This window comes from Salmo salar, chromosome ssa02 (genome assembly GCF_905237065.1).
Source record: "Salmo salar chromosome ssa02, Ssal_v3.1, whole genome shotgun sequence".
In the NCBI taxonomy this organism is placed as follows: Eukaryota; Metazoa; Chordata; class Actinopteri; order Salmoniformes; family Salmonidae; genus Salmo; species Salmo salar.
Genome location: NC_059443.1, coordinates 57336936 through 57621524, shown reverse-complemented (window position 1 = coordinate 57621524; position 284589 = coordinate 57336936). Strand labels below are relative to the sequence as shown.

General features: G+C 43.2%; 6 protein-coding genes and 2 long non-coding RNA genes across 19 annotated transcripts; 3 read left to right on the top strand and 5 right to left on the bottom strand.

Annotated features, from left to right (window-relative positions):
* Positions 1-16633: 16633 nt before the first annotated feature.
* LOC106587333 (uncharacterized) lies at positions 16634-19176 on the bottom strand. The gene is made up of 2 exons (XR_001324424.2): positions 19043-19176; positions 16634-17140 (listed from the first exon to the last, which is right to left on the bottom strand). It is a non-coding gene; the product is annotated as an uncharacterized lncRNA (long non-coding RNA).
* Positions 19177-44137: 24961 nt separating this feature from the next.
* Positions 44138-133180, bottom strand: LOC106587336 (rab11 family-interacting protein 4A). 3 transcript variants are annotated; one of them, XM_014175647.2, is made up of 16 exons: positions 131723-133180; positions 124516-124603; positions 122407-122492; positions 61982-62223; positions 61508-61693; positions 59853-59987; positions 57192-57227; positions 54205-54304; positions 53777-53880; positions 53495-53635; positions 52763-52844; positions 51249-51386; positions 50784-50942; positions 49453-49539; positions 48741-48884; positions 44138-48393 (listed from the first exon to the last, which is right to left on the bottom strand). In XM_014175647.2, exons 1-16 carry the CDS (start codon positions 131930-131932, stop codon positions 48274-48276), a joined length of 2058 nt encoding a protein of 685 aa, XP_014031122.1. In that variant the 5' UTR covers positions 131933-133180; the 3' UTR covers positions 44138-48273. The 3 variants fall into 3 exon arrangements, with proteins under 3 accessions (XP_014031122.1, XP_014031132.1, XP_014031140.1); XM_014175657.2 differs by lacking the exon at positions 49453-49539; XM_014175665.2 differs by lacking the exons at positions 122407-122492; positions 124516-124603; positions 131723-133180 and adding an exon at positions 85230-85653.
* Positions 133181-133374: 194 nt separating this feature from the next.
* LOC106587348 (CCN family member 1) lies at positions 133375-139496 on the bottom strand. The gene is made up of 5 exons (XM_014175676.2): positions 139134-139496; positions 137884-138097; positions 136486-136857; positions 136028-136206; positions 133375-135033 (listed from the first exon to the last, which is right to left on the bottom strand). Exons 1-5 carry the CDS (start codon positions 139182-139184, stop codon positions 134728-134730), a joined length of 1122 nt encoding a protein of 373 aa, XP_014031151.1. The 5' UTR covers positions 139185-139496; the 3' UTR covers positions 133375-134727.
* A 4217-nt stretch (positions 139497-143713) lies between these two features.
* On the bottom strand, positions 143714-150295 carry LOC106587357 (ATP-dependent RNA helicase DDX39A). Its single transcript, XM_014175705.2, has 9 exons — positions 150147-150295; positions 148854-149062; positions 147862-147989; positions 147380-147656; positions 146972-147090; positions 145938-146069; positions 145512-145621; positions 144420-144712; positions 143714-143982 (listed from the first exon to the last, which is right to left on the bottom strand). Exons 2-9 carry the CDS (start codon positions 149059-149061, stop codon positions 143966-143968), a joined length of 1284 nt encoding a protein of 427 aa, XP_014031180.1. The 5' UTR covers position 149062; positions 150147-150295; the 3' UTR covers positions 143714-143965.
* A 558-nt stretch (positions 150296-150853) lies between these two features.
* On the top strand, positions 150854-159025 carry LOC106587354 (uncharacterized). 3 transcript variants are annotated; one of them, XM_045706651.1, is made up of 17 exons: positions 150854-151377; positions 151464-151534; positions 151720-151839; positions 152113-152232; positions 152491-152610; positions 152884-153003; positions 153262-153381; positions 153655-153774; positions 154053-154245; positions 154343-154396; positions 154504-154672; positions 154777-154813; positions 154927-156358; positions 156733-156825; positions 156987-158053; positions 158144-158255; positions 158520-159025. In XM_045706651.1, exons 2-17 carry the CDS (start codon positions 151493-151495, stop codon positions 158627-158629), a joined length of 4029 nt encoding a protein of 1342 aa, XP_045562607.1. In that variant the 5' UTR covers positions 150854-151377; positions 151464-151492; the 3' UTR covers positions 158630-159025. The 3 variants fall into 3 exon arrangements, with proteins under 3 accessions (XP_045562607.1, XP_045562611.1, XP_045562615.1); XM_045706659.1 differs by having other exon boundaries at positions 150855-151377; positions 158147-158255; XM_045706655.1 differs by having other exon boundaries at positions 150854-151534.
* Positions 159026-159196: 171 nt separating this feature from the next.
* On the top strand, positions 159197-200925 carry LOC106587368 (EVI5-like protein). 4 transcript variants are annotated; one of them, XM_045706662.1, is made up of 20 exons: positions 159197-159586; positions 172795-173161; positions 175428-175617; positions 176559-176783; positions 177236-177310; positions 177511-177636; positions 178371-178514; positions 178720-178809; positions 179852-179949; positions 180182-180242; positions 180416-180469; positions 181039-181071; positions 181572-181712; positions 186130-186246; positions 186334-186474; positions 186824-186991; positions 193189-193335; positions 193788-193883; positions 194405-194500; positions 196221-200925. In XM_045706662.1, the coding sequence occupies exons 2-20, from the start codon at positions 172926-172928 to the stop codon at positions 196533-196535; spliced, it is 2553 nt and encodes an 850-aa protein (XP_045562618.1). In that variant the 5' UTR covers positions 159197-159586; positions 172795-172925; the 3' UTR covers positions 196536-200925. The 4 variants fall into 4 exon arrangements, with proteins under 4 accessions (XP_045562618.1, XP_045562621.1, XP_014031189.2 ...); XM_045706665.1 differs by lacking the exon at positions 181039-181071; XM_014175714.2 differs by lacking the exons at positions 194405-194500; positions 196221-200925 and adding an exon at positions 194243-194350.
* A 413-nt stretch (positions 200926-201338) lies between these two features.
* LOC106587379 (zinc finger protein Gfi-1b) lies at positions 201339-221403 on the top strand. Of its 4 annotated transcripts, none has more exons than XM_045706649.1 (12): positions 201347-201937; positions 202137-202204; positions 203255-203600; positions 203816-203976; positions 204387-204530; positions 205755-205920; positions 206322-207278; positions 207973-208091; positions 216098-216262; positions 216635-217263; positions 218601-218648; positions 220871-221403. In XM_045706649.1, exons 3-7 carry the CDS (start codon positions 203327-203329, stop codon positions 206483-206485), a joined length of 909 nt encoding a protein of 302 aa, XP_045562605.1. In that variant the 5' UTR covers positions 201347-201937; positions 202137-202204; positions 203255-203326; the 3' UTR covers positions 206486-207278; positions 207973-208091; positions 216098-216262; positions 216635-217263; positions 218601-218648; positions 220871-221403. The 4 variants fall into 4 exon arrangements, with proteins under 4 accessions (XP_014031217.1, XP_014031210.1, XP_045562605.1 ...); XM_045706647.1 differs by having other exon boundaries at positions 207973-208132; XM_014175742.2 differs by lacking the exons at positions 206322-207278; positions 207973-208091; positions 216098-216262 and having other exon boundaries at positions 201339-201937; positions 218604-218648.
* An 11550-nt stretch (positions 221404-232953) lies between these two features.
* On the bottom strand, positions 232954-242550 carry LOC123724000 (uncharacterized). 2 transcript variants are annotated; one of them, XR_006761726.1, is made up of 4 exons: positions 242437-242550; positions 236737-236941; positions 233632-233845; positions 232954-233340 (listed from the first exon to the last, which is right to left on the bottom strand). It is a non-coding gene; the product is annotated as an uncharacterized lncRNA (long non-coding RNA). The 2 variants fall into 2 exon arrangements; XR_006761727.1 differs by having other exon boundaries at positions 236737-236841; positions 242437-242454.
* Positions 242551-284589: the final 42039 nt, after the last annotated feature.

Below are 284589 nucleotides of genomic sequence, written 5' to 3'. Positions count from 1 at the left end.
ATGCGATGGTGATGAGCAGCACATGACATGAATGGGGCGTGGAGCCCAACCTCTTATCAGACAAAGGAGATACACAAAAAGGAGGGGAGGGAAGGGAAGGGAGGAGGAGGGGGGGGACGTGCCGCCCCAGACTGCAGTCATGAGGTCTCCATCCCGTTCGGCACGCCGAGTCCCGTGGGTAAAAGGCCATAAAGAAAACTTTGCGCCAGAGCTAAAATCCCCCTCACACAGTCAAGAGTCACAACACACACACACAGGAACGGGACTGCGTAAATCAATGCCATTCACCACTGGAGGACAGTGAGTTGAGGAAGTCCAGACAAGCTATTTCACACACACGCTGTTCATGCGACCCCATAAATTCACTTTTTTTATTTTTTTTTCTGTATGTCTTGACCGAAAAGTTGCGTTTGTCAATAAAATGGTTGATTTGCAAGTATATAGTGTGTGGGAGTCATTATTTTGTTCACTTAGTGGGGAATTCTATGCAATCCTCTCTATGCATATTCTGACCTTGAATTTAAGCATGAGGAAACGCATGACAGCCAGCTATTCATGTGGGCTGGAGATCATAGTTGGAGGTGTGGCAGAGATGTCTACAAATACACCGTATTCTGCCCCTCACTCCCTCATAACTCCACCACCTTTACCTGTGAGGAAACCATGAATAAGGTCGAGCACCAGTCGGTTCCAGGTTGGAAAACCTACTACTTCCGATAGAAATAACACCATTCCCCATGCACTATAATGTATACATTGATAAGAGCTAGGTAAATGCGTAATCCGTTTGGAGAAGGGGATTGTAATTACCAAAAGCAATTGCTTTAGATCATTTTTCTTTATGATCGCTGGAGATTAATGTGAAACCAGTCAAATGGAAGCAAACTGAAAATCATATTAACATGATCTGCATTTTGGCCCCTTTTCCACAGTGAAGAAGGCTATAAATAGCTGTGCCATTATACAGAATTTTAATTGTATGTCCTCATAATTTGCCGGGATGAAATTTGGAGACCCAAGCTATACAGTTCTGTAGCGCCGAACCTACCGTGTTGATTTATGCGCTCTAGAATGTTTTAATTATATTACTGGGCTTTCCTCCATTTTAAAACAATTTGTATCATGTTAAATATTAGCCACTATTGGTTGCCACCGTCAGTTATTTCCACAAACATTTAAAACGGTCACTTTAGTGTGTTTCCTTTAATATGTACATTTGGAATCATTCCTTTATATTCCCTTCCGTTTACCTTTCTTTCCTGTCACGTCTGTGCAGTTGTTCCTGAGGGTTGCTAGCAATAGTAGATCATATTAAGCTAATGCTGTAAAATAATTTGAGATATGTAGCCTAAAGTGCATTCAGAAAGTATTCAGACCCCTTGACTTTTCCAAAATGTTGTTAAGATTCAGGCTTATGCTAAAATTGATTATATAATTTTTTACCCCTCATCAATCTACACACAGTACCCTATAATGACAAAGCAAAAGCAGTTTAGACATTTTTGCAAATTTATTAAAAATAAAAAACAGAAATACCTTTACATAAGTATTCAAAATCTTTGCTATGAGACTCGAAATTGAGCTCAGGTGCATCCTGTTTCCCTTAATCATCCTTGAGATGTTTCTACAACTTGCTTGGAGTCCACCAGTGGTAAATTCAATTGATTGGACATGTTTTGGAGTGGCACACACCTGTCTATATAAGGTCCCATAGTTGACAGTGCATGTCAGAGCAAAAACCAAGCCATGAGGTCGAAGGAATTGTCCGTAAAGCTCCGAGACCCAAGCCATGAGGTCGAAGGAATTGTGGTCCCTCTGACAGCGCTCCAGAGTTCCTCTGTGTGGAGATGGGAGGACCTTCCAGAAGGACAACCATCTCTGCAGCACACCAATCAGGCCTTTATGGTAGAGTGGCCATACAAAAGCCACCCTTCAGTAAAAGGCACATGACTGCCCGCTTGGAGACACCTAAAGACTCTATGAGAAACAAGACTCTGGTCTGATGAAACCAAGATTGAACTCTTTGGCCTGAATGCCAAGCGTCATGTCTGGAGGAAACCTGGCACCATACCTACGGTGAAGCATGGTGGTGGCAGCTTTTTAAACCTGGAACCTGGCACACGGATCACAACAACTTGACCGTTGTCATTACAGTTCCATGATTAGTGAGGAATAGGTTATTTATAGGACTTTTGTTCAACCCCTATTGTACACTTTTCAATATTTCATGGTTTGAACAATTTGAATATGCCAACTTTCAAGATGAATCAAACCAATGTATTTTTTTATTCATCAATATATTTAGTTCGTAAAGGCTGTTTGCTCCAAACCTGTTTTCTTTATGATTCATAAATACTTTCCTAATTCTAAATGATATTCAAGATCAGAGTATTTTTAAATCTACCAATTGGTGCAGAAATATTTAGATGGCTTTCTGTCATCAATCCCTAACATTCTGAACCTTTCTCTCAATTATAATGAGTCTGTCGAGAAATGTATAATTTAAGTACACCGTATTAGAAGAGTTGGCTTTAGATAAATGTACTGAAAGTCCCAAAGAATGAAAACTCCATGAGGAAACTTGTTGGCCAGCAAGTGGGAGGGTTTTCAATGGTTTAATTAAATGTATTCCTCTCCCAAATAACTCCTTGCACACCTGCATAAGTTAAGTCTGAATACCAAATACTGCGAAGTGCTTAAATGAAAATGCATAGGAAAGCCATATAAAGTCTGAATCAGGCCCTTACTTTTTCTAGCAGAGCTAAACTCTCAATCTCTTACCCTCTGTGTCAATCTTTTTCTATGTGTCTCAGTGAATGTGTTTACATGCACAGTAATTCGATATTAAAAAAGGTAGAGATGCAAGACTTCGCTCTCACACGGTATCTGCGCATGATCACGGGTTCGCTTCACTCTCTTACCGAAGTTGAGCCTCCGGCTTCAACGCTCTTGGTTGTGGAAATTGACCCACAATGCTGTTTACTTTCTGCATCTACTTTGTATCGCGTAGTCTACCTTTAAGCTAATTATGGCAATACTCAGTTTGGCATAGGTTACTCTGATTATCTTAAGCCTAATGCAGATGTTTTTCTCCATATCAAATCATTTCTGAGTAACAATGAAGTACCTTACGGTGATTGTTTTCAATTAAAATAGTCCAAAATAAATAAAAATATCTTAGCAAAGAGCAATTTTTGGGAGTTGTCTAAGTGGGGAGGGGACTGAACTTGCTTTTATTGGCAGAGCGGTTTGGAACTCTCTTTTTTATTGGTCTATTAACTCGTTTACCACCTAGAGATGTCACCAGGCAGGCCAAAACTCCATCCCACCAAAACAGGCTGAAATTTCAGGCGGTCTTTTCAAACAGCTCTTACACTAAACTGCATTGTAATTTTCACAGTATTGTGGTGAGGGAGGACGTCACTAAATCATGAACTAATTGCTCGCACTTGTGCTTGCTTGCAAGACTCTGCCCGGGACGCTGAGAAACTTTTAAGGCAGAGCCGAGAGCGCAGGCTGGTCTTGGCAGGGGAGCTGTGCTTTGATGAACGTTGGGGGATTGCAGACTGTGTAGCTCAGTGGGGGGGAGGGGGGGGAGTTCTATGTCTCTTATCACCTGTGGGTCTCTGGACAGTGTGTAGGCTATTATGCCCCTGCAGTGAATTGCATGTTTGTACAATTAAGGGTTTCATTGGGCTAAGCCTGGTTTGCAGTGAAGTAGTAGTAGACACACCTACTCATTCCAGGGTTTTTCTTTATTTTTACTATTAAATGGTGATGGTCGGATTTGCGTTTATCGTTGAAGGAATGAGCGTTACACCGAGGCCTGTACTCTGGAGCAGGATCGATTTGGAGGTGGAGGGTCCATCATGGTCTGGGGCGGTGTGTCACAGCATCATCGGACTGAGCTTGTTGTCATTGCAGGCAATCTCAATGCTGTGCGTTACAGGGAAGACATCCTCCTCCCTCATGTGGTACCCTTCCTGCAGGCTCATCCTGACATGACCCTCCAGCATGACAATGCCACCAGCCATACTGCTCGTTCTGTGCGTGATTTCCTGCAACACAAGAATGTCAGTGTTCTGCCATGGCCAGTGAAGAGCCCGGATCTCAATCCCATTGAACACGTCTGGGACCTGTTGGATCGGAGGGTGAGGGCTAGGGTCATTCCCCCCAGAAATGTCCGGGAATTTGCAGGTGCCTTGGTGGAAGAGTGGGGTAACATCTCACAGCAAGATCTGCCAAATCTGGTGCAGTCCATGAGGAGGAGATGCACTGCAGTACTTAATGCAGCTGGTGGCCACACCAGATACTGAGTGTTACTTTTGATGTTGACCCCCCCTTTGTTCAAGGAAACATTATTCCATTTCTGTTAGTCACATGTCTGTGGAACTTGTTCAGTTTATGTCTCAGTTGTTGAATCTTATGTTTATACAAATATTTGCACATTAATTTTGCTGAAAATAAACACAGTTGACAGTGAGGCCGTTAATTGTTTTGCTGACTAGTAACTAAAAAAGTGTTGATTAAATCAAAATATATTTAATATAAGATTCTTCAAATAGCCACCCGTTGCCTTGACAGCTTTGCACACTATTGGCATTCTCTCAATCAGCTTCATGAGGTAGTCACCTGGAATGCATTTCAATTAACAGGTGTACCTTGTTAAAAGTACATTTGTGGAATTTCTTTCCTTCTTAATGTGTTTGAGCCAATCAGTTGTGTTGTGATAAGGTAGGAGTGGTATACAGAAGATAGCCCTATTTGGTAAAAGACCAAGTCCATATTATGGCAAGAACAGCTCAAATAAGCAAAGAGAAACAATAGTCCATCATTACTTTAAGACAAGTAGGTCAGTCAATACAGAACATTTTAAAGAACTTTGAACTTTTCTTCAAGTGCAGTCGCAAAAACCAAGCGCTAAAATACAACTGGCTCTCATTAGGACCGCCACAGGAAAGGAAGACCCACAGTTACCTCTGCTGCAGAGGATAAGTTCATTAGAGTTACCAGCCTCAGAATTTACAGCCCAAATAAATGCTTCAAAGTTCAAGTAACAGACACATCTCAACATCAACTGTTCAGAGGAGACTGTGAATCAGGCCTTCATGGTCGAATTGCTGCAAAGAAACCACTACTAAAGGACACCAATAAGAAGAAGAGACTTGCTTGGGCCAAGAAACACGAGCAATGGACATTAGACCAGTGAAAATCTGTTCTTTGGTCTGTTGAGTCCAAATTTGACATTTTTGGTTCACCATTATATAATGTAGAAAATAATACAAATAAAGACAAACCCTCGAATTAGTAGGTGTGTCAACTTTTGACTGGTACTGTATATCTCACTAGTGTGTGTGTGTGTGTGTGTGTGTGTAACTTTTTAGCACGTTATCACAATTAATAGCCCGTGTGCCTTACACCTTCAGGTCATTTCAGCTCTCCTGATTGGGTTACAGAGACTGCAGGAATTTAGTAGGTCGCCTAGCAGTTCATGCACGTCGTCTTATGAAATGGTGTATTTAATAAAAATTCATTGTTAGCTATATCTGTGACTAGTTTTGATGTGTCCTAACCTCCGCCGCCGGACCATACCGGTCAGACACGCTACTCTGCTCAATCCAGTACTTGCTCCCCCTCTCAGGTGGTCTAGCAAACTTCATTACAGTATTATTCCAACCGCATAATGTGGAAATATATATAACACAGGAAAATCACGTTTTTGGCTGCACTGGGCCTTTTATCGGGTCGTAAGGATAAACTGACTAAAACACCTCGATTTTTGACCAATGTTTGTAATTATTAGAACATTGTAGCTGTGCGTGACCAGCCTGAGCCTCCCTCTTTGGCACTAGTGAAGTGAGTTCGGGAAATCGTTAAGAATGAACTATTTTGAAGATACACAAACTTTATATATCTGAACTCAGAATATATATATGATCGCTGTGGTGGAACGTTGATTTTGAATGGCGATTTTCAGCATTTTTCAAAGTTCCATCAGCTAGCCTGATGGAGTATCAGCTGTCCATGTCACCCAAATTGTAAGGGAAATCAGTGTTCTTGCAAAACATGTCAACATTTGAATCAAACTACTATATTAAATCAGAGTATTCACAATGATCGTATTATTGAATGCATGTAAAATGTACCCATCTCAAAAGTCAACTACACATGTGACTGTCTTTATGAGTGTGTCTGGTATAGCAGCAGGAATTGAAAAGAGGGTCAAATCAAATTGAGGGGAAGGGAAGTATACAGTGTTGGCTGGTTGATCACAAGGCAGAGTCATTGAGAGGAAAAGCTCCAGGCAGGCAACCCAAGCTGGCACCAGGCCAGCCACCCAGAGCCCTTTTATATTTAAAGAAACTGTGTGCAGTACAGGGGACTGGGTTCACCAACAGACTGATATGAAAAGGCCTGATTGTCTGTGTTGTAACTGTACTAAATGGTATTTAACATGGTGGAATCACTTGTCTATGGTAGCTTCTAGCCAGGTGAAATGTGACAGAAGCAGCTGTGGGATGTGTTAATGTGTTGTTTTGACGCTACGTGTCATGATGAAGTTAGCGAATAAAGATGTGTTGGAGTCCAGTGTGTACAAAGGTAAAAGGCCTCGAGTGTCACAACTTGAGTTTTATGTTATGGGACAGACGCTTTGCTCTCACGGTAATGCATCTAGCCACTCTGCATGAGGTTCCTTTGGCGGCGCAAATTAAATAGGGGTAGAATTAGCTTATCGAGTTACCCCTTGCAGCTCAACACGCACACACAGTAAGAATAAAATGACAGTGATGGGGGATCTGTGAGGTTTAACAGGGGAAGTGTGAAGAATCGCGTCTAGGTGAGGATTCAGACACCTGCTTCTATGACACAATGCAAAAGCATTACGAGAGAGAGACCTCTAGGCTCTGAGGGGAAAAGCAATGTGCTAATCTTCAAACCTTGTTTACTTTCCCATCTCTTTGACTGGGTGACTTCTTCCCACTTATACAGACAAGAGGACTGACACACACCACACACACACACACACACACACACACACACACACACACTTTTCAGGTGAATGCATTCAGTTGTACAATTGATTAGGTATCCCCCTTTCCCTTTCACACACACTCTGCTGATGAGTCACCGGCATACCAAGCATGACAAGCACGCTGCATTCTCCGACTACCAAAAGGCCTAACACTTCAGAGTGGAGTTGAAGTGGTGCATTAAGTCATGTTTAAATGCATTTCAGGCGATGCGCTTCAGCTGTTACCTTACAGAGTCATCTTCCTGGTTCACACGGAGGCGAAACCATCCATTGAGTTCAATTCACTGTGCTGACTTAGCCTAACTTACAGTGCAGTGATACAATGTGGTCTGTTGGTATTAACCATATGGCCATGCTGAGTGTCCTATAGACTCACAGATTTTGTGATAAAACCTACAATACTAATAACTCATAAATGAGTGGGAGGCTGACGAGGAGAGCCCCACCCTGGAGAACCATTCAGACAGTCCACGAGCCCCACCCTGGAGAACCATTCAGACAGTCCACGAGCCCCACCCTGGAGAACCATTCAGACAGTCCACGAGCCCCACCCTGGAGAACCATTCAGACAGTCCACGAGCCCCACCCTGGAGAACCATTCAGACAGTCCACGAGCCCCACCCTGGAGAACCATTCAGACAGTCCACGAGCCCCACCCTGGAGAACCATTCAGACAGTCCACGAGCCCCACCCTGGAGAACCATTCAGACCGTCCACGAGCCCCACCCTGGAGGACCATTCAGACAGTCCACGAGCCCCATCCTGGAAGACCATTCAAAGAGTCCACGAGCCCCATCCTGGAAGACCATTCAGACAGTCCACGAGCCCCATCCTGGAGAACCATTCAGTCAGTCCACGAGCCCCATCCTGGAGAACCATTCAGTCAGTCCACAAGCCCCACCCTGAACCTGCATCAGAAGGCCCACTCACACAGCCCAGTGGGACCAGCCCAGGATTGTCAACCATGCAGACACTCCTCATCTGTACTTCCCCTAGCACTACTGTCAGACACAGAGCAGGCCAGCCCCCAGAGAGCTGTAAGATAAAGCGGATAAATCGGGAGGCTAAAACCGACATGTATTCTAAAAACACTTTGAGATACAACACACTGCTCCATTGACATTAACATGTAGGTGGACAACAGGCTTGAGTCACTCCCGTCTGTCTTCTCCTCCTCTTCCCATGCGAATGCGTCCAGGATTTGTGAGCTGTGTTTATTCTTGATAAGTACACACAGCTGTCAGCGTCCAGTGAACAATGTTGGCAGCTCCACATGTGCAACAACAGGCAGGGGACACATTACAGATCCTATTCTCAGAGGTACTACACTAGCTATCTATTCTACTGCATGTACTGACCAATGTGTGTGTGTGTGACGTCCAAGCCACATTACAGTGTGTGTGTGTGTGTTCGGAGGGTTGAAGTGATTCACAGCAATCATTCAATGGTCATATGATGTGTATCCAGCTCAACTCAATGCTACGTTTTGGTTAGATATGCACTGTAGCATGTAGATTGGCCTACAGATGTTTTGGTTAGATATGCACTGTAGCATGTAGATTGGCCTACAGATGTTTTGGTTAGATATGCACTGTAGCATGTAGATTGGCCTACAGATGTTTTGGTTAGATATGCACTGTAGCATGTAGATTGGCCTACAGATGTTTTGGTTAGATATGCACTGTAGCATGTAGATTGGCCTACAGATGTTTTGGTTAGATATGCACTGTAGCATGTAGATTGGCCTACAGATGTTTTGGTTAGATATGCACTGTAGAATGTAGATTGGCCTACAGATGTAGGATCTTGATTTAGAATAGAATAAAACTTTGTCCATCCAGGATGGACATTGTTCTTTGGCATCACCTTCCATTAAAATGATCACATACATTTTAATTTCATACACATTTAAACCAGTCAGTCCATCACATTGAATACACAAAAAATATAGAGGACATTTGATACATTCACTCACAACTGACCGCTGTCCCAAACTGCACTGGATAGATAAGGACATATACCGACACAATTGACTTTGCATTTAGTAGTCCAACGGCACAAGGAACAAATGAATGTTCGAACACGTTCTTCTTGGCTATGGGCATTCTGAAGCGCCGGCCAGAGGGAAGACTCTCAAACTGAGGGTGTAGAGGGTGGGAGGGATTGGCGGTTTGCTACAGCAGAAAAATAACCCTGTAACAACAGGAAATGTGAATTATTATGTGGATTATAATTAAATGGACATGTTTGTAGGGGTTGATACATTTTTCAAAAGGGAAAATAAACACTTCAAATTGGAAATTAAACTTCAAAAGCCTTTTTAAACCTCAAATACACAAGTTTTAAATGTTCTGCACTGTGATCAAATTAAGATGTTAGTTATATAGTATATGAAAATATATATATTTTTTTAAATTGTCATCTAAACCAATTAAGGATAAGAAAACAAACCAGTCATTATTACATTATTCCCACAAAACCTCCGCCGACTATTAATCTAGCCCTCCTCAAAGTAAACATTGTAATATTTTCAAATCCCACATAAATATTACATGAGATTCTGTTATGTTCTGTTAATAGCTGACATGTTCCACTGCTGAACCAGTTGATCAGGAACATTAGAGAGAGGAGGCCTCAGGGTACATCCCATTCCCTATAAAGTGCACTACTTTTGACCAGGACCCATAGGGCTCTGGCTAATAGTAGTGCACTATATAGGGAATGGGGTGCCATTTGGGATGCATTCTCAGTGTGTACTCCACTTCAGGGGATTTCTGTCTACCTGGTAGGAAAGCAGACTGTAAATCAGACGGGAAAAGGGTAATGCATATGGTTAGATCTGTGAGGTTCGTGCCGACTGCTCGGCGCTAAATAAGCTGAGAAGTGAAGTTATGGTGGTGATGATCTAGGACTTGTCATGGTGATATTTAAAGTGATACACCCACATCTAAAGGTCGACTGATTAATGACCGATACCGATTATTGGAGGACCAAAAAAAAACCAAAGCCGATTAATCGTCCGATTTATATATAATAATGACAATTACAACAATACTGAATGAACAATTAACACTTCTATTTTAACTTATAATAATACAAAAATAAAATCCATTTAGTCTCAAATAAATAATGAAACAACCTCAATTTGGTTTAAATAATGCAAAAACACAGTGTTGGAGAAGAAAGTAAAAGTGCAATATGTGCCATGTAAAAAAGCTAACGTTTAAATTCCTTGCTCAGAACAAATGAAAGCTGGTGGGTCAATATTCCCAGTTCTTCAATATTCCCAGTTAAGAAGTTTTAGGTTGTAGTTATTATAGGAATTATGACGCAGACTCTCTCTCTATATACCATTTGTATTTCATATACCTTTGACTATTGAATGTTCTAATAGGCACTTTAGTATTGCCAGCCTAATCTCAGGAGTTGATAGGCTTGAAGTCATAAACAGCGCTGTGCTTCAACATTGCTAAGAGCTGCTGGCAAACCCAGTAAGTCAAATCATAGACTTAATTATAATATAATAACACACAGAAATATGAGCCTTAGGTCATTAATATGGTCAAATCCGGAAACTATAATTTGGAAAACAAAACGTTTATTCTTTCAGTGAAATACGGAACCGTTCCGTATTTTATTGAATGGGTGGCAACCCTTAGTCTAAATATTGCTGTTACATTGCACAACCTTCAATGTTAAGTCATAATTATGTAAAATTCTGGCAAATTAGTTCGCAACGAGCCAGGCAGCCCAAACTGTTGCATATACCCTGACTCTGCTTGCACTGAACGCAAGAGAAGTGACACAATTTCCCTTGTTAATATCGCTTGCTAACATGAATTTCTTTTAACTAAATATGCAGGTTTAAAAATATATACTTCTGTGTATGATTTTAAGAAAGGCGTTGTTTATGGTTAGGTACATTTGTGCAAAGCTTTTTTCGGCAATGCGCTTTTGTTCAATCATCACCCGTTTGGCGAAGTGGAATGATTCAATGATAAATTAACAGCCACTGCATTGATTATATACAACACAGAACAAGCTCGTTAACCTAGTAATATCATCAACCATGTGTAGTTAACTAGTGATTATGTGAAGATTGATTGTTTTTTATGAGATAAGTTTAATGCTAGCTAGCAACTTACCTTGGCTCCTTGCTGCACTCGCGTAACAGGTAGTCAGCCTGCCACGCAGTCTCCGCGTGGAATGCAATGTAATCGGCCATAATCGGCGTCCATAAATGCTGATTACCGATTGTCATGAAAACTTGAAATCGGCCCTAATTAATCATGCCGATTAATCGGTCAACCTCTACCCTCAACTACATCTTATGTAGGCTATACGTTTAAAAGATGGCAGTAGTTATGATCATGACGAAAAGGAAAGGACCTGTTTCACTGCCGGCTACGATTGCGGGATTCGGGCATTGTGTCATATTTAATGTCAATGATGATGAAAGTGACAAGGCATAAGCTATATTGCTCCATTACCCAGACAACTGTGAAAGGGACATCATTCTGGACATCACTGTTTTGCTACAGTAGGAGATCTCCAGTTCCAACACCAGTCCCCATTACCTAATGAAACACAGAACTTCAACCCAAGACTTAACTGGGTCGCAATCTCCAATCACCCATCTTCTCTCCAATCACATGCACACAACCACCTCTTTGCGCGCGCACACACACACACACACACACACACACACACACACACACCCTACTCAACAGTCCTGTTTTTTCCGACGGCCACTGCATTGCACGTGGAGAGCAGACAGACGGTTTTGCCATCCCTGCTCTTAAAATAGCCCAGTTAGCACACCGGGGTCAGATGGTTTTGAAATGCTGCCGGAGCTGGAAGGACATGTGGAGGGCTTCGAGTGGTCCCGAGGACTGAGGCCTCAAGGAGGAGGTATCGCACTCCGATGACAATGAGAGAGAGACCAGAGAGAGAGAGAGGGAGGTACGGGGGGGGGGCTAAATAAGCTGACGGAGAGAGGGGAGACTCAAGGAGAGGCTAAGAAAACACCTGTGGCTTTCTCCCTCAGGAGACACGAGGAGAGCACTCAAAGGTCCTCGACGGGACTAAATATACGACCCACCAGCGGAAACAACATGGCCACTGGTAGTCTGATAAAATGGATGTGGTGAGGGAGGGGATGGGGTGGGGGGGGCAGGTGGAGAGGGCATTCGCTTCATTAATTATTCATTAGGTTGTCCGATGACAGTGGAATAACTTTCATTTCTGCTTACGGATAAGATCAGGCAGACAACATCCGCAGGTGTTCTGAATAAGTATCATTCTGGACCTACATTATGTTATGGTGTTTGAAAATACTCTGAGAATTGCAGAGTGTCAAATGATTAGCTACAGTATGTGCATATCGACTACAACTCACGGTGAGATAAGTCAATCGACAGTATCCAGGCAGTACTGACAGATCTGATGGGGAAAGCTGTTTGGTGAAATCTACTCTCACTTCATCATCATCCTAGGGACTGAGTTGGGCTATTGATTGGTCAGAAAGTAGGCCACTGCCTACCATAGCAGGAGAACATGCAGTCTCCTAATGATTTGACCACATCAGTACCCTCCCCCTCCCTCTCCCCTCAGGGCAGCAGTTAGAGAGTGAGTCATGGTAGAAACGGAACAAAAAGAACCATTCAAACACCCAGTAACACCAGATCAACTCTAGCCAAGAACTCTTAAACCACCCCTCCTCCTTCCTCTATCTCCAGGCAAAACCAGCTCACCAGACTGCTATGGCTGCGGTGAGACCCAGCCAATACAGTCGTCTCTGGGTAACTGTCTCCCCTCCGCCCTCACCATTTTGACTGTTCTTTCTAAAAACCACCACGGAGACAACCCTCCCCTGGAGTCCTGAACCACATCAGAGAAACTTCTGTTATGGCGTCCTGGCTTTAGAGAGAGGAGAACCATACCAAATACCTTACCCAAATGCTGCTGAATCTTCTAATCTCGGATCAGTTTCCCCTCTCAGATCATATTGAGTAAGATTGTATGGGCAGGGAGGACCTGATCCTAGATCAGCACTAGATCAAAGAGGAGAAACATACCAGATCCATTACCCAATCAAACTGCAGTCTTGACAGTTTAATTTCTCCCAGTTGGAAGGTACTTCCAAATCCTTCCTTCCTAACCAACTAACTAGACCCTCGTCCCACGCATGCTGCCCTCAACGGGTTCCTATTGGTTCCCAGGCAGGCCCACGCTCCAGCTCCATCCACATTTGACAATTTCCCATGGTGACGGACGGCTGAGCGGTTCTGGACCGTAGCCGGACAAATCAGTCAGCTGGAATTTATAGGGATGCGTCACAAAAGGGCTCTGGCCTAAAGTAGTGTACATAGGGAATAGTGTGCCATTTGGGACGTATTGTTTGTTTATAGCAATAAACTGGACAAGGATTGACGTCATCTGGTAACACTGACACGTACGAGGATGTTCTTCAGAACAAGTACACGTCTACAGGCGCCACTTATTGCAATACATGTGTGTCTATGGTTGATAGGTATTACCTATAAAGACAGTTGCAGAGCCTGTTGTCTTGCAGGAACGCTCACAGCTCTAATCACATGTTTCCTCCCACCGGAAACCTGGGTTCAATCCCCATGTCCTCCCTTCTCACTGTCTCTCCCACTCGACTGTCTCCCCCTTGATCCATCTAAATAAAGTGCAAAACATACCTAAGGAGAGTGGAATTCCACAGGATAACCAGTTTATTAGTCAACTTGACCCACAACCTCTAGGGCTCCTTCTTGTGATGATTAGAAGTAGGCCTAGAGGGGCCTTCCGAGCGGCGCAGCGGTCTAAGGCACTGCATCGCAGATCCGGGTTCGATCCCGGATCTCCCGGTCGCGACCCATGAGTGGCGCACAATTGGCCCAGCGTTGTCCGGGTTAGGGGAGGGTTTGGCCGGCCGGGATGGCCTTGTCTCATCGCTGACGCGGTTGCCAGGTGCACAGTGTTTCCTCCGACACATTGGTGCGGCCGGCTTCCGGGTTAAGCGAGCAATGTGTCAAGAAGCAGTGCGGCTTGGCATGGTCGTGTTTCAGAGGACGCACGGCTCTCGACCTTCGCCTCTCCTGAGTCCGTACGGAAGTTGCAGCGACGGTACAAGACTGTAACTACCAATTGGATACCATGAAATTGGGGAGAAAAAAAAAGGTAAAAAGTAAAATCAATATAAAACAATAAAAAAGTAGGCCTAGGTAGGCAGTGAAAGGACAGTTACTAGGGTCGTGAAAGAAATGAGACAAGGAAAGGAGATAAGGAAAGGAAGCGATGCAGGACTAATAGAACCCAGTTGCCTGTGGGAGCTCAGTGAGTTGGATCCTCTCAGCGTGTGAATCCAATTCCCAGTCAAATCAGACTTCATTATTCAACACATTTGGCTTTGAAAACCTCAGCGAGGCTCAAGTGGGAATGAAACCCCAGGGAATCTGAGGTTTCTGTGTGTTTGTATCTGAGAGCAATTATTCATGCTTGCAGTTATCACCCAACCCGTTCTACCTGCCAACAGGTAAAAAGCCTGCACGTCTTATTGTAACAGCTGCTAACCAATGAGATGTAGCCGACTATGCAAATAATATTAAACGTACTGTACATAAAGGCCTATGGGCCAACATCCTGACTTTGACACAAATCATGCATTCATGCCAATGTTAGCTTTGCATGGAAGTTTGGAATGAAAGGTTTGTTGTATTACCAATTTCAGCAGACTCAGGTGTGTCTTCTTGCTACTCAGCTGGAGATATCAGCTCCGTCTCTCTCTGTATACATGTGATGGGGGAAGAATGACTGACGTAACACTGTGCCTGTGTTTGGTAAGCGTTGTTTGAAGGTGTCTGGGGCACGGTGGGTGTGTGTGGGGGACGTGAGAGGGATGCTCAGGGGATGACTCACCCTCAACCCTCACGACCCAGACTACACACACCCGACGCAAGGGCGGAGTGGAAACCTGTCACATAGGCCTCCAGGAGAAGAGAGAGGGGGTGTGTACTGTACCCAGCCCGAACCCACCATACAGGACTAGTATCAGAGAGCAAAGCCATATGAACATACTATTCCTCACCTCCATAACAGAGACATGCCTCTCTCACCAGCATCTCTTGACTATTCTACTAACATCATAATCCTTACGTTCCTCAATGTGCAGTTGGCTACAGTTGAAGTTGAAAGTGTACATACACCTTAGCCAAATACATATCAACTCAGTTTTTCACAATTCCTGACATTTAATCCTAGTAAAAACTCCCTGTCTTAGGTCAGTTAGGATCACCACATTATTTTAAGAATGTGAAATGTCAGAATAATAGTAGAGAGAATGATTTATTTCAGTTTGTATTTCTTTCATCACATTCCCAGTGGGTCAGAAGTTTACATACACTCAATTAGTATTAGGTAGCATTGCCTTTAAATTGTTTAACTTGGATCAAACGTTTCAGGTAGCGTTCCACAAGCTTCCCACAATAAGTTGGATGAATTTTGGCCCATTCCTCCTGACAGAGCTGGTGTAACTGAGTCAGGTTTCTAGGCCTCCTTGCTCGCACATGCCTTTTCAGTTCTGCCCACAAATTTTCTATGGGATTGAGGTCAGGGCTTTGTGAAGGCCACTCCAAAACCTTGACTTTGTTGTCCTTAAGTTATTTTGCCACAAGTTTGGAAGTATGCTTAGGGTCATTGTCCATTTGGAAGACCCATTTGCGACCAAGCTTTAACTTCCTGAATGATGTCTTGAGATGTTGCTTCAATATATCCACATAATTTTCCTACCTCATGATGCCATCCATTTTGTGAAGTGCACCAGTCCCTCCTGCAGCAAAGCACCCCCACAACATGATGCTGCCATCCCCGTGCTTCACGGTTGGGATGGTGTTCTTCGGCTTGCAAGCCTCCCCCCTTTTCCTCCAAACATAACAATGGTCATTATGGCCAAACTGTTCTATTTTTGTTTCATCAGACCAGAGGACATTTCTCCAAAAAGTACAATTTTTGTCCCCATGTGCAGTTGCAAACCGTAGTCTGGCTTTTTAATGGCGGTTTTGGAGCAGTGGCTTCTTCCTTGCTGAGCGGGGATGAACCAGACTTGGAGGTCTACATTTGTTTCTGAGGTCTTGGCTGATTTCTTTTGATTTTCCAATGATGTCAAGCAAAGAGTCACTGAGTTTGAAGGTAGGCCTTGAAATACATCCACAGGTACACCTCCAATTGACTCAAATGATGTCAATTAGCCTATCAGAAGCTTCTAAAGCCATGACGTCATTTTCTGGAATTTTCCAAGCTGTTTAAAGGCACAGTCAACTTAGTGTATATAAACTTCTGACCCACTGGAATTGTGATACAGTGAATTATAAGTGAAATAATCTTTCTGTAAACAACTGTTGGAAAAATTACTTGTGTCATGCACAAAGTAGATGTCCTAACCAACTTGCCAAAACTATAGTTTGTTAACAAGAAAGTTGTGGAGTGGTTAAAAAACAAGTTTTAATGACTCCAACCTACGTGTATGTGAACTTCCGACTTCAACTGTACATCCAATGACAGTTTGTGAGTAAGTAGACATTTAAACTAGGCCTGTCTAAATAGAATGACAATACAGATGTCTAGTTTAATGACTAAATAGATAGACATAAGTCCTGAAAGATCGACATATAGGAGCCCATACATATGGACTTATTAGTCAATATAAACATATCTGTAACAAAGACATGAGTTGGAGTCTCTGTCCCTCTGACTGTTTCACTGTCCCAATGTGAACGAGGTTTGGGAGTGAGACCGAAAAGTGATATGGGGGAGAAAACAATATGGCCGCCGTCTGGGAGTATTTGATGTTGGTCATCGGTGACTGTGTCATCTATGGTATGAACTATGAAGGGGATCAAAACTAGGTGGGATGCAAAGTGTGAGAGGAGGTATTGGGGGTGTGTGTGTGTGTGAGGGAACGGGCTGAGACGGCTGCAGAACTGCCGTTTGATGAGAGGCTCAGTCGCAGACTTCAAACGAGCTGCTGCTCTCTCCCTCTCTCACACAGGGAGTTCCAGCAGCGGTGTGGCCGTCATATTAAACACCTCCATTCCTGCAGTGCTGCACGTACGTACACAAAGAGAGACAGACAAAACATCACACACACACACACACACACACACACACACACACACACACACACACACACACACACACACACACACACACACACACACACACACACACACACACTTAAATGTGTTGTCTTACAAGGTCAGCCATAGTCGTACAGCAGATCTGGAGCAAATTAGGGTTTAAGTGACTTGCTTAAGGGCATAGACAGATTTTTTAACTTTGTCGGCTCAGGTATTCGAACCAGCAACCTTTCAGTTACTGACCCAACTCTCTAACCGCTAGGCTACCTGCTGCAGACACCTGCCCAAACATTAGCACTCTGGCAGACATACACACACAAAAACATACTAGACTAGGACTGTCTTGGCTTGATGTTGTTCTTTCCTCAGTATAGTTGTCAAGATTTATCACTGTTATGCAGGCCATACATACAGTGCATTCAGAAAGTGTTCAGACCAGGGATGCAAACTAGTGAGGACCCCCCAAAAAAAAGTTTTTTTTGTTGCACTGAAACATGCAATAAATCCCTGCTCGGGGGAAATGCAGGTTAACTAATTAAACAACAAAGAATATGATCTACCTAGTCAGTCTCTGTGTGTAAAATAAAAAGTGGTTAACGTGAACCTAACTTACAGCAACAAAAAAATGAAGATAGCAATCCAATGTTGTTGCCTAGACTTCACTGCAAATGACACTCAAGTCTGGAGAAAAAGCAATACACTAATATTGCAGTTAGCCATGACAGCCTTTATTATAGAACACCCGTGACCCCCCCTGCCCACACACATCTAAATATTGCACAAAACATTTTGAAGTCGAAAAAGAATGAAACAAAAACAGGCCTTCTATTTTTGCTCTATTATAATAGAAGACGTTGATCAGGTGCATAAGGCTACGTGTGCAAAAATAACGCTCACCGAGTAAACTTGTTACTAATCCCCCTTACTCACACACGTGTTACCGTCAAGTTCAACACAACAAAAACAATATTTTGTCTACACTGCACGGTATTACATTGTACACTTTCTGCCTGTAGACATCTGTTCTACAACGTGCCAGCAGAACATGAGACCTTTTGTTGGCATAGCTGATCTCTTTCAGGCAGAGTACACCCTTTTTATCCACTGTATTGAACAAGTGAGAAAGTGTGTGGTGTTCCTATAGTGGCATCCAGCTTAAGCCAAAACCAGGCCCAGCTCCAGCTCCACTTGATCCCTAAATCCACTTGTTTAACAAGCAACGACTCATGTCACCTAATGCTCTCATTCTGAAAATTAACCACATATAGTACTGTAGAGGGAAAACATTAGTTCACAGATAGTAGTTAGTTAGCATTTCACAGATTGCCAGGGTCAGTAAGCAACAAACTCGTTATAACGGCAAGGAGTCGTATACAAGTTAATACAATTTTTATTTTTTACTTAACCTTTATTTAACTAGGCAAGTCAGTTAAGAACAAATTCTTTTTTTAAATGACGGCCTAGGAACAGTGGGTTAACTGCCTTGTTCAGGGGCAGAACGAAAGATTTTTACCTTGTCAGCTCGGGGATTCAATCTAGCAACATTTCGGTTACTGGCCCAACGCTCTAACCACTGGGCTACCTGCCACCCCTATAGCGAATTGGTTAGGTTACTAACGTTAGTTCATCTGATGTAGCTGTCTGACTTTATTAGCCAGCTAATTTTCACACCATAAACTCAATTATTTCATCAGTTAAGTTGGCTAATGTTGCTCAACATTTCTCTGGCTAGCTAACGGAGAACTCGATCCAGCTAGCAAGATACTTAACGCTAACAATACTCGTTCCACCACACTTTCTTCCTCAACTCAAACTTTCCAAATGCCAGTTGTTTTTCAGTTAAAGCTCATGAAGTACGCTTCATCACCTTCTCACCCCCGTTTCCGTGGTCAGGCTTCTCACCTACCACCTCGTTATTGTCCAGGGGACGCGCAGATGTAGCTGGTAAACTGCCATTCCACTCTCCGCTCTTTCTAGAGGGCGTGCTGATACTGTAACTAGCAAATTGGTTGTCTCGTCTCTCTTCAGTCGCGTGCTGCATTCTGTTATGTGAACGATTGGCCCAAAATTATTTTCTCATCGGATCTACACGAATCACGTAGGTCACCTATTTTGGATTCAAAACGGCGAATTTCGACAAAAGGTGACAGGTTTGTATCCCTGATTCAGACCCTTTGACTTCTTCCACATTTTGTAAGCCTTATTTTAAAATGGATTCAATTAAAAATGTTCCTCAATCTACACACAATACCCCACAATGACAAAGCGTAAACAGGTTTTTAGAAATATTTGCAAATGTATTAAAAATAGAAAACAGAAATACCTTACTTACATAAGTATTCAGACCCTTTGCTATGAGACTCGAAATTGAGCTCAGGTGCATCCTGTTTTCATTGATTGGAGTCCACCTGTGGTAAATTCAATTGATTGGACATGATTTGGAAAGGCACACACCTGTCTATATAAAGGTCCCACAGTTGACAGTGCATGTCAGAGCAAAAACAAAGCCACGAGGTCGAAGGAATTGTCCGTAGAGCACAGGATTGTGTCGAGGCACAGATCTGGGGAAGGGTACCAAAACATTTCTGCAGCATTGAAGCATTGTTTTTCAGTGCCAGGGACTGGGAGACTAGTCAGGATCAAGGCAAAGATGAACGGAGCAAAGTACAAAGAGATCCTTGATGAAAACCTACTCTAGAGCGCTCAGGACCTCAGACTGGGGCGAAGGTTCACCTTCCAACAGGATAACGACCCGTAGCACAAGACAACACATGAGTGGCTTCGGGACAAGTCTCAATGTCCTTGAGTGGCCCAGACAGAGTATATTTCCTTTTTTTTTATACATTTGAAAATATTTCTAAAAACCTGTTTTTGCTTTGTCATTATGGGGTATTGTGTGTAGATTGAGGGGAAAAAAACAATTTAAATCATTTTTAGAATAAGGCTGTAACATACTTTCTGAATGCACTGTAGATATGGCCACTGTGTGTGTTGACACTATTGTTTATAACCATGGGAGGGATATGTGACATGAGGGATGATACCTCGGAACAGAAAACAAAGAGAATGCAATTCCACAAGAACATTGTTGGCCAGCATATTAGGCTTGACGGATCTCAACAAAGCCATCTTAAGGGAGTTAGCCAACTTCTACTACAGCCAATACATTAAACCCCACAGCCAAGAAACTTGACTGTTATCTTCCCATTTAGACCATCTGTGTGGAAGCAGTCGGTTGAGTTATGAGATTTATACCTACATTTGATGGTTCTGTCTAAATTTCTAATGAAAAACAAAAAGGCTTGAGTGTATTCTAAGAAAGAATGGTGCTGGCTTCTTAAAGCAACTCAGAAGAATCCTGAGTAGAGAGCGAGGAAGGGGTGGGTGGGAGACAGAGAAAAATAGGTTTAGAAGGAGAGAAAGTGATCCAGAGAGAGATTCAGAGAGAGCGAGCGAGACATTCAGAGAGAGCGAGCGAGAGATACAGAGAGAGCGAGCGAGAGATACAGACAGAGCGAGCGAGAGCTACAGAGAGAGCGAGCGAGAGCTGCAGAGAGAGAGCGAGAGCTGCAGAGAGAGAGCGAGAGCTGCAGAGAGAGAGCGAGAGCTGCAGAGAGAGAGCGAGAGCTGCAGAGAGAGAGCGAGAGCTGCAGAGAGCGAGAGCTACAGAGAGCGAGGGCTACAGAGCGAGAGCGAGGGCTACAGAGCGAGAGCGAGGGCTACAGAGCGAGAGCTACAGAGAGAGAGCGAGAGCTACAGAGAGAGAGCGAGAGCTACAGAGAGAGAGCGAGAGCTACAGAGAGAGCGAGAGCTACAGAGAGAGAGCGAGAGCTACAGAGAGAGAGCGAGAGCTACGGAGAGAGTGAGAGATAAGGAGAGAGCGAGAGATAAGGAGAGATACAGAGAAAGCAAGAGAGAGAGAGCGAGAGCTACAGAGAGAGCGAGAGCTACAGCGAGAGAGAGCGAGAGAGCGAGAGATACAGAGAGAGCGAAAGCTACAGAGAGAGCGAAAGCTACAGAGAGAGCGAGAGATACAGAGAGAGCGAGAGATACAGAGAGATACAGAGCGAGAGAGCGAGAGATACAGAGCGAGAGATACAGAGCGAAAGCTACAGAGAGAGCGAGAGCTACAGAGAGAGAGAGAGAGAGAGAGAGCGAGAGATACAGAGATACAGAGAGAGCGAGAGCTACAGAGAGAGAGAGAGAGAGCGAGAGCTACAGAGAGAGAGAGAGAGAGAGAGAGCGAGAGCTACAGAGAGAGAGAGAGAGAGAGAGAGAGAGCGAGAGCTACAGAGAGAGAGAGAGAGTGAGAGCTACAGAGAGAGAGAGAGCTACAGAGAGAGAGAGAGAGAGCGAGAGCTACAGAGAGAGAGAGAGCGAGAGCTACAGAGAGAGAGAGAGCGAGAGCTACAGAGAGAGAGCGAGCGAGAGCTACAGAGAGAGAGCGACGAGAGCTACAGAGAGAGAGCGACGAGAGCTACAGAGAGAGAGAGAGAGCGAGAGCTACAGAGAGAGCGAGATACAAATGAATGGGGTGACAGTGTTGTCCATGGAGGCCAGCAGGAGTTGGAGAGGCTATCAAGCCAGAGATGCCAGGGCTAGCACTTTGACGTACTAGTGTAGATCCTTGGTCGTGTTCTGTAGGCTGAAAACGTTTTGAAATGGAGCTGAACTGACAATTTCATTTCTTTCATTTACAAATCGTTTTGCTACGCCGTGCTCAACTGAACACATTGGCATAGTAGTCCAGTGTAGCCCGGTTTGACCATGTAGACAAAAAAAATTGTCCATACAAGACAACCAATCCATTTCTGTATCCTTAATGGAAATGCAACCGCATTGGATTTAAAGTCACCCAACTGGCTCACATCCAAAGTACACAAAACATGGACAGACTCACTTGCCGTACCAAAGCTGCAAAGTAAACCCATTAGGGGGCTTTGAGGCTTCAGTACACCCAGTTACACATTTATGCTATTACTTATCATATCTGGTTATCTGAGAAAGCTTTAGGCCCTATAATCCCAGAAGATTCTACCAAGGAATTCTCCTGTCAAATTCAGTGTGTTTTCATCCTGCACAGTGCTTTGGCAGGCCGGCCTGCCGGGAGCCAAGCACATTTCTCTGAGTCATCAGAGAGAAGGGGAGGAGAGGAGGGGAGGACTGGAGTTCCCCTCTCTCTCTCTCTCTCTCTCCCTTTCTTTCCCTCTCACACACATGCAAACTCAACAAGTGCTACAACACACACACACACACACACACACACACACACACACACACACATACACACAGACACACACACACACACACACACAGTTAAGCTAACTAAATAAGAGCTGCAACCGACAACAAAGCTAAGCAAGCCAAACCCTATTGTTCCGGACCTCCCGAAGAAGTAAGACTTCCTGAAATACCACAAACAGTCGTTTGTAGTGAGTAACTAGTGAGTACTCCCAACAGGAGGTTAGTAGGCTACCTCAAAAAGGTCAATGTTGGACCTGTTCATTGTTGGGGGGAATGGGGATACATACTGAAGGGCCTGGTCACATGACAATAAAACAATCAATAACAAAATACATTTGTGAAATGTCAGATACGGAAGTGATGGTATGGGGAAAATTGCATCGTTGTGTCCCAGTTAAAGCATAAGCCAGTAATTATGCAGACATTGAATGCTCTTTATCCTCCTTTTCTGGTGGTTCAAAGTAGTCACAGTTTCCTGGGGTAACACCATCCAGGTTCTTAGTCAGACCATGCTGACAGAACAGTGGTCATATGTTGAAACAGAAATATGGTCAAAGTGTAGGATGTTCTTCTGAAGATTGACGGTTAGTTCCAGGAAGTGCCTGCACAACTTCTTCCTTCTCCAAGAATCCAAAATGAACCCAGCAAATAAGAAAAAGCTGATCAAAAAGGGGGAGCTTTCAAATCCAAATCCTGAGAGCTCCAGCAAAAAGGTTACACTGGTCCCAGATCTGCTGTACCGTCTTGTCAACTCCTATGATCAATGTAACGCAAGAGCAAACAGATCTGGTACCAGGCTAGACTTTTCCTGATTCTCTCCATTGAAACCAATCTGGATGATGGGATCTCCTTCTTGGCATTCGCGTTCTTCTAGTTCAACGTTGAGTGAAGATTTATAGTGGCCGAGCTCTTAATGGTGTATAGCAGGGCATGATGTAAGAGAGAACTTAAGTCACAATGACAGACTTATCTTCTCACTGCATCGGATTGGTTCGGGTATTCCGTCAAAGCAGGGGGAAAAAAAGATAACGAGCCAGGTTAAGTGAATCGTGAGACATACTGTAGTAGGAACCACTCTTTGAAGTAAGTGACACTGTTTGTGGAACATTATTATTTTGACTATTCTTTAATTTTTTTAAATGGGGGGGGGGACATTTTTGGACAAGGGACACTTGTCTATTTTCTCCACCTGGCTGGAAGCCGGAGGGAAGGTGGTGGGAGGTGGGGGGGAACTCAAGACTGCGTTTCCTGCTTCCTGGAAACAGTAAAGCAAAGAGGTCCCCCTCCGGCCTGGTCTGTCCATCCATATACAGTGCCTTCGGAAAGTATTCAGACCCCTTAACTTTTTCCACATTTTGTACGTTTACAGCCTTATTCTAAAATGTATTAAATTGTTTTCCCCCCTCAATCTACACACAATACCCCATAATGTTAAAGCAAAAACAGGTTGAGAAACTTTTGCAATAAAAATGAAATATCACATTTATGTAAGTATTCAGACCCTTTACTCTGTACTTTGTTGAAGCACCTTTGGCAGTGATTACAGCCTTGAGTCTTCCATTTAAGAATGATGGAGGCCACTGTGTTCTTGGGGATCTTCAATACTGCAGATACTTTTTGGTACCCTTCCCCAGATCTGTGCCATGACACAATTCTGTCTCTGAGCTTTACGGACAATTCCTTCGACATCATGGCTTGGTTTTTGCTCTGACATGCACTGTCAACTGTGGGACCTTATATAGACAGGTGTGTGCCTTTCCAAATCAAATGAATTTACCACAGGTGGACTCCAATCAAGTTGTAGAAACATCTCAAGGATGATCAATGGAAACAGGATGCACCTGAGCTCAATTTCAAGTCTCAAAGCAAAGGGTCTGAATACTTATGTAAATAAAGTTTCTGTTTTTAATACATTTGCATAATAAAAAGCACACCCAGAAAAATGTGTTTGTGTGAAGGTGCTGACGAACGACAGATGTATTTTGATCGTTTTTAATACATTTGCAAACATTTCTAAAAACCTGTTTTCACTTTGTCATTATGGGGTATTGTGTGTAGATTGCTGAGGAAATTGTTTTATTTAATAGATTTTAGAATAAGGCTGTAATGTAAGAAAATTTGGAAAAAGTCAAGGGGTCTGAATACTTTCCGAAGGCACTGTATCTATATCGAGAGAGACATTCAGAAGAGAGCGAGAGTGTGTTAGTGTCAGAAAAGGAGAGCCAGAGCACGAGTCGGTGAGATAGCCATAGCCCATGCCCACGGAGATCAGTTACCAGTGGCCCCGCTGACCTCTCGGATGATGAGGAGGTGTGAAGGCCAAACCTCTCAGGTGAACCTACGTTAAACAGTCACACTGACCACATTCCTCACAGCAACACATGAGACCTGGATTCAAATACTATTCAAAATCTTTGACATACTTCGAGCATTTGTTCTAGCCTGGACTATTCTGGGAAGAATCCAATTGGTCCACTAAGCCAGGCAAGCTCAAACGAGCACAAATAAAGTATTTGAAATGATTTTGAATAGTATTTGAACCCAGGTATGTAATTGATATGTGGGGTCTCAAAGGGCATCGGGAGAGAAAAGCATCCGGTGTGTTTCCCGAATACCCAAGTATCCCATGCTTAATCTCGCTAGTGACTTGATATCTCAGAATTAAGATGGAAGCAGTTATGTAAGGGCGGAGAGAAAGGGCTAGAATGTTCCTCAGATATCCTTACAAGCAGATGGTGTGAAGTAGTGTCAGACTGAACACTAACTCATGTACACTGCCACCAGCACATACACACGCAATGTGTGTAGATAAAACTCCCGGTAACGGAGGCCAGAAGGAGAGGAGTGTGGGAGTTTCACTGGTGGTGCCAGGACCTGATGATACAGGAGAGAGCGAGAGAGAGAGGGGTGGGGGTCAGTTGGTCAAGCAGACAGGGAGAGAGGAGACAGGAAAACATACACAGAGAAAGAGCTACATATAACTTCATCCCTTCCCAGTCAGTGAACATCCTTCCCTCCAACCAGCCTCCCATCTGGCCTTCATTGATGACGCTTCTCTCACACACACACACACACACACACACACACACACACACACACACACACACACACACACACACACACACACACACACAGTGCCTGCCTGGAAAAAGGCAAATACAGTACATTTCAGTGGAAGAAGAAGCCCTGCGATCCCGACTCAGATTTACACGCTGCTACGCACAAGGACTCCAACCAATTTAGGTCTGTCACGACTCCGTTTTATGTCTCAATGCAGTCATTGTGTGGCAGCCAGTTATGTACAAAGGTACTCTAGAGGGCTGAATGGCTGCTTCAAGATGAAATGGAAGTCAGAAATAAACACAGGGTGTTGCTTTCATGCTGGGCAGTGGGGCGATTGTCCATTCTTTTCAGAGGTGGTACAGTACTGGAGAGAAATCTGCCAATCTCTTGAAGTGTCTGACTGGGGTGAGGTAGTGTGTGTGTGTGTAGGCCAACAAAGTGTGTGTGCGTGTGTGAGAGAGAGCTAGTGTGTGTAAGTGTACCAGAGGGAGAGAGAAACTGGGACAGACACCAGTGATTTGAGCTCTTCCCTGCGTCTCCTGCCTTTCCTTTGTTGCAGATCAAGCGAACGAGGTCACCCACTCCTACGAGCACTCAATCAACCACCAGCGACCTTGCTCGTCCCGGATATACAAACACACACTTTACATTTTAGTCACTTAGCAGACGCTTGTATCCAGAGTGACTTACAGGAACAATTAGGGTTAAGTGCCTTGCTCAAAAGCACGCCGGCAGATTTTTCACCTATTCGGCTCAGGGATTCAAACCAGCGACCTTTCGGTTACGCTCTTAGACGCTAGGCTACCTGCCACACACACACGGCTCTATTGTAGCAAACCTATCGCAATGGTAAATTGAAGTGCAGGTGGTAGCGCCATAGGTTCAAGCTATTTTCACTATTACAATCATAGGCACTTACTGGCGTTGGCGCGAAAGGGGAGGGTCTTGATGAATAAACAAGTTGTGGGTGTGTCCAGGCTTGGCCCCTCACTGGCCAATCTGAATGTGTTCCATGGCCAAATATGTGGTTGCTTAAAGTTGTGTATTTATGGTCTGATGTATCGACTTGAAATCAACACCAATTCCAATGTTAGGCTGTTATAGTTGTTAAATGGTTTACAGAAACCAAATAACAAAATGTAGACCCATCTTTGCTAAATACATTCACTTGAACCCATTTGCAGTCCACATTGTTCCAAGTAATTGCGTGGCTTCAACAGCATTCACACTGATATAGGGGCTAGGCCTACTGTAAATTACATTATGGCTGAGCATGGACATGCCAAACATTGTCAATAATCAAGATTCAATTATTGATAAAGCTTAAGAGAACAAATAATTCTAAACAAAACAAAGCAAAAACTTGTTTTAAATAAGCTGTGTCACACTTACAGGCCCTAATTTCTCCCTGTGGGCATATAATATTAAAACACAGGCTATGGAGGGTTTTACGCACATCCAAACTTTTCACAGTAGCTGGACAAAGATCCAATATGAAGAGCAAGGGAGAATGTCCCCTCACCTTTATATTGCTCCCAAATAGACATATGTTTTATGAAGAAAAATCCGAACCATCTTACAGATCAAATCGCATTCACACATCTCCAGAGGTTGCATTGCAAGCGTGCCCCAGACACTGCCACTATAAAACCAGGAAGGTGAATCACTCTAATAGGTTTGGTTGTATTAACATTAGCTGAATATAACTGATAAAAGTCACCTTGTCCGAGAGAGATTTACAAAATGTCCCACCAGGGTAAGCCTACACGAAAAACAGCCGTTATTTTAAGTGTTTCTAAAATCCCTTATGGGAAAAATGGTGGAAAAACGATTGGAACCATTTCCCTGTTTGACCACTAGGTTTTATGGGTATTATGACACATCGACTCTGGGACTCAATAACCAGCTGGGTTACCACTAAAACTAGCTTTTGGTTGGTCTTAAATATCCCTATCAGCGCTGCCTGAAATGACCACTTTGGATCATGTTTTTAAGGACACCTCCAATATTTCCACCCTGTCCATCTGAGCACAAGCGATCTGATATAAGACAGGTAAATTGCCGAACCTGGCGTTAGGGCTGGAAAATGCTAATGCGCCAGTTTTTACATAACTAATTTGCAAACGAACGTGCCTTAATGACAGCCAAATATAGAGCCTACAGCGTCAGACACACACTTGTGTGCATGCCAGGCTCGTGCAGTCAGTGTGTGTGTGCCAAATCACAACGCTACCGGCAAAGAGGTACCATTCTGCCTGCCTTGTGCCAACTTCGCTTCCAAAATCTGCCACTTCCAAAACCTGCCAAAGGCCAGGATGGAAGATACAGTGACACATGAAACGTCCATGTTTATGTTCGCTAGAGCACTGGTGTTCAATAGACTAGGTGACTTTACTACCAGTTCGCCCATTATTGTACTATACGTAGGGCAAGTCATTTTTCCTGGTCACAGTGTGTCAGAGTAGGGGTGCTGATCAAAAGTAACATTGAAAAATAGTCATCAATATTTAGAAAACACAGAATCCCAAACACCAAACATAACGGTCATAAATCTGAGTGTTGTGTGGTGTGATTTCGTCGTGACCTCCCTGTATGTGTACATTTCCTTCATCGTTTCAGGTCTCATTATTAATGAGAGGGGGCAAAACTGATCCTAGATCAGCAATCAATACGGGCACAGGTCACATAACCAGGCTAGGTAAAATTCCTAGCCCTGATTACAGTGGAATATATCAAAGTGAAAGCTAGGAGATTTTCCAGACCACATGACCTAAGCAGGAAAAACTCTGGGCCCCGACTGACAACAGTCCATCTGTAAACTTCCGGCGCTGACAGAGATGGCTGCTTCGCATTCTTAGGAAACTACGCAGTATTTTTTTTAGGCATTATTTCTTACACTGTTACCTCAGGAAATCTTAAGTCTCATTACATACAGCCGGGAAGAACTATTGGATATAAAAGCAACGTCAACTTACCAACTTCACGACAGGGAATACGACTTTCCCGAAGCGGATACTCTGTTTGGTCCACCACCCAGAACAATGGATCAGATCCCAGCTGGCGACCCAAAACAACGGCGCTGCAGAAGGGGCAGATGTAGCGGTCTTCTGGTCAGGCTGCGTAGACGGGCACATCGCCCACCGCTCCCAAGTATACTACTAGTCAACGTCCAGTCTCTTGACAACAAGGTAGACGAAATCCAAGCAAGGGTTGCCTTCCAGAGAGACAGAGATTGTAACATTCTCTGTTTCACGGAAACATGGCTCACTCGGGATACGTTAGTCGGTACAGCCACCTGGTTTCTTCACGCATCGCACCGACAGACACAAACATCTCTCTTGTAAGAAGAAGGGCGGGGGTGTATGCCTTATGATTTACGAGACGTGGTGTGATCATAACAACATACAGGAACTCAAGTCCTTTTGTTCACCTGACCTAGAATTCCTTACGATCAAATGCCGACCGCATTATCTACCAAGAGAATTCTCTTTGATCATAATCACAGTCGTGTATATCCCCCCCCAAGCAGACACCTCGACGGCCCTGAAAGAACTTCATTGGACTCTATGTAAACTGGAAACCACATATCCTGAGGCTGCATTTATTGTAGCTGGGGATTTTAACAAGGCTAATCTGAAAACAAGGCTCCCTAAATTTTATCAGCATACTGAATGCGCGAACCAAGCTGGCAAAACTCTGGATCATTGTTACTCTAACTTCCGCGACGCATACAAAGCCCTCCCCCGCCCTCCTTTTGGTAAATCTGACCACGACTCCATTTTGTTGCTCCTAGCCTATAGACAGAAACTAAAACAGGAAACGCCCGTGCTCAGGTCTGTTCAACGCTGGTCCGACCAATCTGATACCACGCTTCAAGACTGCTTCGATCACGTGGACTGGGATATGTTCCGGATAGCGTCGGGCAATAACATTGATGAATATGCTGATTTGGTGAGCGAGTTTATTAGCAAGTGCATCGGTGATGTTGTACCCACAGCGTCTATTAAAACATTCCCCAACCAGAAACTGTGGATTGATGGCAGCATTTGGGCAAAACTGAAAGCATGAACCACTGCTTTTAATCAGGGCAAGGTGACCTGAAACATGACCGAATACAAACAGTGTAGCTATTCCCTCTGCAAGGCAATCAAACAAGCTAAGCGTCAGTATAGAGACAAAGTAGAGCCGCAATTCAATGGCTCAGACACGAGAGGAAGGTGGCAGGGTCTACAGTCAATCACTGACTACAAAAAGAAAACCAGCCCCGTCGCAGACCACGATGTCTTGCTCCCAGACAAACTAAACAACTTCTTCGCTCGCTTTGAGGACAATACAGTGCCACCGACACGGCCCGCTACCAAAACCTGTGGACTCTCCTTCACCGCAGCCAATGTGAGTAAAACATTTAAACGTGTTAACCCTCGCAAGGCTGCTGGCCCAGACGGCATCCCTAGCCGCGTCCTCAGAGCATGCGCAGACCAGCTGGCTGGTGTGTTTACGGACATATTCAATCAATCCCTATCCCAGTCTGCTGTTCCCACATGCTTCAAGAGGGCCACCATTGTTCCTGTTCCCAAGAAAGCTAAGGTAACTGAGCTAAACAACTATCGCCCCGTAGCACTCACTTCCGTCATCATGAAGTGCTTTGAGATACTAGTCAAGGATCATATCACCTCCACCCTACCTGACACCCACTCCAATTTGCTTACCGCCCCAATAGGTCCACAGACGACACAATCGCAATCACACAGCACACTGCCCTAACCCATCTGGACAAGAGGAATACCTATGTAAGAATGCTGTTCATCGACTACAGCTCAGCATTTAACACCATAGTACCCTCCAAACTCGTCATTAAGCTTGAGACCCTGGGTCTCGACCCCGCCCTGTGCAACTGGATCCTGGACATTCTGACGGGCCGCTCCCAGGTGTTGAGGGTAGGAATCAACATCTCCACCCCGCTGATCCTCAACACTGGGGCCCCACAAGGCAAACTACCTGCCCTCCAAGACACCTACACCACTCAATGTCACAGGAAGGCCAAAAAGATCATCAAGGACAACAACCAACCAAGCCACTGCCTGTTCACCCCGCAATCATCCAGAAGGCGAGGTCAGTACAGGTACATCAAAGCTGGGACCAAGAGACTGAAAAACAGCTTCTATCTCAAGGCCATCAGACTGTTATACAGCCATCACTAACATTGAGTGGCTGCTGCCAACATAGTGACTCAACTCTAGCCACTTTAATAATTAAAAATTGGATGTAATAAATGTATCACTAGTCACTTTAAACAATGCCACTTTATATAATGTTTACATACCCTACATTACTCATCTCCTATGTATATACTGTACTCTATACCATCTACTGCATCTTGCCTATGCCGTTTGGACATCGCTCGTCCATATATTTATATGTACATATTCTTATTCATTCCTTTACACTTTGTGTATAAGGTAGTTGTGAAATTGTTAGTTATTACTGCATGGTCGGAACTAGAAGCACAGGCAGTTCGCAAAACTCGCATTAACATCTGCTAACCATGTGTATGTGACGAATAAAATTTGATTTGGTTTGAGTAGTGATTGAGGAAACAGCAAACAGCCAAGCCTCCGCCTGCCAGTGGCCCAGTGCTGACCTGATGATTAACAAAGACTCGTGGCCACAGACATCTCACTGGGCTATGACATGTAACATACCAGAGTTGTGTGCTGTTTAAATCTCTATGGAGAAGGTCGGCCTAATGAATTCGTAAGCAGCTGTACAGAAGTTAGCTACTCACACATTGTTTCCACTGACCACAAGAACTGGGCCGTGTTCATGAGGTACCAAACGGAAGTAAACCGACAAACACGGAGGGACAGCCTGGACTTGCCCAATAACAAATGTGCATTTTCATGTTTTAGAACACTTTCTGTTGCGTGCCCTAATGAACACGACCCCAGCCAACCCAAGGCCAGTGGATGATCAAACAAACTCCAGAACAAGAGAAGAAACGAGGGAGGAAAGTGACAGAGCTACGGGGTTAAGAGAACCGGAGGAAGTTTCTTTAAAAATGGCCTGAGAAACCTTGGTGAGGGTCTATCAGTGCCTGTGATAAAGACGACCATAATTCTTGTAAAAGGCACATTCCTGGTGTTGTGATGTAGAGAGGGTGTGGGAGTCAGGCGGGCCGGCTGGCATGCTTATCACAACTCAGAGTAATGCACAGAATGAGGATGCGTGGTTCTGCATTGCGATCAAAGGTTTAAAGACCATGAGACTTGGAGTATCGAGCTGTACGGCTAACACAGCAGATAACAGGAGTGGAGCAGAGGAGGCTGGTGGGGGGAGCTATAGGAGGACAGGCTCATTGTAATGGCTGGAATGGAGGCAAATGTGTGGTTTCCATATGTTTGAGGTGTTTGATACCGTTCAATTTATTCCATTCCAGCCAATTACAATGAGCCCATTCTCCTATAGCTCCTCCCACCAGCCTCCTCTGGAGTGGAGATATTATAGAGATACCATAGCCACATTAGGAAAAGTCCAATAGGATGAGAACAATAGGTTGCACTACATTTGTTAAATATCTACCCTGGATTATCAGCTTCATACTAGTCAGTCTCATATGTGATACAAATGCTGCTAAAACAGACAGAAACATCAGACATTCATCATGATACAATCCTCATAGATTCACAGTCCTGCTACTTTGGACTAAAAGTACCAATATGTAACAGCATTAAATAAATATGAAATTAATCCAACAGCTCAACTGAGTGCAAGTAACTTGCTTATCCTAGGTGCTTCCTATAGCATCTCTCTCCCCCCTCTCGAAGTTGACTCTTCAAGGGCTTTGTTTTAGCAGCACCTTGACCCAGACACCACACGGCTGCAGACAAAGACAGGGAGGCGTCACAGGACAGTGCACAGCACAGAAACAGCAGTATAGCAGCCAGCCAGCCAGGCTACAGCCTACCAGCTATGAGCCCTGCATCCAAACATGCCAGAGGGCACCACCACCACTGATAGACTGACACACAGCTACACTGCCCCCTTCTGGGCCAGGGCTGGTACTGCAGGCCAGGGGACAGGAGCGGATTGAGAGAGCGGATTGGTTTTGCATGCATTTCGAGTATAGTATTAGCAGGCTAAGGCCGACACGTTGCAATGTGAGGCACCTATTGAATAACAAACCTTGAAAAAAAAGGAAACTTCTAAAGTTGATTGTAGGAGTGTTGCTAAAATCAATGCTATGTCTAACTCTATGAGTTACTCCATTTTGAACTTTACTGTTGTTTCACACTCAAAAACACAGAAGAATTTCAAATGGAAGTGACTCAGCAAAACATGTCCACCAGATGTTGGTGGTGACCTTTTAATTCATCAATACATTTTTTTTTAAACCACCATTAAACAAACACATTACTTACGCAATGACCACAGCGATTAGCTTTGAAACCTGAAAAATCGAAGGGGTTTGTAAATGTACAGAGCTGGCCCACTTGGAAACCCTCATGGCCAGTGTGTCTGTCCTGTCGCATTGCACCATTTCACTGTCCCACGTGGACGTTAGGAAACATCTAATGTCTGTTTGGTCATCGGGTCAGCAATGTGCATGGAGACCTTTGCCAGCTATTTCCACAGACGAAGTAGACACGGAAGCCTAGAGTCAGTCAGTGCACTGTCACCCCAAACCCTGGAATGGATGATGGTATCCCACTGGGTCAAATCACATTGAATTAAAACCAAACCACCAGGTTTCTTAGGCAGCTCAATTCTGATATTTGTTTCACTAATTGGTCTTTTGATCAATCAGACCAGCTCTAAAACAAAATACCAATTAGTGGAAAAACGATTAGAATTGGTTTGCCTGTGTAAACACAGCCTTGGACCTCTACATAAGAAAGTGGTATCTAGTAAATATACTAGTCCCATGTGGCAACTAAACAAGAAAAACTATACAAGGTCTAATGAAGTAAGACCCCACTGAACAAGACTCTAGGAAGACTAGCCCTTTGGTGGGTTAAGAGACCCCTGCTAAGAGCAATTAACACAATTTTAAGGACCTCAACATAATGTTCTAGTATCATAAATCCACGTGGCACATCAACACTTGCCTGCTCCTGCAAAGCATGAATCACCCCGAGAATCTCACTGCCAATACGTACACAGTGGGAGGCCGCTCCTTCTCTTGCTAGAAGAAAAAGCGGTACCTGCTGCATTCCGACCCGGTAACGACAATATTCTACTTGTAAAATCGCATAGCTCATCAGTGGTCAGGGGCAGAAATTCCGGGGGGGGACGGGGGGGACACGACCCCCCCATCCTGGGAAAAATATGATTTGTCCCCCCCCAATATATCACTGAAACATAACTATGTAATTTAAATAATATTAATAATACGCAATGAAAGCAATTGTGCTGATTATAGACACTTAATAGCGCGTTTTTAAGTTTCAAAAGATTCAAAAGACCCTTTTCCTCACAATGGTTTGATCCACTGGCAAGGTAACAGAGGGGTCGTAGCCACTGTCTGAAAGGCACTCAATGAACGTAACTGACGTGAGGTTAATCCAGTCAATCGCGCACACACACTAGCTGAATATGCAGAGCTAGCGCGCAAATATTAACTATTAAGCTAGCTAGTACCTATTCCATTTATGTGGCCTCGTCAAAGATGGAATCTTTGCTATTGTCAATTTATTCCGAGATCAGCATGCAGATGATGTAAGTTAGTGCTTCAAAGTCCCTGTGATAAGGTTAGTGATAAACTGAAGTCCAAACTGAACAGAACTACACTCTCTTCTACCATTGTCTTAAATATATTTAATGGTCTCGTTGCAAAAGCTAAATTGTCGCAAGGGAACTTTTATTTATTTATTTTATTTAACCCGGGTAGCAAACACCACTGAAACTGAATTGGTGCTCGCTAGCTTTGCAAATTCAGCTATTGTTGTAAGCCAGCCAATATGAAACAAACTATTAAAATTACAAAAGGTTGCAGCATATGTTGTGTAAATGGTGAACTCATACAGCTGTCAACTCTTGTCATTTTAATCCGTTTCACATTTGCTAGCTACCTTTTAGATCGAAGCACAAATAGAATGATAAAAGATAAGACGATAGAAGCCCATCTCCTACTGTAAATAACCTACACACTGTGTGTGTGTGTAGCCAGCCAGCCAGGTAGAAAAATGGCAGAAAAATAAAAGACGGACATCAGAGTATTTTTCAGTACACCAAAATGCAAAGTAAGAACCCTAGTAGCCTAATATCTCAAAGACTAGTTGATAAAATGTTCATAAGAAAGAAATGAAATTCTAATGGAAATGTTTCACAATGATGTCATTAGGCAGAGCAGGCAACAGATGGCACACAGACAGCAGAGTTGGGGACAGACTGGCAGAGACAGGGAGTCTCAGGTAAGTTTGTTGAGTCTTTGTTTGACAACATTATGAAAGGTTCTCCATTTTTTTTACTTGTAAAATAGGAACATAATTGGAAAATGCCATGGATACCCCCACTCTCAACTTAAACTGGTGACTGAACTAAGATTTGTTAAAGGCAATGGTATTGCTGTTGTGAGTAGTTGTGTAGTTTTGGGTACCGGTAGTTAGGAGTACGGCAAACACCTTATTTCATTGGTTCCTCAATATACATTTACCATATTACAATGTAGGCTATGTGTTACAGCACTACTTTTGGTGTCCCCCTCAGGAATTGCTCTTGAGAAAATGTCATGTAATTGTCCCCCCCAAAGTTGATATCAGATTTTCGCCCCTGTCAGTGGTCAACAATTTTGAGCCAATCAGAGATCGCAAACTCCCACGTGGGGTAGCCAAAGGGAGTGACAACAAAAAGGGGAAAAAATAGGGCATTTTCTCCACACATCCACGGTTAAATGTCATGAGCCACTCACACTTGATATGCAATGTAGGCTATGGGATGGTAGCTAGCTAAGTGCACAGATGCAATGCACACAACACTAAATACTTCCTCCAAGCCAGCTAACCACTGACATGGATGTTATAATTAAATAACAATGGATTAGTTTCCGTGAAACAGCTGCCTGTGTTAGTACAATGTCCTTAGCTAGCTAGCGAATATGTTAACGTTAGCTAGGTAAATATTTGGCTATGGACTGGCACTGGCAGTAGTTTCAAGTTAATGTCACATGCACAGTGAAATGCCTTTCTTGCCAACTCAAATGGGATTATGGAGAGTGAATTATGTTGTTTCTTCATCTTTCTAGGTAGTCATCTAGCTGTGTCCATCTGGCTAGTATCAACAAGGGCTTTCTACAATCTAGCTAGCTAACCAACATTGGAATCTAGACCATAAACTAAGCAACACACACCAACATGCATTGCCAAACAACGCTACTGCCACCTCCAGGTTTGGAGTATTTTAACAAGGCTGAGTGGTTGACGACTTCAAGGTCTTTGCTGTGTGAACACAAAAGAGATTGACTGCCGCCATTTTGTTCAGAGGTGTTGTGTGTCTAAGCTATAAGCGTACAGAGGGAGCAGTTTGCTGTAGGTCTGTTCTGGTCAGCTCTAGTTGCAGCTAGCTAACAACAGCCTCTTCCTGTTCTGTGCTACAGCCTAAACGTGGCTATTAATACCTGATCAACCACCAGGGAGATCACACGGCTATGGCTGCTGAGTCACACAGTAGAAATGATGTGGAGCTGGTGCTGGTTATGTTGTGCCTACCTAGTCACTGATCTCGGTCTTTAAGTTTTCCACTCCTACTAGTTATGGATTGGGTTTGCGGTGGGTAAACTAATCCTAGATCTGTGGTTATAACCAGATTAATTACCGGACTAAATGACTGGACACTTTGGATGGAGATCACAAAGCAATGGCTGCTGAGTCACAGAGGAGAAATATGGATCTGCCGGAGTCTGATCCAGAAGAGTAGGAGTAGGTTGTCACTAGAAGCTGATCTGGGGTCTGTTTTGTGTTTTCCTGTCATAATGGTCAAGAAAAGGATTTGGAAGGTTAAACTGATCCTAGATCTGTGGCTAGGGTTGATCAACCACCCACCATTGGAAACGCCTTCATAATGTAAAATGTGGTATATGTCTTCTGGGAAAAGGGGTATTAATCATTCTTCCACATAATTGGAGCTGACATCTGACAATAGACATGGGTCTCAACAATGCATTCAGTGCTGTTAATACAACGCACAGCAAGCATCCATCTACCATCTAGTCTATGGGGGTGCTTGCACAGACCTGGATTGAGCCTACCAGGGGAAAATGTCATTTTCATGCTTAACTCCTTTAAAGCTATATTCCCATAGGGTATTGAAAACCTTTTACACTTTGCTTTTTATATAGCAGTTGGAGATATAGCCTGTTGAATATCCCCATTCACAATCATGACAAGAGAGATGTTGTTCTCTTGAAAGAAGACAATCACCAGTGAGAACTGGCCTTCTGTGCAGCATCACACACTGACTGTCTGACACTGCCCTTGGAGCAACAAAGTTCTCACAGATGATTATAGAAGCACATCAAAACGCAAGTGGTCTGCTTTGATGGCGATTGATCCAATCTTAAATAATTCACTTTAAAAAGACGGAGGAGACTCCTTTTAAATTCACCTACAGCAGCTACTGGCACAGAGCAGAGAATTTCAAAGCATTTTATCATCCCTTTATCTTCTAACACCTAGTATCTGAGGACAAAGCATGCCACTAAGTCATGTTAGATTACATGAATCAGATTGGTTACAATAAATAATTGAATTTTTAGCTCATCCAAAAAACTGTCTTTGTGAATGATACTAGGGAAAGTCATGTTAATTGGCAAGTGAATTGGCCCTTGTACTCATACTTTAGAAATGCGTCCTTCCTTCCTTGTTTCCTTGAGGTAAAAGACAGATTTATTAGAAATTGGATAGGTCTGGACCCGGTTTCCATGATAGCAATATCATTTAGGCTTAGAAGTGTTTTAACGATGCATCTTTCTTACAAAACGGCCGAAGATGTAAAAAAACACCACGCAGAGAGAACGTTCTCTAAGTGCGTCGTTGGCGCATGCATCGTTACTGATTGGATCGAAAGGGAGCCCTGCTCTCGGATCAGCTTTTCTCCATTAAAATCTTAACTGAACATTATAATTATTTCACAATGCTGACGACGGCTCAGCTCCTAGAGATATTACCAACTACGGCTGCAATATTGAGGCGGCTTATTATAAAGCTTACCCAATAAACAGGCAAAAAAAATACACCGATTTGTCACATCGTTGCGCACGTTAGTCTAATTAGCATAATAACAACATCCCCATCAGAATCTGTCAGTTTAAACTAGGGATATGTTTTTTTTGTTGCATTGGATACGTCTCAATCCACCACATCCGCCGACGTCCACATCTGCGGTGAAAGGTGGCAGAGCTAGAGCCGTGTGTCAGGCCATGGGACATCCCGAATATCCCGTCTGTAGTGTCTGAACGGTTTGGCCTACAAAACTATTATGATCCCTCTGTGGAACGATGACTCTCACGAACACGATGGTGTTCTTCGTTTTGCTCTACGACCCCCACAAGCGTATTGGGACTCGTCTGAAGTCGGTACAGCCAACTTCTGTAGCGTCCGAACAGTTTGGGCTACACACCAACAATACATTTAAGTGTTTTATGAGTGGTCTAAGGCAGGCGTTAAGATTACAAGCATTTTCAAGTTCAACGTTAATAACAAATAGTTTTGGTGAACAGCTCAGAGATTTAACAATGCTCCTACGAAGGTACTAACGATGAACTTAAGGTTAAGATGGTTTAGGGAAACCGGGCCCACAGCAAGGTTAGCTCCTTCTTGTTTTCACCAATTCAGATCTGTGATTACTTTCAAGAAAGGCAGAAAGGAAGGATGGATGCATTTTTTTGTATTTGAACGGGGCCTATGAACTGAATGAACTCACTATATAAACCCAGAGCTGCATGGAAAGAATTCAGCGCAATGGAGGTGAATGTAATATTTAACCAACACTGCCACCTAGTGGGCATCTAATGCTACAATTCTCTCTTCTGAACTACTACCACTACAAGAAAAACAGTGGGAATGAAGCATCAGTGTAGAGTTTTGTTGTTAAAATGCATGGTTTATTTGCATTAAAGATATCTTGGATCTCAAAAGCTGAATTTCATTCCCACTGGGCGCACACTGGTTGAATCAACATTATTTCCACACCATTTCAATGAAATTACATTGAACCAACTTGGAATAGACGTTGAATTGACATCTGTGCCCAGTGGGTTGTGTCTTACAGGGTGCTGTAGTCATGGCAACCTGACCTCTTGCTCTCCATGGGCTCAGAATCAGTCCAATCAGGTAAGTCCATTTGAGAATACATCCAAACATACTTATTATTGCACTGTGCCCTCTCCATTTTAACAAATTAGATTTTAAAGGGAGAGCGACACTTGAACACATGGGCCTATACCAGTTGATTGTTTTTAAAACAAAAGTATTTAAAGATAAAAACTACAATCTCTCTTTTAGTTAAGAGAGTTAGACTAGACATCTATTGAAATTATTCACAAAAAAAATCATGAAGTGTTAACATGTAACCCAACTGTCACCTAGGCTACAAATACGACATCCTAATTCATTAACAACAAACCAAGGAACAAGTAGAACTTAAACACCTGAGAAACCAACTAAAATCATTCCTAAGAGCTTACGATTAAAGAGTTACACTTTTTTTGTTTGTTATCGGGACACACCGGACCTCAAGCCTCTGCGTCGACAAACTGCTCCTCCACAATACGGATGATGTGGCGGACCCATTTGACGGGGGCTTGGTGGTGGGTGGCAGGGCTGTAGTCGGTTGCTGTCTGGGGGTGGGAAGGACAGGGGGTCTGGTTCAGGGTCAACCCCTGTAGGGCCACTCTATCCACATCCTCTGGGCCTGAAAAGACAAACAGAAGGTTCCAGGTTCATGGCAATTCTGGCTCGTGTTCAGTTGGGCAAACTGTAGCAAAAACATACTGAAACGGAAATCTGTGTTCTCATTGAGGTATTCCCTCCCAGTTTCATTCAGCTCAAAAACATTTTCTCACTACTGAACACAGTCCTGGGTCATGTTCTGGAGGAGCAACACTCTGAATGCTGCAGATATGTGTTGTGTTAGAGCGGACATTATTCCCTATTCAGCATGGCAGAAAAGCAGAAAAGCATTTATATCTAAATGTTCAGTAGTGAGCAGCCCATTGAAAATCTTCAGTAGTTCAAGATATAGCAAAATAGGAAACAAACAAAACATGTCTTACTGAAGAAGTCCTCTAGCACCTGTTTCAGCAAAATGTGTTCTCCAGTTTGGTATCACTGAGTACCACTCTACATGAAAAAGTCCTGAGTAGAGAAATTATATTATATTATATATATATATATATAAATAAAAAGTTGCACTGTTAGTGCTGCCAAAACTTTAATGTGTCAACATTTCTATACAAACCAAGAGAACAAGACAAGACTTGATATTCGGTCTGAAATAAATAATGGTCCCTTCCTTGCACTACCAATTGTCTAGTAATATGGATACATTGTTATTGACCTGGGAGTAATGCAGTAAATTACATACAGTATAGTGTCCAATATTTGAGTCTAACTTGTCCTAGACCAGTGGTCACTAACCTTTTCAGAGCTGAGATCACTTTGAGTCAAAATGCAGGCCGAGATCTACTGCTCAGATATTATTGATAATTGATTTTTTTTTAAAACATGACTTAAACGTAAGCCTATGCTACATTAACCTATGGAGGTTTGTGCAGTAGGCTATAGCCCAATACATTATCACAGCATATTGGCTATGCTTGAATTGCCCTGCCAATGGCATTACAATGTTGTAATTCTCAGACAATTGTATTATGTTTCAAAACTTGAGGTATATGATCACACTGGTAATATTAGATCATTTGTTGTATTACTTGTTATGCACAGCACCGCTGAGTGAGCATAAATTGAAATAATTAGCTTAATAAAAATATATTTTACTGGATTGATGGTACCTGCATATTACCGGTTTTCAGCCGATGGCAAAACTCGAGTCTCACTTCATTCTTTCTGCCTCATCCACCAATTCATGTTGTTACTCGTATGACCAGAGAACGTTAAATATTACTCGATTTGAAAAAAAGACAAGCCGCTAATAATAACAATGTGAGCTTATCGATACACTCTGTAGTGCGAGTGGATAGGGAGAAGCGCGTTTTGTGAGTACTGACGAAAGTGTGGAGTAATGAAAGCAGGGAAGACGAGGTTGCTGGACCCTGTAGCAAAATAAAACACGAGTCGTTGCTAAAACACAACTTCAGCCAAAAGCACATCAATTGCTGGGTAAAATACGTCGAGGAAAGATCTGCAGCAAAATCATAGCTACGTTTAGTTACCAGGCTGCGGTATGTGACAGAAAGCTGGTCACAGGCAGAGCTAACTGAGCTGGAGATTACATTTTTATTTACACTTAAATACAATACAGGTAATGTCAAGTCACCAATACATGTTTGCTATCGCACTGTTGAATACAACAAATTCTGTTTTGAACATTACATTTGTTAGTCCAAAACAAAATGACCTATGTAAATAGGTTTGCTGTTGCACTTTTGAATACAGTTATTAAAAGTATATATATTTTTTTAAATTGTAATGTCTTTCCCACTCTCAAGTGATGCGTTCTACATCAAGGTAACAACTGATGACAATAAAGAATGATAGGACAGCCATTAGTCTGGTTCTCCTTACTTTTTGAAGTTAGGAGCACCAGTGCTACAAATAAGACGGAACTTCTGCTTTTGGACGTTAACAAGGCAACACCGCATTTTAAATCCTCCTCCACATTTACTGGATTAGTTGTGCAGAAGAGAACCTCCCCAGACAGTATTTTATTTTTCTCTTCAGAACCAGAAAGAAACGCTTCTCTGTGGTCTCATGGAAACTGCACGGTGATCTGAGTTCTGATTGGCCTGCTGTAGGCCAATATATGTGCACTTGATAGGGGTCGCTGGGTAGGCAGAGTTTGTACCTTCAAAACACATGAAATGGTTAAAAATGGGAATACGTCGACTTCCCGGCACACAGGGTACCTGAATTAAGTGCACCTACTACAAACAGCCTGAAACTAATTTTAATTTTTTTAAATACAGGAACGCAAGGCGATCGATTAGGAATTCCTTGGAGATCGGGATCGACCGGTTGGTGACCACTGTCCTAGACGGTAGTCCTTGATGTACTATATAAACAGACAAATGAGGAAATGCACAACAGTGGTGGGTTTGGCCATAGAAAGAAGAATGTATATGCAAAAAATACCTCATCCCTACTGTAAAATAATGGTGGTGGATCTTTGATGTTATGGGACTATTTTGCTTTCACTGGTCCTGGGGGATCTTGTACCAAATATCATGACATTTTAGCCAAAAACCTGGTTGCCTCTGCCAGGAGGCTGAAACTTGCCAGCAAATGGATCTTCCAGCAAGACAATAACTTCAAGCACACATCAAAATCCATGGTTAATTGACCACAGAATCATAATTTGCAATGGCCAGATCAGTCTCTGGACTTGAACCTCATTGAAAACATGTGGTGTGAATGGAAGAGGGAAGTCCATAAGCACAGACAAAGGATATGAAATATCTGGAAATGTTCTGTATAGAGGAATGGTCTAAGTTCCCTCCCAATGTGTTCTCCAATCTCATAAACCATTTTAGAAAAATGCTCAGTTTCCTTATCCTCAAAAAGGGAGGTTGCTGCGGATACAATAATTTTGACCCCTATCACCCCATTCTCTGAGCAATTGTATTAGTATAAAATAATATTTTCATACAATATAGCTCAGTATTTGTGTTTTTTATTTTAAACCGTATTTTTTGCTCATTTTTATCAAGGGGTGCAATAATTCCAAACCCCACTGTATCTCTCCCCCTCCTTACCATATGGAGCAAATCCATAAGGAATCTTTGAGACAATCTCCTCCTCCCAGTTTTCTTCCTCATATGGTGGCAGAGGTGGGGCTGGTGGCAATGGCGGCGTTTTTTTTTTTTTTGACTTCTTCCTCCATTTCCACCTATACCTGAAAGGATAGGCCTGCTTGTACCTAGACCCTGGAGCAGGGTCCAGTATACCATTGCATGAATATATCTGCTTTCTCTCTGGAATGGTTTTGGCACCAATGCACAAGCCCGGGGGGTTACTCGTTGTCTGGGGCATCGTCCACTGTCACAGGTCTCCCTCAAGAGTTTACTGTAGGCCTGCAGAGAAAAGCATGAACACAGAGAAATGTTGTCATATCAGCTAACAAGCAGCGCTTGACTTGGGCAGGAGATCGCCAGAGCCGAGTACCTGCACCTCAAATGTTCTACTGTTTGAGCTCCTGTACCTCTTATAGAATATATGTTTAAAAGTATTGTGGAGCACCTAAATATAAAACAGTACCGGAACCCATTTCGGTCCAAGTCAAGCACTACTAATAACGTTTGCAAAAGGAAAATGGTCATCAAACAGTGATCAAGCCTATAGATAGCAACACATTCAAGTAGTATGTGCTGTGGAAGTTGTCACTGTAATGTCATCTCCCTCCAAAAAAAAAGGATTGATTGGCGTCGGCCGTTGAACATTTACTTACTTCGAATATGATAAAATTCAAATTTCAATAATAAAAACTAAAGATAACTTCATTTTTGTTAACAGCGTCATTCTACAAAATCCCAGCCGTTATAGAGAAAGCTTGCACTATCTCTCTATCGATATCACCTTGCTGCCACACATTTTGACGAGGCAAGTCCTCCTTCACTAATAATTAAACCGACAACATGGATTATAGCAATAGGCTACATTTGACAAAATACTGCATACGTTACTAAATTAACAGTCTTCCGGTTGCTAATATATTGATTGCTCGATAGTTAGCGAACGTCGCTTGTTAGCTTGCAAGCTCACTTTATTCCAGCATCAATTAACATATAATTTTTTCCCCTTTCATGTAAACTCAATAGCTCAATTTAACTACATAAACTTGGGTTTCAGAAAGGGCAATTATAAAAAGAAAATCAAGGTAAGGTAAATTGCTAGCTAATTAACCAATTCCTCGTACACTTACCTCCCGTGGGATTCGAATGCAGTGTATGACATCAGGCACATGGTGGAGTCGCCTCTGTTTTGACATCCACGTGGTTTACTGCTTGGTTTATTATTTTGTACTGATTCGTTTTTTTCCTTCAGTCCAACCCTATTCATTCTCTGTAGAACAACTTATTGAAACATGCATATAATAAAGGTTTTAGTGCCCCATTCCACCATCATAATCTTGAATCAATTGACACAGTATGAATCAGGGGTTTAATGTATGTGTTGAAGTACACTGATCTAGATCATTTCTAGCTCTTTGAGAATTCTCTGGGTCCCACAAATTAAATCTCAGGGCTGTGAGATTTAGGTCAGCATAGATAGAAGATCCACATCAGGCACACTGCAGCTAGAGAGTTGTCTATACAGGAAATCTCACATTAGGACCACATTTTATCAATTGTAGCAAACCTGTTTTTCTGCATTTGGAGTGTTTGAATCAATGGCAAACATTATTATTCCAAAAACAGGACAGAGTATTCCTTTGATCATACTGTAAGAAGTTGACATTTTCATTTATGAAATTAGCATTCATCAGGTTGTAATCATGCCAGGGAAAATCTCTTTATTTACAGCTTAAAGTTGTTTGTACATCACAATTGCAGATAAGACCTCATATCATAAGTAGTAGCCTACTTACAGCCACATACAGTACAGTGCTTCAATGTATGAGTAATAATGGTATGTGGTAGAGAATTAGGACAACAGAAACAAGGTAACAGAAAATAACAAGATATCACAAGCCCAAGCCATTCTTATTGCCACAATGCCACACCTTGTGCACATTAAAATCCAACCTCTCACTATCTTGAAGAATAGGAGACTACATCTTTCACACGTTTGAGTTTATTTAAAATGTTGCAAGTGAAACTTTGTGACAGTGCTCAACAGGTGATTGGCTGTTGTACTGTCTGAAATGGGATGCCATTGGTCAACATCTCCTCAAACGATAGGAGGGCTTCTACATGAGGATGAGGTCAACGCTCAATTTGAAGACATTTCTCAATGTATCTCAATTTCATTTCAATTTGTGTGAAGTGAATCTATCAAGGTTGTAGAAGTAAACCTTGTTGTGCTAGCTTGGTATAGAGAAAAGTAATATTGCTCACCAGTTTATTTAGTGTATAGGAAGACAGGGGGAAACCATATCAACATACTTTGAAAGGATGCAGAAACCAAAGCGATCTGAAAAGCAATGGACACCGCATTCATAGATAGGTTACCGCAGAAACAGAAAAAAACGAAATATTCCCCCAATGCTCATCTGTTTTTAAATAAAAAACCTTGTGCTGTGCCTCCCGAGTGGCGCAACAGTCTAAGGCACTGCATCGCAGTGCTTGAGGCATCACTACAGACCCGGGTTCCATCCCAGTCGCCAGTTGTACCGTGTTTCCTGAAACACATTGGTGCGGTTGGCTTCCGGGTTAAGCGAGCACTGTGTCAAGAAGCAGTGCGGCTTGGCAGGGTCGTTTTTTGGAGGACTGGCTGTCAACCTTCACCTCTCCCGAGTCCGTACAGGAGTTACAGCAATGGGACAAGACTGTAACTACCAACTGGATATCACACAATTGGGGAGAAAAAAAATAAAAAATAAACTTGTGCTGTAACAGTTTTATAAACTAGAGTTGATTACCTGGCCATTTCCTGATAGAACTGTATAAAATAGTATTTTTGTGGTCTCATCTGTAAAAGTGTGGTGAGTGGCACAATACAAATCCTAACTAAAGTATCTCTGTACAACATTTACAAGTCATGAACAACTTTCAGACATTTTTTTTTTTAAAGCAACAGTAAAAATATTCATTATTAAGTTGTCTAAACAACATAACTATATTAAGAAAAAGAAAAATAGATAAGTGTTTTAAAGGCACGAATACCAGAAAAGGTGAAAACATGCAAAAATAAGAAAAAACAACATCTTTTTGTGCAAGGAAGCAAAACATACGTTTAGAGCAATTTAATTTACAGCAGTTTATCCCCTTTGCCTATGAACGTCCTCTCGAATACAGTAGTACAGCAAAGGCCTACTGTATGACATTTGAAAACTGTCTCAACAAAATGTAGATTTGTACACAAAAACCCATTAGGTTTTAACAGAGAGAATGTTAGCTACGTGAGACATTGATGATATTTACAGTATACTAGCCAATGGGCAAACACTACCCATATACTCTATATAAACCCAGTATGATTGCTATTCCAGTCTTATTAGTACCAAATTCTAGTCTACAGTAAGTGACCTTCTGATGAATATACTGCAGTATACTACAGTATCTTATATAGAGATGATAGGGATGATTCAATGAGCCACACTGACATGGCTTAACACCCAGAGGAAATTCATAAAACACATTGAGATGTGGAATAACATAGAGATAAATACTGCATCTATCTCTATGCAGAATGCATTAAGCATTCTGTACATTCACATCCATAGGGTTACATTCGTGTGCTTGTACATTGTTATGCTGTTGACTTGACAGCCCTGTATGCTGGCAGGGTTTGTCTCTAGTTCAGTGTGGATATAGGGAGAGTGGAGTGGCAGTGTCCGACATATAAATATAAAGCATATAGGCTAATGGGCTAATACCCACATAAAAAAATACTACAGTATACTATAAAATAATAAAGTACCTACTATAGAATTCTATAGTAAACTGTAGTATACTATACTACACACTGTAGTATTCCTTGATCATGTGTACAGTAGTACTTACTATAGAATGTTATAGTATACTGTAGAAACTATAGTAAATACTATAGTATTAGCCACAAAAAATACTGTTGTAAATACTACAGTATCTTAACTGCATATACCCTGCCCATTCCCCATCCCCCATATCGCAATTTGCGCCACCCACAAGTCAGAAAACGACATGCCAAGTATAGACCATGTATTGTGTTCTCTACAGGTTATAGAAAAGAGCAGAAGCTCTGAACAATCTGTTTAGACCCCAGTCCTACCTACAGGTTATGGAAAATCTGCTCTTTTTGTTTTTCTCCAGTAGGTTTCCTGAAGGAGAAAGCCTCCATTTCTATGTCAAAGATAATAAAACTAAAACAATGTCGTAAATACTACAGTAATGTCTGCAAAAACCCTACAGTAAATACTACATTCCACAAAAACAATACATTATTACTATAGTATATACTACAGTTTTCGATTGTTACAGTATTTATACTATAGTTAACTGTAAATACTACAGTATAATACAGTATACCACAGTAAATACTACAATAAATACTACAGTATAATACAGAATACTACAGTAAATACTACAATAAATACTACAGTATTCACTGCAGTGTTTTTGCGGACTCCGTAAGTCAGAAAAAAAGTCAACAAAACACTACAGTGAATACTATAGTATTTTTTTTATGTGGGTAGCTATAGCAGCTCTATGCAATGGGACATTCTTCATAGCAGATATCCCAGGTCTAACCAATTTATTTAGACAGACTTACCACAAAAAGTCTGAGTAGAAAATAATGATGATTAAGAGGAATTTGGCATCCGGAAATTCTCAACCAGCCAATTAACAACTCACTGTGTGAGTTAAGAATTTACTATATGGATTTATCATACAGTCTTACTCTACACAGATCACACTGTACCGTCATCTCAGAGTTCCCTAGGAAGGCATTCTTCTCTTATCTTCCCCTGTTCTGTACCGACCGATACACTTCACCTGTTCCTTCTTTGACTTCACTAAGCCATTCCATCCTCCTGAAAGCATTCCATCACACCAAGTTCTGCTGCCTCTCATTATCACTTCACATGACTGATATCTTCTTGAGTCAAAGCCAATATCTTTTGACATGGAGATGCTTGTACAATACTTTCTCTCGCCTTCTCTCCCTCCTTTCATCTCTTTCTGTCACTCTTCTTACGCACAGAAACACGTGCTGCTTTACTTTCTTCATCAACATGCCTCTGCCCACATACCGATCTTCAGCGATCAAACACAGATCAACTTTAAGGAAACAGTGGGGATAGGGTTGTCTGGAAGCTAAAGATCTCTGTTTGTCTATCTGCCAGTCTCTCTCTGTTCCTGTCTTCCCCTATGGCTACAACACACGCTGTTGAAGAGCAATAGGTTTGTGTTCACATTGTTTCTATACACACCACTAGAGTACGTATATCCAGTGTTCAACAACCAGTAATGCCCTACATATTCAAAGCACCTGCCCAGTATAATTATTTTTCCCAGTAATAATTCATCTCGATTGTGTTTAAGACTAAAGATGAGGCTGTGAGAAAAAAATAGAGAACAAAGAAGAAAGTGCATGAAGGAGACATGAGGGAGATACCAACATCTGTTGATGAGTCACAGAATAGAACAGTATGATGGTGAAGTACCAAAACTTTAGAAGTCAACACAGAAAATCCCCTATAGCTCCAGTTGTATATTCAGTAGACCACACCGTAGCAAAACGTTTAGCAACGGAACACAAAAACTAGTTTTTCTAATTGGACAAGTCCAGGTAGTACCTCCCAATTTGTCTGTTTTCTTCTGTTTTGTGCCTAATGAATACTCCCAAGTTCACAGTTTCACTCCTGGGGCAGCAGGGGGCAATGATGTCCAGCTGTCCCAGGCCCCAGCATGGCTAGTCTTCCTTTCCCTTTCCCCATTCCCGGAGGGGGTTCTAGTAGTGGGTTTCTAGTTGGGGGTTTCTAGTTGGTCTTGATCTCCAAGATGGAGGGGTTGTGGTCCAGGATAGACAAAATGATCTTGTCCATGTACTGCCGCAAACGGAAGTTGATCTCCTCCTGCTCCTTGAGGGCCTCCATCAACTGTGGAGAAATATCAAATTAATGTTATGTTACCATCAGATATGGTGGTGCCATTATCTGGTTATACCAGCTAACCCTGATGTCATGCAGAATGCAACTCTTCAGGTCTTAGGCAAGGTTACTCATCAGACAAGCGTGGTCCCCCGTACAATCAGAACGGTTACACCAGCAATACACTATTTTATGATAGTAATGTAACCTACTGCATGCCTAAGAACCTGATCACATACATGCCTACTGTCTAAATGCCATGTGTACTATGACCTTAATCAATGGGGTTACTCTTGCAGGGTTACTCCGAAATGATCAAATCATCAAATGATTAGCATTATGAATGAAAAACTCACGTCGTCTCGTGAGGCGTTGTCTATCTCGGCAGCCAGCGACTGGGCCTTGGTCTGGGTGGCGAACAGGTTCTTAGCCTCATACAGACTCAGACTGAGGATCTGACCATTCAGGTCGTCGTTTTGTTCCCTCAGTTTCAGGTTCTCCTGTTGGGTGGTGTGGGGAGTGAAGGAGGGAGGAAGGGACAAAGAGGGGAGGGTGGGAGTTTGAGAGAGAGAAGAGGGAGGGGGAAGTAGAGGGAGAGAGGAGGGAAGGAAAGAGAGAGCGAGAGAGAGAGCGATGAGTGTCATAGTTTGATTTGGCAGACTGAAGCGATGGGTTTAGAGGGGGTCCACAGCGATGGGTTTAGAGTGATGGGTTTAGAGGGGGTCCACAGCTTGATGAGATTCATCTCAATTCTCCAAGCGCCCCACTTCATCCACACTGTGTCAGTAGGCAAGGCCTGTTAGATTAGACTACTGAAGCCTCACACAACTACACCCACGACAAACCATCTCTCGATTTCAACAGCAGCCGACACAGAACACTACATCTACAGTAACACCTACAGGACAGGACACGGGTTATTATGTTTATTACGGTGTTATGGCACAAACTGTGCCCTGTGTCGACGGGGTGAAGCTCTATAGGCGCTGTATGGTGGTGATATTAGCTGTGGTTAATGGGAGGGGTCAAAGGTTAAAGCTCACAAGAAACAACAGTGGGTTTGTTTACCATCTGACCGTGACGGAGGCGTGCCCCAGCGGATACTACAAGGTGGCGGAGGTCAGAGGTCAGAGGAAAGTCCTGTGAGACAAACCGCTGGACACACAGAGGAGGAGCAAAGAGGAGCACAGGGAGACATGAGAGGGAAGAGACTCATTCATCCCTGTTTGGAATACTATCACATCAGCTAGCTGATCTGCATTCTCTTTTGAACCCTTTCTCAAATATGAAACAGTACTATTATAAAATAACAGATTATAAATAGTAACCTATGAGTGTTTTAAATAAGGAGTTTCAGATAAACACCATTTCATCTAAAAGTGTTGAGAAAAGAGAAAAAGGGCATCACATATCTGCCTGACACCAATTAGAGACAGAAGTAATGTTTGTCTTCCAGCCTTGTAGTCACAGGTTTCTAATCAAAGCCTGTGACTGCAGAAAATAGTCTGGGTACCAGTCTTTTTAGCTAACATTCCACCCCTTGCCACTCTTGTCATTTGCCAAATGTAACAGCTGAGCAGAGACGGCAACCAGGCTAGTGTGAGAGAGAGAAAAAAAAGAGAGCGAGAGAGAGAGAGAGAGCAAGACAGATCCAGATGAAAGCTGCAGGCAAGGCGAGGCGAGGCACTGTGATTACTCTCCTAGCGTTACTGTCAGTTTGACAGTGTGTACTGACCGAAGGCAAGAAAGATGCCTACAGTAGAATATCAAATCTTTACACATGAAGATACCGCAACACTGTATGTCTCAGCATTAGAGCATTAGAGCCTCTTGCCTGCGTTTGCCTCAAGGCTTTGTGGTTTAGTATCATAACGTCTGCCTTGTCTGAGAGGACATCTTAGAAACACTTTCATCTTCTCTTATCTCTTATCTCATGTTTATACTAGGTCCGATGCTCCTAACAAGGATGGGGAACAATAACAATGTAATTTCACTGCCCTTGACAGACAGATATCAATGGTTTTCACTGCCTAGAAATGGCACACTATCTAGAAGTCGAAAGGACAACACCGACAGTAGATAAGACACACTGTAGATAGATATTACTAGTGTATGCCACTCTCTATATTGAGACTGTACTCACAGCATTAGACTATCACTCGAAACACTGTTAACTCGCACACCAGTATATAGTGGTGGCATATACAAACACATACAGTATACTAAGAGGTGGAATTGAGGGGGGACGTGTGTAAAAAAAAACAAACACTGTAAATGATTGTTTTTGAGCCCCGCCTGCTTAAGTGTCTTGCCCAATTAAATCTTAGCAAATACCCCAAAAGAGGAAGTAACAATGCATTCATATAGAGTTAGCATCAGCCACTAGCTCTCAAGCTCACCTGTTTGAGTCTCTTGACCTCGTGCTCCAGCTCCATTTCTCTGGTCTTGGCGTTGAACTCCGTCAGCCCAGAGGAGGAGCTGCGGCCACGGCCAGGCTTCTCTGTCTCCAGCTTGAACAGCTGCAGGTGCTCCAGCTCCCGACGAAGGTCCTCAATCAACTGCAGGAGAGGGACACAACCAGGGACGATATGTGGTAGCTGTCGTGAAGACTGTTTAGTATAAAGAGTACCTGGGATAGCCACGTAGACCAGTCTGATGCAGTGGGCAGACTGGTTTATGTGCAAACGTATTCTATACAAACATTCAGCTACTAGAGAGTTCAGAGGAGTGGGAGAGGCATCATGAGCTTTCGTTTCACACTACATGTAAAAGTGTGTATAAGTGTGTGTACACGCATGTGTGTGTGTGTGTGTTTGTGTGGGTGTGCGCGTGTGTCCCTGTGTGTGTGTTATCCCTCCTCCCACCTCCTGCATGGCCTCCCTCTCCTTCTGGAACTCGTGTCTGTTCTGCCTCAGCTTGTCCATCATCTTCCTGTAGAGGTCCATCTCATCCTTCAGCCTCAGACTGGTGTCCTCCAGCTTGTATGTCATACGCTGCTTCTCCTGACAACACACACATATAGACACATTCAAATACATGTGATCATGCACACAGAATGAAGCATGGATCGTTTTCAAACGTATGCCTGATTCACATTACAGGCCAAAGCCAAGGCAATCTGTTCTGGGCTGGACTGGTTACACATCCACTATAGTTGCTGGAACCGTGCTGGGAAGGACAATGTGAATAGAAAAGCCCCAAGCCAGCACAGTGCAGTTTGGGGCGGCCCTATAAGCCAAGTACAATAACTTAGGGAGAGGCAAAATAATACAACAAGCTAGAGAGGGTGGAGTCACTCAATCTCAAAACTGACCCCTGATTACCCAATAACCTCTGCTCTACCCCCAACCTCCAGAGTAGCTCATCAAAATAAAAGTCACATGGTGTTCACACAATAAAGGTCCCACAGTATGAATAAGGCATTAGGTTGTTAGGATGTATGCGGTAATCAAGAACACAGTCAGTCTAATAATGCACAGTGAATAGTCCTGTAAGAAGAAACATTAAAGACACATACCTTAAAATTAACTATCATTATCATGAATTTACAGTACTCTATGCATAGTGCAAATACTGCAAAAACAGCTATTCATAAAAATATTCTCTACAGCTGGCAATGAAATGTTGCCTGGCTACCCAAACGAATTTCTCCCTCCAAACGCTATGTCACGCCCACTGACATTAGTTTCTTCTCCGCAATGATTCTGGATCTGAGTCCCTCCCCGACGATTGTTAGAATGGAACAACATTCTAGCCACTCTGATTGGTTCCAGAAACCAATGGGTTGGGCCAGAGACAGAATAGACGTGGGTAAAGCGGCGGTTTGAAAATCCGTCATTGGCTTTGATACAATCAAATTGCTGATGACTTTGTTTTGTACAACAGCCCTCATTTTGACGTCACCACAGACGACTTCAACGATGGCAGTCTCAGACTGAAGTATGTAGTGAAATAATTCAGTTTGAGTCGTCAGGAAACCTGACGTGTATAGCATAGCAATTAGTTAGTTAGTGTGACTCTCTGTCAGGAGTTCACACAATCACACAATCAAATGATCATGCCAACTGCCTTGCATGTTTTCACCAGGCAGGCTGGAAATAGAGGTGTTGATATGAGCCCAGCTGTAGCCTTCACACCTCCAAACGTGTGTGTGTGTGTGTGTGTGTGTGTGTGTGTGTGTGTGTGTGTGTGTGTGTGTGTGTGTGTGTGTGTGTGTGTGTGTGTGTGTGTGTGTGACTGTGGCAATTGGTCACGTGCTGTTGATGGGTGGGTGTTGATGTTTTTGTAACCAGTTATCGAGGTCTCTGTCTGTGTAGAGATAGTAGTACTGGAGCCTACTGTGTCTCTGAGGATGATATGTAAGCAAGCACGCACATACCTCGTCCAGTTTCTCTGTCTGAGACTTCAGTCTGCACATGTTCACCGATATATCCCCGTTCTCCTCCTCTAGCTGTTGGACTCTGTAGGGGAAGAAGAGGAAACACATTATGATAACTCATCATGTTTAACATATGTCAGGGTTATTCAAAACAAGGCCACTAACAAAGAGAAGTGGAAATTAGCAGTACGGCAGAGCTCAAGGTCTGGATTTGGTATCTAGCTCAAGGCCTAATCTATGCTATCTACCTAGCTCTATGGACTACACTCTTAGAAGAAAGGCTTCCAAAAGGGTTCTTTGGCTGTCCCCATAGGAGAACCCTTTTTGATTCCAGGTAAAACCCTTTTAGGTTTCAGGTAGAACCCTTTTGGGTTCCATGTAAAACCCTGTGTGGAAATAATTCTACATGGAACCCAAAAGGGTTTTACCTGGAACCCCAAATGTTTTTTCAAAGGGTTATGCTATGGGGACAGCCAAAGAACCCTTTTAGGTTTCAGGTAGAAACCTTTTGGGTTCCATGTAAAACCCTGTGTGGAAATAATTCTACATGGAACCCAAAAGGGTTTTACCTGGAACCCAAAATGTTTTTTTCAAAGGGTTATGCTATGGGGACAGCCAAAGAACCCTTTTAGGTTCTAGATAGCACCTTTGTGTACACGCATAGATGTAAATATAAGTATCTACGATGCAGTGTATAAATGATTGAAGTAAGTGTGTTTGTGTGTGTGTTACCGGTTGTGTAGCAGCTCTAGCTCAGTGTTCTTGTCTCTCTCCATCTTGCTGTAGGCCTCACGGTGTCGTCTCTGCTCCTCCTCTGTGTTCTGCTCCGCCCGCGCCTCCTGGTCCTTCAACTGCTCCTCCAACTCGTGGACCCTGTGAGCGACACACACACACGCACACACACAAGCATGCACACACACACATAAACAAACATAAGCATAAATGAGATATGCAAAAACATGCTCACACACATGGGTGGGTGGGCATGAATGTGTGTGTGTGTAAACCTCCTACCTGTGAACCAGCTGTGTGTTCTCCTGCTTCAGCTTAGACTTGAGATCTCCGTTCATCAGCGTGTCATTCTCCAACTCTGCTACCTTCTTCTCTAGGTAACTCACCTGTGTGTGGGAGAGAGACAGAGAGAGGAGGAGGGGGAGAGAGAGCGAGAGGTTAAGAGATGTTATATCATGCGTTCATCCAATGTCCTTACTTCAGCCAGCACAATCAGCAACAAGCTCTGCCAGAGCCATTCATCTTGATTCACAGCAGAACACAGCTTGACAGTAGCAGCCAATGCAATCAATTTCACAATTGGTATCCTATCAATTTTCACCTTAATAGAATGGAGTGCACGCAGTGGAACGGTCACAGACAGAGACAGACACAATAAATGGCGGTCCCTTCCATAGAATTAAACAGAACACAATGTATCTCTACGGTACCTTCTCAGTGATGTCGATGTCACAGGAGTCGATGCTGTCTCGGAACAGGTCCTCTGTGCTGCCGTTGCTGCTGCTGAAGTTACTGGTGTGGAGGAGCTGCCTGCAGACAGAGAGAGAGGAAGAGAGAGGAAGAGGCTGTTATACAAGACTTGAAGAAAAAAACAATAAAATCTCTCCCAACTGTGGTAGTCCTAGAGCTATCCTTTTTTAGCTTCACCCCATAGGGCATCAATCTGAGCTTTACTGCTGAACCATAATGCCACTGTGTGTCCACTCTTGCAGAGAGAATGCTGCAGGATAGGATGTAAAAGGGACTATAAGCAAAAAGGCTGTGCCAGTGGGGGAGCTGATCATATTGCATGGAGTGCAGACACACACATCACACACTATTACACTACAAAGACACACAGGCATGCATGCCCATATGTACGCACGCACACACACACACACACACACACACACACACACACACACACACACACACACACACACACACACACACACACACACACACACACACACACACACACACACACACACACACACACACACACACACACACAGTGACATTCAAACTGCCGCCACAACAGCTGGCCCCACTCTAACTAATGGAATGCCTTCACACCAGCCTCCATTACAGAGTATATTCATCAATAAGAGGAGGAGGAGAAAGGGAGGAAAAGAGTAGGGGAGGAGAGGAGGAGAAGTAGAGAGTAGGGAAGGAAAGAGAGAGGGGAGAGGAGGAGAGGTGGAAAGGAAAGGAAAAGGAGAAAAGAGAGGAGAGGTAGGGAGGAAAGGGAGAGAGGCGAGGAGGAGAGGTAGAGAGGAAAGGAAAGGGAGAGAGGAGGAGGGGTAGAGTAGAAGAGAGGAGAAAGTAGAGAGGGAGAGAGTAGAGGAGAGTAGAGTAGAGAGTAGAAAGGGAGAGAGTAGTAGAGAGGGAGAGCGAGAAGAGCGGGTGAGAGTAGAAGATAGGAAGAGAGTAGAAGAGTGGGAGAGAGGAGAGTAGAAGAGAAGGAGAGAGTAGAAGAGAGGGAGAGAGTAGAGAGAGACAAGAGAGTAGAGAGAGGAGAGAGTAGAAGAGAGGGAGAGAGTAGAAGAGAGCCAGAGAGTAGAAGAGAGAAGATAGTAGAAGATAGGGAGAGAGTAGAAGAGAGGGAGAGAGTAGAAGAGAGGAGAGAGTAGGGTGGAGGAGAGAGTAGAAGATGGAGAGAGTAGAAGAGAGGGAGAGAGTAGAAGAGAGGAAGAGAGTAGAAGAGAGGGAGAGAGTGAGAGAGGAGAGAGTAGAAGAGAGGGAGAGAGTAGAAGAGAGGGAGAGAGTAGAAGAGGGAGAGAGTAGAAGAGAGGGAGAGAGTAGAGGAGAGGAGAGAGTAGAAGAGAGGGAGAGAGTAGAAGAGAGGGAGAGAGTAGAAGAGAGGGAGAGAGTAGAAGAGAGGGAGAGAGTAGAAGAGAAGGAGAGAGTAGAAGAGAGGAGAGAGTAGAAGAGAGGGAGAGAGTAGAAGAGGGAGAGAGTAGAAGAGAGGGAGAGAGTAGAAGAGAGGGAGAGAGTAGAAGAGAGGGAGAGAGTAGAAGAGAGGGAGAGAGTAGAGGAGAGGAGAGAGTATAAGAGAGGAGAGAGTAGAGGACAAGAGAAAGGAAAAGAGTAGAGAGGAGAGAGTAGAGGAGAAGAGAAAGGAAAAGAGTAGAGAGGAGAGAGTAGAGAACAAGAGAAAGGAAAAGAGTAGAGAGGAGAGAGTAGAGGAGAAGAGAAAGGAAAAGAGTAGAGAGGAGAGAGTAGAGGACAAGAGAAAGGAAAAGAGTAGAGAGGAGAGAGTAGAGGACAAGAGAAAGGAAAAGAGTAGAGGGGAGAGAGTAGAGGACAAGAGAAAGGAAAAGAGTAGAGGGGAGAGAGTAGAGGACAAGAGAAAGGAAAAGAGTAGAGAGGAGAGAGTAGAGGACAAGAGAAAGGAAAAGAGTAGAGAGGAGAGAGTAGAGGACAAGAGAAAGGAAAAGAGTAGAGAGGAGAGAGTAGAGGACAAGAGAAAGGAAAAGAGTAGAGGGGAGAGAGTAGAGGACAAGAGAAAGGAAAAGAGTAGAGAGGAGAGAGTAGAGAACAAGAGAAAGGAAAAGAGTAGAGGGGAGAGAGTAGAGGACAAGAGAAAGAAAAGAGTAGAGAGGAGAGAGTAGAGGACAAGAGAAAGGAAAAGAGTAGAGGTTGGGGAAAACACTATACACATAGATCAGTGCTGGCAGGCCAAATCTCTCTTGTCAGTTTAATTCACAGGCTAGAGGAGGGAAGTAGGAAAAAGCCCTAGACACTGACCACAATGAAAGGATATTCATATGATAGGCAAGCTATACAAAACCTTGAAAATCAACCAATCCTCCATTGTTAACACAATGGAAAACTTGAATGCTTTATTATCTAAATGTTGAAAGTGTGTGGGCAATGGAGAGAAACAAGATGGTGCAGTTTGAGGCCATATGGTGGAGAGTGATGCGGGCGCTTGCGATGGGGGTGTCAGCATGTGGGTCTGGGCAGGTGTGATGTAGTTGATGTTGTGTGATGTTGTCGTTGGTATGTGTATTGTAAAATAATCTATAATAATGCCTCCACTGCATTGTATACAGGTACACTTGTATGTTGAACACAGTGCCCTTGCGTCTATGTGTACAGTACAAACAAGCATCTTAATTTGATCACCCTGTTCATCAATTTCCTTCATTTGCCCATATTTCCCGTTGCTGCAGGTTTATTTCCCTGCTGTGAGAAACTGGTCAAATTAATATCTGTACACAGTTGTAACTGTAGTAGTAAAGTGAACACAGAAGAGGTAGATAGGTTCAGTATACTAAAACCATTACCGTATTACTTAGGAAGAATTACTTAGATAGTGGCTAACACTGGCTAACATAATGATCACATGACTAACGGACAGGATCAACAAGGAAATGGCCAACATACAAAAACAAACACAGTAACCACACAAACATATGGAGATGTGACCGACCTGCCAAAGGCTGTGCTGGAGATTTTCCTATTGGGGCTGGAGAAAAAGAATCAGAAAACATCCCAGTTAGTCTTACCCTTGTCAGATGTCATGGATATATTTGTTTATTAGTTATAACAATGAATTATAGGTAGAAAAGTTAATTGCTGTTTGATTGGTATTAAGGTAGTATTGTTAATCAGTATTTGTACAAGAGGAGAAAAAGTGTGTGTTCCAAATGGCACCAAGTTCCCTTTATAGTGCACTACTTTTGACCAGAGCCCTACAGACCCTGGGCAATAGTAGAGCCCTATAGACCCTGGTCAATAGTAGAGCCCTACAGACCCTGGGCAATAGTAGAGCCCTATAGACCCTGGTCAATAGTAGAGCCCTACAGACCCTGGGCAATAGTAGAGCCCTATAGACCCTGGTCAATAGTAGAGCCCTATAGACCCTGGTCAATAGTTGAGCCCTATAGACCCTGGTCAATAGTAGAGCCCTATAGACCCTGGTCAATAGTAGAGCCCTATAGACCCTGGTCAATAGTAGAGCCCTATAGACCCTGGTCAATAGTAGAGCCCTATAGACCCTGGTCAATAGTAGAGCCCTATAGACCCTGGGCAATAGTAGAGCCCTATAGACCCTGGTCAATAGTAGAGCCCTATAGACCCTGGTCAATAGTAGAGCCCTATAGACCCTGGTCAATAGTAGAGCCCTATAGACCCTGGTCAATAGTAGAGCCCTATAGACCCTGGTCAATAGTAGAGCCCTATAGACCCTGGTCAATAGTAGAGCCCTATAGACCCTGGTCAATAGTAGAGCCCTACAGACCCTGGTCAATAGTAGAGCCCTATAGACCCTGGTCAATAGTAGAGCCCTATAGACCCTGGTCAATAGTAGAGCCCTATAGACCCTGGTCAATAGTAGAGCCCTATAGACCCTGGTCAATAGTAGAGCCCTACAGACCCTGGTCAATAGTAGAGCCCTACAGACCCTGGTCAATAGTAGAGCCCTATAGACCCTGGTCAATAGTAGAGCCCTATAGACCCTGGTCAATAGTAGAGCCCTATAAAGGGAAAAGGGTGCCATTTACGACACAACCAGAGAGTAGGGCATGAAGGGGATGTCAATGTTAATGAAATAATGTTCCCTGAGGATGCCTATAGGAACAGTAGTTTTGCGGGCTCAGCAATAGTTATGTCTCAAAGCTTTGTGTCTGCTTCACCATTAAATCAAAGCGAGAAATCTCTCTCACACACACAGGTGTAAGAGTATGCACACACACAAATGCACGTGCGCACGCACACACACACACACACACACACACACACACACACACACACACACACACACACACACACACACACACACACACACACACACACACACACACACACACACACACACTTATGCAATTTCAAGCATCTCCCCAGACTGACTGCATGCTGACAAGACGTCTTCAATCATCCATCTCTCCATCCCTCTTTTTCTGTCTCCTCCTGTCCCTCCTTCAAGGATTGATCTTGTGAAGTTTTCCATCGCTCTGCCAGCAACACTTCACTCTCAGCGACTCTGCATCATCCATCTTTGCTTTAATTTATCCTTCTCCTACAATCCCTCTCTTTGTCGCTTTTTCCTTCTCTGCATGCCCATTCAACTATTTATCATCCCACGTTCTCTAACCTCCCTCCTTTCTCTCTCCCTTCTCACTTTCTCTCTCCCACTCCCATTCCCCCTTTCCCCTCCCCATCCTCTCTCCCTCTCCTCCCTTTACTACTCCCCCTGTCTTTACTTGCTCTCCTGCAGAAGGTAGGGGTCTGACTAATTACTGTAAGCCCAGGTATTCATCTTAGTAGAGAATAATCTTTTCAGACAGAAGAACTGCAGAGTCAGCAGAGACAGAGCAGCAGTTGAAGGGAAGACAAAACGATTCCAGAGTCCTCACCACTTCATTACATTCATTAACGAGTTATCCAGCCTAGGGCCACTACTGCTATAGCTTACATATAATAGGACTGCAGGTGTGTGTGTGTGTGTGTATGTGTCTGTGTGTCTGTGTACAAGAGAGCGCAAGTCTATATAAGTAAGTTCTATGTGAGATGTGAGTCTCAGTCAGTGTGTGTCCATCAAAGCAGTGTGTGTGTGTGTGTCTGTTTGATTACAGAGGAAGGGATTAAATCCATAAAGATCACAAAGGATAACATGTCTGAAAATAGACCGCCTACACCTCTCGCTGTACACACGCTGATGATGTGGGTTGATGAATGGTGGCCACCCATTCTGACATTTGGGGATTTACGTAACAAGTTGTGTATGTGTGCGTGTGTGTGTGTGTGTGTGTGTGCGTGTATGCGTGTATGGGCGTGGACAAGACGTTTAAGCCCTTTGTGACATCACCAAAATAAACAGCAGGTCACTATGACAGTATTATCTAACCTATCTTACCTACAGTACAATAGTCAGTCAGGGTAAACATAGTGGACAATAGAAGTGTGTCATTTCCCTGAAATAATGACCAGCTTCATTTTCTGTGAAAACACATCTCATTCTCAGAGCCAGGAGTTTAACTGTCCACGTGATCTGACATGAAAAAACTCCTGCGTCAGTTCTAGATCCAGTCAGTCAGCCGGGCTCTAGGCCCGTATGTGTAATGGTGTCGGTGGGTGTCCTATCCTGTGTTACCTGTTGGCTTTGAGGTTCTTCAGCCTGGCCTCCAGGTCGTTGAGTAGGTTGACCTTCTTACAGCACTGGGAACAGTACACGTCCATCATCTCATTGTTGTACAGGTGGCGTGTCTTCCTGGGGGTCTGGCCAGCACTACACACACAGATAAAGATAAAAGCGTTAGAGACAGAATACACACACACACACACACACACACACACACACACACACACACACACACACACACACACACACACACACACACACACACACACACACACACACACACACACACACACACACACACACAGTAAGCAGTAAAATCAGATAAAAAAACAGGCACACACATATACACACACGATAACAAACGCACTATACACTAACATACACATGGATTTTGTGTTGTACATATGTGGTAGTAGAGTAGTGGCACGAGTGAATACACTTAATGTGTTGTGAAATCTGTTGTGTAATGTAATGTAAATGTTAATTGTGTATAACTGCCTTAATTTTTCTGTACCCCAGGAAGAGTAGCATCTGCCTTAGCAGGAATTACTGGGATCATCATAAATACAAATACAGTAGACACACAAACACATTACATGCACGTGCAAACACACAGTACATTGTATTCACACTACACCCATCCCCACCCGCCCGCCTGACCACACACACAAAACACATTACATGCACGTGCAAACACACAGTTCACTGTATTCAGCCCCCCACGCTGCTGTCTGGGTCTACAAATATCATAAAGCACTAATCTAAACTCAACTTAGAAGTAGGACAAACAAAAGAAAAGTCCATAGTAATGAGTTTAGGTACTTGATATTCGGAGCAGTACCAAGAAAGCTGAATAATGTTGGGAGTAAATCCTCCTTCAAAACAGCTCTATAGATGAATATTAATCAAGAGAGGCCCTGGGGGCCATATAGGCTACGTCTCCAATGGCACCCTATTCCCTTTATGGTGCACTACTTTTGACCAGGGCCAATAGGTCTCTGTTCAAAAGTAGTGCAATATGTAGGTAATAGGGTACATTGGGACACCATCATACTCAGTTCCAGTCAAGAGTAAAAACGAATGAGTTTGGTAAGAGAAGCTCTGAGAGAGGAGAGAAGCAGCCTGAAGTGGTTACACATTCATATTAACATGCACACATACAAACACACACACACACACACACACACACACACACACACACACACACACACACACACACACACAGGGAGATTAAGAGGGTAACAGACTTATAGGACAGGGGGTATGAGACTTGACAGTGGGTGTTTTGTGAAAATATAACATTATGCTCTGTGGGGTACAGTAAGTCATCACCACAGGGATCTGAAATCCTTCAAACTCTTAGCTCTGTGTGTTTGTATTTCTGGGTTGGGTGATGCTGTGCATGTATTTGTCATATTTTTGTTGCACAGTGTTATGCAGATTTCTCTAGTTTATCAGTTTGCCTTTCTGGGTCACATGATGTTTGACAGGTAATGAATCATCTTCGTGTTTGTGTTTCTGTCTCATATCATTTCTCACAGTTTTGGTCACGTATACATTTGTATTTGTCGTTGCATATGGTGTTCCCCAACTTTCTGTGGATGTTGTAATAATGATACTCTATGTAATAGTGTGTCTGTGTATTAGTCTGTCAGGGCCCCCCCTACCTGGAGGGTACAGAGGAGCCTAGGTCAGAGTAGCCGTTGGTACGCGTCTCGTCTTCGGGGCAGGGGCTGCTGGGAGTGTAGTCCACGTCCTCTCCCTCTCCGTAGTCCTCAAACTGCTCCTCGTTCAGAGAGGCAGAGGAACGTGTCGACAGGTCTGAAGTCACTGATGGGTTTAGCTGACTGCACCTGCAAAAACAGGAAGTAGACTTTCAGGAAGTAACATTCAATAAGTTTAAAGTGTCGTAATGAAAAAATACATTCATTTTTCAATTTTAAGGGTGACCATTCAGATTCTGACAGTGCAGATTTTTTTTATAAGATTGCAAATGATATATTTCACATGAGGTAGATGAGTTACATTACATGTACATTAACAAGTCTAATCTCTACAGTTTTTTAATAAAGAGAGTTCACTTATGAAGACACCATATGTTCAACACCACACAAAGATTAACAACTAAAAGAGGTACTCACTTGTCTCCAGGAAAGAAAAGTCCCCCAGGTCCATCCTCCTTGTCTCCTCCGCTCCTCTCCCCTTCAGAGACATCTGATCCCGGGTTGCTCTCCACAGCACTGTCCATGTCTAACTCTGCCCTCTCTCTGCCCTCCACCTTTCCTTCCTCCTCTTCTTCTGGGAATAGATGGCACCCAGGCTCGGGGTTAAAGGACACCCGCGTACACATGATGACCGGATGTGCAAGGGCTTTGTCACCACGCTGTAGAGCGAGAGAGATTTGATTTATTAGGATCGCCATTAGCCGACACCAATGGCGCCAGCTAGTCTTACTGGGGTCCGAAACAAATAACGAAAAATACATTACAGACAAAATACTTTAACATTTACATACAGAGGGGGAGAGGTAAGCAGGGGGGTACACACACACACACTCATCTTTGTACAGTCAACAGATCTACAGGACTATGCAAATAGTACTCTGACTTTCAGTCAAAATATTGATAGCGTCTAACAATGATAGACACGTTTTTAGAGTTTCAGCAAAGGTCATTACATGTTGGTTATCAGTGAACAGTGAGCTCAGACCTAAAATCCAAGTGCTAGAACAAGTGCTCAAATGAGGTCTTAACTCATACAAGGTGTTAAGTAAAACACTAAAGGGATTTAAATCAGGCTTGTGGGGGGGTCACAGGAGGTCATGGAGGCTATTGACCGATAATCAGCCGAGTCGATATATCGGACCAATATTGGCCTTTTCTAGTCTATCGGCCCTTCTCTATCGGCTTAGCCGATAGTCCCTATACATAACAAAGCTGCTGAAATGGATGAATTGACACACTGACCAAAATCAAACTCCTGTTGCAAATATTAGTTTAGTTATGCACGCAATAAGCTAAGTAGATAGCTATGTGACCTTTTAGCAAATATTTTGAAAAATAACCATTTCATCTGTGGTGTTATCTAGCTAGATATATTAGCTACTATGCTGGCTAGATAAACAAGGTGCTAAGATATCAGATAGGAGCTAATAGCCAACGTAGAGCTCGTTATCATTTTGAACATGAACCCTTTTCAGCAACGAGCCATATCTGACTTGCGGAGTAAGGCTTTGATCACACCGACAGTGTTTTGCATTTTGGCACACCAGAATTACATTCATTTGCAATGAAACGCTGCGGTTGCCTTGCAGCATTGCTTTGCAGTGTGTTCGGTGTGAAACATACATTGGATTTATCGAACGTATGCGTCAAACTGTATGCGTAAACGGCTTGACAGAAATGGTGGCAGAAGGTTAATGTTGAACTTTTGTTGCATGCATATCCAGATGATTATGCGTGCTATTTTGCGCAAACCTCTATCGGTGTGTTCGAAGCGTAACGTTAGCTATTTACAGGTGTGCTGATCTGGCCAGCCGCAATCGGACATGTGAAAGGGAGCGGAGCTACAGCCAGTGTTGCCAACTAATTTTCAGGGCAAGTTGATTTGTTGCTAAAAGTTGCGAAATGACGTTGTGATGCCATTGGGTGATAACGTAAAACTGCGTCAATACGTAGACTACACAATAACGTTACTCAAATTGACTGACCATCTCGGCAAAAACTGCATGTTACTGTTAATAATAAAAATACATTAAACTAATTAAATTAAAAATCTCGGCAAAAACTATGATTTGACATTTGTTCAGGTATAGACTTCCACTCTATTCTGTACTTCTGGCTGTACAATTTTGATTGAGACGTGTTGATTGACGTTGTAAGTTTGTTCAAGATCAAACATTCGTGACCAACTATATTCGTTGGGTTTGGCTCGTCGAACACGTACTACTGCTGCTGCAGTCAGCCAACAATGATTTGCAATTTGCTGAAATTGCTGCTGGCCTGCTGCTGACGTCACTCACAATGCACTTTTGCAGCCAGACACGTGTGTTGTGATTGAGTGTGTGACAGAGAAAATCGTTTTTGTGTCATTTAGAGGGAAAATGCGTGCATGTTAGCGTTTGAGTGACTTTTCAAAAGTTGCTAAAAGTTCCAAATAAATTTGTAAAAGTAGCTAAATTTGTTGCTAGGTGCTGTTTGAAAAAAAAGTTGCCAGGGTGGTCTGAAAAGTTGCTCTATCTAGCAACAAAAGTGCTAAATTGGCATCACTGGCTACAGCCTCACTCTATCCAATCATAGCAGTGGGATAAAGTTACAAACCACCCATTTGTTGACAGATAGCTGAACAAGCCAATTGAGTTGTTTTGAATTTCATCCTGGCAGCTGAGTTTATTTTTATTTATCCATTATTTTACCAGGTAAGTTGACTGCGAACACATTCTCATTTACAGCAACAACCTGGGGAATAGTTACAGGGGAGAGGAGATGAATGAGCCAATTGTAAATTGGGGATTATTAGGTGACAGTTTGAGGGCCAGATTGAGTATTTAGCCAGGACACCAGGGTTAACACCCCTACTCTTAAGATAAGTTCCATGGGATCTTTAATGACCTCAGAGAGTCAGGACACCTGTTTAACATCCCATCTGAAAGACAGCACCCTACACTGCCCTGGGGCATTTTTTTAGACCAGAGGAAAGAGTGCCTCCTACTGGCCCTCCAACACCACTTCCAGCAGCATCTGGTCTCCGATCCAAGGACTGACCAGGACCAACCCTGTTTAGCTTCAGAAACAAGCCAGCAGTGGCATGCAGGGTGGTATGCTGCTGACTGAAGTTGTTTAGAAATGCTTATTGACAGATAGAAGGAAAACATTCAGATCACGGAAAATTACAAAATATACTAGTTTGATAAGCATCCGTGATCACAAATCACGTTAAATTGGACCCATTTGCATTGAATAGATGTTCTTTTATATTCTCAAACTAACAGCAGTGCCTACATGATGTCTTTCCATACAGGCGTGACATGCTGGAGTGATGTTTCAATGCAAATGTTGTTGATCAGTAGGCTAATATAAGTCCCAAATGGAAGGCAAACAGATTGTCATCTGTAGCACCATAGACTCCACTGATCAGCCAAAACAAGCTCAATAACTCAATGCATGCACACACTCCTATTGAATATGCATTCACCAGTATTGTGAGTAGGTCAATGCCTTCTTAATGTGCCCAGTTTATCAAGAGTTTACCATACCAGAGAGAGAGAGAGAGGGGGGTGAGAGAGAGACAGGTGGGGAGGGAGAGAGAGAGGGAGAGAGAGAGGGGGGGGAGGTACAGAGGGCAGCCCAATAACACACATGTATATCATCCCACACTGAGCATTAGAGGCTAATAAAGGCATAATTCTCTCTCTCGCTCCCTGTTGGGCTCCCGAGTGGTGCAGCTGTCTAAGGCACTGCATCTCAGTGCAAGAGGTGTCCCTGGTTCAAATCCAGGCTGCATCACATCTGGCTGTGATTGGGAGTCCCATAGGGTGGTGCACAATTGGTCCAGGTTTGGCCGGGGTAGGCCGTCATTGTAAATAAGAATGTGTTCTTAACTGACTTGCCTAGTTAAATAAAGGTTACATTTATTTAATTCCTAACATCACTAGAGCTCTGTTGGAGCCTGTCTGCCTCCCAGAACACATACACACTCACTATCTGGAAAGCGTGCAGACTACAGGACAACACAAGTAGTACTGTCAGCCTTATTAACATCACCAGTCAAAACACTGATAGCGTGAAACACTGACAGATACATTCTTAGGCTTTCAGTAAAGGTGTTGGTTGAACAGTGATCAGTGAACACAAACCTAAAATGCAAGTTCTAAAACAAGTGCTCAAACGTGGTCTTAACTCAAACATGGTCGTAAGTGAAACACTAAAGGAATTTCAATTAGGCTAGTGGAATCTGTCACTGTGAGAAGACCCAAGAGGTCACGGAGTGTATTGAGGTGGGGGGGGGGGGTTAAAGGTTAAAGATCATGAGACACTTGTCATTCATTCAGTGTCGCTCCAACAGCTCTAATCCAGTCTAATGCTAATAGAGGAACCTTACTTTATCTCTTCATGCCTGAGAAGTAGGAGGGAGGGAGAGAGAGAGAGAGAGTGAGAGAGAGAGAGAGAAAGAGAGAGAGAGAGAGACAAGAAAGAGGGAGGTACAGAGAGCAGCCCAATTACACACAGGTACATCCCACACAGAGCATTCGACAGCTTTAGAGGATAGTAAAGGCAATATCACTCAAGGGCTCTCACCTCTAACTGATCTCTCTCTCTCAATACTGGTTGAACTGCTAACGGACGAAAACTCAGGGCTGGAAGCCAAAAGCACTATTCCTAAATTCACTAAAGCGCTGTTGGAGCCTGTCTGCCTCCCAGAATACACACCCAACCCTTGATCGCACATACACACATAAACACACAAACACACACACCCGCCCTTCGATTGCGCACACTTGCACATACACACATACATGCACACAATCTGTAGGCACACACAGGGTGGGCCAGGGGCAATACAAGGAGAAAGAGCCTGTTTAGTATTCCATAGAGGACCAGGAGGGGGTCTTCACATCTCCATGCCCCAAGGAATGCCACCCAGCATGGGGTAGAGGAAATAAACTAGGCCCCATCGCACCTCTCGGGATGGAAATATTAGACTGCAAGAAAAAAGTAGCAGTAGTGGAGGCAGAGAGTGAAGAGTTACAGGAAACACACAAAGAAAAACACACAGTAGGAAGAACTGGTACGATTTTAGGTGAATGGTGTCGATTAACCCGACTTGACACCTGTTGCCGAAGAACTATTTGGGCGTGAGGAAGCCGTTTTGCATAGCCAGTGTGTACAGCGTAGGATCTGCGCTGCTGTGTTAGGTGCCGTATGGTGAGCATGGCTAAGAATGGTTAAAGTACCGTTCAGTATGTAGAAGTTGAGCAACTTCCAATGGTCTTCTCCCTCAAGACATGAGACTCAGATAGGGCCTCCATTAAGTCTGAATTAAAGTTCAGTTGAGGGCAGATGGACGGACAGAAAGAAAGACAAACAAAATGAAGACACACACACAACCCTTCTGCACACACACACTCACACACACACACACATACTCTCACTCACACACGCACGCACGCACGCACACACACACACCGACAGCCAGACAGCGTCACCCCAGCCCTGGTAGTTCAGTACAATAGAGACTGGGACAGTTTGGTCAGGGTGGGTGAATGCCTTTATGCCAGTAAGCAGTTGGTGGCTTAGGTCAGAAGAGACAGGGTAGAGAAGGATGGGGTAGTGGTTTGTTTTGGATGGGGTTCAGCTGGCACTTCTCCAGTCACTCCTTAGCCTTTCTGACAACAGTGGGAACAGGGTGATCAATGGGAGGGGCCGAGGGTGTGTGTGTGTGTGTGTAGCACTGTGTGTATGGAGACCGGCTTCTCAACCGGATCCTTGCACAACAAACTACTCCTGAAAAGCCTGCCGGCCATAACAGTTGAATACCTAGGCTACCTCAGGCTAACACATCACTGTGTTCCCAAAAGTGCACCAGGATGCTGTCAGAGCCATATATACAGTCTGTGGAGGTTGCCAAATGACCTCACAGCAGCCAGTGGGTGTTACCTGAATGCCAGAGGGTGTTGCACTTTAATGATGCCATGTGCCATGTTAGTACAAGATTTATGAGCATCAGATAGGTTACAGTTGATCATCACCTCCCAGGATATGCCCATTCTTGCTCTTCTCTAACATTGATAGCTCTAGATCACTTACTGGAGTTCTCTGTCTCTCTCTAACTCTCTCCCTCTTTCTCTCTATAACTCTCCCTCTCGCTCTCTCTCTCTCTCTGGTTTCCCATTCAAGATCAAGAGAGAGATGGGAAGCCCCCAACACCCTCAGAGACCAAGACCCAGGAGAGACCAAGACCCAGGGGCTCTGGCCTGATTTCCTTATATCCAGGCCAACACCCATTCCTCCCTCTCTCTCCTCCTCTTCTGCTTCCACACATCCCAGTTGACGTCAGGGGCTGGAGGGTGTGAGGAGAGGTAGAGGGGATGAGGTGATGGAGTGGAAAAAGGCTTTTCTATTCCCTAACTTTGTCCTAATGCCACCAATTAAGTTGTGTTGGTATGTGTGTGTGCGTACGTGTGTGCGTAAGCGCGTGTGTGTTTGTGTGCGTGCGTGCAGAAGTGTGTGCGTGTGGGAAGCAGGCAGGTCAAGGAAGGGCAATACCAGCTTCTCTACCTGATCCTCGCGCAACAAACAAACTGATCCTGGAAAGCCTGGCGGCCATAACAACTGAATATCTAGGCTGCGTCTCAAATGGCACCTTGTTCCCTATGTAGTACACTATATGGGAGTCATTTGGCACATATCCCTAGGATACCTACAGTACACATCACTATGTGCACCAGGATGCTGTCAGATCCTTATATATAGATGTCTGTTGAGGTTGCCAAATGGGCCAAATGGCCACAGAGCAGCCACTTGGTGTTGCCTGAATGCCAGAGGGGGTTGCACTCTTCTCTATGATGCCAGGTTAGCACAGGGTTTATGAGCTGGGGGTAGTGAGCTGGGCGTAGTCTCTCTCTCTCTCTCGCTCAATGTCTTCCTCTCTCTCTGGTCTCTTTCTCACTCTCTCTCAATCTCTTTCTCTCTCTCTAACCTACAATCAAAGATTAGGTGGGAGATGGGAAGCCCCCAACCACCTGAGAGAGACCCAAGACCCAGGGGTTCTGGTCTGGTTTCCTTATATCCAGGCCATCACTCATTCCACCCTCTCCCTCTCTCTCTTCCTCCACTTCCACACATCCCAGGTGAGATCAGGGGCTGGAAGATGTGAAGAGAGGGAGAGGGGAGAGGTGATGGAGTAGAAGAAGGCTTTTCTATTGCCAAAGGGTCCTTGGTATGTCACCAGGCTGTTAGTCAAATCAAATCAAATTTTATTAGTCACATGCGCCGAATACAACAGGTGTAGACCTTACAGTGAAATGCTTACTTACGAGCCCCTAACCAACAATGCAATTTAAAAAAAATACGGATAAGAATAAGAGATAAAAGTAACAAGTAATTAAAGAGCCGCAGTGAAGTGTGCGTGTGTGTTTGTGTACATACGCATATGTGACTCGTTTCAGGAAACTAGGCGTATGTCGCAGGTCACTACTTCACAGGAGAGCCATTTGAACTTAAACGTTCATTTTGTGGCAGAAATGCCTTCCGGAACATGTGAACTTTCATGTGCCTTAATAACAAACTTGTATTCCATCTGTAAATACAAATAAAATTGTTAAATTACGAGCCTAGTTGGTTAAATCATACTACACCGGCTCCGACGCTCGTTGGACGTGGCAGGGCTTGCAAACTATTACAGACTACAAAGGGAAGCACAGCCGTGAGCTGCCCAGCGACACAAGCCTACCAGACGAGCTAAATCACTTCTATGCTCTTCGAGGCAAGCAACACTGAGCCATGCATGAGAGCATCAGCTGTTCCGGACGACTGTGTGATCACGCTCTCCGTAGCCGACGTAAGACCTTTAAACAGGTCAACATACACAAAGCTGCGGGGCCAGACGGATTACCAGGACATGTGCACCGGGCATGTGCTGACCAACTGGCAGGTGTCTTCACTAGCATTTTCAACATGTCCCTGATTGAGTCTGTACTACCAACATGCTTCAAGCAGACCACCATAGTCCCTGTGCCCAAGAACACAAAGGCAACCTGCCTAAATGACTACAGACCCGTAGCACTGACGTCCATAGCCATGAAGTGCTTTGAAAGGCTGGTAATGGCTCACATCAACACCATTATCCCAGAAACCCTAGACCCACACCAATTTGCATACAGCCCAAACAGATCCACAGATGATGCAATCTCTATTGCACTCCACACTGCCCTTTCCCACCTGGACAAAAGGAACAGAGAATGCTATTCATTGACTACAGCTCAGCGTTCAACACCATAGTACCCTCAAAGATCATCACTATGCTAAGAAACCTGGGACTAAACACCTCCCTCTGCAACTGGATCCTGGACTTCCTGACGGGCCGCCCCCAGGTGGTGAGGGTAGGTAGCAACACATCTGCCACGCTGATCCTCAACACTGGAGCTCCCCAGGGGTGCGTGCTCAGTCCCCTCCTGTACTCCCTGTTCACCCACGACTGCATGGCCAGGCACGACTCCAACACCATCATTAAGTTTGCAGACGACACAACAGTGGTAGGCCTGATCACCGACAACGACGAGACAGCCTATAGGGAGGAGGTCAGAGACCTGGCCAGGTGGTGCCAGAATAACAACCTATCCCTCAACGTAACCAAGACTAAGGAGATGATTGTGGACTACAGGAAAAAGAGCACCGAGCACGTCCCCATTCTCATCGACGGGGCTGTAGTGGAGCAGGTTGAGAGCTTCAAATTCCTTGGTGTCCACATCAACAACAAACTAGAATGGTCCAAACACACCAAGACAGTCGTGAAGAGGGCACGACAAAGACTATTCCCCCTCAGGAAACTAAAAAGATTTGGCATGGGTCCTGAGATCCTCAAAAGGTTCTACAGCTGCAACATCGAGAGCATCCTGACCGGTTGCATCACTGCCTGGTACCGCAATTGCTCGGCCTCCGACTGCAAGGCACTTCAGAGGGTAGTGCGTACGGCCCAGTACATCACTGGGGCAAAGCTGCCTGCCATCCAGGACCTCTACCCCAGCCACCCCAGTCATAGACTGTTCTCTCTACTACCGCATGGCAAGCGGTACCGGAGTGCCAAGTCTAGGACAAAAAGGCTTCTCAACAGTTTTTACCTCCAAGCCATAAGACTCCTGAACAGGTAACCAAATGGTTACCCGGACTATTTGCATTGTGTGCCCCCCCCTCCCAGTAGCTGCTGCTACTCTCTGTATCTTACAGTGGGGGAAAAAAGTATTTGATCCCCTGCTGATTTTGTACGTTTGCCCACTGACAAAGAAAGGATCAATCTATAATTTTAATGGTAGGTTTATTTCAACAGTGAGAGACAGAATAACAACAAAGATATCCAGAAAAACGCATGTCAAAAATGTTATAAACTGATTTGCATTTTAATGAGGGAAATAAGTATTTGACCCCCTCTCAATCAGAAAGATTTCTGGCTCCCAGGTGTCTTTTATACAGGTAACGAGCTGAGATTAGGAGCACACTCTTAAAGGGAGTGCTCCTAACCGCAGCTTGTTACCTGTAAAAAAGACAACTGTCCACAGAAGCAATCAATCAATCAGATTCCAAACTCTCCACCATGGCCAAGACCAAAGAGCTCTCCAAGGATGTCAGGGACAAGATTGTAGACCTACACAAGGCTGGAATGGGCTACAAGACCATCGCCAAGCAGCTTGGTGAGAAGGTGACAACAGTTGGTGCGATTATTCGCAAATGGAAGAAACACAAAAGAATTGTCAATATCCCTCGGCCTGGGGCTCCATGCAAGATCTCACCTCGTGGAGTTGCAATGATCATGAGAACGGTGAGGAATCAGCCCAGAACTACATGGGAGGATCTTGTCAATGATCTCAAGGCAGCTGGGACCATAGTCACCAAGAAAACAATTGGTAACACACTACGCCGTGAAGAACTGAAATCCTGCAGCACCCGCAAGGTCCCCCTGCTCAAGAATACATATACAGGCACATCTGAAGTCTGCCAATGAACATCTGAATGACTCAGAGGACAACTGGTGAAAGTGTTGTGGTCAGATGAGACCAAAATGGAGCTCTTTGACATCAACTCAACACGCCGTGTTTGGAGGAGGAGGAATGCTGCCTATGACCCCAAGAACACCATCCCCACCGTCAAACATGGAGGTGGAAACATTATGCTTTGGAGGTGTTTTTATGCTAAGGGGACATGTACCGTCAAATCTTGGGTGAGAACCTCCTTCCCTCAGCCAGGGCATTGAAAATGGGTCGTGGATGGGTATTCCAGCATGACAATGACCCAAAACACACGGCCAAGGCAACAAAGGAGTGGCTCAAGAAGAAGCACATTAAGGTCCTGGAGTGGCCTAACCTGTCTCCAGACCTTAATCCCATAGAAAATCTGTGGAGGGAGCTGAAGGTTTGAGTTGCCAAACGTCAGCCTCGAAACCTTAATGACTTGGAGAAGATCTGCAAAGAGGAGTGGGACAAAATCCCTCCTGAGATGTGTGCAAACCTGGTGGCCAACTACAAGAAACGTCTGACCTCTGTGATTGCCAACAAGGGTTTTGCCACCAAGTACTAAGTCATGTTTTGCAGAGGGGTCAAATACTTATTTCCCTCATTAAAATGCAAATAATTTTATAACATTTTTGACATGCGTTTTCTGGATTTTTTTGTTGTTATTCTGTCTCTCACTGTTCAAATAAACCTACTATTAAAATTATAGACTGATCATTTCTTTGTAAGTGGGCAAACGTACAAAATCAGCAGGGGATCAAATACTTTCCCCCCCACTGTATATGTATAGTCACTTTAACTATACATTCATGTACATACTACCTCAATTGGCCCGACCAACCAGTGCTCACGCACAGTGGCTAATCGGGCTATCTGCATTTGTCCCACCACCAACCAACCCCTCTTTTTACGCTACTGCTGCTCTCTGTTCACCATATATGCATAGCCACTTTAACCATACCTATATGTACATACTACCTCAATAAGCCTGACTAACCGGTGTCTGTATATAGCCTTGCTACTCTTATTTTCAAATGTCTTTTTACTGTTGTTCTATTTCTTTACTTACCTACACACACACACACACACACACACACACACACACACACACACCTTTTTTTCGCACTATTGGTTAGAGCCTGTAAGTAAGCATTTCACTGTAAGGTCTACACCTGTTGTATTCGGTGCACGTGACAAATAAACTTTGATTTGATTTGATTTAGCCACAGAAAAAGCCAGCAACCTTCCCGCTAGCCATGATTGGCTGAGATAATGAGTGGGCTGGACACGCCGAGAGATGAGTTCGGATTGGTCTGCAGATAGCCAGGTTAGCCACTGTGTCTATTTGAGCTGGTCAGTATGTGTAGGTAATCCTGTCTAACGCAGCTTTAAAAAAGATATATTGCATAGTAGAACTGCATAAGTGTTGCTCTCCACCTTCTGGAGGACCGAGTTTTGAAATCAGTGGAATTAAATTATGATAGCTAAGGAGATGGAGAAAACACCTGTCTCCGGATTACATCTTCAAACTAACGGCATCCATGACAGGGAGAGGAGTCCATCCATGATGTATATGGGTAAGATAGTCTAGCTAGCTACATTTTCAGATATTACATGTTTCTAATTTTGACAGAAAGCAGTTTTCATTTCAAGTTAAAGTGTACTGTTAACTAGCTAGCTAACGTTAGCTGGCTGCCTCGCTAGCTAACGTTACGTGTATGATCTTATTATTCGTATCTCAGAGCCATTTGCTTTCCTAGTTATAGCCTAATGTTAGCTAGCTAACATTGAACCTGGTTGGTGAGCTACCTGCAGATTCATGCAGGGTAGTAACGTCATGAGTTGGGATTATGGTTCATTGTTTACCTAGCTAGCCATCTAGATGTCTTAACAAAAGACTCCACTATGCAAGTAACCATTCTAATAATGTCACTGCGACAACTGTCGATAGACTTAGTTGCAAAATTCGCTCTGGCTATCTACTCTGATTTCAGAGCACTCTCGTCTGAATGTGCCAGAACGCAGAATAACTGACGAATTTACGAAAGCTGCATATTGCCGGTGTCAGTAAACGTTGGCAAAAAAAATAAATGTGTTGCCAGCAGCACAGTTGCATGTCTATAACGCTCTGGATAACATAAAAACAGCCTAACCAGCTCTGATAGGGCGAGTAAAATGGTCAGTGACCTGTTCTCTCATTTGTGTCTGGAAGTAGCTAGCAAGCTAGCCAACGTTAGACAGTTAGTTTGGGTGCTTGATTGCTGTTGTTAGAACAGTATGCTCGGATCAACCGTTACAGAGATGGGTGGGGCTAAAGCTTAACCTCTATGGGCAAGCGTCCCACCTACTCAACAGCCAGTGTAATCCCGTGGTGCGTTATTCAAATTCCTCAAAAATGCAAAAACGTCAATTTTTCAAACATATGACTATTTTACACCATTTTAAAGATAAGACTCTCGTTAATCTAACCACACTGTCCGATTTCAAAAAGGCTTTACAACGAAAGCAAAACATTAGATTATGTCAGCAGAGTACCCAGCCAGAAATAATCAGACACCCATTTTTCAAGCTAGCATATAATGTCACATAAACCCAAACCACAGCTAAATGCAGCACTAACCTTTGATGATCTTCATCAGATGACAACCCTAGGACATTATGTTATACAATACATGCATGTTTTGTTCAATCAAGTTCATATTTATATCAAAAACCAGCTTTTTACATTAGCATGTGACTAGCATGTGACTAGCATTCCCACCAAACACTGCCGGTGAATTTACTAAATTACTCACGATAAACGTTCACAAAAAGCATAACAATTATTTTAAGAATTATAGATACAGAACTCCTCTATGCACTCGATAAGTCCGATTTTAAAATAGCTTTTCGGTGAAAGCACATTTTGCAATATTCTCAGTAGATAGCCCGGCATCACAGGGCTAGCTATTTAGACACCCAGCAAGTTTAGCACTCATCAAAGTCAGATTTACTATAAGAAAAATGTTATTACCTTTGCTGTCTTCGTCAGAATGCACTCCAAGGACTTCTACTTCAATAACAAATGTTGGTTTGGTTCAAAATAATCCATAGTTATATCCAAACAGCGGCGTTTTGTTCGTGCGTTCAAGACACTATCCGAAAGGGTAAATAAGGGTGACGAGCATGGCGCAATTCGTGACAAAAAATGTGTAAATATTCCATTACCGTACTTCGAAGCATGTCAACCGCTGTTTAAAATCAATTTTTATGCAATTTTTCTCATAAAAAGCGATAATATTCTGACCGGGAATCTGCGTTTAGGTAAACAGACGAAAGAAAATAAAGCATTCGGTCGACTCGGGCACACACCTAAGCCCATAGTACTCTGATCGGCCACTTGCCAAAAGCGATAATGTGTTTCAGCCAGAGCCTGCCTCGATATCGTTCAGCTTTTTCCCGGGCTCTGAGAGCCTATGGGAGCCGTAGGAAGTGTCACGTTATTGCAAAGATCCTCAGTCTTCAATAAAAAGAGCCAAGATGAAACACAATTTGTCAGACAGGCCACTTCCTGCATGGAATCTTCTCAGGTTTTGGCCTGCCATATGAGTTCTGTTATACTCACAGACACCATTCAAACAGTTTTAGAAACTTTAGGGTGTTTTCTATCCAAAGCCAATAATTATATGCATATTCTAGTTACTGGGCGAGTAGTAGTAACCAGATTAAATCGGGTACGTTTTTTATCCGGCTGTGTCAATACTGCCCCCTAGCCCTAACAGGTTAAGAGGGTGTGAATGATGCTGAATGGGTGTAGACAAAGAGCTCTCCAGTAGGTACCAAAACATTCAAAGGCCATTTTCTCAAAGTGAGAAACAAGTCCCATTGTTCCTCAAATGCTGTGTATGATATACCATTTTGTAGCTCTGTGTCTCTGCTTTTATTCAATGTAAAGAAAACACCATTTAATTTTGCTACATAAGACCAAATCAAGGCGGTCGGTCACATATGTGAACTCGGGTGTGTTCATGTTAAAGACTGTACTCAGCCCTTTCCCCCGTCCTTGTATTTATGATGCCAGATAGTCTCCCATCTCTCCTCTCCCATCTCTCCTCTCTCCCATCTCTACTCTCCTCTCTCTCATTTCTCCTCACACCCTCAGTCATCGGCCGACCCAGCCTGCCGGACGTCTTTATTGGGCTCATTATGGCCTGCTCACTCAGTGGAGAGAGAAAAGCCCAGCAGTAAAATCACTCATTGATGCTCTGCTACACACAGTAGAGTAGAGCGGCTCCAGCTCTGGGCGATGCAATGCTGTTTTTGTGTCTAAAGACCAAAGAAAGGATGATTCAGATGGACGCATCTCAATAGTTTAAGCTGTCTTCCTCTCCTCGTCTCCTCACCTTCATCTACACTACAGACATGGAAGCAATTATATTTAAAGGGATGCATATCAATAGTCTAAGATGTCTTCCTCTCCTCATCCCCTGTTCTTTATCTACACTAATATAAAAACACTAGAGGCTCCTACAGACGTGGGATTGTGTGTCACAGGGACAATAGGTACTAAGGTGAGGTCAGTGTCAGTTGCTGTCATATTGCAGGTAGAGGAGAATAAGAGTTACTGAGAGATGATTGCCAGGTGGGTGATAGCACTGCACAAAAAGAGAGAATGAGAAATGGCTCCACATCGGTGGTGCAAGCACTGAGTTACAATATAAAGTGCTTTGGACAGCAGAGAAGCGCTAGATACAGTCATGCCAAATCATTACTATTAACCAGAAGATGCTCCTGCAGACATTGGGTTTGTGTGCTGCAGTCTGAGAGAGAGAGAGAGAGAGAGAGAGAGAGAGAGAGAGAGAGAGAGAGAGAGAGAGAGAGAGAACAGCACGGATCTCTGAGAGGAGGATCAGTAGAGCCATCTATTATTCACATCCAGCACACTAGAGGAGAGGACGTGAGAGAGGGAAAAGACAGGGAGAGAGAAAGGAAGAGGAGAGAAAGAAAGGAACTGCTCCTCCCCTCCAGTCACACACTCACTGAGGGAGAACAGAGTGGAGAGATCACAGAGCTGGACAGAGGGATGAGAGAAAGAGGGAGAGAGAGGGAGGGAGAGTCAGAGAGAAGGGGGGAGAAACTGAGATAGAGGCATGTGGCTTGACACCTGCTTCACCAGCCACGGGATTGATTTAGACAATGAACAGAAACTTAGAGTGAGGGAGGAAGGGGAAATAGGGTGTCAGTCTAATGACCGTGGGATGTTTAACCTACACTGTGTGGTAATATGGTGTGTCATACCATAGCTCTTGGGTAATGCTGTGGGTGGTATCGGACATGGTGAAACGCAAAACAAAAAACATACATCATTCATTTGTTATGGCTTCAAGTTTGAACAATAAAGTTGCTGGGCAGACACACTTGCTGGAGCACCTTAACAACAATTACCACTAAGCAACAAGCATCTACAGTGCATGTACAAGGTGTGTTTGTGTTATTCAACAGTATATCTCTAAAACATTACAGAATCCATCTCAACTAACTTAATGTATGATATTAGTTCCTGTACTAATATCAGTTTATCTGTTACGCAAGAGCATTAGCATCCACATATTCCTAGCTGGACCCACAGTCAAATTATACTCATGCAAATACATGCAAACACTTCTATGCTATTTCGAACATGTTGTCACACAAACCTCCAGAGTTTTTCTTGGAAAAACACTGATGAATAGTTTGGTCAAGTCAGCAAGTTGATGTTAGTGGGAAAATTACATTTACATTTTAAAGCACCATCTGTTCAGAGTATGGCGAGATAACATGAATATATTAATACACATATGGAATGAATCTAGACTGAGAATCATCTGGCTCAAACAGATTTGGGAAGATGTAGCGACTACTTTCACACATGATATCCCACTGGGCCCACACAATGAAATTATGTTGAACCAACGTGGAGAAAGAAAGAAATAAGAGAGAGAGAGAGAGAGAGAGAGAGAGGGAAAAAACTGAGATAGAGTGAGAGTATGAAAGATGAAAAATGCCAATTGAGGCATGAGGCTTGACACCAGCTTCACCAACCATGGGAATGACTAAGACTCACGATTCCCTAAGTTCCATCTGGCCAACAGAAACTTAGAGGGAGGGAGGGGAATCTGGAGACAAGTTTACTTTCGTGTTGACGCTCCTCTTACTACAGTATGACTATGGTGTAATTGTAATAACTATAGAGTACTGTGTAATATGGATGCCATACTAGCTCTTGGGTAATGTTTGGTGTGTGGTATTCGACATGGTGAAACGCAAAAAGACAAAACATTCATCATACATTTGTTATGGGTTCTAGTTTTAACAATAAAGTTTGCTAGGGATAGTCTAAGTTACTGGAGCACATTATGTACAATTGAGAGCACCCTGTCGGGCTGTATCACTGCCTGGTACGGAAACTGCACCGCCCCCAACCGCAGGGCTCTCCAGAGGGTGGTGCGGTCTGCCCAATGTACTGCCTGCCCTCAAGGACACCTACAGCACCCGATGTCACAGGAAGGCCAAAAAGATCATCAAGGACATCAACCACCCGAGCCACGGCCTGTTCACACCGGTATCATCCAGAAGGCGAGGTCAGTACAGGTGCATGAAAGCTGGGACCAAGAGACTGAAAAATAGCTTCTATCTCAAGGCCATCAGACTGTTAAATAGCCATCACTAGCCGGCTACCACCCGGTTACTCAAACCTGCACCTTAGAGGCTGCTGCCCTATGTACATAGACATGGAATCACTGGTCACTTTAATAATGGAACACTAGTCACTTTAATAATGTTAACATACTGTTTTACTCATTTCATACGTAGAGTGCATTCGGAAATATTCAGACCCCTTGACTTTTTCACACATTTTGTTACGTTACAGCCTTATTCTAAAACAGACTAAATAAATAAAAATCCTCATCAATCTAAACCCAATATCCATAATGACAAAGCGAAAACAGCGAAAACATTTAGAAATGTTAGCAAATATATTAAAAATAAAAAACAGAAATACTTTACTTACATAAATATTCAGACCCTTTGCTATGAGACTCGAAATTGAGTTTAGTTGCATCCTGTTTCCATTGATCATCCTTGAGATGTTTCTACAACTTGGTTGGAGTCCACCTGTGGTAAATTCAATTGATTGGACATGATTTGTAAAGGCACACACCTGTCTATATCATGTCCCACAGTTGACAATGCATGTCAGAGCAAAAACCAAGCCTTGAGGTCGAAGGAATTGTCCGTAGATCTCTGAGACAGGTTTGTGTCGGGGCACAGATCTGGGGAAGGGTACCAAAAATGTCTGCAGCATTGAAAGTCCCCAAGAACACAGTGGCCTCCATCATTCTTAAATGGAAGAAGTTTGAAACCACCAAGACTATTCCTAGAGCTGGCCATCCGGCAAAACTGAGCAATCGGGGGAGACGGGCTTGGTCAGGGAGGTGACCAAGAACCCAATGGTTACAATTAATGGAAATTTTTTTAGGGGTTGACACATTTTTTTTGTTTGGATAAGTCAAGTCTGACATTTTAAAGTGGAAATTACTAACTTTAGACGCCTTCTTAAAACTTGATTACACTACAACTTGCATTTCCTGCTGCGACAGTGATCAATGAAGATAGTACACCTGTACTGTACATGTATGTGTTATACAACAGTAAAGTACACCTCTATAACACTTCAGATGTCACAGGGGTCGTGGAATGGAGACCAAGACGCAGCGTGGATAATGCTCATTCTTAATCTTTAATGAAGACACTTTAACCAAAAAACAACAAAAACGACCAACAGTCCCGTCAGGTACAACGACTAAAACGGAAAACAACTACCCACAACCCCAAAGGAAAAACAGGCTGCCTAAGTATGGCCTCCAATCAGAGACAACGAAAGACACCTGCCACTGATTGGAAACCATACCCGGCCAAACATGAAAACCAACACATAGAAATAGATAACTAGAACAAACCCACATAGAAACAGAAAACCCAAAATACATACAAAACAAACCCCCCTGCCACGCCCTGACCATTCTACTATGGCAAATGACCTCTTTCACTGGTCAGGACGTGACATCAGAATCATCTCAACTTTAGTTCCCAGTATATTGCAGCATGATATTCAATGATATTCATGCAAATACGTAGTCAAACATGTCCAAGATATCTACAGCATGTTAGCACACAAACCTTGGAAAAAACATTGATAATAGTTTGGTTAATTCAGCAAGTTAGTGGAAAAGAGACATTTCCATTTTAAAGCACCATCAATTCAGAGTATGGTGAGATAACATGAATATGTTAACACACACATGGGATGAATATGGGCTACATTCATCCTGCTCAAACAGAAAGTTGTAGTCTCTACTTTCACACATCTTTCTCTCTCACTCTATCTCTCTCGCAAATGTCATGTAACATTAACAATATTGGAAAAGCCTTAAAGCACCTCTGATCGACAACTACCTCTTTCCCAGGTCTAAGCTCCTTTTAAGTGGAGAGACAACACTGTTCCTACGACTCTAATGAATAAAATGGACTACTCCCTCTCTGATCCCATGTGGTGCTGAAGGTCAATAACATTTGAACGCTGGACAGTAGGCAATCATCTGGATGACCATGCAGTTCACACTACTATTAACTGAGGATGAAGAGGATGGAAGATGGTTTAAGAAGCTGCTTCATCATGACTGAACAGTGAGCATGATGCAGGCCAACATCTCACCATAACAACAAGGTATATATGCTATAATATACTTAAGGCCTAAGGACAAGTTTTCCACTGGTAATGTTCCCACTCTCTCTTCTCCTTCTATTTAGCCTAAGAGAAAGAGACAAAAAGCCTGTGTCCATCTATTCTTTCCCATGCGTCGTAATACCTCCTTTCAACTTCCGCATGGGAAATCTGAAAGGATAATTTAGCTATACCATGTATTCTAGCCTGGATCCTATCATTTTACCACCATCTGCATCTCTCTCTCCCGCTGATCAGAGATGGGAAATATTCAGATAGACTGGATAATTATTCCCTGGATTAAAGTCTGGATGATCTTTTATGGATATTGGGTATGTTGGAGATGAGAGACGGAGAGAGCGAGAGCGAGAGAAAGCGAGCGAGAGAAAGAGAGCGAGTGAGAGTGAGAGAGAGCAGCAGGTATGAGCAGCCAACCACTGGGACAGACATTGATTGGCGAAATTCAAAAGAGGAGGCTTTGATTTTGTGTGTGTCAGCAGAAACAGGAGTGGGGGAAAGAGAGAGAGACCAAGAGGGAGGGAAAGAAAGATAGACTGGGAGAGGGATAGACAGTGAGAGAAAGAAGGAAAGAGAGAGAGAGATGCATACTGTGGCCTTGCTGGTGTTTCTCTGACTGTGCTTGCGAAGATAAGAACCAAATCCAATCTCATACTGTTGACGCAATGCAGAGCGCTTTTCAGTCTCTTTATCTCTGTCTTTCACTCTAACTCAGCAGCCGGCATTCAATTCAAGTGCTCTCTCCAACACAATGGAGTCTACCTGTGCACTCACTAAACAATATTCCTTTTTAAGTCTATTTTACTGTCCTTTACCAGTAGGCCTATGTGTTAACTGTTTAGTCAGTATGTTTCCTTCTCTGAGTACAGCTGAGGTTATTTCCAGTGTTTCCTATGTGTGTGTTTTGGATCTTTATGATTCAACCTCTTGCAGCAATGGAGAGACTCTCAGCCCACACAGTCACAGACGGAGTAAAAAAAACCTGAGAGTCAAAAGAGAACAGGAACTGATGACTCATAATCCAGCAGCATTCTGTGAAGTAATCACTAGAAGCACTTCAATCTCTATAAACACTTCAGGTTTCGGCTACTGAGACACACACACAGACACAAACAGAAATGCATGAGGCGCGTGCTGACACAAACTATAGACAAACACAAACACTTAGAAATGGACACACACCCTCATACACACAACCTCATAACTGACAGCCGCTCCTGTATACTTGTTCTAGGACACCTGTACAGTAGTAGGTCCTCAAGTCTCTCTGTGGACTCAGCTTCTCCAAACCACCATTCATTATGTGCCATTGATCTGTCACGTTTTCAGGGTGTGTGTTTCAAACAAACACACACTTTATCTTCGACGATAGGAAGGACCCATTTCACACAACCACACCCACCCCAGAGTGTTTCCTGTCCTGTGTTTTCCAGTGTCCCTGTATCCCTGTATCAACCCAATTGGCTGTATTGGGTTTTCCATTCCTAGTAACCTAATCAGCTACCTGTTCCCTGAAGAGCCAGGTGGGAACAAACATGTGTTTGTGTCTCTGTGCCACGCTGGCTGGACGGCCCTGTGGTGACATTTCCCTCAGCTGTTTTTTCTTTCCTCAAGGCAGGACTAGGATTGGGCTGGGGGGGTGAGGTTTCAAGTTTTATACTTGGGAGTTTCAGGGGTTATGTTGAGTAGGGTATATGTATGTGTGTGTGTTGTTTTTGTGTGTTTTTGTGTATGTATGTATGTATGTATGTATGTATGTATGTGTGTGTGTGTGTTTCTGTCTGTGTGTGTGTGTGTGCCTGTGTGCGTGCATGTGTGTGTGTGTGTGTTTCTGTCTGTGTGTGTGTGTGCCTGTGTGTGTGTGTGTGTGTGTGTGTGTGTGTGTGCGTGTGTGTGTGTGCTTGCGTGCGTGCGTGCGTGCCTGCGTGTCAGATAGATAAAAGGTATCCTTGGTGAGGGGGAATGGGTGTTAAGACGCTCGCAGAGGAATCAGTCCGGTCATCCTGACTATCTGAAAGAGTATTTCAGGAACGCATACTCAAGACAGATAAAGAGAGGGTGAGAGAGCCAATGTAGTCTGTGTAATATTCCCTAGTATTGGTATTAGTGCCCTAGGAGTCATATTACAGTGTCATCAACATGTTGGTCATCCATTTGTCCTCATGGTGTTAAACCTGTTGCCATTGAGCAACAAGTGTTGAGCAACTGGGCCCTGGTCATGTTCAAACGAACCAGTTAGAGCCAGCTGTTTCATATCAAAACAAAACCAACCCCAACTACCAGAATAAAGCTCTGATATAGACACCATAATGGAGACAGGCCATATCAGGGTTCAGAAAAGCTGTGCTAAAAATGCCCTTGGAACGGAGAGTGGAAAGTGATAGAGAGGTGCCATGTCTTTAATATAATATTACTTTGGTGCCATGAACTTTAGATAATAAAGTCCATTGTTTTTCTGTGGAGAGAGTGTGTTACCTTCTGTCAGTATTGGCTAGTTCTCCATACTATCCAGACTCTCCTCTACATCTAAGGGAAGTGTGGCTTACATCATTTAATAGTATTTAATAGGACAGCACTAACACACAGCAGGTATCCCTGACCCAGCCCCTCTCAGCTCCCTTCTATCAGCCTGGTAACACATTCAACTCTCAGCCGTTAGGACGACCCCCCACCAGCAGACACACATACGGACACACAAAAAGAAAATGCATGCACGCACACACACATACACACATGAACTGTTTAAAGTTCAAGAGGAATTATTGTTTTGAGTGGATTATAGACCATTCATCCTGGGTCAGTGACTATAATCTATACTGAACAAAAATATAAACGCAACATGCAACAATTTCAAAGATTTTACTGAGTTATAGTTCATATAAGGAAATCAGTCAATTGGAATACATTTATTAGACCCAAATCTATGGATTTCACATGACTGGGAATACAGATATGCATCTGTTGGTCACATATACCTTAAAAAAATGTAGGCGCGTGGATCAGAAAACCAGTCAGTATCTGGTGTGACCACCATTTGTCTCATGCAGCACAACGCATCTCCTTTGTATAGAGTTGATCAGGCTGTTGATTGTGGCCTGTGGAATGTTGTCCCACTCCTCTTCAATGGCTTGTAAAGTTGCTGGATATTGGCAGGACCTGGAACCCGCTGTCGTAACGTTGATCTAGAGCATCCCAAACATGCTCAATGGGTGACGTGTCTGGTGAGTATGCAGGCCATGGAAGAACTGGGACATTTTCACCTTCCAGGAATTGTGTATACAGATCCTTGCGACATGGGGCCGTGTATTATCATGCTGAAACATGAGGTGATGGCAGTGGATGAATGGCACGACAATGGGCCTCAGAATCTCGTCACGGTATCTTTGTGCATTCAAATTGCCATCGATTAAATGCAATTGTGTTTATTGTCTGTAGCTTATGCATACCCATACCATAACCCTACTGCCACCATGGGGCAATCTGTTCACAATGTTGACATCAGCAAACCGCTCGCCCACACGTGGTCTACGGTTGGACTTACTGCCAAATTCTCAAAAAACGACGTTGGAGGCGGCTCATGGTAGAGAACATTTAATTCTCTGGCAACAGCTCTGGCGGACATTCCTGCAGTCAGCATGCCAATTGCACGCTCTCTCAACTTGAGACATCTGTGGTATTGTGTTGTGTGACAAAACTGCACATTTTAGAGTGGCCTTTTATTGTCCCCAGCACAAGGTGCACCTGTGTAATAAGCATGCTGTTTAATCAGCTTCTTGATATGACACACCTGTCAGGTGGATTAATTATCTTGGCAAAGGAGAAATGCTCACTAACAGGGAGGTAAATACATTTGTTCACAACATTTGGGAGAAATAAGCTTTTTGTGCATAAGGAACATTTCTGGGATCTTTTATTTCAGCTCTTGACACATAGGACCAACACTTTACATGCTGCGTTTATATTTTTGTTTAGTGTAGTTATTCCTGCCCAGATCAAAATACAGTATTAGACAGGTAGATCTGGTTTGGACCAAAACAATATAGCTTAGGCCTATCAGCTATCAGAAGAAGAGGACACATCTCATTACGTAATGTTTTGTTACAGAACATGAGCCGTCTTATTCAAACAGATATGGCTAGCCATGTCACATGTCACTGTGAGAGAAACTAGCTACCATATGATAAACAGACAACTTTCCTCTTTTCTGTGGAACTGAGACCACAATTACAACATGTCGGTAATTATATTGACAAAGTCACAGGTACTGATCAAGGAAACTCAAATATTGTGAAACTCTATCACCCATCCCGACAGTTTGAATGTAGACTTCCTTTTTTGACACATTGTTGTGTGGGATAAACTTTTCCTTTCTCACTGAACCATAGGCGAAGTTACACAGCCGGAATAGACAACATTAAGCTTCAGCCTATACTGTACTGTACACTAAAAACCCACAATGTTTAGGTCTCTCTCTCTCTCTCTGTGTGTGTACAGCCAGTGGCTGGGTGCTGTCTCGGTTCACCCCTCCTCTGATTGTAATGGGATTAATTGAAATCTGGGGCTGGCTGGTCAGAGAGAAAGGGAGAGAGAGAGGGGTGATTAATTGTATTTTTTTAAGAGAGATAGACGGTAGCCTACAGACTGTCAGTGGAAGAAAGAGCAAAAGAAACTAACGTCTGAAAAAGACAGAGTGACAGAAAGAGAGTGAGAGAGAGAAAGGGTCAAACGCAGACACACACACACAAAACACACACTCTCCGTCACTCACACATCCCACTGGAACAATGGACTTTGGACCCTCCCAGATCCCCCAACCCCTAACCTCCGCCCCAGATCCTTCTCTCTTATCCTTCTACCCCTCTGTCCCCCTACCCCCGTCCCGTAGCAAAGAGGCTCTGTCTCTTACCCCATCCATTATTTGAGGGGAGCCATGGTGGTCCCCCTGGCCCAACACTCCACCGGCCAAGCCCTCATCCGCAGAAGTCATCCAACTCGCCCCTCAAACCAAGGGCTAAGTCCTCTGCCTTTCGTCTTACACACACAGGTGAAGCCGGGTCAGTACAGAAAGTGCCAGGTGTTTAGATAGTCCAAATGGCAGTCTTTTGAATCAGTGTCGTCCAGAAAAAGAGGGAGAGAAAAGGAGGAGAGGAGAGAGTGCTCTTTCAGAGCCTCTAAAACTGTGCTGGCTGGCTTAGCTCCTCTGTGAGAGCACGACTCACACACACTGCAACTACCTCACTCTCTCACACACATGCAGAGATGCAGCAACTCTCTCACACACACTCATTTGGTTGTTCGCTCTCCGGCTGGCTCACATTCACACAGAGGGAGCTCAGTTCTGGCAACAGTTGTTGAGATTAGGCCACTCCCCCCTCCTCCCTGGGTTGTTGCTGGGCAACTGGCTTCAGCTGGGCTGGCCGAGAGAGCGAGAGAGAGAGAGAGAGAGAGAGAGTCACATTGCTGCAAACTCTTTCTTGGCCGCCGCCCCCTCAAGCTGCATTTGCATATCAAGCCCTGCCTCTCTTCCATAGAACAGAGCGGCTTTACGAGAGGGGGGAAGTGACATGCTATCTCCACTCAAACAGTCTCATCCAATGACACGGCACATTTATCTACAGGTTCAAAATCTGAAAAGTGGAGTGATGTTCTTCTGTGTGGGTTTGAGGATTTGAGAGAGTGTCAGGTGTCCCAGTCAGGTGTATAAAAAGTTGTTTGCATATTTGAGCTTCTGTGTGGGTATATGAGCGAGAGAGAGAGAGAGAGAGAGAGAGAGAGAGAGATGAGGGGAAGAGTGAATGGCGAGAAATTGTATTTCAGACCGAGGAAGATAGATGGTAGGCTACAGACTGTCAGTGGAAGAAAGAGCAAAAGAAACTAACGTCTGAAAAAAGAGAGTGAGAGAGAGAGAGAGAAAGGGTCAAACGCAGACACACACACAAAACACACACTCTCTCCGTCACTCACACACCCCACTGGAACAATGGACTTTGAGATCTGGTGATGAACTCTCCACCCCACCAACCTCCCCAGATCCCCCAACCCCTAAGAGAGGGGAAGGCTGAGGCTTCTCTCCTCCTTCCCTTCCTGATAGCCTGGGGCTCCCGAGTGGTGCAGTGGTCTAAGGCACTGCATCTCAGTACTTGAGGCGTCCCTACAGACCCTGGTTCGATTCCAGGCTGTATCACAACCGGCGGTGATTGGGAGTCCCTTGGGTGGTGCACAATTGGCCTTGCGTCGTCTGGGTTTGGCCGGTTTAGTAAACAAGTTTTTGTTCTTAACTGACTTGCCTAGTTAAATAAAAGTAATAAAATAAATTAACAAATTAATATTTGAGTATATTTAAGTCAACAACAGTGGATCCCAAAAGGCCAGCATCACAACACAGCTACACCCTTAACACCTCCCTTTCGCATTATCACCTCCCCCTCTCCCTCTCCCAGGGCCCAGCAGCTTAATGTTAAACCCACACAGTCTGAGCCTGCTGAGCCCAACTGTCTCACAACATAATAAGTTGACTTTGGCAGGGGCAGTAGAAGGATAGAGTCAGGCTGTGTCCCAGGGGGGTAGAAGCTATTGGCCAGTCAGTTTTCACCATGATACTCCAGTAGTGCCCGTGTCTGAGTGTTGGAAGCGTGGAGAACAGGCCATGGCTCAGGTCCTTGATGATCTTCTTGGCCTTCCTGCAACACCTGGTGTTGTAGGTGTCCTGGAGGGCAGACTGTGTGCACCCAATGGTGCGTTCAGCTGTGCGTACCACCCTCTGCAGTGCCTTGCGGTCAGCATATGGAATTTGATGAATCAGCGTTATCATTTAGATGTGCGGTACACTTCGTAGGACTCTTTTACCTATACAGCAGCCTCTCTGTTGCACCTGTGCAAACTATGCCATGTAAATCTCCCTGTTCTTCCTAGCTCCAACCGATAGCATCTCACTGTGGTAGCACTAGTACCTGTCTGTGGTAATGCTGTTGTCACTATGGTGGCTCGTGCATCTACCTGCCTGTTGTCATTACTGTGGTGTTAATGGAGGAATGGAAAGGGAAGGGAAAGGGGGTATCTAGTCAGTTGCACAACTGAATGCATTCAACCAAAATTTGTCTTCCGCTTTTAGCCCGACCAATCAGAGAGGTGCGGAGAGGGGGGGCTGCCTTAATTGACGTCCACGTCATTGGTGCGAGCGGGGAGCAGTTTTGTTGTCTCTGTTATGTCTCAGTGATGTCCTACTTTCTTCAAGAGGAGCTGTCTCCCATAGAGGACAGTCGTAAACAAGGTACTCCTGTCAACCAAGCTGATCCCCAGGGCTGTTCACTCACAATACACCTTGTCCCTCTGTACTGTGCCAACCTAGTTTCTTTGTGACAAACTTGCTCCAAACAATGGTGACCGTGCCTGGCGTGCCAAGCCAAACCCTGCAGCATTTCAGGGTGGAGAACACTTCTCTTCTCTCTGTCTCCTCCTCTTTATTTCTCCCTCCATCACCTCTTCCTCTCACCTTCTTTCTCTCTCTTCGTTTCTCAGCTTACTCCATCTCTCACTCTCCCTCTGCTTCTCAGCCTCTACCTCTCCCTTTCTTCCTGACATCCTCTCATCATATCTGCTTTGTTGCTCCCTTTGTCTTTTTGACTCAGACTGTCTCTGGGGGGAACTGACATATATATCAGATTCTCACCTCACAGACACTAGATCACCAAGTGCTTGACATGCATATATGGAGAGACAGATTTATATAAAGAGTGTGGGAAGAAGGAATGAAAGGAAGGGGTGAGAGAAGGAGGGATAGAGAGGGTGATCCAGGCCAGGGGACCCAAATGAAAGCTAATTATGTGGCAAGGAATGCTCCCCTCCCGTCTCTCTCTCTCTCTCTCTCTCTCTCTCTCTCTCTCTCTCTCTCTCTTCTCTCTCGCTCACTTACAATCAAATACTTTGGCTACAGGTCAACCAATTGGCCCACAGCTATTTGTTTATATGCAATTTGTTAGAGGGCTGGCCTTCTCCTTTCACATTCTATTCAGGTCTACCTGGGTGAGACTGGCATATTGTATTTCAGTTGGCGACATGTAGTAATACTTTGAGGGTAATGCTTTCAGATCCAGTATTAATGTGATTTCTTGAAGTTATTCACAGAGAGGAGAGTAGAGTGATTAAACGATTCTCAAGGGGAATGGAACTGTGTATCGGAGGAATGGTGAGGTGAAATATGAATCAAGAGGGAAGAATGAGGTAAGAGGAGATTTGTTGCAAATGATTGGACTGCATTATGCTGTGACTCCAATCACACATCACACACACATACAGTACACACACGCTACCGCTTTTCAACCACACAAACTCACTCCTCTCTGACACACACACACACATTCCTCCCAAAGAAAAATAAATAAGCCATACAATTAGTGTATGTTGCAGAGTTCCGTGGGGACTTGAGAGGCTGCCAGTATTCACTATGCAGCATCAAGACAGAGGAGGGAGAGAGAGAGAGAGAGAGAGAGAGAGCGGGGAAAAGAGAGTGAGAGAGAGTGTGTGTGTGTGTGTGTGTGTGTGTGTGTGAGAGAGAGAGAGGGGAAAAGAGAGTGAGAGAGTCTGAGAGAGAGAGAGAGAGAGAGAGAGAGAGAGAGAGAGAGAGAGAGAGAGAGAGAGCGGCACCATAGAATGAGAGAGAATGAGAGAAGGAGTAGGGTCTTAAGTGGAAGAAAAGACAGGGATACAGTGAGGGGTACCAGGCACGGAGTAGCTGTTGTGGAGTGGCTGACGTGAATGCCAACAACAGTGCTACTCTCCTACTGCCAAGACGCAGGACTGGGGGAATTCAAACACAACCACGGCCACACACATGCACACACACACACAGTCCGATGTTTCTGCTCTACCAAGGTGGGCAAACCATTTCCCTGTAGACCTATTCTACTTCATATGCAGGGGCATGAGTATTGCACACAAAACCAACATATTTACCCATGTGTACTTTAAACAAAATGGTGACCAAATGTGCATTTGTTTTGTTATTTCTTTGTTGTTGGGGTGGTTACAGGTACATTATCCATTTCAAGTTATACGTTTATAAAAGCTGTACCTGTTAGTGCTGAGCGATTAGTGCTTTTTGAGGTCAGTTCGGTTTCGGTACATTTTTTTTTTTTTATCAGTTTAAAAAAAAGAAAATCAACATCACATGCATTATGAAAGAATGAGATGAAAATTATTTTAGATCATTTTAATTGAAATTCCAAAGCCCCAAACAGTAGACATTCAATTGCCAAAATATAAAAAACATTCCATTGTCTCTGTCAGGTTCACATTGGGTAGACATCAATAGAAAAATAGGAAATTACTATGAAATACAATATTTCAGTTGTGTATATTACTTTGTTTTGATTTGATGACTTTATTATTTTTCATTATTTAAAAATCATATTTGTCATCTCTGCTCAGGTAGTAGCAGCCAAACAGCCAGACAACATTATCTGTGCTCCCCATACTGTACTGTCATCCTATTTAGCTAGGCTAGCCTGCCTAACGTATGCTGCAGAGCTGTCTGACTAAATCATTTTACTAGCTCTTCGAGTAGATAAGGCATGAACATTTCATGCATTTCATGAACTGTCTCTATCCATCTCTCTCTTCATTGTGTTGTGTACTTTCCTCTCTCATGCGGTCTGTGTATCTATCCTAACGTAGCAGGCATACAACTGTATCCATCTGTCCGAGCCAGAAAGAACAGGCACAATGGATTATGGGCATTGTAGTTCATTAGTAATTGAACCGTAATTGAACCGACATCGGTTATTAGTTGTTTAATAATGTTGGTTAATCGCTCAGCACTAGTACCACTGCAACTGCAAAGGATTGCTCACCAGTCCATTGTAGCTCTCTTCCTGATGACTTCTATAGCCGATCACACAAGCACACATGCACACACACACACACACAGCCAGTCTGGACAATGGGATGGATTGATTAGGCCACTGGACCACGCTGTCCCACTTTCATTATTGGCTATGGTGGAAGAGAATTCCAAAGAATGAGGAATTGGCGTGTTCAACTCAATAGTTTGTCATCTTTTTTTTTAAATTACCCTAATTTTACCAGGTAAGTTGACTGAGAGCACATTCTCATTTACAGCAACGACCTGAGGAATAGTTACAGGGGAGAGGAGGGGGGATGAATGAGCCAACTGGAAGCTAGGGATGATTAGGTGGCTATGATGGTACAGTGGCTTGCGAAAGTATTCACCCCCTTGGCATTTTTCCTATTTTGTTGCCTTATAACCTGGAATTAAAATTGATTTTTGGGGGGTTTGTATCATTTGATTTACAGAACATGCTTTGAAGATGCAAAATATTTTTTATTGTGAAACAAATAAGAAATAAGACGAAAAAACTGAAAACTTGAGCATGCATAACTATTCACCCCCCCAAGTCAATACTTTGTAGAACAACCTTTTGCAGCAATTACAGCTTGGGGTATGTCTCTATAAGCTTGGCACATCTAGCCACTGGGATTTTTGCCTATTCTTCAAGGCAAAACTGCTCCAGCGACTTCAAGTTGGATGGGTTCCTGCTGGTGGACAGCAATCTTTAAGTCATACTACAGATTCTCAATTGGATTGAGGTCTGGGCTTTGACTAGGCCATTCCAAGAAATGTAAATGTTTCCCCTTAAACCACTCAAGTGTTGCTTTAGGAGTATGCTTAGGGTCATTTTCCTGCTGGAAGGTGAACCTCCGTCCCAGTCTCAAATCTCTGGAAGACTGAAACAGGTTTACCTCAAGAATTTCCCTGTATTTAGCGTCATCCATCATTCCTTCAATTCTGACCAGTTTCCCAGTCCCTGCCGATGAAAAACATCCCCACAGCATGATGCTGCCACCACCATGCTTCACTTCGGGGATGATGTTCTTGGGGTGATGAGAGGTGTTGAGTTTGCACCAGATATAGCGTTTTCCTTGATGGCCAAAAAGCTCAATTTTAGTCTCATCTGACCAGAGTAGCTTCTTCCATATGATTGGGGAGTGTCCCACATGCCTTTTGGCGAACACCAAACGTGTTTGCTTATTTTTTCTTTAAGCAATGTTTTTTTTCCTGGCCATTCTTCCGTAAAGCCCAGCTCTGTGGAGTGTACAGCTTAAAGTGGTCCTATGGACAGATACTCCAATGTCGGCTGTGGAGCTTTGCAGCTCCTTCAGGGTTATCTTTGGTCTCTTTGTTGCCTCTCTGATTAATGCCCTCCTTGCCTGTTCCGTGAGTTTTGGTGGGCGACCCTCTCTTGGCAGGTTTGTTGTGGTGCCATATTCTTTCCATTTTTTAATAATGGATTTAATGGTGCTCCGTGGGATGTTCAAAGTTTCGGATATTTTTTTATAACCCAACCCTGATCTGTACTTCTCCACAACTTTGTCCCTGACCTGTTTGGAGAAGTCCTTGGTCTTCATGGTGCAGCTTGCTTGGTGGTGTCGCTTGCTTAGTGGTGTTGCAGACTCTGGGGCCTTTCAGAACAGATATATATATACTGAGATCATGTGACAGATCATGTGACACTTAGATTGCACACAGGTGGACTTTATTTAACTAATTATGTGACTTCTGAAGGTAATTGGTTGCACCAGATCTTATTTAGGGGGAGTATATATGCATGCACCACTTTTCTGTTTTAAACTCTTTTGAATTTTTTGAAACAAGCAATTTTTTTTATTTCACTTTGCCAATTTTGACTATTTTATGTATGTCCATTACATGAAATCCAAATAAAAATCAATTTAAATTACAGGATGTAATGCAACAAAATATGAAAAACGCCAAGCGGGATCATTACTTTGCAAGGCACTGTATGAGGGCCAGATTGGGAATTTAGCCAGGACAAGTGCTATGGGATCTTTACTGACCACAAATGGTCAGAACACCCATTTAACATCCCATCAGAACGCTACACAGGGCAATGTCCCCAATCACTGCCCTGGGGCATTGGGATGTTTTTTTACACCAGAGGAAAGAGTGCCTCTTACTGGCCCTCCAACACCAGCAGCATATGGTCTCCCATCCAGGGACTGACCAGGACCAACCCTGCTTAGCTTCAGAGGCAAGCCAGCAGTGGGATGCATGGTTCAAAAGGCATATAGACTGGAGAAGGAAAAGTTGATATATACCACAAAAGACAATGCATAACAACTGCAATACACTCTGCAGAAACTTTATAGTGACTCGCAATAAGTGTGTTGGAACACAGAGGCTGGAACAACCACATAATATGAGTCGAGCATCGTAACTCATTAAGAACACAGACACCATATGTCCCTCTCACTTTGAGACATTTCTCATACATTTCTTTAGGCTCTAACAGAATGTGCATCCCAAATGGCACCCTAGGCCCTATACAGTGCTCTACTTTTGACCACTACTAGTGCGCTACATATAGAATAGGGTGCCATTTGGGACGGAAGCAGAGAAATAAGCTGCTATAAATGTTAAAGCAGGGTATAGATTTTGCTTGTCTGGAACGTTTTCAGCGTTGTGAAGCCACCATCTGCTACAGTACATGGAGAGAATTAGCAAACACCTACTGCACCACTTTACACAGTGACAAAATGACAATGTAGGCAGAGGTAGAGAGAGAGACAGAGAGAAAGCGACAGAGAGAGACAGGGAGAGAAGAGAGAGAGGGGGAGAAATAGGATAAAGAGAGACAGGGAGAGAGATAGAAGAGAGAGAATAAGGAGAAAGGGAGAGAGAGAGAGATAGATAGAAGAGAGAGAGAATAAGGAGAAAGGGAGAGAGAGAGATAGAAGAGAGAGAGAGAGAGAATAAGAAGAAAGGGAGAGAGGGACAGAAAGACAGAGACAGAGTTGATATTCCTCTGTTGTGTGTGACCGACTGACTTGATATTTACCTATACATTTGCACTCTCTCTCCAAATTGCTATAGTACAGTCTAGAATGTATATTGCATGGCCAGACTGCATACCTCCTCCCTCTCCCAAGGTAAGTGGCGTTTCAGAGCAGTTAAGTGCCTCTCGTTTTCAGGGCAGGCAGAATCAAGCCTCCACACAGTCCTATTTGCCCTGTCTATCTCTCTCTCGGAATAATTTGCAGACACTACGGAGAATTGAAACGGAGAGATCACACACACACGGACGGACGCACAGTCGCACACACACACTAGCGATCAGATCCCGTTGCTGCCGCTCGCCATGAAATATTCAGGTGTTCTCTACCCACAACAGAACGACAGCACACACACACAACCCTCCTTATAACATACAACTGCAATAGCTGTTGCGTCTATACAAGCGGAGCTTGAAGACATGGTGGGCTGCAAAAACCAGGATCTTGGGCCAAAATCAAAGCTATGGTAAAATCACTATTAATTGCCATGCCACTGTGACTGTACAGCACAAGGTGTTATAGGTGATATATAGTCTAGGCTAAAAAACAGTGCCCCTCTCTAGCTCTAACAGGATAAGTTACCTAGTCCCATTCTGTCTGTGTGACTGATATCAGTGTTGTGTTATGGTGAAACCAGGCCACTGGGTTAGTGGCGCCCTCAGGGCACTATTAAAAGAGTTATGTGGAGGTATTGATAACTACTACTTGTTCCATTGCCTTTGTTCATAAGGTTAGGATCTCTTAATTACAGTTTATCATGTAGAATGGGAACAGACACAAGCAACAAAAAACTGTATACTGTCTGACCCTGAGTCCACAGTATGTTCCAATGGGGTGTAAGATATTGGCCATAAGGGGACAAACATTCACTTTCCCTTGACTTGCTATGATCTAGTCGTGGGACACTATAGTGGTTGGTATGAAGGCTCACCGCCCATCCCACCCTGCATGAGCTGACACACACACACACACACACACACACACACACACACACACACACACACACACACACACACACACACACACACACACACACACACACACACACACACACACACACACACACACACTCTAACACACACATCCCTCTTCCCCATACATTGGAACTGGGCAGTCAAAGTCACACCAAGACAGAAGTTATTTTTGGGATCTGTCTTTACATGGCCGTTGGGTCCAGTGGTGCTGACCTCACTGCCAGTGAGTGACGGTGATCATCTATCATGCTGTTAACAGGCCACAGGGACCAGGGGGGAAAGGGGAATCAATGAGGAATAAAGAGATAGAAGGGGCCAAGGTGGACGTGTGTATAGGGAGGGGGACGGGTTGAGGGGGTTTTGTGTGTGTGTGTGTGCGTGTGTGTGTGTCTGTGATCGCTCAGAGTAAGTATGAGTCTGGGTCCCGTGTGGTTCAGTTGGTAGAGCATGGCGTTTGCAACACCAGGGTTGTGGGTTTGCTTCCCACTGGGGACCAGCATGAAAAAAGTAAGAAAATGTATGCGCTCTGGATAAAAGTGTCTTCTAAATGACTAAAATGTCAACTGTATGAGAGAGAGAAATCTAAATGAAAAGATAGAATGGAGAGAGTACTGCTTGTCAAACTACTAGACATCTATGACGACAGGTTGCACATCACTGCTGAAGGGGAAGTGTTGGAAAGGATGTTGAAGACTAGATAGATCACTTCCCCTATTACTGGGGGTTGTCATGGACAGCAGTCACTGTCTGTGTCCAAAATGTAACCCTATGCCCTATATAATACACTACTTGTAGTGCACTTGATAGGGGTTAGGGTGCCATTTCAGACAGCAGTCAGTAGCCCTGAGTAAGACCAGTGTGAACTGAACTGAGACCAGCAGAACCAAACACATGATACGCATCACACCATGGCTGTCAATTACCCTGACAGACAGACAGACAGACAGACAGACAGACAGACAGACAGACAGACAGACAGACAGACAGACAGACAGACAGACAGACAGACAGACAGACACCACAAAGTATATGAGCACATACACACATACAGTTGAAGTCGGAAGTTTACACCTTAGCCAAATACAATTCAACTCAGTTTTTCACAATTCCTGACATTTAATCCTAGTAAAAAGTCCCTGTCTTAGGTCAGTTAGGATCACCACTTTATTTTAAGAATGTGAAATGTCAGAATAATAGTAGAGAGAATTATTTATTTTAGTTTTTATTTCTTTCATCACATTCCCAGTGGGTCAGAAGTTTACATACACTCAATTAGTATTTGGTAGCATTGCCTTTAAATTGTGTAACTTGGGTCAAGCATTTTGGGTAGCCTTCCACAAGCTTCCCACAATAAGTTGGGTGAATTTTGGCCCATTCCTCCTGACAGAGCTGGAATAATTGAGTCAGGTTTCTAGGCCTCCTTGCTCACACACGCTTTTTCAGTTCTGCCCACACATTTTCTATGGGATTGAGGTCAGGGCTTTGTGATGGCCACTCCAAAACCTTGACTTTGTTGTCCTTAAGCCATTTTGCCACAACTTTGGAAGTATGCTTTGAGTCATTGTCCATTTGGAAGACTCATTTGCAACCAAGCTTTAACTTCCTGACTGATGTCTTGAGATGTTGCTTCAATATATCCACATCATTTTCCTCCTCATGATGCCATCTATTTTATGAAGTGCACCAGTCCCTCCTGCAGCAAAGCATTTACATTTACATTTACGTCATTTAGCAGACTTACAAATTGGTGCATTCACCTTATGATATCCAGTGGAACAACCACTTTACAATAGTACATCTATATCTTTTTTTTTTTTTTTTGGGGGGGGGGGTTAGAAGGATTACTATATCCTATCCCAGGTATTCCTTAAAGAGGTAGGGTTTCAGGTGTCTCCGGAAGGTGGTGATTGACTCCGCTGTCCTGGCGTCGTGAGGGAGCTTGTTCCACCATTGGGGTGCCAGAGCAGCGAACAGTTTTGACTGGGCTGAGTGGGAACTGTGCTTCCGCAGAGGTAGGGGGGCCAGCAGCCAGAGGTGGATGAACGCTGTGCCCTTGTTTGGGTGTAGGGCCTGATCAGAGCCTGAAGGTACGGAGGTGTCGTTCCCCTCACAGCTCCGTAGGCAAGCACCATGGTCTTGTAGCAGATGCAAGCTTCAACTGGAAGCCAGTGGAGTGTGCGGAGGAGCGGGGTGACGTGAGAGAACTTGGGAAGGTTGAACACCAGACGGGCTGCGGCGTTCTGGATGAGTTGTAGGGGTTTAATGGCACAGGCAGGGAGCCCCGCCAACAGGGAGTTGCAGTAATCCAGACGGGAGATGACAAGTGCCTGGATTAGGACCTGTGCCGCTTCCTGTGTAAGGCAGGGTCGTACTCTGCGAATGTTGTATAGCATGAACCTACAGGATCGGGTCACCGCCTTGATGTTAGCGGAGAACGACAGGGTGTTGTCCAGGGTCACGCCGAGGCTCTTAGCACTCTGGGAGGAGGACACAATGGAGTTGTCCACCGTGATGGCGAGATCATGGAAAGGGCAGTCCTTCCCCGGGAGGAAGAGCAGCTCCGTCTTGCCGAGGTTCAGCTTGAGGTGGTGATCCGTCATCCACACTGATATGTCTGCCAGACATGCAGAGATGCGATTCGCCACCTGGTTATCAGAAGGGGGAAAGGAGAAGATTAATTGTGTGTCGTCTGCGTAGCAATGATAGGAGACACCATGTGAGGATATGACAGAGCCAAGTGACTTGGTGTATAGCGAGAATAGGAGAGGGCCTAGAACTGAGCCAAAGCACACCACAACATGATGCTGCCACTCCCGTGCTTCACGGTTGGGATGGTGTTCTTCGGCTTGCAAGCCTCCCCCTTTTTCCTCCAAACATAACGATGGTCATTATGGCCAAACAGTTCTATTTTTGTTTCATCAGACCAGAGTGTGCAGTTGCAAACCGTAGTCTGGCTTTTTTATGGCGGTTTGGGAACAGTGGCTTCTTCCTTGCTGAGCGGCCTTTCAGGTTATGTCGATATAGGACTCGTTTTACTGTGGATATAGATACTTTTGTACCTGTTTCCTCTAGCATCTTCACGAGGTCCTTTGCTGTTGTTCTGGGATTGATCTGCACTTTTCGTACCAAAGTACTTTCATCTCCAGGAGACAGAACGCGTCTCCTTCCTGAGCGGTATGATGGCTGTGTGGTCCCATGGTGTTTATACTTGAGTACTATTGTTTGTACAGATGAACAAGGTACCTTCAGATGTTTGGAAATTGCTCCCAAGGGTGAACCAGACTTGTGGATGTCTACAATTATTCTTCTGAGGTCTTGGCTGATTTCTTTATATTTTCCCATGATGTCAAAAGCAAAGAGGCACTGAGTTTGAAGGTAGGCCTTGAAATACATCCACAGGTCCACCTCCAATTGACTCAAATGATGTCAATTAGCCTATCAGAAGCTTCTAAAGCCATGACATTATTTTCTGGAATTTTCCAAGCTGTTTAAAGGCACAGTCAACTTAGGGTATGCAAACTTCTGACCCCCTGGAATTGTGATACTATGAATTATAAGTAAAATAATCTGTCTGTAAACAATTGTTGGTAAAATTAATTGTTTCATGCACAAAGTAGATGTCCTAACTGACATGCCAAAACTATAGTTTGTTAACAAGACATTTGTGGAGTGTTTTCTCTACTTCCTCTTAGTGAATACAACCCAGTAGCTGGAAGTATCGACTGAGGTTCCAGTCGAGTCACTGTATGTTGACACAAATATTTGAGGAAGTCACTGAACTATAAGCAGAAAGCACACAGACCAAAGGAGCAATATGTCTGTTATAACACCGTCTGACCTTCCTCAATTTCAAGTATGCTGTGTTAAGACCACTGCATATTGTGACTACAGTTCTGGCTGTGGTACCGTGTTGAGGAGAAAACTCTGTGCTGAAATAGTCTGCCAGATATAATGGAACTTCCTCTACAGAATAAACTTCCTCTATTGCTGCAGGGAATGATGGTACCAAATGGATTGTGTATTCCATACATCATTGTGCTGGTAAAGGCTATGTTTTCCAACCCTATAACATCTCTTCTGTTATTCCTAAATTGTGTCTCAAAGGAGGAACACAGTGTGGGTGTGAGAAAGAGAAACACTGTGTGAGGTTTAGAGTGAGTGTGAGACAGGATGTGTGTTTGTTGGTCTGACCATTGAACAGTGGGAGAATGTGAAGTTTGCAGTATGTCGGAAAGGTTTACAGTGAGTGAGTGAGTGAGTGAGTGTGTGTGTGTGTGTGTGTGTGTGTGTGTGTGTGTGTGTGCGTGTGTGTGCGTGTGTGTGTGCGTGTGTGAGCGGAGGAAGGCAGCGGGCCAGAACTGAGCTCCTGTGACAGCTCCTCTATTCAGCCCCCACATCACAGGAAAATCAGCGACCTAATTAAAGAGAGGGAGAGAGAGACAGTGAGAAAGGATGGAACAGACAGGGTATGGATAGATGGAGAGTAGGGTTGCAAAGGGTCGGAAACCTTCTGGTAAATTTCTGGAAATTTAAGTTTTGCTCTATATTCATCACAAAAGTTAGCTTATAACAGTGAGCCTTTTTTATGGGATACACATAAGGCAATTTTAGGTCTTGTGGCATATTTTGGTTAAACTATCCCCAATTCAACTGAATCGCAACCCTCTGCATGCACAGTGCATTCTTCCATCACATGCACAGTGCATTCTTCCATCACATGTGCAGTGCACTCTTCCATCACATGTACAGCTGATTCTCAAGATCTTGCACACTAACGAGATGCTATTGAGCCCACACTACTACACTCTGAGCCAAGGACTACATGCTTTCTGGTAAGTTTTGATTACAATACTGGGTGGGGTGAATATATTTTATATGACATACATGATTTTTTGTTAACTACTAAATAGTAGTTTACAGCAAAGTGTGTTTAAATCATTTCTAACTTGTTAACAATTTCTGCTAGTTAGTTTTTGTTACCATGTGGGTTTTAGCTTGCTTGAGCCTGCTAACTGAGGAGTGTTAATTCACCTGTTTCCATACATGTTTCATTTTAAAACATTTATTTTACAAAGGAGTTGTTTAATCTAACTGCTTAACTATTTATCTGTACATGGAATTGTATTTGTTGTTTTTTTTACAATTTTTTTTCTCATCTTTACATGAAAATGCCACGGGCACTATCTGATGTGTGGAGACATTTCACTGCAGCTAATGTAGAAGGAAAAGCTGTGTACATTTGCAAATACTGTGCCAAATCATATGTGAAGAATGCAAAAAAAGATGCAGAATCATCTGGCCAAGTGCATAAAGTTCCCTCAGCGCTCACAACAAGCAACCTCTGACAAAAGTCCCTCTACTTCTAGTCGAGGTAAAAAGGATGAATCAGACACCTTATCGATAACAGCTCATGGTCCTCCTGGAATCAGAAGTTTTTTTGACTCAATGGAGGAACGTAGTCAGAGAAATGCTGACGAATGTCTTGCTCAAGCTGTGTATGCAACTGGTTCACCTCTGATGCTCACAGGCAATGTGTATTGGAAGAGATTTCTGAATGTTCTTCACCCAGCATACACCCCTCCAACAAGACATGCTTTATCTACTCATTTGCTGGATGTAGAGTTCAACAGAGTTCAAGTAAAGGTCAAGCAAATCATAGAGAAAGCAGACTGTATTGCAGTCATCTCTGATGGTGGTCGAATGTTCGTGGGCAAGGAATAATTAACTACATCATCTCCACCCCTCAACCAGTATTCTATAAGAGCACAGACACAAGGGACAACAGACACACCGGTCTCTACATTGCAGATGAGCTGAAGGCAGTCAATGACCTTGGACCACAGAAGGTATTTGCACTGGTGACAGACAATGCTGCGAACATGAAGGCTGCTTGGTCAAAAGTGGAGGAGTCCTACCCTCACGTCACACATATTGGCTGTGCTGCTCATGCATTGAATCTGCTCTGCAAGGACATCATGGCACTGAAACAATGGATACACTCAACAAGAGAGCCAAGGAAATAGTTAGGTATGTGAAGGGTCATCAAGTTATAGCAGCAACCTACCTCACCAAGCAAAGTGAGGAGAATAAGAGCACCACATTGAAGCTGACCAGCAATACCCGTTGGGGTGGTGTTGTCATCATATTTGACAGTCTCCTGGAGGGGAAGGAGTCTCTCCAAGAAATTGCCATATCACAGTCTGCCGATATGAACAGCCCCATCGAGAGGATCCTCCTGGATTATGTATTTTGGGAGAGAGTGGTAAGCAGCCTGAAACTCCTGAAACCTATAGCAGTAGCCATTGCATGGATTGAGGGAGACAATGCCATCCTGTCGGATGTTCAGACTCTGCTTGCAGATGTAAGAGAAGAAATCTGTACTGCCGTGCCCACTTCACTGTTGCTCCAAGCAGAGGAAACTGCAGTTCTGAAATACATCAAAAAGCATGAAGACTTCTGCCTGAAGCCCATACACGCCGCAGCGTACATGTTGGACCCCAAGTATGCTGGCAAGAGCATCCTGTCTGGTGCAGATATCAACAAGGCCTATGGTGTCATCACTACCATGTCTCGCCACCTTGGCCTGGATGAGGGCAATGTTCTTGGCAGTCTGGTCGAAGTACACTTCCAAGCACGGGCTTCGGGATGGAGATGCAATAAGGCAGTCGTGCCAACATATCTCATCAGCGACCTGGTGGAAGGGATTTTGTGGATCTGAGGCTCTTTCCCCTGTTGCCTCCATCATCCTCCAAATCCCACCAACATCAGCTGCCTCAGAGCGCAACTGGTCCTTGTTTGGGAACACACACACACCAAAGCACGCAACAGGCTGACCAATACAAGGGTTGAAAAATTGGTGACCATCCGAGCAAATTTGAGGCTTTTTGAGCCTGACAACGAGCCATCCTCAACAAGGTTGGAAATTGACAGTGAAGATGAGGCCTCAGAGTATGAAGTTCAAGAGGTGGACATTGAGGAGGTCCAGGGAGAAGGCATGGAAGCCTGAGAGGAAGACAACCAAAGCTTTAGTTTCTACAGATGTGTGTTACAGATGTATGTTGAAAACGTTTTTGGGAGATGCGATGGATCATTGGCGATCATTGAATATTCCCTTTCTTTTGTTGTTCAGTGAAATCATCCCATGTGAAGAGTCAACTCAATTAAAGTTAAATTCGTAAATAAATGGGGTTTTTTTTTATTTCTATTGGAAGGATTTAATAATTTGCAATTATCTCTACTTATGATACGGTAAAAGGTTTATGTTTCTGTCTCCATATGATATGGTAAATATATCCAATGCAGAAAATATCTACATTTAAATGGTATTAATATTAATTTGCATATATTTCCGTTAATTCCCATATATTAATTCCCATATATAATTCCCACGGGAAGTTTCCACCTCTGAATATTCCCCAAAATGTGCAACCCTAATGGAGATATAGAAAGGGGTTGGAAGACAACAGAAAAATGGGCAGTAAAAGAAAGGAGTGAGAAAATCAATGAGTAGATGACAAAAAGAACAACATGCAAGTGTAGCTAAAGAAGCTACAGTGTGAAAGAGAACGATAGATTAGAACAGAGGGAAGGAGGGAGGCTATTGGAAAAAGGGGTAGGGTTGGAGGGCGGGAGGGAGGGAGTTAAAACCTTGTCCTTGGGCTATATCAGATGTGCTGGCTCAGATTTGGGGAGAGTTGGAGAGAGGGGCAAGAATGCTACCGCAAGCACTTTATCCCTTAGAATGTATCCCTAATAGACTTATAACATAGCAGGGCATAGGCATACACAGACCTACACTGCTGTACTAGGGAGATAAGAAAGAAAGAAGAGAGAGAGAGAGAGAGAGAGAGAGAGAGAGAGAGAGAGAGAGAGAGAGAGAGAGAGAGAGAGAGAGAGAGAGAGAAGTCTGGATAACCATTAATTCAAGCTATAGGCATGACAAGTAAAGCCATTCTAGATGAGTGGACTCAGCATGCTGCTACAGTGAGGGTCAATGACAGAATGAATCCTATCAGTCACACTCTCTTTAGGATCAACTCTTCATAACCAGGGTCGAGTCTCGACCATTGTGAGTGGTAGAGCTGTGTGTGTGTTTGTGCCTGTGTGTGTGTGTGCGTGCCTGGCTGCGCGTGCTTGCATGTGTCTAAGCATTGTGTCTTTTTGCTGACCACCTATCTCACAGTCTTATATTCATACCAGGACAGTCTGTGATGTGCCTTTAGCTGAGTTCAAGTGTACAGTACTAGGATCTATAGGGAACTGAGAGAGAACACAGTGAAAGTCTGCCAGGAAACAAACAGTAGAAAGTGATGGCAAAGCAAAGGGTTGGGGGGTAGAAACACCCACACACAAATCAATGCACGTAGACACACAAGAAAACACACACACTGGCATTCCATCCTTCCCTCGGCCGTGTGTGTGTGAGAAAGAGAGAGAGAGAGAGAGAGAGAGAGAGAGAGAGAGAGAGAGAGAGAGAGAGAGAGGAAAAAAAGTTGGCAGCAGTCCCAATAAGCGCCAACATTCTCTCCCTCTGGCCAAACAGCAGAAAGAATAGAGAGATAGAGTTCCTATAGAACATCACCAAACAAGAACAGCATGGAGGTGTGTGTGTGCGTGTGTGCGTGTGTGTGTGTGTGTGTTTACTATATTTGCCATGGGTAGTAGTTGGGTGAGGGAGGTTGCATTGGTGAATAAATTAAAAGGAGAGTTTGGAACGGTGACGATGCTTTGGCATGTGGCAGTGTGTGTGTATGTGCGGTGCTTGCCAGTTTGTGTGTGTGTACAGTACATGTGTGTGGCCCAGTGTGTGTCAGAGAGAGTCCATGCTTCAGAGTATCTGTCCAGATGCTCGTGGCAAGGGGTGACCTCAGCTCTGCCAGTCAGACAGCCTGGCCCTGTGGCACAAACACACACACACACACACACACACACACACACACACACACACACACACACACACACACACACACACACACACACACACACACACACACACACACACACACACACACACACACACACACACTGACACACACTGACACACACATACTCCAGTGAAGGGCACATAAACGTCCAAAACACACATGCACTAGCATGCCAAAGTCATATACTGACTAGAGGGCATTTAAACTTCCCAAACAGCTAGTGAAAGAGGAGCTACACAAAAGTATGTGGACACCTGCTTGTCGAACATCTCATTCCAAAATCATTGGCATTAATATGGAGTTGGTCCCCCCTTTACTGCTATAACAGCCTCCACTCTTCTGGGAAGGCTTTCCACTAGATGTTGGAACATTGCTGTTGGCATCCCATGACGGTGCCACGTTGAAAGTCATTGAGCTCTTCAGTAAGCCTATTCTATTGGCAACGTTTGTCTATGGAGATTGCATGACTGTGTGCTCGATTTTATACATCAATCAGCAACGGGTGTGGCTGGAATAGCCGAATCCACTAATTTGAAGAGGTGTCCACATTTTCCCCTGAATCATTCCACTTCTTATTTTAAATCCAATGTATATTTCAACCTGTATAACTCAGCGTCTCCATTCTCAAGGCTGTAACATGATAATACTGTACTACTTACTATATGATGATAGTGCTGTAAGTGTTGCCTGAAGAACTCAATGCATCTCCTCAGTTATGCTGCATAAAAACAATATTTTTAAAGTGCAGTTGTTCTGTTCTGCATATATATTGAAACTTTACCCCAGGATGTATAAATCAAACACATAGATCACTCACACACACACACACACACACTCACACACACACACACACACACACAGACACACACACACACACACACACACACACACACACACACACACACACACACACACACACACACACACACACACACACACACACACGCACACAAACGCACACACAAACGCACACACAATGACATTAGCTGAGGTGGGGAAGTAATTTTAAGCCAATGTTGAGCCCTGTATATCAGGGAACACAGCAGAATGTAAAATCTTATTACAGCACCATCATCACACATAATGAGATCAAAGATGCAATCTGTATATACTCTTTAATCTGTGTGTATGAGATAGAGGAGAGAGAGAGAGAAAGAGTCCGGGAAAGAAATTGAGAAAGAGTATTGCATGTGAAAAATGGAGAAAGAGATAGAAAGAGAAATGGAGAAAATATAATATTGTGTAAGAATAATGCATAAGAGAATTAGTGAGAGAAACAAAGAAAGAGGAGGTAGCTGTCGATGGTCATTTGCAGTCCTCCTTGTTACAGTTTTTTACAATCACTTTGGCACTAATTTCGGGAACCTTGATGTCATTTTTCAAAACTCTAGACACAAAACTCACAACCAATGATCAAAATGCAAATTTTTCAAAACTCTTAACATTTTTACCAATTGCTTGGATACAATACACATAAAGCTAAGATCATTTGTTCATTGAACTAAAATCACCGGTTCAAAATGACACAACTTAACATCAAAGTATTACCATTTCAAAATGCAATTCACACATTACATCTGTGTCACGCCCTGACCTGAGAGAGCCTTTTTTTATGTCTCTATTTAGGTTTGGTCAGGTGTGATTTGGGTGGGCATTCTATGTCCTTTTTTCTATGCTTTGTATTTCTTTGTTTTGGCCTGGTATGGCTCTCAATCAGGGACAGCTGTACATCGTTGTCGCTGATTGGGAGTCATACTTAGGCAGCCTGTTTTCCTTTGGGGTTTGTGGGTAGTTATTTTCTGTTTTGTACATTTTGTGACCTGACAGAACTGTTGGCTGGCGTTCATTTTTTGGGGGTGTTTCTTATTAATAAATCATTAATATGAACACTCACCACGCTGTGCTTTGGTCCCCTTCTTCTACAGACAACAAGCGTTACAATGTGAGATGACTGTCTATTCATTTCTTTACAATGAACTAACTATAAATTAATACAACTGCTCAAAATGATAAGTACCTGTTGCATTACTCTTAATGCATAGTTTTATGGAAATGGACGAACAATATTCCATGTTTAGATCATGAAAGTTTCAGGATAACGAGATCCATTGACACCAATTACCGTGGAACATGAACCAATTGGACTACATTATCTATGGATGTAATATTTCATCATCATTCTTTATCAGACACTGTTTCTATGGTCCCATGTACCACTTTTCCAGACCATGTTTTCAGATTTGACATTACTGTACACTCACCGACCACTTTATTAGGTACACCTATCTAGTACTGGGTAGGACCCCACTTTTGCCTCCACAACAGCCTGAATTTTTACGGTGTTGTACGTTAAGAGATGCCCTTCTGCACACCACTGTTTTAAACAGCTGTTACTTGAGCATTTGTGGCCTTTCTGTTAGCTTGAATGAGTCTGGACATTCTCCTCTGACCTCTCTCATTAACAAGGGGTTTTTGCCCACAGAACTGCCGCTCACTGAATGTGTTTTATTTATCGCACCATTCTCTGTAAACTCTAGAGACTGTAGTGCATAAAAATCCCTGGAAGGCAGCTGTTTCTGAGATGCTGGAATCACCATGTGTGGCATCAACAATCATACCACGGTCAAAGTTGCTTAGATTACGCATCTTGCCCGTTCTAATGTTAGGTCGAACAACATCTAAAGCTCTCTACTCTATATACTCTATATATTGAGTTGCAGGCAGCCACATGATTCGCTGTTTGAATGTAACATTCCATGATGAGCTAAATCAGGTCTGTAGAGCTGATGGCATGACCTATGTCATTGTGTGGGATAATGTCAGGTTCCACCATGCTCAAATGGTGCAAGCATGGTTTCAGGCCCATCCACAATTTACCACCCTGTACTTACCCCCATACTCTCCTTTCCTAAAACCCGATTGAGGAGTTTTTCTCGAAATGGAGGTGGAACGTATATGATAGGCGCCCTCACGAACAAGCCACCCTTCTCCAGGCCATGGATGACGCATGCAATGACATCACGTCAGACCAGTGTCAGGCCTGGATTCGCCATGCCCGAAGATTCTTCCCAAGATGTTTGGCTAATGAAAACATTCATTGTGATGTGAATGAGAACCTGTGACCAAATCCACAAGACAGGGTTGAGGGAAATATAGAAGTACAGTAATCAATCCTTTGCTTTGCTTTTTACAGTAAGCCAGGTGAGGAACACTGCAGTTGATGTTTTACTGTAGTTTTTTTCTTTTTTTGTAGCTAATTATTTTTGCTTTGATTCAAAGAAACCTATGAGTGATTATTGTATTTCATCAATAAATTTAATATTTTGTTCAATGATTCCACTGTGTCTGTAGTATTCTCTCAACTAGTCCTTTTACAGTGATGTATTTACGTGTAGTAGCATAATGAAACATGTATCACATATTTTGTATTACAATATTTAATGATTGAACAAACAACTACACAGTGAAACTATCGGTATCTTGTGTGTGGGTGATCTAAATGAATGATCCTATGGTATTTCATGATAAATGAGTTATTTGAACCAATGATTCTGCAAGTGTAAGGTTTCTTTAAAGATATGAATGCACAATGCAATGTTTTGAACATTGGACAGCCTGTGTTACAAGTGATGACCGTTTGAGTTTTGTGTCTAGAGTTTTGAAAAATGACCTCAAAGTTAATTTTTTCTATCCCCCCCCCCCCTTTTCTCCCCAATTTTTTAATTTCCAATTGGTAGTTACAGTCTTGTCCCATCGCTGCAACTCCCGTACGGACTTGGGAAAGGCGAAGGTTGAGAGCCGTGCGTCCTCCAAAACAACAAACCCGCCAAGCCGTACTGCTTCTTGACACAATGCATGCTTCACCCGGAAGCCACCAATGTGTCGGAAGAAACACCGTACACCTGGTGACCGTGTCAGCGTGTATGCGCCCGGCCCGAGACAGGAGTCACTAGAGCGCGATGGGACAAGGACATCCCGGCCGGACAAACCCTCCCCTAACCCGGACGATGCTGGGCCAATTGTTTGTCCCCTCATGGGTCTCCCAGTCGCGGCCGGCTGCGACACAGCCCCGGTATTGAACCAGGATCTGTAGTAACACAGCTAGCACTGTGATGCAGTGCCTTAGACCGCTGCGCCACTCGGGAGGCCAACACTTAAGGACAAGGACAAAATTACATGTATTAAAGTACTTTTGTTGTTGTAGTGGGGTCAGTAACATTAGTCATCTCTAAAAATTATACTTGAAGGATTTAAAAAATATATATTTTATTTTAAAAGTTTGCATGAAGCTGTGTGTAATAGAATAAACGTGGCATTTCAATAGCTTCCAAAATATTGTTTACAATGGTGAGGGCGCTGTGGAGGCGCGTGCCAAAATGGAGGCACAGTGGCTTCAACACAGCGCCCCCTATCAGTCATTTAGTGTATATATAAATAATTGGCTGAGTTGGGCTGTCTACAGTACCAACATCCAGACTGGTGACTGCTGCTCTCAGCTGGACGTCTATGGACCATGACCAGTCACAACATCATCATGCCAAAGCCAGTGGAGGATAAGCAGTCTACCTCCTCTTCAATCTCTCCAACTGAGAATTGTTATTCCATCCATCTGCTTTTCAAGCTGGTCATCACTTCATCTCTCTCGCTCTCTCTCTGTCTCTCACCCCTCTAACAATATTATCTCCATCCTCATTTTGATTTTCAACTTTCAAACTTTAAGCTTTCTAAAATGCCTCCACTAAAAGTACAACCAAGCATGAGGGTGATGTACTGTACTGAGCATATGATATATCAGCAGCATTCACTATTGATAGCATTGATATTTTCATACATGGCTTGGCAAGAGTGGATCCAGAGCTGCAATTCAGCAATATGGTTTTATTTTGAGCGCTTAGCTTTGATACTGGTCAGTGCTGATCTAGGATCAGGTCCCCCTTGTTCATGTAACCTTACTCATTGTGATCTAAAAGGCTAAATGGATCCTAAATTAGCACCTCAACACTGAATACATACAGCCTCTTGTATTCTGTACAGAAACAGAGTGACAGACTGATAGAAAAGTGTTTTCTCATACCATCACTTAGTGTATATTAATGGGTTCCTATGAGGGCCAGAGGCAAGACGCTGCTCCCATTAATATATTAGTTATAGAGAGCTGCTGCTTATCTCTCTCTCTCCCTCTGCCTCTGCCTATCTCTCAATCTCCCTCACAGAATGCACAGAACACAAATAGCTAGTCCCCTTCAGTATGAATGATATGTACATACTGCAGGCTGTGGTACTGGTAGAGGATTTAAATGTTTAACAACGCTCCATACATCACACCAAGGGCATGTGGATGGCGATTTATCAAAGGAGATTAATCTTGAAATCACCGTTGAGGAAATAAAGTAAAGGAACTTATTAATCAATTAGTTAACATATAGGGAGGTGTTATCATATGACTAAGTACAATACAGTACAGTGATTGTATAGTCAGATAAAGAAGGGATATACTGTATGGGCCAGGAGTTATTCCTGACCACGTAATCTTTTCAAGGAAACTCTTGGCCCTAGTTATAGTACACAAAAAAAGATGCTCTCTAGAGCCTAAAAGGGTTCTTCAGCTGTTACCATAGGAGAAGCCTTTGAAGAACCCTTTTTGGATCCAGGTAGAACCCTTTTGGTCCCAGGTTTCGGTCCTTTTTGTTTCAGGTAGAATACTTTTCAGGTAGAACCTTTTCCACAGAGGGTTCTACATGGAACCCGAAAGGGTTCTACCTAGAAACAAAAAGGGTTATCCTATGGGGACGGTCAAAGAACCCTCATGGAATCCCTTTTTTCTAAGAGTGTATATGGTATTGGACAATGTTGGTTGACTCTTTTGTCTTCTGTTGGAAGTCTAATTCCATTGCATTGTGTTAGCTTTTGCCAATCATTGAAAACCCACTACAGTTCTCCCTTTGGAATATACAGTATTTCATTCAGACGTTGAAATAACAACGTGACATCTATCATGACAGAGAGCACCGTGTAATTACCATGTCACAGGAACGGCACAATTTTGGTTGTCACAAACAGTGAATCTTCACTTTAAACCACAGCTTGTCATAATGTTTTATCACATCACATTAGGATAGTGGAGGATGGCTGTCATCTAGGAACTTATGGTTTTAAAGTGTAATGAGTTCCAGCTCAAAAGATGCAAACCACCATTTAAAAACCCATAGTGACAGCGGTGTGTGATATTTTGTTGGGACAGTGTATTGCACTCTGCTTATAAGTTGTATGTAACGTTCGTCGTCGGTTGATGAGGAAGAGGACCAAAACGCAGCTGGGAGCGAACACGTTTATTCTTAACACTGAAATAAACACGTACACAAAACCAAGAAAATGCCGATTCGTTAACTGCTCAAAACAAAGAGACAACACCCCACAAACAGCGTGGGGAAAGAGGAACTTAAATGTGATCCCAATCAGAGACAACTAGCGACAGCTGTCTCTGATTGGGAATCGACAGAACCCAACATAGAAATAAACCCCATAGAGCTAACACAAGGCTATAACGCAAACCTAGAAAACAAACCCAGGAAAAATACCCAACATGACACACCCTGACCCAAAATACCCGAGTTCACCTGGTCAGGGCGTGACATTGTAATACACTCTGCAGCACAGCATCAAACCACCAAAACCCCAATGAGATCCTCTTACAGTATCTCTCCCAAGTAGAGGATTAAGGTATGGTGTGGTAACATCTGTTTTGGATTAACACACACACATAAACAAGGTTAAAACTACTGGGAGCAAGTATAGTGAAGTGCTGTGAAGAAATGTATCGCTGAATTAAATCCATCTCTCACAGTCAAAGACAAACTCAAAGACAATATGTGGACAATATATAATATTTCAATATTATATGGCTGCCTTGAATATAATAGAATTCCTCTCTTAAAAGAAGGGAAGGCTTTAATGTAGCATGTAATAAAATAAAAGTGTCAACAGATACCAGCCCATTTCCTTCAGCTAGCCTAATGCTACACACCCCTCATTAGATAAATCACAACACTACAAGCCATGCCATGTCCCTTCACCTTCCATTAGGCTGCATGCCAGCCAGACATCGTGGATCAATACCTTTGACTAGCAATTACCTCTCCATCCATCAGAGAGCGCTTTCAGGGTGAGTCCCAAATGGCACCCTATTCCTATATAATGCACTCGAGTTCAGTCCCAAATGGCACACTATTCCTATAATAATGCACTATGGTTCAGTCCCAAATGGCATCCTATTCTCTATAAAGTGCACTACCGTTGCTGATCATCAGTATGTGTGGGCTGTGATAACAGGGTGAGTGATGTGGTATGTGTGGGCTGTGATAGCAGAGTGAGTGATATGGTATGCATGCTGATCACCATATGTGTGGACTGTGATAACAGGGTAAGTGATGGGGTATGTGTGGGCTGTGATAACAGAGTGAGTGATATGGTATGTGTGGGCTGTGATAGCAGGGTGAGTGATGTGGTATGTGTGGGCTGTGATAGCAAGGTGAGTGATGTGGTATGTGTGGGTTGTGATAGCAGGGTGAGTGATGTGGTATGTGTGGGCTGTGATAGCAGGGTGAGTGATGTGGTATGTGTGGGCTGTGATAACAGAGTGAGTGATATGGTATGTGTGGACTGTGATAGCAGGGTGAGTGATGTGGTATGTGAGGGCTGTGATAGCAGTGTGAGTGATGTGGTATGTCTGGGCTGTGATAGCAGAGTGAGTGATATGGTATGTGTGGGCTGTGATAGCAGGGTGAGTGATGTGGTATGTGTGGGCTGTGATAGCAAGGTGAGTGATGTGGTATGTGTGGGCTGTGATAGCAAGGTGAGTGATGTGGTATGTGTGGGCTGTGATAGCAGGGTGAGTGATGTGGGCTGTGATAGCAGGGTGAGTGATGTGGGCTGTGATAGCAGGGTGAGTGATGTGGTATGTGTGGGCTGTGATAGCAAGGTGAGTGATGTGGTATGTGTGGGCTGTGATAGCAAGGTGAGTGATGTGGTATGTGTGGGCTGTGATAGCAGGGTGAGTGATGTGGGCTGTGATAGCAGGGTGAGTGATGTGGGCTGTGATAGCAGGGTGAGTGATGTGGTATGTGTGGGCTGTGATAGCAGGGTGAGTGATGTGGTATGTGTGGGATGTGATAGCAGGGTGAGTGATGTGGTATGTGTGGGCTGTGATAGCAGGGTGAGTGATATGGGCTGTGATAGCAGGGTGAGTGATGTGGTATGTGTGGGCTGTGATAGCAGGGTGAGTGATGTGGTATGTGTGGGCTGTGATAGCAAGGTGAGTGATGTGGTATGTGTGGGCTGTGATAGCAGAGTGAGTGATGTGGGCTGTGATAGCAGGGTGAGTGATGTGGTATGTGTGGGCTGTGATAGCAGGGTGAGTGATGTGGTATGTGTGGGCTGTGATAGCAAGGTGAGTGATGTGGTATGTGTGGGCTGTGATAGCAGGGTGAGTGATGTGGTATGTGTGGGCTGTGATAGCAGGGTGAGTGATGTGGTATGTGTGGGTTGTGATAGCAAGGTGAGTGATGTGGTATGTGTGGGCTGTGATAGCAGGGTGAGTGATGTGGGCTGTGATAGCAGGGTGAGTGATGTGGTATGTGTGGGCTGTGATAGCAGAGTGAGTGATGTGGTATGTGTGGGCTGTGATAGCAAGGTGAGTGATGTGGTATGTGTGGGATGTGATAGCAGGGTGAGTGATGTGGTATGTGTGGGCTGTGATAGCAGGGTGAGTGATATGGGCTGTGATAGCAGGGTGAGTGATGTGGTATGTGTGGGCTGTGATAGCAGGGTGAGTGATGTGGTATGTGTGGGCTGTGATAGCAGGGTGAGTGATATAGGCTGTGATAGCAGGGTGAGTGATGTGGTATGTGTGGGCTGTGATAGCAGGGTGAGTGATGTGGTATGTGTGGGCCGTGATAGCAAGGTGAGTGATGTGGTATGTGTGGGCTGTGATAGCAGGGTGAGTGATGTGGTATGTGTGGGCTGTGATAGCAGGGTGAGTGATGTGGTATGTGTGGGCTGTGATAGCAGGGTGAGTGATGTGTGCTGCTAGTCAGTCCAGTCCAAACTAGCTTAGGCAATAACTGGTACTGCATATGGTTACAGTGACTTAACATCAACCTCTTTAAAGATCTCTAACCATCTATATGCAGACAGAAGAAGACCATTGCTTGAGTTATTCCATGGACTGCACAATTCTGAGGAACTATGGACCCATAAAAGCTATTATCATTGAGATGAATAATAGGATCTCTATGGCTATTATGACAAGCCATAAGTCTGCAGTACAGTATTCTCAATGCGGTTCCATCTCCCCACGCCTCGTTCACTCATCTAGATGAGTGTGTTTCGCACAGTATGCTCCAGCAATGCCCACACAGTAAATATCCCTTCTCTCTTTCTCCCTTTTCTCTCTCTCTGTATGTCTCTCTCTCTCTATTTCTACTGCTCCCTCTCTCCATATCGCTTTATTTATCCTCTCCCTCTGTCTCTCTCTCTGTCTTCTTAAATCCAAGCATGAAATGGATGCAGTGGCTGACGGGGCATAGTCCTCCCTCGATTCTCATTTGAAATGCTAATGTGGATAGAGGGATGAGAAAAAGAGAGAGAGTGAGAGGCGAGAGCGTGAGAGAGCTAGAGAGAGAGAGAGATAGAAAGAGAGAGGAAAAGGGTGAGAAAGCACGAAGCAACAAGAGCGAGAGAGAGAGAGAAAGAGATAGAAAGAGAGACCGACCGACCAACCAACCAACCGAATTAGAGAGTGGATGTGAAAGCACACGAGAGAGATGGTGCAAGAGAATGAAAGAACAGAGGAGGGAGGCGAGATTACACAGTGAATTTCAGAGCTGGTTTTGGGAGCTCCCTCACACACTGTTCTGCTCTGAAGTTGAATCACGAAGCTTGCCTGGTGCTCCGGGAATGGAGAGATAAGACGTAAAGTTATGAAAAAGATTTTAACTAAATTAAGAGAATAGAGAGACTAAGACTAGATGAGTTTGACAGGGACAGGAGATTAAGATGAGTTAACCCTGGTGAATTGCCTAACCTGTCGGCACCAGAACAAGAAAGTTTAACTAACATGTCTCTTAAACTTCTCTATGAACCAACACAATGAATGTAGCCTACAGTATAAGTCTGTGGTAACTCATATTGTATGTGGCAGAGTCTTGCAGTACGTGCTACATTGAAGATTACGAGCTGCCAATTGAGTCAATAGTCACTGTTTTAGTGAGCCTACAGTAGTAACGGATTACAAACAAACTGTGACTGTAATCCATTACATTACCAGCAAAAAATATTGTAATCAGATTACAGATACTTTTGAAAAACTAGATGATTACTTCTAGGATGCTTGCAAAAACCTTTTTTGACACCTTTCTGCTTTCTCAATGACATTCAAATCAGCATTGAAAAAAGTTTTAGTTTGTTCCACCTGAGCGAGTTTGATCACAAATCAGAGACCCCTATGATGACACACCAAATGCATTTGATGGATCCCGGGAAAATAGCAGAAATAGGCTTTTTGAAGGCTACAGTCCAAGATATGTCTACCAATGGTGTGACTGCTGTCGGCATCCAAAGATCAGCAAACTTGAATAAACTCTTGGAGGTAAGGACAACAGCAGTTTAAGCTGCCTATCAATCATTGTTTTTGCAGCCAGGGATGTATTTATTACGGAAACCGTTTACCGCTTGAGAACCAAACGGAAGCAAAAAGAGAGTTCTATTGAACAAATTCTGGTAGGTCCCTCCCAATTTCATTCTGTTTCCTTCTGTTTAAGAAACGTTTTGCAACAGAATCCGAGTAATGAATAAGCCCCAGTGGACAGCCATTGAAAAACAGCTGCATGGTGCGGATTCCAGCCTATGGAATAAAAGGTTGTGCTCAATACTGTGAAAAAGGAGTTTGATTTAAGAAGACCACGAGTGGGGCTTTTATTTTCTTCATGGACAATTATTCGGTAGTGCTCAAAGCATGCCATTCCGAGAGCAACATTTATTTTTTAACTCCTTTTTGACAACAAATGTCACGTCCTGACCAGTAAAAGAGGTTGTTTGTTATTGTAGTTTGGTCAGGGCGTGGCAGGGGGTGTTTGTTTAGAGTGTTTCGGGGTTTGTTGGGCTATGTTCTTATTTAAGAGGGGTGTTTGTTTTATGTGTTTCGTGGTTTGTGGTTAATGTTCTATGTTAGTATATTTCTATGTTCGTTCTAGTCTTTCTATTTCTATGTGTAGTTTATTGGGTTGATCTTCAATTGGAGGCAGCTGTTCCTTGTTGCCTCTAATTGAAGGTCCTATTTAGTAGGGGTGTTTTTTCAGGGGGTTTTGTGGGTCGTTGTTCTTTGTATAGCCTAGTAGCCTTACAGGACTGTTTCGTCGTTGTTTTTGTATACGTGTTTATTTTTGTTTTCCTTCTTCAATAAAAAAAAAGAAGATGAGTATACATATTCCCGCTGCGTTTTGGTCCAATCCCTACGACGCCCGTGACAACAAAATCAAAAACAACCAATTAGGCTAATTAGTCCTTAGTTTCTGGGTTGTGCTCAGGAAAAACTATTTGGCTAATCTATATTTCACTATCTCCAAGCCCTATTCCTGAAGATCAAGGGGTATTACATTAATTGGAATGACTGGAAATCTGACAGACTCCGTTGTTTTTTTAATTGAAAATATAGATTATTGTTCTTCCACACTGATATCGACTAACCATGTCTGTATGGACCTCGCTTAGTGCACGGGGCTATTGTCATGCTAAAACAGGAAAGGGCCTTCCCCAAACTGTTGCCACAAAGTTGGGAGCACAGAATCGTCTAGAATGTCACTGTATGTTGTATCATTAAAATTTCCCTCCCTGGAACTAAGGATCCTAGCCCGAACCATGAAAAACAGCCCCAGACCATTATTCCTCCTCCACCAAAATGTACAGTTGGCACTATGCATTCGTGCAGATAGCGTTCTCCGGGCATCCGCCAAACCCAGATTTGTCCGTCGGACTGCCAGATGGTGAAGCGTGATTCATTACTCCAAAGAATGCGTTTCCATTGCTCCAGAGTCCAATGGCAGCGAGCTTTACACCACTCCAGCCGATACTTGGCATTGCGCAATGTGAATGTAGGCTTGTGTGCAGCTGCTCGGCCATGGAAACCCATTTCATGAAGCTCCCGACAAACATTGAAAGTCACTGAGCTCTTCAGTAAGGCCATACTACTGCCAATGTTTGTCTATGGAGATTACATGGCTGTGTGCTCGATTTTATATACCTGTCAGCAACGGGTGTGGCTGAAATAGCCAAATCCACTCATTTTAAGGGGTGTCCACACACTTTTGTGTATATATAGTGTATGTAAACTCTAACATTGATTTACCCTGCAATAGATGTCTTTCAAATGGTTATATACATTGTTGTCTTCTTCCAATGCCTCTTAAGCAGGTTGACATTTATTGGGATTAGTTTTGTCCTTGAGGCAGAACTATGCGATTTCTGCTAGATGGGCCAGATGCAAAGTCAAAATTGTCTATATAGTAAAAATGTATGAAAACATAAATTAGCTTTTTGGTCTTATTTAAGGTTAGAGCTAGGCATTAGGGTTAGCAGTTTGGTTAAGGTTGGGTTAAGGTTAGGTTTAAAATTAGATGTTATTACTTTGTGGCTGTGCCAGCTACTAACCTTCGCCTCTTAATGGGAAAGTAATCTAAAAGTAACTGAAAATAATCAGATTACATTACTGAGTTAGGGTAATCCAAAAATTACATTACTGATTATAATGTTGGACAAGTAACTCGTAACTGTAAAGGATTACATTTAGAAAGTAGTCTACCCAACCCTGCAGCCACCACATATCCTTGCATACCTATTCAAGTAAATACTCAACCCATTGAGTTCCATGCTAATCTGCTAGCATGATAATTCCAAAGTGGAGTTCATTGCTAATCTGTTGGCATGATAATTGCACTGGTGGAATGTCAGTGTAATCCATGCAGTCCTAATGAGGACAAGCATTTTAAGGCAGAGAGGGGCAGGGCTCCGGGCAGCCGAGCGGAAATGGAGGAAAACTCGCCTCCCTGCGGACCTGGCATCCTTTCACTCCCTCCTCTCTACATTTTCCTCTTCTGTCTCTGCTGCTAAAGCCACTTTCTACCACTCTAAACTCCAAGCATCTGCCTCTAACCCTAGGAAGCTCTTTGCTACCTTCTCCTCCCTCCTGAATCCTCCTCCCCCTCCCCCCCCCCTCCTCCCTCTCTGCGGATGACTTCGTCAACCATTTTGAAAAGAAGGTTGACGACATCCGATCCTCGTTTGCTAAGTCAAACGACACTGCTGGTCCTGCTCACACTGCCCTACCCTGTGCTTTGACCTCTTTCTCCCCTCTCTCTCCAGATGAAATCTCGCGTCTTGTGACGGCCGGCCGCCCAACAACCTGCCCACTTGACCCTATCCCCTCCTCTCTTCTCCAGACCATTTCCGGAGACCTTCTCCCCTACCTCACCTCGCTCATCAACGCATCCTTGACCGCTGGCTACGTCCCTTCCGTCTTCAAGAGAGCGAGAGTTGCACCCCTTCTGAAAAAACCTACACTCGATCCCTCCGATGTCAACAACTACAGGCCAGTATCCCTTCTTTCCTTTCTCTCCAAAACTCTTGAACGCGCCGTCCTTGGCCAGCTCTCTTGCTATCTCTCTCAGAATGACCTTCTTGATCCTAATCAGTCAGGTTTCAAGACTGGGCATTCAACTGAGACTGCTCTTCTCTGTGTCACGGAGGCTCTCCGCACTGCTAAAGCTAACTCTCTCTCCTCTGCTCTCATCCTTCTAGACCTATCTGCTGCCTTTGATACCGTGAACCATCAGATCCTCCTCTCCACCCTCTCCGAGCTGGGCATCTCCGGCACCGCGCACGCTTGGATTGCGTCCTACCTGACAGGTCGCTCCTACCAGGTGGCGTGGCGAGAATCTGTCTCCGCACCACGTGCTCTCACCACTGGTGTCCCCCAGGGTTCTGTTCTTGGCCCACTCCTATTCTCGCTATACACCAAGTCACTTGGCTCTGTCATATCCTCACATGGTCTCTCATATCATTGCTATGCAGATGACACACAATTAATCTTCTCCTTTCCCCCTTCTGACAACCAGGTGGCGAATCGCATCTCTGCATGTCTGGCAGACATATCAGTGTGGATGACGGATCACCACCTCAAGCTGAACCTCGGCAAGACGGAGCTGCTCTTCCTCCCGGGGAAGGACTGCCCGTTCCATGATCTCGCCATCACGGTTGACAACTCCCTTGTGTCCTCCTCCCAGAGTGCTAAGAGCCTTGGCGTGACCCTGGACAACACCCTGTCGTTCTCCACCAACATCAAGGCGGTGACCCGATCCTGTAGGTTCATGCTCTACAACATTCGCAGAGTACGACCCTGCCTCACACAGGAAGCGGCGCAGGTCCTAATCCAGGCACTTGTCATCTCCCGTCTGGATTATTGCAACTCGCTGTTGGCTGGGCTCCCTGCCTGTGCCATTAAACCCCTACAACTCATCCAGAACGCCGCAGCCCGTCTGGTGTTCAACCTTCCCAAGTTCTCTCACGTCACCCCGCTCCTCCGCTCTCTCCACTGGCTTCCAGTCGAAGCTCGCATCCGCTACAAGACCATGGTGCTTGCCTACGGAGCTGTGAGGGGAACGGCACCTCCGTACCTTCAGGCTCTGATCAGGCCCTACACCCAAACAAGGGCACTCCGTTCATCCACCTCTGGCCTGCTCGCCTCCCTACCTCTGAGGAAGCACAGTTCCCGCTCAGCCCAGTCAAAACTGTTCGCTGCTCTGGCACCCCAATGGTGGAACAAGCTCCCTCACGACGCCAGGACAGCGGAGTCAATCACCACCTTCCGGAGACACCTGAAACCCCACCTCTTCAAGGAATACCTGGGATAGGATAAAGTAATCCTTCTAACCCCCCCCTTAAAAGATTTAGATGCACTATTGTAAAGTGGTTGTTCCACTGGATATTATAGGTGAATGCACCAATTTGTAAGTCGCTCTGGATAAGAGCGTCTGCTAAATGACTAAAATGTAAAATGTAAAATGGATATCTCAGCTCAGTGGGTCTCTGGGGGGGTCTAAGTTTCCAGTTTGTCCATGTTTTAAGAACCAATCATTCCCTCAGAACACAGTTGACTCTTTAAAACACCAACAAGCTCAGTCCCTACTCCCTATGCATCAGTAAAAGTTTACGGTTCCTTGAACTTTGTTCACTTTATTAGCCATTTTCGGCAATTAGATTGGCTTATTTTGAGCTATTGCAAAGAGACAATGACATGTGCAATCCATACTGACACGGATGACACGGAATGACCAGACACATAGAGCTACATCATAAACTATGACGTCCAATAGTGTAGAATTGTCTGAAATGCGAAGCTCCGTGGGTACGATACATAACATTGTACTAGCTCCTATATACCAGTGGCAGTTTTAAACTTCAACAGGAGTGGTGGTAGATATGACTCTGTTGTTGTTACCCTGCTAGTGCCACTGTGTAGGGGGTCCCACTCTTTTTGCTCTGACCTGATTCTGTAAACCAGGCTTGTCAAATACAGGAGCCTGCTTTCCCCCTGATCTGCTATCTCTCTACCCCTACCTCCCTGGTGCTGCACATCTAGACCAAGCTCTCATCACACACACGCACACACACACACACACACACACACACACACACACACACACACACACACACTCACACTCACACTCACACACACACTCACACTCACACTCACACACACACACACACGCACACGCACACGCACACGCACACGCACACGCACACGCACACACACACACACACACACACACACACACACACACACACACACACACACACTCACACACACACACACACTCACACACTCACACTCTCTCACACACACACACACACACACACACACACACACACACACACACACACACACACACTCACACACACACTCACACTCACACTCACACACACTCTCACACACACACTCACACTCTCTCTCACACACACACACACACACACACACACACACACACACACACACACACACACACACACACACACACACACACACACACAGAGTCTTTGTCACTCTCTCCTCCCCTGCAATGCTCAGCGCACCAGCTTCATCTCTCTGTTACTTGCCAAAACGAATTCCCCCAGCCTTCCCTCTGTGTGTGTGTGTGTGTGTGTGTGTGTGTGTGTGTGTGTGTGTGTGTGTGTGTGTGTGTGTGTGTGTGTGTGTGTGTGTGTGTGTGTGTGTGTGTGTGTGTGTGTGCACTCGCTCAGCACAGTATCCATTTGAGTGAACAGGCCAATAAATCCTGTGTACCTCCTCTTACACTAATGAGGTGGATGACACACTTCTTCTCCTCCTCCTATCTCTCTCTCTTAGTTTCTCTCTCTCACCTCTAGAGACTGCACTGGAGCACAGGGATTCTGGGATTCCTCTGTCTACTCACAATGGCAACCAAGTTTTCCCTGGATAACACTGGATAACAACCCCACTGTCCCAGAAAACTACACTCTCCCATCCAAACTAACCCCCAAAACATCAATACAAAAACAATCTACACTATCTTGATCCTCAAGAGAAAAGCTATTCACAATGTACTTACAAATAGTTCCAATGTATATACGTTCAGCTACAGGTAGAGTCCCTGTTCACCACAACTACCTGTGCCTATACAAGGTATAAGACACCAAACATCTCCCAGCATCTAGTGCAACAGATTGAGTAGACACTAGAGGAGGGAGATGTGAACGTGATCAAATTATACATGACCATCTGACAGTTGGCCGCAAGTCAGCCCCTGGAACTGGAACCATCTTTATCTAGGACCAGGCTAACTCACATATACACATACACATACACACATTCACACACACATACACACACGCAAGGGAAGGGAACTCTGTGTGTCTCTATAAGTTGGGCCCCGCACCATTCCACCCATGGCCATGGTGATGACATTTTCTCTTTTGAACATGGTACGAACAACAAACTATTCACATGTATCAGGTCAGCTGTAAATCAACCAGACACTATAGCCTCTGTGTGAGTGTGTGTGTGTGTGTGTGTGTGTGTGTGTGTGTGTGTGTGTGTGTGTGTGTGTGTGTGTGTGTGTGTGTGTGTGTGTGTGTGTGTGTGTGTGTGTGTGTGTGTGTGTGTGTGTGTGTGTGTGTGTGTGTGTGTGTGTGTGTGTGTGTGATGGATTTATAGCTTCAACTGTATGCGAGAATTCAGTGAACTTCAGTTTAACTACTACATATACCACCAGGGTCATGAAGTTCCATTGTCTTGTGAATGAGACTACCTTAGTTCAATGACATTTCCAGTGAAGGAGAGAGAGGCATTTTGTAATGTCAGAGTCACTTTACAAAAGCTATTTCATTGATGGCAGGAGATGGAAATGTATTAAATGACACGCTTTGAATATATTTCAAGAGCATATATATATATATTTCTCCATGTGGATAATGACATGGCATTTGCAGCGGAAGCATTGGAAGAAAAACGCTCTCAATCTGGGTACTCACTGGGAGGGCTTACATAAAAGGATACACAGACATAATAAAATACAAAAGATGTATGTCTTTATCCTATCCTTTATCCTGTAACTCTCAGAAATGGGGTCCAAAAATGTAATTGAGCTCATCAAGTGAAAGTACAACTCTGTAACTGTGTAACACTGATGCCATAACAAGATGTGGGAAAACAGAAACGCAAAACATTCATTAGTTAATACCTACTGACATTAAACCAATGCATTAACATTGCTTACATAAAAAGAGAGACCCCCTGGCCTAGTGTTGTGGTAGAAAGCGTTACCACACAACATCTTGTTTCCCCAGAGATGACCCAGCGAGTGGGACATTACAATGACACATACTGTAACACCTAATATGGGGATCCTCCTCTCCAGTGCAGACCTGGGTTCAAATACATTGAGCATTTGCTATAGCCTGCCTAGAGTGCCAGATGGAAATTATTTTAAATAATATTTGAACCCAGGTCTGCTCCAGTGTGGTGAAAGCTTTGGGGGCATCTCTTGGAAACAATGTTATAGACTGTGCACCACTCATGACATAATAAGCCAATTATCTTAGTTTACTGACCTTAAATGAGAGAGAAGCTGTGAAACAAAGGTCATGTCTACAGAATGGGGCTGGGCTGGGGAGAATCTGGGCCAGCTACTGTGACTACTCTTTGGCAATGGAATGGATAAAGTACGCCACCCTCTGGTCACATGAGGTACTTACGCTGAAAAATTGTACTCCGTAATTACACAAAAATGTTATGAAATGTAACTTTGAAGTAAACTACTAGGCCTACAATAAAATCTAAATAAGTAATGTTGGCAAAGACATACATTTGTAAAGGTATGGTGCAACTCACTATATTTGATGTGATGCCTAAGAAGCACTGACTGTATTTTCACTGTGTGAAAATTCCAGATCTTTTGTATTAGCTTTTGCTGTTACACACTGCCTCCTTGTGGATGAAAAAGAGAAGACACTCAAGCTGACACAAGTTGGTTGGGTGTCCTTTGGGTGGTGGAACCATTCTTGATACACACGGGAAACTGTTGAGCGTGAAAAACCCAGCAGCGTTGCAGTTCTTGACACACTTAAACCAGTGCGCCTGGCACCTACTACCATACCCCATTCAAAGGCACTTACATTTTTTGTCTTGCCCTCCGAATGGCACACATACACAATCCACATCTCAAATGTCTCAAGGCTTAAAAATCCTCATACACTGATTGAAGGGGATTTAACAAGTGGCATCAATAAGGGATCAGAGCTTTCACCTGGATTGTTTTGTATACTCAGTGTATAAATCTTGCCAGCTTCCCAAATGGTACCCTACTCCCTTTATTGAGCACTACTTTTGACCAAGGCCCATAGAGCTCTGCTCAAAAGTACTGCACTAAGGAATAGGATGGCGTTTGTGAAGCAGACATCCCCTGTTAATCCATTGTGTGGGAGTTTGCCTTGACTCTGGCTAGTTTATGTCCGGATTCACATACTGACATTAATCTAGGTTTATCCACCGCGCAGAGAGAGAGAAAAGACAGTGTAAAAATGTAACCACATTATGGGGTTGATTTGGGATGAAGGGCTTAGAAAGTCAAAGCTCCCATGTTACAAGAAGACAACATAGTTTGAGGGTTTCACGTGACCTCTGACTGAAAAGAGGGGTGTACAACTATAGAGGCTGGCCTGGCGAAGGGCACACACACACATTACGTACCTGGTAGTAGTAACCGTTGTCGGTCTCATAGGGACGGCGTGTGATACTGCGAGCTCCCAGTGTGGTCTTCAGGATCCCCTCACAGCCTGAAAGAGAGAGGGGGAGAAGGTGTTCTATACATACTGTATAGAATAACATGACATCCTTTAACTCCCACTGTCAACTTGTCTCTCCATCCCTGGGTAGCTTTTCTTTCCATCAAATGAAATCCTTGATGTGAGACCTTGTTGTACTTGTTATCTGTTATATTAGCATAAAGTAATGAGACATCAAGACAGAAAACAACTGCCACAGTTACATGAGGTAGACTAGTTGAGTTCACAATTCATTTCCTGTAACTATTTAGGAAATGTGCACTTCTGCATGTGCATTTACTTTTCTCCTATCTATAATTCAACACACACATATTCACACAGGCAGTGAGCCCATAGTGACATGGAGGGCTGAAGGAGTGCGTTGGTATGAATTAATGATTGGTTGGGAGTAGGTTAGAAATGCAGTCTTCGGCTTTGTAAGAGGGAGACATAAGGGCTCAGCTTTAACTTAGAGTGGGAGTAGACTAGAAGCAGTTTAATCTGATTAAAACAGAGCCTTCAGTCCATAATCTGTGGTTCATCATCCTAAATTCACATTGGCACCTGACATGACACCACGCATGCACCATATTAACAAGGCAAACTCCCTGTGCCCATACCCTGCCTTAGTGTCACTGCACTATCAGTGGGTTGTGGATGTAGCCCCTGGCTGCAGTGGCTGGGCTGGGGCCAGAGTAGAGGCAGGTCACTGCTAAGCATGCACACCTGCTGTCAATCAATTACAATGGAGCTCTAATAGCGTTAGATGTTAGCCGTTAACGTGTCTGGCCACAGCAATACACAACAACGTCTTGGCAGGGCTGGGTCCCCACTCATGTGTCCTGGCGGGGCTGGTTCCCCACTCATGTGTCCTGGTTGGCTGGTTCCCCACTCATGTGTCCTGGCGGGGCTGGTTCCCCACTCATGTGTTCTGGTTGGCTGGTTCCCCACTAATGTGTCCTGGTTGGCTGGTTCCCCACTCATGTGTCCTGGTTGGTTGGTTCCCCACTCATGTGTCCTGGTTGGCTGGTGTCCACTCGTGTGTCCTGGTTAGCTAGTTCCCCACTCATGTGTCCTGGTTGGCTGGTGTCCACTCATGTGTCCTGTTTGGCTGGTTCCCCACTCATGTGTCCTGGTTGGTTGGTGTCCACTCATGTGTCCTGGTTGGCTGGTGTCCACTCATGTGTACTGGTTGGCTGAAACAAGCCTTGAGTGTGTAGCAGGGAAAAACAAACGGACCTGGTTTACAGGGACTGTCTCTCTAGACAGGCCAAAGAGTAGGCCGGCCGGTCAGTTAGAGCAGTTAGATGAGTTGGCAGAAACAAGCCTTGAGTGTGTAGCAGGGAAAAACAAAGTGACCATAGTGAAGATGTTAAGATTCAATCATGGGCAGGATTATCATAATGTCAATGAATGACTCACATAGCCCAAAGCAGACTTTTTATTCTCTAAATTGTAGGGCTTCCATTTTGATTGACACTTACTCTCCAGCATCCTTTGTCTCTCCACCTTCACTTTCTGATGCTGATGCACTCTTTCTTTAGCCTGGCTGACGAGACTCACGTAGTCAGTGAGGGAGAGCTGACACACTGTCTGGACAGGAGGCCGTTGTAAATGCAATATTCGCGCCGAGTTGTACTTATTTGTGGCTGAGCTCTGATTGGTTCTCTCAGAAAAAAATTATTCTGGGGGGTTGAGCTAGACTACTTTCTTATGAAAAATAGTACAATATTGTTTGACCATTTTGTAGGTAGGCTGCGTTTGTATGAACATGTGACTCGACTCTCCTCCATGGTAACTACATGGTAACTAGGCAGTAGGAGTTACCCAGCCTCTTCAGTCCCAGCATCTATAACCTGAGTAGGAGGGTAATGGCAGAATAGTGTTGCTGAATGATGCTCTTCTGCCTCAGTGGGAAGACACCATATGCATGTATGCACGACACACACGCACGCAGACACGTACACACACACCAGTAAAACTGAATTATGCAGTTGCCGATGGTAGGCTGCCTGTGCATGCCTCTCAGTCCTACCTTTGATAGCCAGCACTCCATGGCAGAAGTCCTTGAAGTTGATCCTGCCCTGAGCATTGGGGTCCAAGCATTTGGCCAATTTCTTCACCTGGAGAACATGGGACAGGCAACAAAAGGGTTGAACAAAATAACGAGTCATGGGTTCGGCTTCATACAATACAAAGATAATCTATGCAAACCTACAGATGAAATTGTAAACAACCTCTCAATGTCTGACTCAGATCCTCCATGTTAAGTTGCTGACAGCTCTGTCTGTCTGTCTGTCTGTCTGTCTGTCTGTCTGTCTGTCTGTCTGTCTGTCTGTCTGTCTGTCTGTCTGTCTGTCTGTCTGTCTGTCTGTCTGTCTGTCTGTCTGTCTGTCTGTCTGTCTGTCTGTGTGTCTGTCTGTCTGTCTGTGTGTGTGTGTGTGTGTGTGTGTGTGTGTGTGTGTGTGTGTGTGTGACCTGTAGCTGTGAGCCTCCCACCACCACCTGTTCTAACAGTCCCTCTCTGAGTCACTACTGAGTCACTACAACACACCTCATGTTGTTATGACCTAGAGCTAAAGTACGGCTCTTCACACAAAGAGGATCTCACTCATAAAGAGCACACATTATAGAATGCATAAAACTGTGTATATATATATATATACAGTATATACAGGCAAATGCATGTTGTACAACACCGCTGCAACCAGCCAATACCAGTCGCTCCTACCATCAACCCACATCCACATCTTTCATGTGGGCTGGAGCAGAGACACAGAGGTACTGTACTGTGCTCCTGAATTATGCATTTAATGCACTTTAGATGCTGCCTGCAGCTCTTTCAACTCCTACTTTTAGACTGGGGCTGGTAAAACGGTGTCATGAAATTGTAAATGCTGGGGATAGAGACCTGCTAGTGACTGGGAATGACTGTGTGAATATCAGAGAGATTGTGTGTGTGTGTGTGTGTGTGTGTGTGTGTGTGTGTGTGTGTGTGTGTGTGTGTGTGTGTGTGTGTGTGTGTGTGTGTGTGTGCTCATACATTTCTGTGCGTGTGTGTCTGAGAATGTGGTGGAAGACAGTTCTTCAACAGACCACACACACACGATGGGTCCTCTCTCCCATCTGTCCAACCTCTGCTATACAGCTGTGCATCACCATCCCTCACCGTGTAAGCCAGCTGTCAGTCAAAACACACACCGGACGGTCACGGTTCCAATGCCCAAGTTACTGTCGGCACGGCAACTGGGTCAACAGGAAAATACTGGGTGAAATGAAGGTCATTGTGTTGGATAATTTAGACCAGTGAGTCTAAGTTTTTAGTAGATTAAATTCAGTTTTTCTGGATTAGGAGGAGGAGGAGGGGGTCCGTGTGACTGTGAGTGGGTGGATAGAGGGAGTGGACAGGATAGGTCAGAATATGGGAGCAGTGAAAGGATGATGTTGAGGTTACGTGTGGCCAGTGGGACACGGAGAGGTCCAGACAGGTTTAATCTAATCTGCATCATGTTCTGTGTGTATAACTCAAATCAAATCAAATGTATTCATAAAGCCATTTTTACATCAGCAGATGTCACAAAGTGCTCATACAGAAACCCAGCCTTTAACCCCAAACAGCAAGCAATGCAGATGTAGAAGCACAGTGGCTAGGAAAAACTCCCTAGAAAGGCAGGAACCTAGGAAGAAACCTAGAGAGGAACCAGGCTCTGAGGGGTGTCCAGTCCTCTTCTGGCTGTGCCGGGTGGAGATTATAAGAGTACATGGCCATTAAGGCCAAATCGTTCTTCAAGATGTTCAAAGGGTCAAATAATATAGTGGCCCATATGTGGTCTAATAAAACTATTGAGAGAAGCTTTGGGGAAATTGTTAAACTGAAAAGATTTAGCTTCATCGAGCTGCCTCTTTCTCAAATGCTCATTTAATTTTGAACTAAGGTAGTTACAACATGAGAATTCAGGGTCCATATAGACCTATTCACTGCATCTGCTGAGGAGAGTGTTGATGCTACATGCATAGTTGAACACCCACACTACCTACTATTAATAGCACCCCTTTTTAACCCCTATCCACATCATCAAGCGGTACCGGAGCGCCAAGTCTAGGTCCAAAAGGCTCCTTAACAGTTTCTACCCATAAGCCATAAGACTGCTGAACAATTAATCAAATGGACACCTGGACTTTGTTTTTACACTGCAGCTACTCACTGTTTATCATCTATGCATAGTCACTTTACCCGTACCTACATGTACAAATGACCTCGAGTAACCTGTACCCCTGCACATTTACTCAGTACTGGACCCCCTGTATATAGCCTCCACATTTACTCAGTACTGGACCCCCTGTATATAGCCTCCACATTTACTCAGTACTGGACCCCCTGTATATAGCCTCCACATTGACTCAGTACTGGACCCCCTGTATATAGCCTCCACATTTACTCAGTACTGGACCCCCTGTATATAGCCTCCACATTGACTCAGTACTGGACCCCCTGTATATAGCCTCCACATTTACTCAGTACTGGACCCCCTGTATATAGCCTCCACATTGACTCAGTACTGGACCCCCTGTATATAGCCTCCACATTTACTCAGTACTGGACCCCCTGTATATAGACTCCACATTTACTCAGTACTGGACCCCCTGTATATAGCCTCCACATTTACTCAGTACTGGACCCCCTGTATATAGCCTCCACATTTACTCAGTACTGGACCCCCTGTATATAGCCTCCACATTGACTCAGTACTGGACCACCTGTATATAGCCTCCACATTTACTCAGTACTGGACCCCCTGTATATAGCCTCCACATTGACTCAGTACTGGACCCCCTGTATATAGCCATCACATTGACTCAGTACTGGACCACCTGTATATAGCCTCCACATTTACTCAGTACTGGACCCCCTGTATATAGCCTCCACATTTACTCAGTACTGGACCCCCTGTATATAGCCACCACATTGACTCAGTACTGGACCCCCTATATATAGCCTCCACATTTACTCAGTACTGGACCCCCTGTATATAGCCTCCACATTGACTCAGTACTGGACCACCTGTATATAGCCTCCACATTTACTCAGTACTGGACCCCCTGTATATAGCCTCCACATTGACTCAGTACTGGACCCCCTGTATATAGCCTCCACATTGACTCAGTACTGGACCACCTGTATATAGCCTCCACATTTACTCAGTACTGGACCCCCTGTATATAGCCTCCACATTGACTCAGTACTGGACCCCCTGTATATAGCCATCACATTGACTCAGTACTGGACCACCTGTATATAGCCTCCACATTTACTCAGTACTGGACCCCCTGTATATAGCCTCCACATTGACTCAGTACTGGAACCCCTATATATAGCCTCCACATTTACTCAGTACTGGACCCCCTGTATATAGCCATCACATTGACTCAGTACTGGACCCCCTATATATATAGCCTCCACATTTACTCAGTACTGGACCCCCTGTATATAGCCTCCACATTTACTCAGTACTGGACCCCCTGTATATAGCCTCCACATTGACTCAGTACTGGACCCCCTGTATATAGCCTCCACATTTAATCAGTACTGGACCCCCTGTATATAGCCTCCACATTTACTCAGTACTGGACCCCCTGTATATAGCCTCCACATTGACTCAGTACTGGACCCCCTGTATATAGCCTCCACATTGACTCAGTACTGGACCCCCTGTATATAGCCTCCACATTTACTCAGTACTGGACCCCCTGTATATAGCATCCACATTGACTCAGTACTGGACCCCCTGTACATACTGTGTTACTTTTTATTGTTACTTTATTTTATTTAGTAAATATTTTCTTAACTCTATTTCTTGAACTGCACTGTTGGTTAAGGGCTTGTAAGTAAGTATTTCACGATAAGGTCTACTACACCTGTTGTATTTGGCGCATGTGACAAATCAAATTTGATTTGATTTGATTCGATCCATGTGCCCACAGTCATTGCAAAGCATCCCAAAGGAACCAATCAGAGCTAATGTTCCAGAGAAGTGATAAGCAACAGAACATGGGGGAGCCAATCAACACTAATGTTCCAGCCCTGTGACATACAGTGGAACACAAGGGACTTGTTTGTACTGTACGCACAGATGAACAACAACCTGGATGGGCCTTACTTCAGTATCATTGTTTATTATTCAACAACAGTTAAAACATCAAGACCAAACTGGTATCATTTAGCCAATGACAAAGTCGGGAGTGTATGGGTTGTCCAGTTAAAACTGGTCTGAGATCAGTTCATGCTTATCAACCAGTGGGAAGTCGAGTGCATCCATCCCCAACTCACACTCAGAACAGTAGGACACACTGCAGGACAGTGGACTCCTGTAGAGCTACGCATATCTGCCTGTGTATGCATACTATGGCACCCTATTTTGACCAAGGGGACCAGGACCCATAGGGCTCTGGTCAAAAGTAGTGCACTATGTAGGGAATAGGGTGCCATTTCGGACACAGACTATGACTCATTCTTACTGGAAAAAGCCTGTGTGGAGACAGGCAAAGTGGTCTATTACCAACCTAATTACATTTACAAAGATACAGAGCGCCAATTAAAATGGTTCATTGTTCACATAAAGAGAGTGCCAATTCATTGCACACAATTATTATTCAGACAGAGCAGGTCAGAAAGGGGTTAGGATAAGATAACGTCTCTTGTGTGCTTTGCGCTGTTTCTATTCTAGGCTATATACAGTGAGGGAAAAAAGTATTTGAACCCCTGCTGATTTTGTACGTTTGCTCACTGACAAAGAAAGGATCAGTCTATCATTTTAATGGTAGGTTTATTTGAACAGTGAGAGACAGAATAACAACAACAAAAAAATCCAGAAAAAACGCGTTGTCAAAAATGTTATAAATTGATTTGCATTTTAATGAGGGAAATAAGTATTTGACCCCCTCTCAATCAGAAAGATTTCTGGCTCCCAGGTGTCTTTTATACAGGTAACGAGCTGAGATTAGGAGCACACTCTTAAAGGGAGTGCTTCTAATCTCAGTTTGTTACCTGTATAAAAGACACCTGTCCACAGAAGCAATCAATCAATCAGATTCCAAACTCTCCACCATGGCCAAGACCAAAGAGCTCTCCAAGGATGTCAGGGACAAGATTGTAGACCTACACAAGGCTGGAATGGGCTTCAAGACCATCGCCAAGCAGCTTGGTGAGAAGGTGACAACAGTTGGTGCGATTATTCGCAAATGGAAGAAACACAAAAGAACTGTCAATCTCCCTCGGCCTGGGGCTCCATGCAAGATCTCACCTTGTGGAGTTGCAATGATCATGAGAACGGTGAGGAATCAGCCCAGAACTACACGGGAGGATCTTGTCAATGATCTCAAGGCAGCTGGGACCATAGTCACCAAGAAAACAATTGGTAACACACTACGCCGTGAAGGACTGAAATCCTGCAGCGCCCGCAAGGTCCCCCTGCTCAAGAAAGCACATACATGCCCGTCTGAAGTTTGGCAATGAACATCTGAATGATTCAGAGGACAACTGGGTGAAAGTGTTGTGGTCAGATGAGACCAAAATGAAGCTCTTTGGCATCAACTCAACTCGCCGTGTTTGGAGGAGGAGGAATGCTGCCTATGACCCCAAGATTACCATCCCCACCGTCAAACATGGAGGTGGAAACATTATGCTTTAGGGGTGTTTTTCTGCTAAGGGGACAGGACAACTTCACCACATCAAAGGGATGATGGACGGGGCCATGTACCGTCAAATCTTGGGTGAGAACCTCCTTCCCTCAGCCAGGGCATTGAAAATGGGTCGTGGATGGGTATTCCAGCATGACAATGACCCAAAACACACGGCCAAGGCAACAAAGGAGTGGCTCAAGAAGAAGCACATTAAGGTCCCGGAGTGGCCTAGCCAGTCTCCAGACCTTAATCCCATAGAAAATCTGTGGAGGGAGCTGAAGGTTCGAGTTGCCAAACGTCAGCCTCGAAACCTTAATGACTTGGAGAAGATCTGCAAAGAGGAGTGGGACAAAATCCCTCCTGAGATGTGGGCAAACCTGGTGGCCAACTACAATAAACGTCTGACATCTGTGATTGCCAACAAGGGATTTGCCACCAAGTACTAAGTCATGTTTTGCTGAGGGGTCAAATACTTATTTCCCTCATTAAAATGCAAATCAATTTATAACATTTTTGACATGCGTTTTTCTGGATTTTTTGTTGTTGTTATTCTGTCTCTCACTGTTCAAATAAACCTACCATTAAAATTATAGACTGATCATTTCTTTGTCAGTGGGCAAACGTACAAAATCAGCAGGGGATCAAATACTTTTTTCCCCTCACTGTATCTGTCTCTGAATCTACACAGGCAGGTCTATGCATGCTCGCTCCCTGCTCACACAATCACTCAGCCCAGTTCAGCAGAGCGCAGCCATGCCATGACAAATGGCAGAAGGCTTGTGTTAGGCCTAATTTATAACAGAGAAAACTCCTTTACTAAAACAAACCTGTCTGTCTATGTTTATTACTATGTTGAAACTGACACATTATATAAAATATCAAAAGGTTGATGCAATTGAGAGCTATTGGCTATAGTTCATTAATATTGTCAGAAGAACACAATTAGCCTATTTTCCAGTCTCTCTCTCTCTCTCTCTCTCTCTCTCTCTCTCTCTCTCTCTCTCTCTCAGTAGTTGACCTAATTTCTCTACCGCAAAATAACATATTTGGACGAAAATGAGTTTCACTTTTTGGGCCAAAATTAGAGCCTGAATACAGGGAATGAGAGTGAAAGGCTGAATCAGATTATTTCACTGGAAAAGTGTTACTGAACTCTCCTCCACAGCCACACTGAAAACTAGTTCTAACATTAATTGAAAATAAAATCTCACGTCTATCTTGTTTTTTAGCATCCAAGTAAATATACTTTTACAGGTGTAAGACACTTTGTTCAGCTTTTGGTACACTATGTTTATTTGTAGTCAACGCTGTAAGAACGATCAAATAAAGCACACATTTACCAAAATGATTTAGCAAGAGCCTGTTCCACTTTATGGTATAGGCTATATGTCCAAACATAAATGAATTTGTAAGTAAATATCTATGAATGTGTAATAACATAGTCTGCACGACATAAAACACAACAAGAAACATAGAAACAAAGCCTTTAAAACGTATAAACAAACGCTACTGTAGCGTACTCCATAAAACACCAGGTGATGCTTGATTGGAATGTGTATTACCTCGTCTCCTTGGCCGAACTGTGAACCGAGGTCTACGAAATGCTCCACGCGAATGAAACCATCCGAATCCTCGTCGCACACGTCGAACACCTCTTTGAGTTTTCTGAGGAACAGCAAGAGCTGCTCCGGGTCGGGAAGGACACTTTCCATCGGAAGTTTGTTGTTCTGAGGTTGAAAACCCGACTTGAACACCGAAGCAGAGGGCGCCATCCCAGAGGTGAGAACCGCCGCTGCGCTGAGCGCGCTCGAGAGCAGTGCGTGCGTGACACAATCAGTAGAGCGCGAGGACCACTGGATGCTGCGAGGTGGAAGAGGTACACTAGCGCAAGCGGGAAAACCTATCAACAGCAGCCAGGATTAAATCGATATAATGAATAGAACGGACGAATCACTGACTTGAATGGGAACAGTCGTCCTAGTCATTATATTTCCATGCATTTAATCCTATCCCTATATGCGAAATCTAGACATATAATGTTTGATAAACTGGGCCCTGATGACAGGTTGGCTACTGTTAAAAAGTCACCACCAGAGGGCGAAGTTGTTCAAGACACATTTTTGGTCCTGAATGAGCAGCCTGCCGCACGTTACAGTTTTTGAGATTTTGATGTCCACATAACATGCTTTTTATTGTAAATGTCTGCATATGATTCTGTGAGAATGTCAGTGTTGACCTGTGATATCTCTGTGTACAGCACACTATAAAGCAGATGCTATTCAATACGTTTAATAATAGGTCTAAACCACCTAAACCTCAATGTCTATGGTCCCAAATGGGTCTCTCCATACATTCTGCCCCATACTGACTGGTCTAGTCAGCATCCATCCGTACCCTGTCTGTTTGTGTTGATGTTCAGTGATAAAAAATAACAGAGTGGCTTTTTAGCATCCTTTTCACCCCGTCTCAACCTTATAGGTGTAGTCTTAAAGGAATAGTTTAGTATTTTGTACATTAGTCCGCTGTTTGTGATAGCTCACCCAAATTACAAAATGTCATACAAGTCTATGGACAAGGTATGACAGCAATCCATGCTTGGTTTTTGTTTACCTAGTCACTGTCTCCAAATCCTAACTTTTTTGCATGTGTGGCACAAAGGTACTGATATTAGCATTTTTTGTGCTTACTGACCAAATAATCCTAAAGTATCTCAAATTGATTGTGTAGCTCAGGGAAGTTATTATAGATGATTTGGAAATGAAGCGTGAAAAATGCTTATATCGGTACCATTGACTTGCATTGGATTTGTGCCAATAGTGGAAACAGTGACCACGTAAACAAAACCAAAGCAGTGATTACTGTCTTACCTTGCCCATAGATTGTTAACAGGGTAAGGAAACCAATATGTCATTTTGTAATTTGGGTGAACTATCCCTTTAACACATTCTCAAAAATGTCAGCAACCAAGTTGGTGTGTTTTGCAAACTATCCCTTTAAGTGTATCAACCTCTTGCTATGGGCTAATAAAATGACTGCCAAGTGAAAGAATTTGAAACGATACAAGCCAAGTTAAAATAAAACATCACATGTAACTGAAACTCTATAGCAGGCAGGTCAGCTTTGTATCATGTACAAACCAACATACACTAGTGCCATTTAATAGCTTGGCTACATATTCTCAGTTATGACAAACATACATTTGAAGTAGACATTGTACAATTGTATTTTACAGTTTTATAGTAAAACATTTCATATGACAGTTTTGGAGTAACAAATCATCATTAAAGATGTATAAGCAATAGTTTTTCGGATTTCACAAACAGAATACAATACATGAATGAATCCCAAACATGTACATAACATTGAAGATTATTCGCCAATGTTATTCATTGTTGATTATTCTCTATTATTATAGCAACAGTGGCTTTGTCATTCATGCTAATAAAACGTAACTGAATACGGTAAGAGATTAGAGGTCATTTGATGTGAATTGGTATTGGTCCAGTCATTTCTGAACACGTCTCATTTACAGAGAGAGCTCCTTTTAGTACTGCCGTCAGTGGAGACAAGCTATCTATCATTACCATTCCCCGCATAGAGAACTACTTTGTGCACTATATAGGGAATAGTGTGCCATTTGAAACACACATTTCTTTCATTACCACCTCTCACATAAATCTCTGTTTTTAGACGGCTCATCATCCCAACTACACTGAACGTCACTCTCTATTGCAGGGAGTTAGTGTCAAGTTCTTTGGAAAAGAATACAAATAAATAATGTTAATATCGCGAGTACCCTGCGTTGAGCTAAATGCTCAATTTTATCAGTCTCTTCGTCAAGACGTTTCAGCCCAACCAGGCTTGATGTCACTTATCTTCTAAAGTCACTGTTCTCAGTGCATTGTGGGATGCCCCGGTATCACTGCAGCCCTCATAGAGCTGGGTTGTAGTCTTAGTGCACACCCTAGCAAAATGTTTCGCAAAGGATAACCAAAACAAGTTTTTCTTATTGAACAACTTCAGCTTGTCCCTCCCTGTGTCAGACTCCTTTCTTCCATTTGGTGCCTATTGAATATGACCCTGGTTAGTGTAGGCAAAGCATCATATCACTTCATACAGCAAATAACCCTGTACAATTCCTTCAAGTTCATGTGTTTCTATTCTACAACACAGTGCTGTGTTGTCGTCTGTTTCTCTCTGTCGTTGCTGTGGAGGCCTTAGCAACTCGTGGCTGGGTCCTGTTCATTATGTCATACCATAACTAAACAAAAATGGCAGGTGGGACTGTAGGCCTCAGTTCAGACCCATGTCTGAGGAACATTCAGGAGTGGATGGATCACCTGTCAATCAAAACCACTCCATTCAAACACACAGTACTTTACTATTTGGGGGTTTGCTATTATAGTGCCAGGTTTTCACTGAGAGCCCATTGTGAAGCTCAGTTCTGTTATTTGAGGCCTGCAGAGAAAAACCCCCTCAAGGCTCATGGTATTTATTTAAAAAATGTCACCCTTCCCTTGTCAATGTTCTCAGTCAAGTTTGAGGATTCTGTTCAAACACGATCAAGCTAGTCAATGAACTTATGTGTGTCTCCATACATCCAGTGCTGTGGTGGCAAGGCCACTTCGTTGAGATGGCCGCATTCCTTACTACACTTGCACGACAAGATGAACATGGCGTCTCTCTGGAAACGCTCGCCATCCGGGCACACAAAAGTCACAGGAACGGTGCGCGTGCGACGCGGCGAGCAGCAGCGGCCATCCGTACACGCGCCGCAGTAATTGGGCCGGTAGAGGCGGACACTCTGACACTCGCCATATGACAGACGCATGGGTTCTGGGGCTTTTGGGGTCGGGGAGCACTTCTTGCCCTTCTGTAAAGGGAAGAGAAGGAGGAGGGGGATGAGAGGATGAGAGAGAAAGAGGGAGATAATCAGAGAGGGCAGAGGAAAGTAAAAGTTTCATGCTGTACTGTTGGGGCACCTGTATTGTTTCAATAAAATGACAAACTTTTGCAGGCATCTTTAAAATATCTTTGAATAAATGTCCGGAAGGCCTATGCAACCAAATCATCATGAACTTATCACTTATCCCTAACAAAGTGTCAGTACTGAAAACAAAACAAAAAGTTAATTCAATTATGGTAAAGTTATGCAATTAACTGAACACACACAGTGACAAAACAACGTTTTAAATCAAACTCACTGAAAGTCATTAATCTTGCACTCAGACAGACAGAGGCCTTATTAGTCTCAGTGGTAAATCAGCTATAATCTCCCAGCCCACAGTCGTTCGTCCCAAATGGCACTCTGTTCCCTACATAGTACACTACTTTTGACCAGAGCCTTATGGGCACTGTCAGGAGCCCTATGGTCCCTGGTCAAAAGTAGTGCACTAAATAGGGAATAGGGTGGCATTTGGGACGCAGGCACTGAGCCAGAGAAACAGAGGAGGATTAATATAGACACACCATCTCCCTGGCTGAGTGCACAGGGCCCAGGCGCCTAGCTATGGACAGTTGCTTGGCAGGAATGTCGTGGGTGGGGTGGAGGGGACTATATTTAAAAGGGCGCCACCGCCAGTGTGAGTAAATCAACGCTAGTCTGTTCCCACCGGGCGGTACTCCGCAGAGGAAACGGTCTAGGGGGTTGGGGTTTGTTATCAGTGATACCAGATCAGTAGATGTTAAGGGAGATATTGTTATTGCCTAGGATGATGATGATGATGAAAATATGTGCAGTCACACTCTCTTCTCTTGTACTGCATGCTTGTGCTCATACTGATGGGCAGAGACACACACACACAGACACAGACACACATACACCCACTACACAGTTGCCTATTGCGTTGTCTAAATCTAGAATTGACCTTGGGTGGGATGGCTACGTCACCGCAGGGCCGGATGGTGCAGAGGCGCGTCTCTCTATCCAGCTTACACTGGGCGTTGTCGTTGGTGATGCGTGAGGACACTCCCATCCCACAGCTTCGTGAGCACTGGGACCAGTCCGTTGTCAGGACAACACACTTCTTCAACGAATGCTTCCATACTGGGAAGGGTGGGAGGAAGAGGAGTGTGGGAGACAAAGGGGAGTAAGGAAGTGAGTTGTAGGGAGAATATACCACAGAGGGAAGAAATCAGGATATATGACTGGCTGATGTACAGACAAACATGAGTAACTATCGACCAATAGTCATCAACTATTATACAAAAAATGCTAATATTGCTAGTGATGATTGCTCAGTGCACATGATAAGCTACAGTCAAGTATCTATCATGATCAATAACAATGCATTTGGTCAATGTCAAGAGTGCAACAGCTCCTCACCAGGCAGGTGCTTGTAGCCCTGTTCATTCTCCCAGCCCTTGCCTCTCTCCACCAGCTCATTGCCCAGTGTGTTATCCGGCTGGTACTGGTCTGGCTGAGGTTTGGGTTGTGTTGGTTGGCGATGTTGCTTGGTGAGGGGAAGGCGCCAGGTACCCTTGTGGCAGTCCACGGTGAAGCAGCACTGCCCTGGCACCCTGCCCAGCCGGGGGTAGGGGCAGGAGGGGGTGGCGGGGGGCAGACGGTTGGCACAGAGCAGGGAACAGCCCACGACGCCGTCGATGCAGGTACACTGGTGTTTACAGCCGGCACGGAAATTCTCGCCGTTCTGGTAGATCCTCCCGTTGTACTCACACGTACGACCCTCCTTTCTCGCTGTTAAGAGAGGGAAATGAGGAGAATGCATTGAATTCCATTGAATTCAGCTCAGCACAGTACAGTACAGTTAGGTACAGTTCAGTACAACCCAATTCATCTTCATAATTCCTTTAGGGGCAATTTAGATGGATACTAAGACCACTTTGAGGTAGTAACATATATATATATATACACATAAAACCATCAGCAGGACCAATGAACTGTTTACGAACTGCAGTATGCAATGTGCTATCATGTATCGAGGGGGTATTTTGGGAACCATACTTCCATGTCTCTGGAGAGTCTAAATATGAGGATGTGTTTTAAAGTCAAAGTACAAGAACCTCCACTGACAATCCCAGGTATGACCGGGAGGAATCTGTCATATACTCCGGTTACACCAGCTGAAACCCCCTTCACGCAATCCTCCCCTTAACAACCAGCCGTCGGCCACCGCACTCACCCCGGGGAGGCATGAGGGGCAATAACCGACACTGACATGGCACTCAGACTGTAACCCAGAGAGAACATTCAGATCTAGAGGGAGGTCAGAGGTCAGAGAAAGGGCAGAGGAAGGAAGTCTTGTGAGTAAGAATCCAGAAGAGTCTCTGTCTCCATATCACGGACACGGTGGAGCCTCCATTCTTAGTGTATGAAGGATTGGAATCTTGGTTTGATGTAGATAGAACTAGTTCCATTTTGGTCTGTGAGATTGAGCTCCATAAGGAATCTACTTAACATCCAAATGTCCTCCCCTACTGGGATACAACGTGTTAAGTCCTGGGGCTGTGGTGACTTTCAACACATGGTTTAGTCCTACAGTAATGTTTCTCATACATGCACCCTAAGATGCTATCACATAAAAACTCAGCATCAACTAACTACTACACATCACACTGGACAAGATATACACATACACTATTTATACCTCATCATAGTTCCAACACTGAACACCTACAACCTACATTACACACTTTGAATCCTAACACTTCTACAATACACACTTCCAAACGCCCCCACTTCCTCCCCCTATCACAACCTTACCCCTGCAGATGCCCTGGGCCAGGGTCACGTCGTTGCCGTAGTTGCACTCCAGTCCCTTGTGGTGGTCGCAGGGCATCGTGGGGCTGCAGTCCTGGTTCAGCTGGGAGGCACACACCTTGCAGCACCCGCAGCCGTCGGCCACCGCACTCACCCCGGGGAGGCACGAGAGCGGCATGGCTGGACACTCACACACCGCCGGGCAGCTGGCACCCACCTGGAGGAGGGGGGAGGAGAGAGGAAGGGGGGGGTAGAGGAGAGGTTTAGGTTCATAGGCATAAACAGAGAGAAGCATAGGAAAGTAAAAAGTCATTTTTGTAATGTAATTTCTCGTTGTGGTCTGCCTTCATGGGTAAAACACTACTAGTGATACAGATGTTCTACGAGTCTATTTTGTTCTTTTTATATTCATTGTGAGATGTCAACTGATTATTTAACATGATTATTGTGTCCCATTTGGAGTGGTTTTGAACACTGTTTACAATGAATTTATACACTTTAACTTCAATGTGAAGTACCAATTTCATTTGCTCATATTATTTCTACCCCTTCATCCCTGTGGATGTTTTGTTTGTCTAGGCAGCTGTTTAAGTGTTGTACCCAATCCCTTGCCAGCTCATGATTCGAGTCGCAGTACATCACTCTTCCTTGCCAACTTCTTCTAGAAAAAAAATCTACAGTATGTAAAAGTCCCACCCTCAGACAGTGAGTTAAAGTTATTTGACAAGCACAAACATGCCTATAAAAAAAAGACACAATTCAAGGTAGGACTGGTAGGCTACAAAAATAGTTGGTTACATTTTACATTACAGTGCCCTTATAACTGTAATTATTCCTGTAATCACAGTGTAACAAGTATTGTAATTACTCATTAGTACACTGGGTTAGGGTTAAGGATTACTACTGATAAGTACATTGTAACTAATTGTAACAATGAGTAATTACAAAACAGTTACACTGTAATTACACGAGCAGTTACACAGTAGCACTGTCTTGTAAAAGTGTTACCAAATAGTCTGTAGGCTACAGTAGTTTGAAAATATATATCTTCAGGCAACAGAAAAAAAACGTTAGACAAAGTTTTCACTTGTGTCTCTCTAAAATACAATTACTTGTGTATGATAGTCAAATCACCTCCAACTGGTTATTGCAGACAGCCTAAGCGCTCCACTCATCCGTTGCTATTTTGTTGCATGATTTGCATATGATCAAAATCATACCAATTTGACAGCTGCCAAGGTGATACGACTTACCTGACTGCTGACTGCCATTGTCAAGAAAACAAAGATGACACGTTTTGCCATAATTATTGACAATTCCAATGAAACATTAGACAGTTGTCAACAACAACAAAAACAAGCTATGACCTTGTTATTAGTCCGCTTGAAGACAGTTCTGAACTTTTAAAACCTCTTTCAAGAATAGACTACAATCGCACAGTTGCGTTCGATGAATAGAAGTCGTTGAAGTGTAGAGAACAGTTCTTTTTATCCCTTCCTCGAGATCGTCACAGCACTCAAAAAAAAAAAAAAAAATCATTCAACATAGAGAGTATTCTGATCTACTTTATACCAACTTCGGAGCTCCGCAGAAACTCTGCCCATGCGTCGCCATATGTCCAGCCAATTGTCATTCAGGCAGCGGGCCAGACATTCCAAATGGGTGGAGTTAAGGAGAGGGCTACAAATTCATTAGGGGGCGTGCTTAGGGATGAATACCGTCATTCATAAAAAAAATCCGTAGAAGTAGTCCGTGTTTATTTTATTGGCTGGACGAAAATGTAACCGGTGCTTTTAAGTCACATTTAGGTTTACTGACATTCCACCTTTGTAGCCACCGCTCTGCTAACACCAAGATAAATACACCCGGATTGCTGGTGAGCGCTGCAGACACTCCCAGTACAGTACAGTAATACTTAGCAACAGCACCTCAGGAAAGGTGAAGCATTCCGGTGGTTTTGATACTTGTGTAACAGTACAAAAAAAATGAAGTAGTCAAGGTGTAATGCAAAACATTAAAGTTATATTAATAGTATAGGTATTACACGATTTCAGGGAAGTGAGACCTTGTCTACCTACTTGTGGCTTAATAAAACCTTGTCCATTTTATGGACTGCACAGATGTGTTTCTTTACTTCCTATGAACTGTCTACGTTCACTAAAGAATGGGTACTGTCTGGGTCTTGATTGTTTAAAACGACCCCCATGTCTGCCTAGCTTTCAGTCTTGAATTGGGGTGGTCTGTGCTGACACAGCCATGAGGATAGACCTTGGTGTGTATTGTGAAGTTCATGGTTAACCCTGTTTATTACTAAAAGCCCATTTGAGCCCATTGTGCGTCTTCTCCCAGACTCCCACTCAATACTACATTCCCATTTTTCCCATCAAGGTCTCTTTCTTTGTGGTTAGCTACTCCCTTGTGCTCTTTCCATTCCTGACACACCTCAAACACACAATCCTTATTTGATGAAAGAATGCATGAAATATGATAGGGAGAATGTGCAGGTGAGAACAATATGAACGGTTAACAGTCATATTGGTCTCCTATAGACTGCCTATAGCAGCATTGCTATTGATAGCAACAGTTACTACTCAGTAGAGAGTTGTAGTCCATAGAGCTCATATGTAAATAGAGTTGCCTCTTTGAACTGGCAGGTGTTTCATTGTTTCTCTTTGAGGGGCAGTGGTTCCTTATTTGAGTTGTGATCCACCGAAAGCCTTTTGAATAAACCTGGTTCCTCTAGACTTTTCGTCCTAAGTTCCTTTCTTCTAGGGAGTTTTTCCTAGCCACTGTGCTTTTGGTCTTTGGGGTTTTAGGCTGGGTAACTGTAAAGCACTTTGTGATAACTGCATATGTTTGAATTTGATTGATTGCATTATCAGCGATCCAGAAGGGACTAGCCACAACTTACCAGCTAGTCCTGACACACCATTCAGGAAACACTGCTGTAAAGCGTAGAAGCTGTCTCCATCCCAAATGGAATGCTATTCCCTATATAGTGCACTACTTTTGATCAGAGCCCTGTAGGCCCAGATAAAAAGTAGTGCACTGTAAAGGGAATAGGGTACCATTTGGGATGCATCCGGTCTGTCTGTCACCAATGATAATGATGTGACCATTGGAGACGGAAGTCATGGCCCATCTATTTTAATCCAGGGGTACAGGACCTATTTAACCAGCGACCACAGGTTTTCGCCACATCACTGAGCTGGACGAGACAGACTGGGACATAGATTTTTTTTTAAACTTGCTTTTTCAAAGACTAAGGCACCAGCCCATTTGAGAACAAGTCAAGTTGGAGGTTATTCCTGGTCTGACAATTGTTGCGGTGACTGTCAGAAGCCATATGATAAATAGGCCACCGGAGCACAATACTATGGCTGTCCCAAATGGCACCCTATTCCCTATGTATCCCCATTTGGGATGCATCTTATGACACAACGGAAGAGAGAAATAGCTGATATTCTGTTTCTAAGGCTAGTCACAGGTTGAACACAATACAGATAGACAGTACATTAGAGATTGAGGAGCACAATACTATGGTTGCATCCAAAATGGCTCCCTATTCCCTATGTAGTGCAGTAGTTTTGACCAGAGCTCTATGGGCTTTGGTCAAAAGTAGTCCACTATGTAGGGAATAGAGTGCGCTTATGACACAACGGAAGAGAGAAATAGCTGATATTGTGGTTCTAAGTCCAGTTACACAGGGTGAACACAAAGCATGGAACTGGATACAGATAAGACAGTGCAGGAGAGAATGAGTGAATGGCTGAGAGCAGAACGGGGAGAACAAGGAGAGACCAAAGGAAGCGATGGACAAAAAACTGGGCTGAGAAGAAGACTGGGAGAAGACTTGCCTGAGAGGGAGAAGAAATGGATAGAAAGGAGGCGTACAGGGATAGAGGGGGAGAAGAGGAGAAAGGGAGGACAGGTGTTCTGTGGTAACTGAGTTTGTTTTTTCAAGGGGAGGAGGTAGCATATTCCACATCTCCTGCTCCACCCCTATATGTGGTGCTACTGACAGCATGGCGTGAGGTACAGTATTTCACACAAAAACAAGCTCTGGGGTGAAGTTTCCCCTAGGTACAGACCTAGAATCAGCTTCAACTCCCCAAATCCTAACCTTAACCATTACGGGGAAAGTGCAAAACTGACCCAAGATCAGCATCTAAAGGCAACTTGGCCTGGTCTTACCTAGCATGTATTATAACCTTTACATTTAAGATATAAAATACACATTTGCCTAGATATTAAGATTTAAATGTAGAGGGCTAAATACAATACGTTAAATAAATTCATTCCACTAAATATCTAAATAACAGTCTGAAATAGGTAGACTGAGGAGAGAAAATTTAGTAGTCGTATTCTAAAACAGAAAATAAAATAAGTTTGTGTATGAATGTGAAGAGAAGGGAGGAGGGGCAGAGGAGAAAGAGGGGAAAAAAGAGAGAGGAATTTGGAGTTCCTCCTATATTTATTATACACTGAACAAAAATATAAATGCAACGTGCAACAATTTGAAAGATTTTACTGAGTTACAGTTCATAAAAGGGAATCAGTCAATTGAAATAAATGCATAGGCCCTAATCTATGGATTTCACACGACTGGGAATACAGATATGCGTCTGTTGGTCACAGATAACGTAAAAAGAAGGTAATGGCGTGGATCAGAAAACCAGTCAGTATCTGGTGTGACCAAAATTTGCCTCATGTGGTGCAACACATCTCCTTCGCATTGAGCTGATAAGGCTGTTGATTGTGGAATGTTGTCCCACTCCTCAATGGCTATGTAAAGTTGATGTATATTGGCAGGAACTGGAACCGGCTGTCGTACACGTCGATCCAGAGCATCCCAAACATGCTCAACGGGTAACAAGTCTGAGCATTTGCCCGGTTACGAAGTCGAACTGCAGTCAGGTCAAGACAAGCTTCCCTGAGAGTTTACAGTTTGACCAGAAATTCTTCAGCTGTGCAAACCCAGTTTCATCAGCTGGCCGGGTGGATGGTCTCAGACAACCCTGCAGGTGAAGAAGCCGGATGTGGAGGTCCTGGTCTGGCATAGTTACACGTGGTCCGCGGTTGTGAAGCCTGTTGAACCTACTGCAAAATTCATTCTCTAAAACGACATTGGTGGCTTATGGTAGGGAAATGGACATTAAATGATCTAGCAACAGCTCTGGTAGATATTCCTGCAATCAGCATGCCAATTGCACTCTCCCTAAACATTTGAAACATCTATGGCATTGTGTTGTGACAAAACTGCAGACCTTTTGTCCCCCAGCACAAGGTGGACATGTGTAATGATAATGCTGTGGTGTTTAATCAGTTTCTTGATACGCCACACCTGGATTAATCTTGGCAAAGGAGAAACGCTCAGTAACAGGGATGTAAACAAATTTGTACCCAAAATGAGAAAAGCTTTGTGTGCGTATGGAACATTACTGGGATCTTTTGTTTCAGCTCATAAACACTTTACAAGTTGCATTTGTATTTTTGTTGTGTATATACTTTTTGTTTTTCAAATGGTGTTTTAAATATATGATCATAGTGCCCCCTACTTGTGACAGGCAAAATTGAATTATTTATTCTATAGTGTTAATGTTGGTCTGTCTTCTGACTCATTTCAATTCAACATTGATCTTTCATGTTCAATGATATGCTGCAATGTGAAAAGCCAACTTCCCTAATTAGTAAGTATGGTTAGAAAATTCTGGTAACTTTCCCAGGGAGGGAATAAGCAGAGAAACATCCAACAGGGATTTCTTAATTTCAGAAAATTGCCAGAATTTTTCAACCCTATTAGTAAGAAAAAGAAAATATACAAACAGTGACATAACATTGTATAAAACATTTTAATGTCAATTATTTCATTAAGCAAAAATAGAAACAACCACCATTAACAGGGAAAATAACATTAAAACTGCAGCCTCGGGAGAATAGGATAAAATCAAATAAAAAGTGATGCTTAATGAACTGGGAGGCATTTAAAAAAGAAATTAAAAAATGATTATTTTATTCTCCCTCTGAATAAACACAGGGACAGAGGGGCACGGACACGTCGTCTTCACTGGTCAGGGGGCGATTTTCATCTGGACTGTTCAACTGAAACGAGAAAAGAGGGGGAGTTTATAGCATCAAGCAGTGCACTCACATAAAATGACTTGCAGATACTGGGTACAAAAAAAAAATGGATACCTTCAGCATAAGATAGCTATACAGACGACATAATTGGAACGACCAGGTAATAAACAAATGCTCTAAAGTGGCTCATCAACAATTCCTTTGAAGGAATAATTGCAAGCAGCAATGAAGGATATTACAAAACCCAAAGGAATAAATAACTGAAAACATGGTTGTGTCTGAAATGGCATCCTATTCTGCATATAGTGCACTACTTCTAACTAGAGCCTATGTGGCTCTGATCAAAAGTAGTGCCCTACATAGGGAATAGGATGACATTTAAGACAAAAACCATGAAAAACGTACTGCAGTAGCACATGAAATCCAAATGTGTGCTAGACTAGTTGGATATAGCTTACTGTAGGTGGAGATGTCAATCTCTTCTGGGAGCTCTGCCACGTTGACCTCGAAGCGGTCCTGCACATCGTTCAGGGTCTTGGCGTCAGTCTCGTCGGACACAAAGGTCACGGCCAGACCTTTCGTCCCGAACCTGCCGGCACGGGCCACTCTGTGCAGGTAGGTGTCGGAATCCTCGGGCATGTCGTAGTTGAAGACGATGTTGACGCGCTCAATGTCCATCCCTCGGCCAAACAGGTTGGTGGCCACCAGGATCCGCCTTTGGAAGTCCTTGAACTGCTGGTACCGGGAAAGCCTGGGGGAGGAAGGGACCCATCCACAGACTTAGAATAAGTACAACAGGCATTATACTTCCTGCTTCACTCCTGCGGGTACACTGAAACCGTGACCCACAAACATGTTGTCTGAGAGAGTTATTATTCAGTCCCTCTGGATAACAGCTTCTGCTACATGACTATTATAGAAAATGTGCATGTAAATGAGATTCTCAATTTGATTGTGCAACTCCTCATTCCTCTCATCCTTTTGAAAAAAAAAACCCAAAACAAAAGTCAACAGTAACTGAGGAGAGGAGGAAATGTGCTTGTCTGAAATTAGACTCCATTCACACATCATGCAAATTACATTTACAGGGGTGGAATCCCAAATGAAAATGTGTAAAGTAGTAAAAATACATTTAGCTAGACATTTTATGGATAAAAACGATATGCTACTTATCGTTTTAAATATGTGCATGCTTCTCAGAGTAAACAGCTGATTGAAAGGGGAGATCTCAACTTCAGCAAAGGACATTTATGCTTCCTCAGGAGGCGAGGACACCGTTTGCCTACTAACGAATTGACACTCCTCAACCACATCGGTTTACGGATAAGAGAGGACGGAGAAGTCGAGGACAGTCTTTTGTCCAAATCAGAATTTCCCAATGAAAGCCAAGACTCAATCTACCCCTAAACCCTATGCACTTATTAATATCTGAGATGACTTGAAGTGTAAGCAATATCCTAATATTGCTTATACCAATCAAAACCGCTCAGATTTGAACAAGTGCATAGACTGTAGGGTTTAGCCAGTTTTTCCTCTCCGTCAGAACCCACCTCTCCTCCTGGGCCATGCCCCTGTGGATGGCGATTGCAGGGAAGTTCTGCTCCACCAGCAGCTGAGACAGAGCCACACAGCGCTGCACAGACTTCACGAAGATCACCACCTTCAGACAGGGGAGAAAATGGCAGTGAGACACCGAAGACAAACATGGGGCACAAAACTCATGCTGCATCTGATATGGCACCCTGGCTTTACCCTGGTCAAATAAATGTACACTCTAAAGACGAAAAACACAGGGCATAAAACTCAGGCAGAAACTTTGTTGGTGCATAGACTTGGTTCACTTGAATGAGTACAATTGTATTTAAAATGTGCCTTTCAAAATCCATGGACAAAATCCATTCAACTCACTCAGATTAAAACTAAAATAAATTACGTTTTAGCATTCAAATCTCTGAAAAGACCTCTTTTGTCCATACCTGGTTGAACTCGAGCACGTCGAGCAGGTCGAAGAGCTTGCGGTTCTTCTCGCTATCCTTCAGCTTGCAGTAGTACTGCTGCAGGCCGTGCAGCGTCAGCTTGGTCTCATCGTCCACAAACACCTCCATGGGCTACAGGAGATATTCATTAAGCACCAAACAGAACACAGGGAGGGACTACCTGGACTTTGATTGCAAAACATTTTGCTAGTGTGCCCTAATGAATATAACATGGGGAAAGTGTCACTCTTTGGCCCAGTTTTATAAACCTAGCTACATTAAGTGAAAACCACATTCTGTGTTGGTGAATGAAGAACTACAAATGTGTTTGTGAACGTCAATTACTAGTACTAGAGCTGGATGGAACTTTATTTTTTGTTATAGAAGAGTTCTGTTATAGCTTTAATGCAAGGACTGTTCCTCCCGAAAATGTCCAGAGCAAGAGCCCCAGGTTAAGAGAGGGTCACTGCCCCCCTGATATGGCCACTTGTGAGACAGACAGTCTAAGCTTAGAGGGGCTTAACTGGAACTTTTTACATGAATATTAAACCATATCCAAAATCCCTTTACTATCCCCCCAATTTTATTTTTTAGAAAGGGTCAATCAGCAGTTCCTACATCAATTTTTGGACATTTAAATTAAAATAATTTAACAAATGCCCATGAGCTTAGTTCAACTTTCATACCTCACCAGAACCCAAAATACAAGCTTGTTTCACTACAATGCTTGTAAACAAAGTAAACGTAAAAATAAAAAACTATAGTCTCAAAACATGGTCAAAATAATAATTCTGATATCATATACGGTCAGTTCTTGCATCCATAGCTCTATGAATATGAGTGGTTAAATTTCTCCAGACCTATCCCTCCGAAACAAGGGCGAGGAAGATGCTTCATTAATGTTTATATCGCAGATTGCCTCTTTAAAGTGCAATTTAGGGAGATGGGTTAATCTGTGTGTGTATATAAAACTGCTACTTTAGGTTTCAGAACATGTACATAACCACGAGTTATGAGAACCTCTTCCAACATACATCCTGCATGAACTTGCGGCAGACAGGGCGGATCTCTTTGCTTAGGGTGGCGCTGAACATCATGCACTGCTTCTCGTGGGGTGTGAGCCTGAAGATGTCCTGAACATCACGCCTCATGTCTGAGGGAGGAAAATAATATGGCCGTCACAAAAAAAGTCAACCCACTCAGCCTGAAATCCGAGGACTACATAAAATGTAAATACGTTCCTACGTTTTGGCTAAATCCTTACTTAAGTCACACCCTCTATCACATTCTGTTCCAAGATCCACTACTACTTAGTATGACAGTGTATTAGAAGCGCATTCTAAGTGGTATGCTAGTAAGTACATTGGAACACGTGTTTTCAATTGACCGTTCAACTTACTCCTTGCTCCCGTCACTCACATCAGCCCCCCTGTCCTACTCACCCAGCTGCTCCAGCATCTTGTCACACTCGTCCAGGACAAAGTGCTTCACGTTCTTCAGGTTGAGGGTCTTGTTGCGGATGAGGGCCAGGATGCGGCCGGGCGTTCCCACCACAATGTGGGGGCAGTTCTTCTTCAGCACGTCCTCGTCCTTCTTGATGGACAGGCCCCCGAAGAACACGGCTGCCTTGACGGTGGGCATGTACTTGGAGAAGCGCTCATACTCTTTGCTGATCTGGAAGGCCAGCTCTCGTGTGTGGCACATCACCAGCACAGACACCTGGTAGACAGAGAGAGGGGTAGGGGAGGATGTTTAATACAGAGCTCTCTGGACAGCTGAGAAACAAAAAGCACACAAGATTATCCAATAGGATAAAAATAAATCTGTGTAAATAGTGAGATTAAAAGGAGAACAAATTCAGACTGCAATTGGCCCAGCGTCATTAGGGTTTGGCCGGGGTAACCCAAACCCCTCAACCACTCACCTGCCCGTCCACAGGCTCAATCTGCTGCAGGGTGGCCAGTACAAACACAGCCGTCTTGCCCATACCAGACTTGGCCTGGCAGAGGATGTCCATGCCTAGGATGGCCTGTGGGATGCACTCGTGTTGGACTGAAAGACAGAAACGTAACTAGGGAAGTAAGTTAAGAACAAATTCTTATTTACAATGACGGCCTACCAAAAGGCCTCCTGCGGAGAATGGGGCCTGGGATTTAACAGTAAAAAAAAACAAATAGGACAAAACACACATCACTACATAAAGAGAGACCTAAGACAACATAGCAAGGCATCAACACATGACAACACAGCATGGCAGCAACACAAAACATGGTACAAACATTGGGCACAGACAACAGCACAAAGGGCAAGAAGGTAGAGACAACAATACATCACACTGACAGGGACATTGATCTGATTAACACCAGTAAATACGATCTAATAAGAGTGTCTATGATTGAGTCTGAATGAAGAGATTGAGATAAAACTGTACAGTTTGAGTGTTTGTTGCAGCTCATTCCAGTCACTAGCGGCAGAAAACTGAAGAGAGGAGTGACCCAGGGATGTGTGTGCTTTGGGGACCTTTAACAGAATGTGACTGGCAGAACAGGTGTTGTATGTGGAGGATGATGTCTCAGGTAGGGGAGGGGGAGTGAGGCCTAAGAGGGTTTTATAAATAAGCATCAACCAGTGGGTCTTGCGACAGGTATACAGAGATGACCAGTTTAAGTATGATGTGATGCTTGAAGGGGCATACATGTATAACTCATAGTCCGAGTCCCAAATGACACCCTATATATAGTGGATTACTTTCGACCAGGGCCCATACACACACAGCACTAGTTTTGAACAAAGCCCTATGGGCACAGCTCAATAGTAGTACACTATATCAGGAATAGGGTGCCATTTGACACACACAGAATGGACAAAGTCAAAGACAGTCCTTGGTTGAAGGTGGGCAGTGCCTGTGAGGCTCACCTTCAGAGGGATGTTCAAAGCCACAGTCGACAATGGCACGGAGCAGCTCTGGTTTGAGCAGGAAGTCTCGGAAGCCGGAGCTGTGGATGGAGACGTAAGAGCCCTTTACCTCCTTCTTGCCCGCAGGTGTGGCGGTCTCCGGGGCAACCTGAGGCTCCTCATCCTCTTCATAGTCCAACAGCTCGTTGTCAACGTCATTCTCTGCCATTCTAGAGAAGGGGTACTTGCGTTAGTTGAAGCTAGGAAAGACTGGAGACTAGTTTTTTTGGGGGGGGGGGGTCTGTATCAACAACACAGTAAATTCAGAAGGTTAACTGAAATGCCAATTCAATAATCTATGTAAAATTCCTCACCATCTAACCTTAGTTATAGTAAATGAGGATTCCAATTCTTGTAATTTAACTTTCTGAATTGAATCCTAGTTTCACCGTCTAGCACAGGGTTTTCCATATTCAGACTCCAATGGGTGCACGTCTCCCCCTCAACATTACACTGCTGACTCAATCAAAGCTTGATGCTTATTTGAATCAGCTGTGTAGTGCTACGGCAAAAAACCAAAACGTACACCCCTTGAGGTCCCTAGGACCGAGTTTGGGAAACACTCGTCTAACGTGTATTCCTACATAGCATTAGCTAGCTAGCTGCTAATAATGCTAGTAGCAGGCCGCACTCACACCACCAAAGTTGGACAGTACGCAAAATGGGAAGCGAATACATTTGGCACGTAATCATTACAATTTACCTAGCTAGAAACAAGGATTGGACCAGCGACCACCCAGTAACTCAGTTTACAGTAGTTAGCCAGTTGCCGGATTCAATCAAGTTGAACAAGGAATCATGCCTCACTCTCCGCACAAACAATGGCAGCCGCCTCCTCTCATTCAAACTTTGTGACAGCAAAGTGCTATAAAGGGAAATAGGTTCCAAATGCAAGGTGAATATTCAGAAATAACGTTGGCTCAAATTAATAACGAGCAAGACATTTCTAGGGCCTAACTTGACCTAAAATGTAATTCTCGGAACCAACCTGCGACACACTGCTAGCAGAAGTGAACTGCTAACAGACACGACCGTGCTAGTACTAGCGTTAGCTTGACGCAATGCTAAATGTGTTAGTTAGCTAGCCAGATTGCACAAGGTTTTAGCAAAGATTTCAACAAAAATATACTCGAACATGGCTTCTGTTTATGAGCATTATGGAAAGAGAAATATATGTTTCAAATTTACAATCCATGCAGATACTGAAAATTACTCAATACAGCACATTTCTTATGCAATTAAAATACCACTTACTTTTCGGTGTTAATTCAAATCGGCTTCGAGTATCACTGCTAGCTAGGTTCACAGGGGCAGTCCGGAAGCACTGCGCTCGTGTATTCGTGGCCACTATTGGTCAATTTTAAAAGCAATCTCCCCAAACCGGTCTGAAAACGAACTATGATTGGTGTATTTAAATGCCGATCTTGAGAATAACGAAGAAGGCGGGATTTCGCCAGCTGCCCTAAACTAAATTCTAGGCATCGTTTCTTGTTTGACAACACCGGTATGAAAAGAGCACGCTGTGATAGCCTTATTCAGCAATAATGTAAACCTTTATGATTTCTGTAAATTATAGCTACGTATGACTAGGTTTCCTCATCCAGAAAAAAAATCTGAATTTAGATTAGATTTCATTCGATTAGATGAGTTTATTAATCACATACATAGGGGTCGCAGATGTAATTGCAGGGTACAGTGAAATTCTTAAGATCTGAACTCCAACAGTGCAGGTCAAAAAGATAAGTGAATGAAACAATAATAAAAAGAATAATAATATGCATAATATATACATATTTATTTACAACATTTACAAACCAACAGCCTGCATTCATCCAGTTTGTATAAATTATGATAGATGTGTGACATTAAGCTATATGGGGCATTTTGGGTAACAATGACTGTCTTGGACAAATAGACATTTGGCTTAAAACATTTATTCATTCATTGGCAATATGTGGGCCTGCCCTGATCATATCAGGTTACTACATCTGTCTTCCCTCACCAAACCCATCAATGATTTGATTTATTTGACTATAGTCATTTGATTGGTTCATATTATTGACAATAAATAGATGTTATGTTAATTATTAACCGTAGCTGTTAAAAGTCCAATAGTGGGAGTGTGCAGACTGATGATGACGCGACTTTAATTCCTGACTATTTCAGTTATGGCCAACAGAGGGCAACATTTATCCATAAAATACGATAAAACCTTACTGAACCAAAGTGATTTGGGTTACATTGTAAAAAAAAATGTTGATATTGTATGTGATCAGAAACAATGCATTCATTTCCCGGAGAGGTCGCTCTGTGCTGTTGTAGTTGACGTAATAATGTACGATGGAATATAGAAGCCTATGACGTAAACGAACTCAAGAAAAGGTTCAGTGCGCTTCTTTTGGCTCAGTTGAGTTGATGATTTGCAAAGGACAGTCATCTTCATGTTCAAATAAATCACTTTGCGTGGATAAAGAAGAAATTCTGTGTGAGTACAGCAAAACTGGCCAAGATGTTGTAAAAAAATGTTTTAAATGTATTTTAAAATGTATTTGTTTGTAAAAAAAATGTCAGGTCCAATCTGAAGGGTGCCTGAAAGCACAATGGATAGAAATCATAAACCGTTGAGAATAATTCTTCTAAAAGTAAGTCTCATAAGTGATAAAAAAAATGTTTGTTCATTCTGGGGCTCTCTCTCTTGATATGTAATGAGGCTATCTTCTTGGTAGTATAACCTATATGCTGTAAAAACGAGATTGATATGATTTATAGTTGGAAAAGTGGCCATAATAATTGAGGGCTAAGGTTAAATGTATTTCCTTATGTTTAGGCTGGGACCCTCCAAGCTAGTGCTGGAGAGCAAGTGCTCCAGAAAGATGGCCATTCCACTGGCCATGATGGACTAAGCCTGCCAGCCCTGGTAGGCTGCCCCCAGGACAGCCCTCGAAAGGTAAGAAACAGCTTTTAGTTTTGTTGCAAAACGTCTGGTTGTAACGGAGGCCAGTTAGATGCAATATAGTAATACGACGTGTTGAAAACCAGTTTACAACGAGATAATAACGCCATTAAGACACATGGACCACCTACTAGTTAGAACTAATAGTATTGGAATTCAGATTTTAATTCTGATTGTAATTCTAAGGTTATGATTTAGAGTTGGAAAAGTGGGCATAATAATGGAGGGCTTAAGTTAAATGTATTTCCTTATGTTCCAATACCCCAGGCTGGGACCCTCCAAGCTAGTGCTGGAGAGCAAGTGCTCCAGACAGATGTCCATTCCACTGGCCATGATGGACTAAGCCTGCCAGCCCTGGTAGACTGCCCCCAGGACAGCCCTCGAAAGGTAAGAAACAGCTTTTAGTCTGGTTGTAACGGAGACCAGTTGGTTGCAATCTAGTAATACGACGTGTTGAAAACCAGTTTACAACGAGATAATAACGCCATTAAGACACATGGACCACCTACTAGTTAGAACTAATAGTATTGGAATTCTGATTTTAATTCTGATTTTAATTCTAAGGTTATGATTTAGAGTTAGAAAATTGGCCATAAAAATGGAGGGCTTAAGTTAAATGTATTTCCTTATGTTCCTATACCCCAGGCTGGGACCCTCCAAGCTAGTGCTGGAGAGCAAGTGCTCCAGACAGATGTCCATTCCACTGACCATGATGGACTAAGCCTGCCAGCCCTGGTAGACTGCCCCCAGGACAGCCCTCGAAAGGTAAGAAACAGCTTTTAGTTCTGTTGCAAAACGTCTGGTTGTAACGGAGGCCAGTTGGTTGCAATCTAGTAATACGACGTGTTGAAAACCAGTTTACAACGAGATAATAACACCATTAAGACACATGGACCACCTACTAGTTAGAACTAATAGTATTGGAATTCAGATTTTAATTCTGATTGTAATTCTAAGGTTATGATTTAGAGTTGGAAAAGTGGGCATAATAATGGAGGGCTTAAGTTAAATGTATTTCCTTATGTTCCAATACCCCAGGCTGGGACCCTCCAAGCTAGTGCTGGAGAGCAAGTGCTCCAGACAGATGTCCATTCCACTGGCCATGATGGACTAAGCCTGCCAGCCCTGGTAGACTGCCCCCAGGACAGCCCTCGAAAGGTAAGAAACAGCTTTTAGTCTGGTTGTAACGGAGACCAGTTGGTTGCAATCTAGTAATACGATGTGTTGAAAACCAGTTTACAACGAGATAATAACGCCATTAAGACACATGGACCACCTACTAGTTAGAACTAATAGTATTGGAATTCTGATTTTAATTCTGATTTTAATTCTAAGGTTATGATTTAGAGTTAGAAAATTGGCCATAAAAATGGAGGGCTTAAGTTAAATGTATTTCCTTATGTTCCTATACCCCAGGCTGGGACCCTCCAAGCTAGTGCTGGAGAGCAAGTGCTCCAGACAGATGTCCATTCCACTGACCATGATGGACTAAGCCTGCCAGCCCTGGTAGACTGCCCCCAGGACAGCCCTCGAAAGGTAAGAAACAGCTTTTAGTTCTGTTGCAAAACGTCTGGTTGTAATGGAGGCCAGTTGGTTGCAATCTAGTAATACGACGTGTTGAAAACCAGTTTACAACGAGATAATAACACCATTAAGACACATGGACCACCTACTAGTTAGAACTAATAGTATTGGAATTCAGATTTTAATTCTGATTGTAATTCTAAGGTTATGATTTAGAGTTGGAAAAGTGGGCATAATAATGGAGGGCTTAAGTTAAATGTATTTCTTTATGTTCCAATACCCCAGGCTGGGACCCTCCAAGCTAGTGCTGGAGAGCAGGTGCTCCAGACAGACGTCCATTCGGCTGGCCATGGTGGACATGATGGGCCAGCCCTGGTAGACTGCCCCCAGGACAGCCCTCGAAAGGTAAGAAACAGCTTTTAGTCTGGTTGTAACGGAGACCAGTTGGTTGCAATCTAGTAATACGACGTGTTGAAAACCAGTTTACAACGAGATAATAACGCCATTAAGACACATGGACCACCTACTAGTTAGAACTAATAGTATTGGAATTCAGATTTTAATTATGATTGTAATTCTAAGGTTAACCCTTATGTGACATGTCACTCAGTACCATCATGCCTATGGTGAAAAATGTGGTTTCTATGGTGATATGATTTCCCCACTGTTGTTATTTGTCTCAGAACCTTGTGCCGAAGCCCCCGCAAGGCCCCAGGCCCAGCCGAGAGGCCAATATAGCAAAGGCAGAAAATAAAGCCAGAGAGGCTATCAAGGCTAGAAGGGCTAGGGAGGCTAAGGCAGGGGGGGGGAAACTAAGCCACCAAGTAGTTGGTATGTTGGCACTGCCTCAAACTCTTCTATCTCGAACCAGTTACAGTGAGTATTGATCTCCACTTCCAAAATACTTGGATTTATTGATAGAATTCTAAAACGATATATGGTGGAAGGATCCATTAATGTCTACTTTCTGTAGGTGTCCTGCCAGCTATCAAGAAGGGCACTAAAGTTACTAAAATGGAGACAACAGGTGGGTGTTGATGACACAGTGTTTATTCCTGATTATACAACTTCAATAGAATCGTTTCCGTGGTTACTAGCTTGTTCGGTGGTAATTCTGACTGTCTTCTGTTTCAGAACCCCTATGTCCCTTGACACCTGATGGGGAGATAATGATCTCCTCTTCATCTGTTGATGACCTCCTGACCCTAAAGAGTGATGTCATGTCCGAGGCTAAGAGCGATGATGCCTCCCGTCCAATTGAACCTGAGATGTTCTCTCTAACAAACTTCCTGAAGTCTCACCCGTGAGTCCTGCTGTGTACCTCATTATGTGCAGAAAAAATATAATCTATCTAAACACTATTTTAAGTTGCCAATGATTCCTGGTGTTTGTTTGTTTGTTTTCCAGTAAGAGAAAGCTTATCAGGAAATTCCTCAAACAAATGGTAAGTCCCCCATTTCTTCTGCTTTCAAAGGTGGAGTGATCATGTGAAAAAACGATCTTGTAACATAAAAACTACTAGCTGTCAGTTTGTTATTTTCTGTTTCTCTTTCTAAGAACGTGACAATAGGCGACCTGGACGAGATCATCGAGTGGGTGGTGTGTGTCTCCAATGAGGTGTTCCTCCCAGTGATGGCTCTGATCCGGACCTCCAGTCCAGAGTCGTCCACCTCATCCCGATGGGGGTCAGGTGAGCTCCAGATCATCTCCAGGGAGTTCCACCAGCGGAGTTCTGAGCCGAAGGGAAGGCTCCTGGGTGGGCAGCCGCCCACTCCCCCTTCTGAGACCGACAAGGAGCTTCAGGGCGTAGCAGATCTGTCTGTGAGTAACATCCTGAAAAGGGCCCAGGAGGACCTCTTCTTTTCTGGTGAGGATGACCTGGAGAACACCCATCCAGGCATCACTCTGACCGAAGAGAGCCTCTCCAGCATCTTCTCAGAGTTGTTCAGGGACGCCTGTGAGAGTGCCCAGGAGGCCACCAGACAGATCCACCACATGAGGTCTGGAAGAGGCAACAACAGCCGGAATGGGAGATGCCCTGGGTTATCACAGGGATCGAGCAGGTCCAACATGCTAGATTTGGGAGAACTGGGGTCAGTGAGGAGGCCCAAGGGAAGCGACGTCCATAAAGTCCTTAGCGAGGGGTCCCTCCCTGTCTTTGCCCTGCTTGGGGAGAGGCCAGGGGAAGTTGGGGAGACCAGCAGCCCTGCTGGGGAGATGGACGCGACCCAGACTGCCAGCACTCCCAGCATTCCCCAGTCTGGGCATGGCAGCAGAAGAAGTAGCCAGACCACTGCTCCCATCACCGGCCACAGAGAGGCAGGAGTCACAGCCAGTAACATCTTTGATGTTATTTTTCATCTGACGCACTCTGACACTGACCGGAAACACCACCAGGAGTTCAGCAGTGAGGATGATGTTTCACTGAATGACATCATGGACATGAAGTTAACCCCACCAGTGGAGCCCCTGGGGCAGATCCTGTCCTCATGGAAGCTGGTCAACAGGATCTTCAGGGGGAAGGTCCACTACTTTGGGAAGGAGCTCATCTGCAAGGTGTATCAGATGCTTCTGGACACCGGTATGGGCAGGAGGCCAATGGCCCGCCAGAGCAGGTCCGAGCCCATCCTGAAAGACCTGGCTGCCAAACGTAGGCTCTCCGATGAATTCTTCACAGACGTGCTGTACATGTTCATCCAACGGGCCATTAAGAATCTGCTGGAGAACTTCTTGGGTCTGCCGACCACCCCACCGGGTAGAGACATTATGTGGAATGACAACTTCAACTGGATGTATAGGGACGGCTGGGGGGACACCCCCACATCCAGCAAGGACGAGTTGTGGGACAGCGACTCCACCTGGTCAAGTGAGCTTGGAGAGGAGGAGGGGGCAGAGTCCCGTGGGAGGTGGGCCGCTCTGTTGGAGAAGGGCAGCTTCCTGACCCTCCAGTCCCCCAGCTCCCTCTCCGATGACAACAAGGAGGCACTAGGTTAGTTATTATGTTGTTTTTACCGTCTTTTGCACCTGCACATTCCCCTTCTTTCTTTTCCCTCATTGTCAGTAATGGTATTTTCATTTTCACTCTGCTCTTTTTTTCTTATTTTTCTATACAGTGTTTGGAGACATGTTATGTGTGAAGAATTACTTTAAATCAAATGTCAAACTCATTCTATAGAAGGCCGGGTTTCTGCAGGGTTTCACTCCACCCTTGATTGATGAATTAAGGTCACTAATTAGTAAGAAAGTCCTCTAACCTGGTTGTCTAGGTCTTAATTGAAAGGAAAAAACTAAAACCCGCAGACACTCAGCCCTCCATGGAATGAGTTTGACACCCATGTATTAAATACATTTTGATTTGTCTAGGGGCCGTCTACCAGGTCCTGACCACCAGGGTGGGAGACATCCTGAACAGTACCTGCAACGACGATTACAAGGCCAGGCTCATCATCCAGAAAGGTACACTTATAACCTGTTTTGCCCATATGACCAGTAATAACCATGTAATAACCTGTGTAATAATCAGTGTATTACCATTATAGTAAATGTACTAGATACTGCATAGTGTTATACATGGATGTGGCTTTGAACCAGTTCAGAAAATGAGTGTGTTTTCTTAGGATTGGATTCCGGTGCCAGGGAAAGGTTCCCTGACTCTCCGTGTTCCTCTTCACCCAAGGACGAAGAGGAGGTGGTTGTGAGTGGCATGACTGTCTCATACCCTAAACCCTCCACCTCAACCCAGGCAGCATGGGCAGCTCCTGCCCAGACTCTGGACGTTTTTCTGCCCAGACCCTGCCTGGATGAAGAAGAGGTAGTCCCCAGCACCTCCATGAAGGACGACTCTGTGACGACCACCCATGCAGCACGGGCAGCTCCTTACCAGACCCTGGAAGAAGAGGTGGGGGGAGCTGAGGTCTCCGAGATGAGTGACAGCTCCCTGATGCCCACCAAGAACAGGCAGGACCCCCTGCAGAATATTCCCTCCCTCCTACCAGGCAAGGAGGACATCCTCCTTCGGTCCACTCCCTGGACCACCGTCATGAGCCCCCAGACCCTGAAGTTTATTCTCCACGGCATCATGTGCCAACTGGAGGCCTCAGAGTCCCCCCAGACAAGGAGGGCCAATGACCCCTTCAGGCTGATGAAGGATCTCTTTGTGGAGGTCCAGCATGCCCTGAAGTATGCTGACATCTCTGTCGTCTTTGGCCTGGAGGAGAGCATCCAATTCAGTGGGGAGGATGCGGTGAAGGCCATCGTGAAGACTGCGGCTAAAAGATTGTCCCTGCGTTCGGACGCCAACCGGGCTCAACTGTGTGCCGCACGCTCTGGTAGTGAGGGAGCCATCGGGTGCATGGCGGACACCATCACACAAGTCATAGATGACTATTCCGAGGACTGGAGTTCCGACGGCCATTTTGGAGCCAGGAGGAGCCATGCTAGTGGGAGATCATACTCCTCAACCTCCTCAAGGAGTGACGTCACCCTCACCGAGGAGCTCCTGGCTTGGAAGGAAACCCTAGAAGGGGACCTAGAGGAGATGGCTGATGACATCACTGGTTTGGAAAAGACCAGTGTAAGCTCAGCCATCTCTGAGAAGTCCCAGGTAATTAGCTACCTTTCTGAAAGCACCAAGCCCATCAGCAGCGCCCTCTCCACAGACCTCGAGGACATCACCTCCACACAGGTGAGACAGACAAGAACCAGTAGATCGTTTAGTTATTTGGCCTGTTTGATTGTGAGGCATCGACTCATATCTGTTTCTCTCTCTACTAAGAAGAAAGAGAAGGAAGAGGCTATGGAGAAAGAAGTGAGGAAGTCAGGGAAGAAGAAGCGAGGAAATAACAAGGATCAGAAGAAGAACAAGGTGTCTCCTCTTGGCAATGATAGTAAGTCCTCATTTCTGTCAGTCAACATGTGCATCTGTCTTCAGCACACTATTGTAATGTAAGGACGGGAGACTATGATGAAGTTATCAGGGTCTTATTCATTAGCCACTAAATGGAAGACAATGGACTAAAACAGGGAGGAACTTTCTTGAACTTGCCAATAACAAATGCTTGTTTTTGTTTTCCGTTTCAAAATATTTTGCTACTGTGTACCCTAATGAACACGACCCTGATTTCATGCCCTGTTCTCTGTCACCTGTTCAGGTACTGTTGCTGCAGATGAGCCTAAGAAAAAACAGGCTCTCCTCCCGCGAATCACAGCCGCCCTGGCAAAACTATTTTGCTTCCCCTGCAAAAAAAAAATCAAAAAGTAACTGTGCATAAGACGACTTTGGGAAACCCTGCGGCCACCTCCCCAACCCATTTTCGAAAAAAAACTGTCAAAGCCAACAGAAGAGGGACTCACAACTCACTACCCTACTCACAACTCATTTTATTACGCCCCATTTAATTCAATAAACGCAACTTGCAACTATTTTGATCTTGTTCTTGCATGCTATAGATTCTTAAGGTCAATTTGCTGTCTACTGTCAACTACAGTATCATTGTTATGAGTATGTTCACTGTGCCAGTCATTATAGCCAGTATAGGCTATAATAATGCCTTAACCTAATTGCAATTGACATAATAAGAGTTACATTTGAATAATTCCCTCATTTTATATATTTTTTAGAGGGAATACATCTCTAAAGCACTATAGAGTAAGCACACCACTGTATGCAAGCCCCGCCTCCCCGCAGAATAAAGAATAGACATGAGTGGATCATTGTGGTGTCACTACAAAGGGTACCTTAATTAAGCCAATTCATTGGCTTTAGACATGCCAATCATGTCTGTGTTGTAATCTGATTGGTGTGTGCACCACCTCATTGCAAATGGTGTAGAAACGCTGAAGCACGCCATTCTGTTTATGATTTCTATTAATGATTGACGCTGCTGTTTAAAGCTATTTTAATGTCTGCCTTATTTGTATTATAACATAGTTGGGGAGGACAGGGGAGAAAGGGAGGACAGCTCCCTGTCTAGTATTTGTCGCCTGTAGCTAGTTATAGGTCTTCTTGAGGAAGCGCCAACAGACGGACAGCTGCGCGACTTCGCATTTTCTAATAAACAGCAGCACGAGCGATGGCTTCGGCGTCACATTTCTTACTGTATTTTTCATAAGGCGGCGAAGTCGACATTGTGAAGGTTTTATTCTGTGCTAGTTTCGTGGTTGCCGGCATGACATAGCAGCTACGACCAAGAGCCGCTTCGATTATGGGAACATTCAGGTGGGCATTGCTGTTTTATTTATAAATGTATGTAGACATTATTTACTGTTGTACTTGTTATAATTTCATGTGTCACAGAAATATTTGTTATACATGTAGATGGATCGAGCGAAGTTTACGTTTCTGTTCCAAAACAAAACACTGTATTTTTACATTGAGGAAGACTTAATCTTCAGAGGTTACTCGGCGACAGCGGTGCAGATACTGCTTCATTTCTCTCTTGTCGAATTAATACAGTGGTCTTCATTTGCATATTTCCGGAAAGCGAATAGGCCCCTCAAATGGAAAGGGAAGGCAAGCGAAAAAGAAAATAGCCGAAATAGGCTACAAACCCCGTTATTTGTCTGTAGCCTACAGTTTTACGCACATAAATATGAGGACACATTGTAGCCTCTTCGCTTGCGCGGCCTCCATTGCATATATCGTTATACAATCGTTGCAATGTTTTGAATAGCCTTCTTCTGTCACATTGCACTGCAAGACATAGGATTCAACTGACATTTGATTTGGTGACAGATGCTGGAGCTGAAGCATCGTCTGCAGCGCGAGAGCCTGTTGTACAGGTAGCAGCCATAGGCATTAGCATATTGGCCTGAAATCCGGGTTAAGTGCCATCACACAAACAAACCGAAACAGGCAAAAGCCGACGTAATTACACCCTCAGCCAGTTCTTTGTCGCCTATACAACGCAGGTTATTTGTCGTTCAGATGTATTATTTTTGCTAGTGAAGGCATGCTACAGCCGTTAGAATATTGTAGTCAGAAATGGATGACTCTTGGGTTGGATGACTCTGGTTTACTCCAAAAGATGATGAGAGTGAAAGATCTCAAACATTTTATTATGGAAGGGGTATTATGGCTGACTATAAAAAAAGTGAAGTATTCTGCCCCAGGCATCTGCATTCAGTCTTTTTGGGGACTGCTTTTCAAGGAATAAATGACCTTGCATTTCAGACTAATTATGGTTAATATTATAAACGGTGGAATAGAACAGACTAGAGACATGCACCACCAAGTGAAAGCGCTGGGTAGATTTCACCAGCACAGGGTGTGTTGAGTGAGAAATCAAGTCATTGCTTTTAGCCTTATCTAGGAAATGCTCTCACCATACAGAGAGTGAAACACACGGGCTCTCAAGAAAACAATTATCTGATTTTCACACATCCTCATGACCTTGTTTTGAAATGAAACGCTATACCCGATTACCATACACATATACACGAATGGGACATTTGAACATTACAGCTCAGTAAAAGTGACAGTTGGCATTTACACATAGCTGGGTAAACCTCACTTCTTTCTCATCATCCCTGCAACTTGCTGTTGCTATGGCAATCCATGCTAAGGTAAACTGTGAATGAATGGTAAGCTAATATGCCTTTGTGATGTTGTCAGATTAAGTCTTTGTGTTTTACACCGGCTTGGCTGTGGCGTGCTTCTGCCGTACAAAACTGCTGAATGCCACAATAAGGACCGTAGTAGGAGGGAGGGATATCATAAACCTGTCCTGATGTCTGTGTCTGTCTGCATCTCTGTGAGGGTCTGTCTGTCTCTCTCTGCATCTCCATGAGGGTCTGTCTATCTGTTCGTCACACGACTCTCGCACTGTGGTTGGTTGTAGCGATCAGCAGAGGCCTGCCCTGTGCTAAAGGTTCCACTCCATTATCCTGCTGTGCTGCTGACGCTGAGATACTGGGAGCAACTCCATGACCTGACATACCAAGTCTAAAAATCCAGTATCCTGCCCTACTGCAGCTACTACAAGCTCCCTTCTAGTCTGTTGTTCATATTATTTTGGAAGCACTTTACATTACAGCACAGAATTGTAACTAGTTAAAGTTACTCACAAAGCAAACCATTATTTGCCCAGATACAGGATGCTACAGATCAGTATAACTATATTGTATCAGAGACATCATATACTAGAGTGATAATATTACAAAAACAACATTGCAGTGTTTCCCCTAAAATTCCCCAAATGTCTTGGCATGGGGCCCCCAATTGAGTTTGTTATAAAGTTTGAGTCACTCAGATACTTTTGTATATATAGTGTATGTGGACACCACCTCAAATTAGTGGATTCGGACAGTTCAGCCACATCCTTTGCTGACAGATGTATAAAAATCGAGCACACAGTCATGCAATCTCTGTAGACAAACATTGGCAGTAGAATGGCCTTTACTGATGAGCTCAGTGACTTTCAATGTGGCATCATCATAGGATGCCACCTTAACAACAAGTCAGTTTGGCAAATATCTGCCCTGCTAGAGCTGCCCCAGTCAACTGTAAGTGCTGTTATTGTGAATTGGAAATGTCTAGGAGCAACAACGGCTCAGCCGTGAAGTGGTAGGACACACAAGCACACAGAACGGGACCACCGAGTGTTGAAGCACATAGCGCGTAAAAAATAATCTGTCCTCAGTTGCAACACTCACTACCGAGTTCCCAACTGCCTCTGGAAGCAACATCAGCATAATAACTGTTTGTCGGGAGCTTCATGAAAGGGGTTTCCATGGCCGAGCAGCCACACACAAGCCTAAGATCACCATGCGCAATGCCAAGCATTGGCTGGAGTGACGTAAAGCTTGCCGCCATTGGACTCTGGAGCAGTGTAAACGCATTCTCTGGAGTGATGAATCACGCTTCACCAGCTGGCAGTCCGACGGATAAATCTGGGTTTGGCGGATGCCAGGAGTACGCTACCTGCCACAATGCATAGTGCCAACTAATGTTTGGAGGAGGAATAATGAATTGCCCGGGGCTGTTTTTCATGGTTCGGGATAGGCCCTTTAGTTCCAGTGAAGGGAAACCTTAACGCTACAGCATACAATGACATTCTATACGATGCCCTTTCCTGTTTTAGCATGACAATGCCTCCGTGCACAAAGGGAGTTCCAAACAGAAATGGTTTTCCGAGGTTGGTGTGGAAGAACCTAACTGGACTCCACAGAGCCCTGACCTTAACCCCATCGAACAGCTTTGGAATGAATTGAAACACAGACTGCGAGCCAGGCTTAATCGCCCAGCATCATTGCCCGACCTCACTAATGATTTTGTGGCTGAATGGAAGCAAGTTCTCGCAGCAATGTTCCAACATCTAGGGGAAAGCCTTCCCAGAACAGTGGAGGCTGTTATTGCAGCAAAGGGGGGACCAACTCTATATTAATGCCCATGATTTGTAATGAGATGTTTGACAAGCTTTTGATCATGAAGTGTAGCATAAGAACACATCACAAGCCATGGCAAAATGTGTAGAATTGCAGGAAACTAGCTTGAAAACTAAAATGTTTTCTTTTCCCCATGGCAAAATGTCTAGAATTGCGAAAAGCAGACAAATTTGTTTTAAAACAGCAACATTTTGTTTCTGCTGCCATGGGAGGGCCTCTAAAAATGTTGGTCCATCTATTTCCCCACCTAGTGAGGTGAACAGGGCCTTGCCCTTTATTATGATAAACAAGCCCGGGCAACCATTTCACCAGAGCTGTTGTCTTGGTTGCACTTGTTTTCTAGGATCACTGGTGTCTGGAAATGTACAGGAATGATTCACCTCAGTTCACAGTTCACTCTCTCTGGGAGTATAATTAACGTCACCTCTCTATTGGCCCATTCCACTGTGTGTGGCAAACTATCCAGACCTGTTCTGTAACCCCAGAGGGAGGTTTCATATGGCGTTAATATAGTGCTGAATGAACACACAATCAACTGGTGACACAATGTACTGGGGCTATTGTACCAAAGTGGCACAGGTGAAATAGTAATAGGTCAGATGGTTTCTTTTTGACGCCACACTAATACTGGTCCCAGATCAGTTTCGGTCAGTGCCCCAGAAAAGGGGATCTGGTTGGTTCATCTACTTTGGGAAAGTGAGGCTTTAACCAATCCCATGGACATCCCGTGTATCGTTTGTGTGTATTTTCTGTTAATGCCTAGGCAAATGCAAGGGCATCCGGGGTTATGTTGGTGTACAGTGTTTAATCTGTTTGTAATCCATTTGAGGTTAATGCAGCAGTGCTGGTGATCCTTTTAATCTGTATCTTATTGAATCACAGACCTGATCAGGGTCAGATCGGACACTCACTACCATTGCAGAATAAATGATTAGTCACATCGCATTGCTTTGCAATTCCTTTGGCGGGAGGATGGTGGAAATGTGTATTTTAAAGCCATGTTCCCCTTGGTATTCATGGAAACGTGATTATCAGGAGGGCGCTTATAGCTAAACTAGGAATTCAGGAAGCAATTCTTGTTCTAAATGTGGTTACGTTTAGGGAACTTGGGTAGTCTGAGGGAGCTTCACCGGATGACATGATATTCTAATTAGCCCAAATGTGTCTGATCTTCATTCAAGCTTACCGTCAAAGCAACTTATTCATTAGATTCATCTCGATTCTAGATACCATCTGCTGCACAGGGCCATGGACCGATATAATGAATGTATATAAACTCAGCAAAAAAAGAAACGTCCCTTTTTCAGGACCCTGTTTTTCAAAGATAATTCGTAAAAATCCAAATACCTTCACAGATCTTCATTGTAAAGGGTTTAAACACTGTTTCCCATGCTTGTTCAATGAACCATAAACAATTAATGAACATGAACCTGTGGAACAGTCGTTAAGACACTAACAGCTTACAGACGGTAGGCAATTAAGGTCACAGTTATGAAAACTTAGGACGCTAAAGAGGCCTTTCTACTGACTCTGAAAAACACCAAAAGAAAGATGTCCAGGGTCCCTGCTCATCTGCGTGAACGTGCCTTATGCATGCTGCAAGGAGGCATGAGGACTGCAGAGGATCGGTACATCCAAACATCACACCTGCGGGACAGGTACAGGATGGCAACAACAACTGCCCGAGTTACACCAGGAACGCATAATCCCTCCATCGGTGCTCAGACTGTCCGTAATAGGCAGAGAGAGGCTGGACTGAGGGCTTGTAGGCCTGTTGTAAGGCAGGTCCTCACCAGACATCACCGGCCACAACGTCGCCTATGGGCACAAACCCACTGTCGCTGGACCAGACAGGACTGGCAAAAAGTGCTCTTCACTGATGAGTCGCGGTTTTGTCTCACCAGGGGTGATGGTTGGATTCGCGTTTATCGTCGAAGGAATGAGCGTTACACCGAGGCCTGTACTCTGGAGCGGGATCGATTTGGAGGTGGAGGGTCCGTCATGGTCTGGGGCGGTGTGTCACAGCATCATCGGACTGAGCTTGTTGTCATTGCAGGCAATCTCAACGCTGTGCGTTACAGGGAAGACATCCTCCTCCCTCATGTGGTACCCTTCCTGCAGGCTCATCCTGACATGACCCTCCAGCATGACAATGCCACCAGCCATACTGCTCGTTCTGTGCGTGATTTCCTGCAAGACAGAAATGTCAGTGTTCTGCCATGGCCAGCGAAGAGCCTGGATCTCAATCCCATTGAGCACGTCTGGGACCTGTTGGATTGGACATTTCCAGGAACTTGCAGGTGCCTTGGTGGAAGAGTGGGGTAACATCTCACAGCAAGAATGGGCAAATCTGGTGCAGTCCATGAGGAGGAGCTGCATTGCAGTACTTAATGCAGCTGGTGGCCACACCAGATACTGACTGTTACTTTTGATTTTGACCCCCCCCTTTGTTCAGGGACCCATTATTCAATTTCTGTTAGTCACATGTCCTTGGAACTTGTTCAGATTGTCTCAGTTGTTGAATCTTGTTATGTTCATACAAATATACACATGTTAAGTTTGCTGAAAATAAACGCAGTTGACAGTGAGAGGGCGTTTTCTTTTTTTGCTGAGTTTATAATTCACTTTGTCAAGGAAGGTCAGGCTGTCAGTGCCATGACGATGTTGGATGACTAGGGGAGGTCAAGCCTATTACAGACAAGGGTTAATACACAGCCATTACAGAAACGGAGGGAATATACAACAACAGTGACGTCAGAAGAGCACAGGGTTCATAATACTAACCCTAGACACCAGATTTGGAGACGGCACTGGGCACTACAAAGTGGACTACTTTTGACCAGGGCCCATTCCCAAGTAGCACACTATATAGATCATAGGGTGCCATTTTGGATGCTGCCACAGTCGCATGCACTTGGATGTTGTGGCGTTGAGGAACAAGCCACGTGTTAGCGGACAGACGGGCATAAAGATGTAAATGAGATGTAGCAACAGCGAGGTTAGGGCGGACAGGAGGGAGGACTGGGGGATTAGCATGGGGGGCTGCCCTTGATGTCAAGCATGGCCTGAGGGGGAGGCACAGCACGTACAAGGAGGGAGAGAGGGGAAGGGAGGGGTGGATTAGGGGTTCACGGGGAGAAATGGGAGAAATGGGGGATAGGGAGGGCTGATAGTTGGGGGTACAATAGGTCTGTCTGTCTGCTGTGGACAGTTGGCGCGAGGATAGGAAAGCGTTGAGGCGCACACAGAATGCGATAATTGTGCACGCGGATAGTGGTTTACATACAAACTCATGCATAGGCACAACACAGTGCTCACATTGAAGCTGCCCCATTCACGGCAAGGGAGAAGCTCCTGTACACACACACACACACACACACACACACACACACACACACACACACACACACACACACACAAACAACAGGGCTCACATTGAAGCTCCCTCGTGTGCTGGGTACGGCCTTTGGTCCCCCAAGGCTATCTCCATCTCCAGTATTCTGCAGTCCCAAGTTCACCATGGTGGTGTCTTAAATTGCACCCTATTCTCTATATAGTGCAGTACTTTTAACCAGGGCCCAACAGTCTCTGATCAAAAGTAGTGCACTATATAGGGTGCCATTTGGGAAGCACAACATATCACCTCCAGACACACTAAATGGGAGGACTTCCGCATTCAGCTACATTCAGTGCCATTTGTTTTTTGTCCTACCGTTACCCTTAGAGAGAGTTAATGTACTGATAGCGAGAGCAGCAATAGTCCCACATACTGCTGTAGTCTAGCATGACTCACAGAGTTTGGACTATAGCCTGGCTTCAATGACATTGCTGAATACCTCCTCTGGTGTACTGCTGGGCACTGTGTTGTGCCCAGCAGCATACCACCCTGCATCCCACTGCTGGCTTGCTTCTGAAGCTAAGCAGGGTTGGTCCTGGTCAGTCCCTGGATGGGAGACCAGATGCTGCTGGAAGTGGTGTTGGAGGGCCAGTAAGAGGCACTCTTTCCTCTGGTCTAAAAAATATCCCAATGCCCCAGGGCAGTGATTGGGGACACTGCCCTTTTGTAGGGTGCTGTCTTTCGGGTGGGACGTTAAACGGGTGTCCTGACTCTCTGAGGTCATTAAAGATCCCATTTGCACTTATCGTAAGAGTAGGGGTGTTAACCCCGGTATCCTGGCTAAATTCCCAATCTGGCCCTCATATCATCCCCAGCTTACAATTGGCTCATTTATCCCCTGAAACTATTCCCCAGGTCGTTGTTGTAAATGAGAATGTGTTCTCAGTCAACTTACCTGGTAAAATAAATAAATAAAAATCCAACTGTTGCTGGACTAGAATGATTCCTGGTGAGATGACCAATGGGGATGCCAGTAATTTAGGGTATTTGTTTTCAGAGGGAGACTAGTTATATTTTCATATATTTTAAGATTATTTCTTGCATTGGTTTTTTAAAAGGTAACTATATGCATTTCCATCGTCACAGTGAGCAGTCTTGAGGAATATCAAAGGTTAAAGTGCAGTATTTATAGTGTCATAAGATTAGCTTTGATCAAATTAGGCTACATATGGACAACTTTTCTCTGTTTCTATTGTTACATTGTTTTGGAGGAACTAGCTACGTGTCATTTCGAGGGAATATCATGACGGTTTGGGGACGCTCGTTTGCCCGAGCTGCTGCTCTTCTGATGCAATTGGTCTCGTGCTAGTTAATGGCTCTTTTGATTGGCCTCTCCCAGCGCATGAATGGTGTCCTTGTCCCTCCATCCCTCTGCAGTGTTTTCTCCCTTCAAACAATCTTTTTTTTCTTCTCTGGGCAGTTTTTCTGCGTTCCTTGTCATTGTCGCGCTTCAGTAGACATATGTATCGGTGTGACTACGGCTGATATTAAAACAGCTAGGGTTTCAGTCTGGTGTGTGTTGTAGTCATAGAGCGGTTCAGCATTCCAATGGTGGCTAGCCCATTCCCCTCATTTCTCTCTGTCTCACTCTTGCAGATGTGCATAAGCCCTACCTTCTGGGATTCCATTTGTCAAATGTATGCTGAATTACCCTCGGCTTGGGGTTAGGTCTATCTCTCCTCTCCCTCTGAATTGGGGCCACCAGCTCGGCTGGACTCTGGCTTACCCAGTAATAGAGCTCCCATACATGATGCAGGCCAGGGCTGTCCATAGAAATATAATCACTAGAATGGAAATGCTATGAGGGTGCAGTCAAATTGCCATGGCCTGAGGTGTTTTACATTTTTCACATTTACATTTTAGTCATTTAGCAGATGCTCTTATCCAGAGCGACTTACAGTAGTGAATGCATACATTTCATTATTTATTTTTATGTTTTTGTACTGGCCCCCCGTGGGAATCGAACCCACAACCCTGGCGTTGCACACACCATGCTGGCGTTGCAAACACCATGCTCTACCAACTGAGCCACAGGGAAGGCTGTGTACCTGTTCAAATAATTATATTTCTATGATGCTGCCTGGCTGTCACATACAGGAGTGGAAACATCATAGAACTAGAATGAGTTGAACAGGAAACAACCCAGGCCACCGCAATTTGGCTGCACCCTCATGGGATTCTCATTCTAGTAATTCCATTTCTATGTTGCAGCTTGGCTGCCACAGACAGGAGTGCAGAGAGGAACTCCTGAGCAGTGTTGCTACCTTCATGGTTAAACAGTAGCAGCGTAACCTCTGGCTCTGGTTTATCACTGACCAATGGTTCCCCTTATTGGTTTTGTGATTAGTAGCTACATTGTGCAGTACACAGTCTGTTCTTGGCTTTACTAGAGGGAGGAGATAGGATAGTGGACTGAGAGAGTACCAAGCCTTGCCTACCCGGCCTCGCCTCACATAGGCCAGTAAAATGTTGCACATTGTGAACCATAGGCCTGAGTGCACGCACACACACAAACAACAAACAAAACCTTCCTTATCAGAAAATGGGATTTCATGGATTTAACCTCAGTTTAAATTGCCATTATTGTTTTATTTGTCAATGGATTTGCATGAGAAAACAAACAATTATAAAATATAATACTTTGAGGAATGTTGTTTTGTATTTACATAGCTCTGCAGATTTCTAGTATATCAACATGGCCTATCTTTCTCAACACATCCTTTCTAGTTTGCTAATCCAATCACCTTTAATGCACAGTCTCTTCCTGCCAATATATTACGGCTAAGGGCTGCTGTTATGCACTACATAACGCATAGGGTCAAGTTTCAGGAGCTCCTTTAGCACCTCGGACTCAGTGACTGCCTGCAGGGAGAAACTTTGTTGCGGGGCAGGGGAAAAAAGAGGGAGACGCATCGGGGATAGTCACAGAAGAGGTGGGAGATGAAATGTTGGACGGGCAAGGAGGCATGGCTGAGTCAAATAGGAATCCTGACTTAATGAAGTGGTGATTAAAGAGCCATGTGCTTCTTGTCAGTAACAACCATATCATCAACTTTAAGGGACAAGGCAGCTGCGAGGAGGAGGGTTTATTCTCCAGGTCTTAAACCGATTTCCAGAACTTCTTGGGGTTAGACCCACAGAGAGAGAACTTCTCATTTTCTTTATGGGGGTGTGTTTGTTAACAACACCACTGAAAATATCAAAAAAGAAGGTCCAGGCGTCTTCGACAGAGGGGATCAAGCTGATTCTATACCATTTTACAGAGGCCAGTTCATGAAGGAAGGCTTGCTCGTTAAAGTCTTTTAGCAAGGGTCTATGACAAATCAGGACAAGTCGTTTCACTGAGCAGCCATTACGAACACAGGCTGTAAAACAGTGATCACTAAGGTCATTACAGAAAACACCAGACTGATACCTATCAGGATTATTTGTGAGGATAACATTGATGAGAGTAGCCTTTTCTGGGTGTTTGGAGTCATACCTTGTGGGATTGGTAATAATCTGAGAAAGATTTAGGGAGTCCCATTGCTTTAGGATTTAGTCAGGTGGTTTAAGCATGGGCCAGTTTAGGTCACCTATCAGGACAAATTCAGACTTAGTGTAAGGGGCCAGGAGAGAGCTTAGGGCAGGTAGGGTGCAGGCCGGTGCTGATGGAGGACAATAGCACCCAGCAACAGTCATCAAAGAGCTTTTTGAAAGTTTAATACTTAAAACCAGCAAAATCAAATTGTTTGGGGACAGACTTGGTGGAGACTACCGAGGACTGGAGGTGATCCTTGGTAAAGATTTCCACTCCCCCACCTTTTGGAAGATCTGTCTTGCTGAAAAAGGTTATCAGTATTCAAAACACTCTTCCTTAACCACCTCTCAGTAATGACCAACACATCACAACACACCCTACCATACCCCTGTCTGTACATTATGCCCTGAATCTATCCTACCATGCCCAGAAATCTTTGTCCCCAACGCACAAAATGAACAGTTTTGATAGGCTTCAGCCGTACCCTCATCCTATTCCTCTGTTCCTTGGGTGATGTGGAGGTTAACCCAGGCCCTGCGTGTCCCCAGGCGCTCTCATTTGTTGACTTCTGTAACTGTAAAAGCCTTGGTTTCATGCATGTTAACATCAGAAGCCTCCTCCCTAAGTTTGTTCTACTCAATGCTTTAGCACACTCAGCCAACCCTGATGTCCTTGCTGTGTCTGAACCCTGGCTTAGGAAAGCCACCAAAAATTCTGAGATTTCCATCCCCAACTACAACATTTTCCCTCAAGATAGAACTGCCAAAGGGGGAGGAGTTGCAATCTACTGCAGAGAGCCTGCAAAGTTCTGTCATACTTTCAAGGTCTATGCCCAAACAGTTTGAGCTTCTAATTTTAAAAATGAATCTCTCCAGAAATTAGTCTCTCACTGTTGCCGCCTGTTATAGACTCCCCTCAGCTCCCAGCTGTGCCCTGGACACCATATGTGAATTGATTGCCCCCTATCTATCTTTAGAGTTCGTTCTGTTAGGTGACCTAAACTGGGACATGCTTAACACCCCGGCAGTCCTACAATCTAAGTTAGATGCCCTCAATCTCACACAAATTATCAAGGAACCCACCAGGTACAACCCTAAATCCATAAACTTGGGCACCCTCATAGATATTATCCTGACCAACTTGGTTTGGCTTGGTTTTTGCTCTGACATGCACAGTCAACTGTGGGACCTTATCTAGACAGGTGTGTGCCTTTCCAAATCATGTCCAATCAATTTAATTTACCACAGGTAAATTAAATCAAGTTGTAGAAATCAAGTTGTAGAAACATCTCAAGGATGATCAATGGAAACAGGATGCACCTGAGCTCAATTTGAGTCTCATCGCAAAGGGTCTGAATACTTACAGTACCAGTCAGAAGTTTGGACACCAGCGCATTTTAAGGGTTTTTCTTTATTTTTACTATTTTCTACATTGTAGAATAATAGTGAAGACATCAAAACTATGAAATAACACACATGGAATCATGTAGTAACCAAAAACGGGTTAAAAAAATCAAAATATATTTGAGATTCTTCAAAGTAGACACCTTTTGCCTTGATGACAGCTTTGCACACTCTTGGCATTCTCTCAACCAGCTTCATGAGGTATTCACCTGGAATGCAATCCAATTAAAAGGTGTGCCTTGTTAAAAGTGAATTTGTGGAATTTCTTTCTTTAATGCGTTTCAGCCAATCAGTTGTGTTGTGACAAGTTAGGGGTGGTATACAGAAGATAGCCCTATTTGGTAAAAGACCTAGTCCATATTATGGCAAGAACAGCTCAAATAAGCAAAGATAAATGACAGTCCATCATTACTTTTAAGACATGAAGGTCAGTAAATCATGAATTTCAAAAACTCTGAATGTTTCTTCAAGTGCAGTCGCAAAAAACAAAAATAGTGAAAATAAAGAAAAACCCTTGAAGAGTAGGTGTGTTCAAACTTTTGACTGGTACTATATGGAAATAAGGTATTTCTGTTTTTTATTTTTAATAAATTAGCAAAAATGTCTACAAACCTATTTTCGCTTTGTCATTATGGGGTATTGTGTGTAGATTGAGATTTTTTTAATTAGTCAATTTTTGGAATTGGGCTGTAAAGTAACATTTGGAAAAAGTCAAGGGGTCTGAATACTTTCCGAATGCACTGTATGTATGTATGTATGTATACTGAACAAAAAAATAAACGCAGCATGCATTCAAAGATTTTACTGAGTTATAGTTAATATAAGGAAATAAGTCCATTTGAAATGAATTAATTAGTCCCTTATCTCTGGATTTTACATGACTGGGAATACAGATGCATCTGTTGGTCAGATACCTTTAAAAAAAAAAAGTAGTGGCATGGTTCAGAAAACCAGTTAGGATATGGTGTGACCACCATTTGCCTCATGTAGCGCGACACATCTCCTTTGCATAGAGTTGATCAGGCTGTTGATTGTTTCCTGTGGAACATGTTGTCGTACACGTTGATCCAGAGCACCCCAAACATGCTCAATGGGTGACATGTCTGGTGAGTATGCAGGCCCTGGAAGAACTGGGACATGTTTAGCTTCCAGGAATTGTGTACAGATCCTTGCGCCATAGGGCCGTGCATTATCATGCTGAAACATGAGGTCATGGCGGCGGATGAATGGCACGACAATGGGCCTCAGGATCTCGTCACGGTATCTCTGTGCATTCATTTTGGTAGAAAAATTAACATTAAATTCTCTGGCAACAGCTCTGGTGGACATTCCTGCAGTCAGCATGCCAATTGCACGCTCCCTCAATTTGAAACATCTGTGGCATTGTGTTGTGTGACACAACTGCTCATTTTAGAGTGGCCTTTTATTGTCCCCAGCACAAGGTGCACCTGTGTAATGGCCATGCTGTTTAATCCTCTTCTTGATATGCCACACCTGTCAGGTGGATGGATTATCTTGGCAAAGGAGAAATGCTCACAAACAGGGATGTAACCACATTTGTGCCAAAAATTTGAGAGAAATAAGCTTTTTGTGCATATGGAACATTTGTGGGATCTTTTATTTCAGCTCATGAAACATGGGACCAACACTTTACATGTTGCATTCATATTTTTGTTCAGTGTATGTCCTCGTAATTCAAATGTCTTCTAAATTCACAACAGATTTGAGGAACCCTGATCCAATTGGCTCCGGGACCGCACTACCAGGTGACCCTACAGCGGGTAGACGGGTAAGGAGACCCAGCCACAGCCTCCCCTGTCCAACAGTGCATTGCACCGTGCCCACCTCCACCATGTCCACCCCCAGCGGCAGCCCCGAGAGAGAGTGCTCCACAGGGGGACCCAACCAGCTGGAGTGTGCCCCTTCCTCTCCCCCTGGCATGGACCATTCCATGGGCAGCCCCCTCCTCAGCCCAGACTCATCTTGCCAAGATGCCATGCTCTCGGCCCCCGCTGCCTCCCCCGCCGACTCGGAGAGCCTGAGCCCTGACGAGCTAGAGCTGCTGGCCAAGCTTGAGGAGCAGAACAGGTGAGAAAGAGATGGGAACAGGGGTTCTCATGTGTTGCACAGTAGCTACAGGTAACTGCCAAAATAAAGGAAACACCAACATAAAGTGTCTTTAATAGGGCGTTGGGCCACCACGAGTCAGAACAGCTTCCATCCACCTTGGCATAGATTCTACAAGTGTCTGGAACTCTATCGGAGGGATGCGACACCATTCTTCTGCATGAAATTCCATAATTTGTTTTGTTGGTGGTGGAGGAAAAGGCTGTCTCAGGCACTGCTCCAGAATCTCCCGTAAGTGTTCAGTTGGGTTGAGATCTGGTGACTGAGACACACGCACTTTAAACCCCCTATACTCCTTTGATACCCCTCTTTCAAAGAGACTGAGATCTCTTCTAGCCATGGTAGCCAAACTAATGGGCGACTGGGCATTTTATACATAGACGCTAAGCATTACTGGTTTTTAATTGCTTAATTAACTCAGGAACCACACCTGTGGAGAAGCACCTGCTTTCAATATACTTTGTATGCCTCGTTCACTCAAGTGTAATTTATTTTGGCAGTTACCTGTATGTTTCCATTAACTTGTCCAGTGGTTTTGTGTAGATATTTAGAAAGTTTGCGTAGAAAACAGATGCGACAATTGCCTGCCACGTTGCATTTTCATTGAACTGTCTTGTGTCAATTTAAAAACAGCTGGACGTAATGACATCCCATGAAAAATAACAAAACTTTTTAGCAAAAATGTGTCAAAAATAAAGTGGTTAACATTTTTCCATGATCCATTTAGGCAAATTGCACATTTAATAAACTGGCGGCAGCCTGTATGCCCTCCCACCTATCTGTTTCATGTCTGAGGTAGCTCCCAAAGCCAGCACGGACAGAATGCAAGAATTTACGACTATTCTAAGAATTCTCACGTGCCACCTTATCGCAATGCTGAAACTTGCACTCCTTTTAGATCTGAAATAATTGGATCTTGAACTTGCATCCAGCCATCCAGCCAACTAGAAATGAAAGGCTAAGCAATTCGGGCATTATTGAAAGTCACCGCAAAGGAAAACATTTTAGAATTAAATGTGGATTCGATGTGCCACTCGTAGGCCTTCCTTAAAAATAATCTGGCAGTAATCTATTACATAAACACAGTTTCCATCATCATTTCTCGCAATAAAGAAAGTTCTACAAAATAAATATCCACCCCTATTGACCGGATAAAAATGTTGTCAATCTGTAGAACATTTCTCCTATATCTGCCATTTCCATTACACATGTCACAAAGATTTTTTTTGCAACATTGCTTTTGTCGAATAAACCTTGTTCAATGGAAACCTAATGTTAGGTTGTGACTGGTCTCGCATGGCTGCGTTCAAGATCCCTGCGCTGTTGTGAGAATGGCATTTGTTGATATTTTGCCAGGTAAATGATGAGCCACTCATAAACAGACAGGTACAGTCCAGCAATCCAACTGTGTTACAGCACATTGCTATGAGGTTTCCAGGTCAGTATGGGGTAGCAGAGGTTAGCCTCTCCCCGCTGTGGGTAGCTCCAAAGCCGATGCACTGAGCAGATGTGTCAGTGGGCTGGAGGAGCTTTTGGCCAAGGTCTAGCGGGCCGGCTAGCCTAGCTGAGAGACGCTTTGATGCCAGAGCTAGAACATGCACTGTTGCACCTTCCTCTTCTGCCTCTGTGAGCTGGACCTTTGCTGTTACTGGCACGGAATTATAACCAATGTGCAGGCGAACACTCACCTTGTGTCCCAAATGGCACCCTATTCCCTATGTCGTGCACTACTTTTGATCAGGGTCCAGACGAGCTCGGGTCAAAAGCAGTGCACTATATAGGGAAAAAGCTGCCATTTTGGACACACCCTCATTGTCTCTACTATCGGAGTAGCTGCTTTGGCACTGATAAGTATCTCAACAATAGGCCCAGTGCCCAGTCACTATCAGAGAGGTGCTCAAGCCTCAGTAACTTGACATAGTGGTATTAAAGTCACTGCTGGTTCTTTGTGACCTCCAATGTTTTAGATGACATTCTCCCACACGTGATTTTCTACTACATGGAGTAAAAATGTAAAACGTTTCAAGTAACAGTCTAATTTAATGCAAAAGAGAATATAACATTACGCCTGAAAAGCTTAACATTATGGATTAACAATAAAAAGATCAAAGCAAGTCATGGAAACAAGACTAGAGTAATGAAAGCATAAGTGGCACTAGATTCACTCATATGACCCTTGTCTGAGCTTTGACCCCTTGACACCCACAACCCCCCCCTTCCTCCTCAGACTTCTGGAGGCGGACTCCAAGTCGATGCGCTCGATGAGCGGCTCGCGGCGGAACAGCGGCTCGTCCCTGGTGTCCAGCTCCTCTGCCTCGTCCAACCTGTCCCACCTGGAGGAGGACACCTGGATCCTGTGGGGACGCATTGTCAACGAGTGGGACGAATGGAGACGCAAGAAGGACAAGCTGCTCAAGGTGAGGGGGTGGCGGATGAGTGATTGAGAGACTGATTGAGCAAAGGGAAGAGAGGGGAGAAGATTGAGAGATAGGACAAATGAGGGCAGGAGAGGGGGAAAAGTGGTGTTAGAGGGCCAGTAGGAGGCACCCTTCCCTCTGGTCTAAATAAAAATATCCCAATGCCCCAGGGCAGTGATTGGGGACATTGCCCTGTGTAGGGTGCCTTCTTTTGGATGGGACGTTAAACAGGTGTCCTGACTCTCTGTGGTCACTAAAGATCCCATGGTACTTATTGTAAGAGTAGGGGTGTTAACCCCGGTGTCCTGGCTAAGTTCCCAATCTGGCCCTCATAACATCACTGTCACCTAATCATCCCCAGCGTACAATTGGCTCATTCATCCCCCTCCTCTCCCCTGTAACTATTCCCCAGGTCGTTGCTGTAAATGAGAATGTGTTCTCAGTCAACTTACTTGGTAAAATAAGGGTTAAATAGAAAAAGAGGAGATATGACATGGGAATGGTGGGCAGAGGAGAGATGGACGGATGGGTAACGGAGAGGGTACATAGGGGTTAGGGGGGATAAGATGGAGAGCGGGGACAGAGGAGAGAGGACGAATAAGGGGGAAGAGAGGACTGTAGGGAAGGTGAAAGTGAGAAGAGATGGATGAGATGGAAAGGACAGTCAGAGTGCGGGGAAGAGCAGAGAAGATGGAGGGAGAACATTGAGGGAGCGAGCAAACAGCTAGGGAAAAGGATGGAAAAAGGGAGAGCGGAACAGCAGGAGAGATAGGAGAAAATGGGAGCGAGGACAAATGAGGACAGAGCACAGATGGAGGGATAAGATAAGTGAAGATTAGAGACATATGAGATGACATAGATATTCAGTATAGGCTAGGATGTGGAGTTCTACAGTAAACTGAGAATTTGATTTGTAAATAAACCTTTCTTTTCACCTCCAGGAGCTGATCCGCAAGGGCATCCCACACCACTTCCGGGCCATCGTGTGGCAGCTGCTTGGTAACGCCACAGACATGCCAGTGAAGAACCAGTATTCTGAGCTGCTCAAGATGTCCTCGCCCTGCGAAAAGCTCATCCGCCGGGACATCGCCCGCACCTACCCCGAGCATGAGTTCTTCAAGGGCCAGGACAGCCTGGGTCAGGAGGTGCTCTTCAACGTCATGAAGGTGAGGACATTTTCACCTTGAGCATAACTTTTTTGTTGTTGTTGTTGTGAATGTTGTTTCTTAGGTTTACTTGGACAAACAGAATAGATTTGTTATGATTTTTTTGTACTATTTTGTTTTTATTTAACCTTTATTTAACTAGGTACTAGTGAGATGTGTTGGAGGAACAGTTAGAAGCAGTTACATCTGCATTGCTTGCTGTTTGGGGTTTTTGGCTGGGTTTCTGTATATCATTTTGTGACATCTGCTGATGTAAAAACAGCTTTATAAATACATTTGATTGAGTTAAATGTGTATGTGAACTGTATGGGCCGGCTTCCCAGACACTGATGAAGCTTAGTCCTGGACTAAAAAGCATTGCAAATGGAGAATCTCTAAACTTAATCTGTGTCCGGGAAACCTCCCCAATGAGTATAGGTTTGTTTTATATTGATTGATGTCTGTGTGTGCAGGCGTATTCTCTGGTGGACCGGGAAGTGGGCTACTGCCAGGGCAGTGCCTTCATCGTGGGCTTGCTGCTCATGCAGGTAACGTCTCTTCAGCAGCCCTCTAATCTAGACATTCCCCTCTCTTGCTATCGCACTACGTTGTGCTAAATACGGAATTGTCCTGATTCTACCCTTTTTCGTTGCTTATACAGTATGAATAAATGACCTCTGAGCTCCTGATTAGTGTGAATGCACACACAGTCACACAGCCTGACCCGGTCTTTCCTGTGCCCCTCTAGATGCCAGAGGAGGAGGCGTTTTGTGTGTTTGTGCGTCTGATGCAGGAGTACCGTCTGAGGGAGCTTTTCAAACCAACCATGGCTGAACTAGGCCTCTGTATCTACCAGTTTGAATACCTGCTGCAGGTAAATCAACTTTAGGACTTTATTCATCTCCATATGTCACGCTGGCCAATGTAGAAGGTTGAATGTGTCCCAAATGTGAACTTATACCCTATAAAGTGCACTACTTTTGACAAGGGCCAATAGGTCAAAGTAGTGCACTATGTAGGGAATATAGTGCCATTTAGGATGCATATATTGTCAAATAAACTAAAACCTTAAGGGCCTTGCAGGTGTCTGGGATTGAGTATGTATATGGTGTACTGTAATTGGGGAATAAGCACAGATATTGCAATTATAGAGTTGTCCACTATGGGGCAGCAAATAGATTCATACGACACAGATTTGTTCTCGGTTAGTCCTTACATTTTTTTATAGTACCACTTTGAAATCATTACGGGTTTGTAGCTCAACTAAAACCCCTATTATTATAAACTGGGTGGTTTGAGACCTGAATGCTGATTGGCTGACAGCCATGGTATATCAGACCGTATACCACGGCTATGACAAAATATTTATTTTTACTGCTCTAATTACGTTGGTTACCAGTTTATAATAGCAATAAGGCACCTTTGGGGTTTGTGATGTATGGCCAATATACACGGCTTAGGACTGTGTCCAGGCACTCGTGCATAAGAACAGCCCTTAGCTGTATATTGGCCATATACCACCCCCTCGTGCCTTATTGCTTAATTAACTCCTCTCGTCTCTTCCCCTCTCATCCACCCTCTTTCCCCTCTCTCACCTTATCCCAACAGGAGCAACTCCCAGAGCTAAACGTCCACTTCCGTTCTCAGAGTTTCCACACCTCCATGTACGCCTCCTCCTGGTTCCTCACTCTCTTCCTCACCTTCCTCCCCATGCCCGTCGCCACGCGCATCTTTGATATCTTCATGTACGAGGTAAGTGACTCACCACTGGCATCTTATGCGAGTGTGAGAATGTGTTTGGGTGAACATACTTTGAAAAAAAGAAACATAGTGGATCCAATAAATGTAACCTTTTATTTCCGGGTTGTTCTCATAAAGATAAAATATCTTCTACAAGAGAGTCTTGTGATCTAGCACTATGGTTGTGTTGAATTGAACTTTGATTCCCTGTCTTCAGGGTCTGGAGATTATATTTCGTGTGGGCATGGCCATTCTGCAGTACAACCAGACTGACCTCATCCAGCTGGACATGGAGGGCATGTCTCAGGTAACAACCACTAGGCCCCCCCATAGGGCTCTGGTCAAAAGTAGTGGACGATATATGGAATAGGGTGCCATTTGGGATTTATCCAATAAAAGGCACTACAGCAGGGTTCCCCAATAAGCTGTTTCACCATTAAGTAATTCAGCTTTAAGGGACCAAATTCGTCTTGTGGGTGATTTTATTTGGCCCCCCAGGTTTTCTGAGGTTTTATTTAAACAAGAAAATCTTTCTTGGACATAAAAGACTGGAAAATTACCAGAAAATTTGCTCAAAGTGATTTTAATTTAGGAAATCTGTTCCCAAGTATTCCCACGGATAAATGGAGGCATATGTGATCGTATCACAATGTAATCAAGGTTTGAAATTCAGAATTGTTTTGTGAAATACTATATCTGTTCTTGCTGTCAATTTGCAGTGTACAAATTATTTAGAAATATGTTCTGGCCCCCCACCCATCCGCTCAAAGAAAAATCAGCCCACAGCTAAATATAATTGGGGACCCCTGCACTATAGTAGAAATCATGAATTATCACTGTAGATAGACACAAGGCCTGCTGGAGGCAAGAAAAACAAAAGAGTGAAATTAACCATTGTTTAAACATATGGGCATTTGTGAAGTGTCTTTACTTCAATTATCATGTGATACCTACTTGACGTATTATTTCCTTTCATAGTGTATTAACAGGACACATATTCTCGTTCAGAGTGTATTAGCAGGACATATTCTCGTTCAGAGTGTATTAGCAGGACACATATTCTCGTTCAGAGTGTATTAGCAGGACACATATTCTCGTTCAGAGTGTATTAGCAGGACACATATTCTCGTTCAGAGTGTATTAGCAGGACACATATTCTCGTTCAGAGTGTATTAGCAGGACACATATTCTCGTTCAGAGTGTATTAGCAGGACACATATTCTCGTTCAGAGTGTATTAGCAGGACACATATTCTCGTTCAGAGTGTATTAGCAGGACACATATTCTCGTTCAGAGTGTATTAGCAGGACACATATTCTCGTTCAGAGTGTATCTTCCTTCTCTCACAGCACTTCCAGAAGGTGATCCCCCACCAGTTTGACAGCTGCCCAGACAAGCTGATCCTGAGGGCCTACCAGGTCAAATACAACCCCAAGAGGATGAAGAAGTAGGTTCTGCTTCTGATCATTGTTCATTAGAATAACAATACTGGCTTTAGGTTGTAGACTACAGTTAATATGGCCCAATGGGACCTGATTTGTGGTGTTGTTACTGTACAAAGCATACTTTCACTTTAAGATTATTAGTTTCAGTTTTATTTGCACACGGTCAAATGCATAAATGTAAAATGGAAACGCATTGTATGAATCTAACTCTACTAAAATGCTTTTATTTGCCAGGTTGGAGAAGGAGTACACCACAATCAAGAACAAAGAGATGGAGGAGCAGATAGAAATCAAGGTGTGTGTGTGTGTGCGCGCTCACACGTCTAACTTCTTCTTTGAGCTAATCTATTAATAGACCAACAGATCTTTTTTTCTTCTGTTTTACTTACAAAGTCCCCAATTTCTAAGCCTTGTATAATGACTAATACATGTTCCTAACTGTCTCTCTACCCATCAACACATCCACAGAGGTTACGCACAGAGAACAGGCTTCTGAAGCAGAGGATTGAGACATTGGAGAAGGTGAGAGATGGAAACTTGGCTTCGAGTCAGACACTCACTTTAATGCGAATAACTTTTATGATGGACAATAAAACACAGCCAGAAACATGAAGCTAAAATATAGCCATGCCAACTAAGACTTATATCCTGTCACATTTACACAATAAGTGAGGCGACTTAAGTTGTGAATGTACCTAAAGACAGAGATCATGTCTGTTGATTTTGTGTGCGTGAATGGATGATTTAAATGGATGGGCCTTATTCTAGACCGGAGCCACTGAATCTCTCCTCCTTTTCCAAGTAGTCTGGCTTTTCTTCCCCTCTTGCTTCTCTCCTGTTGTTCTCTGAGTAATGCTTGTTGTCTTTCTGTCCTCTTTTTATTCCTTCTCTCACACAAACCCACTGCCACTCTTTCACACTATGATTTCTTTCTTTCTTTCTCACCCTCTCTTATTTATTTTCTGTTGTCACATTTCCGTTATACGTTCGCCCTGTTCTTATCCTTCATTCTTTGTCTTTATTTCTCCCTATTCTCTCCTTATCCTCCTTTTCTTTTCTTATCTTCTTCCTCTCCTTCGCTGGTGTTGTAGGAAAGTGCTGCTCTAGCAGACAGGCTGATTCAGGTACAGTACTGGAAAACCATCTCTCCTCCTCTAACACCTTCCTTCCTCCTGCACTTCCTCTCTCTGTCTCCTTGACAGTGACCAATCAATGCCTGACTTCTGCATGAAAGTATGTTTTGTTTGTCTGTCAGTCCGTCAGACCATGCTCCCCCTTGACCGCATGTGCGTCTATGTGTGTCCATGACAGGAGCTCTAATACTAAGGCCTACAGCCTTGCATGTGGCTTGTGGAAACACAGGCACTGTTTTATGCCCTTTGTCATTTATTAGGATAGAAATGTCTTTGCAGGGTAATTACAACTTAATAGGAATGGATACAGAAGAGCCATTTATATTCTACTCTGTCAACTCCGAATATCTAACCTCCAATAGTGAAAGTGTTAAAGCTAAGCCCCAATTCCCTCTAAATTCAAACCAACGTTGTCCATACCCCCCCAGACACATTCCCTATAACTGACACGGCCCCCTCTGGTCTCTGACCCTGTGTCTTCACTATTCCAGGGTCAGGTGACGCGGGCTCAGGAGGCGGAGGAGAACTACGTGATCAAGCGGGAGCTGGCGGTGGTGAGGCAGCAGTTCAGTGTGACCAGTCAGAACCTGGAGAAAGCCCAGGACACCATCGGAGAACTGCAGCGGGAGAAGGTAAGGAATGATCTGGAGTCAGTGTGGGTGAGATATTGGGATGCTGCAGGGGCAGGGACTCAGGTTTGAACTAGAGTCAGGCTTTGATGAACAGTGCACCCGTCTTAGGCTTTCACTAAGAGATTATGAGCAAAATGATCAAATACAAGTCTATTGCAATGGATAACAAGCTCTAAAAGTTACAAATTGGCAAAACATGTTTTTGATGTGTCTGTGACTGTTATGGAAAATACCAGCACTAGGCTGTATAGTCTGTGGTTGCCCTTGTGGATTTTTTGTTGTTGTTCTTGTTTGGGGAACTGACTCATTCTGACAGTCTTCTGCTCGTAAAATATTGACATAATTTTTAGCAAATTTTACCTGTCATTTAAAAAATAATTACATTCTAAATCAATGACATTGACAAATTCTTTGGCGAGAAAAAACATAAAGGCTGGTGTTGGTGGGAACGGTGAAGTGTCAAAGTGAATTTCCCCAAGTCAGTTTGTGTTGAGTTGTGACCTCAATCAACCCAGAGTGACGCAGTTAGTGGATGTTGGATGATGGACAGTATCAGTCTGCATCTTAATCAGTGATGTAAAGTACTACTTAAGTAGTTTTTTGGGGTATCTGTACTTTACTATTTATATTTTTGACAACTTTTACTTCACTAGGTTCGTAAAGAAAAAGAATGTACTTTTTACTCCATACATTTTCCCTGGCACCAAAAAGTACTGGTTACATTTTGAATGCTAAGCAGGACAGAAAATGGTCCAAATCGCACACTTCTCAAGAGAACATCCCTGGTCATCCCTACTGCCTCTGATCTAGCAGACTCACTAAACACAAATGCTTTGTTTTTAAATGATGTCTGAGTGTTGGAGTGTGACCCTGGCTATCGGTAAATAAATAAAAAACAAGAAAATGGTGCTGTCTGGTTTGCTTAATGTAGGGAATTAAAAATGATTTTTACTTTTGCTACTTAAGTATATTTAAAACCAAATCCTTTTAGACTTTTACTCAAGTAGTATTTTACTGGGTGACATTCATTTTCTATTAAGGTATCTTTTACTTATACTCAAGTATTAGAATGTAGTACCTTTTCCACCACTGATCATAATTAATTGTCAAAATATGTACTATCCGTGTATATACCATTTTAAAGAAGATATGTCTTATAGTCAACTGCTGCAGTCTGGCATGTTATTCTGCCCCTTTGCTATTCATACCATGTAACATAATAACAACACGCGTTTTCCAAACAGTTCAGTATAATCCATGTATGGATGTTTGTGATTTGTAAGTTTAGGATCAAGTTGATTATCGTCTTATCGTAAGCGTTTGGGTAGCGCTTTGATGATAGTGGAAAGGCTGGCAAACAACTTTCTTAGTTTCTCTTCATGGGTTATATCTGAAAACTTCACTTAAAATACAGAAACTGAATCACTACCAGAGTAACTGTTTGATGCTCACTTACAGTAATTCTGTGTGTGTTTTTAGGATGGTGTTGCTTGTCAATGTATTGACTGTTTCTAATGTAGAATTATTACTTTCAGTTGCCAGCAGAGCAACATCGTACATTATAAATCCAAACAAATTTTATTTGTCACATGCGCCGAATACTTACAAGCCCTTACCCAATAATGCAGTTAAGAAAATAGAGTTAAGAAAATATTTACTAAATAAACTACAGTAGAAAAAGGAACACAATAAAATAACAATAACACCGCTATATACAGCGGATACTGGTACCAAGTCAATGTGCGGGGGTACAGGTTAGTCGAGGCAATTATGGTAATTTGTACATGCAGGTAGGGGTGAAATGACTATGCATTGATAATAAACAGCGAGTAGCAGCAGTGTAAAAACGAATGGGGTGGGGGGCCAATGCAAATAGTCTGGGTGGCCACTTGATTAATTGTTCAGCAGTCATATGGCTTGGGGGTAGAAGCTGTTAAGGAGCCTTTTGGACCTAGACTTGGCATTCTGGTCCCGCTTGCCGAGCAGTAGCAGTCGATGACTTGGGTGACTTGAGTCTTTGCCAATTTTTTGGGCCTTCTTATCCTGTAGTTCATGATCATTTCCTTTGTCTTGCTCATGTTGAGGAAGAGGTTGTTGTCCTGTCACCACACTACCAGGTCTCTGACCTCCTCCCTATAGGCTGTCTCATCGTTGTCGGTGATCAGGCCTACTACCGTTGTGTCGTCAACAAACTTAATGATGGTGTTGGAGTCGTGCTTGGCCACGCAGTCGTGGGTGAAAAGGGAGTGTACAGGAGGGGACTGAGCACATACCTCTGAGGGGCCCCCGTGTTGAAGATCAGCGTGGCAGATGTGTTGTTACCTACCCTTACCACCTGGGGACGGCCCTTCAGGAAGTCCAAGATCTAGTTGCAGAGGGAGGTGTTTAGTCCCAGGGTTCTTAGCTTAGTGATGAGCTTTGAGGGCACTATGGTGTTGAACGCTGAGCTGTAGTCAATGAACAGCATTCTCACATAGGTGTTCCTTTTGTCCAGGTGGGAAAGGGCAGTGTGGAGTGCAATTGAGATTGTGTCATCTGTGGATCTGAGGCGGTATGGGAATTGGAGTGGGTCTAGGGTTTGCAGGATGATGGCGTTGATGTGAGCCATGACCAGCCTTTCAAAGCAGTTCATGGCTACCGACGTGAGTGCTACGGGGCGGCAGTCATTGTATAGAGTTTGATGTTTGACCTGTTCTAAATCAATAGTGTTATAACATTGTGTTGACCCAGGGCTGGTGTTGTATAAGCCAGTTGTATGAGCATTCTAATGTATAGATGTAGACAGACAGCCATGGTGAGGTGGACAATAGTGTGATGTTCAATGGGTAGACAGACAGTGCCTGTAGCCCAGCTGGTCCAGCACAATAGGGGTTCAGTTATTCTATTGTGGCTGTGTGTTAGCAGCTGTGTGCCGCCTGTCCTTGTGTGTTAGTCTACAGAAACACTGAATGCTCCTCTCTGACTTTGCCTCACGGTGCACTGCATCATGTGTGCAGAATGTTTAAAAAAACTAAAAAAACATCTTTCTCACACACACTATTTTAGTCTATTCAAACGCATGTGAGTCAGTCAGTGCTTGAATCCGTTTTGAATGCAAGTCCCCAACACCGGCAAAAACAAAAGATGATGTGTTCCTGTTACTAAATGTGTCAGGAAGCACAACTCCTTCTACAGACGTTCGTTTCACAGTTTCACTTCAAAGGGTTTTATTGGCATGGGGAAACATGTATGTTTACATTGCCAAAGCAAATGAAATGGATAATAAACAAAAGTGAAATAAACAGAAATAAACATTACACTCACAAAAGTTTCAAAGGAATAGAGACATTTCCAATGTCATATTATGGCTATGTACAGTATGTACAGTGTTGTAACAGTGTGCTGTTTCTCTTCATACTCAGACACAGCAGTCACACTAATGTGAGAGCACGTCTCAATATTGTTTCCTTGACTGTCTCCTCCTCCTCCATTGGTCTTTCAACACCAGTGAACTTAGTTTAGATCTATTAGCATTGGGCCCATGGAGAGAATCAGGGGTATAGGTGTGTGTGTGGTGTTGCTATGGAATTGGAGTTTCAGGTGTGGTCAGAGTGTGTGTTGTGCCTCCGATGACTAGCCTGGGTATATTACCAAGCCAGAAATCACACACCCCCACCTCTCACTTCTCTCTCACATTGAAACTGAGTGGGTACTTTCATTCACAAAGAAAGAAAGGCCTTTATGCCATGCATACACATACAAAGATATTGTTTTCTCCCAACATTCTCTCTCTATCTCACCAGCTCTCTTTCAGTCTCTTCTCTCTGAACTTGCATCTAGTCAGAAACGGCTATGTTTTTGGTTAGTTTCCCCCTTTTGCCAACCCACATCCCTTCTGTCCATCTCACCACAACTACCACAGCTACACAGAGCTGTACTCCACATCTCCTTTTAGTACATCACTCATTTATCTGCTTGGGTGTCCACAAATGAGGTGAATCTACCTGGTGGATACACTGATAGACTTTGTAAGTGGTTCCCATTTCCACATCAATAGAAAACGGCCATTTAGACAGACATTCTTCTGACCCATCAATCAATCAAATGTATTTTAAAAAGGCCTTTTTACGTCAGCAGTGGCAAAGTGCTATACAGAAACCCAGCCTAAATTCCCAAACCGCAAGCAATGCAGATGTAGAAGCACGGTGGCTAGGAAAAACTCCCTAGAAAAGAAGGAACCTAGGAAGAAACCTAGAGAGGAACCAGGCTCTGAGGGTTGGCCAGCCCTCTTCTGACTGTGCTGGGTGGAGGATCTTTATCTTCTGATGCCTTAGTACACAGAGCAGTTTGATTGATTGGTTGATATGTGTAGTGTCAGTTTGGGATTGGTCCCAGTGTGTTGTCTCAGTTTATAATTGGTCCATGTGTTGTGTCTCAGTACACAGAGCAGTTTGTGACCGGTCTGCAGACCCAGCTGGAGCAGTCCCGGCTGCAGGAGGCAGAGCTACTGGGAGCCCTCAAAGAGATGCAGGACAAAGTACTGGACCTAGAGAAGGTAAGAGAACACACCTGTGTACGTGTGTGTGTAGTTATATCTGTGTGTTTCATATCTTTATCGTGCGTGTGTGTGTTTGTGTTACAGAGGAGCAGCTCTCTGCCTGATGAGAACAACGTGGCCCAGCTGCAGGATGAGCTGAAGCTGGTGAAGCTCCGAGAGCTGGAGACACTACACTCCTTCAGAGAGATGCAGGACACGGTGACCGAGCTCAACCAGCGCTGGCAGGTAAGTAACACACCACAGAGCAGAGAACTGTACAGTAGGGAACTGAAGGCTTCAGAAGGGGAGAGCATAGTAGAGGTGACTAGAAGGACAGTGCTTATGTAAAAGTGTTGCTTCCGTCCCTCTCCTCGCCCCAACCTGGGTTAGAACCAGGGACTCTATGCACACATTGACAACAGTCACCCTCAAAGCATCGTTACCCGTCGCTCCACGAAAGCCACTGCCCTTGCAGAGCAAGGGAAACAACTACTTCAAGGTCTCAGAGCGAGTGACTTTAGGGAGAGATAGAGAACCGATGCACATTGGTTGTGGCTCTCTAACCTGTTCTTCGTCTCTGTTCCTCTCTCTCCAGCTCCACATGTCAAAAGGCGGCGGGGGTGGAGGTCACTGGAAGGAATCCCCCAAGAAGAACGCCCTGAACGAGCTGCAGGACAAGCTGATGGGGGTGCGTCTGAGAGAAGCCCAGGCCCAGGCTGAACTCAGGGAGGTCAAACTCAAAGCCATACAGCTGGAGAGCCAGGTCAGTGGAGAAACTTTAGCCTGATGCCAAATCTGTTTGTACTCCATCTAAATAAAAGTGATCCATTGTGTGTTATTTCCTATTATAAATCGTATTGGCTCACATTTCTAATGGAGACTTTCATTAGGCCTAAATGACTAAGGGGTAACTCATACATCAAATACTATGTGGAAATGGTAGATAAATGCCAAATTTGGCAGTTTGGCAGAAAACTGGCAGTTTCATTAAATAGTACCCGCAAAACACCAGTCTCAACGTCAACAGTGAAGAGGCGACTCCGGGTTGCTGGCCTTCTAGGCAGAGTTCCTCTGTCCAGTGTCTGTGTTCTTTTGCCCATCTTAACCTCTTACATCTAGACGTTCCGCTAGCGGAACACCTGCTCCAATATCCAATGATAGGCGTGGCGCGAATGACAAATTCCTAAAAAATACAAAAACTTCAATTTTTCAAACATGACTATTTCACAGCATTTTAAAGACAAGACTCTCCTTTATCTAACCACACTGTCCGATTTCAAAAAGGCTTTACAGCGAAAGAAAAACATTAGATTATGTCAGCAGAGTACCAAGCCAGAAATAATCAGACACCCATTTTTCAAGCTAGCATATAATGTCACAAAAACCCAGAAGACAGCTAAATGCAGCACTAACCTTTGATGATCTTCATCAGATGACACACCTAGGACATTATGTTATACAATACATGCATGTTTTGTTCAATCAAGTTCATATTTATATCAAAAAACAGCTTTTTACATTAGCATGTGACGTTCAGAACTAGCATACCCCCCAATTTGCTAACAATTTACTAAATTACTCACGATAAAATGTTCACAAAAAGCATAACAATTATTTTAAGAATTATAGATAGAGAACTCCTCTATGCACTCGATATGTCCGATTTTAAAATAGCTTTTTGGTGAAAGCACATTTTGCAATATTCTGAGTACATAGCCCAGCCATCACGGGCTAGCTATTTAGACACCCGGCAAGTTTAGCACTCACCAATATCAGATTTACTATTATAAAAGTTTGATTACCTTTTGTTGTCTTCGTCAGAATGCACTCCCAGGACTGCTACTTCAATAACAAATGTTGGTTTGGTCCAAAATAATCCATCGTTATATCCGAATAGCGGCATTTTGTTCGTGCGTCCCAGACACTATCCGAAATGGTAAATCAGGGTCGTGCGCATGGCGCAATTCGTGACAAAAAAAATCTAAATATTCCATTACCGTACTTCGAAGCATGTCAACCGCTGTTTAAAATCAATTTTTATGCCATTTTTCTCGTAAAAAAGCGATAATATTCCGACCGGGAATGTCCATTTAGCTAAACAGAGGAAAGAAAACAAAGCTTTCGGTCTACGCGGGCACGAGCCTGAGTCTCACAGTACTGTAACCAGCCACTACCCAAACGCGCTACTTTGTTTCAGCCAGAGCCTGCAAAGCCACGATTCAGCGTTTTGCTGCCTTCTGAGAGCCTATGGCAGCCGTAGGAAGTGTCACGGGACAGCTAAGATCCTCACTCTTCAATAAACAGAGACAAGAAGAACGACACCTTGTCAGACAGGCCACTTCCTGCATGAAATCTTCTCAGGTTTTTCTCTGCCATATGAGTTCTGTTATACTCACAGATACCATTCAAACAGTTTTAGAAACTTTAGGGTGTTTTCTATCCAAAGCCAATAATTATATGCATATTCTAGTTACTGGGCAGGAGTAGTAACCAGATTAAATCGGGTACGTTTTTTATCCAGCCGTGTAAATACTGCCCCCTAGCCATAACAGGTTAATCTTCTCTTTTTATTGGCCAGTCTGAGATATGGCTTTTTCTTTGAAACTCTGCCTAGAAGGCCAGCATCCCGGAGTCGCCTCTTCACTGTTGACGTTGAGACTGGTGTTTTGCGGGTACTATTTAATTAAGCTGCTAATTGAGGACTTGTGAGGCGTCTGTTTCTCAAACTAGACACTCTAATGTACTTGTCCTCTTGCTCAGTTGTGCACCGGGGCCTCCCACTCCTCTTTCTATTCTGGTTAGAGCCAGTTTGAGCAGTTCTGTGAAGGGAGTAGTACACAGCGTTGTACGAGATCTTCAGTTTCTTGGCTATTTCTCGCATGGAATAGCCTTCATTTCTCAGAACAAGAATAGACTGACGAGTTTCAGAAGAAAGCTCTTTGTTTCTGGTCATTTTGAGCCTGTAATCGAACCCACAAATGCTGATGCTCCAGATACTCAACTAGTCTAAAGATGGCTAGTTTAATTGCTTCTTTAATCAGAACAACAGTTTTCCGCTGTGCTAACATAATTGCAAAAGTGTTTTCTAATGATCAATTAGACTTTTAAAATGATAAAATTGGATTAATTAGCTAACACAACGTGCCATTGGAACGCAGGAGTGATGGTTGCTGATAATGGGCCTCTGTACGCCTATGTAGATATTCCATTAAAAATCTGCCGTTTCCAGCTACAATAGTCATTTACAACATTAACAAAGTCTGCACTGTATTTCTGATCAATTTGATGTTATTTTAATGGACAGAAAATGTTATATTTCTAAGTGACCCCAAACTTTTGAATGGTAGTGTACATATACTGCCTCATCTTTTTGATTTATGGAAAGTACCTCGCTCAGTGTTTAACATTCAGTTCCACACTCAAGTTTCTCACCCTGATGAGTGAGATGTTTGACTTTTGTGGTGGATTATTCACAGCTCTATACAACACCATAGGCCTACACACACACACACACACACACACACACACACACACACATACATTTTCGTTACAGTTCATCACTTTGGGCCGCAGGTTGGCATTTATTGGGATGACTCATGTACTGGAGGCAACTTTGCAGAGTGGTCACTAGCTGGCACAGCCAGTCATAAAAGCGCAGATTTTAAACCTAACCTTAAATTTGTTTTCATGAATGTTTTTAATATAGCCAATTTTGACTTTGCAGCCTGCCCATCTAGTGGAAATCAGTTTCACATAATTAATGCATTGATGTCAAAGGTGATTTGTATGTGTGGAAGTACAAGTTGTTCGTTTCTTAAATTAGCGTTTTGCTACAAACTGACTATTTCTTGTTGAAACACTTAGACAGAGGCAGACCACTAATATCATACACAGTACCAGTCAAAAGTTTGGACACACCTACTCATTCAAGGGTTTTTATTTCTTTTTACTATTTTCTACATTGTAGAATAATAGTGAAGACATCAAACTATGAAATAACATGTGGAATCATGTAGTAATCAAAAATGTGTTAAACAAATCAAAATATATTTTATATTTGAGATTCTTCAAATAGCCACCCTTTGCCTTGATGACAGTTTTGCACACTCTTCGAATTCTCTCAACCAGCTTCACCTGGAATGCTTTTCCAACAGTCTTGAAGGAGTTCCCACATATGCTGAGCACTTGTTGGCTGCTTTTCATTCACTCTGCGGTCAGACTCATCCCAAACCATTTCAATTGGGTTGAGGTCGGGTGATTTGTGGAGGCCAGGTCATCTGATGCAGCACTCCATCATTCTCCTCCTTGGTCAAATAGCCCTTACACAGCCTGGTGTTGTGTTTTGGGTCATTGTCCTGTTGAAAAACAAATGATAGTCCCACTAAGCGCAAACCAGATGGGATGGGTATTGCTGCAGAATGCTGTGGTAGCCATGCCGGTTAAGTGTGCCTTGAATTCTAAATAAATCACTGACAGTGTCACCAGCAAAGCACCATCACACCACCTCCTCCATGCTTCACGGTGGGAACCACACATGCAGAGATCATCCATTCACCTACTCTGCCTCTCACAAAGACACGGCGTTTGGAACAAAAAAATCTCAAATCTATACTCATCAGACCGAAGTACAAATTTCCACCAGTTTAATATCCATTGCTCGTGTTTTTTGGCACAAGCAAGTCTCTTCTTATTGGATTCCTTTAGTAGTGGTTTCTTTGCAGCAATTCGAGCACGAAGGCCTGATTCACGCAGTCTCCTCTGAACAGTTGATGTTAAGATGTCTGTTACTTGAACACTTCAATTTCTGAGGCTGGTAACTCTAATGAACTTATCCTCTGCAGCAGAGGTCACTCTGGGTCTTCCTTTACTGTGGCGGTCCTCATGAGAGCCAGTTTCATCATAGCGCTTGGTTTTTGCGACTGCACTTGAAGAAATGTTCAGTTCTTGAAATATTCCATATTGACTGACCTTCATGTCTTAAAGTAATGATGGTCTCTCCTTTCGCTTTGCTTAGTTCATCTGTTCTTACAATAATATGGACTTGGTCTTTTACCAAATAGGGCTATCTTCTGTATACTGCTCCTACCTTGTCACAACACAACTGATTGGCTCAAATGCATTAACCTGTTGATGACAGACGTCCGCCTGCGGAACCCCTAGCCAACAGCATCGCACGGCGCGAAATACAAAACCAACTAAAATACCACAATTACATTTTCTCAAACAATCAACTATTTTACACCATTTTAAAGATAAGACTCTCATTAATCTAACCACATTGTCCGATTTCAAAACGGCTTTACAGCAAAAGCAAAACATTAGATTATGTCAGGAGAGTATCCTGCCAAAAATAATCACACAGCCATTTTCAAAGCAAGCATATATGTCACAAAAACCAAAACCACAGCTAAATGCAGCACTAACCTTTGATGATCTTCATCAGATGACACTCCTAGGACATTATGTTATACAATACATGCATGTTTTGTTCAATCAAGTTCATATTTATATCAAAAACCAGTTTTTTACATTAGCATGTGATGTTCAGAACTAGCATACCCGCCGCAAACTTCCGGTGAATTTACTAAATTACTCATGATAAACGTTGACAAAATACATAACAATTATTTTAAGAATTATAGATACAGAACTCCTGTATGCAATCGCGGTGTCAGATTTGAAAATAGCTTTTCGGCGAAAGCACATTTTGCAATATTCTGAGTACATAGCTCGGCCATCACGGCTAGCTATTTTGACACCCACCAATTTTGGGGCTCACTAAACTCAGAATTACTATTAGAAAAATTGGATTACCTTTGCTGTTCTTCGACAGAATGCACTCCCAGGACTTCTACTTCAACAACAAATGTTGTTTTGGTTCCAAATAATCCATAGTTATATTCAAATAGCTCCGTTTTGTTCGAGCGTTCAGGTCACTATCCGAAGGGTAACAAAATATTTCAAAATATTCCATTACCGTACTTTGAAGCATGTCAAACGCAGTTTAAAATCAATTTTTATGCTATTTTTCTCGTAAAATAGTGATAATATTCCAACCGGGCGACGTTGTATTCATTCAAAGGCTGAAAGAAAAAAATGGAGTAGTCTCGTGACCGCGCATCTCCAGTGTCACTGTCCCCAGGCTGACCACTTACAAATTCTCCTGCTGTTCTTCGCCCAGAGACAGCAGACACCCCATTCCACTTTCTGGCGGCTTTAGAGAGCCAATGGAAGCCTTAGAAAATGTCACGTTGCAGCAGAGATGCTGTATTTTTGATAGAGATGCCCCAGAAGGAGAACAAATTGTCAGACAGAGCACTTCCTGTATGGAATCTTCTCAGGTTTTGGCCTGCCATATGAGTTCTGTTATACTCAGACACCATTCAAACAGTTTTAGAAACTTTAGAGTGTTTTCTATCCAAATCTACTAATTACATGCATATTCTAGTTTCTGGGCAGGAGTAGTAACCAGATTAAATCGGGTACGTTTTTTTATCCGGCCGTGAAAATACTGCCACCTATGCCAAAGAAGTTAAGAAGGAAAGAAATTCCACAAATTAACTTTTAACAAGGCACACCTGTTAATTGAAATGCCTTCCAGGTGACTACCTCATGAAGCTGCTTGAGAGAATGCCAAGAGTTTGCAAAGCTGTCATCAAGGCAAATCCTGGCTACTTTGAAGAATCTCTTATATAAAATATATTTTGATTTGTTTAACACTTTTTTGGTTACTACATGATTCCATATGTGTCATTTCATAGTGTTGATGTCTTCACTATTATTCTACAATGAAGAAAATAGTAAAAATAAATAAATAACCCTTGAATGAGTAGGTGTCCAAACTTTTGACTTGTGCTGTACATTACATTTAAATACTTGTAATTTAGCAGACGCTAATCCAAAGTGACTAATTACGCTTTCAGTCTTCTGACAGTGTCCCCACTCTCTCTTCACCTTCAGAACCAGATTCACAGCAAGCTGATTGGTCGCCATGAGGTGGAGAGCGCTGCCATGCAGGAGAGGCTGCAGCAGCTGGCGGGCCAGAACAAGGGGCTGCAGGCCCAGCTCACCGAGATGAAGAGGAAACAGGCCGAGCTCGACTGCAAGGTGGGGTAGAGGCGGAGGGAAGGGGGAGGATGGAGGTAGCCAATGGTAGCGTTGATATGTGTGGAATAAGTGGGCTGCAAGTTAAGACGGGAGGGAGAGCGGGAATGAAGGCGCAGAAAGAGGGAGGGATGGAGAATGGAAACGGGTGGAGAGGGGGAGTGGAGAAGGTATGGGGAGGATGGAGGAAGGTAGTGGAATAAGTGGACTGACTGCCAGGTGAGAGAAGAGAAGATGGTGGGAGGGAGGGAGAAAGATAGATAAAGGAGAGGGTGGGGGAAATGGAAGCAGCCCAGGGTGACATTGATAAGTGGGCTTTGTGTGTGAGGCTGCATTTTAAACAGACTCTATTGGACAACTAGATGGACTAGTGGCTTTCACTCAGGCTTTGCGCCAGAGGTGATTTTTCTCTTTCTGTCTTTTCTCTTCTACCACCCTCTTCCCTCTCTCTGTAGAGTAAAGAGGAGGTGATGGCGGTGCGCTTGCGGGAGGCTGACAGCATGGCCGCCATGGCCGAGCTCAGACAGAAGATAGCGGAGCTGGAGATACAGGTGAGGTGTTTGTACACAGATCTGAACTTGACTTCCATATTGAATGGATGTCATTGTCAAGTTTCTTTAGATTTCTTCTGGGTGGTATGTGTGCATTGGGGAGATCGTCTTCCCTGCTTCTTTGGCGTTGACTGTTTGGTTGTGTACGTACGCGGGCGAGTATGTGTACATCTCATCCACCTATCCCTGTCCGACAGAAGGAGGAGGGTCTGATCCAGGGCCAGCTGAACCACTCTGACTCCAGTTTGTGTGTGTGTCTCATCCCTATCCCTGTCCTACAGAAGGAGTAGGGTCTGATCCAGGGCCAGCTGAACCACTCTGACTCCAGTTTGTGTGTGTGTCTCATCCCTATCCTACAGAAGGAGGAGGGTCTGATCCAGGGCCAGCTGAACCACTCTGACTCCAGTTTGTGTGTGTGTCTCATCCCTATCCCTGTCCTACAGAAGGAGTAGGGTCTGATCCAGGGCCAGCTGAACCACTCTGACTCCAGTTTGTGTGTGTGTCTCATCCCTATCCTACAGAAGGAGGAGGGTCTGATCCAGGGCCAGCTGAACCACTCTGACTCCAGGCAGTATATCACCCAGCTTCGAGACCAGATCGGAGAGCTCAAGAACGAGGTCACACACATTTAACGTTTAACAGTCATTTAGCAGACGCTCTTATCCAGAGCAACTGACGGTAGTGAGTTCATACATTTTCATACTTTTTGTTGTTGTTGGTACTGGTCCCCCCCGTGGGAATGGAACCCACAACCCTGGTGTTGCAAGTGCAAGGCTCCACCAACTGGGACCACCCCCACACACACACACACACACACACACACACACACACACACACACACACACACACACCAGTAAAAGCCCTCATGTCTTGGGTTAGTTTAGCCATTGAAACCCAGCAATGTGATTTGCATCCCCTCATGCTTTTTGTATTTCTCTGAAATGATAGATGTTGGCCGCCACATGAAGCATGACATACTAGAATCACTACTCTGGCCTTCCTCTGTATGACATTTCCAACCACAGAACAGATGTACCCCCCTACCCCTTCAAAACCCCAGGACTCAGAAAGAGAGCGATGAATGCGTGTGAGAACTAGACAACACTGATTCTCACATGCTTACACACACACACACACACACACACACACACACACACACACACACACAAACATAGCTGAACCACGTAATATACACTTGCTCATTCAGAGAGCGGCTGTGCGTGAGAAGGGAGTGATGGGACTGACTTGCCCTTTTCTGTTTACTAGTTCTTAGAGTGCATACTATTGGTTATATTCGTCAAATGGAGCCTTTATGTAAAGAGTACCGAAACATTCGTGACAAAGTCGAAATTAGCAAGCAGTAATTTTCCGGGTCTCAAAAATCTCAGGCATCTATTTTGCAAATGAATTCATGTGTTGGACCAGATCATAAGTAGAATTAGCATAAATATGTTTTAATTTTTTGTAACAGTTTAAGTTATGATTCTAAAGTTTTTGTCATACCAATGACTTTTGAATATTCTGATTTTGTCCCAGAACAATATGATACACTTCGAGAAGGGCTGAACTAGAATCAGATCTGTTTTTTCACAGCCAGAATAGTGTACATGATTGAGCTCTGCTGTGTAAACCGAGACAGAAGAGGAAGAGGTGGGCGAGTGCCTAGTTACAGTGTTTCTATTGGTTAACCACTACCCTCCCCCTCCTACCAGCCTAACTCAGTACAAATCTCAGAGTTTTCTGTAAGTACTGAATCAGTGTTGTATCTACACATGCGCGTGCACACACACACTCACGCAGACACAGACATGTACTTGCTGAAGCATTTGGAGACCGGCTGTGGCTTGTCACGCAAGGGACACCCACTACACGTCATTGATGCAGGCTTCATATGTGATCACACACACACACACACACACACACACACACACACACACACACACACACACACACACACACACAGGTGAAGTGGTTGGTGCTTCAGCAGGTTCTTTCATAGTAAAACAGACTCCAATCTGTACTGGCAGCTGAAAATCCATAGGTACTCTGACTTTCTGTAAAGCTTATTGACAGACCTTACCAACGTACCAGGTACTAGATTTAGAACACACCCACAAGGTTAAATCCAGTCTGATGTGCCTGTCACTGCAGGCTAGACCACCATACCAGGTTTCTATAGACATGGGTCACTTTCCAACCACTGTACACACTCTTCTCACCAACTGAAACAGCATCAAAAGCCTTTCTTTTTGCTATCAGTAATATCCTAGATAATGATCTGTGATAATGATCCCCGGGTATGAATATCTTCTATAACCTTATTTCTTTCTCTTTTAGATCAGGCAGCTCCGCGGGCAGCGCTCCAAGTTCGCCCCTAGTTCCCGGGACGGGGGCGGGGGCTACCCGGATCTGTGTCTAGCTAGCCCCTCGTCGGCCGGAGGCGACTACCTGAGCTCGGATGAGGACCTTCTCCCCAGCCCCATCCCCCCCAACGCCATGTACCCCGCCCTGCCCCACCCCCACCCCTCGGCCAGGCTGGACAGCGAGGGCAGCACCGACAGCGAAGCAGAGGCCCACCCGGACCACCCCCACCACAGCCCCTCGCAGCAGCTCTACACTAGCATGGTGTGTGCTGAGGTCCTGGACAACTGAGCCATGGAGGTCCCTGGAACTACCTGGTCCTGACCTAGACTACTAAAGATACTGTACTCTGCATCTCTTTAGTATTAGAGATGCTGTACTCACCCCAACTTTACTGTACTACTGTTCTCACCCTAAACTCCGACTGTAACCTGTAACGGACATCCTCCCCTCCTCCTTCGCGTTGGTGCCATGGTCTCTCCTCTTTTTGTCATTCTTTTCTCTCCATCTCCCCCTTTTACTTCTCTCTTCACTCCTATCTCTTCACTTATCCCTCTCTTTATCTCCCTCTCTCTCCCTATATCTCTCCCTCAATCTCTTTCTCCTCTCCGCACAGAAAGCCGAGAAAATAAAAAGGATTGAAAATTGACAAACAAATTGCTTTCAACTTTCAATACTCCAACCATACCACACAGCAGTGACTATGAGATGCATAGGACATCGCTTTGATGAAATGATTCCCCTCAAGTTTGGAAGGACTTCAATATGGACTTGGGATCGGTAAAATATGAGATGGATGGATGACTTGTTGGGCTTGACCCTATTCGTACTGTACTGTCCCATGAGCGAGATGTGGAACATGCTGTCTCCCTCCATCTCTTTCTCTTTCCTCCTCCTTTTCTCTCTCTCTCTCTGTCTCTCTCTCTCTGTCATTCCATCATTCCAAGAAGACCCATTAGCCACCTGCACTGCCTGTTACAATGGAAACAACCCTCCACTGTAACCTCACAATGCACACTTCAAAAAAATGAGAGCGAGAGGGAAGGAAGGAAGGATAGCGGTAGGAAAAGAGGAGTATGGTATGGACTTGTACACATCAATATCATAGGGATGTTACTAGATGACATCACATGCATAGATCAATATTAACAATTTACCTTACTGAAATACGTTTGTTGTGTGTGTCTCAATGCCTTGCAAATGAAACAAGGCAAGTGAATTACGATGGCTCATGTCAACAACAAAAAAATCTCAACGTTGCCAAATCTTCTTTTTTTTTCTGCTATTATTTATGTTATTTATTTTAATATTTTTTTATATATCTATACAAATCTAAATATATAGATAGATACCAACGGCGGCCAAACTTTATACACGCTGAGTTCCCTTGGTCCTTTGTGCCAACTTGAATCTTGAGGCTGAGGTGTCAACGGACGGCGTCCATGACGATGCATGTCAGAGAGACAGAACGAATGCGCTGCTATGATTTTCCTTTTTTCTCCCAGTCTTCTTCTATGTTATGTTCTATCTGCTCAACATGCAGTTGAACTTTACACCCCTTAGGAATCAGAGTGCGAAAACTACTGTGAAGAAATTGTTGAATGGTTATGGCTAGACTTCATAATGATGTCTCTACCTATGACTTATGAAATACCCACACATAAACAACTCCTTTATAATCTATTTGAAATGTGTTAAGGAATTTTTAAACCCTAAAAGCAGATATCAACCCACAAGTGCTTGTAAGAGGACAGCAATGGCTCAGTCAATCATTCATTTTGTCTAATGGTGAGGCTAGAGTTTGACTAGTTTGGGACGGATTGGCATGTGTCCGTCAAAAGGCTGTGTGAGTGACGGGAAGGTGTTTGTTGAAATTGACCGATCAGAGGCAAAAAAATATATAATTTCCGAGCTACGAGTGTACTGATCAGATCATCATAAATATCATTATCAAGTTGGACCAGGGTCATCACTCTCTCTGTTGTTCTGTTGTTCTCGTCTCAGTCATGGTACTATATGATGAATTATCAAGACCTCTCCTTCTAGAACAGCCAACTGTGACAACACTTCCTCTTTCTACTGCCTGTTACCAATAGGATTTAGGAATGGATGGAAACATTCAGTTGAACGTGTTGACTGAAAATGTCTGACTATCTGATGCATGCTGTTACTACAGCTTCAGATGGCTAAAATGCACAGGTTAACAGACTGGGAGCAGTATTTTGCCTAGTATATACCTCACTGGCTAACTATGTGGCATATCATCCCAATAGTCTTGAATATATGACAAATGCTTGTTAGAATTAGCTTTAGCTTAGTCATTAGGAGTGGGGAGACGAATGCATCGGCTTGGTGTCATGTTTCCAAAGCATTCAAATGTTCTGTGTTTATATCAATGGGACAGAGTTGATCATGGGAATCGATGATGGCCATCTAGAAAGAAGCTCCATGTGGTTGCTTCCCCAATGTCAAGGGGGAAAGGGTTCCATACAAACTCTATATAGATGGAAGGAAATGGAAGGAGCGTTGTCTTACTTCTGTGGCAGACACTTCACATATCACTTTTCTATATTCTTACAACAGTGGAAGCGAAACGTATGGAATATTATTGAATTATACAATATGACAACCTGAATGAAAGTATTAATATAAATATATCACAATAATAATTGAGTTGATTTGCTGAGGCAGACTGCAGGGGATGTGTGGTAATATATTCAATAGGGTGTTATATAGATCCTAAGATTCTAGATATAGATTCTAAATATAGATCCTAAGATTCTAGATATAGATCCTAAATATAGATTATAAGATTCTATATCTCCTCTTGACTTAAAGCAGTGAGTGCTGTTCTGGGAATATGGGAGTGGATGCTTGGAGTGGTTAGTGGCACAAGCTAAGGCTCTGTCTCATGTCAGTATTAGTGAGCACTTGTAAGGTTTCTTGGTAGTATTAAGGTACTGTATAATGCTATGCCACCAAGCCTATGCATCCCAACTTTGTATCATGCTTTCTGTTTTCTTATGTTCAAATTATGCCATGTACTCAGATTTGGTGTGTGCCTGGCTTTTGTCGCACAATGATGCTGGATGAAGGGGGAACCTGTCACCAACTGCCAAGGAAATAAGGGAGCTCCTCCAATGGGGTTCCGCTGCCATGTAGCCCATCTTTCGCTCAGTCAAGTATTACAAATAACCACCTTTTTAGAGGTTAAACCAGTGCAGCAGCTGAAATCACTGTTCTCTGGTGTAACATCCTGGACCAGTCAGTTATGGCATTACTTTAGCAATGGGATAAGTTCGGATGCCATGTGTTGAGTCAACCTGCGGTAGAGTATAGTCTTGGTCAGTGGTGGAAAAAGTACTTGAGTCATACCTGAGTAAAAGTAAAGATACCTTAATAGACAATTACTCAAGTAAAATACTACTTGAGTAAAAGTATTTGGTTTTAAATATACTTAAATATCAAAGGTAAAGTATAAATCATTTCAAATTCCCTACATTAAGCAAACCAGACGGCATCATTTTCTTGCTTTTTTTATTTACTGATAGCCAGGGGCACACTCCAACACTCAGACATCATTTACAAATAAAGCATTTGTGTTTAGTGAGTCCGGCAGATCAGAGACAATAGGGATGACCAGGGATGTTCTCTTGATAAGTGTGTGAATTTTACAATTTTCCTGTCCTGCTAAGCATTCAAAATGTAACTAGTACTTTTGAGTGTCAGAGAAAAGTTGTCAAATATAAATAGTAAAGTACAGATACCAAAAAAAACTACTAAAGTAGTACTTTAAAGTATTTTTACTTAAGTACTTTACAGCACTATTAGACAGTGTCTAATTTACACATAACACAAACAATATACTGCTGTTCAGAGATGGTGCTCGGACGCGGAGTTCCCCAGTGTCCCAACTACAACTGGTATAACTGTGACTAAAATATTTTTTGATACACATGAAGATGCCCTCTGATTCAGTATTTGTCATCCATGTAGTTTTATGATTAGCGTTGGTATGGATATTCTTTGATCTGAACTAAGATCATGTTTAAAATCTTAGGGTGTGCGAATGGTAGGGTTCCATGTTTAAATCTTATATAGTGCCATAATGTAGGTAGATTTATACATAGTATATAAATTACATGTATATCAAATGCAATTTTCATAGACAGTTCAGCATATTCACTCTGGTTTAGGGTGGTGTTCACCAAAAATATCTCAAAGGTGAAGGTCACTGTTGAGCTAGGACTGAAGGTTCCCCAATATGTTTAAGATTTAAAAAAAAATATATATAGAATGAAACTGGAACACTACTGCCATTGTCTGTGTCTCGAAGAAGAAAGAAACAAAACATGGAGACTCCCCCTTATGGACGGTGTCCTCATGCATACCCTGGGTTGTATTAATTAGGGCACACAATGTAAAATATTTTAAAACGTTCTGCAACAGAAAACAAAAAATGGTGTTTCTTATTGGACAAGTCCATGGTTTCAGTCCCTTTTCTTCCGTTTGGTGCCTCAAACACAACCCTGGTGTAGGACTTCTCTCATGTATGTAACAGCAGGTCGGTATCCACTTTACTCCCTCCAACCTTGTTCACTCTCTCTTGCAATTCTACCAATGTGTTGTCAAGTATATTAATGACAGTAATAAAGATGATATTAATGACATTATGAAAACATTTCGGTGTTCTCTACTTGATGATGATGATTGATATGAAATGAACATTGACACTACACATTCTCAGATGTCATGTCGAGGTGGTACGGTGTTGTTGTGCTGACTCGAGTGTTGTGTTGATTGTGTGCACCCCTGTCTTCATTTGGATATAAAATCCATTGTAATCTTCCATTGAACCCATTATCCTCTCTGTCCCTGTCTCTTATCTTTCTCTCCCGTTCTGCTCATCACGACATTGGGTTACCAGTTGATTTCTGTTTGGGATTTCCCTCTCCATCGCTCTCTGCTCTAACCCACATTTTGAAACCCCCTCCGTCTCAACACTTGTGTGTGGCGACACTTTTTGCAGAACATTACTCAAGTGACCCCACCATCCTCCCCTCATCCAATTTCTTGTTACTTGGTTTTCTCTTGCCTCACTTCTACACGTCTTCCTGTTTTGTGATCATGTGAATCATTTTGATATAACAATGAAGTAGACTGATAGAGATTTGTATACCAACCTCAAGTCAAAGAGGACATTTGGTCATTTGAAAGTGAAGAGATTAGGGCGAGTACATCTGGACTTGTTTGGTCCTATATACTGTAGCAAAGCAGCGATGAGTGGATTTTTAGTGCAGCAGAAAGACCTGTTGCTCAGCAGTGGAGTCTGTCTGGTCTTTCTGAGGAAGTTCTGTGGTTGAGGTGGCTGCTGCTGAGTGGAGCGGTGCTACAGACAAGCTCTTCCCCATCAGTGTCATTGGACTTCACTGAACACAACATCTCAATACAGCTTAGAGCTGAAACTTGAGCATATAGATAGATTTTTACTGTAATGTTACATGATTTGAGCTTCCTGTTTAATTTCATTAGTTTACTAGTGGGAGATTCAGGAGTAAGGTCAACATTTTGGCATATCATATTTTGATATTTTATTTAAATTAATTTACAATTTGAGCCAGAATGTATTTGTTCTGCCTATTTGCTTTGTGAAATGTTGACATTTGTATGCCTTTTAAAAAACGTGTTATCTGGTAAGTTGGTTTAAAACACTTTTTTGTAGTGAGGTTTTCACATTTTCATTGCTAGCCATAAAGGCATAAATTACTTCTTGTGGTCTTCAATTCCATCCTGCAATTAAGATTAGCAGTTTATTTTTGCGTTGTGCTTTTAGAAAATTATCATGTACAGTATCACCATCTTTAAAATCAAACTCTGTTGTCATCTCACCAGGTGACTTGACTGAAGACATCATCTTCAAGACGGCTAGCTGCAGAGATTTGTCATTCCTCTTTTATAAGGTGAGTTTTTCTGCATTTACCGTACCAAATTAATTCGGCCAATGTGTTCAATCTAATCATCATTCATCTCCACCGGTGTATCTGCATCATACTTAAATAGGCTATTTCAAATCCCTGTATCTGCAACATTACACAGTAGAAAGTTTTCTGTTTTATTTAGTGATCCATTGGCCCTTGGGCAAAAGATTGAACTATTCTGCCTAGTAACAGAATACTTAAAATGACAAATATTTGATATCTGAAGCTTTTAATCAGTACAGTATGAATCCAGCATAGGAAAATACATATTTTTTATATTTTCGGGAGCTTTATTGCCCTAGTCTTATATCTTGTTACGTCTTCAATTCTCTAATATTTGCCACCTGTAAGGCTGTGCAACCAGAGGGGAGAGAGCTCACAGGGTGAGTCGGGATAATGCATAACGGTCTGCTGTGTTTAGTTGAATTTGGATGGTAGCTGCTGTGGGTTTCATAACACTGTGTGCTAGTATATGTGGCCACAGTTTATGCAGCAATCCAACCAAGCTCAAGAGTAATGAGTATGTGCAATGACCTAGCTGATGCGATCTGCCTAGAGATGTCTCTGTAAATTGGACGTTAAATGCCAAATAAATGATCTCCTTTATGAATATATAGGAAAAGCTCTGCTGGGAAAACACAGCTGGAAAATACTCATATTTGAGCATATTTGAAGTGCTTTCAGTATGGAGTTCGTTTTTATGGTTTCAAAATGTTGTCTTCATAATTTTAGTGTCAGCAAAACCCATAGTACTGTTACTTTAGGAGTGGTTGTGTGACCAGGGCCGTACTCAGAAAGCATTTCCGATTAGGTGTGCTGATCTAGGATCAGGTCCCCCGTGGTCCTGTTATCCTATTCATAATGATCTGAAAACTGATCCTAGATCAGCACTTATACTCTGATAAGCTTTATGAATACAACAGTGTAGTATGTGACTGTGTTAGTCAAAGCACTGCTGCCACCTGCTGTATGTTGGTTGACATGAATAACACCTGGACTATTATGTCAATTGTCATGTACTCCATATTGCAGGGCCGTCTACTTCCCTTCCATTAGATTGAGTCTACAAAACTCTGTGCCCCTGCTGCTTCTCGCTTCCCCACCATGCCTCGCTCTTTCCTGGTGAGGAGGGGGGGCTCACACCCTCTGCGCCCCAAAGCAGGTAGCCCCTGCTTGGGTACGACTCTGGTGCCAGTGGGTCCCTCAGAAACAGACAAGATGCAGTGGGGTACCCTTCAGGGACGGCCGTCACCAAAGAGTGCAGTGTCTCTAGTGACACACAGTGAGGCCTACCCACCACAGCCCTCTCCACCTCCAGCCCTCCACCCTCCCTCACCTAGTCCCCCTTACCTTCACCCCACCAGTCCCATGTCTTCAGGTAGGTGTTGAGCACTGAGGCTCAGCTAACACAAGCTCATGTACATCTGCCAGTTTTGTGTATTATTGTTCTCTCATAATCATTCATTATTATACAATGTTCATTAAAGTTAAGACTGAAACAGCAATGTGTTTAAGACCTAGAGATCAGTGATTGCTTGTAAGAAGGGGCTAATTAATGTATCTTTTCAACCACCTGCTATTCCCCATCTTAAGATGGTAGAGCTGCGCTGCACCACCACTCTCCCTCCCAGTTGAACCGTGGCAGCCCTGCTGAGGAGGTGGGCTCTCCCCTCCTGGGAGAGACCCGATACAGAGACTGTCCCCAGATCAGTGACCACAGGACCACTGGGACTGAATGTCCACTGTGTGGAAAGGTTAGTGGATGATCCCAAATCAGTTTTGTTATTCTATCCCTCTGACAAGTCATCATTGCAAATAATGATCTGTTCTTAATTTATTTACCTGTATAAATAAAGGTGAATTATTAAACATCAATCCTCCCCATCAAAAAGGGTTGATATTAGTTATAAGAGAAAGCTATGTTTGCTTCCATCATGGACAGTGAATAATTCTGACTCATTGGAATACCACTGAGGTGATTGGATAGACCTACACACAGCCTTTTTATTAACCAAAGGTCAATGTGCAGAAACTGAAGTCTGACGTGCTTTGATTCTCTATTCTGTTTCTGACTGGAAGACCAGTGTGAGGATTCAATTAAGATAAGAGGTCAATTGTATTTACTGCACTGCAAATCACATTAAAGTGTTTGTTTTCTTTTCAGAGTTTCTTTTCTTTCTCCAGTCTGGAGTCCCACGTCCACAAGTCCCATGGTGGCAGACACAAGCAGTCATCATCAACACACATCAAGACTAACAGTCAGCCGTACGGCTATAGGCCAGACCTGGGTTTGAGGAAAAGGGTCAAGGTAGGAATGACACACCTAATAACGCCAATAAAGGTCTATTGCCTGCCGCATTACATGTATAATAAAGGGTTTTAAAGCAGGTTTGGGGTCAGGTCTGTTATAATCAGATCACATTGTGACATCATGATGCGGCACAAAAGTTCCATCCCACCTGAAAAGGCTGATATTGCAGGCATTTTTTTTTCATACAGCTCTTACAGAAAAAGGGCATTATCATAATTTCACAATTTGAGAGTGTTATTTCCACCTCATTGTGTGGAAATATCATTAAAAAACTGGAAATTTAAGTTATTAACTGCACTGTTCTACTAAGATATATGGAATTGTTTTAAGGCCATACCAAGGATCATTTAGCTATTTGAATTTGAATTGTAAGACTCATTGAAGTATCAAAAACCTTTTTTTATTGTCTTTACTGTTATTAGGCCATACAAACGCATTGAATAACAGATTCACTACATGGAACAACAGATAGTCCCCAAAAAATATCAAAAGGAAGTTTGTTCTGAGGTGTCTCTCCTATATCTGAGAGATTTAAGAAAGATTTTTTTTATTTTTTATATACGTGTATTTAACCCCATATTTTGGGCATTAAATAGTCTCCATATATACTTCCATAAATCTTTTCATCTGGTACCAGGGGACCTTCAGACGAATCTTGTGAGCGTCCTAGAGCAAAACATGTACATGTTCGTGAGATTCTCATCTTTCCATAGAGACGTCAAAATAGTTTGTAGGACGTTCGGAACACTACAGACGATTTTGTGAGAAGACCGATTTTCAAGATGTCTCATGGTCTGACAAACACCGATCTAGCTCTGTCAACTTTCACCTCAGATGTGAAAGTGCCACATAGGCGGATGCGGTGGATCGAGCGTCTGCAACATCGGCGGATGTGGTGGATTGAGACGCATCCAATGCAAAAACAACATCTCTCTATCTTAAACTGACAGATTTTGATGGTGATTTAAAAAAAATGCTAATTAGATTTCCACTGGACATCGACTTTAGGGAGTTTAAAGAGTTTGATGCTAGTTATAAACTATATACAGGAAAAAACACCACAGTAGACCCTATTCATGACTATATGGCCTATACTCGTTTTTGTTTGCTGTAAAAAAATAAAATGGAAATTCATTAAACTTCTCATGAAACTGTGAACCCAATAAATCTTTTTTTTCACAAAATATATGGCCATATATGCTTTGTTCTCATGTGTTTCAGGAGCGTACGTTTGGCTGTAAGGTGTGTGGGAAAGTGTTCAAGCGCTCCTCTACCCTGTCCACTCACCTGCTAATCCACTCTGACACGCGCCCCTACCCCTGTCAATACTGTGGCAAAAGATTTCACCAGAAATCTGATATGAAAAAACACACCTTCATTCACACAGGTGAGTCGATATGTATTTTCTGGAAATAGAGATCTTGTCTTTGTCACAGTCGCGTTTGAAACGTATAAACTATTTTAAAAATAAAAATAAACAATGGGAGTGGTAGGGGCATGTGATGCCTGTTAAAAATGAAAATGACTGCATGCCAGAGTCCGGCGACGTGGGAAGTGATTTGGCCTTTAAAATAAATAAATTAAACAGCCACTGCATGCCCCTACCACTCTCATTGATTTGGATTAAGTTAGCTGAAATTTGTAGTGGCTGTTTAATTAAAGAAAACCAAACCATGCATTACAGTTTTTCCTGGCTGATGTTCAGGGTGAGGAACCATCTAACATTAAGTTATAAAAGAGTGAACTTCCCCTTTAATACAGTATGTCCCCTCTGCCCTTCTATTCCAGGTGAGAAGCCCCATGTGTGCCAGGTGTGTGGCAAAGCCTTCAGCCAGAGCTCCAACCTCATCACCCACAGCCGTCAGCACAGTGGCAACCAGCCCTACCACTGCCTCTATGGCTTCCAGCGCAAACAGGACCTGAGACAAAACCAGGAGAACCACCAGACATAGACCTTTAGGTCAAGACCCTGGCTAAGAGCTGATCTGAGCTCAATTTTCACAATCGGGAGAACCACTGTACATAGATAGCAACTCAAACACCCTCACATGGTCATAGCTGACCCCAGATCATTTTTTCATTATAAGGGCACAACTGGACAAGCTAAACAGAAGCTGGGGATGGATGGAAGAACGGATGGATGCTCCACAAAAAAATCGAACAAACATTTACCTTGACTGTAGTTGAATCCCAACTGTATATTTTGCCTACATATATATTTCTGTTTTTACAGTGTCATCATAGGGTCATATCTGAAAATATGTTGAAAACACCTTTGAAACATTCCAATCCCATTTATATTCCAAAGTATCGCTTTCTTAAGTGTGTGCATTAAAAATCTTTGTTATCCACTTTCAGATTTGGATAACAACAAGATATTATTGTTATGAATGAATGATCATTGTTTTTTTTAGTGATCAAACTCCCTAGATTTTTAATGATTTACCTCTCGGGGTGGTTTTAAAGGTATGTCACTTTGAGATAAAAGTAGTTAAACCGTGTGCAACGCCCGCGTAGGTTCTCTGGAATTCTCTGGAAATGAATCATTATTTTCATTCTCTTTAATTCTCTGGAACGGAAACATTTACCTGGATTGAAATACCTGTGATAGGCTGAGAAAGCCCCCCTCTCTCTCTGTCAGCGCTACCCTATAAAAGCACAGCCAAAAGCACTGCACTAAAACACCTGATCCCTTCGACCTTCAAGCCCTCCACTGCACCACCAAGGAAGAACACCCAGACACAGGTAAATGCATCATTTAAAATACATGCTATAGGTTTTAAATCACTATTGGCCTTATTGTGACCTCATCCCCAGGCTTAATGGCTACAGAGAGAGAGCCGGCTGGGGACAAGATTAGCCTCATGGTGACATACCTGAGCAGGGATGACTGAGGGACCTTACAGTTATGTTGTGTATATGGGGTACATTACAGCGATGGATCAGTCATTCAAAAATCATGTTAACCACTGTTGATGCACACATAGCGAATCAATGTAATTTATTATTCGATTTGAAGTAAATCTTTTGTCCTGAACTAATTTAAGCTTGCCATAACAAAGAGGGTGAATACTTATTATAGGTACTATCTGTAGTGTAACATCCTGATGGTGGTACTATTTATAGTTGTCTACTATTTTAATTCAAATTCAATAAATTAATTGGAATGGGAATTCTCAAATCAACACTGATTTGACACCCAGCCTGGTCTCGTTTCAAGACTTAAAAACAGTTAAAAAAAAAAAAAGTTTCAATCAGTATACAGACCAAGACATCACAAAGACGTATGTACTGCCAGTTTATGCAATGAGTGGTGACTGACACTGAATAAAAATGTCAGTATCTTCAATGCATGTTGTACCGTGCTTTCCATTTACATTTGGAGCATCTCATTGTCTCTCTTCATCGCACCCTCTTTCTCTGTCCCTCTCCATTGTAGCAACAATGGGTTAGGGAAAGAGTACTCCAGCTTCAGCCATGACGACAGCCATGACGACAGCCATGACGACAGCATTGACATATCAGGCGTAAACGTATCAGACCAAAGCATATAAGGTGGTAAGGCCGATATTTCAACTGGCAAATCACCAATCAGGCCGGTATGTAACCTAGTCCAGCAGGAGGGACTCTATATAAACTCATACATTTATATTTTATTATTACGCAATGTCACTTAGCCTATGTGGCCGATCCCACATGGGATTATAAGACACATTTCTATTAGACATTTCAAAGAATAAGAAATTACATGTCCATATACGTTGAGCTCCAAAAGTATTTGGACAGTGACACATTTTTTATTTTGGTTCTGTACTCCAACACTTTGGATAAGAAATTATACAATGATTATGAGGTTAAAGTGCAGACTGTCAGCTTGAATTTGAGGGTATTTTCATCCATATCAGGCGAACCGTTTAGAAATTACAGCACGTTTTATACACAGTCCCCACATTTTAGCGGACCAAAAGTATTTGGACAAATTTACTTATGTGTATTACAGTAGTTCAAATTTGACTATTTGGTCACATATTCATAGCACGCAATAACTACATCAAGCTTGTGACCAAAAACATTTGTTGGATGCATTTTCTGTTTGTTTTGGTTGGGTTTGATGTTTTTGTGCCCAATAGAAAATAATGAATAAAAAAATATATATATATATTATTTCACCTTTATTTAACCAGGTAGGCCAGTTGAGAACAAGTTCTCATTTAAAACTGCAACATGGCCAAGAGAAAGCAAAGTAGTGCGACAAAAAACAACATGGAGTTACACGTGGGATAAACAAAAGTACAGTCAATAATACAATAGAAAAATCTATATATCGTATGTGCAAATGGAGTAAGGAGGTAAGGCAATAAGTAGGCCATAGTAGCGAAGTAATTACAATTTAGCAAATGAACACTGGAGTGATAGATGTGCAGATGATGATGTGCAAGTAGAAATACTGGTGTGCAAAAAAGTTAATAAAAACAATATGGGGATGAGGTAGGTAGTTTGATGGGCTATTTACAGATGGGCTGTGTACAGCTGCAGCGATCGGTAAGCTGCTCAGATAGCTGATGCTTAAAGTTAGTGAGGGAGATATAAGTCTCCAACTTTAGTGATTTTTGCAATTCATTCAAGTAATTGGCAGCAGAGAACTGGAAGGAAAGGCGGCCAAAGGAGGTGTTGGCTTTGGGGATGACCAGTGAGATATACTTGCTGGAGCGCGTGCAACGGGTGGGTGTTACTATGGTGATCAGTGAGCTGAGATAAGGCGGAGCTTTACCTAGCAAAGATGACCTGGAGCCAGTGGGTTTGGCGACGAATATGTAGCGAGGGCCAGCCGACAAGAGCATACAGGCCGCAGTGGTGGGTGGTATATGGGGCTTTGGTGACAAAACGGATGGCACTGTGATAGACTGCATCCAGTTTGCTGGGTAGAGTGTTGGAGGCTATTTTGTAAATTACATCGCCGAAGTTGAGGATCAGTAGGATAGTCAGTTTTACGAGGGTATGTTTGGCAGCGTGAGTGAAGGAGGCTTTGTTGCGAAATAGGAAGCCGACTCTAGATTTAATTTTGGATTGGAGATGCTTAACATGAGTCTGGAAGGACAGTTTACAGTCTAGCCCGATACCTAGATATTTGTAGTTGTCCACATATTCTAAGTCAGAACCGTCCAGAGTAGTGATGCCAGTTGGGCGGGCGGGTGCAGGCAGCGATCGGTTGAAGAGCATGCATTTCGTTTTACTAGCATTTAAGAGCAGTTGGAGGCCACGGAAGGAGTGTTGTATGGCATTGAAGCTTGTGTGGAGGTTTGTTAACAGTGTCCAAAGAAGGGCCAGATGTACACAGAATGGTGTCGTCTGCGTAGAGATGGATCAAGGAATCCCCCGCAGCAAGAGCGACATCATTGATATATACATAGAAAAGAGTGGGCCTGAGAATTGAGCCCTGTGGCACCCCCATAGAGACTGCCAGAGGTCCGGACAACAGGCCCTCCGATTTGCAACACTGAACTCTATCTGAGAAGTAGTTGGTGAACCAGGCGAGGCAGTCATTTGAGAAACCAAGGCTGTTGAGTCTGCCGATAAGAGTACGGTGATTGACAGAGTCGAAAGCCTTGGCCAGGTCGATGAAGATGGCTGCACAGTACTGTCTTTTATCGATGGCGGTTATGATGTCGTTTAGTACCTTGAGCGTGGCTTAGGTGCACCCGTGACCAGCTCAGAAACCGGATTGCACAGTGGAGAAAGTATGGTGGGATTCGAAATGGTCAGTGATCTGTTTGCTAACTTGGCTTTCGAAGACTTTAGAAAGGCAGGGCAGGATGGATATAGGTCTGTAACAGTTTGGGTCTAGAGTGTCTCCTCCTTTGAAGAGGGGGATGACCGCGGCAGCTTTCCAATCTTTAGGAATCTCGGACTATAAAAAAGAGAGGTTGAACAGACCAGTAATAGGGGTTGCAACAATGGCGGTGGATCATTTTAGAAAGAGAGGGTCCAGATTGTCTAGCCCAGCTGATTTGTATGGGTCCAGGTTTTGCAACTCATTCAGAACATCTGCTATCTGGATTTGGGTGAAGGAGAAGCTGGGGAGGCTAGGGCAAGTAGCTGTGGGGGGTGTGGAGCTGTTGGCCGGGGTTGGGGTAGCCAGGAGGAAAGCATAGCCAACCGTAGAAAAATGCTTATTGAAATTCTCGATTATCGTGGATTTATCGGTGGTGACAGTGTTTCCTAGCCTCAGTGCAGTGGGCAGCTGGGAGGAGGTGCTCTTATTCTCCATGGACTTTACAGTGTCACAAAACCTTTTGGAGTTAGAGCTATAGGATGCACATTTCTGTTTGAAAAAGCTAGCCTTTGCTTTCCTAACTGACTGTGTGTATTGGTTCCTGAATTCCCTGAAAAGTTGCATATCGCGGGGACTATTCGATGCTAGTGCAGTACGCCACAGCATGTTTTTGTGCTGGTTGAGGGCAGTCAGGTCTGGAGTGAACCAAGGGCTATATCTGTTCTTAGTTCTACATTTTTTAGAAAGGGGCATGCTTATATAAGATGGTGAGGAAATTACTTTTAAAGAACAACCAGGCATCCTCTACTGACGGGATGAGGTCAATGTCCTTCCAGGATACCAAGGCCAGGTCGATTAGAATGGCCTGCTCGCAGAAGTGTTTTAGCGAGCGTTTGACAGTGATGAGGGGTGGTTGTTTGACCGCGGACCCATAATGGATGCAGGCAAAGAGGCAGTGATCGCTGAGATCCACACTGAAAACAGCAGAGGTGTATTTGGAGGGCAAGTTGGTCAGGATAATATCTATGAGGGTGCCCATTTTTACAGATTTAGGGTTGTACCTGGTGGGTTCCTTGATAATTTGTGTGAGATTGAGGGCATCTACCTTAGATTGTAGGACGGCCGGGGTGTTAAGCATATCCCAGTTTAGGTCACCTAACAGAATGCCCCCCATCTAGCTTCGGAGCTCAATAAATTAATATATGGTGTCCAGTGCACAGCTGGGAGCTGAGGGGGGTCTATAACAGGCGGCAACAATGAGAGACTTATGTAATGTGTCATTTGCAATATAATATTTTTCTAAACACTTCTACATTATGTGGATGCTACCATGATTGCGGATCATTCTGAATGAATGGTAAATAATGATGAGTGAGAAAATTACAGAGGCATAAATATCATACCCCCCCAAAAATGCTAACCTCTGTCACGACAGGAGGGTTCCATGTATGATATTTGGGCATCCACTGTTTGACATGTTCCTAGCAAATTATGTTGAGGGTCACCCCAAATCCTACATGATCACTGACGACAAAGGGGTGAAGTTCGCCAACACTGGAAAGATCTATGAGAATGTGGTGGATCACACCGGCAAAAAGTGTGGACTGGGTATCAGAATGGTGGTACCACGAAAGCACATTGTTTCTACTCAAGGTTCCTCTGTGTTCAGGGGTATCGAAAGTGCGGTATGGTCCGGGTGTGGGTATAATAGACACAGTTCCTGTTCCATGCGGTTGTCAAGAGTGGTGGTTATGAAAATAAGCATGACAAAAAAAACGAATTATCCTAGTCCTCAGGGTGGCACCCCCTTGAGGAGATAATGGATGGCAGACTGGCAGCATGTTCCGTCCAGTGGCGGGCATGCGCAGTTCACCATGGGTGATGAGAATGGTGGCAAGGGGGTGCGGTCTGCAGTTCGCTGTGCTTCCTCCTCCTTTTCGTGGTGTCATTACGTCAATCGTTCAAGGTCCTAGCGCCTGTCTTAAAAGACACACCCTCTCCCCTTAGCCCTCAAATTAAGTGGACACTTCTGATGACGTACCATGATGTCTGACGAGTTTACACTTGCAGGGCAAGGGGCGAGGGAGGAAGGATTTCATTTCAAATGGATCGCCCTTGCCCGGAAATTCGTTCGTCCCGCGACGATTGTGTTTTCAGCCATCGGTAGCTTGTAGGTGTTTTTATATGCGCTACAGTCAATTAAGATTGCATGTCTACTTATATTAACAATATAATTATTAATATACGCTTACTGTATGATAGCAAATTAATTAGCTAACTAACGTTAGCCTGCCTAGCTGGAACTTCTGAAGAAGGAAAATGTTTTATTTATACAATTTCCAAAAGCTAACCCAACAAAAACATAACTTTTACTAGATGTGTTTGTGCCGTCATGTGCATTAGTAGCACAATTTCTAACTTATTAACATTCGTTTTAACTTACACTTGTATGTTGACTCCATATTCACATTGAGGTTTTAAGTCTTAGCGGATGTACAATCAACACAAATTGAATTATGGGGCGTTTCAGGCCCCGAAGTGAACATAATTGTACACTCGCAAACTCGATCAAAAACGAGGGCTGAGGGGCTTACGTTGCAAACTGCCCTTGCTTGGCTAATCATTTGGACCGACGACAAAGATGGCCATGGGGATTCCCCCAAGGGCATAAGGCGAGGGTAAGTGGAGAAGGGTGTTTTGAGTTTGAAACGTAGCCTTCCTCTCCCCTTCAAAGGCAGGCAATTCGGTTGGTCCCCGTGTCAGAAGTACAGAGCGATTGGTACAGCCAGTACGGCTTAGTTCCCAAGAGCGATGTAACGTTGAGCCTCATCCTGGACTTGCTTGTTTTAAACAAGCACCTCAAGGTTTGTAAGATCATAATGCTCACACTTCTCAGGCTATTGCAGTCGGTGTTCCCACCGATTGGTTCACGCCCATAGATGTGAAGGAATGTGTATTTTAATGCGACTCTATTTCCTCCCCACAGAAAGTTTAGAAAGTTTCATTTCGAGGGTTTGGCCTACAGGTTTCTCCTGCCTTTAGGGTTCTCCCTATCGCCCCTCACCTTTTCTATGGTGTTGGAGGTGGCTTTGGCACCGGTGTGGTGCCAGGGGATCAGAGTATTGGCCTATCTTAAAGATTGGTTGGTCGTACTGGAGTCGAGGGAACAGGTGGAGCTCCACACTGCCATGATGGTTTCCCATATTCAGTCTCTGGGGTTCATAGTGAATCACAAGAAAAGTTGTTTGACTCAGCTTATTCAGTTTCTGGGTCTCGTTCTGGATTCGGTTCTGAATCAATTGTTTTTGTACCAAAAGAGTGTCGCATTCCGTCTCTGTCTGTCACGGTATCAGCTGGGGCACCCTGTGTCTTTTCGCTTAAGCCTGCGGTTATTGGGTCTGATGGCCTCTGATAGTTGTGGTTCCTATGAGACTTATGTTGATGCGTCTGTTTCAGCGCTGGGTGATTGCTACACGTCTGGATGCATCTCACCATTGTCATCGGTTACTCAAAGTATCCTTGTCGTGCCTAAGTGCGTTGACTCTTTGGAGGGACCCGTGACTAGTGTAGCAGAGGGTTCTCATGGGCCGGGTAGTGTCCCACAGGGTGATCACAACAGACACATCCTTACTGGGATGGGGAGCACTGTGTGTTGGCTACTCGGAACAGAAGGATTTGGTCAACAGCGCAAAGGGCGCTGCATATCAATTACCCAGAGCTACTGACTGTTTGCTAGCACTGAGGCGTTTCCTTCTGATGTTTGAGGGCCAGCATGTGTTGGTTCAGTCCAACAACAGGACAGTGGTGGCGTACATCAACAGGCAGGAGGGGACGTGGTCTGTCTCTCCTAAACCTGGCCCGTTATCTGCTTGTATGGAGCATTGCGCATTTCCTGTCGCTCAAGGTGACGTATCTTCCCAGATCTCTCAACGTGGCCGCGGATCTACTTTCCAGGGGGGTCCTATCTCTACATAGTAGAGACTTTACCCTTCGGTTCTTGCCCAGATATGGGTCCGGTTCGGCAGGGCCGTCGTAGATCTTTACGCATTACGAGAAAATGCACATTGTCGTCTTCTTCACAATGAGGGATCAGGGCACTCCAGTGGGAGCGGATGCTTTGGAGTATCAGTGATGGCTCTTAGTTGGCCCGGACAACCATGGTTCCCAGAGATCATCTGCCTGTTGGGCGGGGACCCGTGGAGGGTTCCATGTCGTCTGAGCTATTGTTCCAGGTGCACGGAAGAGTTTGGCATCCACGGCCACAGATATGGGATCTGTGGGTTTGGCCCCTGAAAGGTTGAATTCGACAGCCAGGGATTTATCCTTGAACGTAATTGACTATACAGTTGGCACGTGCACCCTCTACGAGAGGGTTTAAACATATAAGTGGCAGGCATTTGAAGGTTTTCTGTGGGTTTGAGCCTCGGGCTGCTGTGGTTCATCCACTCTGGTCGATGCTATGCAGCACACATGCACTTTACCAAGTCACGACAGGTGTTCTGTTGTTTTGGACTTGCAGTTCCTTGTACGAGTTCTGACATTTCAGGCTCGCATGGTAAGTATTCTTGTAACCGTGGGATCTATGGACTTGGGCTGCAGTGGCAACGTGTCAGTGCGCATAGTCAAGTTGCAGCCGGTTCTGGTTCCCTATATGGGGCTCTGACCGTTCAGGTTTCTCGGGTATGTATTAGGGGAAAAGGTGGCTTTTGTAACTCCTAGTTTGGTACCCTCTGAGCCGGCTTGTGGTGTGATTGTATGTCCCCATATTGTTATACCGAGTGACCGACTGAAAGGGAACGTACAGTTATGAATATAACTACTGTTCCATGAAGGAGGGAATGAGGTATAAATTATTTTGCTCCTCTCCGTCGGGGGGTTTGGGCTCGCTGAAGAGCGGTACTGAATTGAGGAAATTAATACGAGCCCCGGTATTTTAGCCAGGAAGACGGGCTTACGAGGGCGGGCTCGGCATCCATTGGCCCAGTTGGGCGTGATGTCTTCAGGTGAATATGATTGGTCATTGACTCCCCCTAGTATGGTATACCTCATTCACAGGAGGTTGGTGGCAGCTTAATGATTGAGAACGGGCTCATGGTAATGATGGGAGCGGAATCAGTGAAATGGTATCAAATACATGAAAGACATGGTTTGTAGGTATTTCATGCCATTCCATTTGCACCGTTCCTGCCATTATTACGAGCCGTTCCCCCTCAGCAGACTCCACTGACCTCATTCCCTCCTACAGGGAACAGTAGTTATATTCATAACTGTACATGTTAAAGCAAGGTTAGGGTGAATTCCATTTTAATTCGGTCATCGAAATGGTTTTGACCCCAACCTTGGTTCAAAGTAGATACACAAGATCACATATTTCATTAATTGTATTATCACCAGGACAGTTTATTAAGGTTTTGATGCCAGTTAAACTATATACAGGAAAACACACCACAAGCAGACCCTATACATGACTAGATGGCCTATACCAGGGTTATTGAACTCTTACCCTATGAGGTCTGGAGCATGCTGGTTTTCTGTTCTACCTGATAATTAATTGCTCACACCTGGTGTCTCAGGTCTAAATCAGTCCCTGATTGGAGGGGAACGAAGAAGAAATTGTGTGGAACTGGCCTACACCTACAAATATGACCTATATTAGTTTGTTTTGGTGTATTTGTAAAAAATGATGAATTTAACTTCATATGAAACTGTGATTGAAATTAATGTGACAACCCAATAAATAAAATGTTCCACAAAATATATGGCCTATATGCTATGTTCTCATGTGTTTCAGGAGTGTACGTTTGGCTGTGTAAGGTGTGTGGGAAAGTGTTCAAGTGCTCCTTCACCCTATCCACTCACCTGCCACCCACTCTGACATGCGGCCCTACCCCTGTCAATGCTGTGGCAAAAGATTGCCAGAAATCTGATATGAAAAAACACACCTTCATTCAAACAGGTGAGTCAATATGTATTCAATGGATATAAAGATATTGACTTTATCACGGTCACGTTAGAAACTTATTAACTATTTAAAAGAAAAGAACAAAAAAAACAATGGGAGTGGTAGGGGCATGTGATGCCTGTTAAAAATGTAGTGGCTACGTGCCGGACTATGTGGGAATATATATAAAACAAAAACAACTGCCACTCCCATTAATTTGGATTAAGTTAGCAGAAGTTTGTAGTGGCTGTTTAAAGAAACCGAACCATGTGTTAGTTTTTCCTGGCTCATAGACTACTTTCAGGGTGAGGAACCATCTATCATTACATTATAAAAACATAAACTTCCCCTTTAATACAGTATGTCCCCTCTGCCCTCCTATTCCAGGTGAGAAGCCCCATGTGTGCCTGGTGTGTGGCAAAGCCTTCAACCAGAGCTCCAACCACATCACGCACAGTGGCAACCAGCCCTACCACTGCCGCTGCTGCCTCTACGGCTTCCAACGCAAACTGGACCTGAGACAGCGCATATACCTTCAGGCTAAGACCCTGATACCAGCTGATCTGAGATCAGTTTTAATAAGCAAGAGAACCACTCCACATAGATAGCAACTCAGAGACTCTCACATGGTCACAGCTGACCCCAGCAAATGTTTTAATTTTTAGTCTGATCATTTTTTTCTTATTTTAGGTGATCAAACTCTCTTGATTGTCTGTGATTTACTTGTCAGGCGTAGTTCAAGGAATGGTACTTTGAGATAAAATGTAGTGTTTGACATCTAAATATACAGCTCTTGTGACACCCACGTCGGTTCTCAAATGAAATCCTTCTCTTCAGTTCTCTGGCACATAAACTTTTACCTGGATTGGGCTGAGAACCCCCCACCGACCCTCCCTCCTTCCCTCTGTAAGCTCTACCCTATAAAAACAGAGCCATCTCTCCGCTCTGCAGTAGAACAACTGATCACTACAACCTTCAAGCCCTCCACTGCACTGAGGAAGAACACCCAGACACAGGTAAATACATTATTTAAAATACATGCTTTAGATTTAAAATCACTATTGGCCTCATGGTAATCTCGTCCCCAGGCTTAATTACTAGAGAGAGCCGGCTGTCGAGGAGAAAAGCTTCATAGGCTGCGTTTACACAAGCAGCCCAATTCTGATATTTTTTCCACTAATTGGTATTTTGACCAACCACATCAAATCTTTTTCAGAACTGATATGCTTGGTCAAAAGATAAATTAGTGAAAAAAAGATCAGAATTGGGCTGCTTGTCTAAACACAGGCATAGTGGCATGACCTGAGCAGGGCCAACTGAGGGAACTTACAGATATGGTGTATGTCTAATGAACATCGAGTCAAATGGCTACCCAGACTATTTGCATTGCTCACCCCCCCCCAACCACCTCTTTTACACCACTGTTACTCTGTTATTATCTATGCATAGTCACTTTCATAACTCTACCTACATGTACATATTACCTCAATTACCTCGACTAACCTGTGCCCCTGCACATTGACTCTGTACCGGTACCCCCTGTATATAGTCTCGCTATTGTTATTTTACTGCTGCTCTTTAATTACTTGTTCCTCTTATTTCTTACTCTTATTTGTATTTTTTAAACCACATTTTTGGTTAGGGGCTCGTAAGTAAGCATTTCACTGTAAGGTCTACTACACCTGTTGTATTCGGCACATGTGACTAATAAAATTTGATTTGATATGGGTGGCAGGGTAGCCTAGTGGTTAGTAACCGAAAGGTTGCAAGTTCAAATCCCTGAGCTGACAAGGTACAAATCTGTTGTTCTGCCCCTGAACAAGGCAGTTAACCCACTGTTTCTAGGCTGTCATTGAAAATAAGAATTTGTTCTTAACTTGCCTAGTTAAATAAAGGTAAAATAAAATAAAATACAATGCAGAGATGGATCAGTCCAAAAAAAAATTGTTAACCACAATTATTCCATAGAGCGAGTCAGTTACTTTTCAGTGCAACATATTGTTTGATTTTAAATACATTTTTTCGTAAACTAATTCAAAATAAGGGGTTGAACACTTATTTTTTAGTATTAATTGTTTTAAATCACTGACATTATGGAGTATTTTGTGTAGATCAATGACAAAATCCCAAATTAAATCCATTTTAGTTGCCGTTTAACACAAAAACAAAGTAAAAGGGGGTGAATACTTGGGCACTGTCTGTAGTGTAACATCCTGATGGCGGTGTTGTGTATAGTAGTTTACCATTTTATTCTAATTCAAGAATTTAAATCGATCAGCAATTTACATTTGGAGATTTACATTCTCTCCATTCCTGTCATCCTCTTTCTCGCCTCTCTTCCCTCTCTCTCTAGCAGCAATGGGAGCTAGTGGTTCAATCAACGTCAACAGCGATGCGCAAGGTATGTAACCCAGTCCAACTGGAGCAGGGACTCTGTATATGAATAAAGTTGTTGCCACTTAGCCTGTGGCCCATCCCACATGGGATTCTAAGCAGAAGCGACACTGCCACAGGGGATGGGGGAGGGGATGTCCCCCTCAATATTTAGAACAAGTCGATTAGTCCCCACCAATAAATTCTTGTTGGGGTTGGGGGCCCCCCCATATGGCATATGAACATGTCATAAGCAATGGCAAAAGATGTAGAATTGCAGCTAATTAGTTTTCATGATCAACTTTTGGCACAAAAAATGGTCCAACTCCTTTCTCAAATTTCAAACAGAAATGGGGTGTGCCTTTGGTTCATTGTGTCACTCTGGTCATGCATGCTGGGAACGACGTAGCTAGTTCATTAGCTAAGCCAGCCACTTGTAGCTAGCCAGTATGTGTTGACATAATTTCATGGGATTTGTTTTTGGACGGAAGCTGTAGAGATGGCACTTCCGTAGCCAAATATCATATTCATTTATTTTTAAAGCATTAAATGACCTGGTATGATGGTGCATAGATCAGTTAGTTTAAAGCGGTTATTTTTGCGTTGTTGTTCAGTGTTTTCAGATTTCTATGAAATATTACCTATAATGAATTACAATATGAGAGAAATAGTTTACCTTCCCAATTTTTTTTTATTAAACATGTTGGAATGGTGTGGGCGTATACTGGTCATTAAATATTAATGCGAGTAGAGTGCTGAATGGCCAGCTCATCCGCCTCAGGAGGACGACATCCTCACACGAAATTGCAAGCATTTATGAAACAGGTCTGTTTGAGATACAAGTGTGAGGTTTAAGTGTTTTTTCTCCAATTTATGCTTTCACCACAAATAGAAGTAAAGGATGATAACAGAATATGAACTTAAGTGAGATTCTCACTGGACAGTTACTTTAAAACCGCATCATTTTCTCTCAGCCTCATGGCAATATTTGTAGAGTAGCAGGAAAGTTGCTTTACAACTGCAACATCTCTCAGCCTCATGGCAAAATGTGTAGAGTAGCAGGAAATTTGCTTTACAACTGCCAGATCTCTCATCCTCATGGCAATCTGTGAAGAATAGCAGGACATGAGCTATAAAACCTAATCTCTGCCCCATGGCAAAGTGTAGAAATGCAGGAAATTAGCTTTAAAACTGCTTAATTCTCAGACTCATGACAATTTGTAGAAAAGCACAAAACTGCACATTTCTCTGCCCCATGGCAAAATGTGTTGAAATGCAGGAAGTTCAAAAATGTCCCTTTCACTTATACTGCATTTTCATAGTACCCCCTTCATACACCCCTCAAGAGAGGCATAATAAGTCATGTCAAACTGTAGAATTGCAGAAAACTTGTTTTAAGACTATGCTAGTGAGTTTATAGTGTACTTTTGACTAAAGACAGTAGCGGGTGGATTGTTTGTTAACTGCCAATTGTGCTCCGGTTAGTGACCAGCATCCATTATGCCGATTCTGTTGCAAAACTTTTATTAAAACAGAAGCAAACGGAACGAAACAGGGAGCGACCTACCTGTATTTGTCCAATAGAAACTCTCATTTTGCCCCATTTTGGTCCTTAAACGGTAAACTGTTTCCATAATTAATACACCACAGGACAAGGACTCCAGAGAACATTTAACCATTTATTGTAGCACAAAAAGCGTCCCAGCACAGAGGGCAAACACATGAATAAAGAGTATGTATGAGTATGGTTTCTGTGAACAGACAAAGAAAGAGGCATAAGAGTTCACATCAACAGAACAACAATGCTAATGAAGGAGTCCAAACATACACATCAAAAGTTAGTAAGTTGAACTAGGAGTTAAACAATGAATGTAGCACATTAAAGGCACAGATAACACTCACGTTTATCCTGAACGCATACTAGTGAAGTCAGGCGAACGTTGCCAAACCAAGAAATGTTTGGTGTGCTTGGCAGAACATCTTTATAGGGTCAGGTGACAGGTCACCTGATTTTCATTTGATGGTCACCTGACTTGGAGGCCATCTTGGTATGGAATATTGTCATTATCTATCTGAACAATTCTGAACATTTACATTGTTGGTATTTTCCAAAAAGTGAACAAGTGCGTGACTCTGTTGCTTTCAGCAGTGTTCCTAGCAATCACCTAATATTGACAATCACACTTCTTTCAGCACTGTCCAGTATTGACTATCTCTCTCTGTTTCTCTTTCGTTCTCTTGTTCTCTTAGGTTGTAATATAGCCAACGCAACAGGTGGCAAAGTGCGTCTCTACTACAAGTCAGAGAAGATGGCTCTCAGTGACCTCATCGAGGGGAGTCATCTCAAGAAGGGCGACTCCATGCTCATCCTGGAAGGCACCGTTAAGAAGAGCGTTCTCCCGCATAACCTCTATGTCACTGGCTTCCAAGTAGAAAGTGACAATTTACATAGTTGCCCTAAGGAATCCCCACTGAATGGGCTGAACAACTTCCTGGCAGAGTATGCTGAGGGTCAACACAAGTCCTACATCCTCACTGCTGACAAAGAGGTCAAGTTCGCTAAGACCGGAGAGATGTGGGTGGATGAGGACGGGGTGGATCACAACCCCAAAAAGTAACGCCACCAGGGAACCTGTATCTTAACACCCTTTATTAATCACAGATTAAACTTCAAGAGATTCAATCACAGATGCATGAAATGGGGTGTTCTTACTGCTAATGCTTTTTGTATGGTAGAAATCAGCAACTCTACTTTTTGACAAATAAATGTGTTACCAAACTGAGAAGTGAGTATGTGTTTTGTAAGATGTGTGTGTGTGTGTGTGTGTGTGTGTGTGTGTGTGTGTGTGTGTGTGTGTAAATACATTACATGATTGGGGTTGACACCAGATATCCTACATACTTATTTTAAAAGTGGTCAAGAACACAAGATTGTAATCAAAGTTTATATTTCTCAGGTTGTAGTCATGTTATTTCAAGCATACACAGTGATGGTGCAAGACACTTGCAAGGAGCACAAATAATTAGCGGAGAAAGAAATTGGCACATTTCCTCATTACATTGGATTTGAAAGTCATGTGAACTAGAATGTTAGATATATGTAGTGTTTCCCAACTAAAGGTTTGATGAGTTGAATCAAGCGTGTTAGTGCTAGGGCAAAAACTAAAATGTGTACCCCTTTGGGTCCCTAGGACCAGGATTGAGAAACAGCAGATTAATGCACACCACTCCAGACAACTACTTTCACACCACATAGCTCTGTCAACCCACCCTACAATTCTGGAAAGAAACCATACACAAACTGTCCACCCTTTTGGGTCTTCAGACCTACCACCCAAACATCATCGGTCCATTTTAAATCGCCTTAAATATCGCCAAGAAAACAAGATTACTCAACTGGAAAAAGAGATACCAGCAGTCTGTGTGTAAATGGCTCAACCTTCTCACAGACCACATCACAATGGAAAGAATTACAGCATCCACCAAAGACTAAATGAAATCCTTCATTGAAAACTGGACCCCACTCCTCTACTCCTTGCAGCTACCGCTGAGCTGATCCCACCCTAGTGTTTCCTCTACCACCCAAGTTGCTATTACTATTTATTTTTTAGCTAATATATTATTGTATTGTTATTATTTTATTTACTTTTGTATCTAATCAGGTTTACAAAACCAAATAACATTTATCCCCTGCAACAATCTTTTCACCATAGGTGACTAGCCCCAAATACAAATGTTGAATTTGTTATTAAATGCGTGTCCAGTCTACATTTCCGGTCCTGTTGTGTCAACCTGTCCCTACAAGGACCTGTTGAATATGTGTCTTGTTTGCTTGTTATTATTGTTGTTTGTTTATTCTTTGAGTCACATTAAATGGTCTGATGGGAACAAACAGGGTGGTGGGGTTGTTTTTTTTCAACTGTTTTGGTCTGAGGTATTAGGAGCGAGCGGCTTCACTTTTGTAAGAAATGTATACTAAAAACGTCAATAAAAGAAATGAACAATTAGGATATATTTTTCACAATGGTCTGAATCAAAGACCGCTAGGCAACCACTGAGTTGACTTTAATAACCATTGAGCTCTGACAAGAACAGCCGTTGAGTAGTGGTGTTCTCATCCACTCTGCTGTATGAGTGGACCTTATCCAGTCTCGTATTGTAGGCCCCTAATCCCCCTGAAAAAACAAACAGGACAGGTTGTAGCCATGTAACCTATGCAGGTGCATAATATACCTAACTCTGTATTAAATGTATGACTCATCTCTGTCAAACTCTTGGCAACAAAAGGGGAGGGAAATGGTACCTTTCAGCTCCTGCTCCGTGGTACATTTTCTATCATATCAATTCAGACAGAAAACGGCACGTATTCGTTTAACTATTTTAGAAAGTAAATGAGAATACATTACGTCTTGGCAGTAGGCTCTGCAGCTTCCGGGTAGCTATCTCACTGCCATAGCAAAGCTAAATCATTACCATAATAATACACTTTTTTAAATTTGTATTATTTAACCTCTATTTAACTAGGCAAGTCAGTTACGAACAAATTATTATTTTTACAATGAAGGCCTACCCCGGCCAAACCGTCCCCTAACCTGGACCCGTTGGGCCAATTGTGCACTGCCCTATGGGACTCCCGATCATGGCCGGTTGTGATACAGCCCAGGATCAAACCAGGGTCTGTAGTGAGGCCTCTAGCACTGAGATGCAGTGCCTTAGACCGCTGTGGCACTAGGGAGCACTACAGGCAGTGAGTGCTATATAGCTATGGCAATTCCCCTGACTGAAACAAAAGCAGAGCCAAACAGGTGGAGGCTGCCCACTGGGCAAAAACTGATTGAATCAACGTGCTTTCCACGTCATTTCAACCAACAAATGTGATAACGTTGAATATGTTCAGAGACTCCACTGATTACATCGACGAGCTAAACACCTCGGTCACTGGCTTCATTAGTAAAGGCATTGTTGACTTGGCCCATAGTGAAGGTTTGCTGCTTCCCCAATCAAAAGCCCTGGATTAACAACAAGGTTGGTGCCAAGCTAAAGGAAAGGGCTACCGCACACCGTGCTATTGGAATCATATTACACATGCTCCGACGCCCGCCGCATTTGGCAGGGGCTACAATACAGACCATTACGGTTTACAAAGGAAGACCCAGCCATGATCTGCCCAACAATGCCTCTCTACCAGACAAACTCAATGCAGCAACACGCTGACCAATCGAAGCGGCCCAGTCGCTCCTCGCTACTTTTGTGATTATGTTATTCTTCTGTAGGCGGTTCAGTTCCTTCTCTACTGCTTCCTTAAGAGCATAGGGAACTGGACGTGGTTTGTGAAAGATAGGCTTGGTTCCTTCTTGCACTCTGACTTTTGCTGTGAAGTCTTGTATTTCGCCGTAGCCATCTTTGAAAAGTTCTTTGTGCTTCTCCAGCATGTTAGTGACTGTAGGCTGACTCACTGGTTTGTCATTTCTCAGACTGAAGATTTCTCCCCAGTTCAACTTGGTCTTTTGTAGCCAGTTTCTGCCTAGCAAGGCTGATTTTTCTCCTTTAACAATGACAAGCGGTAGCGTCCACTCCTTCCCCTCATACCGGACTGGTACCTGGGTCTGCTCTAACACAGGAATAGTGTCACCAGTGTATGAAGAAAGGCGGATGGACGCTGGCTGAAGAGGGCACTTTTTCAGTTTTTCTTTGTAGAGTCTCTCTGGAACCAGAGATACAGACGCTCCGGTCTCCAGCTGCATTTTTCTGGTTTTCCCACTAACTCCATGCTGAGATAGATTCCATCTCTTTGTTGTTGAGCTGTGTACACTGTGAACAGTTCCAATACTGTTTCAGTTGTACCTTCCTCTTCTTGTGCTGCGTCTGACACTTTGTGCGCTCTTGCTGTGCTTTTTGGAGCTTTACACACCCTCTGTAAATGTCCAACCTTTCCACAATTGTGGCACTTTTCATTTTGGAATCGACATTCACTGGGCTGATGATTATCTTCCCCACATCTGTAGCAACTTGGCTTAGACCTTTGTGATGTGGGCCACTTTGTTCTTGTGTAACCTTGAGGACGGGACTGAGAAAAGTGTGACTTTTGTGAGCCTTTTTCACCACGTGCATCACTGACCTTGTGAACACCTTTCTGACGTTCTGCATGTCCCGATAGATCAATAGTATCCCTGTGGGCAAGCTTGAGTCCAAGTGCGATAGCACAAGCTTTCTTAAAGGTCAGGTCCTTCTCTGACAGAAGCCTTCTGTGATATGCTTCACCTGTGAGACCACATACAAACTTGTCTCGAAGAGCATCATCAAGAAATAATGCAAAGTCACATGTACTTGCCGGCCTTTTCAAAGCAACGATGTAGTCAGCCACGGTTTCCCCTTGACTCTGGTGACGTTGGTAAAATCTGAAACGTTCTGCAATGAGAATTGGCTTAGGCTTGAAATACCTTGAAAGAGTTTCAGTCAGTTCTGCATAGTTCAACTCCCTGCTTTTATTGGTTCTATGAGACCTTTCAGCAATCCATAATCAGTTGGACCCCAAAACACTGAGATATACGTCTGCTTTCTTTTCATCTTTGATTTCATTTGCAGCCAGCCAATGCTCAAAACGCTCCAAATAGGAATCAAAATCCTCTTTTGTAGCCTCAAACTCTGGTACTCGACCAATGGTTGCCATTTTCACAGTTAATTGTTCAGTTTCCTTATTCCTTGTATTCCTTAATTTTCTGAATATTCATCTAATTCTTCCCTTCAGAAGTCTCTGCAATTACTTCATTCACTGCACTCATTTGTAATAATGTACACACCGTGTTACGTTTCTTCTTACTTTTTTTTTCTTGACAATATTTCTCCACTGAGATCGCCCAATTTCAATGGGTTCAATGACAGTTTTTTATTTAACCACCAGAGGACAGTGTCGCTATTCTGGACTCCAATAGTCTTACTACTTGGCAACTCCTGAATACTGTACCTACTAGCAGTGCTTAGCCTTTTCTACTGGCCAAAGAAAATAAAAAATTAAATGACGAATTACATAATTATTTTTTGTTTCATTACTCACGCAACATTCTTCCTTTCAAGAAATGTCCGTTTAAGAAGTTTATTCACGTCGTCGCCGACTGTAATATTTGTGCTGTGGAGAAAAGAACAGGCAGGAGACGGAATACAGTTAGTTTTCTTTTGGTCAAAACCTCTCGTGCTCTACAGCCCCCGGCACAATAGTGCGCATGTGCATTTCCTATTAGGTGTAGTAACGTAACACTGCCGTAATACATTACTGCTTAGTAACAGCCTAATATAAACAGATGTAGATCCTAGATACTACAAGGGTAAGGTTTAAAATCTGATTTTAAGAAGAGAAATTGTTGAATTAGGCAGGGGTTATCACTTTGTGAATGTGGTAACTAGTGACAACCGTTAGAAAGCAGTGTTCTGTGTTTAAAATGAAAAGGCAACTGCAAAAAAAAAATGTTTATCTACTTTGTTGTGCTGTTACATTTGTATAGTTGTTTCATTTCCAATGTGTTGTTACATATCATTTGAGTTGTGTGCACAGAAGCTCTGCTTTGCTGGTTAAGTAATATAGACCAAATATACAAATTCTACCATCGTTGCACCAAATATGTACGCTGCTCAGACAAGTTTTAAACATTTTCATGGTGGCACTGTGATAGTGCTTCAAACAAAATAACTCCATGTCGGACGTCAAAACTCGATCTATAACCAAAGATCACATTTGTTTTCATGTACTGTAAAACTATTTGCGGGAACGTGCACTGAAAAACAATGACATGTTTTGAAGACAATGTTAATTTGCTTTGGCTCTATTGTTCCATAGGCCTACATGCCTATAATGTATCTAACTGATGGGATATACAAGCTACATCCCTTGACAAATTAAGACAGTTTTATCACTAATTCTAAATGTACTGGTTGATTGAAGTAAACAAATATGTGTTCCCACAACGAGCTGCAGTTTTGGAATAATTGTGTCCTGTTTATTTTCCTCTTAGGCTACTTGACTTGCTAGTGCCACTTAGAATCCAAGGGCTAGGATGCTAACCCCCTAAACATAGACAGGTTCCACACTGGTAATTTGCAACCACATTAGTTTGATAAAGAACATATTTTAATCAGAATCATTAAGCCCAGTCTACTTGTTGTTTTAAACAAACAGATGTTGTGGCCGTAAATCCCTCACGACGCCAGGACAGCGGAGTCAATCACCACCTTCCGTAGACACCTGAAACCCCACCTCTTTAAGGAATACCTGGGATAGGATATAGTAATCCTTCTACCCCCCCCCCCCCCAAAAAAGATATAGATGTACTATTGTAAAGTGGTTGTTCCACTGGATATCATAAGGTGAATGCACCAATTTGTAAGTCGCTCTGGATAAGAGCGTCTGCTAAATGACGTAAATGTAAAAAAATGTAAATGTGATTCATCACCATGCAGTTTTCAATGGGAATTGTCCATTTAGAAAAATCCAATGAACAGGCAGATTAAACTAAGTCGAACGTCTGTAAATTGAAAAGAAGACAGATTTTGGTTTGTAACCCTGAAAAAAATTGCTGTTCAACTCTGCCAAATGAGCCTGTTTCAAATGTTCACTATTTGAGAGTAACTGTTCCAGGCAGGTGACGCACATGTCTTCACACTGCCAACTTTTTTCATTTGGAAAAATATGATATTCTATTATATTACATTATGTTTTTTTTAACTTGATTTATCTGACCTGTGCAAGGAACAAAGGACTATAAAATCCTGGTGTGTCATAATTGAAATGCCCACATTTTTATCATTTAATTTAATAGGCTACCCATTAATTCATGAAGAATATAACTTATAAATGCATACATGGGTCTTCCACTTAGTGTTGAAAAGCAACCTAACATAGGCAATAACATCATTACACTAAAACATATATTTGTAGATATTTTATTAAGAAACGTAGTATCCAAAAATAAAACAAATCTAACAAACGATCAAATTAGTAAAGCAAGGCTATGCCATTGCAGTGGAGGATGCTCTAGATACTGAGATCATAATATTTGGTATCATATTGATACAAGACTGACAGTATCCCCCATTTCTGACTATCTTGCTGAGGGGAGAACGCTTATAAAAGTGGCGGGAACGGCACAAATGGAATGCCATCAAACACCTGGAAATCATGTATTTGATACCATTCCACTGATTCCGCTTCAGTCGTTACCACCATGTCACGTCCTGACCAGTATAAAGGTTATTTGTTATTGTTGTTTGGTCAGGACGTGGCAGAGGGTATTTGTTTTATGTGGTTCGGGGTGGTGGTTTATTTAGTAGGGTGTTTGTTTTATTATTTCCGGGTTTTTGGGTAATGTTCTATGTTTGTATTTCTATGTGGTCTCTAGTCTTTTGTATTTCTATGTCTAGTTTATTGGGGTTGGACTCTCAATTGGAGGCAGGTGTTTTCTCGTTGCCTCTGATTGAGAGTCCTATATATGGGTATGTGTTTGGTTTAGTGTTTGTGGGAGATTGTTCCATGTATAGCTTATGGCCTTACAGGACTGTTTATTCGTCGGTGTGTTTCATTTGGTGTACGTGTTTATTTTGGTTTTTCCTTCTTTCCCTAATAAAAGAAGATGAGTACACATATACCCGCTGTGTTTTGGTCTCAATCCGACGACAACCGTTACAGAATCTCCCACCAAATAAGGACCAAGCAGCGGAGGAAGGAGCAACGGAGGGACGATCGTGAGAAGTGGACGTGGGATGAGATTATGGCCGAGAAGGTCCATGGAGGAAGTGGAGCAAAGACAGGGAAGGCTACAGGGGAACACAACTGGCGTTTAAGCCCGAGAGGCAGCCCCAATAATTTTTTGGGAGGGGGCACACGGGTAGTTTGGCTGGGTGACGATTGAGCCCCAGGCAAAATCCCCGTACCTTTTCTGGGCAACCTGTGACTGGACAGGTCCCGTGCTTCGGGGTAATGTGTACGGTGGCGAGGCCAAGTATTTTTAGGCCGGTACGCGTAGTACCAGCGCCCCACATTTGCCAGGGGGAAGTGGGCATCCAGCCAGTAAGAGCGATGCCAGTGCGTCAGCCCTGTCCGACTCGTCCTGTTCCCGCTCCCTGCACTAGCCCTGAGGTGCGTGTTCCCAGGCTGATACCTCCAGTACCAGCACCACGCATCAGGCTTCCAGTGCGTCAACCCAGTCCGACTCGGCCTGTTCCCGCTCCCCGCACTAGCCCTGAGGTGCGTGTCCCCAGACTGGCACATCCAGTACCAGTACCACGCATCAGGCTTCCAGTACATCAGCCCAGCCTCGAGAGTTCGGCAACAGTGTGCAGTCCAGAGTATCCGGCAACAGTGTCTAGTCCGGAACCGAGGGAGTCTGCCTGTGACCCGGAACCGAAGGGGTCTGCCTGTGACCCAGAACCGAAGGGGTCTGCCTGTGACCCGGAACTGAAGGGGTCTGCCTGTGACCCGGAACCGAAGGGGTCTGCCTGTGACCCGGAACCGAAGGGGTCTGCCTGCGACCCGGAACCGGGTGAGTCTGCCTGCGACCCGGAACCGGGTGAGTCTGCCTGCGACCCGGAACCGGGTGAGTCTGCCTGCGACCCGGAACTGGGTGAGTCTGCCTGCGACCCGGAACCAAGGGAGTCTATCAGCGACCCGGAACTAAATATGAGCGGGAATACGTCTCATGTCTGAGCCATTGAATTGCGACTCTACTTTGTCTTTATACTGACGCTTAGCTTGTTTGATTGCCTTGCAGAAGGAATAGCTACACTGTTTGTACTGGGTCATGTTTCCGGTCGCCTTGCCATGATTGAAAGCAGTGGTTTGCGCTTTCAGATTTGCATGAATGCTGCCATCAATCCACAGTTTCTGGTTGGGGAAGGTTTTAATAGTCACCGTGGGTACCACATCTTTGATGAACTTACGATTCTTGTCCTGGGTGGTGGTCCAAACAGAGGATCCGCTTCGTGAAAGTCGTATTCCTGGTCATAATGTTGGTATAGTTTCCTAAGAATGTTGCAATGTTGCATAGTTTCCTAAGAACGCGAAGCGAGGCATTCATCACTGTCGGCGCCAATCTAGTATTCTCGGCATACACAAGTTCCTCGGCATACAAGTTCCTCGGCGTACACATCACGAACAAAGTGAAATGGTCCACCCACACAGACAGCGTGGTGAAGAAGGCGCAACAGCGCCTGTTCAACCTCAGGAGGCTGAAGAAATTTGTCTTGTCACCAAAAACACACAAACTTTTACAGATGCACAATCGAGAGCATCCTGTCGGGCTGTATCACCGCCTGGTACGGCAACTGCTCCGCCCACAATCAAGGACAACAACTGTCTCAGCCACTGCCTGTTCACCTCGCTATCATCCAGAAGGCGAGGTCAGTACAGGTGCATCAAAGCTGGGACTGAGAGACTGAAAAACAGCTTCTATCTCAAGGCCATCAGACTGTAAACAGCCATCACTAACATTGAGTGGCTGCTGCCAACATACAGACTCAATCTCAAGCCACTTTAATAATTAATAATTGCATGTAATAAATGTATCACTAGTCACTTAAACAATGCCACTTTATATAATGTTTACGTACCCTACATTACTCATCTCATATGTATATACTGTACTCTATACCATCTACTGCATCTTGCCTATGCCGTTCGGCCATTACTCATCCATATATTTATATGTACATATTCTTCATCATTCCTTTACACTTGTAATTGTTGTGACTTGTTAGATTACCTGTCAGATATTACTGCACAGTTGGAACTAGAAGCACAAGCATTTCGCTACACTCGCATTAACATCTGCTAACCATTTGTATGTGAACAATAAAATTTGATTTGATTTGAATTGTGAAAAACTGAGTTTAAATGTAAACTTCTGACGTCAACTGTATATTTGTAGTAGCCTATTGAATACAGTAATGATGTCCAGACACAAGAATAGAAATGTTATTAAAAAACATTTTATATTTCACATATAGCACAAAATACGTATTGTCATGTTAACAAAACAACTGTTTGTGACCTGGTGAAAGAGACCATACAACGGTTGTGTACACATTTAATTGTAGTGTTCTGGTGAATTTACCTTCAGCCTTGCTGTTCCATTTAGCCCTGGCAACAATATCATTGGAGTAGTCCTCTCCAGTGGTGTACTTGTCCACTTCCTCAAATGACTAGACATTTCCATCCCCATGTCGTAGGACAATAAAAATATGTAGCAATGTAATTTATGTTAAATACCCTTGCTTGTATAGGCTTGTTAGAATATTCCCTTAGTTGGTTAACCCTATTGGTGCAGGGGTTTGCTTACTGACTGGAAAACTTGGATTTAAGACCCACAAGGGATGTTACATTGTTGTTCGCTACATTGGTGTCAGAATGGGATGGTGTCTCTGAGGCTATTGGAGAGGTGTGTATACGTGAGAGACTTGGTAGAGTGAAGCGTGGGGACATGAAACAACCCTTGCCAGTTGAAGCAGTGGGAAGGAAACGAGTTTGCCATTGGACTTGGAGATCTATGTTCAATACGTTGCTCTGTCGCTGTTCAATACAAATACATTTACAGTATATGCAGTCAGGACCATAATTATTGGCACCCTTCATAAAGATGAAAACAAAAAGACTGTATAAAATAAATAATGCAAATACTTAAGTAATAAGACATGAGAACCCGGGAATTATTCTGTGAATAACAAGGCCATAGCCTTCTGTCATCCGATCATAGCACTGCCTGGAGTTTGATAAAACGGCATTGACACTTGGATTGGAACCGGTGCTATGGTCAGACGACATGAAAATAGCGCTCTTTGGCCTTGCACACCCGTGACGGGTTTGACGTTGAAAAACAGAAGTATATGCAGAAAAGTAGCTCATACATTCGGTAAAAAATAGGGGGGGATTTTTGATGTTATGGGGCTATTTTGCTTCCTATGGTCCAGGGGGCCCAGTTAAGGTCAAGGGCATCATTTAATTTACCAAGTACCAGGACATTTTAGCCAAAAACCTGGTTGTCACTGCCAGGAGGCTGACACTTGGAAGCAAGTGGATCTTCGAGCAAGACAGTAACCCCAAGCACTAATCAAAATCTACAAAGAAATGGTGAATTGAATAAAAAATCAACATTTTGCAATGGCCATCTCAGTTTCTGGACTTGAGCCCCTAAAAACCTGTGGTTTTAATAGAAGAGGGCAGTCCATAAGAGTAGACAAAGGATATAAAGGATCTGGAAAGATGATATTTGGAGAAATGGTCTAAAATTCCTCCCAACATGTTCTCTCTTTAAAGGCTCAGGTGTAATTAACCTCGCAAGGGGAGTGTGCTGGAGTATTCAAAACAGGTAGTTTAAAAGAATACAATTTCCCCCAAAAATTGCATTCAATACAGCTCAGTATTTTTTACTAACCTTTTTCAAGAGTACCAATAATTATGGACCTGACTGTACAACATCTATCAACTATCAAACATTGTAACTTTCAACTGCTGCTCCATAATAATATAATGTATACAAATATATAAATATATATAATGTAAACAAATAAATAGTAATAGCAACTTGGGTGGTAGAGGAAACACTAGGGTGGGATCAGCTCAGCGGTAGCTGCAAGGAGTAGAGGAGTGGGGTCCAGTGTTCGTTGAAGGTTTGAATTTAGTCTTTGGTGGATGCTGTAATTTTACCCATTGTGATGTGGTCTGTGAGGAGGTTAATCCATTGACAAACACACTTAGTTTCTGTTTTTCTAGCTGAGTAATATTGTTTTCTTGGTGATATTTTAAGGCAATAAAAATGGACTGATGATCTCTAAAAAGGCAGAAGGATGGGAAGAGTGGAATGCTGTGACGCAAAATGGTGGACAGTTTGTGTATGGTTTCTTTCCAGAATTGTAGGGTGGGTGGACAGAGCCATGTGGCGTGAAAGTAGTTGTATTTTAGTTTTTTCCTTAGCACTAACACACTTGATTCAACTAATCATCAAACCTTTAGTTGGGAAACACTGCATTTATCTAACATTCTAGTTGAAATGATTTTCAAATCCAATGTAATGAGGAAATGTGCAGATTTTGTCTCTGTTATATATATTTGTGCTCACTGTAAGTGTCTTGCACCAACACACTGTATGCTTGAAATAACATGACTACAACCTTCGAAATAAAACTTTGATTACAATATTGTGTTGTTGACCTTTGTTGAAATTAGTATCAGTATGTAGGATATCTGGTGGCAACCCCAGTGATGTAATGTTATCACACACACACACACACACACACACACACACACACACACACTCATGATAACATCTTACAGAACACATACTAACATTTTCTCAGTTTGGTACCATTTATTTTTTTGTCAAAAACCTACATTGATTACATTGTTGAATTCGACCATACAATCAAAGTATATCTTGTAGCACTTTTTCACTTATCTGAGATGTATTCTCTCTTTATTTTTAATCAATAATTTGTATGTAGTTTAATCTGTATGTATTGTCACTTTCTACTTGGAAGCCAGTGACATAGAGGAGGAAGAGGGGTCTTCTTAAAGGTGTTTTCCAGGATGAGAATGGAGTGGCACTTCCTGAGTTGACTCCCCTCGATGAGGTCACAGAGAGCCATCTTCTCTGCCTTGTAGTAGAGACCCACTTTGCCACCTGTTATGTTGGCTATGGTGATGCTGGGTGCGACAGTTTTTCTGGGAGTTGTTTGTTAAGCTAAGAGAACAAGAGAGAGTCATTGACAGTAATTAAATAAATGTGGTTGTCAGTATTAGGAGTTTGCATAGAACACTGCTATGAGCAACAATAAACCATTTTTTATGCTGGTGCTGGAACTGAGCTGTGAAATGTGTATGTATATGGACATGTACTTGCTTTATGCTTTGAAATTTCTAATATCAATGTGTGTTATATTCCCATGTTGGATGGCCACAAAACAATAAAATATGAATTGATGTATAAATTCATTCATATGTAGAGTCCCTCCCGCTGGATAGGGTTACATACCGGTATGAGTGATGGTATTGTCCTGGTTGCCAATGGAAATACTTCCGCCCACACTGCCTGATATGTTTTGGCCTGATATGTTTTGGCCTGATATGTTTTGACCAGATATGTTTTTGCCTGATTCAGTAGGACATGGGGCAACACATTTTTTTTTTATTGCAGTCGTTTTTGCTGTTGGTATGTGAAGTGACGACAGTTGAAGCACAATCCATTGCTGCAACGATAGAGAAAGGAGAGAAAGAGAGGGGGAGAGAAAGAGGGTAATTAAGGGTTAAGTTGATTCAATTCAGTGGTGGAAAAATTACACAATTGTCATTCTTGAGTAAAAGTAAAGATACCTCAATAGAAAATGACTCAAGTTATCCAGTAAAATACTACTTGAGTAAAAGTCTATATACTTAAGTATCAAAAGTAAATGTAATTACTAAAATATACTTATTTATCAAAAGTAAAAGTGTAATTCATTTCAAATTCCTCATATTAATTAAACCAGATGGCACCAATTTGTTATTTTACAGATAGCCAGGGGCACACTCAAACACTCAGACAACATTTACAAACAAAGAATATGTGTTTAGTGAGTCCGCCAGATCAGAGGCAGTAGAATGTTCTCTTGACAAGGGTATGATTTTCACAATTTTCCTGTCCTGCTAAGCATTCAAAATGTAGCAAGTACTTTTGGGTGTCAGGGACAATTCATGAAGTAAAAAGAACATTATCTTCATTAGAAATGTAGTGAAGTGAAAGTTGTCAAAAAATATATATAGTAAGGTACAGATACCTCCCAAAATGTCATAAGTTGTACTTTAAAGTATTTTTCCTTAAGAACTTTACACCACTGAATAAATTAAAGAATATTCCTCATCCAAACTATCTGCATAAAGCACAGATCTCAATGAGCAAAGTGTATCTGTGCAATTTATCATTATTAGTCACCATTGCACTAAGTGGCACTGCATGTCTTTTGCGATGTCTTGGTCCTTATGCTAATTGTAAGTCTTTAAATAAGACAAGGGTTGGTGTCAATTCAGAATTTATTTGAGAATGGTGAAGGTGCATGAAGATGGCGGCCCCCCATGTACTTACCACAAATGCCTAGTTTGCTAAGTTCGCCATATTGTACATTATTCTCTGTTACTGTTTTGTCATTTTATTGGCATTAGGTGTTGTGTTCTTACTACTACACAAACAGTAATAATTCTACTTGAAACGGAGGTAATGTTAACTTTAGTTTATCAATCAAACTCAAGTTCAAGTACCGAACATTCATGAGCAGGCGCAGTACTCAATTAGTATCAATGCTCTAGGTTCCACAGTAACAACAAAGTAGTGCCTAGGATAAATTCTATATCACATTATATCACATGTAAAAACTCCTCCCTTCCAGCTATCTTGTATTCCGTCAACATAAAAAGAGATATGCATGTAAATTCAACAACTGTAACAATAACTGAAATAAGGCACTATTCAATTATTAAAACTAACAACACATTTGTTTTACAATAAAATAAAACTAGGTTGAGAACCAGTCAGTAGTTGTGGGACCCCTTTGACTATTTCCCATTTTTCAGTGTTGCAAATAGGAACAAAATCTGATTTAATATTGATTTTGAATGATCTACATGAAATACTCCATTATGTCAAAGTGATAAAAAAAGAATAAACTGGAAACATTTAAAAACGAAACAATTTGCAAAAACATTAGTTTAATAAAGAACATATTTTAATCAGAATCATTAAGCCCAGTCTACTTGTTGTTTTCAACAAACAGATGTTGTGGCCATAATTCATCACCATGCAGTTTTCAATGGGAATTGTCCATTTAGAAAATTGTAATGAACAGGCAGATTAAACTAAATCGCACGCCTGTATATTGAAAAGAAGACAGATTTTGGGTTGTAACCCTGAAACGAGGAGACGCATGTCCTCTCACTGCCAACTTTTTTCATTTGGAAAAATATTCTATTATATTACAGTATGTTTTTTTTTACTTGATATATCTGACCTGTGCAAAAAACTAAGGACTGTAAAATCCTTGTGGGTCAGGTCGTTCATAATTGAAATGCCCACTCCGATATTTACAGCCATTTTTGATCATTTAAATTAATAGGCTACCCATTAATTCATGAAGAATATAACTTAGAAATGCATACATGGGTCTTCCACTCAGTGTTGAAAAGCAACCTAACATAGGCAATAACATCATTACACTAAAACATATATTTGTAGACATTTTACTAAGAAACGTAGTATCAAAAAATAAGACAAATCTAAGAAATGATCAAATTAACAAAACAAGGCTATGCCATTGCAGCGGAGGATGCTCTAGATACTGAGATCATAATATTTGGTATCATATTGATACACGACTGACAGTATCCCCCATTTCTGACTATCTTGCTGAGGGGAGACGCTTATAAAAGTGGCGGGAATGGCACAAATGGAACGGCATCAAATACCTGGAAATCATGTATTAGATGTATTTGATACCATTCCACTGATTCCGCTTCAGTCGTTATCACCAGCCCGTTCTCCCCAATTAAGGTGTACAGCCCTAGGCTTTTACAGTTACACGCCTGCTGAGGTTACTGCCTTTTGAAGATTGTGTTCCATGACATAATATAACCTGTTAAGATTATGGTTTCAAATGGCACTTTTTATTGACTGAATATATTTATGGGTGAATTTAGCAATTAGGATTTGTTATGTGTAATGGTTATAATAAATTAGGCATTGTTTTTGTGAACTGTTGGCATATATGCCTAGATATATTCGCTCATATTGTTTTATGTCCTTGTGTTCTAAAAATATCTATATTTTTTCATTTAAGTACTGGAGTATAATTTCATTTATTGTGTCAGAACCTAAGAACAAATAGTTGTGTTCTGTTCATAAATATGGATTCCTCCTGTGAAGAAAAAGTGTAGAATTACAGGATTTAAAAAAATCACTTTCAGACAAAGTCAGGTGCCCATGTATGTCACCATAAGGTTGATCTTGTCCCCACACATCTCTCTGTAGCAATTAAGCCTGGGGTCATTACCATGAGGCCAATAGTGATTTTAAACCTAAACCTAAAGCATGTATTTTAAATGATGTATTTACCTGTGTCTGTGTGTTCTTCCTCGATGCGATGGCGCGCTTGAAGGTTGTAGTAATCAGGTGTTCTAGTGCAGAGTGGAGAGATGGCTCTGCTTTTATAGGGTAACGCTGACAGAGAGAGGGAGGGTGGGAAGTTCTCAGCCCAATCCATTCCAGCTAAATGTTTATATTCTAGAGAACTGAAGAGGATGACTCAGTTCCGGAGAAGCTACGTGGGTGTCACAAGAGAAATATATTTGTCAAGCACTAAAACATATTATATCTCAAAGGGCCATATCTTTAACTACACCCTTACAGGTAAATCACTGACAATCAAGGGAGTTTGATCACCTAAAATAATAAAACAATGATCAGCCTGAGAATGCAAAAATTAGCAACCATGTGAGAGTCTCTGAGTTGCTATCTATGTGCAGCAGTTCTCTTGCTCATTAAAACTGATCTCAGATAATGAAATATTTTGTATCTGTAATGATTGTTATGTAGCTTCATCTGTAATTAATAAAGAGTGTTAAGAAACAGGAGGTTCCCTGGTGGCGTTTCATTTTGGGGTTGTGATCCACCCTGTCCTCATCCACCCAGATCTTTCCTGTTTCAGCTAACTTCACTTCTTTGTCGACAATCTGGATGTAGGACTTGGGGTGACCCTCAGCATACTCTGCCAGGAGGTTGTCCAGCCCATGAAGTGGGGATTCCTCAGGGCAGCTATGTGTATTGTCACTTTCCAGTAACATAGATGCTCTTAGGGAGAAGGCTCTTCTTAAAGGTGCCTTCCAGGATGAGTATGGAGTGGCCCTTCAGGAGTTGAAACCACTCGATGAGGTCAATGAGAGCCATCTTCTCCGAGAGAGAGAGAGAGATTTGACAGTGCTGAAAGAAATGTGGTTGTCAGTATTAAGAGTTTGCTGGGAACACTGCTTTGAGCCTCATAATTGTTTATTTTTAATTCATTTTTACGATGGTGCTCGAACTGATTCTAATATCAATGTGTCTTATAATCCCATGTGGGATGGCTACATGGCACTACAATAAAATACACTATATACAAAAGTATGTGCACACCCCTTCAAATTAGTGGATTCAGCTATTTCATTCACACCCGTTGCTGACGGGTGTATAACATAGAGAAAACAGCCATGCAACCTCCATAGACAAACACTGGCAATAGAATGGCCTTACTGGAAAGCTCAGTGACTTTCAATGTGGCACTGTCACAGGATGCCACCTTTACAGCAAGTCAGTTTGTCACATTTCTGACCTGCTAGAGCTTCCCCGGTCAACTGCAAGTGCTGTTATTGTGAAGTGGAAACGTCTAGGAGCAACAATTGTTCAGCCGCAAAGTGGTAGGCCACACAAGCTCACAGAACGGGACTGCCAAGTGCTGAAGCACGTAAAAATCATCTGTCCCCGGTTGCAACACTCACAACCGAGCTCCAAACTACCTCCTGGAAGCCACGTCAGCACAATAACTGTTCGTCGGGAGCTTCATGAAATGGGTTTCCATGGCCGGTCTTTCCGCTTGATGTTAGAACATTGCTGCGGAGACTTGTTTCCATTCAGCCACAAGAGCATTAGTGAGGTCGAGTACTGATGTTGGGCGATTAGTCCTAGCTCGCAGTCGGAGTTTCAATTCATCCCTAAGCTGTTCGATGGGGTTGAGGTCAGGGCTCTGTGCAGGCCAGTCAAGGTCTTCCACACCGATCTCGACAAGCCATTTTTGTATGGACCTCACTTTGTGCACAGATGCATTGTCATGCTGAAACAGGAAGGGCCTTACCCAAACTGTTACCAAAAAGTTGGAAGCAGAGTATTGTCTCCAATATTGTATACTGTAGCATAAAGATTTACTTTCAGTGGAACTAAGGGGCCTAGCCCGAACCATGAAAAGCAGCACCAGACCATTATTCCTCCTCCACCAAACTTTCCAGTTTGGATTATGCATTGGGGAAGGCAGCGTTTTCCTGGCATCTGCCAAACCCAGATTCGTCCATTGGAATGCCAGATGGTGAAGTGTGATTCATCACTCCAGAGAACGTGTTTTCACTGCTCCAGAGTCCAATGGCGTCGAGATTTACACCACTACGGCAGACGCTTGGCATTGTGCTTGGTGGTCTTAGGCTTGTGTGCGGCTGCTTGGCCACGGAAACCCATTTCATGAAGCTCCGGACGAACAGTTCCTTTACTGACATTGATTCTAAAGGAAGTTGGGAACTCAGTAGTTCCGTTGTTGCTCCTAGACGTTTTAACATGGAAGACCCATGTTAAAAAACTCAGTCGCCTCCAAGCAACACAATGCTGCATCAGAGGGAACCAGTTTCAGCCAGTGTGCGCTGCACGGCACAAAAAAGGCCCTCGGATTGATATCTTGCACTCCCTTTTGAACTCTGCTGTGCCTCCCCTGCATATTCGCCCCGTTGTCATACCCCTGCCCTCTCATGTCCATGATGGCAATGCCATGCTTCTGTAGTTTTGAGATGAGAAACTCAGTCATGTCCACCTCCATTGCGTCAAGCAGTTCACTAAACTCCAGGAAGTGCTCTCTCGTATGCACTGACCCATCGTGCGCCCTGACCCGTATTGCTTGGCTGAGGTAGAGTAACTTATGATAAGCTGTAGACCACACTATCTACCAAGAGAGTTCTCATCCATATTATTCGTAGGCGTCTATTTACCACCACAGACAGATGCTGGCACTAAGACCACACTCAACCAACTCAATAAGGCCTTAAGCAAACAAGAAAATGCTCACCCAGAAGCGGCGCTCCTAGTGGCCAGGGACTTCAATGCAGGCAAACAAGTTTTACCAACTTTTTAGCAGCATGTCACATGTGCAACCAGAGGAAAACATTTTTACTCCACACACAGAGATGCATACAAAGCTCTCCCCCGCCCTCCATTTGTCAAATCTGACCATAATTCTATACTCCTGATTCCTGAATGTACGGCCCAGTACATCACTGGGGCCAAGCTTCCTGCAATCCAGGACCTAGATAATAGGATGTGTCAGAGGAAAGCCCATAAAATTGTCAGAGACTCCAGTCACCCAAGACAGACTGTTTTCTCTGCTACTGCACGGCAAGCGATACCGGAGCGCCAAGTCTAGGACCAAAAGGCTCCTTAACAGCTTCTACCCCCAAGCCATAAGACTGCTGAACAATTAATCAATTTGCCACAGGACTTTAACATTGCCCCCTCCATTTGTTTGGACACTGCTGTTACTCGCTGTCTATTATCTATGCATAGTCACTTCACCCCTACCTACATGTACAAATTACCTCGAACCTGTACCCCCGCACACTGACTCGGTACCGGTACCCCCTGTATATAGTCTTGTTATTGTTATGTTATTGTGTTACTTTTTACTTTAGTTTATTTGGTAAATAGTTTCTTAACTCTTCTTGAACTGCACTGTTGGTTAAGGGCTTGTAAGTAAGCATTTCTACACAAGGTCTACACTTGTTCTATTCGGCGCATGTGACATATAAAGTTTGATTTGACTTACAGTTGACCGGGGCAGGGGCAGAAATTGGACAAACTGACTTGTTGTAAAAGTGGCATCCTATGATGGTGCCACGTTGAAAGTCACTGAGCTCTTCAGTAAGGTCATTATACTGCCCATGTTTGTCTATGGAGATTGCATGGAGGTGTGCTCGATTTTATACACCTGTCAGCAACGGGTGTGGCTGAAATAGCTAAATCCACTAATTGGAAGGGGTGTCCACATAGTTTTGCATATATAGTGTGTATGTAGCTTTTTGTTTATCTTCTATCGGTCTCATTCTGAATGTCCCAAAATCCTTAGATATCTGCACGAACCCTAGCATAAATGATGAATCAGCGATATACAAATTGGCTTAATTAATGATTTACTAACTAACTAAATAATCACACAGCATTACATGAACACACAAACAGTTGGTTATTGGTTACTAACACAATGCAATGAATGGTCCCTAGTGGGCTAAACCGATATGACGGCTTGGTAGACAATGGAAAGGGGTGGGGACAGATTAGAGCGGGAATGTGGGAGAGACAGAGAGTGGGCTTACAGTACATACATGTGGAAAATACGGCCATCGTCAATATGGATATTTATCACCATAACAAACGCACTGCCCCTTTAACTTATAAAATAGTGAACTTGACCTCTGCTTTCCTATCCTAGGTGAGAAGCCCAATGTGAGCCAGGTGTGTGGCAAAGCCTTCAGCCAGAGCTCCAACCTCATCACTTGCAGCCATCAGCACAGTGGCAACCAACCCTACCACTGACCCCGCTGCCTCTTCGGCTTCCAACGCAAACAGGAGAACCACTGCACATACTTTCATTCTACAACCCTGCTACCAGCTGATCTGAGATCAGTTTTAATGAGCAAGAGAACTGCTGCACATAGATAGCAACTCAGAGACACTCACATGGTTGCTAATTTTTACATTATCAGGCTGATCATTGTCTTATTATTTTAGGTAATCAAACTCCCTTGATTATCAGTGATTTACCTGTAAGGGGGTAGTTAAAGATATGGCCCTTTGAGATTTAATACGTTTTAGTGCTTGACAAATATATTGCTCTTGTGACACCCACGTAGCTTCTCTGGAACTGAGTCATCTTCTTCAGTTCTCTGGAATATAAACATTTACCTGGAATGGATTGGGCTGAGAACCTCTGTCACAAGAATTTCTATCCCAATGTCCTAACTGAACTATTTTATTACTCCATCTGTATCCTAGAGATTGTAAGGCTCTAAGTTTTAAGAAACAGATAGAGTCCCAGCATACAAATGATCAGTTCTTTATTCAGAGAGCTCTGCCCTCTCAAGTTCAGAGCCCATTTATTATACACACACACACATCAGTCGACAACCCCACCCCGCTTTAGGGGGGCTGTATTTTTCCACTGTACACATACATTGTTTATCATAATATGCAACATGTTTCATCATCTTCTGCCAGACTAACAGTTTCTCCACTCCACGGGTGGGGACAGAATGTCCTGTTATTAGTTTCACAACTTGTCTGTCGATAGTTCCTCTTATCATTTGTTGTCGCAACTACACCCTGCTTACACAGGCCAAAAGAAACATAATGTCCTAATTCTATCCTGCCTACGCTGCACACATTATGAACTTATAGTCTTATGTGTCTAATGGATTTCACACACAGTGATACAGTTTCAGGGTGAAATATCTTAGAAGAATTTGTATTTGTAAAGTAATGACTATCAACTTAACACCCTCCCTCTCTCTGTCAGCGTTACCCTATAAAAGCAGAGCCATCTCTCCACTCTGCATTAGAACACCTGATTACTACAATCTTCAAGCACAGGAAAGATCTGGGTGGATGAGGACAGGGTGGATCACAACCCCAAAATGAAACGCCACCAGGGAACCTCCTGTATCTTAACACTCTTTATTAATTACAGATACAAAATATTTCATTATCTGAGATCAGTTTTAATGAGTAAGAGAACTGCTGCACATAGATAGCAACTCAGAGACTCTCACATGGTTGTGTCGTGTCTTTGGCATCATTAAACTGAAGACGAATCTTTATCAAAAATGCTCTGTAATTATTATTACGTGATTAAACTACTTAATCATGTAACTGTAATTAACTAGGAAGTCGGGTCACCAAGGAAAATATTCAGATTACAAAGTTATATTTTAATATCTGATTACTTAGTATTGTGATTAATTAATTATTCTTTACCTCACATTAGTCTCATTCCACCGTCGTAAATTGTTGGTTATCTGCACGAACCCAGTCTTCACTATGAGTCATCCATACATCAATTGTCTTAAAATAATTTATTTACTAAGTACTCACAGAAATGCATAACAAACAGTAGATATGGTTACAAAGAAATGATAGGGGAATGTGCTCTAGTGGGCTAAACCGGCATCGCGGCTTGTTAGACAGAGGGACTGATAAGGGTGCAAAAGATAAGACACTACAAAGTTGATTAACCTGTTAGGGCTAGGGGGCAGCATTGACACGGCTGGATAAAAAACATACCCGATTTAATCTGGTTACCACTCCTACTCAGTAACTAGAATATGCATATACTTATTACATATGGATAGAAAACACCCTAAATTTTCTAAAACTGTTTGAATGGTGTCTGTGAGTATAACAGAACTCAAATGGCAGGTCAAAACCTGAGAGATTCCTTTACAGGAAGTGGCCTGTCTGACCATTTCTGGAACTTCTTTGCCATCTCTATCATTTACTAAGGATCTCTGCTCTAACGTGACACTTCCCACGTCTTCCATAGGCTCTCATAGCCCGGGAAAAAGAGAATGTCGTCATTCCAGCCCCAGGCTGAAACACATTATCGCCTTTCTCAAGTGGCCCATCAAGAGACACTAGCTTATGCGCGTGACCCCGACCGCCCCGCCTTTGGGATTTTTTCCTCTGTTTGCCGAAAAGGAGATTCCCTGTCGGAATTTTACCGCTTTTCTACGAGAAAAATGACGTAAAAATTGATTTTAAACAGCGGTTGACATGCTTCGACGTACGGCAATTGAATACTTTGAATTTTATTGTCAGGAATTGCGCCAAGCGCGACACTTCTTTACTATTTCGGATAGTGTCTGGAACGCATACGAACAAAACGCCGCTATTCGGATATAACGATGGATTATTTTGGACCAAACCAACATTTGTTATTGAAGTAGACGTCCTGGGTGTGCATTCTGACGAAGACAACAAAAGGTAATGACATTTTTATAATAGTAAATATGATTATGGTGAGTGCTAAACTTGCCGGATGTCTAAATAAGCGAGCCCGTGATGCCTGGGCTATATACTTAGAATATTGCAAAATGTGCTTTCACCAAAAGCTATTTTAAAATCGGACATATCGAGTGCATAGAGGAGGTCTGTATCTATAATTCTTAAAATAATTGTTATGCTTTTTGTGAACGTTTATCGTGAGTAATTTAGTAAAATGTTAGCGAATTCCCCGTAAGTTTGCGGGGGTATGCTAGTTCTGAACGTCACATGCTAATGTAAAAAGCTGGTTTTTGATATAAATATGAACTTGATTGAACAAAACATGCATGTATTGTATAACATAATGTCCTAGGGTTGTCATCTGATGAAGATCATCAAAGGTGAGTGCTGCATTTAGCTGTCTTCTGGGTTTTGGTGACATTATATGCTGGCTTGAAAAATGGGTGTCTGATTATTTCTGGCTTGGTACTCTGCTGACATAATCTAATGTTTTGCTTTCGTTGTAAAGCCTTTTTGAAATCGGACAGTGTGGTTAGATTAACGAGAGTCTTATCTTTAAATGGCTGTAAAATAGTCATATGTTTGAGAAATTGAAGTAATAGGATTTTGAAGATTTTGAAAATCGCGCCACAGGCTGGCAGTGGATGTTACGTAGGTGGGACGAATTCGTCCCGCCGGTCCCATAGAGGTTAATTATAACAATTCAAATGCTAATCCTTTGCACATGAACGCTCACTCATTCGGGAATAATTGCAATCAATATATATATTTACGCTCAGTGTGTCGTCGGGATCTCTGTTGAAAAGTTTGTTTCTGTTGGAGAGTTTGTCCGCCTCTCTCTCTCTCTCTCTCTCTCTCTCGCTCTCTCTCTGTCGTGGTTAGAATGGATAGTTCAGAGTGACATTCATTAATGTCGTTATAGAATAGATGTTTCAGTGGTTGTCGGTCTTCGCGTTCAATGATACCGAATTCCTAGCTGCAGACTAGTAATTAAAATCAAAGACTTGTTCTTATTCTGTCGGTATCGATAGCCTAAGAGTTTAACCACGTGGGATGGTTAAAAGATTCAGCAATCTACTCGAACCTTATTTCCCTCTGTGATAGAGGGACTGGTCTGGTCTCAACCCTTAGCCCTCTTGTAATTGAGGTAAGCTCGGTCTGAAGTGGGAAACCCCAGGTGGGGGTTTTATTCGGAACATAGAAAAGGGCTGTCCCCTGATGCCAGTTCATAACTGTGCTCATGGACGGTCCTCTGATTTAGTTAAACTCCAAAGGGAAATGGAGTTTCCCTCATTAAACAGTCTAAAATCACATTACATAATTTCACAAATAGTTCCATCTTTACTCATTCATTCTATACAACAAGTAGATGTAAGCCTCATAACTGAGACTTGTATAAACAGGATTATGGTAATGTGGCTGTATTGTCTCTCATGAGTTTCACAAAATTGTACCAAATGGACCAGTTCGTAGCTCGTTACTTCACCGATCTTTTATACATTCTCCAGAACATGAATGTCATTCGGTTCTCCAGTTCTGTGAAGTGGAATAAATTCCTTTGTTCTCTCTATGAAACTCACTCTCTCCCTATACTTTCTGGCCATGAGGCAGGATTCTTCTCCAGGAATTTACGACCTGAGGTCGCAGCAGCCTGGGTGTAGGAGAGATTTGAGAGAGGGGGATGGTGCAGAGGGAGGGGATGGTGTTCGCTGTTCCCAAAGAGGGCAACGTCATGACATTCCCCCCCCTGGTGGTTTGGATCTTGTAAATCCTGCAAGGTACAAATCAACATAAAATAATGACCACGTGATGTCCTGTTTGTGGATCATCGTTGCAGTCCCCTCTGGTGGTTGAACTTGGTAGGCTCTCTGAAAGCGGAGCAGTCCACCACAAGGATGGGCAGTTGATGTCCAGTTGGTGATCGCTGTTGTGGTCCCCTCTAGTGGTTTACCTTGGTAGGTTCCCTGGAAGCTGCAAAGTACCATAGGAAAGGCCAGGGGATGTCCTGGTTGGTGATCGCCGTTGCGGTCCCCCCCTCTGGTGGTTTACCTTGGTAGGCTCTCTGACAGCGGGGTATGCCACCACAAGGATGGGCCGTGGGTGTCCGGATTTGGGATTGCCGTTCCGGACCCGTCGTCTGGTCGTCGTCCAGACTGAAAGATCTGTGTAGTAACTTAGGCAGATGTTAAGAACGCACACACACTCATGAAATATATATAATTACATCTATTCCCCAAAGAGCGGTGGTGTGGCACTAAGTGATGGTTATATGGGGACTTTGTTTATGGCTCTATCACTTCCTAAGTGTCAAAGGAACTGAACCGAAAAGGAATGAAAGCATAAACAAAAGATATACAAAATATAGTTCTCACACAAAAATCATCTAATTGGACTGTATTCTGTATACGTCCAATGTTCTGGCAAAATGACTATCATGGCATTGTCTCTAATGCCATATCTAGGGTTTTCCTACTTGGTGTGTTGCTTAGGCACTATCCTAAGTTGATATCTATATGATAAGTCTACAGCTATAAGGCACTAGTTTTGGGCAGTCTACAGGGATGACCTATGGACTTCTGGGAAGAAAACTGGTGAGTGCTGTAGAGTCAAAGGCCTTAAATTAAATGTTCAACTTTACTAAGGCTGGTATTTTGCTTGGACCCTTAAAACCTCTTACATCTAGACGTTCCGCTAGCGGAACACCTGCTCCCATATCCAATGATAGGCGTGGCGCGAATTACAAATTCCTCAAAAATACAAAAACTTCAATTTTTCAAACATATGACTATTTCACAGCATTTTAAAGACAAGACTCTCCTTTATCTAACCACACTGTCCGATTTCAAAAAGGCTTTACAGCGAAAGCAAAACATTAGATTATGTCAGCAGAGTACCAAGCCAGAAATAATCAGACACCCATTTTTCAAGCTAGCATATAATGTCACAAAAACCCAGAAGACAGCTAAATGCAGCACTAACCTTTGATGATCTTCATCAGATGACACACCTAGGACATTATGTTATACAATACATGCATGTTTTGTTCAATCAAGTTCATATTTATATTAAAAAAATGCTTTTTACATTAGCATGTGACGTTCAGAACTAGCATAACCCCGCAAACTTCTGGCGAATTTGCTAACAATTTACTAAATTACTCACGATAAACGTTCACAAAAAGCATAACAATTATTTTAAGAATTATAGATACAGAACTCCTCTATGCACTCGATATGTCCGATTTTAAAATAGCTTTTTGGTGAAAGCACATTTTGCAATATTCTAAGTACATAGCCCAGCCATCATGGGCTAGCTATTTAGACACCCGGCAAGTTTAGCCTTCACCAAAATCAGATTTACTATTATAAAAGTTTGATTACCTTTTGTTGTCTTCGTCAGAATGCACTCCCAGGACTGCTACTTCAATAACAAATGTTGGTTTGGTCCAAAATAATCCATCGTTATATCCGAATAGCGGCGTTTTGTTCGTGCGTCCCAGACACTATCCGAAATGGTAAATCAGGGTCGTGCGCATGGCGCAATTCGTGACAAAAAATGTCTAAATATTCCATTACCGTACTTCGAAGCATGTCAACCGCTGTTTAAAATAAATTTTTATGCAATTTATCTCGTAAAAAAGCGATAATATTCCGACCGGAAATCTCCTTTTCGGCAAACAGAGGAAAAATCACAAAGACGGGGGCGGCCAGGGCACGTGCCTAAGCCCACAGTCCCTTGATCGGCCACTTGAGAAAGGCGATAATGTGTTTCAGCCTGGGGCTGGGATGACGACATTCAGGTTTTTCCCGGGCTCTGAGCGCCCATGGAAGACTTAGGAAGTGTCACGTTAGAGCAGAGATCCTTTGTAAAAGATAGAGATGGCAAAGAAGTTCAAGAAATGGTCAGACAGGCCACTTCCTGTAAAGGAATCTCTCAGGTTTTGACCTGCCATTTGAGTTCTGTTATACTCACAGACACCATTCAAACCGTTTTAGAAACTTTGGAGTGTTTTCTATCCAAAGCCAATAATTATATGCATATTCTAGTTACTGGGCAGGAGTAGTAACCAGATTAAATCGGGTACGTTTTTTATCCAGCCGTGAAAATACTGCCCCCTGGCCATAACAGGTTAAGTGATCCTAGCATAAATCCTAAATGGATGTTCCGTTGTGCATGTGTGTTTATGCTTACACAAGCGCGCATGTCAAGGGAAGAAAACCAAGTATTCTGACAGATATCAACTTGTTCAGAATGAGTCTGACGTAGTCAGGTAATTTTCAGGTCAATGCCTGGAGCTCAGTCAGAATTGGTGTCGAGGGAGTCTGTAGTTGTTTTTACTACAAGTCACTGTGTCTTCCGCTATTGTAGTGGCAATAGGTATGAAGAAGTCTATTTCATAGCTATGTTATCCACGGAGGAGCTAACCTCACGACAAAGTACTCTTTAAGTATTGGACCAGTCGTATGTGGTGTGATCATCGTTAATGACCTCTAATAATTCAGGAGGATTCTATTTATTAGTGACGTGTTTTAACCATTGGAAGAGTGCACTGGAGATTCCCTTCCACGTGTTGCACTCTGAGTGACTCCAATGTCGCTGTTGTCAAGGGTAATTTGATTGGTTAGGTCTCTAACCTTCTTACTGATTGTAGCTGGACTGACTGTTGCTGGTATTGGTGCTCAAGGGGACCAGTTATCCTAATGATTTATTCTGAAATATTAATCAACCGGAACACATGATCGGAGCATTTTACTAGTTGTATTGTAGTTGAACCTACACATGGCAAGGAATGATTATTGTTGTCATTTGTTTTGGAGGTGGATAAGTCCACTGGACTTCCTTTACGACCAGTGTGGTACACCTCAGTACTATCTTAGATGTGTTCTAAGATAATCCCCGTCTAGGGGCCTGTCTGCTCTTCACTGTTCTCAAAGGGGCGTTTACAACTAGATTTGATTTATGCTCTGGCGGCTTCGTGCGGTGTCATCCGTAGTCTCGACACCCCCACCGGCCTCGATGAGGCTCATCATGGGTCTGGGCTACTATTCCCCCCCTTTGTGTCTCGGGACCCCCCCACCAGCGGGTGGTGTTGGTGTCCGAGGCGCAAACGAGTTGTCAGCGGCCGCGTTGTTATGAGAATGGCTGTAACCTTTCGACCAAATCTCCTGTTGTTTGTGCTTCAAAACGCTCAGTGGCTGTCGAGGCCTGTCAGTCACCACCGCGTCCGCGTGTGGCAACCTCTTCAGTACCTGCGAACTGAGACGAGGATATCGGTCTGTGATATCGCAAAGTGTTTCACCAGTGGAAGTCATCGGGTCAGTTGCTGGACTGACGCCATTAGTGTCATTGTAAGGGGTGACAGTCCCCCACAAAGCGGAAGGTGTATCATCGGAAGCAGAGTATTTTCTGCGCATCAATGTTTTTCTTGCTGAGACGGCCGCGGTGCTTGCGGAAGTGTCCGAAGGGCAAGAGAAGTTCATCTCAACTACCGTATTGCACGACTGCAAGGAGGGAAGTTGCTTATTCACAGAGACAGCTGGCTCGAAATCATGAAAAGAATGGTCAATCAGGTTGGCTGATGGAATGTGTCGAGATATCGTAATATCTCCTTGGATCGGATTCTGCACCAAGAGGTTTCTAAACGTCTTTTTCCCAAGGGCTGCTTTCGACAGATATCCCTCGTGAATGACTGCGTTGCAGCTAGCGTTAGGGGTAGACAGTGTGGTCAGTGGAGAAGGCACTGTGGCCTGTGGACCATACCTGGTTGGTTTTCCAATCCATCAATGGGAGTAACCGATCCATCAAGTCTGCTCCAAGTACCAGGGGTACAGTTTTGAGGCTGGTAACATACACAGGGTGAACGAGCGATACGTCCTTGAAGTGTAGTTTCAGCATGACTCTCAATGTGAGAGGCGAGGTAGTCTGAGTGAAGCCTCGAAGTGTGGTGTCGCATCGTTCCACTTTTAACCAGCGTTTAGTTGGCTTCAAAGCCCTTTTGAGATCATTGAACAATGTTTGAGAGATGAGTGATATTGTCGCACCCGAATCAATTAGCGCATGACAAGTTAAGCAGTCCTCCAGGACTGTTTCAAGGTATGGCCATTTAGATTCGTTTTTAGGGGGCATATTCCCCACAAAGTGGAGTGGGCGTTCGCAACGACGTGATGTGCCATTTCTGTTCAAGGTGGAAGCAGATTGACAGTTTTCTGATTTTGAGTGGGCTTGGCTTTAACGAAGCGTTTGACCTTTTTCTTCGCAACCTTTGTATCAGAGTCTATATACAAAGCCCGGGGGCTTGTTTCTTGATCAAGCGCGCCCTGGATAGGGTCTTGAATGAGAGCGGGAGAAATTTGAACTTTAACGTCCTTGCTATGGGTGTTAATTCCTGCAGACCTGGTGTCTGGTAATTCCTCGTCTAGTCCTTGTGACTTATCTTTTACCCTTTTCTCAAATTGTTCTCGCTTTAGTTCTTCCTGTAGTGGAACTTCTGGAGAACATTGGTCTACGTTTTGATTGTCCTTCAACCCTTTGTTACCCTGGTGCTCTGACACTTCTTCTGGGTTGGGTGCAGGAACGTAGCGAACAGGTCGATTGTAGTGGTAGTCATGTTAATGGCGACGTATTTTACAGTTATTTCGACCGCGGAGGTTATTGGAATCATGGTTTTGTGGTAGAAACTGTTGTTGTGCGTCATCTCTCAACGCTCCAATACCTGGTAATGCACCCTCTAGCTGGAGTGAGTGCTCCTGGTCAAACTTCAAAACCGAGTGGTCAGGGCTCTTAGGGTTGTGAACTTTTGATGCATCAAAAGCTGTGCTTGCAAGCTCTCTCTGAGTTGTAAGATAGGCAAGCCAACATGGGCTGCAGGGCCCAAGTAGGTAATGAAGGTGGCATACATGTTTGACAAAAACATTTGTTTGAATGGTAACAGCTCTTACATTCCTGTTTCAGTGAGTAGGACAAAGTTAGCTGAACAAAGCCTATGATAGTAAGCTTGTGAGTGTTTGTTCCGAGCTTGTTTGACGGTGTTAGCCAGTGAGCTATCGTGTTTGCGAGTGGCAGAACCACTGAATTCTAATTTCAAAGCTGTGGCAAGTTTAGCGTAGTCATTTAGCACGTGATGCTGTTGTAGACGAATGAACCTTGTCACGTGTCTATTCGACGTTCCCTTCAACAGGTAAACCCTGTCAGAACCCGTAGCGTTCGGGTAGCCATCCAACGCGTCCTCTATGTCAGCTAGAAACGTCTCAGTATCGTGTGGCTGACCTGGAACGGGGTCAAAGGTTGGGAAATTCTTGACGAGTTTGTCAAGGTATTCCGCGCCAAGCGGGCGGAGAGGGTTGGTTTCCTCCTGTGGGAAAATTGGGGCCGAAAGGCCAAGAGGAGGAGCCAAGCTTTGGCTTTGTTGGCCAAGAGGCGCCATATTACTCAGTGCCGAATTGCCAAGAGGTGAATACTGAGGGACACATGAGGGAGGCAAAGTCTGAAACATATCGTCTTTACTCCTGTGAGTACAGGGCTCCGGTTGCTTGGATTGGTAGTCACGCTGTAGAGGGTGACCATTCTGGACTTCCTCCAGATGGTACCTAAGAGTGGTATTCTGCAGCATTGCAGAGTCCACATGAGCGCTTAGAGTACTGATTTTGGACACGTGAGTGTCGCACTTGCTCCTTTCGGTCTCAAACTTATCTGTCATGGATTGCGGACAGAGGTCTTGAGTACGGAGCGAGAGATTCAGTGATGAGATTTCCTCCGCTTGCTTAGAAATCAATATTTCCATCTTCATCACCTGAGTTCTCTTATCATTCATTTGGTCAGTGACTTCAATGAGTTCTGCTGATTTGTCATCCAACTTTGTCATTGAGTTCATTAACTGATCGTCTTTGGTCTGCAGTGTTTTGAGTAGAACCGTGTTATTTTGAGTAACGTTCAACAAAACTGCATGCAGGTTATCAAGTTGAGCGCTCCTGTTTGTAGATAACTCTTCAGATTCATCTAGTTTGGCGTGGACATCATCGTATTTAGTTTTGGCTAAATTGAGTTGTTCCTGTAGCATATGATTTTGTTCCTGTAGAAGACGATTTTGTTGAAGAGCTTGTGCGTGTTCATCATCATACGTTTTTGCAACTACATTTAATTGTTCAGTTATCAAGCTCAGTTCCATAGCTAGCAGAATTGTTCCCTTTTCTGCATTTGTCATTGGTTTCTCGGTTCTCTCCACCTGTCCCTTTATGTCTACCGTTACCTGCTCGTGCTTCAGCTGTGCACTGCGGTATTGGACAGATGCCAATCTCGGATGGCAAGACATCAGGGCTAGACTGGAGAAAACCTTTACGAGGCCTGTGCCCGATGGTTGATTTTGGAAAGCGTTGTTGTCTGCTGTTTTTCCGCTAATGACATAATTAGGGTTGGTATCGCTGCTGAGGTCAGAGACCAATCCATTTATGGGTGGAGGTTCACTAATTAGCGGGCGAGTGGGGACTACCCCCTCTGATAGCTTGCACATTATTAGAACATTTGAAAGGAAAAATGTTTTTCCTAATTTTCCAAAGTTTGGTTTTGGAATACATTGGGAGCTGCAAAGACGATTTTAATCTATCTATAGACGCTAATGAACCATCAGTACTGTACCAGTACTGTGGCAGTTGGACATGGAATGAATTTGCAAAAGCAAATTGAATTAATCAATGATAATGATTAATCATACGTGGATAGGCTATCTGGGAATTCAACTTTAAATTAACCTGGGAAGTTGGTTCATCTAGGTTACTATTGCAAAGTTTAAGATGTCTCATTTAATTGGAAGAACCTAGAAAGGTATGTTCGACAATTTAAATAAATAAATTGAATGAGACGATGATACCCAAGCAATTGAGAGTGTCTGGATTATCATAAAAGTAACCAGTTGTTTAAATGTTTAGGGTACATTCACCACTATGGTACACTTCCCCTAAGGCCAAAGCCACATGGGATTCACTCCCGTCAGTAATGGGTTTTACTGAATGTGCTTTGCTAAAGCAGATTTTACTGATTAATCTATTTATGATAAATCAAACCTGTATAGGCTATCTGGGAATTAATCTTTAAATTAACCTGAGAGCTTTGCTTCATCTAAGTTAACGTGGAGAAAGTTCACAATGTCTCATTTAGAAAACTAATCAATTTGGATATTATTTAAAAGATCCACTTGAAAGGTAATTCTGGCAATTTCACCTATTTAGTTAAATTGAATGAGACGTCGATATCCAGTCAATTGCAATTGGCTGGATATCTTAAAGTGATCCACGTTTGGATTTCCCCAACTTCTTTTAAGAGATGTACTTGCGATTCTTCAACACCAGTGATGCAGAATGCTGAAATCAAACGGAAGTGCAAAGGGCGGGACTTCCGTCGCGCTAGGCAGAGGAATTTAAACGGGACACAGGAAATAATGTTTCCATTTTGTTAGCTTAGCATCTCGTGCAAGCTAATCCTACTTTGTTCAGGAATCTCATTTCCATGCACAAAATAGCGTCCCCTCACCATGGAAAGGGTGGGTTTACTAGTGACGTCTCACATTAACCCATTCGGCATTCTTTGCTAGGGTTATGTTGACCGGAGCGACACGGTACATAAATACAGATACGCCTGGGGTCTGCCCACACTGGCTTAGTGCGGTAGGCGGACAGAATACTTTGGCTCGAACAGAACATATATCTCCTAATTTCTAACCTTGCTGGCTCTATGCCCTTGCTCTAGAAGTTAATATTGACCGACAGAAATAGTACCGTTTGGCCTAACGGACTAAATCTGGAATTTATCACTCATTGTTCTGACACTAACGACACACGATCGGAGGCACTCTGTAGCCTCTTCAAATGGGAATACACACACAACCAATTTGTATAGAAAGCAGTCTGTTTGTTCAATTCTGTTTGCAAAATTGATATATAGAATTCCACAGCAAAGTCCAATTCTATCTTAGATTCCTCACAGGGGGCACCATAAATCTTGTGTCTTTGGCATCATTAACCTGAAGATTAATCTTTCTCAAAAATGGTCTTATTATTACGTGATTAAACTATTTAACCTCTAGAGGATAAAATCCCGTTAATGGGATTGGTTGGACAACAACCAGTGAGATAGCACGGCGCGAATTTTTTTTAAAAAAAATCTCAAAATTTAAATTCTAGTATTATACGGCATTTTAAAGATACTCTACTCGTTAATCCAATCACATTGTCCGATTTCAAAAAGGCTTTACGGTGAAAGCAAAACATTAGATTATTTTAGCATAGCAACTTAGCAAAAAAAAAAGCTATTTTCCAAGCACGGATAGCCATCACAAAACCAGATATACAGCTAAAATTAAGCACTAACCTTTGACAATCTTCATCAGATGATACTCCTAGGACATCATGTTAGACAATACATGCATTTTTTGTTCGATCAAGTTTATATTTATATCCAAAAACCCAATTTTTACATTGGCGCGTGACGTTCAGAAAATGTTTTCTCCCCATAACCCCTGGTGAATAGGCACATTTAATTTACAGAAGAACTCATAAACGTTGACAAAATGTATAACAATTATGTAAAGAATTAGAGATAATCGACTCCTTTATGCAACCACTTTGTCAGATTTCAAAATAACTTTACGGAAAAAGCACATTGTTCAATATTCTGAGTACAGAACTTAGCCTTCAATGCTAAGCTATACAGTTAGCCTACAACCACGACGTCGACAAATCTCTAAAAATATGTTCGAAATATTTACTTACCTTTGCTGATCTTCGGCGGAATGCACTCGGATGGGCACCCACTTCCACAAGAAATGTTCATTTGTTCTGCAAAGTCCATCATTTATGTCCAAATACGTCCGTTTTGTTGACCCATCCAGAACACTTTACAATGCCATGTGGCGTGGACGCAAATCCATAGACGAAATGTTCAAAGTTCCATTACCGTTTGTAGAAACACGTCAAACGATGTTTACAGTCAATCCTTTAGGGTATTTTTTTACGTAAAATTGTCATAATTTTACAACTGGGCAATAGGTATTCATCCCAGAAGAAAAATAAAAATCAACAAAGTCACGTGCACGCGCGTCATAAGCCACCTGTCCTCAGACTGGCCAGTGATTGACTGAGCAACAATTTTCTGCCCGGTAACAGGTGACGGATGAAACCAGTTCCTAAAGATTGTTGACAGCCAATGGAAGAGTTAGGAGGTGTAACGTAAATCCTATGTCACTGTAGTTTTTCAAGGGATTCAAAAGAAAAACTACATTTCTAATTTCACCCACTTCCTGATTCAAATCTTCTCAGGTTTTTTGCCTGCCATATGAGTTCTGTTATACTCACAGACACCATTCAAACAGTTTTAGAAACTTCCGAGTGTTTCCTATCCAAATCTACTAATAATATGCATATTCTATTTTCTGGGCCAGAGTAGTAACCTGTTTAAATTGGGTACGTATTTCATCCAGCCGTGAAAATACTGCCCCCTAGCCCCAACAGGTTAAACAACACAATGTAACTCCAAGTCAATCACACTTCTGTGAAATCAAACTGTCCACTTAGGAAGCAACACTGATTGACAATAAATTTCACATGCTGTTGTGCAAATGGAATAGACAACAGGTGGAAATTATAGGCAATTAGCAAGACACCCCCAATAAAGGAGTGGTTCTGCAGGTGGTGACCACAGACCACTTCTCAGTTCCTATGCTTCCTGGCTGATGTTTTGGTCACTTTTGAATGCTGGCGGTGCTTTCACTCTAGTGGTAGCATGAGACGGAGTCTACAACCCACACAAGTGGCTCAGGTAGTGCAGCTCATCCAGGATGGCACATCAATGCGAGCTGTGGCAAGAAGGTTTGCTGTGTCTGTCAGCGTAGTGTCCAGAGCATGGAGGCGCTACCAGGAGACAGACCAGTACATCAGGAGACGTGGAGGAGGCCGTAGGAGGGCAACAACCCAGCAGCAGGACCGCTACCTTTGCCTTTGTGCAAGGAGGAGCAGGTGGAGCACTGCCAGAGACCTGCAAAATGACCTCCAGCAGGCCACAAATGTGCATGTGTCTGCTCAAACGGTCAGAAACAGACTCCATGAGGGTGGTATGAGGGCCCGACGTCCACAGGTGGGGGTTGTGCTTACAGCCCAACACCGTGCAGGACATTTGGCATTTGCCAGAGAACACCAAGATTGGCAAATTCGCCACTGGTGCCCTGTGCTCTTCACAGATGAAAGCAGGTTCACACTGAGCACATGTGACAGACGTGAGTCTGGAGACGCCGTGGAGAACGTTCTGCTGCCTGCAACATCCTCCAGCATGACCGGTTTGGCGGTGGGTCAGCCATGGTGTGGGGTGGCATTTCTTTGGGGGACCGCACAGCCCTCCATGTGCTCGCCAGAGGTAGCCTGACTGCCATTAGGTACCGAGATGAGATCCTCAGACCCCTTGTGAGACCATATGCTAGACCTCATGTGGCTGGAGTGTGTCAGCAGTTCCTGCAAGAGGAAGGCATTGATGCTATGGACTGGCCTGCCTGTTCCCCAGACCTGAATCCAATTGAGCACATCTGGGACATCATGTCTCGCTCCATCCACCAACGCCACGTTGCACCACAGACTGTCCAGGAGTTGGCGGATGCTTTAGTCCAGGTCTGGGAGGAGATCCCTCAGGAGACCATCCGCCACCTCATCAGGAGCATGCCCAGGCGTTGTAGGGAGGTCATACAGGCACGTGGAGGCCACACACACTACTGAGCCTCATTTTGACTTGTTTTAAGGACATTACATCAAAGTTGGATCAGCCTGTAGTGTGGTTTTCTACTTTAATTTTGAGTGTGACTCCAAATCCAGACCTCCATGGGTTGATAAATTGGATTTCCATTGATTATTTTTGTGTGATTTTGTTGTCAGCATATTCAACTATGTAAAGAAAAAAGTATTTAATGAGATTATTTCATTCATTCAGATCCAGGATGTGTTATTTTAGTGTTCCCTTTATTGTTTTGAGCAGTGTATATTTGTTTTGAACACAAGGACATAAAACGATATATGCGATATATACCCATATATATATTCAGTCAATAAAAAGTGCCATTTGAAACCATAATCTTAACAGGTTATATTATATCATAGAACACAATCTTTAAAAGGCAGTAACCTCAGCAGGCGCGTAACTGTAAAAGCCTAGGGCTGTACACCTTAATTGGCACCTTAATTGGGGAGAACGGGCTGGTGATAACGACTGAAGCGGAATCAGTGGAATGGTATCAAATACATCTAATACATGATTTCCAGGTGTTTGATGCCGTTCCATATGTGCCATTCCCGTGTGGTTCAGTTGGTAGAGCATGGTGTTTGCAACGCCAGGGTTGTGGGTTTGACCCCCACGGGGGACCAGTACGGGGGGAAAAAAAATGTATGAAATGTATGCATTCACTACTGTAAGTCGCTCTGGATAAGAGCGTATGCTAAATGACTAAAATGAAAAAAAAATCCTGCCACTGTAATAAGTGTTCTCCCCTCAGCAAGATAGTCAGAAATGGGGGATACTGTCAGTCTTGTATCAATATGATACCAAATATTATGATCTCAGTATCTAGAGCATCCTCCACTGCAATGGTATAGCCTTGTTTTGATCATTTGTTAGATTTGTCTTATTTTTTGATACTACGTTTCTTAGTAAAATGTCTACAAATATATGTTTTAGTGTAATGATGTTATTGCCTATGTTAGGTTGCTTTTCAACACTGAGTAGGAGACCCATGTATGCATTTATAAGTTATATTCTTCATGAATTAACTCCCTTATCTTACCTCATTTGCACTCACTGTATATAGACTTTTTGTTTTCTTTTGTTCTACTGTATTATTGACTGTATGCAAATGAGAACTTGTTCTCAGCTAGCCTACCTGGTTAAATAAAGGTGAAATAAAATAAATAAAAATAGCGTGTTCACGGATTCACCTGTGTGAAATAAGGTGTGTTTTTATCAAGTCAGATTTCTGGTGAAATCTCTTTCTCAGTATTGACAGAGATAGGGCTGCATGTCAGAGTGAATAAGCAGGTGAGTGGACAGGGTTGGGGGGGGCTTGAACACTTTCCTATTCACATTAAAGCCCAACGTACGCTCCTCTGACACATGACAACACAGCATACATACTGTATACTGTATAAGCCATATAGCCACATATAGGTTCTACTGTGGTGTGTTTCTTGAATATAGTTTATGAATGGCATCCAAAACCTTGATAAACAGACCTTGTGATAATACTTAACCTGTTAGGGCTAGGGGGCAGTATTGACACGGCCGGATAAAAAACGTACCCGATTTAATCTGGTTACTAATCCTGCCCAGTAACTAGAATACGCATATAATTATTGGCTTTGGATAGAAAACACCCTAAAGTTTCTAAAACTGTTTGAATGGTGTCTGTGAGTATAACAGAACTCATATGGCAGGCAAAAACCTGAGAAGATTCTGAACAGGAAGTGTCCTGTCTGACAAGTTGTTGTTCATCTTGGCTCTTTTTATTGAAGACTGAGGATCTTTGCTGTAACGTGACACTTCCTACGGCTCCCATAGGCTCTCAGAGCCCGGGAAAAAGCTGAATGATATCGAGGCAGCCTCTGGCTGAAACACATTATCGCGTTTGGCAAGTGGCCGATCAGAGGACAATGAGCTTAGGCGCGTGCACGAGTCGACCCCGTGCTTTATTTTCCTTCCTCTTTTTACCTAAACGCAGATTCCCGGTCGGAATATTTTCGCTTTTTTACGAGAAAAATGGCATAAAAATTGATTTTAAACAGCGGTTGACATGCTTCGAAGTACGGTAATGGAATATTTAGAAATGTTTTGTCACGAAATGCGCCATGCTCGTCACCCTTATTTACCCTTTCGGATAGTGTCTTTGAAAGCACGAACAAAACGCCGCTATTTGGATATAACAATGGATTATTTGGGACCAAACCAACATTTGTTTTTGAAGTAGAAGTCCTGGGAGTGCATTCTGACGAAGAACAGCAAAGGTAATAACATTTTTCTTATAGTAAATCTGACTTTGGTGAGTGCTAAACTTGCTGGGTGTCTAAATAGCTAGCCCTGTGATGCCGGGCTATCTACTGAGAATATTGCAAAATGTGCTTTCACCGTAAAGCTATTTTAAAATCGGACATATCGAGTGCATAAAGGAGTTCTGTATCTATAATTCTTAAAATAATTGTTCCGTTTTTTGTGAACGTTTATCGTGAGTAATTTAGTAAATTCACCGGCAGTGTTCGGTGGAAATGCTAGTCACATGCTAGTCACATGCTAATGTAAAAAGCTGGTTTTTGATATAAATATGAACTTGATTGAACAAAACATGCATGTATTGTATAACATAATGTCCTAGGGTTGTCATCTGATTAAGATCATCAAAGGTTAGTGCTGCATTTAGCTGTGGTTTGGGTTTATGTGACATTATATGCTAGCTTGAAAAATGGGTGTCTGATTATTTCTGGCTGGGTACTCTGCTGACATAATCTAATGTTTTGCTTTCGTTGTAAAGCCTTTTTGAAATCGAACAGTGTGGTTAGATAAACGAGAGTCTTGTCTTTAAAATGGTGTAAAATAGTCATATGTTTGAAAAATTGAAGTTTTTGCATTTTTGAAGTATTTGAATATCGCGCCACGGGAATACACTGGCTGTTGAGTAGGTAAGCGTCCCACCTAGCCCATAGAGGTTAACACACAATATCCCATATTTAATACATTGGGGCATTATTGAATTGCAGTGGCATTTGGGAATGGCATTTTGGGGAGAATGAAATGCATTTTTCTAGTTGTTTTATTTATTTAAATGTATTTCAGAACATCTTCCTTTTCTATATCAAGTAATGTGGCAGATTTTAATTACTTTAAATATTTTTTACCATTATGAGAACATTGTGCCACCAGTAGAAGTAGTAAAACCAATGATGTTAACACCAATGACACATTTCATTAAAGATGTTCTTGAATGGAGGCCTCAGATGCTCCAATCTAAGGTCATTAACCCTTTAAAGGGGCAATCAGCAGTTGCAACATCCATTTTAGGACTTATAAATGAATCATATGTACCTCAAGAGCTTAGTTCAACTGTCGTACCCCATCATGACCCAAAATATAGTATTGCTTATCTCCTATGTTTGGAGTGAGTGGTCGTGCTGCACCTCGCTCCGCGGGTAATATTACATTTCATTACATTACATTACATTGCAACGATTTGATGAGTGTATTGTTAGCTAGCTACATAGTTGTATCTGCTGTCTTTGTATCAAGGATAAAGGTGTAGCTCTGAGGAACTAACAAGGTTAGCTAGCCAGCTGTATTCGTTCGTTCGCGCCGTTTTCCGAAACGGCGTCAACACCATAACATCAAAGCCACTGCTAGCTAGCCAACTTTACCAGTTAGCAGTACTGTAGAAACTATATACATTACAACTTAACGATTTGACTAGTGTAATGTTAGCTAGCTACATAGTTGTCTTTGTATCAAGATAAAGGCGTAGTACAGAGTAACTATCGAGGTTAGCTAGCCAGCTTCACTTTCTAACATAGTCTACAACGCGCCCACTGCTAGCTAGCTAACCCTACCAGCTAGCTGTATCATTTTTAGTCAATAAGATTTTTGTAACGTAAGCTTAACTTTCTGAACATTCGAGATGTGTAGTGTGTAACTAGCAGGACTGACTTTGTGTTAGCTAGCCAACGTTTAATTACTTCTGCGTTATGAACTAGACACGGACACGAATGTTCCATTGGTAGCTTGTTGTTACCAAGTATTGGTGCTAACCGTGTGTTATAGGATGCTAGCATGCTAGTTAGCTAGTTAGCTACGGCGTCATAGGACACGGTGCACTAGGTGGGTTTTCACGGAAGAATACTGCACCAAGTTAGCTAGCGGAATAAACTAAGTTTGAGCCTATTCCTGGAAACATTGAACCACTGTAGTTTACATCAATTTTAATTTCTAGTGGTAGCTAGAAAAGTTATATTTTAGTGTTTTAGTGTTTCAGTGAATTGTTAGTGAGGGAGGCCCTGCTCTCTCGCTTCCCCAGTTGTTTAGTTAATTTTTCATGCCATTAGCGTAGCCTCTCCTGTAGCCTATCAACTATGTGTCGGTCTATGCCTGTTCTCTCCTCTCTGCACAGGCCATACAAACGCTTCACATCACGTGGCCGCTGCCACTCTAACCTGGTGGTCCCAGCGCGCACGACCCACGTGGAATTCCAGGTCTCCGGCAGCCTCTGGAACTGCCGGTCTGCGGCCAACAAGGCAGAGTTCATATCAGCCTATGCTACCCTCCAGTCCCTCGACTTCTTGGCGCTGACGGAAACATGGATTACCACAGAAAACACTGCTACTCCTACTGCTCTCTCCTCGTCTGACCACGTGTTCTCGCACACCCCGAGAGCATCTGGCCAGCGGGGTGGTGGCACTGGAATCCTCATCTCTCCCAAGTGGACATTCTCTCTTTCTCCCCTGACCCATCTGTCTATCGCCTCCTTTGAATTCCATGCTGTCACAATCACTAGCCCATTCAAGCTTAACATCCTTACCATTTATCGCCCTTCAGGTTGCTTTGGAGAGTTCATCAATGAGCTTGACGCCTTGATAAGTTCCTTTCCTGAGGATGGCTCACCCCTCACAGTTCTGGGTGACTTTAACCTGTTTGGGCTAGGGGGCAGTATTGAGAATTTTGGAAAAAATATGTGCCCATTTTTAACTGCCTCCTACACCAACTCAGAAGCTAGAATATGCATATTATTGTTCAGGTTTGGATAGAAAACACCCTGAAGTTTCTAAAACTGTTTGAATGGTGTCTGTGAGTATAACAGAACTCCTATGGCAGGCAAAAACCTGACAAGGTTTCATGCAGGAAGTGGCCTGTCTGACAAGGAGTCGTGCGTCTTGCATCTGTTTATTGAAAAGTAAGGATCTTAGCTGTAACGTGACAATTCCCAGGGCTCCAATAGGCTCTCAGGACGCGGGAAAATCATGAAGGTTGACGAGGCAGCCTCAGGCTGAAACAGATTATCATCTTATTCAAGTGTCCCATTAGGTGACAATGGAGTGAGGCGCGTGCGCGATTAGCCCCCGTGGAGTATTTTAATTCGGCTGTTTAGTTTATTGCAGATTCCCGGTCGGAATATTATCGCTTTTCTACGAGATAAATGGCATAAAAATTGGTTTTAAACAGCGGTTGACATGCTTCGAAGTACGGTAATGGAATATTTAGAATTTTATTGTCACAAATTGCGCCATGCGCGCGACACTTCTTTACTATTTCGGATAGTGTCTGGAACGCATACGAACAAAACGCCGCTATTCGGATATAACGATGGATTATTTTGGACCAAACCAACATTTGTTATTGAAGTAGCAGTCCTGGGTGTGCATTCTGACGAAGACAACAAAAGGTAATCAAACTTTTATAATAGTAAATATGATTATGGTGAGTGCTAAACTTGCCGGGTGTCTAAATAGCGAGCCCGTGATGCCTGGGCTATGTACTTAGAATATTGCAAAATGTGCTTTCACCAAAAGCTATTTTAAAATCGGACATATCGAGTGCATAGAGGAGGTCTGTATCTATAATTCTTAAAATAATTGTTATGCTTTTTGTGAACGTTTATCGTGAGTAATTTAGTAAAATGTTAGCGAATTCCCGGAAGTTTGCTAGTTCTGAACGTCACATGCTAATGTAAAAAGCTGGTTTTTGATATAAATATGAACTTGATTGAACAAAACATGCATGTATTGTATAACATAATGTCCTAGGGTTGTCATCTGATGAAGATCATCAAAGGTGAGTGCTGCATTTAGCTGTCTTCTGGGTTTTGGTGACATTATATGCTGGCTTGAAAAATGGGTGTCTGATTATTTCTGGCTTGGTACTCTGCTGACATAATCTAATGTTTTGCTTTCGTTGTAAAGCCTTTTTGAAATCGGACAGTGTGGTTAGATTAACGAGAGTCTTGTCTTTAAATAGCTGTAAAATAGTCATATGTTTGAGAAATTGAAGTAATAGGATTTTTAAGGTTTTGAAAATCGCGCCACAGGCTGCAAGTGGCTGTTACGTAGGTGGGACGAATTCGTCCCGCCTAGCCCAGAGAGGTTAACCTCCCTACGTCTACCTTTGACTCATTTCTCTCTGCCTCCTTCTTTCCACTCCTCTCCTCTTTTGACCTCACCCTCTCTTGTCCCCCCCTAAACACAAGGCAGGCAATACGCTTGACCTCATCTTCACTAGATGCTGTTCTTCTACTAATCTCACTGCAACTCCCCTCCAAGTCTCCGATCACTACCTTGTATCCTTTTCCCTCTCGCTCTCCTCCAACACTACTCACTCTGCCCCTACTCAGATGGTATTGCGCCGTCGCAACCTTCGCTCTCTCTCTCCTGCTACTCTCTCCTCTTCCATCCTATCATCTCTTCCCTCTGCTCTTCTTCTCCAACCAATCTCCTGATTCTGCCTCCTCAACCCTCCTCTCCTCCCTTTCTGCATCCTTTGACTCTCTATGTCCCCTATCCTCCCGACCGGCTCGGTCCTCCCCTCCTGCTCCGTGGCTTGAAGACTCATTGCGAGCTCACAGAACAGGGCTCCGGGCAGCCGAGCGGAAATGGAGGAAAACTAGCCTCCCTGCGGACCTGGCATCTTTTCACTCCCTCCTCTCTACATTTTCCTCCTCTGTTTCTGCTGCTAAAGCCACTTTCTACCACTCTAACTTCCAAGCATCTGCCTCTAACCATTGGAAGCTCTTTGCCACCTTCTCCTCCCTCCTGAATCCTCCTCCCCCTCCCCCCCTCCTCCCTCTCTGCGGATGACTTCGTCAACCATTCTGAAAAGAAGGTCGACGACATCCGATCCTCATTTGTTAAGTCAAACGACACCGCTGGTCCTGCTCACACTGCCCTACCCTATGCTTTGACCTCTTTCTCCCCTCTCTCTCCAGATGAAATCTTGCGTCTTGTGACGGCCGGCCGCCCAACAACCTGCCCGCTTGACACTATCCCCTCCTCTCTTCTCCAGACCATTTCCGGAGACCTTCTCCCTTACCTCACCTCGCTCATCAACTCATCCTTGACCGCTGGCTGCGTCCCTTCCGTCTTCAAGAGAGCGAGAGTTGCACCCCTTCTCAAAAAACCTACACTCGATCCCTCCGATGTCAACAACTACAGACCAGTATCCCTTCTTTCTTTTCTCTCCAAAACTCTTGAACGTGCCGTCCTTGGCCAGCTCTCCTGCTATCTCTCTCAGAATGACCTTCTCGATCCAAATCAGTCAGGTTTCAAGGCTGGTCATTCAACTGAGACTGCTCTTCTCTGTGTCACTGCTAAAGCTAACTCTCTCTCCTCTGCTCTCATCCTTCTAGACCTATCTGCTGCCTTTGATACTGTGAACCATCAGATCCTCCTCTCCACCCTCTCCGAGTTGGGTATCTCCGGCGCGGCTCCCTCTTGGATTGCGTCCTACCTGACAGGTCGCTCCTACCAGGTGGCGTGGCGAGAATCTGTCTCCGCACCACGTGCTCTCACCACTGGTGTCCCCCAGGGCTCAGTTCTAGGCCCTCTCCTGCTCTCGCTAGACACCAAGTCACTTGGCTCTGTCATATCCTCACATGGTCTCTCCTATCATTGCTACGCAGACGACACACAATTAATCTTCTCCTTTCCCCCTTCTGATAACCAGGTGGCAAATCGCATCTCTGCATGTCTGGCAGACATATCAGTGTGGATGACGGATCATCACCTCAAGCTGAACCTCGGCAAGACAGAGCTGCTCTTCGTCCTGGGGAAGGACTGCCCTTTCCATGATCTCGCCATCACGGTGGACAACTCCATTGTGTCCTCCTCCCAGAGTGCTAAGAGCCTCGGCGTGACCCTGGATAACACCCTGTCGTTCTCCGCTAACATCAAGGCGGTGACCCGATCCTGTAGGTTCATGCTATACAACATTCGCAGAGTACGACCCTGCCTTACACAGGAAGCGGCGCAGGTCCTAAATCCAGGCACTTGTCATCTCCCGTCTGGATTACTGCAACTCCCCTGTTGGCGGGGCTCCCCTGCCTGTGCCATTAAACCCCTACAACTCATCCAGAACGCCGCAGCCCGTCTGGTGTTCAAACTTCCGAAGTTCTCTCACGTCACCCCGCTCCTCCGCACACTCCACTGGCTTCCAGTTGAAGCTCGCATCTGCTACAAGACCATGGTGCTTGCCTACGGAGCTGTGAGGGGAACGGCACCTCTGTACCTTCAGGCTTTGATCAGGCCCTACACCCAAACAAGGGCACTGCATTCATCCACCTCTGGCCTGCTGGCCCCCTACCTCTGTGGAAGCACAGTTCCCACTCAGCCCAGTCAAAACTGTTCGCTGCTCTGGCACCCCAATGGTGGAACAAGCTCCCTCACGACGCCAGGACAAGGGGGGCAATCACCACCTTCCGTAGACACCTGAAACCCCACCTCTTTAAGGGATACCTGGGATAGGATATAGTAATCCTTCTAACCCCCCCCCCCCAAAAAAATATATAGATGTACTATTGTAAAGTGGTTGTTCCACTGGATATCTTAAGGTGAATGCACCAATTTGTAAGTCGCTCTGGATAAGAGCGTCTGCTAAATGACGTAAATGTAAATAGGTAAAACTATAATTTTGATATCATGGATGGTCAGTCCTTGCATCTATAGCTCTGTCTATTAATTTGAGTGGTTACATTTCTCCAGCCCCATCCCTCAGCTTTTTACCAAAGCAGGGGTGGTAAGACCACATTTTTATTGTTTCTTCTGTTGATTGCTGCTTTAAAATCATTTTCTTAAGCAATATGATTAATCATTTTGCTCACAATGTAATTTCCTTAATTAAAATTGAGTAACTCCAATCATATTTTTTATTTAGACTCACTAAATAACAAATGGAATCCTCAAATTATTGACATACTAAAAGAGTGAGATTAGATAATCATTTTTATTAATAGCTAAGTTTCCCATTGGTGTAAATGCTCAAGTTCCTTATATATATTTTACAGTGAATTCAGAAAGTATTCAGACCTCTTCCCTTTTCCACATTTTGTTACATTACAGCCTTATTCTAAAATTGATTAAATAGATACAAGTTCTCATCAATCTACACACAATACCCCATAATAACAAAGCGAAAACAGGTTTTTAGACATTTATGCAAATGTATTTATTATAAAAAACAGATATACCTTATTTACATAATGTCACGTTTTCTTAGGAGCAGGAAAGGGGCAGAGTCAAGAGCAGTACAGAAGTTTTATTCCACCGTTGAAAATAAGGTAGCCGAAAAAGCACAGGGTGCGCACAACACCCAAACGATAACGCACTGGGCGCAGCCCTGCAAACACAATACAGAAATGCAACACGCTGAATACTAAGGCAGCGCTAACTACCGTCTGCCCTCTTAGTGACATACAAACAATCCCGCACGAATTCCTGAACACAAAAGGACACACTAAATACCCCCCCACTAATGACAGACAAGGAACAGGTGCGGACCTAGACAGACAAAACCAAAAGACACAGAAACATAGATCGGTGGCAGCTAGTAGGCCGGCGACGACGACCGCCGAGCGCCGCCCGACCGAGGAGGGGCCCCACCTTCTGTGGATACTGTGACACATAAGTATTCAGACCATTTGCTATGAGACGTGAAATTGAGCTCAGGTGCATCCTGTTTCTGTTGATCATCATTGAGATGTTTCTACAACCTGATTGGAGTCCACCAATTACCCCGAGAGTAACTAAATTGATTGGACATGATTTAGAAAGGCACACAGCTGTCTATATAAGGTCCCACAGTTGACAGTGCATGTCAGAGCAAAAACCAAGCCAGGAGGTCGAAGGAATTGTCCGTAGAGCTCAGAGACTGTCGAGGCACAGATCTTGGGAAAGGTACCAAAAATGGCCTGCAGCATTGAAGGTACACAAGAACACAGTGGCCTCCATCATTCTTAAATGGAAGAAGTTTGGAATCACGAAGACTCTTCCTAGAGCCAACCTGAGCAATCGGTGGGTGGAGAAGGGCCTTGGTCAGGGAGGTGACCAAGAACAGAGCTCCAGAGTTCCTCTGTAGAGATGGGAGAACCTTCTAGAAGGAGAAACATCTCTACAGCACTCCACCAATCAGGCCTTTATGGTAGAGTGGCCAGACAGAAGCCACTCCTCAGTAAAAGGCACATGACAGCCCGCTAGGAGTTTGCTAAAAGGCACCTAAAGGACTCTCAGACCATGAGAAACAAGATTCACTGTTCTGATGAAACCAAGATTGAACTCTTTGGCCTGAATGCCAAGTGTCACGTCTTGAGGAAATGCACCATCCCTACGTTGAATTATGGCAGTGGTAGCATCATGCTGTGGGGATGTTTTTCAGCGGCAGGGACTGGGAGACTCGTCAGGATCGATGGAAAGATGAACTGAGCAATGTACAGAGATATCCTTGATGAAAACCTACTCCAGAGCGCTCATGACCTCAGATTGGGGCGAAGCTTCACCTTCCAACAGAACAATGACCCTAAGCACACAGCCAAGACAACGCAGGAGTGGCTTCGGGACAAGTCTCTGAATGTCCTTCAATGCCCCAGCCAGAGCCCGGACTTGAAACCCGATCAAACATTTCTGGAGGGACCTGAAAATAGCTGTGCACCGACGCTCCCCATCCAACCTGACAGAGCTTGAGAGGATCTGCAGAGAAGAATGGGAGAAACTCCCCAAATACAGGTGCGTCATAACCAAGAAGACTCAAGGCTGTAATCACTGCCAAAGGTGCTTCAACAATTTACTGAGTAATGGGTCTGAATACTTATTTTGATTTTTAATACATTTGCAAAAATTCCTAACGTGTTTTGCTTTCTCATTATCGGGTACTGTGTGTAGATTGAGCGGGAAAAAAACGATTTAATACATTTTAGAATTGTGCTGTAATGTAACAATGTGTAAAAAGTCAAGGGGTCTGAATACTTTCCTAATTCACTGTATATCTTTATAATGAGTGATTATCAAGGCGGTAACACCTATGACATAAAACTTTGTGATATTATATTTGTTTTTATTGATCTCTACAATATATATTAAACAATGTTGTTTACCGTCTCTAAATTCCCAAAACATGTCACTACAACTCTACTCATCACTACTGGAACAAGCCAGTTTGTTTGCCCTAAGTATTTGAAACAATGCATATACATATCCTATTGCAGTATAAAGGACTTGCATTATGTTTGATAACTGATACAGATCAATATAAACAAAACATGTATGACCTGTAACTATTTGTCATTTGAAAGTGTTTTTCATGGGCGCAAAGGCGAGGGACGCAATTACCACTTCAAGAATGACCCTCATAGTATCTACTTTGAACTTAGAGGTAAATTCTATTTAGGTGACTGAATAAAAATGGAATTGACCTCAAGTCTGCTTTAAATTCCTTTATTATCCATGTAGTGTGTACCATGGCAGGCCTTTATTTGCCTCATTAGGTGTGTTACTCCTACCTTGACCCTGTTAGTCTTTGTGTGTGTTGATGACGACTGCTTGTGTCTGCCACCATGGGACTTGTGGACGTGGGACTCCAGACTGGAGAAATAAAAGAAACTCTGAAAAGAAAACAAACACTTTAATGTGATTTGCAGAAGGGGAGAGCAGTGCAGTAAATACAATTTACCTATTATCTTTTTTTAATCCTCACACTGGTCTTCCAGTCAGAAACAGAATAGACAATCAAAGCACGTCAGACTTCAGTTTCTGCACTTTGACCTTTGGTTAATAAGTTAAGGTGTAGGGGGCAGTATTTTCACGGCCGGATGAAAAACGTACCCAAATTAAACTTGTTACTACTCTGGCCCAGAAACTAGAATATGCATATTATTAGTAGATTTGGATAGAAAACACTCTGAATGGTGTCCGTGAGTATAACAGAACTCATATGGCAGGCAAAAACCTGAGAAAAATTCAACCAGGAAGTGGGAGATCTGAGAATTGTAGTTCTTCTTCCTAATTCCTTTCGAAACTACAGTGTCTGTGGGGTCACATTGCACTTCCTAAGGCTTCAATTGGCTGTCAAAAGCCTTCAGAAAGTTTTTTCATCCGTCTCCTGTAACTGGGCAGAGAAAAGGAGCTCAGTCAATGAGTGGACTGCCTGAGGACAAAGGGATTGAAGGATGCGCAATCCCGTTCCTTCTTTTTCTTCTTGAATGAATATGCTATTGTCCGGTTGGAATATTATCGCAATTTTACATTAAAAATACAATAAAGATTGATCGTGAACAATGTTTGACATGCTTCTAAGAACGGTAATGGAACATTTTTACTTTTTGTGTCTCGAACACACGAACAAAACGGAAGTATTTGGACATAAATATGGATTATTTTGAACAAAAACAAAATTTCTTGTGGAAGTAGCAGTCCTGGGAGTGCATTCTGACGAAGATCAGCAAAGGTAAGAGAACATTTATGATACTAATTCTGAGTTTAGGTGACCCCAGAACTTGGCGGGTGTCTGTATAGCTTGCTTTGATGGCGAGCTATGTACTCAGAATATTGAAAAATGTGCTTTCGCCGAAAAGCTATTTTAAAATCTGACACAACGGTTGCATAAAGGAGTACTGTATCTATAATTCTTAAAATAATTGTTATGTATTTTGTCAACGTTTATGATGAGTATTTTTGTAAATTGATGTGCACATTCACAGGAAGTTTTGGTGGGAATACATTTTCTGAACATCACGCTGTTTTTGGATGTAAATATGAACTTTATCGAACAAAACATACATGTATTGTGTAACATAATGTCCTAGGAGTGTCATCTGATGAAGATCGTCAAAGGTTAGTGCTTCATTTAGCTGTGTTTTGGGTTTTTGTGACATATCTCCTTGCTTGGAAAATGGCTGTGTGGTTATTTTTGTCGATGTACTCTCCTAACATAATCTGATGTTTTGCTTTCGCTGTAAAGCCTTTTTGAAATCGGACAATTGATTGCTCAGTTTGGCCGGGTGGCGAGCTCTAGGAAGATTCTTGAAGGTTCCAAACTTCTTGCATTTAAGAATGATAGAGGCCACTGTATTCTTGGGAACCTTCAATGCTGCAGAAATGTTTTGGTACCCTTCCCCAGATTTGGGACTTGACACAATCCTGTCTTGAAGGTCTATGGACAATTCTTTTGTCCTCATGGCTTGGTTTTTGCTCTGACATGCACTGTCAACTGTGGAACCTTATATAGACAGGTGTGTGCCTTTCCAAATCATGTCCAACCAATTGAATTTACCACAGGTGGACTCCAATCAAGTTATAGAAACATCTCAAGGATGATTAATGGAAACAGGATGCAACTGAACTCAATTTCGATCATAGCAAAGGATCTGAATTCGTATGTACAGGTAAATAAGTTATTTTGGAGTTTTTAATAAATTTACATTTGCAAAAATGTCTAAAAATCTGTTTTTGCTTTGTCATTATGGGGCATTGTGTGTAGAAAAAAGTATTTAATCCATTTTAGAATATGACTGTAACGTAACAAAATGTAGAAAAAGTCTGAAGGGTTCTGAACACTTTCCGAATGCACTGTATCTAACATTCTAGTTCACATGATCTTCAATTCCAAGGTAATGAGGAAATATGCAGGCTTTTTCTCTGCTATATATATTTGTGCTCCCTGTAAGTGTCTTGCACCATCACTTTGTATGCTTGAAATAAAATGACTACAACCATAGAAATAAAACGTATATTACAATCTTGTGTTGTTGACCTTTGTTAACATAAGTATCCGTATGTAGCATATCTGGTGGCATCTCCAATCATGTAATGTAATCACACACACACACACACACACACACACACACACACACACACACACACACACACACTAACGTTTTCTCAGTTAGGTAACATTTATTTATTTGTCACAAAACTACAGTGATAACATTGCTGATTTCTACCATACACAGAGTGTATCTTGAAGCACTATTTCACTTATCTGTGATGTATACTCTCTTTATTTTTCATCAATAATTTGTAAGTAGTTTAATCTGTGAATAATAAAGGGTGTTAATATACAGGAGGTTCTCTGGTGGCGTTACTTTTTGGGGTTGTGATCCAACCCGTCCTCATCCACCCAGATCTTTCCTGTTTCAGCTATCTTCACCTCTTTGTCAGCAGTGAGGATGTAGGACTTGGGTTGACCCTCAGCATACTCTGCCAGGAGGTTGTTCATCCCATAAATTGGGCCTTCCTCAGGGCATAATTGAGTATTGTCATTTTCTACTTGGAAGCCAGTGACATAGAGTTTATGCGGGAGAACGCTCTTCTTAACGGTGCCTTCCAGGATGAGCATGGAGTCGCCCTTCTTGAGTTTACACCCCTCGATGAGGTCACTGAGAGCCATCTCCTCTGACTTGTAGTAGAGACGCACTTTGCCGCCTGTAAAGTTGGCAATGGTGAAGCTGGGTACGACAGATTTTTGGGGAGTTTTTGGTGGAGCTAAGATGACGAGAGAGTCATTGGACAGTACTACAATAAATGTGGTTGTCAGTATTAGGAGTTTGCTGAGAAAACTGCTATGATCAACAATAAAGAATTGTTTATTTTTATGTATTTTTACACTGGTGCTGGAACTGAGCTGTGAAATGTGTATGTATATAGACATGTAATTACTTTATGCTTTGAAATGTCTAATATCAATGTGTTTTATAATCCCATGTGGAATGGCCACATGGCATAACAATAAAAGTTGAATGTATTTATTTATTCATTCATATATAGATTCCCTCCTGTTGGATTGGGTTACATACCGGAATGACTGGTGATGTTGGTCTGGTTGCCAATGGAAAAATTGCCTTTCATATCGCTTGATATGCTTTGGCCTGATATGTGTTGACTTTTGTCAACACGGTTGTCGTCATGGCTGTCATTATAGCTGTCATTATGGCTGTTGGTATGTGATGTAGCACCATCATGTGAAGTATTCCCTCCTCTTGCTGCTACGATAGAGAGAGGAGAGAAAGAGAGCGGGAGAGAAAGAGGGTAATTAAGGGTTAAGTCGATTAAATTCAGTGGTGGAAAAGTACCTAAGTGTCATACTTGAGTAAAAGTAAAGATACCTTAGTAGAAAATGACTCAAGTAAAAGTCACCCAGTAAAATACTACTTGAGTAATGTCTAAACGTATTTCGTTTTAAACATACTTTTTATTAAAAGTAAAAGTATAAATCATTTCAATTTCCTTATATTAAGTAAACCAAATGGCACATTTTCTTATTTCTATTTACAGATAGCCAGGGGCACACTCGAACATTTACAAACAAAGCATATGTTTAGTGAGTCCACCAGATCAGAGGCATTAGGATGACCAGGGATGTTCTCTTGACAAGTGCATGAATTGGACAATTTTCCTGTCCTGCTAAGCATTCAAAATGTAACGAGTACTTTTGGGTGTCAGTGAAAATGTATGGAGTAAAATGTGCATTATTTTCTTTAGAAATGTAGTCAAGTAAAAGTTTACAAATAAGAGAAATAGTAGAATACAGATACCCCCAAAAACATCTTATGTAGTACTGTAAAGCATTTTTACTTAAGCACTTTACACCACTGACTAAATTAAATAATTTTCCTCATCCAAACTGTCCACATAAAGCACAGATCTCGATAAGCAAAGTTTAAATGTGCAATTTATCACTATTAGTCACCATTGCACTAAGTGGCATTGCATGTCTTCTGTGATCCATCTTCCTGGTGTCTTCCTGGTCCCATCTGCTAATTAAACATTTTTAAACGAGACAAGGGTTGGTGTCAAGCAGAATTTATTTGAGAATGGTGAAGTTTCATGAAGTTGGCAGACCCAAAGTACTTACCACAAATGTCTAGTTTGCTAAATTTGCCATATTGTACTTTGCTCTCTGTTACTGTTTTTTTTTAAATTGGCGTTAGGTGTTGTGTTCTTACTTCTTTACAACAGTAATAATGATACTTGAAACGGAGGTAACGTTAACTTTAGTTTTTCGATCAAACTTTAGTTTAAGTGCAGAACATGTGCAGGCAAAGTAGGCTACTCAATTAGTATCAATGCTCTAGGTTCCACAGTAACAACAAAGTAGTGTCTAGGATAAATTCTATATCACATTATATCACATGTAACAACTCCTCCCTTCCAGCTATCTTGTATTCCGTCAACATAAAAAGAGATATGCATGTAAATTCAACAACTGTAACAATAACTGAAATAAGGCACTATTCAAATTTTCAAAGTAACAACAACTTTTGTTTTATAATAAATGTAAACTAGGTTGAGAACCAGTCAGTAGGTGTGAGACTATGATAACGGGTGGCTTCAACAGTCTCTTGAGGTTCAGTTTCATTACAGTGACTATAGAATGTATTCATGCCCCTCTGACTTTTTTCAATTTGTTTTTGTGTTACAAACAGGAACAACATTTGATTTATTAGGGGTTTTGACTGATCTACACAAACATGTCAAAGTGATTAAAAAAGAATAAAATGTAAACATTTAAAAACAAACATCTAAGACAAAATGTTAGATAAGTGTTCAACCCCTTTGTTATGGCAAGCTTAGTTCAGGGGAAAACATTTACTTAAAATATATAATAAGTTGCATTGACTCACTCTGTTTGAAATAATAGTGTTCAATATGATTTGTTAAACAACTATCCCATCTTTGTATTGTACCCCATACACACAACATATCTGTATGGCCCCTTAGTCATCCTTGCTCAAGTATGTCACTACAGGCGCCTGAGCAATGGAGCAAGTGGAGCAGCTGCATCCCCACATTCAAAATAGGGGTGCACCACTTCCTTACCAGAAAAGGATCATGATCCCCATTGGGTAAGTTGTCATTTTCAATGATTAGCAATGTTTTGAGCTAGTCTGTATTAAAACAGATATGTCAATTTTATATATTTTTTACAACCTCTTCCCGTTGCCTCAAGATGAATGGTTTTGCCCACTGGGAGGTTTTGCTTCCCTCCAGTGTGCCACTGTTTTGGATCAGTAGAGTTATACATTGTTTCCACTAGCTACCACAGCCACAAAGTCTAAATTGGTTACATAACATTTTTTAAGGTTAGGGTCAGTATTAGGCATAAGGATAGCAGTGTGGTTAAGGTTTGGGTTGAGATTTAAAATCAGATTTTACTAAATTATAGAATGATGCGGGGTTTATGTCTGTGGCTGTGCTAACTAGTGACTGAAATTAGAAAAAATGTAAAGTCACCTGCAAATGTAAATATATATATATTTTGCTGTGCTGTTACATTTGTATCGTTGTTTTATGTCCAATGCACTCAGGGTGTTGTTACACATAATTTGAGCAGCGTTGACCATGAGCAAATTGTGTCATTTCCCTGTGCCTGTAAGAACCATGATGAGCACGGGCATGTGACAGTAGGTCTAATATTACATGATTTCACTCCGAACTGTTTACAGGTATTTCTGCATTTATCCCATATATTTTCCCAACACCAATCGGTTAAATCACATTGTTAAAATGTTTTCATTATGTTACAATTGTAACAGTCCTGGCTGAGCCATATATGCTTTGTGGTTACAATTTAGACAAGCTGAGTTTTAGACGCGTATGCGCAAAATGAAAAAAGCACAGGATATTTGTACCTCAATAAAACAGCTCTGCTTTGCTTGGTAAGTAATATCGACCAAGTAAGCAATTTCTACCCTCATTGCATCAAAAATGTATGCTGCTGAGACAAGTTTTAAACATTTTAATAGTGGCATTGTGACAGCGCATCAAACTAAAAAAAGTCCATGCTCCCCATCCAACCTGACAGAACTTGTGAGGATCTGCAGAGAAGAATGGGAGAAACTCCCAAAATACAGGTGTGCCAAGCTTGTAGCATCATACCCAAGAAGACTTGAGGCTGGTATTGCTGCCAAAGGTACTTCAACAAAGTACTGCGTAAAGGGTCTGAATACTTATGTAAATGTAATATTTCAGTTTTTGGGATATAAAAACAGAGAGGACATACTATATTAAAGGGGAAGTTCACTATTCTATAAGTCAATGGGCAGTGCAGTTAAAAATGTGGCAATTATTGGCAATTATTGGCGCAATTATTAGAAAATGGAAGAAGTTCAAGATGACGGTCAATCACCCTCAGCCTGGGGCTCCATGCAAGATCTCACCTCGTGGGGCATCAATGATCATGAGGAAGGTGAGGGATCAGCCCAGAACTACACAGCAGGACCTGGGCATTGACCTGAAGAGAGCTGGGACCACAGTCTCAAAGAAAACCATTAGTAACACACTACGCCGTCATGGAATAAAATCCTGCAGCGCACGCAAGGTCCCCCCTACTCAAGCCAGCGCATGCCCAGGCCCGTCTGAAGTTTGCCAATGACCATCTGGATGATCCAGAGGAGGAATGGGAGAAGGTCATGTGGTCTGATGAGACAAAAATAGAGCTTTTTGGTCTAAACTCCACTTGCCGTGTTTGGAGGAAGAAGAAGGATGAGTACAACCCCAAGAACACCATCCCAACCGTGAAGCATGGAGATGGAAACATCATTCTTTGGGGATGCTTTTCTGCAAAGGGGACAGGACGACTGCACCATATTGAGGGGAGGATGGATGGGGCCATGTATCGCGAGATCTTGGCCAACAACCTCCTTCCCTCAGTAAGAGCATTGAAGATGGGTCGTGGCTGGGTCTTCCAGCATGACAACGACCCGAAACACACAGCCAGTTCAACTAAGGAGTGGCTCCGTAAGAAGCATCTCAAGGTCCTGGAGTGGCCTAGCCAGTCTCCAGACCTGAACCCAATAGAAAATCTTTGGAGGGAGCTGAAAGTACGTATTGCCCAGCGACAGCCCCGAAACCTGAAGGATCTGGTCTGTATGGAGGAGTGGGCCAAAATCCCTGCAGCAGTGTGTGCAAACCTGGTCAAGAACTACAGGAAACGTATGATCTCTGTAATTGCAAACAAAGGTTTCTGTACCAAATATTAAGTTCTGATTTTCTGATGTATCAAATACTTATGTCATGCAATAAAATGCAAATTAATTACTTAAAATCATACAATGTGATTTTTGGGATTTTTGTTTTAGATTCCGTCTCTCACAGTTGAAGTGTACCTATGATAAAAATTACAGACCTCTACATGCTTTGTAAGTAGGAAAACCTGCAAAATCGGCAGTGTATCAAATACTTGTTCTCCCCACTGTATATAGGTCCACTGTCATTTCTACACAGTTTCGAATTTGGTTTTAGTCCTTTTAAAGTATATTGAGTCTCAGAGAAATAAATAATACAAAATATGTGTTTGCACAGACTGGAATATGTTCCGGGATTCATGCAATGGCATTGAGGAGTATACCACATCAAGTCACCGGCTTAATTAGTAAGCACATCGACAACGTCATCCTGACAGTGACCATACGTACATATCTCAACCAGAAGCCATGGATTACAGGCAACAGCCGCTTAGAGCTAAAGGCTAGAGCTGCCGCTTTCAATGAGCGGGAGACTAATCCGAATGCTTATAAAATATCCCGCTATGCCCTCAGATGAACCATCAAACAAGCAAAGCGTCAATACAGGATTAAGATTGAATCCTACTACACCGCCTCTGACGCTCGTCTTACAAAGGGAAACCCAGACACGAGATGCCCAGTGATGCGAGCCTACCAGACGGGCTAAATGCCTTTTATGCTCGCTTCGAGGCAAGCAACACTGAAGCATGCACGAGAGCACCAGCTGTTCTGGATGATTGTGTGATAACGCTCTCGGTAACCGATGTGAACAAAACCTTTAAACAGGTCAACATTCACAAAGCCGCTGGGCCAGAAGGATTACAAGGATGTGTACTCAAAGCATGCTCGGACCAACTGTCAAGTGTCTTCACCAACATTTTCAACCTCTCACTGACCGAGTCTGTAATACCTACATGTTTCAATTAGACCACCATAGTCCCTGTGCCCAAGGAAGTGAAGGTAACGTGCCTAAATGCCCGTGGCACCGCCCCGTGGCACTCACGTTGGTAGCCATGAAGTGCTTTGAAAGGCTGGTCATGGCTCACATCAACAGCATCCTCCCTGACAACCTAGACCCACTCTAATTCACATACCGCCCCTACAGATTCAAAGATGACGCAATCTCAATCGCACTCCACACCGCCCTTTCTCACCTGGACAAAAGGAACACCTATGTGAGAATGCTGTTCATCGACTACAGTTCAGCGTCCACGAAGCTCATCACTAAGCTAAGGACTCTGGGACTAAACACCTCCCTCTGCAACTGGATCCTGGACTTCCTGACGGGCCGCCCCCAGGTGGTAAGAGTAAGCAACAATACGTCTGCCATGCTGATCTTCTACACGAGGGCCCCTCAGAGGTGTGTACTTTGTCCCCTCCTGTATTCCCTGTTCACCCGCGAATGCGTGGCCAAACACAACTCCAACACCATCATTAAGTTTGCTGACGACACAACAGTGATCACCGACAACGACGAGATGGCCTATAGGGAGGAGGTCAGAGAACTGGCAGTGTGGTGCCAGGACAACAACCTCTCCCTCAATGTGAGCAAGACAAAGGAGCTGATCATGGACTACAGGAAAAGGCGGGCCGAACACGCCCCCATTAATATCAAAGGGGCTGTAGTGGAGAGTTTCAAGTTTCTTGGTGTCCACATCATAAATGAACTATCATGGTCCAAACATACCAAGACAGTCGTGAAGAGGGCACGACAAAACATTTTCCCCCCTCAGGAGACTGAAAAGATTTAGCATGGGCCCCCAGATCCTCAAAAGGTTCTACAGCTGCACCACCAAGAGCATCCTGACCGGTTGCATCACCGCCTGGTATGGCAACTGCTCGGCATCTGACCGTAAGACGCTACAGAGGGTAGTGCGAACGGCCCAGTACAAAGCTGGGGCCAAGCTTTCTGCCATCAAGGACCTATATAACAGGCGGTGTCAAAGGAAAGCCCATAAAATTGTCAGAGACTCCAGTCACCCAAGTAAAATAATGTTTTCTCTGCTACCGCACGGCAAGCGGTACCGGAGCGCCAAGTCTAGGACCAAAAGGCTCCTCCAACAGCTTCTACCCCCAAGCCATTAGACTGCTGAACAATTCATAAAAATCACCACCGGAGAATTTAAATTGACACCCCACCCCTCCTCTGATACACTGCTGCTACTTGCGGTTTGTTTGTTACCTATGCATAGTCACTTCGCCCCCACCTCAACTAGCCTGTACCCCTGCACACTGACTCGGTACCGGTGCCCCCTGTATTTAGCCTCTTTATTGTTATTATTATTGTGTTACTTTTCATTATTACTTTTTATTTTAGCCTACTTGATAAATATTTCCTTCTTGAACTGCACTGTTGGTTAAGGGCTTGTAAAGTAAGCATTTCACGGTAAAGTCCACACTTGTTGTAATAGGCGCATGTGGCAAATAAAGTTTGATTTAATTTGACTATATAGTCTACATATTTTGGTTTTAACATTGATTTCAATCACAGTTTCATGTTAAGTTAAATCATTATTTTTGTTGTATTTTTTTTAATATCTGTTTTACAAATACACCAAACAAAACAAGCTAATATACAGTGTTGTGAAAAAGTATTTGCCCACTTTCTGATTTTCTCTATTTTTGCATATTTTTGATACTGAATGTTATCAGATCTTCAACCAAAACCTGGCAACCAAGGGAACCTTATTTTACAAGTAACAAAAAAAGGTATTCTTACTTTATTTATTTAATTAACAAAGTTATGCAACACCCAATTCCCCTGTGTGAAAAATTAATTGCCCCCTTTTACACTCAATAACTGGTTAGACTTTTTTAGGGTAGCGCTGACAGAAAGCGTTAGCTAAATTAACAAAACAAGGCAATGCCGTTGCACAGCCCTAGGCTTCTACAATTAAGCACCAGCTTTGCTTACTGCCTTTTTGAAGATTGTGTTCCACGGCATGATTAAACCTGTTGGTTTCAGTAAATCAATATTTTATAGGGTAGCGCTGACAGAGAGAGGGAGGGTGTTTATGTTTATGTTCCAGAGAACTGAAGAGGAGGAATCAGTTCCGGAGAACCTACGTTGGCGTCACAAGAGCAATATATTTAGATATACTACCGTTAAAAAAAATGACATTTTTTATCCATTATATTAACATCAAATTGATCAGAAATACAGTGTAGACATTGTTAATGTTGTAAATTACTTTCTTCTGAAACTCGTCAGTCTATTCTTGTTCTGAGAAATGAAGGCTGTTCCATGCGAGAAACTGCCAAGAAACTGAAGATCTCGAATACCACCATGTACAACGCTCATTTTGCCCCAGGGGTGGCCTTCGGGTCTTCAACGAAGTCCGGATGGCCAAACTGAAAATGGGCTCCATTTTTGTTTTGGGAATTTTCCATGATCCCTGACTGTCTAGCATTCATTTCGGTGATGATTAGCAAGCTAGACACTGTCAAGAAATTGTATGAACGTATATAGTTCCATTGTCATTACTACACTGTTTCGTTTTGGTTTTACTCCTTTTAAAGTATATTGTGGCTCAGGGAAATAAATTATACAAAATATTTGCCGTTATTTTCATTAAATAAACACATACAGTAATGTATTAGACATACAGTAATGATTTAAAAATTAGAAGGACAAGACAAAACTCAAACAGGAAGTACCAGTGAACCACTAAATACGGAAGTAGTCCGATGAAGCGGATACCAAGCTACAAATCAAATCAAAATGTATTTGTCACATGCACCGAATACAACTGGGGGAGACCTTACAGTGAAATGCTTACTTACAAGCCCTTAACCAACAATGCCGTTTTAAGAAAAATACCTAACAAAAATACCTAACAATACCTACAAAAAATACAAAATAAAAGTAACAAATAATTAAAGAGCAGCAGTAAAATAACAATAGCAAGGCTATATACATGGGGTACCGGTACAGAGTCAATGTGCGGGGGCACAGGTTAGTTGAGGTTATTGAGGTAATATGTACATGTAGTCAGAGTTATTAAAGTGACTATGCATAGATAATAAATAGTGACTAGCATCAGAGTAAAAGGGGGGGGGGCAATGCAAATAGTCTGCGTAGCCATTTGATTAGATGTTCAGGAGTCTTATGGCTTAGGAGTAGAAGCTGTTGAGAAGCCTCTTGGACCTAGACTTGGCGCTCCGGTACCGCTTGCCGTGCGATAGCAGAGAGAACAGTCTATGACTAGGGTGGCTGGAATCTTCCTCTGACACCGACTGGTATAGAGGTCCTGGATGGCAGGAAGCTTGGACCCAGTGATGTACTGGGCCGTACGCACAACTCTCTGTAGTGCCTTGCGGTCGGAGGCCGAGCAGTTGCCATACCAGGCAGTGATGCAACCAGTCACGATGCTCTCGATGGTGCAGCTATCGAACCTTTTGAAGATCTGATGACCCATGCCAAATCTTTTCAGTCACCTGAGGGGAAATAGATTTTGTCATGCCCTCTTCATGACTGTCTTGGTGTATTTGGACCATGTTAGTTTGTTGGTGATGTGGACACCAAGGAACTTGAAACTCTCAACCTGCTCCACTACAACCCCGTCGATGATAATGGGGATGTGCTCGGTGCTCCTTTTCCTGTAGCTCACAATCATCTCCTTTGTCTTGATCACGTCGAGGGAGAGATTGTTGTCCTGCCACCACACGGCCAGGTCTCTGACCTCCTCCCTATAGGCTATCTCGTCATTGTCGGTGATCAGGCCTACCACTGTTGTGTCATCGGCAAACTTAATGATGGTGTTGGAGTCGTGCCTGGCCATGCAGTCATGAGTGAACAGGGAAACAGAAGGGGACTGATCACGCACCCCTGAGGGGCCCCCGTGTTGAGGATCAGCGTGGCGGATGTGTTGTTACCTACCCTTACCACCTGGGGGAGGCCCGTCAGGAAGTCCAGGATCCAGTTGCAGAGGGAGGTGTTTAGTCCCAGGGTCCTTAGCTTAGTGATGAGCTTTGAGGGTACTATGGTGTTGAACGCTGAGCTGTAGTCATTGAATAGCATTGTCACACAGGCGTTTCTTTTGTCCAGGTGTGAAAGGGCAGTGTGGAGTGTAATAGAGATTGCATCATCTGTGGATCTCAGCTCAGCGTTCAACACCATAGTTCCCTCCTGTACATGCTCTTTTAGTTTTTTAGTATAAATTCTGATAATATTGTTTCGTATTTTCTTGAGAGTTTAAAAAAAAATAAAAAAATAAACGGAGTTTTTCTCTTGTGTTGCGGATGAGAGAATGGCTTAAGATAAGACTTGCTCTACGACAGATCGAACAGGCCCTGAGTGGAACAACCCTGCCTGGGTACGCATTGGAAGAGGAAGTCTGCGGGTGAGATGATTTGAAAGCCATAAGAATCTTCAGTGGCATATAGTCCAGACTCCAAAGTGACAATTTTAGGTTGTGCCAAATTCAGTAATTCAAATGCAAAATTTGCTGAACATCAATATTGTGGTTTTGTACCATAGTAGAGCTAATTCAGCTCTCTTGAAATTCCAGAACAACCCTCAACCTCATTTTCATATTCTGTACTTTTTTTGCCAAACAACCATTGTTATGGTATTACCAACATCAGAGCTTTCTTAGGAGCACAATATGTGTCCATCATGTCATTCAGGCTACTACCGACAGGGGGGGCACTCTTGTCGTTATAACTGTTCAGTGTGTCAGGATGAAAAATGTTCGATGCAGCCCTTACACCTAACACCATGTGAGGATTGTCATCGTACATGTCGTTCCGCCTACTGCTACGAAATACACAAAATTGAAACATGGCACCCCAAGGCATGTAAATCTGTAAGCAGATGTGACATTAATAAGAAATGTCCAAAATGCCATTGTAATTACAACCTTAAAATAGACAACCCCCAACCTCACGTATGTGGTATCATACGCTGCCCAATCTGTAATGGGGCTTTGAAAAGCAGAGACACTGAAGTGGTTTAAGACTTGGAACATGAGTGCTATATTCAGCCCTTGGCTGAAGATGAACATTCAGAGAAATATGTGTTTTATGACTTTGAGAGTAATCAGGAATTAATTGACCTATTTTTGTATCTACCATGACTTTCAAGGGTGAAAAGTGGTCGGCAGAAGGCCCCAATTGGGCACTACTCTATCTAAAACATTTTTAAAAAAACGACTCACAATTCTAAAGCCTAAGATTTCGATCTTCTTTTGAACCCGTTGATACAACATGGCGTTGCACCCAGGGTCATAGCCCACGGTAGTAAAATCTGGTGTTTTGTAGACCCCGCCTTCAACCAGAGATACATTGACAGTTTAAGGTTCTTACCCATGAGATTGGCTCAAATGCCAGAGGTCTTTGGTTTTGAAAACTCTGTGAAAGGTTGGTTTCCTCATTTCTTCACATCTGAGGAGAATCTACATTATATTGGAGCTTATCCCAGTCCCGAAATGCACTGGTGTGATCAAATGTCTCCCAAAAGAGAGAGAGATTCATGACATGGTATGAGACAGTACGTCATAATACCTTTGATTTCCATAAAGAGATGGAATTATACCGTGACAATGATGTGGTTATCCTGCGTGAAAGATGCCTCAGATTCAGAGAAGAGGTAATCAAAGATTCCAGCATTGACCCCTGGAGTTGTACAACTATTGCATCGGCATGCATGAAAACCTGTCGTACACACTTTTTACCTCCAGCATCTATAGCTATTCCATCGTCTGACAACTACCACCGACAATTCAAGTCATACTCTAGCGCCTCCATTCAATGGTTGGAGTATTTGTCCCAGGCTAAAAACATTTTTATTCAACATGCTTTGAATAAAGAGGGGGAAAAATTGGACCCTACCATGTAGATGGTTACACACATCTTGACGGTGTTGAGACAGTGTATGAGTACAACGGTTGTTTCTTCCACAGTTGTAAATCTTGCTTTGTGTCCCAGGTCATGTGTGTCTTAACCCAAAATACTTTTGGGGATATGTACCAGGAGTTCCAAGACAAATTGGAATCTTTACAGGCTGCTTATGGGGTGAGCGTTATGGTTATCTGGGAACATGAGTGGACAGAACTCAAAAAGTCTGATCCTCATGTTTGAGCTCTCCTTTCCACCTTTGACATACCTGAACCCCTGGAACCCCGCCAGGGGTCGTACCAATGCTTTGACATTACGGTATATAGCGCAACCTGATGAGAAAATTGGATATGTAGATTTGACATCCCTTTATCCTCATGTAATGAGTTCCTCTTCTTATCCTATGGGTCATCTTGAAATGATTCACTGTGACTTTGACTTACCACAAAACTATTTTGGTCTGTTAAAAGCACGTCTCATGTGGCTCAGTTGGTAGAGCATGGTGTTTGCAACACCAGGGTTGTGGGTTCGATTCCCACGGGGGACCAGTACGGAGAAAAAATGTATGGAGAAAAAATGTATGAAATGCATGCATTCACTACTGTAAGTCGCTCTGGATAAGAGCATCTGCTAAATGACTAAAATGTAAATGCAACTGTTTACCCACCCCGGGGCTTGTTTCTGCCAGTGTTGCCTTACAAGGGACCTCAATAGAAACTTTTGTTGCACCTGCTGTGAAAACAACAACCAGGAAAAGCCTTGTGATCATTGAGATCAAGAAAGAGCTCTGACCGGTGTATGGGTCATCGTTGAATTATCTAAGGCTATAGAGAAGGGGTATCGTGTGTCCAAAATCTTTGAAGTGTGGAACTTTTCCAGGAAATCAGACTGTCTTTTTAAAGAGTACATCAAGACCTTCTTGAGATGCAAGCAAATGGCTTCAGTGTATCCTGCATCAGTCACAGATCAAGAGAGCAAAGACAGATACATTCAGGACTATCATGAAAAAGAAGGCATACGATCTTGACCCTGACAAAATAGAGGTCAACAAAACCAAAAGAAATCTGTCAAAATTGTATTTAAATTCGCTTTGGGGGAAATTATCCAAGAGTAGTGATATGTTAACAATGTTGATCATTAAAGATCCCGAAGAATTTATGGAATTTGTTTTTTCAGACCAATATGAAATTTCCCATTTTTCATTCTTGAGTCAAGACATTGCCCTGGTGCAATGGAGACGTAACAAGAAGTGGGTTCTACCCCCAGGTAATGTAAACGTGGTCTATGTAAGCAAACCTGGTGAATGGAACCCCCTCTTAGCAACTATCTGGGTGGTTTAACGAGTGAACTCGAAGATGGTGACCATATCATAGAGTGGTCATCCTGTGGCCCCAAAATATATGTTTTTAGGACTAAAGACAATCACGTGGTGTTGAAAGGCAAAGGTGTGACTCAAAACTATGAAAATGCCCCCCGTGTAAACTTGGAATCAATCACACGCTTAGTCGAGGGGTTCATAAACGACCGGAATAGTGAATTAGAAATGTTGAACTCCTACAGAAAGATTGTTAGGGATAAAAAGGGGTCCCCACTTACTAAAAGATTCCGGGTAGTCTATGACAAGAGATTGCTTTTATCTGACGGGACCACCTCGCCCTTTGGTTACTGACTTATGTTACAAGCCCTGTGTGTCTTAACCCTTAAGATATAATGGCTGCTGTAGAAGGTTTTGATCCCAGGTTGCAAATACCATTTTCCGCCTTAATCGCAGGCCCATCCAATAGCAGTAAAACTTGTTTTGTAAAAAGTTTTTTAGAGAATTCTGAACATGTATTATCTCAGAAACCTGACAATATTGTTTGGTGTTATTCATGTTATCAACCTTTGTATGATGAGTTGTTGAAGAAAATAAAAATCTAGTTTGTTGAAGGAATACCTGCATCCCTGTCTGATGATGAACTTTTACTTAATCTGCTGGTTTTGGATGATATGCTTTTTGCCGGTAGTAAACATCCTGAAATAGCACGAGCTTTTACTCAATGTACTAATCGTTGAAACCTGTCCGTGCTTTAATTGGCACAAAATGTGTTTCACCAAGGTATAAATAGCTGTACCATTAGTTTGAACGCCAATTACTTAGTTTTGTTCAAAACCCCCCGAGACAAACTACAAATAAACATTCTAGCTCAGCAGATGTAGCCTGGAAGGAAATCCTACTTTATGGAAAGCTATGAGGATGCTACCAAAGCACCATTTTCTTA

What these genes read in the sequence shown, in the direction of transcription:
- LOC106587354 (XM_045706651.1), top strand. Translation starts at nt 151,493, where the DNA reads ATGGATAGAAATCATAAACCGTTGAGAATAATTCTTCTAAAA. An exon ending in CCCAGGACAGCCCTCGAAAG is followed by an intron (nt 153,775 to 154,052) that starts GTAAGAAACAGC and finishes TATTTGTCTCAG; the next exon opens with AACCTTGTGCCGAAGCCCCC. An exon ending in CAGGCTCATCATCCAGAAAG is followed by an intron (nt 156,826 to 156,986) that starts GTACACTTATAA and finishes GTGTTTTCTTAG; the next exon opens with GATTGGATTCCGGTGCCAGG.
- LOC106587336 (XM_014175647.2), bottom strand. Translation starts at nt 131,932, where the DNA reads ATGGCGCCCTCTGCTTCGGTGTTCAAGTCGGGTTTTCAACCTCAGAAC. An exon ending in AGAGGGAGGCCATGCAGGAG is followed by an intron (nt 50,943 to 51,248) that starts GTGGGAGGAGGG and finishes CCTCTCCTGCAG; the next exon opens with TTGATTGAGGACCTTCGTCG. An exon ending in ACAACGCCTCACGAGACGAC is followed by an intron (nt 48,394 to 48,740) that starts GTGAGTTTTTCA and finishes ATTTCTCCACAG; the next exon opens with TTGATGGAGGCCCTCAAGGA.
- LOC106587348 (XM_014175676.2), bottom strand. Translation starts at nt 139,184, where the DNA reads ATGGCAAAACGTGTCATCTTTGTTTTCTTGACAATGGCAGTCAGCAGT. An exon ending in CAATGGCAGTCAGCAGTCAG is followed by an intron (nt 138,098 to 139,133) that starts GTAAGTCGTATC and finishes CCCCTCCTCCAG; the next exon opens with GTGGGTGCCAGCTGCCCGGC. An exon ending in ACGTAGCCATCCCACCCAAG is followed by an intron (nt 135,034 to 136,027) that starts GTCAATTCTAGA and finishes TTCCCTTTACAG; the next exon opens with AAGGGCAAGAAGTGCTCCCC.
- LOC106587357 (XM_014175705.2), bottom strand. Translation starts at nt 149,061, where the DNA reads ATGGCAGAGAATGACGTTGACAACGAGCTGTTGGACTATGAAGAGGAT. An exon ending in ACGTGCTCGAGTTCAACCAG is followed by an intron (nt 145,622 to 145,937) that starts GTATGGACAAAA and finishes CCCTGTCTGAAG; the next exon opens with GTGGTGATCTTCGTGAAGTC. An exon ending in GGCATGGCCCAGGAGGAGAG is followed by an intron (nt 144,713 to 145,511) that starts GTGGGTTCTGAC and finishes TTCCTCCCCCAG; the next exon opens with GCTTTCCCGGTACCAGCAGT.
- LOC106587368 (XM_045706662.1), top strand. Translation starts at nt 172,926, where the DNA reads ATGTCCACCCCCAGCGGCAGCCCCGAGAGAGAGTGCTCCACAGGGGGA. An exon ending in ACATGGAGGGCATGTCTCAG is followed by an intron (nt 178,810 to 179,851) that starts GTAACAACCACT and finishes CTTCTCTCACAG; the next exon opens with CACTTCCAGAAGGTGATCCC. An exon ending in TCGGAGAGCTCAAGAACGAG is followed by an intron (nt 194,501 to 196,220) that starts GTCACACACATT and finishes TTTCTCTTTTAG; the next exon opens with ATCAGGCAGCTCCGCGGGCA.
- LOC106587379 (XM_014175742.2), top strand. Translation starts at nt 203,327, where the DNA reads ATGCCTCGCTCTTTCCTGGTGAGGAGGGGGGGCTCACACCCTCTGCGC. An exon ending in CACCAGTCCCATGTCTTCAG is followed by an intron (nt 203,601 to 203,815) that starts GTAGGTGTTGAG and finishes CCCCATCTTAAG; the next exon opens with ATGGTAGAGCTGCGCTGCAC. An exon ending in GTTTGAGGAAAAGGGTCAAG is followed by an intron (nt 204,531 to 205,754) that starts GTAGGAATGACA and finishes CATGTGTTTCAG; the next exon opens with GAGCGTACGTTTGGCTGTAA.